Source organism: Cryptomeria japonica, chromosome 10 (genome assembly GCF_030272615.1).
Source record: "Cryptomeria japonica chromosome 10, Sugi_1.0, whole genome shotgun sequence".
NCBI classification, from domain to species: domain Eukaryota; kingdom Viridiplantae; phylum Streptophyta; class Pinopsida; order Cupressales; family Cupressaceae; genus Cryptomeria; species Cryptomeria japonica.
In genome coordinates, this window is record NC_081414.1 from 790293991 (window position 1) to 790582348 (window position 288358).

Here is a 288358-nt window from a genome sequence, read left to right on the forward strand (position 1 = left end):
GGTTCCTTAAAATTTACAAGCTCCATCATTGGAGAATATAAAGTCAACCCTATTCACCTTAACATTCCAAAAGGATCATTCACACCTACTATCAAAGATGATTATTCTTTTATATCATAGGATCATGTGAACACCATTGGCTATACCATTAAAGGCGATCCTCCCCCTTTTGATAAGTTGCAATCATGTTATGGTTCAAGATTCACTATTGCTTCTAAGTATGGATACAAAGGAAATGGTCTTGGGTGCATGGGTCAAGGAGTTAAGGTCCCTTTGAAATAAAAAAATATTCTCTTTTATAGTGGGTTTAGGTTACAAATCTTCTCCCTTGTCTTCATCCCCTCCATTGCCTAATGTTCCTATGTCTTCTTCTTGTAAGCAGCCAAAATATTCTCTGCAAGAGAAAGGGTTGCTTCATGCTCATCCTTAATCTAATCAAGAGCATACTTTTTTGCAGCTTCTTAAAGCCTACTTGATTACTCTTCCTCCTCCTACGCATAACAAGTGATATCGAGGTTTAGCTATATCTTTCTCTTTTACATGCATTTGTGCATTCTTAATATACTTACTCTCCACCCATGGTGGCACCAATCTCTTCTTCCCCGGCAATAGTGCATGTCTATCTCTCGCCCATTGCAGTGACTATCTTTTTGTCGCCCGATGTGGCAAGTATCTATCTTGGCCCTTTATGGCTCTTATCAAAATTGTGTTAGCATTGCTTTATGTGTTGTCATTGATGTCAAATCCTTTGGGCCCAGATGTGGTATGGTGAGTAGGAGTGTTCAGGCATTTGAATGTTTCTTGGTTTCACCGGATGTGTTTGGCATCTTGGAAGATGTTTTTTTGTATTATTTTTTGGGTCCGGTGTGATTCGGAACTCGAGGCCTTAGACCGGATATTGAGATTGCATAGTGTGTGGATGTGTTTTAGGTTCATCCTTGGAGATGTATGTAGCGTGTTGATGTGTTCAAGATGGAATGATCTGATATGGTTCACTTCTCATTCCTTGCCACCATTGGAATGTTTAGTGGAGACCTATTTAGATCCATGTCTTAGACGACATTGAAAATTATAATTTCCAAAGACAATATATATTGGAGATTGATTTGATGATTCAAGATATGGCTTTTTGTATTGAAGACTTGCGAGATTGAAGGAATCCAATAATTGTGTGAGATATTTACCAAAAGCAGTTCCAATAGTACAAACTGTGTTTTTCTTGTGGTGGATTCTCTTTGTCTTTCTTTCGTCTTTGGCAATGAGCCTTTTAGAGTAGTGAGCCCATCTATAGTAAGCATATTGACAGTGAGCCTTTAAGGGCAGTGAGCCCACCTGCAGTGAGCACATTGGTAGTGAACCACCCATTGTAAAAATCACCGTAACCGGTGTTCATATATTGTTAATTGGCATTCTCCGTAGTTTTTCCCATTTTGGGTTTTCCACGTAAATCCTGGTGTTTCTTGTGTCTAATTTGAATTTCGCATGCATTTCCTCATTATGTTAATTTTTCTTAATATTCCAGATCTATGCATTAAGGTTAAAATTCTTAAAGTTGTCAACTGATTCACCCCCCCCCCCCCCCTCCCTCTCAGTTGCTCAGATATTCAACAATTGGTATCAGAGTTGTGGTACCCTGACATAGAGCTTAACCACTTGAGGTAGATCCTAATTTGATGGCACACAAGTTATCTATTCCTATCTTTGAAGGATTTGATTAAAGTTCCTGGAAAGTAAAGATGAAAGGTTATTTGGTTTCTCTAGGTTACAATACTTGGAAGGTTGTGGAGACTAAGTATGTTCTTTCGGCGAATGGACTCAATACTCCGGATGAGATTTAAGCTTATGAAGGAAATGAGAAAGCAAGGTACGGTATATTTAGTGCATTATCAAAAATTGAATTGAGTAAGGTTATCTCTTTGAAATACCGCTTATGAAGTCTAGCAGAAGTTAAAAGATGTCTATAAAAGGAATGAGAGAGTTAAGTTGACAAAGAAACTAACTACCAAGAGAAGATATTAAAACCTAAGGATGGAAGAAGGAGAGGATATCGTGAGCTATTTTGAGAAGGTTGATACCATAGCGAATGAGATCGGAGAGCTCGAAGGCACTTTGAGCGATGAAGATGTGATTGACAAGATTCTGATGACATTGTTGGTAAGCTATAGTGACAAGATATCTGCAATTGAAGAACCTTATGACCCAAATAAGTTCACCAAAGAGCAACTGTTTGGTACCCTAACTATATTTGAAGTAAGGAAATTCGGAAAGGACAAAGACAAGTCAAAAACCACATTCAAGGCATTTGAAGACAGTCTAGATGATAAGGACAGCTTGGATGAGGTAGAAGAAAACTTTGTAAGGAAGTTGAAGAAAGGCACCTGCAAATACAAAGGTATGTTACCCTTTAAATGTTTTAGATGTGGTAAGATTGGTCATATTGCAACTAGATGCCCGGAAAAGGGATAGACAAAAGTGTAAGGAAAACAAGGGAAAGTTCAATAAGAAGGCATATTATGTTGAGGATGATGTTGGTATCTCAGATGACGAATCAGACTATGAGGATGGTGATTGTTTGTTTTTGGTAGAAAAGGATGTTCCCAAGTATGATATCTCTAAGACTGTTGCTAGCACATTCCATGCTAGAAGAGATAAGAATGAATGGTTGATTGATAGTGGATGCTCAAATCATATGACTAGTGATAAAACAAAATTCATAAAACTTGAAAGGTATGATGGAGGTTCAATTAGATTTGGAGATAATCAGCCATCACAAATCGTTCGTATTGGTTCAATTGCATTTGATGGAAATCATAACATTGACAATGTTTATTATGTGACGTTTGCATCATAATCTCTTAAGTGTCAGATAGATGTGCAAAAATGGATACAATGTCAAGACCCGGAAGGATTCTAAAATAGTTATTGCAGCTGGAAGGACAAGTGGAAATATGTACTAGTTAGAAGGAGCTACAAAACATTTCTTGATATCACAACTTGATGACAACTGGCTATGGAATCAAAGGATGTGTCATATCAACTTTGATAACTTGATACAGATCAGTTCAAAGAGTGCAGTAAGAGATTTGCCCAGATTGTCTAAACCGAAGACCAATATCTGCAGAGAATATCAAATAGGAAACTAGACCAGAAGCACATTCAGAGGAAAGGAGTACTCATCCATTGGATTACTAGATTTTGTTCACACAAATCTTTGTGGTCTGACTTGGACAAGAAGCCTATAAGGTGAGAGGTTTTTTAATGTTATTGATTGATGATTATTCTAGAATGATTTGAGCTACATTTCTCAGAGAAAATTTTGAAGCATTAGAAAAGTTCAAGATATTCAACGCAAAACTTAAGAATGAAGTTGACAAGAAAATCAAGTGTTTAAGGTCTAACAGAGGAGGAGAATTCATCTCAAATGAGTTCAATGACTTTTGTGAGAAGAATGGAATCAAAAGATAGTTATCAACTCCCCGAACACCTCAACAGAGCAGTGTAGTAGAAAGAATGAACCAAACTATACAGGAAGTAGCTAGAACCATGATAAAAGGTGTAGAGTTACCTGAAGTCTATTGGAAAGAAGCAATTTAAATAGCAACATGCACACTCAATAGAATTTTGTATCGGAGGAAGTATCATAAGACATCTAATGAACTATGGTATGGAAAAACTCTAATAGTAAAATATTTCAAAGTTTTTGGAAGAAAGTTCTATATTAGGAGAGACAAAGATAATCTTCAAAATTTTGACAGTAGAGCAGATGAAGGTATATTCTTGGGTTACTCAACAAAAAGCAAGGCATATCGATGTTTTAACAAAAGGTTAAATAAAATTGTTGAAAGTGCAAGTGTAGAAGTTGATGAGAATAGTTCAAAAGAGTCAAAAATAGCAGTAGGATATGACTCAGATGAGTCCAGAGAAAAGGAAAAGAAGGGAGAAACTAGGAGTGAAGAAAAGAATGATCATGATGCTCTAGCATCTTCATCCAAGACATCAAGGTAAGTCAAGAAGAATCACTCAGAAGAACAGATCATCAAAGACAAGAACAAAGGAGTTATCACAAGAAGCAAAGTAACACGCAGGTCTTGTTGTGTCTACTGTCTGAAACTGAGCCAAAAGACTGTAGAAGAATCCTACAAAGATCAGAACTGGATGAAGGCAATGAAAGAGGAACTAGATCAGATTGAGAAAAACCAAACATGGGAATTAGTTAGTAGACTGGAGGACAAGAATGTAATTGGTACTAAATGGGTATTCTAGAACAAGTTGGATGAAGATGGAAAGGTTGTAAGGAATAAAGCAAAGTTTGTTTACAAAGGATACACTCAGATTGAAGGCATTGACTTTGATAAAAATTATGCCCCAGTTGCAAGAATGGAGGCAATCCGGATGTTCCTAGCATTTGCAGCATTCAAAGATTTCAAGGTTTATCAGATGGATGTGAAATCAGCATTCTTGAATGGAGAATTAAAAGAAGTGTACATTGAACCAGAAGGATTCAAGTTGAAGGATGATCTAAAAATTGTTTGCAGATTTAAAAAGGCTTTGTATGGACTAAAACAAGCTCCTAGAGCTTGGTATGGGAGGTTAGACAAGTATCTAATTGATCAAGGATTTAAGAAGGGTTCAACGAACAGTAACTTGTACTTCAAGACAGAATCATGAGGTAAAATTTTGATTCTGGTAGTGTATGTTGATGATATAATCTTTGGAGGAAATAAAGGTATGTGCAAAAAATTTCTTGTTGAGATGCAGAAAGAATTTGAGATGTCCATGATCAGCGAGTTGAATTTTTTTCTTGGATTGCAAGTTAATCTGAATGATAAATGAATTTTCATTTCTCAGTATAAGTATGTCAAAGAACTATTGAAGAAGTTTGGATTGGATAATTCCAAACTGGTATGTACACCTATGATTGTCGGATGCAAGTTATCTAAGGATGATAAATCGCCCAAGGCAAATGCAAGTCAATACAAGTCAATGATTGGAGGATTGTTATATTTGACTGCTACCAAACCGGATATCATGTATGCAGTATGCTTGACAACAAGGTTTCAGCAAGAACCGAAAGAATCACATGTTGTGGCAGTAAAAAGGATTTTCAAATATCTTAAAGGTACATAAGAGTTTGGTCTATGGTATCCCAGAAAATCAGATTTTAACCTCATAGCTTACACAAATGCAGACTAGGCTAGAAGTGTTGATGACAGAAAAAGAACAAGTGGAGGAGCATTCTTTCTTGGCTCCCGGTTAGTCGCTCAGTCAAGTAAAAAGAAAGATTATGTGTCCTTATCTATGGCTAAAGCATAGTACATTGCAGCATCCTCTTGTTGCACTTAGATTTTATGGATGAAGCAGACTTTGAAGGACATTGGTGTGAGATTTGATGACCCCATTCCAATCATGTGTGATAATACTAGTGCAATAAACATTTCCAAGAATCTTGTACAGCATTCCAAAACAAAGCATATATCTATTAGGTGTCACTTCTTTAGGGAAAAAGTTTTAGATAATGAGGTCAAACTTGAGTATGTGCCCAAAAAAGAGCATATTGCAAACATCTTCACAAAGGAATTATGCATTTCAAGCATGCATTGGTCCAGTAAGAAGCATGTACATTCTTTTATGGACTGATGTTAATGTGCTTCCTCTCAGGGGGAGTGGAAGTGAGTTTTCTCAGGGGGAGTTTTGACCACCTTTGTCATTGTTGTCAAAGGGGGGCAGAGAGATGGTTGTGCACTCAATGATGATCTTTCATTTTCCATATTATTGTTGATGGATGTTGCCATCAATGACAAAGGGGGAGGTTGTTAGCATTTCTTTATCTATTGTCATTGATGTCAAATCCTTTGGGTCTCGATTAAGTCCGGATGTGGTATGGTGAGAAGGAGTGTTTGTGTGTTTGAATGTTTTTCGGTTTCACTGAATGTGTTTGGCATCTCAGAAGATTTTTTTCTGTATTTTTTTTAGGTTCGGCGTGATCCGTAACTCGAGGCCTTAGACCGAATATTAAGATTGCATAGTGTGCGGATGTGTTTTAGGTTCATCCTTGGAGATGTATGTGATGGTATGATGAAAGAATAAGTATCTGGTAGAATACTGAGAGGGGGGGGTGAATCAGTATATTGAAAAGATGATACAATGTTCCCAAACTCAAACTCAGTCAAACAAAGGAAACATATCTCAATCAAGATCAATATTCATAAGAATACTTGACATCAAACGGTTTAATTGTTATGACAACTTTAACAGTAAGCAACTTCAATCTTGTAAACATCAAAATTCTTAATCATAACTCAACATATTCAACTCTCAATGCTTCTACTTAACATGCCTTATCAAAAGTTAACCAAATCAACAAATAAGATCACAACCACAAAAGAATTCACCACTTGACACAAATGTTTATACGTGGAAAACCCAAATAGGTAAAAACCACGGTGAGATGAGACTCACAAGGATAGCTATCTGAACTCTTCTGAAGTTTGCCCTAATTCTAGTTAGGAATCACCCGGTTAAGGGATTTACAAATATGCCTTGATGAAAAGCACAATACCCTATTAGGAGTAACCTCGCTGGAGGATTTAAGAATCCAAGCTAATGGACCACCTTGTTAGAGGATTTAATGAGTAACCAAGCTTGTTAGAGCTTACCCGGTTAAGGGATTTTACTTCTGCTGTAATTGTTAGAAAACAACAGGTTTTCTTGATCTATCTGAGTAGCACTACATTTGCTTGATCAGATCATTCTAAGCTTCAATATGCCTTCACTCAAAGTGCAGATCCATTCACTGATTAGGAAATTACACACTCAACAGGTTTCTATCAATCTTGCCAACAACCTTTACAAACAACTTCATCAACCTTAAATACAAATCAATCAAGTCGATAACACAGCAAAAACCTAATTCTCATCATCGAGATTACAAACAATTTGGTACAATCTTGACCGTTAAAAATCATGACAATCTTTTCACATTCTTCAAGAAAATTCTAACCACTTCATTGGACTTTGTAACTCATCACGCATTGTGCATTAAATGAAATCCACTTTGCTCCTTCCCTAGACAAAAAACAAACACACCAAAATGATTTGAACATATCCTTATACAATGATCACACGTGTCTCCATCATTACCGCTTATCAGATAATAAACCATCAAACTTGATCGGTTAGGGTTTAACAGTTGATAGGGTTTACTAGTTACATTACATAGAAAGGTTTAACCCTTTACACCGGTTCACCGGTTCAACTCACAAACTTTACATACTGCTTTATAACATCTTCCACAAAGCTCTTCTTACCGATTACTAGCCAATATCAAAAACAACAATATCAGCAATAACATGAATACCATTACCGGTTCAATTGACAACAATGACAACATATCATTAATGCAATCTATATGCAAAATGCCAACAGTATGTAGCATGTTGATGTGTTCAAGATGGAACAGTGTGATATGGTTCACTTTTAATTCCTTGCAAGTACCAGAATGTTTAGTGGAGACCTATTTTAGATCCTTGTCTCATTCGTCATTGAAAATTATAATTTCTGGAGAATGTATATATTGGAGATTGATTTGACGATTCAAGATATGGCTTTTTGTGTTGAAGACTTGCAAGATTGAAGGAATCCAATGATTGTAGGAGATATTTACCGAAAGCAGTTCCAGTAGTACAAACTGTGTTTTTCTTATGGTGGATTCTCTTTGTCTTTCTTTCTTCTTCGGCAGTGAGCCTTTCAGGACAATGAGCCCATCTATAGTAAGTATATAGGCAGTGAGCCCACATTTAGTGATCCACCCATTGTAAAAATCACCTTAATCGGTGTCACCTTAACTAGTGTTCATATATTGAGAATCAACATTCTCCATGGTTTTTCCCATTTTGGGTTTTCCACATAAATCCTGGTGTTTCTTGTGTCTAATCTGAATTTTGCATGTGTTTCCTAATTCTGTTAGTTCTTCTTAATATTCTGGATATGTGCTTTAAGGTTAAAATTGTTAAAATTATTGTCAACCGAATCACACCCCCCCCCCCCCCTGCCCTCCCCTCTAAGTTGCCTGGATATTCAACAAATTGATCTTATCTATAGTGGCCTCCCTCTGTAATAAGGAGGTCCTATATAGCATCTATTTATCTCTATTAGTAGTGGTTTTCCTTCATAGAAAGGTTGGTTCTACTTATCTTTTGGTAGCGGATTTTCTTCATATCAAGGTTGGTTCTACTTATCTTTGATCAACTGGCATAACACAACTTTCTAGACTGTGATCTATCTTTTTAATTATTACCATCTACACGACTGCTAGCTACAAAGCGAGCTAGTGTCTGGATCATTTACTATCTCTTCGACATTGATTGCTTCTCTAACTTCTGGGTGCATGCTTCCTTGAAGCAATTGATCCTTGCATTTTTCTCTCCTTTTTAGAATTCCTTTATGTGTGGTTTCTTGTATTTTGGGGATGACGCATAGTACTAAGACAACCTTTTATATCAAGGTCTCTTTCACTTTGCTGACTCAAAACTTTTAGTTTGCTTGTTATGTGCTTTCATGCGTGTGTTATCCATGTTCTTGTCTAAATATCTATATGTTTATCATGATCTAACCTCGTCATATTAGGAGATTTTATAATCTAACCTTGTTGTCGTGAAAATTTATTTGTCTAATGCATTTGTTTTGTAGCTCTTCAGCTTGGGGGCATGCTTCCTTGGCTTGAAGATTCGTCTACTTCCTCTACAATATCCTTTTGGCATCATGGTGTTATAATGTTCAATAGATTTCCTTTAGTATGCATATCCATGTTTATTCATAATCTCGCTAAGGTGGGGGCAAAATGTAGAGTAGAAAATTGCACTCCTATGCAATTCCACCTACAATTTTGTATCCACTTTACTGTCCATTCCCCTAGCATTTGAGTAAGCTCATTTCAACCCTTGCATCAGCCTTTTCCCTCTCAAGATGCTTAGGATCCCTTTTCAACAGCTATCTTTCAGCTTTAGTTTCATGTTAGCCATATGTTTCTCTTGTCACTTGTCATTTTTTAGCATGATTTGTTTGGACACTAGCGTACTACGCAGATGTCCGTGCACCAGGGATTTGTCCCATGACATCTTAAAGTTCAAATGTTGGTTGTATGTATTTTTGGCACTTGTCACCTATCTTGGTCAGTGGAAACGGTTCAAAATCTTCTGAAACAGCTTGGCAACCCTCTTTTCCCTCCTATTCTCTCATTTTAAATTCATCTTTTTTCTCCATTCAAGTTCTCTCTCTCTCTCTCTCTCTCTCTCTCTCTCTCTCTCTCTCTCTCTCTCTCTCTCTCTCTCTCTCTCTCTCTCTCTCTCTCTCTCTCTCTCTCTCTCTCTCTCTCTCTTTCTCTCTCTCTCGCTCGCTCGCTCGCCTCTCAAGAAATATCTCTCATTCTTTGGGCTCTCACAACTTTTTCATTGCTCTTGCTACAACAATCTCTAGTTTGCTACAACATTCTCAAGCTCTTACGATAATATTTACAACTCTCTTGGCTTTCTCAAGCCTTACTGGTAATATCTATCTACTTATCTTGTCTTTGAGCATCTTGGGGATTTATCACATCCCTTATCTATCAAATCATTTATCTTTTATATTTACATGTCGATCTATTTATCTATCTAGGTTGTCCATGGAGGTGGAGACATCGAAATAAGGGTCTGACTAAGGCAAACCTCTAAACACAACCCCCAACATTTTCCTTCTTTGCTTGTGTGCAGGTTTGTGATCGAGGGAAGGAGTTTACTTTGCAAGAGGCTTCAATCGTGGACTAGTTGTAAGATTCCTTCACCTTTTCTCACTTTCTTTTAGCTTTCTACATTTTCTGTTTATTACTTTGCATATTATAATATTATCTGTTTAGCCGTACAGTTGCGTATGTGTCTTACGTACAATCTTGGTACTCTCTCCATACAGGACGGTAGTGCATCACGTTGGTGTCCTAGTTCTGTCCGTTCATCCCAAAGACAAAGGCTTAGCTAAGTCATCTAAGAGTCATATCTATAGTCCATTTGCTTAGTTTTGTATTTGGCATCCCTTGGCTCACCTTTAGCACCAGTTTAAGTGAGGTAGCAATGGTCAATTTGTTCTCTAAGATTTATCATCTTATAGGTAACAAATTCCCTGCTCTAAAAAGGTCTCAAATTAAGAAAAACAATGACTAAATGTGTAGAAGGGATCAAGATGGACTAATAGTTAAGTTTTCAAGGGAACCAATTGATTCTAAATTTAAAAAACATACAAGCATACCTCAATAAAAGGGATAATCAATTAATAAAGTGTAAAGAGAGCAACAATGGAGGAAGAAGGCATAAGGATGCATATAAAGTTCTAGTAAAGTTATGAGAACCAGAATGGGTGATGGAGAGGATCTGGGTTCTTCATTAGTTGGGCACTAGAATATTTTATCCAAAATAGAACAAGTTTTAATGAATACAATTTTATTATAAGATAATATTTGTATTGCTGAATTAGCTATGAAATATCTAAGTTAACTGGGATCGATTTGATACAAGAGCATTTTTATGTTACTTGATCCTCACATGAGTTTCTAGTGGTTTGGTCACATTTTTATATCAATTCCAAATATCAAAGTAACCACTATAAAAAGGTGAATTAATTCCATATCAACCATTGCACATGAAAACCATTACTTGTGAAGAAAAAGCATTTCCTCAAAATGACTTACTGTTATCCAAGATGGAACAAGTGTTGGAAACATATTTCTATAGAGAAGCATAATATGTTGGAGAAGATCTTGGAAGCTCTCGTGAGGAATCTAGGCTTTCATTGGAGGCTCTTAAAGAAAATGAAGAGTTAAGCAAAGCAAAGCGCTAGCCCATTAGGAGAAACAATTGTATGCCAAGTAAACACCATAATGGTTCATTTGGTGTCCATCTTTTCTATACAAGATGAAACACCTAGAAGAATTTAAGATCATGGTTAAACCTTGATCTTCAGTTTTCATGTTAAGCATGTGCCTTAGATTTCTAGTGTTAGTTGATCATACAAATCATATACTTGAATTACAAGTGAATTCAACTTATTGCAAGTGATTTTGAAAATCCACTATTGATTAAGTACTACTTTGTATACCTTTTAGATGAATATTACCCATGTGGACTTACCCACTTTAGGAAACATAATTAAGAAAGAAAAATATGAATATGTCAAATATATTTTGAGCTAAAGAGCTTGACTATATAAGGTTTTTTTTTTGTTAAAAGTCATATAATTGTTTGGTATTCCACATATATTAATAAATATTGGCCTAATTAAATCATTAATAAATAAAAGCACAAAAGACATCAATAACATGTTAAAGTTAGATGAAGAAACTAAAATGTGTGTTGATCTATATTCTAAAGATCAAGAGAGGAATAATTAATTTAAAAATTATAAACATTATTTTTTCACAAAAAAATTATTTACATTAAATTTGAGGAAGACAATTATAATGTTGCATAAAATGATATAATGTGTATTATAAAAATGAGTTAGTTTTAATAGACATTAAGTTTCCACAGTCCATAATTATTATGGAATATAGAGCTTCTAGATTTGACTACGTGCCTTTTTCTTATCAACATTTCAAATCATACTCTATAATTCATCATCTGGATAGTGAGCTAGAGAAGAGAATGTGTGAATGAGTTAGTTTTTTTTCATTTCAAGACAAAATTTGAGTAAAAACAAAATTCATATTCAACTCTAAATTATGTAGATAATTTTTAATTATTTGAAACACCATTCCAAAGATCTCTTCACTAAATATTATTAATAAAATAAATTAACTAATTGTTTATAAAATATAAAAGATTTAAATAATTAATATATTTTTATTTATTTTAAAATAATATTTAAAAATAATGTCCTTGGAGAAGATAAGATCAATCACATTTTATCTTGCTATGAGGAATTTGCATGTGATAAAAAACCTAACAATATGCTTTAAAAACAAATGTTAATACTCTCACAACAAAATAGAGAGAGAAGTTCTTGGTGAGAGGTATATTATCATCTTTAAAATTATGTACGTGTGTATGCATGTATTTAAATTAAATATATTAATAGTGTTGATAAAATTTATTAACATTTAAAATATTTATTAATTTTGATTTTCATCTTAAGAAAATATTTAATGTTTCAAAGAAACATATGTTAATAGTGTTGATAATAGATTTGAAAATCATTAAAAAAAAATTATTCATTTAATAAATAAAATATTACGATGATAAAAATAATGTTTTATATTTTATTTATTGTAAAGAATATTTAATGGTTGAGAAATATATATTGGTAAAGTTTTAAAATATTTAAATCATTAAAATTAAATTGTTTAATAATGAAATTAATAAATTAAATTAAAAAAAATTACAATTATAATGAATTAAACAACTATCTTAATAGAAAAAAAAATTAAAATTAAAATTAAAAAGACTATTTGTTTAAATAAATTTATTTAAATATAATGCTTTACAAAAGAATTTTATTAATATATGAATATTCATCTAACAATTATATAAAACATAAATAATCTTTAAAAATGAAGAGATAAAATTCATACTATTAATATCAAGGTCTCATTATAGTTTTTAAAAAAGACTAAACTAAACTATATGATTATATTCTCATATAGGCAATGTAGGATACCAATATATAGAATATGTAAGGATAATTCATGTACTCAAAATTACAAAGATGATTAATTACATTTGTTATGTAATTAATAGCATTAATTCGCATGTAGAATCATATAATAATATTACACATTAATTACATTGCTCGAAAGGAGGACAAAAGTGCATCTTGTAATGAACTGTCCAATTGGATTGCTGTTTTGAACTCTTCATAAGTTACACGACCATCATTGTTAGCATCCATTCGCTCAAATATCTCATCAAGTTTCCCTGGCTCCAAAATGCTAGGTGGAAGGCAGTCTTCTGGAAGAGCCTACATAAATGCAATTGTAAGATAACAACTTCCTATTAAATAGGAAAAAAGAAAAGAAATTTCTCAAATTCCATGATTAAATTCATAATTCCATGGAGCATTATTCTTTGATAGATTTTATTGGCTGAGGATATGGTGGCCATGTGGAGGCCACATGAAGCATTTAATTGTATTTTATTAAGTTTACAGGCTGTCCATTAAGTTGGATCATATGAATTTTTACCATGGTTTTTTGGAACCTTGTCTTGACCTATGGTAATATGTTGTGGTATTTTGAGCCCCCATAAGTCTATATAGCAGTTTCAGATTTTTGTAAATAGGAGTTGGAGAAGCAAGTTGAAGAGCAGAAATTAGATTTTAAAGGTTATGTTTGTAGTTGTAGTTCTCTCTTACAGGTCTTGCTGATTTTTATTTAGTTTATTGATTTATGTATGAAGCCTTATCGCTCAAATCTTTGTAATTCTAGACAACATTGTAATTTTTTATTTTTCATTTAATTTACTGATTTATATATGAAGCCTTGTCACTCAAATCTTTGTAATTCCAAACAGCATTGTAATTTTTTTCAGGAAATTAATATAAAGCAAGAATCATGTCTTGCATATTTCCTATTAATTTATTTGTTGTTTTTGTGAGTTGATTTGTGCAAGGGGAGTACCCTCCAACAGTTGTATCAGAGTTAGTGTTCTTAAGTGTGTAGATAGAATGTCAAACATGAGGCAGTCTGGTACGAGGATCTGTGGGTGGAGTGTGTGAGTTTTGTTGCGTGTATGTGCAATTTGTAAGAGGAGCTACTTGGAGGTTTTGTTGAGCAAAGATTCCTTAGTGTGTAAAATAGATCGCCGAATGTGAGACAGTTTGCAATAGAACCTGAGAATGTTGAGAAGAGGATTTATGTTGAAGCTTCGTGAGGCCTTGAAGATGGAAAAGATAGAGAAGTAAATGAAATTTGTTAGTGGATGGAATTTCATGATTTATGTACTTGTGAGACAGTTTGCAATAGAACCTGGGAGTGTTGAGAAGAGGATTTATGTTGAAGCTTACGAGGTCTTGAAGATGGAAAAGATACAGAAGAAAATGAAATTTGTTAGTGGATGGAATTTCATGATTTATGTACTTGTCAGGAGAGAGAAAATTAAGATATAAACTAATAGAGTTGCAGAAGGAGGTGAATGAATCAGAAGTATAGATTGAAAAGAGAAAAGAAAAGAAGAATTAAGGTGAGAGTGAAATAAATTATTCTTCTAAGGATGTTTTGATTGCAGGACAGAGGGAAGATGCAATAGAGTGTCATGCATGTGGCACTGAAGAAGAAATAGAGGCTACAGTAGAGGACTTTGAAGGTCCCTTGTTCGATGAGCAATTTTAATGAAGATGAGGATGTCATATTGGAAGAAGAAATTAGAAGAATCCATAGCTTCTTGGAAGCCGAACCAAGAGATTGCAGCAAAAGAGAGTCCTTTAGAGGAAGGAGAAAAAAAATGAAGAAGATCTATTGTCACAGATTGCAGAAGTAGAAGCAAAAAGGCTTGCATTGATTCCAGATAAAGGAGCATGTCTTGTTGAAGGCATGAAAGAAGAGAACAAAACTAAAGTTGCAGTAGATGATAGGAAGGTAAAATTGTATCTTATTGAATTTAAGAAAGATGATTTGCATGTTGAAACGAATGAGTTAGTGAATGCAAAATAGATGGTTCAACTGGATTTAGTTAGGGTTGAATGGTATGCAGACAAATATTTGTATGATGCTGCACAGTATAGTCCAGATGCATTTTGAGGTAACCGGGTTATGCTGGGTTAAATCTCACAAGATTAGAGAGTAAGAGTTGCATTTGGAGGAGATAGTCAGACTAAGGGGTAGTTGAATCTACATTGAGGAAGAGGAGAAGAGATCAGAGTTATCAGAAAATAAGGATTCTTGATTTGGCTATCACTGTTATACTCTCACCATTTCAAGCTCCTAAGTAATCTGGGAGATTGATGAATGTGCCAGATTATCTTGCTCATTTTTTGTCCAAGCTAGTAGTAGAAATCCAAAAAGGTAAGGACACCTCACTTTCTCATCATTGTTTGATTACATTGTTTGTTAAAAGAAGTTTGGGCATTTATCACCCAAATATGACTTGGGAGGAATTTTTGATAGTTAAAAAGGGTTAAGCATATAAACATAGGACCTAGGAGCTGGAAATTGAGAGTTAATGGAACGAATAGGGAGAAGGGGGAGAGTAGTAAAAGGGCAAGTGATTTTGACTCGGAAACCCCCATTGAGGAAGATATCTCTGACTATTAAGAAACCCAATAGTTTGAATCCTCTGAGAGTGAGGAAGAGGAGCCAGTGAAACTCCTCCTATAGCCAAGACCCTGTGGTAAAAAACCGGCGCAGAAGATTCCAACCCCATCTCAACCCAAGAAAAGTGAAAAGCATTCAAAAGATAAAAAGAGCAAGGGGGAGGAGAAAAATCCTGTAAAGGAGATGCAACAGAAACATGAGAAATTCCTTGCTACTATAGAAAAGAAGGGGAGAAGCAAGATTTCCTCTAAAAAGAAGAAAGAACCAAAAGAAAAACCTTCACCTCCTTCCTTTGAGAAAAAAGTTAAACCCTCACCGAGTAAAGGAAAGAAAACAACTAAGAAATCTACAGCCAAAAAGAGAGAAATAAAGGAGCCATCCACTACTGCAGGTAAGAAACGAAAATCTAAGTCTCCTCTTGCTTCTGATAAGCAAAAGAAAGGATCTTATATTTCCCTTGATATACATCAAAAACCAAAGCCATTAAAGGAGAAGGCAACCTCACCTCCTTCCTTTGAGAAAAAAGTTAAACCCTCACCGAGTAAAGGAAAGAAAACAACTAAGAAATCTACAGCCAAAAAGAGAGAAATAAAGGAGCCATCCACTACTGCAGGTAAGAAACGAAAATCTAAGTCTCCTCTTGCTTCTGATAAGCAAAAGAAAGGATCTTATAATTCCCTTGATATACATCAAAAACCAAAGCCATTAAAGGAGAAGGCAACCGCTAGTGCCCCTGTGATTAATAAACCAACACCCATCTCTTTCAAAATTACTGAACAAGATATTTCTGCTGCAATTAGAGTGGAAAAGAAAGGCAAAAGGCAGAAAACCACTGGCAAACCTCCTAGGAAATCCCATAGGTTGAAATCCAAGGTGGGTAATAAAAGGGCCAAACTAAAACTGAACAAGTACTGCATGTTGAGTCTGAAAGTAGCAACGAGAGAGAGCACTTGTTTGAGAAAAGGCCGCTGGTAGGAGGGGAGGAAATATCTTCTAATACCAATATCGGCCGGAGGGAGGAATAGAAGCTTTAGTGGAAATAATGCAGCAACAGAAAATAGGTTAAGAGGTGGAAAAACCAAAAATAGAGGTTTGAGATGTGATTAAGCAACAGGACACTAACCTAGATAAGTTGGCAGAAACAGATGCCAAATAGTCTAAAAGGGTCATTGAGCAGATTATATAACCTCCCCTGGTACTAGTGTCCCTCATGCCTCGCCTATGTTATCTTGGCCTACAATTGCACTCAAATTGTAGAAGAGAGTTCAACAGCTACAACTGCAAGAGAATAAATGGATAGAAGAGAAAGAACAAATGCAACAGAATTTTGATAAGGAAGTGCAAGAAAAAGAAAAGGAGATTTATAGGTTGAAGAGCAAGGTAGATGTCATGGCAACTATGGCAACTATATACTCTCTTCTTAAGAGATAGTTGCTAATTTTTCTATTCGTGCAAATTAACTGTGATCTACCTTTCTCCCTAGTAACTTCTAAAGAGTTATTCAATATTTCCAATTCATCAACCCCTGATTTACAAAAAACTTTGTGCTAATTTTATTTGCATAATTTTGTTGTTTCCTATGATCCCGATTGAAACCCTCTATTATACATTGGTGATGTACAAGAGATTTATGTTCTTACATGAAAAACGAAGAGAACAAGCGTAAACAGATCAACAGCTAAAGGGAGGTTGAGAAATCATTGTTTGTGCGCCATAGAGTTTCATATGATGCTAAAGAAATGCTCTGGCTGTATAGGATGAAGTATCTATCCTATGGTGTGGGCAATATCCCGTACAGGATGAAGTATCCGTCGTACAGTATGGACAATATCTATATGAGATGAAGTATCTGTCATACCATATGGGCAATATGCTTTGTATAGTGGAGACAATATACTCTGTACGTTAGGGACAATATGATGTATCCGTACGTGATGAAATCAATGTATGGAAATGACTCCTTGGAACTTTGAAATTGCACTCGCAGTACAGAACAATGCACCGAGTGTCATATGGTATGTAGGATCCGCGCAAGATGTCGTACATGAGGATGTATGAACTGCCATATGGGATAATGGAAATGTCATATGAACATGTGAATTGGTGAAGTTATGTGCCATATGAAATATCGAAACGATACGTGTTGTACGGACCACTTCAAGGGATGCGGGAACTTCCTATGCCGTATGGCTTTGCTTATCGAGGGAAATGATGCTTTCCTGACTTCTATATGTTGTGGAACCCGTCTTGTCAAGGATACCTTTGAATGCTTCTACCAAAAATAAAGAACATACCCTCACCAAGAGTGAGATTTAAAAAATGGTCTCTATACGAGATAAGATATCCCAAGTTGTACAGAAAGAACAGGAGACTCCCTTGACAATGATATTGTCGTCCAAGGAAGAACCTGTAGTACACAATGAGCATTAATTTTCTTACTCTCCAATTCCCCTTTGATAATTTTCTTCAACTCCATTAATATTTGCTTTCCATTTTCTATCCCTCTTAATCCCCTCATCCGTTTCTTGTGAATTTCCAATGATGTTGATTCCCTTTGACAATTATTTATATGCTCCACATTACATATTTTGCTCTTCATACTATCAAATGTATCATCCCTAATTTTATATGGTTCCATCGTTTGCTCTTCACTATGGGTTATGGCTTCAAGAAAATTACATGTTGGCGAAAATACCTCATAGTCCTCTATTTGCTAGTGCAATAATCCATTGAGGGAACTTGTTTCATCCTCCAAGAAATCTTCCAGTTCCAGTACTCCCTCGTCATTAGGTTCCATTGTTTTTTGTCCTTCGTCTCAAAATCTCCACCCTCAGGCTCTGAGTCGGAGGATGCCAATTTTTCACTCACCGCTTCCTCAAGTTGATGGTGTGCTTCCTCCCTATTGGAACCCTAAATTTTTGGCAAAATTCCGTGTCTCCTAAAATATAAAAAAATTTGAAAATCCTTCAAATAGCCCCTGTTTTTTTGAGACATTGTGCACATAATGTTTTGATTAACCAATGAGAACAATTTCACAAAGTTATTGAAGTTTTCCTTGCTGACATCAAGCTTTTCCAATTTGTGGATATAGGCTTGAGAAGAATGGTTTATTTGATCATCAGATGAGGTTATTATTGTTACAAGTTCATTAATGAAAGACATGAATAGCAAGCCAGCTCTCACAAAGGTAAATGTTTTGCTTTCCAGAAGCTTGATAATTTAAATCAATATTTTTGAGATCCAAGTTGAATAGTTGATTTTAAATGTTCACTATATGTGGGGGTAAATGCGGCTCCCATGAGGGTAGAGCCCAGCATATAGTTTCAAAGGGAGGCAGATTAATGTCACAACACACAGAAGCAAGAGGTTGGGTCCAAATCTGAAGGTATATTATTTAAATTAATTTGATTTAAATTAATAACTCATTTAAAATATGAATATATATATATATATATAAGATGCAATAGTTATGGATGAGAGGGATAATATTCGGGAGAAGTAAAAATTTAAATCATTCTACTATGATTTAAAATTAATTATTATGAACATTTTAAAAAGGGGGAAAGATAAATTATTATGCAATCCAAAATGCTGGTCCCCCAAATTTTTCTACACAACATTGGATGTCTGTGAAGGTAAGATTAATTTCACCGAAGCAAAAGTTACACCGAAAAGCATAATGTCAGGAAATCATTAAAGAATTTCCTTCAAAATGCAAGTAAATTCATTGTTATCGGTGTAGTAATGATATCAACAAAGGCAAAAATGGTTACAACGAAAAGGCGTGTTACATCGAAAAGCTAAAGTTACCCTAATTTTAGGGTTGAAAATTTCCTTCAAAATGCAAGTAAATTCATTGTTATCGGTGTAGTAATGATATCTACAAAGGCAAAAATGGTTACAACGAAAAAGCATGTTAGATCGAAATGCTAAAGTTACCCTAATTTTAGGGTTGAAGATTTTAATTAATAAAACAAAATATGATGGGCCCCAGCTTGTCTACAAAATGTTGCATATCGATGAGGGCCGAAATAGTTTCTCCGAAATGGATTGTTACATCGAAAAGAAATCAATGATGCCTTGATTAGGTTAAGCATATCGATGAGGGCCGAAATAGTTTCTCCGAAATGGATTGTTACATCGAAAAGAAATCAATGATGCCCTGATTAGGTTAAGCAAGGAGATCTCATGATGACAATACCGCGCAGAAATGTGAAATCACATACAAAACATTCCAACTATTTGAAATTTCGTAAGAGATGTCATCTCATGGAATGCAATGATGCACGATATACAGAAAATGGATCTACAATAAAAGATTTCCAACAAATACAATAAAAAGCATAGAGTCGGACTCCACGACTGTTGTCAATATGCACTCTACATGTGCAAAATGGGTGATTGCCATGGATTTACAGCCAGTGCACGGCACAAGTGTAAAGTCGAGCTCACAACTTTTATTAGCATCGTATGTATTATGCCAAAATGGGTGCAATAGAATGCACAAAGTGTATTTGTTTAAGAGATGTGGTGTAAAGCCGAGATCAATCCTTTAAACCAAATCCTCTCTGTCCGTGTAATATAAAAGTTTTGAAAACAAGATGTAAACGGCAGATATAAAATCCAAATGCCTCAATTTATGCCGAAATCCTCCCTGAAAGCGTGGATTGTTTAGCAAATCACCTCGAAGGAATGCCATCTCATGCTGAAAATAATTACAGAATATGCACATGTATGTGTTGAAGAGATTTTCTGAAACTTTCAAACCAATGCAACTGGCAAGGGTGAAAGCCAAATTTCACAACCGTTACCAACCTCCCTCCTTGAGTCGAAACAGAACCGTTGAGCAGCGTATGGACATTCATTGAAGAATTATGGATAGGGAAATTTTGTTTGGAATTGATGGAGCATATAATGTACAATGATAAACAAAATACACAGCAATATCATCTTATGGAATGCAATCATCGTAAGAGAGATACACGAAACTGGTTTATTGAGAAAACTTTGGAAATGATAAAACAAATGCACTTGACAGATTTTGAAGTTCCAAATGCCGTGATGGACATGGATGCGAAAGGTGGAAATGTTGTTTTGTAACTAGTTTGGAAAATATTTATAATGGATTCGAATTGCCAAAGGCAACATTCGAATCCATTAGGATTAAATAGGGTTGGGCCCTATCTCAATCTAATATGTAAAACAAATAGGGCTGGGCCCTATTCCAATGTAAAACGCATGGACCTATTTACCAAACGTGTGGGCTAACGTGTGGACCCATCCTCATTATGTGGCGTGTGAATTAAAGTGAGTTTAAGCGCCAAAATGTATTGGGCCGACCCTATATGCATTCCCTCTACCTTGTATAAATACAGATTCATTTTGGAAGGAAACTATTCAAGCAAGTTCACAAAATACCTATGCTCCAAAAGTGCAATTCAGATCTGCTCTAGGTGCGAAATCTCCAGCTGTGCAAATTATCCTTGAAGGTCTGCAAACCCAGTTAGGAGGACAGCGAATTGTCATTGTATGGTGCAAATTACATCTGCTGGGTGAAATCCATCTGCTGTGCATCTATTGTATGAAGACAGTGAACATCATTGATGGGCAGCACAGCATATCATCATAGAAGCACAGTGAACCATCATCGAAGGAAAGCGAATTCATTGTCTTGTGATTTCCTTGCATCCGAAGGACTAAGATAAGTCGGTTTCTATCTATTGTCATCTGCTGTTATTGTTGTTAACGCATGATAGCTTCGGTAAGATAAATGATTGAATGAGAGATGAAATGAAGTCCCTCATTCAATCATTTATCTTATCAAAAACTATGATAAAACCTTCAAGCAATTAATTCCTCTTTAATAGCCATTCTACATTTGCATATAAACAACCTATTGATAATCATACTATATATTTTGGTTATGTTCATCAATCTATTAAATCTTGTATTTAGATGTATATCGATTAACATAAATAATATTAAATAAATGATTAAATGAAAACACCGATTAAATATTGGGTTGCATATAACGGGCTGAATATATTATCGGGTTGCATATGATATATCGGGTGGCAATATAACATCACCGATAGTTATCGGTGTGTTAGTCTACACCGATAGTTATCGGTTGTTAAGGCTAACACACCAATAACTATCGGTTGTTAGCATTAAGCCAACACCGATAGACATCGGTTGTAATACTACTCCCACCGATTGGCATTAACGTGGAACATACATTTGTTTAGTATAAACAAAGAGCCACGGTCATGACCGATCAAGGCATTGCTTGACCGTGACTCATTTGTTGCATACTTATATTGAGTGGCATTCGTAAGATAGGACATAGAAAATTTTAAATGCTCCTCTCACCTGCCACAAACAAGAAGATAGTCAGATATATACATTAAGGAAATAATAAAATTAGCCAATAGAATATAACTTGCATATTGAATGTAAATTGAACATCATTTACAATTGTGCCTTAGCTGGGTCAGACTTGTAACTATAATTTTTGCCTATACTCCCGACTAGGGCACGATTGGAGCAAATATTCACGCGACTAAGGCAGGACTTCAGGTTTCAAGGCGGATTCGAACAAGGTTTTTTTTCTATGATTAATTAATTTAACACTGTATTTTTAAATTTTAAAGTTTTAACAGTGTTCTAAACTTCTAAGTTTTAAATTTTGAAGTTTATAGTGTTATCAGTTATACAATCGGAACACTTAGTATTCTGTATTATTAATAATAATATTGTTATTTTAAATAACAGTGTTAATAGATTATATTTTAATATATTAAATTATTAACATTGTTATTTAAAAATAATAGTGTTAATAACATAATAATTAAAATTTAATTTATTAAGTTTATTAAGAATTTAAGACTTATGTTTTAATAATAGTGCTAAAAACTTATTAACAGTTTAACACTATTATTTAAAAATAACAGTATTAAATAACTTATTAACACTGTTATTTCATATTGTTATTTTTAAATAATAGTGTTAATAACAATCTAATATATTAAGTTATTAACAGTGTTATTTTTTAATAATAGTGTCCAAAATCCCAGCGCCAAAAACAAAAACAAAAAAGATTTTTAGTCGCAAAAACGGAAAACCTATTTCGACATTCATTATTGTGCGATGGCAGGGAAGCGACTGGTGCAGATAAAAACGCAATTTTTGCACGAAGGCGAAGCAAAAATACGCCCGACTAGGGCACGATTGGAGCAAATATTCACGCGACTAAGGCAGGATTTCAGGTTTCAAGGCAGATTCGAACAAGGTTTTTTTTCTATTATTAATTAATTTAACACTGTATTTTTAAATTTTAAAGTTTTAACAATGTTCTAAACTTGTAAGTTTTAAATTTTGAAGTTTATAGTGTTATCATTTATACAATCTAAACACTTAGTATTCTATATTATTAATAATAATATTGTTATTTTAAATAACAATGTTAATAGATTATATTTTAATATATTAAATTATTAACACTGTTATTTAAAATTAATAGTGTTAATAACTTAATAATTAAAATTTAATTTATTAAGTTTATTAAGAATTTAAGACTTATGTTTTAATAATAGTGCTAAAAACTTATTAACAGTTTAACACTATTATTTAAAAATAATAGTATTAAATAACTTATTAACACTTATTGTGAAGAGGAAAGTGAACTTCATTTAATAATAGTGCTATGCCCCTAAAAGTGAACTTCATTTCATTCATTTGGCAAAATAGGAAGAGGAAAGTGAGTTGTGAAGAGAAACAAGGGTTCATTGAAGAAAAACCAGCAAGGAGGAAGCTCAAGATTTCATCAATTCAAAACATTGGGGCTGCATTGTACTTTGATTTGGTGCATCAAGAGTTGGAAAGGAAGAGTTTGCAGCTCATTTCAAGCTTGTTGTAAGAGGTAAGTTTGATTTTTTGAGTTTTTTTTTGTTTCTTGTAAGCAAAAATTTCATTTTCTATTAATTTCATTTGAAAGTTTTACATTTTTTTCCAAAATCTTTTGTATGTAGGGTTTGTAAATTTTTTTTTTTAAAGTAGGGTTTGAAATTTTGATCAAACCCTACCTTATTTTTTTTTTTTTAAATGTACAATGAGAATGAATGCGCAAATTCTCAAATATTAATTTCTTTTTGTATTTGTAATGTCTTATTGCAGCAACGTTCACTTTCTTATTTGCCTCAATTTTCACAAAACTATCATACAATGTCTTCTTCTAGACCCCCACATAGAAAGGACACCGCTTGGAAATTTCATGAAGATTTTCCTGAGTAAAAAAAAGGGCAGACAAAGTGTATGTTTTGCAAAACAATATTCCATGGAGGCATTTATAGATTAAAATACCATATTGTTGGTGTACGTGGCCATGATGTCGAGCGATGCGTAAAAGAAACTATTCAGGCTACATGCGAGTGCTATGTAATGGTTGAAGCACTTGAAAACAAAAAGGAAATGGCAAAGAAGCAAAAGGAAGGTTTTGCGGCCTGTTGTGACATTTTCACACATCGCCCAATTGCAAATGGGGACCCCCTACTTTTTAGGCCCTTCTGGTCTTTTGGCTTTGTTTTGGGGGTCTTTTCGCAGCAATCTCGTCAATCTCTCTGCTTTGCAAGTGTTTGGGGGTCATATTGATTAATCTGCTTTTTGTTTGAGCGAATTCGGCTAAGTCTAGGACTCGTTTTGTGAATTTTAGGGTTTTTTGCCTTCTGTCCTAGATTTTAGGTGTTTCTGTTAGATTTTTGGAAAAACTGAACATACAACTGGAATTAGGACCCTTCAAGGAACCTCCCAATAAAATTTGAGCCAAAACGAAGCAACTTTCTATTTTTAGAAAGTTCTTATTTTTTAGGGATTTTACTGAGTCCCGGATTGGTCTAATTTTGCCAAAAATCAAACTTACTATTTTTTGTAAGTTCTATTTTTAGTAAGTTTCTATTTTTAGTAAGTGCTTTCCTGACCTATTTTGCCCAAACCTTGACATTTTGAAACACTTACTATTTGGGAAAATCTATTTTTGGCAGGATCTTCACAGGAAAACACTGAAAGCTGAATATCTCTGAAGACGCTAAAGACTGAACGTTCCTGAAGACCATTTCTAAATCCAGAAGAGTCAGAAGGCAAACAAGTTGGATCAAAAATGGTTAAGTTTGGAACTCCTATTCCAGAAGAGGAAAGCATGCAAAATCATCCAAGTCCAGAAATTCACATCAATCCACCAATGTCATCCTGATCCGAAAATGGCCTGAAATTTGACTAAGTCTGGAAATTTGGAAGATCTTCCAAAATCCAGAATTTGCATTATGATTCCTATGGACCTGAAACCACTCTCAAACATCCTGACAATATATATGAAATATAACTTAAAGTATAAGTGACATCTCACTTATACTTAAATGTTATATTTCATATTTATATCCTGACGAAGAGCCTGGAACTTGTGAAAAAAATCCATGTGTCCATGGACATGGCCAAAATGCACCCAAGTCAGGGCTGGGGCGCTAAAACCAAGAATGAATTCACAAGTGGAAAAATCCAACTCTCCATGGACATGTTGAAAATGTGCCCAAGTCAGGGCTAGGGTGCTAAAACCAAAAATGAATTCACAAGTGGAAAAATCCACCTCTCCATGGACATGCTGAAAATGCGCCTAGATCTGGGCTGGAGCACTAAAACCAGGAAGGCATTCACAGGAAGAAAATCCATGAATCCATGGGCGTAATGAAAATTTCACCTGAGCTAAAAGAATTGGAATTTCGCCTGAGGCACGGAATCCAAGGAGTCAAGGAGGAATAAAAAAACAAAATTCCCCTTAGGCAAATTTTTGAATTTGCTATTTTTAGACACCAAATCTCTACAGAGTGTGGAAAATTTTATAGATTCGGAATCGTGGCAGAATTCTCCATCCAATGAACTGACTCCTAAATTTTAGGAGGATCCCTAAAAATAGGGATGTTGAAAAGGAGACATGGACAATTCACAAAACAATGAATTCCTTCCTTTAGGACAGAATTCCAGGAAAGATGAAAATTTTGCTAAGTAATGGAAATTCCTTCCTTCAGGACATAATTCCAAGAAAGGTGAGAAATTGACTAAGTGTTGGAAATACCTTCCTTCATGACAGAGTTCCTGAAAAAGGTGAAAATTTGGCTAAGTGTTGGAAATTCCTTCCTTCACGACAGAATTCTTGGAAATGTGAAAATTTGGCTAAGTATTGGAAATTCCTTCCTTCAGGACAGAATTCCAGGAAAGATGAAAATTTGGCTAAGTATTGGAAATTCCTTCCTTCGGAACAAAATTCCAAGCAAGGAAGAAATACACCCAAGGATGAATTGAACATAAAATTTCTAAGGCAAGGAAGGAATCAGGGATGAGCTGAACAAGAAATTTCCCCTCCAGAGAAAAATTTGAAAAATCCATTCTTGGGCATCAAATCACATCCAAATTTCAAAAGTTTTACAGATTTGGATTCGTAGGAGAATTTTCTCTCTCCTAGACCGTGGAACCCTAATTTGGAAATTTTCCTAAAAATAGGAAATGTGCATAATTGATGAAAAGCCTTCTTCAAGCAAGGAAAGTTGAGGAGACTTCAAGAAAATTCTTCCTAAATCGAATTTTCCCTCTCCAACAATTCTAGATGTGCAGGAGCGGATATACGACAACGGGGTCCACTTGTATGGCGAGGATCTATTGAACGCGTGGCAGTAGAGTGGCGCATTCATTACCGAAATATTTGACCAAATGGCGACCCGGTAATTGCATGTTGAATTTATGGCAGATTCCTTTCGCATGCAGCCACCGCATGTGGAAATGATGGATCATTTATGACATAATGTGGTGATTTTTGCATGGATGAATATTCAACACATGTTGGGCGAATTGAAGGAGGTGGTGCATTTAATGCGCAATGGATGTTATTTTGGGTACTTTTGAATTAATTGTATATGGGCATGATGGGTTATTAATTGGAGATTCCCACCTTGTTGCATCATGTGTGGAGAATCTTTTGGGCAAACCCTAATTAGGGTTTTGCATGTAGCCAGGGCTTGAAGCCTATATAAAGGGGTGACCCCCCTCATTTGGGAGAGGAGGGAGCTTTGTTTGAAATTGTTGCAATAAGTTTTTGAGAAAATAATAGTGAAACATTGTTCTTTGATGGTGTCCACTTGAGTTATTTTTTCAAAACTTGCATGGTTTCACCTTCCTCACTTAGATTAGAAGTAGTAAAGTGCTTTGATTTCAATGGAGAATGTAATGATGTCTGATGAATTTCCATGGTTCATACTTTTTGTATCTTGCTGATTGTAAGTTGCAGTGTAAAGTTAGCCTAAGCCACTAAATTTGTGCTAAGTTCGATTGTAGATGGTAGTTTGGATTGCATCTTTTTTGGGTATTCAAATGTACTTTCTCGATTTGAAAATCCTCTAGCGTCCCCAGAAGATTGCACCGGTTCTTGAGGAGTTGTAGTTGTTCTTGACGAAGCAGAGCTTGGTTTATTTGGAATTTGTCCACCAAAGCACTATTCATTGTTATCACTGCTCTTAGGAGTAGATTTAGATCCTTCTGAACCCTTTCCCTTTTCTTTCAGTTCATTTTAGTCCATTCGAAGCAATAGCATCGCAGAATTGCCATATCCGATGATGGAGTTCCAGCCACAACAAAGAAGTGAAAGAACGATGCACAAGCAAGGCCCCTTGGATTACCAGCAATCACATCAGCCAACTAAGTCACGTCCACGCATTGAAGGAACCTTGGAGTCAATTGTTTGAACTTCTTGCAATCTTAGCATGCAATCGTACTTTGATCAAGAGAGAGTGAAGTGACCGTTAGGCAACTTTATTCTGTGTTAGACGCGATCATAAAAAACACGTCAACACGGCCATTGGAAGCGGAACAACTTTAGGTTGTGTTGGAGGGCTTTCTTCCATGCCTCCACATCGTCCCACTCACCGTGCTACTACTAGCTGCTTTTGCAGGTGGCAGTGCTAGTGCTCATGTTCCTTGCACGGCCATTGGTAGTGGGAGTGTTAGCATTGGACCTAGAATTCGTAAATCGAGGTTGGATTCCTTCTTTGAGCCTCGCTCTACTCCTAGGTCCCAACAATCACTTGAGGGCATGGGTTGGAATGAGGTAGGATGCCACTAAAATGGCAGTTGGCAAGTTTTGGGTCTATAGCAGTGTTCTATTCTTTGCAACTGGTGAATATTTTATGTTTGATTGTTTTAATATTTATAGTTTGATTCTTTGTTTGATTTTTTGTCATACATAATACATACTTAGCTTATCTCATTTAATTATTTGTGACAGGTCTCCTTATTGGCAAGAAATGGTTAATGCCCTTACCATATGCGGGGCAGGGTTCAAAGCCCCTTTGGAATCAGATTTAAGGGGACCAATTTTGGCTGAATTAGTGCATGATGTGAAGAGGGAATTAGTTGATTAACGTCAAATATGGAGTACTTAAGGTTGCACCATCATGACTAATGGTTGGACGGATAGGAGAAATAGAAATCTCCTTAATTTTCTTGTTTCTTCCGCAGGTGATTGATTAATTTTAATTTCATTTAGTCATTATTTTTTTATTTTTCATTTAATGATTTATTAAATGATCATTGATCTTGCTTTATTTTTTATTTCAGGGGGCACTATTTTCATCAAGTCCATTGATGCCTCCACACATTGCAAAATGCCACATTCCTGTGTGAGAAAATAGAGGAGGTAATCGATGAGGTGGATGAGGAGAACGTGGTGCAAATAGTCACCGACAATGCAGCAAATTATGTTGCTGCAGGTAAACTTTTGATTACAAACTAGTTTTGTTTGCAAATTAATTACTATTTTGTAACTTCATTAATTACAATGCAACAAATTATGTTGATGCAAGTAAACTTTTGATGGAGAGGCACCCATCTATAGTTTGGACTCCATGTGTCGCCCATTGCATTGACCTCATGTTGGAGGATATTGGAAAACTCCCATGCATTAAGAGATGTGTGGAAAAGGCGAGAAATATTTGCAAATTTATATATAATCATTCAAGGGTGTTAGCTCTTATGAGACAATACACAAAGTAGAGGGAGTTAGCTCATCCTAGAATCACCAAATTTGGCACTAACTTCATTACATTACAGTCTATGCTTCGTTGTAAAGTGGCCTTGAGACATACGGTTGTTGGTGATGAGTGGTCTTCCTCTTCCTATGTTGCTACCCCTGCAGGGACAGATATGGTAGATTGCATTTTTTATGAGGGAGGCCTTTGGAGTCCTTGTGATGAGATTGTGAAGGTAATTTTTTTATAAATTCTACAATTTAAGTTTTTGTTTTATAATTTATTCATCATTTTCTCTTATTTGCTCATTTTTCTAAATTACACAATATTTGCAATTTTGCAGTTTGTTAAGCCCTTGGTGGTTCTCTTGCGAGTTGCGGATGGAGAAAAGCCCGCAAGGGGCTACATATATGAGAGCATGGATAGGGCCAAGGAGGCCATCAAATCCATCTATGCAAGAGATGAGAGCAAGTATCGTCCCATTTGGAAAATCATTGATAACAGATGGCATAACCAGCTTCACAAGCCCATCCATGCAGTAGCATATTATCTGAATTTGGCATTCCATTTCAGCCCTACTTTCAAGGCTGATGAGGAGGTTCTTAGTGGGCTGTACTCAGTCATGGAGAGGATGGCACCTGATGGTTGTTCTCAGACCGAACTTATGCAAGAGATACAATTGTTTTGCAATGCTCAAGGGGAGAACTTCTCTTGTACTATCTGCAAAGAAAGTAGGACATCTATGATGCCAAGTAAAAATTTAAAATACATTCTAAGGCATAATTTTAATTTTATTATATATTGTTAAATGAGAGTCCACTGATTTTTTTTATTTTTCTCATTTCAAATTCAGATAATTGGTGGAGCTTTTTGGCCCAAAGACACCAAGTTTTTAGAAGTTGGCCATTCGCATTTTGAGCCAACCATGCAGTGCATCTAGTTGTGAGCAAAATTGGAGTATGTTTGAGCACATACACTCCAAGAGGCGCAATAGATTATCTGTGGAGAGGATGAACGATCTTGTCTTTGCTCACTACAACCTTCGCCTCAGAATGAAAAGGAATGCATCGGCTGACAACTCCCCTATCATTCTAGTTGAGGTTGATCCTGAAGTTGAGTGGGCCACTAAGACAAAACCTGTCTTTAGTGACGACAACATTGATTGGGTCGACGAAGGAAATGCAGAGGCTGAGGCTGTAACCATGGCAAAGGAGGATCAGAGAGAGGCATAGCAGAGCCAAAGGCAGACAGTGACACAGATATTCTTGATGTTGGTGAGGGTGGCATGGTATCACGGGGAGAGGCTATGGCTGCCAAGTCATCCAGGACCTACCTTAGACGCCTTCATAGGGGGTCAAGGCCTGGGGATGCAGGCTCCTCTGAGCCATAGGCTTGTAGTTGTTTTTACTTTTGGTATTTGTATGGAACATTTTGATTTGATCATATGATGACATGGATTTTTTATTCCATGAGTTTTGTAATATTGTATACATTTCACAATATTTATATATCTATGTTTGTTATTTCCTTCAGCTACAATTTGCGTTTATGCTTATGTGATTGATGTATACTTGTGTATGTAATCAAATTAGCTTCTATTTGATGATGTTATTGTGTCTTTAAGGTGTATTTAATAAAGGGTGCATGAAACAAGTTTTCAATCCTTAAAAATCTCTAAATTTCTCGAGTTTTTCACTTTGCCGAGTCCAACCGAGTCTGTGCCGAGTTTCGACTCTGAGTCTCGAGTCTTGAGACGAGTAGGCCTCGCCAAGTCGAGTTCGAGTCCCGAGTCCCGTTTCTTTGCTACAAATAGAGACAATCCAAGAGGGGAAACAAAAAAATACCCTCAAAATTTGTCAAAATAGAAGTTTCCTCTATTAAAATTTTAGAAGAGAAAAATGTCAAACTAGCCTCTACTACACCAAGTGCTAGATTTTTGAGTATTAGACCAGCAATCAGACTTTCAATATGTAATTTCAGATTAGGATTAAGTGAATAAGACTAGTAAATGAAAGAAAGAAATGAGTGCACAAGAGACCAACTCAATTACCCTGGGAAAACCTCCAAGGAGGAAAAACCCAGCACTAAAGACCCACAGGTCAGATTGTGTATTCAATTCTGAATTGTAATAATACAATACTTGGCTCAAAAGTGAGATCTTCAAACTGCACACTTGCATGAATCAGATCTGCCCTTTTTAAACACCAGGTCTGCACTTTAACATCAACCAGATCTGTACCTTGACATGCACCAGGTCTGCTCCTTTTAACAGCTGAATCTGGACATTCACATGCACCAGGTCTGCACTTTCTTGGCAACTGAATCTACACTTTCAGTTTGCAATTAGGGCATAGAGATCTTCACACAAAGTTGAATCTTGTGTTATCAGCAGAGTCTTCAACTTTGCACAATAATATTCGCACTTCTAGGTATCAAGGTCACACTTAGATAAGACTGAATTTGCACCTTGATTGAAGTATTTCACATAGACTGAATTCACACCTTGCTGGGGTTATTTCGCATAACTGAGAGCATAAGCAAAAACTGAATGTATTTGACTTGTGAAATGTCTTTTATTTATATGCACCTTTAACCCTTATTTGTAAGTCGGCCTCCTTTAAGTTTTGGCGCCAATATTATTATGGCGTGTGTATTTAGGATAGCGTGAGGAATAGGGCAGGGCCTAGACTTGGGGCACGTTACCCTTCAGGGCCCAGACCTAAAAGGGTTCGGATTCTAGTTACAAACAACAGCAAGCACATGGAATCTTCACAAAAAGGGATCATACATGAAATGAATGTTCTAATTTCCTAGGAAAGTTTCCATATAGGGAACAAGTGGAGGATGCAAATTTAGATAATCTTGATGGTTGGACTATTTCTTGTAGAAGGGAAGTAAAATCTAAAAGGATCCTTTATGAGATAGTTGTTGTTATCAAACAAAACTTGTTCCAATGAACTGGGAAGTTTAAAACCAAATATCTACGTAATGAGCTTTATCTTTCTTTCAAGGGTGGGGGCCTTAATAGAACTATGTTGATTATAAAATCAATAATACATAATATTGAGAAAAGCATGATACATATTATACTCTTCAGAAAGATAACATCAAGAGCTACTTATCTATTAAATTTTGTCTTAAAATGACTTTGTTTGCCCTTTGAAAACATGTGTTGAACCAGCATTTTTGTTAACATGTAGATATGAGTCGATGATACTACACCAAAGGCTTCACATAGGGGGGTTCAATACAAGGGTGGCTAGATTTAATCTCCCTAGGATTAGATTGAATCATGATTTTTTCTTGAAATCATGCCACAATTGAAAAATGAATGGGAGCTTGGTCTAAGGATGCTTCAATCTAGCAAGGTTAGATCTAATGGGTGTTTTGATCGAGGGCACTTTAGATCTAACCTCCCTAGGTTTATATCAAATCCTCTCCCACAACTTGGAGCAAACATCCCGTACATATTTTAATCCTAGATCTCAAACAAAAATTAGGGTTGGCCCATAGTGCGACATGTTATTGTGCTTCAAGACTAGAGTGCCCACAATTATCAACCTCATGTGAATTCATATTTGGGCTTGATGCAATTCTTTTGGTATGAATCCCCTCCTTTGGAAGGCCTTTAATGGATGTTTAGCTGCCCTCCCTACATTGTCAAACATATCTAGATCCTCAACCCTTGCTTCAGAATGGGAAAATCTGTACATATCTCTACTTGTTCGATCCTCAACCCAGCCTAGGTAGTAAGGTCCAGACTTCCTCTGAAAGGGGAAGATGCCTTTTAACCTTTGACCCTCCTCATTCATGGATGCCATAAGGTTCTTCAGATCTAATGGAACTTGTCCTTGGTTTAGTCTCAAGTTCCAACAACTAACACTTTGACCTTCTCATTTGCTTCAGCTTCAACTTTCACTTCTACTTTGAATTTGCTGCAATGGAGTTTTAGAATTGGCTGCCTCTCACAACCTTTGTCATCTTGTTGTTCCACCAAATCTAGTAGACCATATAATTTATTGGTTTATTCCCTAACTGCTTTATCTTGGTATTCTACCAGCTATGTTTAAAGTTAATAACTTAATGGTAATGATTACTTCTCATACAACAAAAATCTTTGAATCTTTATTCTTCATCTTAAAGACACCTTTCCACATACAGCTGTAGAATATTTTATCATTGTGCTTTGCAATCTCGTTTAGCATGCAGATCTAGCTATTGTCAACTGACTTCCACTTCCACGTGACTTCATCTTGGCCCAATTTTCCAAATACAATGACACAAGAAATGTTTATAGAAAAATGCTAACTACCAAAAAACACTACTTGCAGCTAAAATCATAATAAATACGTAGAAAAGGGAACAATATCTTTATTTCCCAATGTGATGTATAGTATAACCCTTGGTATAGGGAGGTTTTGTTACATTAGTGAGCTTAATCCAATTTTGACTTACTATTTAGGAGACCAAAACAGTTTTCATTTAAGACAGAGTCAGGCATGTGCATAACCAAAAGTGATTAACATCCTTCCTTAGACAAGAATCAATGATTAAAAAGCAACGTCAGCCACAACACATTTTTTATTTATACATTGATAATTTGATAACAATACTTAATGATAACAAGATGGATTACAATTTAAGTTATATAACTAGTGTTAACAAGGACTATTTGAGAGAATGAAGCAAACGGATCCATAGAAGTCATAATCATAACAATTAATGATTTTTAACAAGGTTGAATTTGGGAGCTAGGCATGTTCTTGGGGGAATCTATCTTAACATCCATGTGCCAACGCGCTTAAGAATATTTATACCAGTAATTGGAACTCTATGCCCCTTTAACAATTCAAAAACTTACCTTGTCTTATGCAAGATATGGAGGTATAGAAAGATATGACATTTGAAAGCATATAAACAGGTAATAAAAGACAAATCAGATTGGATGGAGCCATTTTATAATCAGGCTTCCATCCAATCATCAGCCTTTCTCATATGGTTATTTTCCTTACTTAGGTATGGCTGGGAGGACAGCAAGCTGTCCTTGTAGAGGTGTCATGGGATACAAAAGCATCCTCAAGGAGCACACTCAACCTCTATGGTCCCAGTTTTATATTTCTATCAGTCATTTTTGTTCATGTTTTATGTTCTTTTATATTGTTAACGAGTGAAGAACTTAATTGTGCTAGAAGGTTAGCAATGAGCATGATGTTGTTGTATCTGCTATTGGATCAGAAACTTAATCATATTTTGGCTACTCACTGTAAATATAGCATTAGTGAGGCTTGGTTACAGCAGAACCTCAGTAGTATCCTTGGAGGAGCCTTGCATGTTAAGTTTGTGTATGCTTCATGTTTTGGGACAGAATGTAGGCCTCCCATGCACCTTTTCCTCAATAAAGCAATTGTATCATTTTGGATTAGATATGCACTATTGAAATAGATTTACAAAAGCCCTTTACATCTTATTGTGCAAGAGTATTCGTGTTTATTTTAAAAGTTGCTTAGTATGCATATTGTTCCATAGAAGTAGACTTCATGATGGCTGTACAATTGGAATCCTTATGTTTGAATCAGAAAGTAGTCCTTCTAGCTATTAGAGATAAATCAACTTGCCTTCAGGTCTCCTACTGGTATTTAGCTACCAATTTCAGCTAGCAGTGATGTTTTCTTAGGGCTGCAGAAAACTATTTAATTGGGTTGACAGTTGACCCGGCCCTGTAATGGTCACTCTTTATGCAATGAATTAGAAAGGAAGCATATATGAACAGAATCTAGATGGATTTGTGGTGTACTTTAGCATTTTCTATAGGATTTAATGGTTAATGTTACATTTGATTTACTGCATTGTTAGTTGAATGTGATTGTTGTAGATAGATGGTTTTAATTTTCATTGAAAGCAGTTGTAGCAGCTAGACTCATACTGAGGTAAACCTTTAGTTAGCTGATTTCAGCATCAGATCTGTAAGAACAGACAAATAGAATCAAATTCCAGGCTATGTTGTTTTGTTAGTTTTGCCAATAGGATGCTCAAGGTTTACTGTAGCAGAGTACAACTGGTAATTTATGTGTTGAATAGGTGCTCAGGGGCCTGCTAAGAAGGTTTTAAAAAAGCATCTATTCAGATGTATTCTCCAGTTTTAAGAAGCCAGATTGAATACCATTATCTAGCAAAAAGGTCTAGTTTGCCACAAGTTCGTCCTATTGAAGCAAAACAGAACTCTGTATTTACAGATCCACTGTTTAGGCCTTTCCTTCTTCTTGTCTACAGAATCCTAAAATATTAACTTATAGCTTTCCTTCAGGTGATATTTTTTGCATGGTAGTTCAAAAATTGCCTTTAATCATCATACAGATGTCAGGTGTGGCTCGGTTATGTGCAAATTGTAGCTACATATTGAGGACAATAGTTTGAAGATAACCCTTGCTTTGGACAACACAAGGAACAGTATTTTGTGATGAGAAATATTTTGTGAGCTTCCATCGTCAAAAAATGTAGTTTGGTTGTCAAACTACTCAACACCCTAGGGGTCCAGTGTGTGCTCTCATTGGCATTAAGCTGGCATTACAGAACTTCACTTTTTGTATGGCGGTATGCCACAAGGAGGGTTTAACTAGCAAAATATGATTCACAATTGGGAAAATCATGATGAGACCAACAATTGATTCACATTTGACGAGGAGGAATTAAGTAATGAAGTCATAAATATGCCTAGAAGATCATCTCAATTTCAGGATGCAGAAGGGTTGGAAATAAGCTTTTCCCTAGCATTTGTGAAGTTTATTGTGCAACAAAAAATATTGCACACAACTCTCTCATAAGGATGAAATGAAAGAGTCCACAATTCCAAATCACAGGCAACTCTCTCACAAGAATGAAATGAAAGAGTCCACAATACACAAAATATGAGCCTAGTGTGATGGAGACTAAGTATGCCTAAGCTAAAGTCATTTAAAGATGTATGGGTAAAAAAGGTTGGTACTCTGTAGTTACAAGTTTCCTAATACAATTTCACCCCTTCCCATCTGCAGTGACAAAATTGGAGGCTACAAAATATTTCTTGTTTGTCTCCACCATTTGACCTATATCTAGGTTGAAACAGATAAAGCAAAGCAACTTTGGGTCATTTCTCAATAGCCAAAAATAAATTGCATAGAGATAATTGCAAAATAAAAATGGAAATATTTGTGCATATGAATCAAAGAAAGCTTCATACCCTAAGCATACAAGTCAGCTCGTCCCTCGATATATATCCTGACTGATCTGCATCATACATCTGTCAAAGGAAGGACAACACACGTTAAAATGTTAGCCTCTCTATAAGTTAATGTTATAAGATTCAATAAGTTTTCATCAGCATATGAACACAACAATATTTAAGAAAAATGACCTAAACGATATTAAGTGACTGCTTTTTTCACATGGATAAAAAAGAGATATAACTCAATAAATCAATCTAATTTTTCATGGAAGGAATGTTTATGGCACTTGGTTCCTTATCTAGGCACACCTGTTAACTTTATTATTTGAAATCTTGAAATATTACAAGTCTAGTAATTGATACTACAAATGTCAAAAAACCCTAGTTTTCCCATACCCATATCCTTAGGATTTCATCAAAAGCTAAAAAGCCCACCATCTCATCCACAAATTATTAAATTCTTATTAGACTACATTGATTTTGGGGGTTTGCTTATAATGATTTTGATGGTGTTAAGCTGTTAGTATGTTACTATAACCATGGTAACCAATGTGGCTTAGCCAAATTTGTTCAGTAGTTAATATTTCAGTGGTATTTCAATTTTCAAGTATAAATATGTCCTAAACACAAGCATTCCATTATCACTAAATTCTTGTATTCTTTCACTTGTGTTGTAGAAGGATATTTGAGTGCTCATAGATAGTTGAATCCTTGTTTAAATGGATACTTTGATTGATTTCTCACGCTCTTTTGTGTCAGTTGTTTCCTCCATCACAACAAATTCTAGTATTGATATGATTTTACCTAGTGCTCCCCATGGACACAATCCTAGGGCCTAGACATAAATCCCAAATATCCAAGAAATTCTAGGACCAAGAGGACATGGATGGGAAGCCTCCTCTTATCACCTTTGTTATTTAAAAAATGAGATGGCATGGCATCTCCCCATGCCTGTTACTTTTTAAATGCTAAAAAAATCTCAAAGACTTCTTGTTAGATTGTTGTAAATGAGATCAAGTCATTTCTAGTAAAGGCGAGTGAGGAAAGAAAAAGAAAAGATGGTAACCACCATAGTACCACTAAAACAACACATTTGTATACAATCTCTTTTCTCTCTCATATTTTTTTGTTTACATGCCTCCTTTTGGGGTTACAATTTAGTGTATCAATAAATCAATGATACAGGACACATAGGATACTCGGCAAACTCATCAACGACACCAAGCAAAACAACAAACTCAGTTATGAGTCTATATGAATCTTTGTCAAACTTAAGTCTAGCAAACTCGCCACTCTTGTTGGGACTCGCGAGTGTATCAATCAAACTTAGTTACATAAAACATGGGGCAGGATTTCTAAACTCTAAAAAGGTGAAAAAATACGTGGTCAAGGCCTAATTACTACTCTCTAACCTTGGTGCTCAAGTTTTTTAGGGTTTTAGGTATGAATTCTTGGAGCTTGGCTAAAAGCAATAAAATGAAAAATGGTATGCCCCATGAAGGTCCTTGTGGCTTGGAAGGCCTTAGCTTTAATTTGATCTTGGAAATGAGGGCTCCCCACTCAATCATAGGAAAACATGTCAAAGAAACCATCCCTTGCACTCACTAAGGACAATGAACCCTAGACCCTTGCTTTGGTTTGAAAGAGAAAAAAATATAAATCATTTTGTGTTGTTTCAAATGGAAAAGCAACATCTTTTTCCTCTATTTGGCTAGAAATAACAATGATGACATTTTTTAATTTCCCAAGTAATTGAATTACAAATGTACTCTAGGTTTTCCAAGTCAAACTTTGTAGTTGGCAAAGAATAAATAAATATGTTGTAGTCAACTAAATAGATAATTATTATGTTTTGTATTTGTGGTGATTAATTCCCAACCAAGTTGTTAGTTGTTGGTTGGTAGTTACCACTAGTTGGTAGCCTTAACCAATATCAATCTACTATTTATATGTACTTGTTGTTTATAATCAAGGACCACTCTAATGACACTGTACTTATTGCACATCTAAGAATTGGTGATAAAGATATATATTATGAACAAGTAAATTATATTACTATGTTCTTAAAAATTTATGTTTTTGTGTACTCTATTATCTTGTAAAGTAGAATAAGCAAGTAAACATTTGATGCCATTGCCGATACAAACTCTAGCATATCACAACTCACAGGCAAGAATCATGGCATTCTAATGGGACAGCCAATTGACAAACCAATACAAGCCAACGAAAAACAAGAGGATCAATTGACACAAGACCTAATAAATTTTTGGGATATCTCGTTACGAGTGTATGTTCAGGGGGAATCTCTCATCAATGAGGTTCATCAAGGCGCTATCTTTGACAACCTCATCGTCAACAAGGGGGTTGATCATCTATTGCAATGACCACCAAGGCTTATCGCACGACACTTCATCATCCTTCAAGACCTTCGAGAAGAGAGGTATCAAGAGCAAGGAAGGCAACAAATATCGCAATGTTACAAGGAAAGAAACTGGCGGAAAGAGGAAAAGCATGACACCAGTAGAAGACGCACCCCCAATAATTAATGCTAGTGCAACCAAACAAAGATAACACAAATCTCAAGCAATAAGGAAGCAAAAGAGGGATCAATGAGAAGATCTCTTCAACTAAGAGAACAAAGTGAATGATGAAAGCAATTCAAAAGAATTGCCAAAGAGTCTAAAAGCCCAAGCCTGCCAAGAAGTAAAAGCATAAGTGTCAGCTACAGTCGTAGCCGAGAAGAAAGACTAACATCTAGTGAAGAGTGTGCACAATGTAAGTGGAGCAAGTGAGTGGGAATTGCCAGACACTTACCACTCCCAAACGAAGTACACCAAGACCTTGCTAACCAAGCAAACAATCCATTCGTATAGTCAACATCGAACGAGGAATACGAAGAAGGAAACCCTGAATTAACTGAGATATTCGAGAGTAACATACATCACATTGATAGGCTATCATCTCGAAGGAACCAAGAATTGAAGGAATTGAACCAAAGACTCCCCACCCTGGACGAAGGGAGTGCACAAACGAACCTGAAGAGATCTGAAATGCAAGAGAAGCTAAAGGCAGGCATGTAGAGGACTCATATGTGGCTAAGAATGCAAGGCAACAAGCATCAAAAAATACAGGTCAAGATAGTCCACCCAGGTCCAACGCACAAGGACAAAAGAAAGCGAAAAATATGGTGACTCCTACAACGAGTCCAAACGTGGAAAGACAAAAAACTCTCGAAGTTCACCAAAATGGGTTTGAAGATCCTATGAGGCACTATAAGACATGCGAAACCATTTGGATAGCAAGCTACAGATGATAAAGACTACTAGCTCAAAGCGTTTCCAACAATGCTGCAGGGTATGGCCATTGCTAGTTCGCGAAACTTCATGAAGAATCTACAACCTCCTAGGGCACAACGAAGAATACATTTGAGGTAGAGTTCAAACTATTGAGAGATGACAATGAAATCATGGCAGAAATCTACAACACTAAACAAGGGAAAAATGAGAACATATGAGCTTACAGCCGTAGGCTCAAGGAGTTGTTGCTAAAGTTAGAGAATCAACTAGCCAACAAGCTGAAGCAGCGATGATTTATTGAGGAACTAATCTCCTTCCTACACAAGAAGATGAGAGTGGTGCCCCCATCCTCGTATGTTAAAGCTTACAATTGAGCGATGGGCATTGAGAGTGAAAACACAAAACATTATCTTGATGAAAGAGGAAAATAGACAATGATAAGAGCATTGAAGGTAGCAGCAACAAAGAATCGACAATAGTCCAAGGCCTACGATATGACATGACACGGATGATGACAGAACTAAAGGCCAACATAGAAAACTTAAAAGAAACCAAAGAACTTTGGTGCACCAACTGTAAAGTAGAAATTCATACTAAAAATAATTGCTCGAAAACATTATTCTATGACATGTCAGGTAATGGAACATTCCATCAAGGAATGCTCGTACAATCTAAAAACAAGAAGCACACAAGTGCTCTTCACACAAGGGGAACAATCAACCCCTCCAACCACACCTCCTAAACCACAAAGCAATAATAATATTGCATCTCCTGGCGAGTACTGCAATAGAAGAGGAACAATAGTGGAACAAGAAGCTAAATCTAGTACAATTCTAAAGGGAGACCGATGATCCAATACCAAAAATGTACCGAATGGAGTCACTTCATCAAAGAATGTCGAAGTACCTAAAACAAAGGAGGAATGTTGTGCAAATGGTGCAGATCAAGCGATCATGAAGGCACCGACTACCCAAAAAAAGGTATCAACATGCTAGACATGGAGGATCAAGACAAGGAGGTTATGGCAATTACCAGAGCACAAACGAAGAAGGCAATATATCTAGACCCTCGTACGAATAAGGAAAGACTCTAAGAGGCCGAAGCAAAATTAGAACAAGCAATGGCCAATGAAAGGAAAACCGCCAATGACACAAGAAGTACCTCATTGTAGTCGGATTCGAAGAATATCGTATTACAAATGCTCCAAACAATTGTACCTATCAAGGTAATAGACCTCTATAGACAATGTTGCAACTGAGAGTGGCAATCACAATCATAGTCAATGACAACCAAACTCGGCAATAGAAAGGTCCAAGTAAGAACATGACAATAGAGCTGCCACCTGAAGATGAACAAATCATTGATCGAATATTGGTGACAATGAACATTAGGAGAAATCTAGCTGTCGTCCAAATGGAAATCATGCGAAAGAGCCTGCCAAACACCATCATTGATAGAGGCTCATGAGTAAACGTAGTACTAGAAGATACTCGGAAGTGCCTCAGGAAACCAACTCTTTAGCCACCAACATTTCACTTGGTAGGCACCAATCAACATGGTAGCAAGCCAATGGGTATGTTGATGGCAAAAAAGGTGCCAATCGGCACACTAATTCATGTTGAATTTTGTCATCATCCCCTTGTAGAAGGCGGCATATGACGCACTGTTCAAGAGAAGATGGCTAATTGCAGAAAAAGCAAACCACAATTGGAAACGGAACACCCTTTCCATAAAGAGTAACGGGAGGAAGTACATCATTGACCTCAAGAATCAAGCAATGGGTGAAGAAATAGCATCCTTTGAGTCAAAATCAAAAGGAGGAAAATCAAAATTAGACAAAGGAAGTAAATTTAAAGAACCAAATCACAAAGGAGTGCTTGATCTCGAGAATTGCTCTTAGGATGAGATAAGTTCTCTCAGTAGTCTATTTCATTGGCAGATGGAAGACTACGAAGAATACAAGGAAGGAGTAACAAGAGTGGATGACACACCAGTTCACAACCTTGAGCGAGATAAAACAATAGTACAAGGAGCCAAAAATGAAGAAGGCGAATTTAGGTGACAAGGACAACCCAAGAATGATCTCGGTTGGCAATGATTGGGACCCAGTGCTAAAGGAAGCAACTTTTAACATTTTTTTATGGAGTATAAAGATAGCTTTTCCTAGACATACAAAGATCTGAAAGGTATACCACCAGAACTCTATGCATTGAATTTCTCTTGTACCAAAAGCACAACCAATAGGGAAAAGACCCTATCAAACAAATGAAAACTATGCTGCCAAAGTACAAGAAATAGATAAAATGCTAGAGGCAAGCATAATCTTTAAGGTGGAAATGAGTGAATGGGTCTCTCTGATTGTGATTTCTTTGAAGGAGACAAAACAAATCCAAATATACATACACTTCAAAAGTTTGAATGCACTAACTATCAAGTACCCATTTCCAATCCCCTTCACTGACACAATCCTAGAAGTTATTGGTCATGAGATGTACTCATTCATGGATGGATTCTTAGGGTACGATTGGATAAGCATCGCCAAAGAAGACATTGAAGACAACACTTGTAATCAAGGATGGAATATATGCTTACAACTAGATGTCGTTACACCATTTGCCATGCATAAATAAAAGTTGAATGCCTAACTTCAAAACATCATCCATCCCTCATATTAAATTCAATAAGTATGCTCTGCACGTGCAAATCAGGTCTGATATAATGTCTATTTTTTAGACTGATCGCTGAGCGCATTTTGGGGGTTATGAGGGATAAATGGAAGGCGGATTTTCAATCTATTCATTGACTAGCACAAGGCAGGATTTCAAGGGTATGAAGGACAGATCTCAAGCGAGAATTAGGAGATGTTAGGGATTATGTAAGGCGTAGTTTCAAGGTGCTGATGGACAAATGAAAGAACGGGATTCCTTAATGCATAGGGAGAAATCTAGGCATGGATAAGCTGGTGTCCAGGACAAAATGAAGGCAGTTTTTTAGGATGGTCATGGACAAGCTAGGTGCTAGGCGATATTCCTAGGTAAGGAAGGACTAATCAAAGACCTTGGGTGCAATTCCAAGTTAAATAAGGGCGAATCTTGAGCGCTGATTCATGTGTGCCAAGGATAGCTGAGAGCTAATGCAAGTAATGCAAGGATTCAAGGGTGTGAAATCAGGTGCTCCAAGGAATTGAAGATGATGTTAGATGGTCTTTAGGTGCATGTAAGGATAAAACTGGAGCGCATTTTGGAGGGTATGAAAGACTACCTAAGTGCAATTCCTTGATGTAAAAGGACTAGGATAATGCAAATTCAAATTGACCAAGGACAAAGTGGCGCACTCTAATCTTGACAAGGCTAATTGGAGGAGGATCGAGGGTGCATTTTCACCTTATATAGGGACTTTAAAAAAATTCTCCTCATTTCCCATCCTGTCAAGGTCAAAAAATCCGACCTCAACAAGGAATTCCCTTGTCAAGATTGTCACAATGTTAAGATTTTTCCACCATTTCTTCACACTTAACATTTCAAGACCTTAATCCCCCTTTGACAACTCTCCCTGAAAACCTTGCAACATTTCCGCAATTTGACAACTATGACAACATTTCACAACATTCACAACTTTTCTCATTCTATGACAACATTTCACACATTCCACAATCTTGCCCCTAAAACCCAATCTTGACACTTGCTCATGAATTTTGCACTTAAAACATGAATCATTGACTTGATCACACCCTAAGGACAAAACATTGCACTTCTAAGACATTCCAAAGGACGGGTCGACACACTCTTTTCTTAGACCGACAAGACTAAATCCTTCTCATAAGCAAAGGTTAAAGGACTAAAACCTATTGCCAAGCTAAGACAACTAGCTAAAACACCTATGCTAACAAACAATAAGTGGGGTCCTGTTGACATGTTTTTTACGCACAGCCAAACACAGAATAAAATACCTAAAGGTACCTTATCCTCTCTTGAATAAAGTCTCTGAATGCTGAAGATATCACGAAAAGGATCAATCAAGATGACTTCAAGGTTCTTTGCTGTAGGATCTCTATGTGTGGATAAGCTCTCTGTGGTATGATGTGATTTGCTGGAATCACAAGGGGACTTACACTTGATGACTGAACGTCTGATTTGCTAGAATCACAAGTCTTACTAGCTTTGATTTGAAAAAAAAAGGAAAAAAGATGAAGGCGAGGAAAGGATCTAATTCTAATACTAAGAATGTAGGAGCAATGAATGATCTTTGATGAAATTCTAACTAAGTCTTGCTTTGACATCACAGGACCATCTCCACAAGGTTAGTGCGATCTTCGAAGGAAAGCTTTATGATGTTCAAATCATCACTACAGGCATAGACACCATCAGGCTGATGCATATCAATGAAGAAGCGACAATTGAAGTTAACATTAAGCTGAATGATTCCAGTTGACTACACAAGGCAAGTCTGCAATCAACAAACTGCTAGTAGTATGGATACACGAATTTCACCATCAATCAAGCACATTTCTTCCACTCATCTAATAACATGAAATCAAATATGAGAAGTATAAAGACCATGCAAATTGTCGAATCAACCCATAAATTTCACCATTTCTTCAATGAAGTTTTACAAGTCTTTTACAACAACATCTTGGCAACAATCTTTGCCTTCTCTCTCTACTCTACTCTAATTGCTATTCTATCCACTAGCTAATCACCTTCTAACTACTCTCTATTCACTAACTTCTTTCTAACTCTTTCTAACTGCCTTTACAAAATGAAGAGTTGGGGCTTATATAGTGCCCACAATACAATTCGATGGCTAAGATCAATTCGAGATCAATGGCCAAGATTTTACAATGAAAACCCTAATTAGGGTTTATTACAAAAAAATTAATGTTGACCAATGAAATAATTGTATTGCTTGGACACGTCCTATTCGAAAAATTCCACCAATGAATAGTCGGGGTAGGTACATCGAAGTTTGTGCCATCTTCCATGAGTCAAGTACATTGAATCTGGACATGCTTAAGTGGACCACACTAACTGGAGAAGTGATGACTAGGATGCCACCTCGTCTGACACTTGTAACTTGGTAGATATTCGATTTGATGTTGTTGAGAAGCTAGCTTTAATTAATTCATCTGGAACTATCTGCTTCTTCAACGAACCCTTTGCTCTGCCATCTTGTGTCCATGATTCGCAAGATGATGATGTACCTCGCCTTGGAATACTGGACTGGAAGAGGTCGCCCTTATCCTGATGATGCTGGATCGAAGAAGGTCGTCCTTGTCGATGCTTGACTGGAGGAGGTTGCCCTTGTCCTTGCTTTATCGTCCTTGATGAGAACCTGTCGACTTGTAGATCCTCCAGGCTTTGGAGTCGCCATCTTGATACCTACACAACATTTCAAAATTAGTAATATATCTTGAAGTCTAGAAATTAAACTTAAAAGGAAGATTCAAGATTTTAATTAGGAAACTTCATGATAAATCTTGAGTTATCATTTCCTAATTAACCATGTAGTACTTAGATTTTTCCAAAAAAATGTTTAAAAATCAAACCTTGAACAAGGGTGTTAAGATGATTTCACCATACCTCCTCTTGAGTTTTAAACTCAAAGAAATGATGTAAAAAATAGATTTCGCTAGGCAAAGTGTAGATCAAAGCCTTCTCTTGAACAAATTGCGCCTCCTCTTGCTTGGAAAAGAATAAACTCCACCAGCCTCTTAAAAAATCTGGAAATTATCCTCCAATCTAGCAAGAAATTCGCCTCTCCAATAACCTTCAAAATGAATTTCGCCCTCCTTAGTTTCCACACTTAGTAGAAATTCGCTCCACTCCAGCTAGATTTCGCACCTTCAATTAGCTCTCCAAATTCGCACTTGAAAGAATGATTGAATGATTTGAATTGTGAAAAAACACCTCCAATATATAGAGCGCTCACCCCTTTGCTCCCTCTAGGCCGACTTGGCAAAAAGAGGTTAAAAATAAATAAATTTCCAAAAAAAAGGGGGGCCGACTTGGCAAAATAAGTGAAAATAAGGCCTTGTGCGCTCCACATTTAATTTTAATTTAATAAAAATTAATTTTAAATGCCTTCACAATAAAAGTTCGATTTTTTAAGGCCTAAAATCAATTTATTAAATGCCAAAATGTCTTTATTTAATGCCAATTTAATTTTAATTTTTTCAAATGCCCCAAAGTTAGCAAATTTTGGTGAATTTCAAGGAATGTCAACATTCAATTAATGCAAAAAATGAAGGATATCATCAATTTCGCCTTGGACCCTTGGTGAAGGCCAGGAGCGATTTTTCAATCTAGACCTTGCATACCTCCTTTTTTCTGCCCAAAACTTCATCTAGACATTTAAATGGCATTTTTAACTGGAATTTTGAGTTTGATTTCATTTGATATTTAGGAGGAAAGTGTATTTATTCCTTTTTTGCCCTGGACCTCTAGTGAAGGTCAGGAGCGACTTTAGCAATTTAGGCTAGGATCATCAAGTTTTGGAGGAAAATTCTTGTTCATCACGTTTCGAAGGACTCTTCCACCTTAGCACAACCTTGCCTTAGCACAATCTTGAAGGGGAAGTTGTGTTGATTTTGTAAATTTCGCCCTGGGCCTTCAGTGAGGGTCAGGAGCGATCTTCAGTCTTTTGCACAAATTCTCAATCACTTCAACTTCAAATTACCCTCAAGGTATAGAACATCATACTTCACTCCCTTTTGAGTCTTGGAAACAAAAATATCATCTCGAAATGTAAGGTAAATGGGCATACTTGGAAATTTCGCCCTGGACCCTTAGAGAGGGTCAGGAGCGATTTTCCCTGTTGTCATCAAAATTTGCACTCCTAGCATCTCAATTCCACTTCAAGGCATTTCAAACATCGCTTCAAACTTGTGCCTAGGCTTAGCTTTGCCCAATTTCGAAGAAAAAGGTTGGATATTAGGTTTTTCGCCCTGGTCCCTCAGAGAGGGTCAGGAGCGATTTTGCAATTTCAAGCTTATCCATCTTTGGTTAGCCCTCCAAATTATCTTCAACGGGCAAAACACACCTTCTTCCATTCATTTCAATCACAAAACTTGTTTTGTCCTTGCAAGAAAATTGCACTTTTAGAATCTAGCTCTGGACCTTTAGAGAGGGTCAGGAGCGCCTTTTGTTTTTTTGGGTTGATTTCCTCCTTTGTTGACTACCCAAATTATATTCAATGGATAGAACATGTTTTCCTTGATCTCTTCCAATCATACAATCATTTTGATCCTGCAAGAACAGTGCAAATTTGAAAATCAAGCTCCGGACCTTCAGTGAGGGTCAAGAGCGCTTTTTGCCATCATGATCAAATTGTTTCACTTTTCATCTCGAAATTCCTTGGCTAAGGAAGATGTTATCTTGTTTCATGCTATGAATAGGTTTTTATATCCAACAAGGGATAAAATAGCGTGTCCACAAGAAATTTGCCCTGGGCCCTCAGAGAGGGTCAGGAGCGAATTTGCCTTATCCAGGCAAAACTCCTTCATCCTTTGGTCTTCAAACGGGTTTGGGGCTTCATCATGCTCATTCCACTGCTCTTCTTGCCTTTAATACCTCATCTTGACCACAACAATGCTAAAAATGACCTTCATGGAGAATTTCGCCTTGGGCCTTCAGCAAGGGTCAAGGGCGAAATTATCCTTGTTGCCCAAAATTCAACAATTTTCAAACTTTCAAACTTTCAAATGCATCAAGTAACGTCCAATCTTCTCTCCGGGAAACCCTGCACAAAACAAGTTAGCCAAAATTAGCGAGAAATAAACTTGAACAACATTTTCGCCTTGGACCTTCAGAGAGGGTCAGGAGCGAAATTCACAATCTAGGCTAAACTACTCAATCTTCAAGTTTCAAACCACTCCACAGGGCAAGCTAAGATCATTTTCAAGGCCAGGAACAAGGTTTCAAATTCAAGCGAGTTGGCAAACGAAATCTACAATGAATTTCGCTCTGGACCCTCAGCAAGGATCAGGAGCGAAACTCCTTCCTTGGCCAAAATTCATCATTTTCTTCAAGGTGTTCAATCAATTCCAAAGTCCAAACAAAATGCTTTGCAAATCAAAATTTGGTCGAATAAGGCCAGGAATGAGTCCTAGGTTGATTTTTGCCTTGGATCCTCTGGAAGGGTCAGGGGCGAGATTCGCTTTGGACCTCCTGAGAGGGTCAGGAGCAAAATTTGACTTTTTGAACTCTCTATCAGGATAATTTTATGGAATATAACATTTAAGTATAAGTGACATTTCTTATACTTTAAGTTATATTCCATATATACTTTCAGGATGTTTGAGAGTGGTTTCAGACCTCCAGGAGCTATATTTCAAAATCTAATTTTTGGAGGTTTTTCAGTTTCCAGACTTAGTCAAATTTCAAGATCAGGACATTCCAGACTTAGCCAAATTTAAGGATCAAGACATTCCAAACTTAGCCAAATTTCAGGATCAGGACTTTCCGACTTCACCAAATTTCAGGATCAGGACTTTCAGACTTCATCACTTATCAACTTGACCTAACTCAAGCAGAACCTGCTATCCAGGTGATCCCCTTGGCGACACTCAAAATGCAAAGGCTAACAGACAAAACCCTAAAAGACCTTAAAAAACAAACCCTAGAAAGCAAAAAGCAAGGGTCCCCATTTGCAATGGGGCGATGTGTGAAATGGTCACAACAGGTCCCCATTTGCAATGGGATGATGTGTGAAAACGTCACAACATCTATTGAAATTTCTAAATGTGTTGATCATGTTAATGTATCCGCTGAATTCTTGATGCAATACTGAAATCACCAAACTCAATCTGAAAAGTCATCTCTTGTTCATCTTGAGAACCCATGTGTCCATGCCTTCGCTTAATTTTATGCAGGTTCTCTCTTGCTTGAGCAACTATCATCTTAGCATGCTTAGCTTTCTCTATCCACTTGTCATACTATAGTAGAGTCCTCTCTACATATTTAGTACTATTCATCAACTTCCTTGGCTCCTTGTCCATTGTTGATGTGTCATTCCCCACGATAGATTCATCAAGAATTTTTTCAATCTGCTTTTCTTCATTCCTCCTCACTTTGCTGATCAAAATCCTTTGTTGGATGTTGCAACAATTCTTTCGTATGGATTTCATCAATCCCTTCAACTATTAGTTGCATTTCCCTAATCCTTAAATTACCTTTCTATTCCTTAGGTGTAGTTGCAATACTTATTTGATTTTTTGTTTTGTATAAGGAACAGCGAGCCATACCTAGTTGGTAGAAAAGTTAATCAACCTCTTTTTCCTTGTCTTCAACAAACTTGATGGCAAGATCCCTATCCATAAGTAGGTACAAGTAATCTAATTTCATTGTTTCTAATGCTTCTTTGATTGCTTGCAGTTGTGCAACAGTAATTCCACTTGCAACTCCTTTCTACCACTCCTCCATTTGAGTTTTCCACATAAGATCTTCAATGTGTTTATGAGTATTATCAATCCCTATTAATACTTGCACAATCTTCTCCTTCGTGACCAACAGTTGTTCCTTCAAATCTTGCCTTGCCAGCATTCTTTGCTTATTCTTATCAAAGTGACTAGAACTATCACACAACAAATCTTCTGATTCGCTTTCATTTGTAAGAGCACTCCCCTTGTCAAAAACAATTGACTTACTAGAAGATACCATGTAACCCTCAAAAGTTGATATAGCACTATGATCAAAATTCATCTCTTCATTACACTTGTCAATATTTATCTCTAAATCACCCACATAAAAACTTGAGCACCCATTACCTATAGCAATGATTGATTCATTTCCACTGAAGATCACTTTGTCATTCTACTGAAATAGAACTGCGTTAATTCTATCTTTTTTGTTTATCCAATCTTCCTTTGATGGCTTTGTGAGATCAGATTCTATGATCTCATTCAATACACTCAGTTGTATTAGAGGAAATGCATGAAGAATCATCTTCATCCTCTCCTACGTCAAAAATAAATCCTTCCTGTATTTCTTAAAAATCTTCATGAATTGATGACGTAAGTATACCGGTATCTACAAAAGAATCCATATTAACACATGATTCAACTGTGTCATTTGGATAACTAATTAGACAATCTTTTTGTTTCTCTTTTTTAATTTCTCATTTTGTGACCATGATTTCTTGCATCAAAAAAATTCTTTTCGATTGTCTCGGTTTTCTCTAATAATCAAGGTGCTCCAACAACTTTGTTAAATTATCACCATAATTTTGCAAACTTTGCTACGATTTAATCATACATTCCAAAAAAAAAAACTTCAAAAGATTTCATCTTCGTCTAACTAACAAACTATTGCAACTCTTAACCTAATAGGCTAGCAATGTCAAGGCTTTAATACCACCATAAGAACCCTCACTTGGATTTACACCAAATCCTTAACTCTTTCCCTTAAATATGGAAACTTCAATCTTTGGCCTTTATCCAATCTTGGAAATGGCCCTCAAAAACCTATCCTCATCAAGATCTCTAAATGCTTCTTGTTCTTTCATCTCTTTCCCTAATATCAACTCCTTTACATAGCTCCTCTTGTAGTGCCTGAACTTGTCTTTGGAGGGTTCTAAAACCCTCTTCTCACAAACCCACAACCATAGTCCTAGTGCAAACTGCCTCACGTTCAACGATTTGTTTACACACTTAGAAATTTTTGCTCTGATACCACTTGATGAAGGTACTCCCCTTACAAACCCCAAACACACAACAATAACAAAGAAATAAACAAAAAATTGCAAGGAAAGAAATACTTGCCTTCTATTATCCCAATGAAATGAAGTTACAACATTTAGAAAATAACATACTACAACCACATGGGCATTCTCATTACAATGATCTGCAAGTTATGTTAAGGATATAGCTTCATTCGGATTGAAGCAAGTAATATATATAAAGACATTGAACGAAGGGTCATGTCCCCATAGGGTCATGACTCTACGTGGCATAAGCCACGTAGACGTCATGCCCCTATGTGGACATGACTCTTCATTCTTTTATTTATAGGCATCGACACTTGCTGTGAACCGAAACCAATAACTGTGGCACTTTCACGAACCAACAAGCTGTCGATATTATCATAGAAGATTAATAGTTAGAGTTATATATATATATATATATATATATATATATATATATACACACATCAGAGGTAAAACATACTCATTACAGTGATCTTATTAAAGTCTATCCTCACTATATATTACCAGACAATTGTATTCTCTATCTCTGATCTAAATTCCTTAACATGGTATCAGAGCCAAGTTGGTAGAGAAATAATAAAATAGTGACACCTCTTTTCTAAAAAAAAATCAGACTTGCACTCAGAATTAAAGGAAAATCAATCATGGTGAACAGTGTTAGAGTGGAGGATAGACTCGAAGGCGCATCCAACTTCGTCTCATGGAGAATTTGAATAACAGCAATTCTTCAAGAACTCGAACTAGATGCATACATAGAAGAAGATACTAAGATGCCCGAAGACGAGCTAAAGAAAACAACCCGGAAAAAACACAACAACAAGGCTAAGAAAATCATAATTGATGCTGTTAAAGATCACATTCTCCCAACCATCTCAAAACTAACTACAACTTATGATATGTTCAAGACCATTCAAAACTCATATGAAATTAATAATGCAAGCAGATTGCTCACTTTAAAACAGCAATTAATGCATATCTACATGAACAAAGGAGAAACAATCACATCCTATTTCATGAGGATTTCAGAATTAAAAGACCAATAGTCAACTATTGGGAATAATATAGATGATATGGAGCTATCTCTAATAGCACCTAAGGGATTACCATCCAATTGGGAATCCTTTATTCAAGGCATTAGTGCTCGTTTGACACTACCAAAATTCGGTCAACTCAAGAATGATTGTACTCAAGAAGAATCTCGACTAATCACAAGAGGATTGGGTCCAAACAAAGGGGGAGAAATTCAAGCACTACATGCTAACACAAGCAACAAAGGGAAGAAAAGGAAGTTCAAACGGAAGAGAGGAAATAATCACAAAAGCAAAGACTTCTCCAAGATTCAATGCTACAAGTGCAATAAATTTGGACACACTCACAGGGTCTGCCCAAAAAGAAAGAAAGCTCAAGCAACCATAGTTGAAGTCAAGGAAGTAGAGAATCCTCTATTTTTCTTAGCCTTATCAAGCGAACTAAACTCAAACGAACATATGTGGATAATCGACAGTGGAGCATCTCGACACATAACCAGTTTTAGAGATCAATTCGAAACCTTTGAAGGCCACTCAACTGAAGAAGTTACAATAGGAGACAATTCTACCTATCCAGTGAAAGGAATTGGGACTTGCTCAATTCAATTAAGAACAGGAGTTACATTACAATTGAAAGATGTTCTCTTTGTACAAGGTATCAAAAGGAATTTGGTCTATTTTAGGACGAGCTGATCAAGGATATCGTGTCACCTTCCATGAAGATAAATTTCTACTCTGGCCTAAAAACTCTAACATAAAGAATGCTATTCCTATAGGATCTAGAGATGGTAGTTTATACAAATTATGTAATAGTCAAAAACAAGCACTAAATCATGAAGTATCAAACTCTAATGAAATTTGGCATAGAAGATTAGGACATCTTCGATTTAGTGCCCTACCTTCTATAGGAAAAATTATCACAGGATTACCCAATCTAAAATCTGATCATGTTGGAACTTGTAAAGGATGTGCTCTAGGGAAGAACTCAAAAGGGTCCTTTCCCTCAAGTGAACACAAATCAAAAGTTGTACTAGAACTTGTCCACACTGATTTGTGTGGTCCAATGTCATTACCATCACTAGGGGGATTCTTGTATTACGTGATATTTGTTGATGATTACTCCAGGAAAACTTGGATCTATTTCATAAAACTCAAAGAATCAAATGAAGTGTTATTGAAATTTAAAGAATTTAAGGCCCTAGTGGAAAATCAAATTGGGATGAAAATAAAGACTCTAAGATCAGATAATGGGGGTGAATATATCTCTGAAAATTTTAAAGAATTCTACATTTTCGTTGGGATTAAGAGGGAGTGTACTGTACCTTATAATCCTCAACAAAATGGAGTTGCAAAAAGAAAAAACAGAACCATCATCGAAGCTGCTAAAGCCATGATGCATGATCAAAATCTAATATCTCATTTTGGGCTGAAGCCTCAAATACAACTGTGTACATTCAAAACAGATGCCCTCATTCAATCCTAGAGAATATAAAACCTGAAGAAGCCTTTACAAGAAATAAACCAGATTTAAGCCATCTAAGAATCTTTGGTTGCCACGTGTATATTCACGTTCCTAGAGAAAAGAGAACCAAACTAGAACCCTCCGGGAAGAAAGGCATATTTGTTGGCTACAGTGAAACCACTAAAGGATACAGAGTCTATATTCCAAGACGAAGATCCATTGAAATCAGTAGAGATGTCAAATTTGAAGAAGATGGTACTTATAAACTATCTCTAAGTGTAGAAGATGATCTAACCGCAAACTCAGATGAAAATCCTTCACTTGAAAATCAGAGGAGAATAGCATAGAAAATCATGAACTTCAATCACCTAATTTCGAGAATGCTGAAAATCCTAACAACAAGAAAAGACCACAATGGGCAAGAAAGATGATTGAAGAAAATAATGTTCAACCTGATGAAATCTTCAAAGAGAATAAGAAAACAAGAAGTCAATCATGCTATGTTGCCCTCATGACCGAGCTTACAAAATCTGAACCATCAAATGTTGAAGAGGCTTTAACATGTCAAGCTTGGAAAGATGCAATGATTGAGGAATACCAATCTATCTTAAAAAATGATGTCTAGGACATTGTACCTAGACCAAAAGACAAATCAATTGTCTCATCAAAGTGGTTATTCAAAATCAAATATGCACCAGATGGTAGTATCGAAAAACACAAAGCCAGATTCATTGCCAGGAGGTTCTCTCAAAAGGCTGGAATTGATTACGAAGAGACATTTGCTTCAGTTGCCCGATATACTTCTGTCATTATTGCCATTGCAGCTTCCAAAGGGTGGAAGATACACCAAATGGACGTGAAGACTGCATTTTTGAATGGTGTTATTGAGGAAGAAGTATATATAGAACAACCTGAAGGCTTTGCTACACATGATAGAAATCTCTATGTGTGTAGACTAAAAAAAGCTCTCTACGGCCTTAAGCAAGCTCCCAGGGCATGGTACAGAAGGATAGATAGTTATCTCTCCAAACTAGGATATTCCAAAAATGAAGCAGACTCTAACATATACTTCAAAATATCAGATGGTGACATGTTAATACTTGTTCTCTATGTTGATGACATGTTGATAACAGGAGAAGATCACCTCATTGCCAAATGCAAACAAGATCTTGTGGTTGAATTCGATATGAAGGATCTAGGTCTACTGCAGTATTTTCTAGGCCTACAAGTATGGCAAAAAGAGAATTATATTTTCCTAAATCAAGGAAAATACACCACTGATATCCTAACTAGATTTGGTATGATAGATTGTAAGCCTCTATCCATTCCAATGGAAACAAATCTTCATAAGCTCAAAAGTGAAGCAGTAGATTCAGAACCTACAGATCCTACATACTATAGACAAATTATTGGATCTCTTATGTACCTGGTAAACACTCACCCTGATATTTGTTACGCTACCAATGTGTTAAGTCATTTCATGTGCGAACCTAAGAAGATTCACCTAATGGCTGCTAAGCATATTCTGAGATACTTGTGTGGCACTATTGGACTTGGCCTGAAGTATAAAACTGTTGAGATACAACTCCAAGGGTATTCTGATTCCGACTGGGCAGGAAGTTCCATTGATCGTAAAAGTACAACGGGGTGTTGCTTTAGTCTTGGATCAGCTATGATATCCTGGTTTAGCAGAAAACAGTCAACAGTTGCTCAGAGTTCCACTGAAGCCAAATATATGGCTGCCTCCATGGGAGCACGTGAGGCAATATGGTTAAGGAAATTGCTAGTTGGACTATTTGGGAAGCCCCTAAACCCCACTATGATTCACTGTGATAATCAAAGTTGCATCAAACTTTTTGTAAATCCAGTTTTTCATAATCGATCCAAGCATATGGAAATGCCATACCATTACATAAGAGATATGGTAGACAGAGATGTCATCAAATTGACCTACATCAGCACTGAAGAGCAAAGTGCCAACATATTCACCAAACCTCTTGCAAAGTTGAAAGTGGAGTACTTTAGAGGTAAACTTGGTATGACTAAATTATAATGGAAATTTCTGATATTAATCTTAATCATATGTAATTGATATATTCATGAATATCTTGAATGCAATATTGCATGTATGTGTTATGTCATGGAAGGTGACGATCTTTCATGTGATGTAAGTGTAAGATCGCTATTGTAAGGTGACGACTTTCACAATAGCCTGATATGTTATCAAGATTGACTACATTAAGTTGTTGTCCCGGAATGTGCCGGAAATCTTGATACTAAATTTGCTATGATGAGTTATTGAATTGTTATCATTAAATGATTGTTCTTAAATATGTCGGAAATTATGATAACAATCATATCATGATTGACTACATTAATTTGATGTCCCGGAATGTGCCGGATATCATGATACTAAAATTATTTCACCTGTGATAATAACAATGTTACAATTGTCACTAGAATCAAGGTTGTAATCTGATAAGACTTCAAGTAGTTGTTGTCCCAGAGTGTTGGATATCAGATAATCCATATCTCTCTAAGATATGAAGTATTTCACTATTAAGTGTTACTAAGTGAATGATCATGTCAAATGAATGTGTATTTCTAGAATGTTGTTCCTTAAAACTTAATTATGAAATTCAATCCTCTTTTGCTAAGAGGGAGTGTTAAGGATATAGCTTCATTCGGATTGAAGCAAGTAATATATATAAAGACATTGAACGAAGGGTCATGTCCCCGTAGGGTCATGACTCTACGTGGCATAAGCCACGTAGAAGTCATGCCCCTACGTGGACATGACTCTTCATCCTTTTATTTATAGGCATCGACACTTGCTGTGAACCGAAACCAATAACTGTGGCACTTTCACGAACCAGCAAGCTGTCGATATTATCATAGAAGATTAATAGTTAGAGTTATATATATATACACATCGGAGGTAAAACATATTCATTGCAGTGATCTTATTGAAGTCTATCCTCACTATATATTACCAGACTATTGTATTCTCTATCTTTGATCTAAATTCCTTAACAAGTTAGAGCAACAATTTACACTACTAGAGCTATGTTCTCTACAAAACCCATTTCATCTTCTCTATCTAGAATGTATAACCGCCTTAGAATGTTCTACAAAGTGAAATTCGGCGACCACTTTCCCACTTAATAAAATATTTTATTAGATTTTCAGTAGTCGAACTTTTGGGAGCCATAACTTTCCAACCGGCCGTCAAATCTTAGATCATCATATATAATTGGAAAGCTTGTGAGGAGACCTATAGTAGCGAAGTGTGTTGATACAACTCCAATCAACTTTTGAGTGCATCCAAGGCCTCTAAGCCCTCAATATTGCATTTGAAGCTGTACTGGGGAAATTTTCCACGAAAAATCGAATATCTCTCAAATATCACAAGATATTCGGATGATTCTTTCACCATTGGCTTCATTTTACCATTCAGGAAGTCTGTAAAATTTCGTGCAAAATCGACAACTTAATAAAAATAGTAATCCTATCGTTATTAGCCCTTATTGAAAAAATTAAAAAATATTTTTGGGTGATGCAAGATTGCTCTTACTCCCTAGATACTCGTGCATCAGTTCCCAACCAAGTTGTTTTTAAAAAATGGAATTGGGCGTTGTCTACCATTTTTGTTTGTTTTTCAGGATGATCAATATGTCCAATGTAGTTACAAAACATTCTTTCAATGATTCAGTACTCCTCAAGACATCTATTTTTCAGAGAGAGGTGTTCTGTTTCATTAAGATTCTAATTTGAATTTGACCTGGGCCTTCATGATTTGTTGTCTTTGAGGAGAAATAAAGGATTAATTTTATACCATAGATGATAAGCATCGATCCTTGTTAGATTGTCCCCCAAAACATTAAGTCCCTTACCCATATAGAAGTTTACAGGACCTTCTCAAATTCAATGACATGATGTGAGATTTTGATGAGCCTTCTGATGTGGACTTTGATTTTGAGGTATCTCTCACTAGTTTTTCTTATGGTATCTATTTTGCTAAAATTCATAAGGTGATGGTAGAAAAAAGATTTTATGTTGGTGAGGTTCAACACTCTGATACCAGGTTCACCTGTTTATGTGCATACAATCATACCAAGTCTGCACCAGACCCCACTCACAGTACTGGGTATGCATCAAATTCACTCGAAATTGTGAGTCCTACCTGGATACAACCAGGGTTCATGTGAGACAAACCCAGGGCATACCCAGTAGGAATGTCTAATGCTCTAGCTGTATCAGGCCAAACATGGAGCTTCAAAGCCCCAGAAAATATATATATATATATATATATATATGATTAATTTTGTATATTTGTGCAAAATATGGCTAATTTTTAATATTTTTTGTGTAGATGGGCCATACCTGTACCTAAAACTGAACTACTAACTTAGGTAATAATCAAGGATTCAATTGTCTACAGAAAATCAAATTCAAAAGAAAAGAGCTTTTTCTCATGATGATTTTTAAAAGTTGTGAAACCAATAATTCCAGAACTAAAAGCCAGTGTTTTTGGCATTATGAACATAAGGACCATCAGAAGTTCCAATGCTTTCAATTGCAGCCTTCTATTTATTGCCAGAAACAAACCACACCTCAGTGAGTTGTTTGATCAGACATGAACAGTCCGGGTATCAGTCAGATGAGGACAGAAAACAACTAAAATCCTGAATGGATAGAAGAAAGATTTTGCAAAAGTTTACATCTTCTACAAAATGAAAAAACCAGTACAATAGATTCAGTTCTGATTCCAGAATCAACACAAAATGACTGAGTTCAGGCTACAACAGAAAATGTGCAGTTAATAATAGTTGGTCCAGAGTGCAGAGTCAGATATACGTGTAGCTCAGTTTGGTCATCAAGTCTATCACTATGAATTGTTTATTCAATATTAGCAATTTCACAGAGGAGCGTTTGCAAGTCTGACATATGGACAAATCAGCTTTATCAGGTGGACCATTAAAAAAATAACAAAAACACAAGTCTAATTATAATACCCAAAATGCATATGCTATACAATACAGTCAGAAACACACGAAGAGAACTGCAATACAAATGTCAGTCAGTTACAAAAGATTGCTAAGAACTTAAAAGCAAAAACAACAGACTTAATTAAAAAGATCTGATGTTAGAGAATCAAATTCTTTTGAGAGACTTGAACTTGTTCTTCAATCAGATGAAGCCTCACTTCCAAACATACAGGAAATTGAAAAATCCCTTGAAGATAGTTTTGTTGAAATGAAAAGAATAAAGTATTTGAGGCCCCCAACTCAAATGGAGCTATTACAAGACAATCTCAAAGTTGACATCACACCAGATTTTGAAAAGCCTTCTAACACGGAATTTTATTTGTCATGTCTCCTCCTTAATTGAGTCAGCAACAATCTATTCTTAATGCCCAATTATTGTTCTATTTGGGTGCTCTAATAAAGTATGTTTACAGTTTCACTATGTACATTGTAATTAAATAAAATTAAGTTACTCTTTATATAATTTAATTAAGGGCCCAAATTGTAAAGTCTATAAAATAAAATCTAATGTCCTCATTTTGTATCCGAATTATTATTTTCGAACTGAATTTTTCATTGGAGCTTTCAAGGAGGGAAACCCTTGGCAACATGTTCTAGAAGATGAAACCCCTCTAGATATTTATTGTTCAATTGAGGACAAAAATCCTCAATTATGTGGACTGTTTGATGCAAATCTTTATTGAACAATTTGATGCAAATTATTCAAATTTGACATGCCATCAGCTGCTGCACCAACTTGGGACAAATTTATTCCCCTCTATCTGCATGTCCTTGACTTGTGCAATCCGCCCTTTCTCCCTCGTGCAAATTTATTTTTTAAACATTCTAAAATTGGGTGAATGAAATAAAATTTTGTTTAATGCTGTTGAAATTGCCTAACCAAATAGTATCTAATTTCCTACTTCATGCACTACTTCTTAATATTGTTATGGCCCACAGGCCTAAGGAAAATGAGCAATCTATTTTGTTTCATTTTTTCTTAGTTAATTCCATAGTGGATGCTATCAGTATTAAAAAGAGGATTAATATGGACATCAAACCCATCATGGAGAAATATAAAGGGGTGTTTAGGGAAATTCCCCAAGGTTTGCCTCCCAAACGGGGGTTTGAACACACTATAGAATTGGAAGAGGGGGCAAAACCAGTCATCACTACCCCTTATCGCCACCCTCACAAATATAAGGAAGAAATTGAGAAAACCATTAAGGAACTACTTGCTATGGGACACATCCAACCTAGTTCCAGCCCTTTCGCATCATTGATGGTACTAGTTAAAAAGAAAGATGGCACTCTAAGAATGTGTATTGACTACAGAGCACTGAATATGAAAACCATCAAAAATAGGTACCCAATCCCAAGGATAGATGACTTGATTGATGAACTACACAGAGCCAGATATTTCTCCAAGATCGACCTTCGATCAAGATATCATCAAATCGGGATGAGGGAAGAGGACATCCACAAAACAGCTTTTCGGTGTCACTATGGACATTTTGAATTCTTGGTTCTACCTTTCGGTCTAACCAATGCACCAACAACATTTCAGTCATGTATGAATCATACTTTCCGCAAGCAACTAAGGCAATTTCTACTAGTTTTTTTTGACGACATTTTGATCTATAGCAAAACTTGGGAGGAGCACCTCAAACACATTGAGGAAAAATTGAGGATCCTAGAGCAAGAGTCACTTTATGCTAAGGCGTCCAAATGCGAGTTTGGAATGGAGGAAATCTTATATGTAGGGCATAAGATTAATGCGGAGGGGGTTAGCGTGGATGAGAAGATAGCCACTATCAGAGAATGGCCTAGACCTAAGTCCCTCACACAATTAAGGGGGTTCTTGGGGTTATGCAGTTACTACAAAAGGTTTGTACGGGGTTTCTCCAAAGTGGCAGCCCCTCTCACCGATCTAACTAAGAAAGGGGCTTTCGCTTGGAGCAAAGCAGCCCAAAGAGCTTTTGAAAGTTTGAAGGAAGCTATGAGCTCATGCCCCATCCTAGCTCTCCCTAATTTTTCCCTTCCTTTTGAACTACAATGTGATGCCTCCGGAGAAGGGATTGGAGCTGTCCTTGTGCAAAACAAACACCCCATAGCCTTCGAAAGCCGTAAGCTGGCAGAAACAAAAAAGCATTACCCCGTCTATGATAAAGCGATGTTAGCCATCATGCATGCCCTAGCCAAATTCTGCCAATACCTTGTTTGCACCAAATTCCATGTAAAGACAGCTCATAACAGCCTAAGATTCTTTTTAAACCAATGGGATCTAAGTGATAGGCAACAAAAATGGGTCAGCAAGATACAAGCTTATGACTTTGATGTTGAATACGTTAAAGGAACAACCAATGTGGTAGCAGATTCCTTATCAAGGAAGCCACAAATAAATACCACAACTTCTATAAATGTTGATTGAAAATATGATCTTTTGGCATAATACACCAAAGACCCTTTTGCTAGCAAGATCTTGAGGGACCTGTTGGTGTCTGTTTTATCATCTACCAAACATTAGGATAGGATACCCGAAGGTATTCTATCCTCTCCTGAAAAATAACTACTGATTCCAAGGTCTGTATGTGCGAACAAGCGACTTTAGTGGAATAGCTTCTTGGGTAGTGTATGCTGAAATTTTCAAGGGGGACTTACATTTGACAAGTATTCTTGAACTGCTGAACTTAGATGGATTTAGCAATTTTAGGCTCCTCTTCTTTTTTTTTGAAGGATTTTCTGGGATTTAGACTTTCAAAAGAAAGGGAAAAAGAGATAGGGTTTGAGAAGGCTAATCTAATCGTACGAATTCTGGAGACAGTATCAACTGGGTGCTTTCGAGAAACCAAACCTTGCTTCGCCACACTAGGGACAACTACACAAGGCCGGTGCAATCTTCAATGGGTTGTGCTTATGATCGAGATGTTGGGATGCACAGGGGATGGGCTCAGACTAACTTTGCACGATAGAATGGAAATCATCCATTTACCAAAAGTATGAGCAGAAATACACCATCAATTGACACTTATCAAATCCTTCATTCAAATTAACAACAATGAAAGCAAATCTAAATTATTTCTAACTAAGTGTTGAGGCAATTAAAACCATGCAAATCATTCAAATAATAGAGATTACAAAGCAGTGCACATGCAATATATTATCTAGAAATGACCTTAAGCAACAATACATCAAAAACCTCACCCTTTTCAAATGAGGGGAGGCAACCTTATATAGTTTCTCAAAAATAAATGAATGGCCGAGATCAGACAGTGATCAAGGGCCAAGATTGAAAGTCCTAAACCCTAATTAGGGTTTCCCAAAATACTATCAGTTCAAGCAAACAAAAGAGTGACAAGTGGCGCAGTTGCTAATTTTACTGAGGTGAGTGGCCACTTTCCTCTTTCAGAGATTCAACATATCTGGACACCACAAGCTTGACCTCGTCCATGGTGACACTTGGCAAACCGCCAATCTGGAAGTCGATGAGATCCACATCGTCAGCGCATGTGGCAAGGACGCCTTCCCACTCCACTGGCTAGGTGAGGAAGTTGTCATCGATGGAGAGGAAGTTTGCAATCTTCGAAAGATCGCCTTTGTTAATCATCCCTGAATCTCGGAAGAAGCTTGCCTGAATCCTGGCTCTCAGGGTCTCTGCTTGTAAATGCTTCTCCCTTAGGCTTTCCTTTTGCCAGATCTCTGACGCCACACAGAATACCTTGCCTAGGATCTCTCTAACCCTTGCCTCTGTCTCAAAACACTTGGTCTTGGATTTCTTCAGAACCTCAACCCGAGTGACCAAAGCATAGTACCACGTGCTGAAGTCGTACCTGTCTCCTGTCTGTATGATGCCTGCATCCACTAAGCTCTTCTTTGACATGCCTCGGATAACCTTCAAGTGAGGGAGTATTTCGTTCTGAATTTCATCCACTTCTTCCCTATTGGATGATAGATCCTGGATACGATCAATCAACAAAGAAGTTGCCTCATGTGCTGATACTAAGTTTTCTACCAGGGTGTTAGCACGTATCACAGCATATGAAATCCACTCCTTTCCTTGAGTGTATGATCCCTTCATATCATCATAGTCCTTCATTGATCCCTGCTGAAGAGGCTGTGGTGGAGTAGCCGAGACTTCATGGTTGAGCGGGTTGGTAAGATGGAGAACATACTTCCTCCACTGTTGGTTCTCTTCTTCCACTTTCTTCCTCTTTTCTTTCTCATGAGCCAGCCTCGTCTTTAGAACGTTACAGGAGTCGTCAAAATATTGGATCTCCTAGTCCTGGGTAGGCTTACCCATCTCTATGGTGTTGATCTTGTAGTCATCTGCGGTGACATTGTCCCTAGTCTTCCCTTCTTTGGGCACTGCTATCTGGACTGTCCTGAATCCGGCACTGTCTCTCTGAATCAAGGAGAACTTCCTGGCTGGTTTGGGCGGTTAGCTACGACGGGTTCATTCACCTTCTCCAGGAATGCTACGGTAACCTCCTCGATTGAGTGGACATCCTTGGGAACCTTGGCCTTTATCCTTGCTCTCAGCCAATCAGGAATGGTTGATTGTTCTACAGTGTTCCGATCAAACTCATCGTCTGCTTCTCCCGAGTTCGCTGGTATGCCATCCAAGAAGATTGTAGGGGCTTCATCATGCCCCCTGTCTGGAGTTCGGAAGACCTTCTCCACCACTTCCTCAATTGGTTGGGAAAGCACTCTTACTTCATCATCACTCACATAGATGTTCATCTCTTGTTCCCCATTTGTACTCTAATCAAGCGCAATGGAAGCAGCACTTAGGATGGATTGACTTCCGCTGGATTCTCTTCTCTCAACTACAGCCCTTTTCCCTATGCACTTTATGGAGCTTCCACCCAACTCCTTTCTCTTTCGAGATCCAACACTTTCTGGATTCCGAGCATCACCGGCGGAGGTACAAGGGTGGACGGACAGAGTATCATCCACTCCCATTAATTCATAAGTTAGAACCACACCTTTGGCCTTTAACTGTTTTGTCTTTTCAGACGCCCACCACCTTGAGTACTCAACCACCGACCTCATGAGGTCTGCTAGATCTGATTTTTCTCCCTCTATCCAATCTATCAAGACTAAAGGTTCATTCTTCATCTTCTCAAAACCCGGCTGCTGAAGTTCTAGGCTTTCTTCTACCTGATCGGCAACTTTGAATACTTTCGTTGCTCTAACCATACTTAAACGAATTCTTGACCAGAACCTCTTCCGGATCTCGAAACTATCGGCTGCATTAGCCCAGTAGTCTTCCAGATCCAGTCTGTGCTCAAATGTTGTCCCTTCGATCTTCTTTATCCTATGGAATGGATCGAAATCCTTTCTTGCCTTGTATTGGTAGAAGGGATACCAGGCCAGTTCTTTCTCAGCGGTAGCTGCAGCTTGTGATGATGGACATGTTTCCAACCCATTACCAATTGTAAGTGAGAATGTCCCTGCCTTCTTCTCCTTATCCCTTTGAATCACTATATACTCCTCCAATTGTCTCACAACCTCGAGCAACACCACTCGGTTGGTAGGGTAAGTCGGAAGCTTGTATGGAGGACCAGAGAATCCCTGAATTCGGAGGTAAGTGAATTTTGGATATTGGATGTACCAACACCCGAACCGACCGATGAAGTCCATAGACTCTTGAGAGAGCCTTTGGTGCAAGCCACCTTGAAGGGTCCGGGTAATGTGCATTAGGAAGGCATCATTCACCCTTTTGAAATGGAACTTCTCCTCCATATGGAGCTGGGGATAGCAATCATATACCGGAAATTGGTTCTCCTTGTTCCCAACTTCTCCTCTACAAGTGAGACCTCTGTACCTATAGGTCTTGGCTAAAGAATAGAACAAGTAAGAACTCATGAAGAAAGTCCTATTTGCCTCCAGATTCCTTAGCTGGCTGTCTAGGTTGTCGCTGATCATATAGGCCCAGTCTATCATTTTTACTCCATTGATTATTTCATTAATGAAATAATACATCCAAGGTTCGAATGGAGCTCCCTGAGGATTTCCTATTATTCTATTGAACAAGACAATCATATCCCCAATGTCCTCCTTGAAGTATGCTCGCACTAGGCTCTTTCTCTGGAGTTTGGAGGCCCCTTCCTCGGCTTGTCTAGCCAGGAATGATTAACTATGGCATCATATTCTTCCAGGTGATCATGGTACAAACTGTCAGCTTCGTCATTGGTCATATATACTGTGTTGTGGTACTCAGGGATCCTGAAGGCCTCTCTGATGGCCTCATCGCTGACATTTGCCAACACTCTTCCATCAGGTGCAACAATATCCTTACTGATGGGGTTGTAGTGCTTGGCACATTCAACTACTAGTTCATTGCACTGCATGGTGGAGAGGAAGCCGGCAGCATGCACGATACCACTCTTCATCATTTTCCGCGCAATGTTGGTAGGCACAAGGTTGTCCAGACCAAACATTCGCTTCTTAAACTCCCTCAGATTGATGTGTCCGAGGTTGGTGTCGCTGATGTTCTTCCACTTGGAAGTCATCCTTGACTCTAGAGGAGCATCTTTATCTACCTGGAACTTCATGGTGCTTAAGACCTGCAAATGAATGATAAAAACTTTAAGTTAGAAAAATTCTGCAAAATTTCGAAAAAAAATAACGGGGCCACGAAATGGCTAAGTGTTGGAAGATTTTCCATTTTTTCACTCTCATACTTAGCCACAAAAATTGAATTTTCACCTCCAGACCCTCAGCCTTGAGGTTGGTTGAAGTCACCATCAAGTGTTAAAATTTTCAAAAAAAATTTCATACTTAGCCAAAAAAAATGATTTTCTTTCTCCAAAATTTTCGAAAAAAATCATTTATTAAATTCTGGAAAATATTCAGAAAATTCACAATTTTAATTTCACCTCTGACTTGGATAGGAATAAGGCTAGACTTTTCTACAAAATATTGAGAAAATTCAGAAAAGATGCCTTTCTCCAGAAATCTGTAAGCCTTCTACCAAAAAATATTATCCCACTTCCAGCAATATCTAGAATTTCCTCCAGATGATCTTCAAACTGACATACTTTACTAAGCTCTCCTTAGTAATTTTGAACTTCTTGGTGTAATAATGAATTTGATAATGAAGTATTTGTAGACAAGGTTTAAGCAAAACCCCTAAAATCATCCAACTCATACTTCTAATTCTAGAAAAACTTTCCATTTTGATTTAAGTTTGAAGATATTCATTAATCCTCCAATATTCCCTTTCAAAAAAAACTTTCCATTTTGAATTAATATCTCAATAAATTTTTAATATTCTCTCAATATTCTCAAAAAAACTTTCCATTTTGGATTTATTTTGAGGATTTTTTTTTTTTATTTAGATATTTCTTCATTTTGGATTTAATTTTGAAATCTCTCTGGATTTTGTGACATCATGTTGACTTTGTTTGACCTTTCATGTGTAGGTTGATTTTTCAAATTTTATCTCCATCTTTTTCAAATTTTGGCGAACTTTGCCAACTTCTCCAAGGTATGGTGGACTTTGGCTAGAACTCCTTCATGGCCTCTATTAACGTGAAAATTTGACTAAGGCATTGGGGCGGACTTTGATGTTGACTCCTCCATGGTGTCATGTCCCCTCCTTGATCGTTATTTATAATCTAAATGAAACAATTATTATTATAAACTAATATAATCAACAAATGATTATTTGAAATTATTAATATTTAATTATTAAATATTATTATTAATATTTATTAATATTTAATTATTAAAAATTATTATTATTATTCACAAATTAATATTGAAAATTATTATACAAAAATTATTTAGTAATATGTGAATCACATTTTATTATTAATAGAATTTAATATTGTTAATACAATTAATATTACTAATGCCCTCACAATTAATTTTGACAATTCCTTGTGTTACGAGTATGACACTTTTTGGTATGGCCTCACAACCTCGGAATGTGTAATGTACCCAACTTAACCTTACACATTTGATAAATTAATCAACCTTATTTAATCTATTAATCATATTGAATTTCCTATCATATTGAGTTATTTGATTATTTTGATTATTGACTGATTATATTCGAATTAGTTCATGTACAATTAACTATGATTTGTTAATATCGATTATGAAACCGATTGCAATAATTATCAATTATTATTTCATGATCGATTTAGTTTAGTATCGGTTCTACATAACCGATCCTATTTGTCTTCGGTTTGCTTATAAAACAATGTGTTGTTAATCGGTTTGTAACCGATTAAGGTTATAGAAAGACACCTATTGTTTTCGCATAGAGTCACAACTTTATGAAATGCTATCGGCTGTTGAATATTAGGAATATACATTCCCTTTGGAGATGGGATAGGAGACAACGATACTATAGGGAATTAAAGTATTGGAATTTTTTAAAATAAAGCTTTAGACAGAGCTTTTTGAACGCTGTGTTTAATCTATGGCAGAGAAATTCTGCAATTCCATAGAAGATGAAGATCCAACGATGAAGTATTTGTATTATTGAATAATAAGCTACAATTTTGACAACCAATTGCAGTATAGTTCCTGCCATACTTGGTAGGGCAATTTTGTTGGGGGGAATCGAAAGTGGTTTTTAATTTTATTCTTGTATCCCAATGTGGATCTGCTCATTAAAAGCATCTGTTGGCTAAGTGTCAAAGCAGGTTGCATACATTTCAGGATTAAAATAAGATACAGCACCACCATTGCAAGCTAATACAATCATTTTGGAAACAGCACCATTAATTATTGTTGCAAGCATATAATTTAAGATTAGGGATAGCAACATATCACAGTGAGTGATATCCTCATATACCTCTGCACATTCACAAAGACGCATATAGAACAGCAAACCACCGTATCATTCTAAGAAATAGATGGAAGGAGAATTGAATATATATATATTAACTGCAACCATCAGAATTATCTGCAACCATCGAATGGATCAGAGATTGTTATGTATAGTCTGTGCTCATAAAGGTCGTCGGATTGCATCACTGACAATCACCATCGACCAGATCAGGTCTATTATTAAGTTACAAGCAGCAACATCCTTATCCTTGGTGGAATGCAGGGAGATGCGTTGAATATGTATGCTTAATATATGAAGCCCGATAACATTCTTATGCAGAATTTAATAGTGATATAAATTTAGATAATAATAATAATATAATTATAATTATTATAATGTTTAATAAGAACTGCATCTGCAGTAATATATAATGATAATATCTGAGAATAAATAATGTATATATATATATGTATATATTTATATATTAATAATAAATATTAGAATATAAATCAGATAGAATCCTTAAGTTAATATCAGAAAGAAGCTTATGTTTCTCTGTTATCACTGATTGGATTCATGTTAAGATAGTTTTGTCTCCTAATCAATTTAATTTAAGTCATAAGTATGTTAAGATGGATTCATTATGATTAAAACAGGCCTAAACTTAGTAGGGGACATTACACATGGCCTCCTTTACCTTGGCAGACTGTGGTGTTGACTCCTTCATGGCCTCTCTAGGTGGGGCGGACTTTGGAGTAGGCACCCTCAAGGTCTCCATCATCCTGGCGGACTTTGGCTATGACACCCATGGACCCTCCTAGCCTATGGCGGACTTTGGAGGTTGCTCCCAACACTTGGCAAGCTTGGGCGGACTTTGTTGTTAGCTCCTTCATGGCCCCTCTTCTTGCTTGGGCGGACTTTATGCTACACTCCCACCTTGAGCGGACTTTGGAGACACCTCCTAGGGCGGACTTTAGGCATCCCTCCTCTTGGGCGGACTTCAACCTTAGCCCCTTCCTGGCTTCTCAAGCTTTGGCAGACTTTGGCTTGGCCTCTTCATGGCCCCTTCAACCCATGGCGGACTTTGACCCTTGCTCCCACATGACCTCCATCAAGGTGGGGCGGACTTCAACCTTAGCACCCATGTGACCTCTCCAACTTGGGCGGACTTCAACCTTAGCACCCATGTGACCTCTCCAACCTTGGGCGGACTTCAACCTTAGCCCCCACATAGCCTCTTCAGACTTGGGCGGACTTCAACCCTTGCTGCTCCATGGTCTCCTTAGGTGGGGCGGACTTTAGAGTGGGCACCCATGTGACCTCTCTAAACTCATGGCGGACTTTAGGCAGGGCACCCACATGGCCTCCCTAAGGCATGGCGGACTTTGATGAGAGCACCCACACAGCCTCCTAAGGCATGGCGGACTTTGATGAGAGCACCCACACAGCCTCCTAAGGCATGGCGGACTTTAGGCAGGGCAACCACATGGCCTCCCTAAGGCATGGCGGACTTTGATGAGAGCACCCACATAGCCTCCTAACGCATGGCAGACTTCATGCATGGCTCCTTCATGGCCTCTTCAACCTTCGTGATAGGGTTTGAACCTGCAGAAACACTTCAAAACCCTTGTTAGCCAGACTTAGAAGAATTTTCAAAGAAATTTCAAAATTTCACAGTTTAATCTAATTTAACCGGATTAACTTGAAATTTGAAATCCATGCTTAGGTGGATCATCTGAAGCAACAAAAAGCCTAAAATCTAGGGATTCAGCCTTTTTAGGTCAACACTTGGAATTTTCGAGTTCTGATCGAAGCAGGTCAGAGTACAAGTGTAAACCCTAGGTTTGCATCCCGGAAAAAGCAAAAAGCCTGAAATCTAGGGATTCAACTTTTTTAGGTCAAAACTTGGAATTTTTGAGTTCCGATCGAAGCAAGTCAATAGTACAAGTGTAAACCCTAGGTTTGCATCCCGAAAAAAGCAAAAAGCCTAAAATCTAGGGATTCAGCATTTCTAGGTCAAATCTTGGAATTTTCGAGATCTGGTCGGAGCTGGTCAATGGTGCAAGTGTGAACCCTAAGTTTGCATCCGGAAAAAGCAAAAAGCAGACATCCCTAAAAAATAGGGAAAACTTTCTAAAAATAGCCATACCGGGGATCGGGCTAAAAATGCCAAAAACGAAACTTCCTAAAAAATAGGAAAAAACAAAAAAGCAAACTTTCTAAAAATAGAAAGTTGTCCAAATTCACCCAAATCAATTGCGATCTTCGTCCTTTGGCCTCTCTAAGCACTCTGGTGGTGTTCACATTTCGGAATCACATAACTTGCAAAAACTAACTTTCAATTGTCAAGGCCTGGAATGCTCTGAACTGGACAAGGCTTGGTGAAACTGCATCAAAAGGTCACAGGATACTAACAAAATCCTAGATAGCAGGAAAAGGGAGGGTCTCCATTTGCAATGGGGCGATGTGTGAAAAAGGTCACAACAGGACCCATCAAGTCACGCAGAATACAAAGTTGTGGAGGAGCTTATCCTATATAAGGACAGGTTGTACTTGGTGCCCAACTCTAAACTCAAGGAAGTAATAGTTAAAGAGTACCATGATAATCCATTGGCAGGACACCCAAGGCTCTATAAGACATATAAACAAATCAAAGAAAGGTATTCTTGGAAATGACTTAAGAAGGAAGTCCAAAAATACGTACAAGAATGTACATAGTGCCAAAAGAACAAAGCAGAACTCAACCACCCAGCCGGGTTGCTACAGCCATTGCCCATTCCCGAACAGATCTCGGAAAGCATTTCGATGGATTTTATCACCGGCCTACCCAAGGCCGAAGGAAAAGATTGTATATATGTGGTTGTGGACCGTCTCACCAAATATGCACACTTCTTTGCTATAACAAACAAATTCCAAGCATCTCAAGTAGCAGAAGTGTTTTTTAAGGGAGTCTTCAGACTTCATGGGCTTCCCAAAATATCATAAGTGATCGAGACAGCCGGTTTATGGGGCGATTTTGGCAAGAAATCTTCAGGATGGCAGGGACTAGTCTCACTCTAAGTACTAGCTATCATCCCCAAACCAATGGACAAACTGAAATCGTCAACAAATGGATTGAAGGATATCTAAGAAATTATGTCACTGGGCAGCAAAAAGCTTGGATCAAATGGTTACATTTAGGAGAATATTATTATAAACTACACATCATATGTCGATCCAAATGAGCCCATTCAAAGCACTTTATGGTTATAAACCCACCTCTTTTGGATCACTAATTACTCCAGAAAGTCAAGTACCACGAGCCAGGGATTTTATTCAGGATAGCATGGACATCCTAAGGGCTCTAAAAGATCACATACATCAAGCCCAAAATCAGAAAAAGATATACGCTGATCGTAATCGTATTGAAAGATCATTTGAGATAGGAGACTTAGTCTTCGTACGGTTGCAGCCTTACAAGCAATCTTCACTGAAATCTAGAGGAGCAGAGAAGCTAAAACCACAGTTCTATGGACCCTACCCAATATCAAGGAAGGTAGGAGAGGTAGCAAATGAACTTGAGCTTCCTTCAAGCAGCCGCATCCACAATGTATTCCATGTGTCTGGATTAAAAAGAGCATTAGGGCAGCAGATATCCCCATTCAAGGAGTTACCTTTGTTAGATGATGAGGGAAAAATAACACTGGAGCTAGAAGCCCTTTTAGACATAAGAGAAAGGAGAATAAAGAGTAAAAACATTGTAGAATACTTGATCTTATGGAAAGGGTTGTCGGAGGAGGATGCAACCTGGGAAGGTGAAGAGATCTTCAACCACCCAAATCTCCACATTGCTTGAGGACAAGCAATGTAAGGGGGGAGGACTATCATATTCCCGTGTAGACAGCAGGCAATGATTAAAAACATTAAACAATACATGTACATAAATATATATATTTTCAATACAAAAATTATTTTTACCGCTTAAAATACGTTTTATCTTAACTAGTGGGAGTGATGAAAGGATGCGTCCATTCCCAAGCCACCTCCGGATGTTTCAAGGGGAATCGCATGGTTTCAAAAAGGTATAAACCCGCACCCCAAGGAAACACAGGAGAGGAGGGGACAAGGAGAGAACGGCAAGGAGAAGCATCCAACAGGTAACTTCATTACTCAGTAATAATATTTATTTCAGTTTTCATAATTTATGATGCCTAGACAAACATGAAGACTGCCCTGGGAATGCATCAGTCAATAGACGATGTGAAAGGGCTAGTCGCTGGTTCTTCCTAGCGATGAAGAGCCAGCGCCTAGTAAGCATCCCTCCCCATCGCCAGCAGGCTAGTCGAAATGATGAAGTATGTCTTTGTGCAAGTTGTATTAAATCTGCTTTCATTCCTCATATAAAACTAGTGGCCCAGATTAATTGCTAAATCGGTTCCATGCCTAAAAATGTCTTGCCAAATGAACTAAGCACATTTGTAATGTACAAAAGGGTAAAATGAACTTAATCTTCACGCTAGATAGGTAACATGCAATATCAGGTTTAGTATGCTGCATTAAAATACACTTTGGTGACAAATAGAAGAATAAAAATAATTCATTCATTCTCAGACACAACTAATAAGTAAAGAAAAGGAATACTAATTAATGATAGTCATGTTTCTGCAACTAGGCACAAATATAATGAATTAATCCCTACAAATTTATATATAATGGATAAATGTTAACCAAGTAATATGGTCATGAATCTATGTTTTCTGTAGGCATTTATTATCTTCCTGATATCCTCTATTTGTTAGTACATTCAAGAGGATGAGTGCAAGCTGGGGTATGCTGGGCCCATCCTCAGGTGGCCCTATTAGCCCTAAGAGACGGGATGGGTCTGGATGGGTAGCCCAACCAACTTGGAAAGTCCTCAAAATCTAGAATGGGTCGTGTATGTAATTTGTGTTGCAATAATTATGCCACTGATCTAATATTACTGTTGACATATAAAATGAAATATCTAAATGTTGCAGGAAACCGTAAATCCTTTTGTGGCCCTAAATCCAACCTTCGGTGGATAGATCAGGCCCTAATTATCAGAAAGGCGAGGCAGGTACAGCAAAGGTTTATTACACATTCATTCTCTAAACTTTCCTTGGCTATGTTATGCATGATGAAATTTTTGAGAATTGACTGTTATCATTTTTGCAAATTATGAATATGAGATACTTAAATATTCTATTTATTGGCAATTATGACTATATATACGGCTCCTCCTAGAGGAAGATTGAAATTGAATTTCAATGGGGCCTTGAAGGGCAACCCAGGTAGTGCGGGGATTGGGTGTATTGCCAAGGATGAGTTGGGCTCGATGTTATGGGCTATTGCTGGCAACATTGGGGTTGACACCAACAATTAAGCGGAACTAGCTGCACTTGTCAGAGGTTTCTGTGAATGTTTAGAAAGAGGAACCACAAATGTAGATATAGAAGGGGACTCAATGTTTGCATCAATGCAATTAAGAAAAAGTCCATGCCAAGTTGGAGATTGGACAAAGGTGTTAGTAGGGCATGGGAGGCTCTAGAAAGAATGAACTTCACGATCAAACATGTGTATAGGGAAGCTAACAGAGTGGTGGATCTTTCAGCCAATGCAGGGGTTTTATCAAGTCAACAAGATAAGGTAGATAGTAATTTTGACAACTAGGAAGTGCTTTCAACAATCATTGAGGAGGTCAGCAGCAAGCTTGGTGATGGGACATCAGCAAGATAGCCTAGTGTTGGGCCTAACTTAAGTGTCTTTTTAGTAGATAATTTAAGCTTTGTGAGGTGATCCAGTTTGAGGTGGCAAGGAATGTGGTATGATGTTCACGACCTCTCTATAAAATCATGCTTGATTTTGGCTACATTATGGGGTGTGTAGATTTCCTTTTATTCAGCCAAGGGTGCAAGAGGATTATCAAATAGCATGGCAGGTGAGAAGGTAATGGGGGTCCTCTATTGATGCTTGGAGCGAGGGATCGAACAGCAGGTGGGTCGTCTCTTTCAACTTAGAGAGGAGCCTGTGAGGGAAGCAATAATCAGCACACTATGGTATGTGAGCAAATGGCCATGTTCACGATGATCAAGTCTATGTTGCTTTTTGTTCGAATGTTGTTCAAATCTTGGGGGAGACATGTTGTGACATTTTCACACATCGCCCCATTGCAAATGGGGACCCCCTACTTTTTAGGCCCTCCCGGTCTTTTGGCTTGCATTTCTGGGGTCTTTTCGCATCAGTCTCATCAGTCTCTCTGCTTTGCAAGTGTTTGGAGGTCATATTGATTAAATTTGCTTTTCGTTTGAGCGAGTTTGGTGAAGTCTAGGGCCTATTTTGTCTTTTTTGGGTTTATGCCTTTTGTCCTAGATTTTAGGGGTTTCTGTTAGGGTTTTTTAGAAACCGAACATACGACTGCAATTAGGACCCTTCAAGGAACCTCCCAGTAAAATTTGAGTCTAGGATCTCATTGAAAGTTTTTAGGCCTTCAATATCAAGTCCATATACAGACATCAGAATCAAGTGGCTAATTCCCTCGCACAAGCCGCCAGCTCTTTGGTACCATTAGCTATGGAGGGATTAAAAAAGTTCACAGTAGAACTGACCTCAGTCCCTTCAGTCCCAGATAGCATCACCAACTTTCAAGTCTTTGAAGACGACAAGCACATCTTAGATTTCTTGACCAACACGGATGTCTTCTTAGCCCAAATCATTGATGAAGATGAAGTAGAGGGAGCAGAATTGGATGCGTAATGAGTTCTGAATTTGAAAACAAACACTATTCCCAAAGGAATGGTGGAATTAGAAAGAATCTTTGATCCCGACAAATTGAGAGAGATGAAAAGCCATAGCCTAGGAGGAGATGCATGTGACACGATCAATGTCGGTGATGGCGGTCAAGTTAAGAATGTATTCATTGGGAAAGCTTGCACCTCGCTAGAAAGAAATGGTATCTTAAAAAATGTAAGAGATTTCCCAGATGTCATCGCTTGGAGCTATGAGGATCTCAAGACTTATGATACTACAATCATCACTCATACAATCCCTTTGAAGCTAGGAAGCAAGCCATTTAGACAAAGACAAAGGTCGGTCAATCCTTTACTGGAACCTTTAATATATCAAGAGGTTAAGAAGCTTCTCTCAGCCAAAATCATCTTCCCAGTAAGACATTCGACGTGGGTCGCCAACCTAGTTCACTTATCCGATTGTCAACGGGTCACAAATGATGTCTTTTCTAGATGGATATTCAGGTTATAATCAAGTATTGGTTGAACCCGAAGATCGATTGAAGACCGCTTTCACTACCAAGTGGGGAACATTTGCATACAAAAGGATGCCTTTTGGTCTTATCAATGTCGGGGCCACGTTTCAAAGGGCCATGGATATCGCCTTCAGAGACCTAATTGGGAAATGCATTATCATATACATGGACGATATCATAGTTTTCTCCAGAAAAAGGGAAGATCATGTGGATGATTTAAGAAAAGTCTTCCAAAGGTGCAAAAGATATGGTGTTTCTCTCAATCCGAAGAAATGCATATTTGGGGTAACGGAAGGAAAGCTGTTAGGACATGTCATTTCAGAAAGGGGAATCTCTATTGATCCTGAAAGAGTGAAGGCTATATCAACCATCAACTTGCCAGCCAGTAAGAAGGAACTCAAATCATTCTTCGGCAAGATCAACTTTGTCAGAAAATTCATCACCGGGTTTACCGAGATAGTCAGGCCTTTGAATGAGATGTTGAAGAAAGACGCGAAAATTGAATGGTTGACACAGGCCAAGAGAGCATTCGAGGAGATAAAGTCAGCAATCGCAGACGCACCAGTACTGATCAGTCCTAATTACATGAAGCCCTTCTACCTATATTCCTTCGCCTCTGAATACACTTGTGCAGCTATTCTCACCCAGAGGAGTGAAGAGAAGGACGAGAACCCAATTGCATTCATGAGTACCCCGTTGAAAGATGCGGAACTTAGATATCCCAATATTGAAAAATAGGCATATGCATTGGTCAAAGCCATTAAAAAATTCAGACATTACCTCTTAAGGGCCAAGATCTATGCAATTGTATCGGATGCAGCAATAAAAACCCACCTCATGCAAAATGAACTAAGAGAGAGAAGAGGCAAGTGGGTCGCCATCATTCAAGAATTTGATATTGAAATCCACCCTATGAAACTTGTTCGAGGGCAAGCTTTAGCTCAAACACTGGCAGTCGACGGCCCCGGATTGATCCAACAAGTTTATGAATTGGATGATGTCACCCCAGATGAATGGTACAAGGAAATTGTGACTTACCTGCTCAACAACAAATGCCCTGCTCGCATGACACCCACTCAGAAAAGAGCATTAAGGATAAAATGTCAGCATTATATGCTTCAAGGCTCCGTCCTATATCACAGGAATCACGAGGGAATATATCTAAGGTGTGTTGGCAAAGAGGAAGCCAGGCAAATAATTGAACATTTTCACTCCAAGTTCGGAACAGGACATGGTGCTAACTTGGCTACAGCTCATCAAATCCTGAGAGCAGGATATTATTGGCCCACACTTTTCAAAGATACATTTGATCATATCAAGACTTGTCACACTTGCCAAGTCGCAGCTTTCAGAGAGAAAAATCCTGCCATGCCCCTCAATCCAATGATCGAAGCAAGACCATTTGCAAAATGGGGAATGGATTTTATTGGTGTCATCAACCCCGCATCCTCGACACAACACAGGTATATCATCACTGCTACTGATTACTGTACCAGATGGTCGGAGGCTCAAGCTCTCAAGGTATGCACTACTGAGGCCGTAATTAAATTCCTAGAGGAAAACATTATTACAAGATTTGGGTGTCCTTATGCATTGGTTTGTGACAATGGCTCAGCCTTCACATCATTGAGATTTTCAAATTGGGCTTTTGATTACGATATAACCCTTAAGTTTTCATCTAATTATTATCCTCAGGGTAATGGGTTAGCCGAGTCAACTAACAAAAACCTACTCAGTGTTATCAAAAAATTGTTGGAGAGAAGTCCAAGGGAATGGCATACCCAACTCAGATTTGCCCTTTGGGCAGATAGGATCAGGACCAAGAACGCATTAGGGATTTCGCCTTATTTCCTAGTTTATGGTCAAGACCCGGTATTTCCCATGCAACTTAGGATCCCGACCTTGAGATTTATCCAAGAATACATGGAAGACACTGACATTGTCCAAGCCCAATTAACACAGCTATTGAATCTTGAGGAAAAGAGAGATCAAGCACTGGAAAATTTTGCAAAGCATCAAGGAGTTGTGAAAAGATGGTTCGATCGACAAGCTAGAGTCAAGGCATTCCGGATCTCAGATCTAGTCTTATACTGGGACAAAGCACACAAAAAAAAGGGGGAGCATGATAAATTTGATAGATTATGGAAGGGCCCTTATCAAATCTCTGAGATTCTGGGTGAAAATGCATTCAAGCTGAAGACCCTAACTGGAGAAGACATCCCATTGCCTGTCAATGGGAGGTATCTCAAGCATTACTTCCAGTCCTAGAGTTCAGTAGGTTTGCCTTTGTACATAGTTAGTCTAGTTGCTTTCGTTTTCGTTTGTTTGGTTTGTTTTGTTTTGGGTTTGTCCTTCATTTTGCTTTTGGGCCTTAGTTTAGGTGCTTTTGGTGTCTTGGTTTAGGTGGTTTTTGTGTCTTAGTTTAGGTTGGTTGTTTTGTCCTGAGGGGTATCCATTTGAAATTGGGCGATTTTGTGATGAAACACTCTGACCTCCCGCTAGATTGTTCGTCCCATTTGGATAATTATGAAGTCTATTAGAAGCACAAAGAAGTTTTTCTTGATAAAATTTTGAGTCAGGCAGTAAGATTGGCTTATTGGACTCAGATATTATTGTCCTTCAATTATTATATCTTTTTACACTTATAATCTCCGAGTCATTATGGTTTTCAGGCAAAGCTGTGATCGGTGAAAAATCTAAAATCAGGCTTCAGCGCCACCGCAATCCTCAAACCCTAGTAAGCTTCACTGCTTACGAGCCACAAGAATTGACAGATGAAAAAGCAATATCAAAAAGGAAAAAGTGAGAAAATGAAAGGAAAATCAAAAAGAAAAAATGAGCTAAAAATGAAATATCAAAATTGGCTAATGGGAATGTACGGATAACTCCTTCGGGGCTATTTACGCCTGACTGGCAATGGAGCAATGTTCGTGAGCTTGCGGCGATAACCTCGTTGGGACTATGGACGTCTGACTGGCAGCGAGGCTCTATCCAGGATGCTTTTGAAGTTCAGATAAACTATGTAGCTTGTCACAGGGGAACCTGGGGATCGTGATTGTCTTGTTGAGGGGAATTAACTCATTGCACACACATGGATAACTATGGACTTAATACTTTGTCCTGATATGAAAATCTATTCCTGTAAGTACTGTTTAACTCCTTGTTTTGTTGAGGGAGATTTTCTGAGTTTTCTTTAAGATGGATTAATTCTAAAATGTTCACGAACATTCTCAGTGGTGTCGCCAGATGTTGTGACCATTTCACACATCGCCCCATTAGAATGGGGACCCCCTCTTTTGCTTTTGGTTTTGCTTTCTCTCTGCTTTTTTTTCTCTCTGCTTTTAGGTTTTTTTGAGTGAGTGAGTAGTCTGTATGGGCTGGCTGGATTAGGGCTAAACCTTGGAAGCTCGTTTTGGGTTTCTTTCAAGCTAAGTCTAGTCAAATTTTGGAAGATTGTTAATCGTCTGCCTAAAGATTCAAGATTGCCAGATTGAACCGTGCCTTTCAGGAGAGTCAAATTGGTTAGGTCAGGGGCAGGATGAATAGGTCTTAGGTCAAGTCTAGATTGAAGGAGGTTTTTTGGGTAAGGTCCTGTTTGTTTCAGAGTCTGAGTCAGCTAAGCATGGTCAGTGAAGAAAGGGAGTTGATTTCGTTAAATGGAGAATGAAATGAATCAAGGGCCTGAAAATGTCAACTTCGCCCTGACCCTTCCAGAGGGTCCAAAGCGAAATTCTTTGTAGACAGGATTTCCTTCACAATTTTGGCTAAGTTTTGACATGTTTGAAGATGAATTTATGTGTTCTTGCCTAGAGAGGGATTTGATAGATTTTCAAGAGCAAAGCAAGATGATGCCTAAAAGAGGATTTTCGCTCCTGACCTCTCCAGAGGGTCCAGAGCGAAGTTCATTCTAAACACAATTTCTTGCTTGGAGTCAACTTATAATCCTTTTCCTAGCCTTGAAAATGATCTAACCTTGCCTTGTGAAATGGTTTGAAACTTAAAAACTAAGCAATTTAGCCTGGAATGAAGATTTTGCTCTTGACCCTTCCAGAGGGTCCAGGGCGAAAATTTTATTTGAGCTTATTTTTCACTGACTTTGGCTAAATTGTGATGTGCAGGGTCTCTTGGAATGAAGATTGGACGTCATTTGATACATTTGAAGATTTGGAAGCATGCAAAATGATGAGTTTTGGACAAGGAAAGCAAATTCGCTCCTGACCCTTCCACAGGGTCCTGAGCGAAATTTTGAATAACCCTCATCTTGCAATGAAAAAGGTCAAGTTTTAGGCATGAATGAAACGAGGACGACTCCCTTTTGCCTCCTGAGGAAGTTTCAACTTGAAAGAATGAAGGATTTTGCCTAAAACCTAATTTTCGCTCCTAACCCTTCCAAAGGGTCCAGGGCGAAAATCTTTATGAGAGGCATTACTTGCTCAGTTTGGTCGAATTGAGATATTAAAGGCATGATGAAAAGTGGAAAGAGCATGTTGAAACCTTTAGGTATGTTTGGAGATGAAGAAAATGAAGGATTCTGCCCAGGAAAGGCAATTTCGCTCCTGACCCTTCCAGAGGGTCCAGAGCGAAATTCTTCATAATCACATTTTTTGGCCTTCCTTTGGACATGAGACTTTATTCCTAGCACAATGGAAGGTGAAATCATACTTAGCAAAGAAGATTCAAGGTGAAAAAATGAAGGATTTTGGTGAAAATAGTGAAAATCGCTCCTGACCCTTCCAGAGGGTCCAGAGCGAATTTTCTCAAAAACACCTTTTTGCTATCAAATTTGGATAAACCAAGTGGGGGATAAGATGAAACTCAGAAGGAATTGCCCCTGAGGATATGTTAAGGTTGGAAGAAATTATCAAAAGGTGGAAAAATTGAGCCCAACTAGGAAATTCGCTCCTAACCCTTCCAGAGGGTCCAGGGCGAAAATCCTAAAACCTATCTTTTCCTCCAAAATTTGAGCAAAGCTAAGCCTAGGCATGGGTTTAAAACGACATTTGGATTGCCCTACAGTGGAAATGGATTGCCATGAATGCAAGTTTTGAGGCCAAGGAAGAAATTCGCTCCTGACCCTTCCAGAGGATCCAGGGCGAAATTTCTAAATTCTCCCTCTTTAGTGCAAATTTAAGACAAAATCTTGCTATTCATGATTTAGATGGGAGAGAGGCATGATGTTCTTTGCCTTAGAAGTGATTTGAAGTTAAAAGCATGAAGGAATATGCCTAAAACTCAAAATTCGCTCCTGACCCTTCTAGAGGGCCCAGGGCGAAAATCATAAAATCAACATATTCCTTTTAAGTTTTTGCTAAGGCAAGGATGCACTAAGGTAGAAATGACCTTTAAGACCATTAATGAGTAATTGTTTGCTTCAACACTTGATGATTCTAGGCCAGAGAGGGAAAATCGCTCTTGACCCTTCCAAAGGGTCCAAGGCAAAAATTTGAAAAACCCCTATTTTACCTTGCAAGATCAAGTCAAACTTGGGTGGATTAAATGAGGAAGAACATTGCGTAGCTATGAGTGAAAGATTCGACAAAAGTTGATGGAGTAAGCCTAAGGAGGGAAAATCGCTCCTGACCCTTCCAGAGGGTCCAGGGCAAAAAACCCTAAAATCACCTTTTTCCTCCTAATTTGAATGAAACAAAGCCCGGAATTCAGTGAAAAAGCCTATTTGGAATGCCTTGAAGAGGTTTTGAACTTTTGAAAATGAAAATTTTGAGCCCAATTATGAATTTCGCTCCTGACCCTTCCAGAGGGTCCAAAGCGAAATTCCCTAGAATGCACTATTTCCTTCAAAATTTTGATGAGCTAACCCAGTGATGGAAGGAAATGGATCCTGGAGATTGCCTTAGAATAGTTCAATGATCAAGCTAAGGTGGATTATGGCCTAGAATAAAAAATCGCTCCTGACCCTTCCAGAGGGTCCAGGGCGAAATCATCAGGAAGCTTCATTAAGCCTCAATCCAACCTTGATATTCCCCAATTTGCACTAAATTACCTAAATTCAAGATATTTGGGAGGTTGAATTAAATTCGCAATAATTAAGGCATGGGCAATTTAATAAATTAATTTTTAGGCCTTCAAATAATTAAAAAATCCACCTTGGAGGCATTAAAATTAATTTTAAAAATTAAAAAATACAAAATGAGTCCTCAAAATCATTATTATGCCTTTATAGGCAAGTCGGCCACCTTTTCAAAGAATTTTTATTTACCTTTGCCCGTTATTTGCCAAGTCAGCCTTGAAGGGATTAGGGTGAGCGCCCTATATAAAGGGGGAGTGTTGTTTCAAATTTCAAATCATTCATTCATTCCTTCTAGGTGCGATTTTGAGGAGCAAATTGAGGAACGAAATCCAGCAAATTGGAGGCAAATCTAAAGAAGGTGAAGCTCTTTTGAAGGCTAATGGAGGCGTAATTCATCCAAAGGAAGACTATAATTTAACCCTTATCCAACAAAATCCGGTCTTCTTTCATCATTTTCCAAAGGTTTTATAGTTAAGCACTCAAGGGAAGGTATGGGGAATCATTTTGATGTTCTTATTCAAGGCTTGTTTTAATTTCATAGCAATTTTTTAGAAAAGGGTCAGAGTCTTGAAAGTTTGATTCCATTCATAATTAATTGAGAAATGAGGAATTCTAGATTTATCATTAATATCTTAAATCATTCTCTTGAAAGGTCCTAATTTCTACACTTGAAGGTATGATGCTTAAAGACTAATTTTGAAATTTTTGTGTAGGCATCAAATGGCGACCCCCAAAGCCGGAGGAGCTACTAGTCGGCAGGCTCTCATCAAGGAAGATCAGAGGAGCGATGAATTGGAGACTAGGATCGTGTCCAAGTGGAGTAATATCGGAGACACCAACTTAGGAAACTTCAATGTGAAGAAGTTTCGAGAGGTCCCCTACATTGGCAAGCCATCACCTGTTGCGAGGAGAACAATTGAAAGTGGCATCATCAACGCTGCAGGTTTCCCTCCCCCCGTCAAGTGTCATGAGCTAATGATCGAGTGTGCCCACCACTATGACTCACAATCAAGGACGATCGTAACCAAAGACAGGAACATCTTAGCTTACCTTTCAGAGGAAGCTATAAGCGAAGCTCTTCATCTTCCAGACCATAAAGATATGATTTACAAAAGCTTAGAAGGAGCAAGGTTGATCTATGAAGATGATCCTGAGACTTGTTTGAATCTCATCAATAAGAATTGGTTGCTCAAAACTCGGCCTCGCCTAAACAAGATTCCCAATACACCACATAGGATCGACTTCCAGGAGGAATACAGAGATTTGATAACTTTTCTCAATCGAGTTACAGGGGCTCCTCAAGCCTTCTTCTTCGAAAAGTGGATGTTCTTCTTCATTCAAAAGATAGTCCAAGGAAAGGGAATGCTTCATTGGGCCAGAATCATTAGCAATTGTTTGGACGTGCAGTTGAGAAGGCTAAGACCCACCAAATCATTCCACATGAGCTCATATGTTATATATGCCTTAATCAGGAGTTTTGAGTATGCAGGGCTACCTCACAGAGGAGTGATCGGAAGAGGACCCGGAGAAATGAGAGTTTGTGATTCTTATGTTCATCTGCATCATCCACCTAAAAGTGACTACAAGTTAGTCAATGACACCTTCACGATGAACATTACTAGGATATTGCAAGGTGGGATTCACAATCGACTATCTCTGGATGCGCAAGAGCTTGTGAAGAAGTATGGTGCATGGTTCATCCAGTTTCAAAAATTCACATACAACAGAGTTCATGGGTGTCCTTCACCTCCCTACATGTTGCCAAGATATCCAACAAACAGGATAGTACTACTTGAGGTGACTAGACAGTTGGCAGCTTATGCGAAGGCATCTAGACACAAGCATGGAAATGGAATTCCCGTGTCCATCATACTAGGGAATTCGGTTGAAGTATGTCCTAATACTCAAGCCACGGAAGATGCAGAGAAGGAATTATCTTTATACTCATTCTCATTCTTTGCCTCGCGGGAGAATTTTGATCCTCATGGTTACATGGAAGAGAAAGTCGGCAGGAAATACAAGCATGAGTTTCAGGTGGAGGACTTTTGGATGAATCTCCCAGGTGATTTAGAGGTTAAGAGAAAGATGCATTCCCGACTACCCTTAGATCTCATCAAGAAATGCAAAGTTTATAGAGTAGCCGATCAAGCCCAAGATAATGGTAGATACCTCTAGTCATCTTATGAGAAAGAGGACAAGGAAGTGAAAATAGATTGGAATGAGCCTGAGGGTTTAGACTTGAGAGCCTTTGTGGCCCCCGTTTTATCCTGCACTCGCAGATGGGTGGATGTACAGCATCAAAAGTTGAAGGAGCAGAATGTATCAATGACATTTACTTTGGAGGCAAGACCAGAAGAAGGAGAAGCAAGCGTGAGTGAGAATACTTCTCATTCCAAAGGCCCAAAGAGGAAAGAAAGACCTGAGAAAAGGGAACCCTCCAGGAAGAAACAGAAAACCAATCCTGATCACCCACCAAGCACATCTTCTCGACATGAAAAGAAGGCAAGTCAAGGAGAAGATCAGGAGAAGATGGTATATGAAATTGATGAATCTATGGAATCCATGGTACAAAATGACAAGCAAGAAAAGGGACAGACACCTCAGCAGTCGTCAAGTCAATCTCCCCAAGTTGATGCTAATGAGCTACATGAAGAGAAGAATGATGATGAAGCGACATCTCCTTTCCGAGAGGATAGACCACTGCTTAAAGAAATATAAGTAAGGGAAACAAGATCCGCCATTCCGGATTGGTTAAAAGAGAGACTGACTAGGGTAGTTGTGGTTGAAGAGGAAGAAGATGTATTTGATTTAGAAAGCCTTATAGGATATTCTCAAGAGGTAATAGAAAAGAAGAAGGCCACAAAGATGTCCAAGGTAATTAGAGATGAGACAGGATCCAGGAAATTGCAAGTAGCTACACCAGTAGTGGACAAATATGAGGGTGAGATTCTTGCAGATGAGTATGACTTAGAAACATTTGAGCTTGGTCCACTTACCTCCGAACAAGCAATGGAAGAAGCAACCGACTCATTTGAAGCACTTAAAGACAAACTTAAAGAAGAAATGGAAAAAAATAAGAAGCTTGAGAGGGAGGTCAGTGCTTGGAGAAGCTATTTTAGTCATCTCAATCAGCCCTTGAGACGTCAGGATCCAGCAGTATCCCCTTTACTAGCACTCCCTCTTGAATCAGTGGGTGAGGCAGAAAGAGTAAAGAGCTTGGTTCAGCTTATGAGCTCTTGGATTGATAAATCCCACACGATAGTTGTTGAATTTGCAACAAGAATGATGAAGACAGTTCATCGAGCTATCCAGGTCCTTGAGATTATCCATAATCTAATGATAATTGTAGCTGCAACCACTCACACTAGAGATGTTATCATTCATGTCCTACAAGTGATAAGACAAACACCAAGACGGATTCTGGCACAAGAAAAGATAATGGATGGAGGAACCCACAACCTCCTACAGTGGTCAGCTCTGCTCCAGATGAAAGAGGTCCTTTTTGAAGACATCAACACCAAATGCAGTCAAGTTGAAGGTATCATTCATCCAATTCAAGATAAGGTGTTTGAGGTGTTGTATACCATTCTTGACAGGCGGATCGAGATTGAGACAGATGTGGACATCCAAGAGTTGGAGGAGAGAGTCAAGGTCATCTTTTGCAAAGAAGAGAACGTCATCACAGATAAGCAACGAGATCAGATGTACACTACTATGTTCCTGATTGAGAAGACCAAAGAGCTTGACCCTAGATGGGAGCCAACTCTTCTCACTGCTTTTGATCAAGTCCTTCACTTGGAAGAACGAATGAAGAATCTTCCTGAGATTCCCATTGCTGAGATTGAGGGAATTGTGTCCAGATTCATTGAATATGCTAAGAAAGAGCATAGGAAAGGGAACAAAATTCTAGATGAAAAGTTGTTATAGGATGATGTGGCAGCTTAATTCCTATTGGTCTATGTTTCCTCGATATTTGTGCTAGTTAATTATTGGCTATGCATTTAATGATGTTTGTCTAAATGGGGACCTTTTTGCAACAAACCCTAATTAGGGTTTAGATGTCAAAATCTCAGTTGTTGATCTTCTTTCGATCTGGGCCATTCATTGTATTTGAGGATGCTATATATACCCTCACTCATTTTCATTTTGAGAGTTAGAAGTTAGAAAAAAAAAGGAGAGAGAGCTTAGAGAGAAGAAAGTAATTGTGTAGTAAGCTTGAGTAGTGAAGAAAGAATTTTGAACAATTGTTGTCCATTTGGCTTTGAGATCAATAAAATATTGAAGTTATGGTGTTTTATTGCAATACTTGTGGCTATCTTCATGATTGTTTATTTTCTTGAATCACTCTCAGTTGAAGTAGTATTTAAGTTTAAGTTTGAAGGACTAAGTGTTGTGCTTGATCTTTGGTGAGATTCACGTTCCAAACCACTAGCTTCTTACTGATTGTAAGGACGCCTTGTGTGGTCAACTGGAAATATTGAGATTGCTTAAAAAATTCAATCATTTTTGGAAGTATTGATATGTTACCCTATGATAGTGTCTATATCCTTGATGATTTGAAAGTTACTAAATCACCTTAGAAGAGCGCATCAATTCCAGTAGAGTTGTAATTTCTTGGCGATACTGAAATTGGTAGACTCTTACCAAATCTAGCCTTCATTGAGTCATTCTTAGGATTAGATTAGCATCCTTTCCTTGAAACCCTTATCCTTTTGACATTTTTGAAAATCTGTTAGTGTTAGGAAAATCCTGTTCTTACAGTCGAAAAGAGAGTAACACGGACAAGCTTTCTTTGAAAGTACGTAAGGCCCCTTGAAGAAACAGCATATACAACGACCACTGGTGCTTATCCACACGTAGAGATCCTACAACAAAGAACCTTGAAGTCATCCCGATTGATCCTTTTCGCGACATTTTCAGCATTCGGAGACTTTATTCAAGAGAGGGTAAGATACCTTTGGGTATTTTATTTTGTGTTTGGTTGTGTACAAAATAGTAAATACACATCAACACTCCCATAAGGCAATTACATTGGTTACTGATGGTGGATATCGTTGATGTGTTTTTTATGACATATACAACATCATCCTCTCTTGAACAAAGACCTCTCGGATGCTAAACAATGTGATCAAACAAGACGACTCCAAGGTTCTGATAGTCAAGTCTTGACCTTATACATGGATAGACTCAGTGATTGTGATGTGATTTGCTGGAATCACAAAGGGGGACTTACGTTGATACTTGAACTCTACTTGAATGCTGCTGGAACGTTGGATATATCTCAACTAACAAAGAAAAGACAAAAGAAAAGGGTTTAGAGAGACTAATCTATTCCTAAGATCAATGATAGCAAGGGATGATGTTTGGATGGACATATTCCTTAAACTAGGCTTTGCTTCGCCATGCTAGGAACAACTCTGCAAAACTAGTGCAATCTTCTAAGGATGAGAAAGGTTTTCATATCATGAATACTCATGCAAATACCCATACACAGCGCAACTTGAATAAGCATCCATAATTGAACTAAGCACAAGTGTGAGGTTCAAGCTAACTTTGCACTGTAGCATACAATCAGCAAGCTACAAAAAGTATGAACTGAGGAATTATCAACATCCAAACATTTCTCCTTTGCAATCAATGAACTTTATCTAAATCATGAGAAGCAAGAAACCATGCAATAAGTAGAAATAACACTGTGATCCACCATAACTTCAATGAAATCAAGTATTTATTCCAAGAAGTCTTTGCAACAATTTTGAGTTTTCCTCCTCCTACTCTACTTCTACTCTCTGACTACTAACTATTCTCTATTAACCTTTACAAATGAGAAAATAGATCCTTTTATATATAGCTCTTTACAATGAGTGGCTTAGATTGATTCACAATCAATGCTCGAGATTACAAGATGAAAAGCCTAATTAGGGTTTGTTACAACAAACTCTTTTTCGGCCAATGAGAAAATTACATTTGATTTGACATATGTTCCACATTCAATGTAACCAATAGAAAATGAGGTTAGGTATCTTGAATTTTGTGCCTCCATTGAATGAGTCAAGTACACTGCATTAGGACATGTTGACGTGGAAACCTTTGATTGTTCGTTGATGACAGGGATGCTACCTTAGCTCGCTTGTACTAGCAATAATTCTTGGATTTCCGGAGGAAATTCAAGATTTTAAAAGATGTTCTCATCTTGTATGTTATCTCTCCTTAATGCCTTAAAGTCTTGACTTTCTCATGTCGTCGTGATGTGATGAAAGCTTTGTATCGATCCTATCAAGTTGCAATGCTAGCCTTGAATGTCCCTTGTTGCTTTGCCTCTGAATCTTATGATACCTGCACCTCTCGTAATGTGTTAAGATTTTCGAATGTGCTGGTCCTCAGTATGTGAATCTTCCATCATGTCGAAGTACTTGATGTTGGCCTCCTTGGTATCCTTGTGCTTGCTAATGAAGTCCTCTTGCACTTCAATTCTTGCTTTACCTCTTTGTGCTTCCCTTTGTATCCACTTACAATCAGACCTGCAAAAGAAAATTAATTTGAATTAAAACATTATGAATCAACGAAACAATCATTAAATGAATATGTAGCATTTAGGCCTATGTAATATCCCTTGGCTAATCTAACCTTGTTTCGCTTATTTGAACCCCAAAGAATATTGTCAAACACTTGGCATACAATGTTTGAAGCCGCTGTAGTGAATTCTTTATTTGTCTTCTTTGGGTTTCTACGCTGCAAATGAAGTTATGGAAAGCTTCTAACAATGCAAAGTTGTTATAGAAATGATATGCTAGCTGTTTTAGACCTTACACACACATGGAATGACTGAAATTAGCTAGTACAGCTAGTAGACATTAAGACAAACACTTGTCATGCATCCCAAAGTACACCTACAGCCATTAGGCATTTAAGCAAACAGTTGGCATGAAAGCTAAGTGGCTGATCAATGTTGAATGTCACCTGGAATATCAATCGACCCCAATCTGTAGGTGATGAAGGCGGCTACAGGGGTTTGCAAAATGTAGAAGAAGCAGCCAAAGACTCCTTATTCAATCTTCATCATAAATCTGAACAAACATCTCCAATTTGGTCTCCACAAAGACCACAAAATTGGGAAGGTACTGTAGCGTGACACTGTAGCAGCAAATAAACCCTCTGTATGATGTTCTCAGTCTGCCATATACATATGCTCTCAGCTATGCCAATAAATCTGAAAATAAATCTCCAATCAGCACAATGTCAACTTCTGGATGAAGCCAACCCTAGGAGCAACTTCAGATGAATATCTCACACCCTCAGATTGCTGATGCAATGAAGTCTTCACTTTCTCCAATGTCGATACTCTAGACAAGCTGCGGAAACCCCAACTTCTTCTCCATGTTTGCTAAAATGGGGACATTACAGTCCGCCCCTCCTGAAATTGCTTGGCCCCAAGCAATATCGACTGCAAAGAAACTCCTCCACCTGGATCCCAAATGAAGACCTGTGTAATTTCCCTGGTATTACCAACCAACTCCTATAATGCCCACAGCAAGGGCACAACTAACAAGACCTGCCAAACTAAATCAACCTCAACAGCAAGTGTCACAAGAACATGAACATCAAGTGGAAGCAACTCTGAAAACTGACAATGTTTGCTTCCCAAAACAGGGAACATTAACCGGAACTCGGATGCACACAAAGGATCCCTCAACATACTCGCTAGTGTCCCACATAGTATACTTGGATTCCAAATCCAGGGTAGAAATCTGCCATGTAAACCTCCCTCAGACTTTCGCTACTCAACACTGATCGCCACTTCACCATGCAAGATGTGGTGAAGCCAACCCATGAGACCTATCCAAACTGCAACACTAACTCTGTCATCACCTGGATCCTAGTGCAATCTATACACACATCCATCTGTACTGTGAAGATAGGAGTACCTGGAAACATCTGCTACGCAACATCTCTCCACAACCTCTGCTAAACTCTCATGGATGTGATATCCAACTAAACCATCATGCCCATTGTCACTATAGTCTCTCTGAAGCCATGTATCCAAAGATAGCCTCTGTGTCATAGGAGTAACAATCTCCACCGGATACACATCAACATGATGGGAAACTGAACACTGCTCGAGCAAGTAGCCACCAACAATCAACTGAGTCGGGTACTTGCAACTGCTAGTTCCATCTACTGAAAATGCTAACTCTCCATCCCACAATGGATGGTATAATCCTGAAGCCAATCCACATCGATGCATCATCAAGTCCTCCACGTGTGTATCAAAAGAAAAGTGATGAGCACTCCTCACTATGTAGTTGCGATAAAACGCTCCAACCTCGGTCAAGGGCTCATCTCTAACAATACTGGAATCATGAGATGGCTCCAATCTCTGACCCCGAACAGTTGATTGGGTACGGGCTCTGGTAACCCTCTCTGCAAACCCAATCACAAAATCTCTATTAGGAAGCATTGTAGTCAGAGTATCAATAATTACTCCCACACCACGCCTGATGGCGAGAGAACCTCGGATGAGAGTATCCTTGGTGGCTCCAAACGGACCTTCTCGAAACTCAAGACTCTCAAAACATTAATGTTTATTTAAACCAGAGTTCTGTGACTCGTGGTGAGTCACGGAACTCGCGCGAGTCAGCGGGCCGGGTGACCTCTGCCGGGTCATGGCAACCCTGACCCGGGCCCGGACGAGTCACAGGGTGTGACTCGCCGATTCAGCGAGTCACCCCTTGACTCACCGAGTCCGAGGGTCGTGACCCGGCCAGCGTAGCTTGCAAAAAGTGGACGCAAAAACAAAAAAAATACAACACATTTTTATTATGTTTTGTGCCATTTGCCTTTGTTATAACCCTAAAAGGGATTGCCATTTAGTTTTATGAGTGGAAGAGAGGAAAAAAGAGAGGAAGAGAGGAAAAAAGAGAACCATAGTTTTGCAACCAGCTGACAGAAAGAGGTGAAAAGCTAGCACAAATCACATTGGGGCAGCACTACAGTTGCATTGAGAGCATCAAGGAGCTCATTTCAAACACTTGTCAACAAATTTGAAAGAGGTAAGTGTTAATTTTTGTTGATTATGTTGGTTTTTTTTCTATATTTATGGATTTTTTCATTTTTTTGTTATTTTTTTTTTAACTTCAGCTTTCCAAATCTATATTGCTGCTTGCATACTTCAATGATTCAATCACAATGACATAAATAGAACAATAGCATAGCAAACCCTAGACCTTTTTTTTTGAAAAAATTGTATACATGTATTTATAATTTTTTCTAAAAAAAATCTAGGGTTTGCTGATTTTTCTGAATTGTTAATTTCTTTCTTTGAAATTTGAAAATTTTCAAGAAAAAACACAATGCACAAATTAGTCTTTGCTGATTTTTTTTAATTAGTTTAAAATTTTAAATTTAAAACTTTGTCAAACACAATGCTCAAATGGTGATTTGTAAAATTGTCTTATTGCAGCAGCCCTCACGTGTTGAAAACAATTTTTTTTCCTAATGGCTCATCCTAATCCTCCACCTAGGAAACATGGTCAAAAAGATGAGGCATGGAAATACACTGAAGAATTTCTTGGTAGACAAAGAAATCAAACCAAGTGTATGTTTTGTAAGGAAATTAACCATGGGGGGATAAATAGATTAAAATATCATATTGCTGGCATACGTGGTCATGATACTGAGCCTTGTGACAAGGCAACTCCTGAAGCAATCCGTTTTTGTTACGTCCTATTAGAAAACTTTGAAATACATAAGCAAACAAAAAAAAGACAAAGAGAGGAGTTATGTCATATTGGTTCCCCTCCACCCACATCCGCATCTGGCTCCGCATCCACAGCTGCATTCGTAGGTTGTGTTGGAGAGGGTTCTTCTATGCCTCCCTTTCGTCCTAGTGCTTCTGCTAGTGCCAGTACTTCTATTCCTACTCCTAGTCACACTTTTGGTCCTAGAGTGCGAAAATCCAAGATAGACAATTTTTTTGTACCACGCACTACTCCTGGCGCACAGCCCTCGCTTGAGAGCATGTCTTGGAACAAGGAGGTCCATGATGCAGGAAGAAAAGCAATTTGCAAGTTTTGGTACTTCTGCAACATTCCATTTATTGCAGCCAGGTACTTTTTTATTTGATTGTTTTAAATTAAAATTTAAAATTTTATGGTTTGAATTTGAAAGTTGAAATTGAAATTGAACTTTTCTTATTTAATCTATTTCAATTTGTGACGGGTCTCCTTATTGGCAAGGCATGATTGATGCAGTAACCATTTGTGGGCCGGGGTTTAAAGCCCCTAGTGATACTGAGTTGAGTGGCCCTCTCTTGTTGGAAATGGTGGAAGATATGAAAGTTGACCTAGAAGACCACCGCCAATCTTGGAGCCAAAAGGGTTGCACCATCATGACAGATGGTTGGACTGATAGGAGGAATAGAACACTCCTAAATTTTCTTGTTTCCAGCGGAGGTGATTGATCATTTTAATTCTCTATATGCATTGTGATTGAAATTGAATAATTTAAATTCTAATTTATTCATAATTAATTTGTTTTATTTTCAAGATCCACCATGTTTTTGAAGTCCATCGATGCTTCCTCACATGTCAAAAATGCGGCACACTTATGTAATATCCCACTAATTTTTTTTTTGTTTTTTCAGGCCAATAGCAATTCATCCACAACAATTACCCGTTAAGGTTAGAGTAATAAGCAAAACAACTAAAGGGAACCCTTACACCTTTTGTTCACCGAGAGCCCAGACTGGGAGGGTGAGAGCATACGGTGTTCCAGGGATCGTCAGCATCAATAAACAAACTGAACATTACAACTGCATGGGCGGCAAGCCATCCCCTTCTGCTTATCCAGCAGGATAGAAACTAAACTTCTTGGCGGTAAACCGACCAAGGGAAATATTACAAGAAATAGAAGTTCAATCACTCTACCGTGTATTTCAGCGGGAGGACATTACATTAACAATCACTCTACTGCATATTTCAGCGGGAGGACCAAAACATTGAACTTTATCACTCGACCACTTATTCAGCGGGAGGACATTACATTAAAACATCACTCTACCGCATATTTCAGCGGGAGGACTATTTATCAAAGAAAACTGAATTACAAAACTGAGAAGGCGGCAAGCCAGCCTCTTCCACTTATGCAGTGGGAATTACAAAATAAGCAGATAGAATGGGATGCTCAATACTACTGAAACAATCCTTACAATATGGAGATGAGATGAGAAGATTAACTGTAGATTTCTACACAATACTGTAATTTTCTGTTACACTGCTCTACAGGCTGAAAGTACAGTTCCAGCAGCCCATGAAAACATGAAAATACTCATAACTCACTCAATTTTTACCCGAATTGACTCAAATCAAGCCCAATCCCACCATACATCCAATACAATGACAACCAATCACAGCCACACCCCAAACAACCCTCTTTTTATTTTGCACGCATCCCAATGCAACCCAAAAAACCCACGCCTAGACTAGGAATTTTGATTTTGCATAATTAAATCAATACTCAAACAAATGTGCTAAAAACTTACAAACTTATTTGCCAGTGCTGGGAAGGAAGATAGGAATAATACCCATAACTATCAGACGCTCCAGCAGAGAGATGTGAGCAAAAATGTGTTTCAGCCACAGGCAAAACCAGCAAGTCCAGAATCGTTGCAACACCAAGATGTCTATGGCAAAGCTCTGAAAGCGATAGGAGAATACAAGGCACAGCTAGGTACTATATTTCAAGTACGAAACCGGGTAGCACTAGGGAGACGCACTCCGAAGCCTCAAGTTCTGTCGCCAATCCGGCAGCATAACATTACAGATTTTCAAGATGGTGCAAATGGGAACCCAAGCCTCATATTTATAACTTCATTCTTCAAATCCAAATGACACCCCTCCAAATTCCACGCTTGCATTTGAATTTCATTCCACTTTCATGTGGACCCAAGAGTAGCGCCCAACTCCCTAAGTCAAAAGTCACGCCCAAGAGAGGGGAGGACCCACATTGGACACTTAGGCACAAAATGGCGATGTAAAGTGAAATAATATCCCTTTTTAAAAAAAACATTTCACGTCCCATAAAATAATTGAATTTCGCCCAAACTTAGGATTAAACAGGTATTAATCCCAAATTTAATAAACCAGCAGCCAAAAAATAGATTAATTAAATATTAACCTTAGGAAAGGAAATAATATTTAATTATGTTGCAAATATCTCCCGCACTGATTATTATCACCTCCAAGATGAAACTGAACCCAGACGACCACAAACTGCTGCAGAATTCAAACCCCTGACTACTGCCAAAAATAGAAATGTGCCACCCAGCCACTTACTAAAAATAGTAAGTCAAGAATTAATGCTCAGAAAAATATGATCATCGCGTCCAGAGGCAAAGCAAGGAGTGTTCGGTCGGACAATGGCACCAGAACGGTCATCCCCTGACTTACTAAAACTAGTAAGTCCTCGTTTCATCGATGCTAGACCCTGATTACTTATTCCACCTAGCCTATGGGTCTCAGGAATAGGCTAATGGACCTCCGAAAGAACATCAGTGAGAAGGGGACATTACAGTCCGCCCTCCCCAAAATTGCTTGTCCTCAAGCAACTGTAAGGCTGGATGCAATAGAATCTCCTCATTCTCCCACGTAGCATCCTCTGCTGGTAGATTCTTCCATTTGATCAAGTATTCCCTGATCACTCTTCTCAAAGTTCGCTCCCTGAATTCAAGGACAGCTTCTGGAACCAAAACCAACTCTCCCTCCTCATCAAGTGGAGGTAGCTCAGCTGAAGCAACTACATTATGTCCCAAAGCCTTCTTAAGGCGAGACACATGAAACACATTATGGATCCTGCTGCTTGCCGGTAATTCCAACTCATAAGCCACTTCTCCAACCCTTCTACTGACTCTGAAAGGCCCATAGAATCGAGGTTTCAATTTCTCAACCCCACTCTTCTTGAGAGTAGACTGCCTGTAAGGCTGGAGCCTCAAATAAACCATGTCGCCCACCTCAAAGGTGCGCTCAATACGCTGCTGATCAGCATACAACTTCTGCTGATTCTGTGCATGTTGTAGATTGTCCCTCAAGATTCTCAGAATATCCTGACTTTGCTGTATCATATCTTTCACCTAAGGGGTTCTGCTATCACCAAATACCAAATCTGCGAAGCTAGGAGCTTCATAACCATATAGTGCCATGAATGGTGACATCCGGATGGACATGTGATAGGAAGAATTGTAACAATACTCCCCTAGGTGAAGCCACCTCACCCAAGTATTCTACTGTTCCGAGACATAGTTTCTGAGATAACCTTCCACCCACTTATTTACTATCTCGGTCTGTCCATCAGTTTGGGGGTGATAACTGGTGCTTGGAGTGAGCACAGTCCCACACAATCTGAAAATTTCCTGCCAAAAGGCACTTAGGAACTTGCTGTCCCTATCACTCACAATGTTCTTCGGTAAACCATGCAGTCTGAATACCTCTCGGAAGAACACTTCAGCAACTTGTGCTGCTGTAAAAGAGCTGGTAATGGCGAAGAAATGAGCAAACTTTGTAAGTCTGTCCACCACTACATAAATACTATCTTTTCCTTGAGCCCGAGGCAACCCCGTGATGAAATCCATGGAAATACTTTCCCATTTTTGACCGGGAATAGGCAAGGGTTGTAACAAACCAGTAGGTAGAGTGTGCTCATCCTTGTTCTTCTGACATGTATGACACTCTTTAATGTACTTCAAAACATCATTTTTAAGCCCCTTCCAAGAGAATCTCTCTCGGATCTGCCTGTATGTCTTGAAATAACCTTGGTGACCAGCAAGGGGAATGTCATGGAAGGTCTGCAAAATCTTCTCTTTTAACTTAGATTCAGGTACTATGAAGATTCTTCCCTTGTACAGTATCAATCCTTCAACCAATTTGTACCTTTCATCATGAAAAGTACCCTCTACAAGACTGATTGCAAACTGATTTTTGGCATAATCAGCAAGCAACAACTCTTTCCAACCAGCAGTAAGCTCACAGAGTGAGCTCAAATGGGGCCTCCGTGATAAGGCATCTGCTACCACATTGTTTTTCCCCTTTACATACTCAATATCGAAGTCGTAAGCTTGTAGCTTACTCACCCATTTCTGCTGTCTCTCATTCAGATCCTTCTGGTGCATGAAGTGCTTAAGACTGTTGTGGTCAGTCTTGACAATGAACTTACTTCCCACCAAATATTGTCTGAATTTTGCAAGTGCATGCATTATGGCAAGCATTTCCTTGTCATAAATGGAGTATAGTCTCTCAGGACCTCTCAACTTTCTGCTCTCAAAAACTATAGGGTGCTTATCCTGCATGAGGACCGCACCAACACCTTCTCCAGACGCATCACATTGTAGTTCAAATGGCCTGGTAAAATCGGGCAATGCTAAAACTGGGCAGGAGCTCATGATCCTCTTAAACTGCTCAAATGTTGTCTGTGCCTTCTCAGACCACTCAAAGGCCCCTTTCTTGGTAAGATCTGTAAGGGGGGCAGCCAACTGAGAATATCCCTTTACAAATCTCCGATAGAATCCACACAATCCCAAAAATCCTCTCAGATGTGTTATGTTTTCTGGAGTAGGCCAATCGATGATAGCCCTAATCTTTTCAGGGTCTACCTTCACACCACCTGCACTGATGATGTGACCCAGGTAGAGCAACTCTTCCATCCCAAATTCACACTTGGATTCCTTGGCGAACAGGGATTCAGATTCTAGTATGCCCAACACTTCATCCAACTGCTGAAGATGCTCTTTCCATGATCTGCTGAAAATCAGGATGTCATCAAAAAATATCAACACAAACTTCCTCAACTGTTCGTGGAAGATCCTGTTCATGCATGACTGGAATGTAGCAGGAGCATTCGTCAACCCAAAGGGCATGACTAAGAACTCAAAGTGCCCAAAGTGGCACCTGAAAGCAGTCTTCTCCACATCTGAAGCTCTCATCCTAATCTGATGGTACCCCGATCTGAGGTCAATTTTGGAAAAGAACACTGCCCCATGTAGCTCATCAATGAGCTCATCAATCCTCGGAATAGGATACCGATTCTTGATGGTCTTCTGATTCAGCAATCTATAATCCACACACATGCGCATGGTCCCATCCTTCTTTCTCACCAGAACAACAGCCGAAGCAAAGGGACTCTTGCTAGGCCGGATGTAACCCATGTCAAGCAATTCCTGAATTGCTTTCTCGATCTCATCTTTCTGCTTTTTGGGGTATCGGTAAGGAGTAGTCATGACTGGCTTAGCTCCTTCCTCAAGCTCAATAATGTGTTCAGCACCTCTTTCAGGAGGTCTACCAGGAGGTGGCTTTTCGAACACCTTGCTTCTCTTAGTTATCAAAGCTTGAATGTCTTCAGGATACTTTCTGTGCTCTTGTCGTGGTTCTGAAGGTATCACCACAATATTGCTCTTATCTTTGACCATTGCTGAAATGTCTGAGGAATAATTGCCCTTATCCACCAATGGATTGGAAGGCATTATCAAACACTCCGCTGCCCACTCCACCTGATTATGGCGGATCAGCCTCTCCATTCTTTTCAAGGATACAACCTTAAGTCCCCCATGCGACATTCCTCTCAAAACTACCTTTTTCCCTTCGGACATGAATTTCAGCTCCATGGTTTGTAGGTTTAGTGTGATCTCACCAAGAGATCTCAACCATTGAATCCCGAGGACTGCATCATCAGTCCCTCCAATGCTTACCACAAAGAAATCATCTCTGATTTCATGATTTCCCAACTTCAGAGACATGTTGGAAATCATTCTATTACAGGATATAGTGGAGCCATCTGCTACCATGACTTTGAAGCCCTCAACTTCCTCTGCCACTAGTCCCTTTTTTGCAACAATTCTTTCATCAATGAAGTTGTGTGTTGCACCCGTGTCAATGAGAGCTATGACACGATGCTCTCCAATCACACCTCGAACTCTGAAAGACTCATTCTTGTGAATGCTCGAGAGTTGAGCAACTACTCCTCTATCTTCTGACCCAAATTCGGGCCCTTCAAGAGCCTCTTCATACTCGCTGTCCTCAACTTGAGTCTGCTGTTCTGAAATTTCAGAATCTGATCCATCTCCAGAATAGCCTTCCATTTGATGTAAATTCCCCTTTCCATGGCACCTATGCCCGGGAACCCATGGTTCTCTGCAAGAATAGCATAGATTCTTTCTCCGGAGCTCTTGATGGAGCCCATCATCCATTCGCGGAGGGAACCTCTTGGTCTGATTAGCGAACTTCTTTTTATCCTTTCTGAAAGGGAAAGGCTTGGACTGAATTTTACTCTTAGGGGCAGCCAACTCCATACTTCTGGATTTTTTTATAGCTTCTGCCAGTGTGGGCGGATCAAAAGCTTTGACCCATCCTCTCAATGGTTCTTCAAGTCCTTCAGTGAAAAGGACAACCAGTCGCTTCTCTGAGATGCTACTCACCATGACTGACAGGTTTTGGAATTCAGTCACGTAAGTGTCCAAGGAACCTTGCTGCCTCAGTTGTGCAAGTTCTCTAAACTTCACCTCTGGATCCCTGGTGTCAAATCTCTCAATTAGCTTGTTGGTGAAATCAGCGTAGGTGGTGACTAAGTTGTGACCAAGGGTGACCAACCCATGGTACCACCATTCGTGGGCCACTCCATCCAAGTGCAAGGTAGCAAACTTGATGGCATCCTCCTCCGGCATCGGTCTCAAGGACAAGTAATTGTCAAACTTCTGTACCCATGCTCTAGCAGTACCCTTAGCGCTCCCATCAAAGTGTGCTAAGGTCACTCTTCCAAGAGCTTGCTGGAAATCTCTTGGGGCAGCAGACTTGTAGTCATTCCTCCGTCCTCTTTTCATTTTCTGATTCATGAATTGATCCAGAGTTAGGATATCTCGGATCTCACCAGGAAGGGAAGCATACTCCATGTAGCTATTTCTTATCTCATCAGCTGTGGGTATCTCTGTTTCAGCTTGTTGTACTTCTTTGGGCAAAAAGACAGGTTGTAAAGGCCTTGGGGCTGAACCTCCATTGTTACTCCCGTTATTGCTCCCATTTCCATTGCTTACAGGAATGTTAGAAGTGCTGGCTTCCGGTCCATTGTTGGGCTGATTAGGAGTCCCAACAACGTTCTGGTTGAGCTTTGACAGCAATAATGACATCATGTCCATCATGGCATTGAATTGCCTCTCTGCCTTCTTGTCGGGTGCCTCATTTGTTTCTGCAGTCTTATCTGCCATTGAATCCACTGAATCTGAGGTATCTAGATTCTTCCCTCTGTTCCTCAGTACTTCTGAAAATGTGTCCTCTTTGGGCACTATAGGAACCTGAAATTGCTGTCTCTTCTGTTCTCTGTTGTAGTGTCTGACGTCTCTGTCACTCATGGAGACTTCTGAACCCACTGACTCTCACAGGTTGGCAGGAAAACCAGCTCTGATACCACTGTAATATCCCACTAATTTTTTTTTTGTTTTTTCAGGCCAATAGCAATTCATCCACAACAATTACCCGTTAAGGTTAGAGTAATAAGCAAAACAACTAAAGGGAACCCTTACACCTTTTGTTCACCGAGAGCCCAGACTGGGAGGGTGAGAGCATACGGTGTTCCGGGGATCGTCAGCATCAATAAACAAACTGAACATTACAACTGCATGGGCGGCAAGCCATCCCCTTCTGCTTATCCAGCAGGATAGAAACTAAACTTCTTGGCAGTAAACCGACCAAGGGAAATATTACAAGAAATAGAAGTTCAATCACTCTACTGCGTATTTCAGCGGGAGGACATTACATTAACAATCACTCTACCGCATATTTCAGCGGGAGGACCAAAACATTGAACTTTATCACTCGACCACTTATTCAGCGGGAGGACATTACATTAAAACATCACTCTACCGCATATTTCAGCGGGAGGACTATTTATCAAAGAAAACTGAATTACAAAACTGAGAAGGCGGTTCCACTTATGCAGTGGGAATTACAAAATAAGCAGATAGAATGGGATGCTCAGTACTACTGAAACAATCCTTACAATATGGAGATGAGATGAGAAGATTAACTGCAGATTTCTACACAATACTGTAATTTTCTGTTACACTGCTCTGCAGGCTGAAAGTACAGTTCCAGCAGCCCATGAAAACATGAAAATACTCATAACTCACTCAATTTTTACCCGAATTGACTCAAATCAAGCCCAATCCCACCATACATCCAATACAATGACAACCAATCACAGCCACACCCCAAACAACCCTCTTTTTATTTTGCACGCATCCTAATGCAACCCAAAAAACCCACGCCTAGACTAGGAATTTCGATTTTGCATAATTAAATCAATACTCAAACAAATGTGCTAAAAACTTACAAACTTATTTGCCAGTGCTGGGAAGGAAGATAGGAATAATACCCATAACTATCAGACGCTCCAGCAGAGAGATGTGAGCAAAAATGTGTTTCAGCCACAGGCAAAACCAGCAAGTCCAGAATCGTTGCAACACCAAGATGTCTATGGCAAAGCTCTGAAAGCGATAGGAGAATACAAGGCACAGCTAGGTACTGTATTTCAAGTACGAAACCGGGTAGCACTAGGGAGACGCACTCCGAAGCCTCAAGTTCTGTCGCCAATCCGGCAGCATAACATTACAGATTTTCAAGATGGTGCAAATGGGAACCCAAGCCTCATATTTATAACTTCATTCTTCAAATCCAAATGACACCCCTCCAAATTCCACGCTTGCATTTGAATTTCATTCCACTTTCATGTGGACCCAAGAGTAGCGCCCAACTCCCTAAGTCAAAAGTCACGCCCAAGAGAGGGGAGGACCCACGTTGGACACTTAGGCACAAAATGGCGATGTAAAGTGAAATAATATCCCTTTTTAAAAAAACATTTCACGTCCCATAAAATAATTGAATTTCGCCCAAACTTAGGATTAAACAGGTATTAATCCCAAATTTAATAAACCAGCAGCCAAAAAATAGATTAATTAAATATTAACCTTAGGAAAGGAAATAATATTTAATTATGTTGCAAATATCTCCCGCACTGATTATTATCACCTCCAAGATGAAACTGAACCCAGACGACCACAAACTGCTGCAGAATTCAAACCCCTGACTACTGCCAAAAATAGAAATGTGCCACCCAGCCACTTACTAAAAATAGTAAGTCAAGCATTAATGCTCAGAAAAATATGATCATCGCGTCCAGAGGCAAAGCAAGGAGTGTTCGGTCGGACAATGGCACCAAAACGGTCATCCCCTGACTTACTAAAACTAGTAAGTCTTCGTTTCATCGATGCTAGACCCTGATTACTTATTCCACCTAGCCTATGCGTCTCAGGAATAGGCTAATGGACCTCTGAAAGAACATCAGTGAGAAGGGGACATTACAACTTATGTGAGGCCATTGAGGAAGTTATAGATGAGGTGGGGGAAGAAAATGTGGTGCAAGTGGTGACGGATAATGCAGCAAGTTATGTTGCTGCAGGTAAACTTTAAAAGTTTTCTTTTAAGTTTTAACTTTTAACTTTTAAACTTTTAAGTTTTGAACTTTTAAATATTAATGGTAAAATTGCTTGATACTTATCACATCTAATTCTTTAACTAATTTAAAATTGTTGCAGGAAAACTTTTGATGGAGAGGCACCCAAAAATCTTTTGGTCTCCATGTGCAGCCCATTGCCTTTACCTCATGCTGGAGGATATAGGTAAGCTTGGATGGGTGAAAGAATGCGTTGAAAGGGCCAAGAATATATGCAAATTTATTTACAATCATGCATTGGTCCTTAGCATTATGAGGCAATACACGGGGGAAAGGGAGTTGGCTCATCCTGGTATAACGAGATTTGCCTCAAATTTCCTCACATTGAAATCCTTGTTAAAATCAAAGGCATCTTTGAGGCGCATGTTTGTTGGTGAGGAGTGGACTTCCTCATCCTATGCTACGACCACTGCATGGATGGATGTAGTAGATTGCATTTTTGATGAGCCAGGTTTTTGGATCCCTTGTGCAAAGGTCGTGCAGGTAATTTTATAAATTTATAATATTATATGCATATTTTTGTTTTGTTTGTATTGTGCAACTTTGCAATTTTTCTTATTTTCATGCACACTTGTGAGTTAACTATTTTTGTTTAACATTATTTGCAGGTCACTGAGCCCCTAGTAGTTCTCCTACGAGTTGTTGATGGGGAGAAGCCCGCTATGGGCTACATATATGAGGGCATGGATAGGGCCAAGGAGGCCATTAGATCCATATATGCTGGAGTTGAGGATAAGTATAGGCCCATTTGGGACATAATTGATAAAAGATGGCATAACCAACTTCATAGGCCCATCCATGCAGCAGCTTATTACCTCAATCCATCATTTCGTTTCCGTGCTGATTTCAAAGCGGATGAGGAGGTTCTTAGCAGGCTATATTCAGTAGTACAACGGATGGGCACTGATACCACAGCTACACTTCTCGAGATGGATGCATTTAATAATGCATCAGGGGCAATCTTTGCCAGCCAATTGTGTAAAGAGGGTCGGACAAAATTGCAGCCAGGTAGAAAATTCTAAAGTTTATGACATGCATTTTAATTTTTCATTTTATAATCTACCTTTAAAGTTGGAAATGAGACTAATGTTTTTTTCTTTTCCTTATCTCAGATAGATGGTGGCAAATGTTTGGGCCTTCAACCCCAAACCTTCAAAAAATTGCCATCCGCATATTGAGCCAGCCGTGCAGTGCTTCTGGATGTGAGCGCAACTGGAGCATGTTCGAGCACATCCACTCGAAGAGGCGAAATAGATTGTCTGTGGAGAGGTTGAATGATCTAGTCTTTGTTCATTACAACCTCTGTCTCAGGACCAGACAGATTTTGGACGATGACTCCTCTCCGATCACTCTAGAGGAAGTCGACCCTGAGTCCGATTGGCTCACTGAGTCCACCGATCCAGTCTTCACTGATGAGGACCTTGAGTGGGTTGACCAGGCAGACAGAGAGGCTGAGGCTGCGGCTATGGCAGAGGAGGAGGATAGAGCACGATCAGGCACAGCACCTATGGCTACTCAGACTGGCACATCACAGGCAGAGACTATGGCTACTTAGTCATCTAGGACCTACCTTAGACGCCTTTGTAGAAGGCAGATAGACGAGGCTGAGCCAGAGCCAGAGCCTGAGCCATAGACTTGTTTTTTTTTACACTTTACAGTTAGATATATGTTTGGGAACATTTGAAGTCATGGATTTTATATTATACATTGGACAACATTTATAACTCTATATATCTATGTTTTCTAATTCCTTCAGCTACAATTTACATTTCTACGCATGTGATGGATGTATGTTTATGTATGTGATCAAATTAGCTTCTATTTGATGATGTTATAGTGTCCTTAAGCTTAATTCAATAATGGGTGTATGAAACAAGTTTTAAATAGTTAAAAATCTCTAAATTTCAAGGGTTTTCTTATTTTGCCGAGTCATTGCCGAGTCACGAGTCAAGTCAGCCTTGCCGAGTCAGAGCCGAGTCCGAGTCTGGGAACTTTGATTTAAACTAAATAAACATTAATAACTCCATTAATACTCAACATTTTTGAATGCCGTCTGAACTGGGAGCTAACATGATGAAGTTGCATATGATCATACCCCTTTACTAAAAATAGAAGGGGTCCATCTCTAACATCTCAACTTTCTATAAATAGTAAGTATAGCAAATGAAGTCCAAATGATACCAAATGAAAGCCAGATCGAAACACACTGAACTCTGGAGACGATACAAGCCTCGGAAGACCCTCTATCCATACTCATTAGCCTACAAGGGTCAGAATGTTAGGCTAATCACCCAAAAAACCATGTCTGCTAAAATGGGGACATTACAGCCTAAGGCTGATTTCAATCTCGCACGCCTCATTTAGGTCTAATTAAGCACTTTTTAAGGTCTGACCATCACTTCATTTGTTGCGGGTCTGGTTATACTTCCTTCTTGCTCTGGTTACACACTTGAGTTAACCCCTCCACATCCTTGCTTGGTTGCATTTTCACCCCTCATTTGCACAAATGGAGCGCAAAATACATATGTATATGCACAAGATTCAAGGCGCAAACCATATGTTCATTTGCACAATTTTTTTGATAGAGCGCATTTTTCATGTTCATTTGCACAAAGTGTTGCTTGCTAGGTCCTTGACTTAGGCAAAATTTTAATTCAATCTTTGAATTTGCATTCATATTCCTTAACCTTGCCATGTGCACATTTTTAATGTTCGCTTGTACAATCAAGGTGCATTTTACCTTCTCAATTGCACAACTAGGGTGCATTTTATCCTCTCATTTGCACATCTAGGACGCATTATAGGGGTTTGTTTGCACAAAATGATCACTATTTCTTCCTTTACTTGCATAAATCATTCATTTAAACGTCCACATTGATGTTGCCTTTGCTCAAAGCCTCTCTTGTTTGGGCACATTTCTTGCTTCATTTGCACAAATTCGTTGCTCAGGGCAAGGTCCTTGGATTGAGCAAAATCTTGACTTAGCCAAATTCTGTCTTTGCACCCAAATTCTTCAATCTTGATCCCTTACTAGCATTGCCTTAGATTATCTTGTGATTCTTGCCTCTCTAGCATGGGCGCACTTTTAGGGTCCATTCACATAGTTTTTTGTCTTGCCTACCAAGACACAAAGATGATATTTGCTTGCCCAAAACCCAAAGCACACTTTATATGCTCATTTACTCACATGAGGAAGTTGGTGGCATTGTCAGATACTCTCAAATGGAGGGTGCAAATCCTAGGTTCAATTGCACAAATTGCTCTTGGTGAGCAAGCTAGGATCAAGACCATGACTTAAGCAAAATTTTGACTAAAGCAAAATTTTGACTTAGTCAAAATTTTCTTATTCAAACTTCCATGAGTCCATTGCCTTCATTCTTCGCTATTTGGATGTATTTCATCATTGGAAGGCAATTTTGTAAGCTTGAGGTCACACTTCCTAGGGTGCAACAGCTAGCCTGGTTTGCACAAAATGTCAAATGACATGCTCACCTAGACAATCTTGCCTGTTAAGCTTTCAATGATCGATGGGTTACTTGATCTCATCTACACACACTGACCATGACAAACCTTGGTAACTTAACATCTTTCCTTGCAACTTGACAACTTATTGCGACCTAACCTCAACTCTTCGTCCTGGACTGATAGAACCAACCTCCACTCATAAGTAAAGGTTAACAACTAAGAAACTATTGCCAAGCAAAACACTAAAGCAAAGCAAAAGTGGGGATCCCCATTTGCAATGGGGGGATGTGTGAAAATGTCACAACAGATATGACTATCTTACTTGCCATTTTTCACTATATAGGGGTTTGTCAATGTAATCATCAATGTGAAATAAACATACAAACTTGTTTGGTGGTTCCTTCCTTATTCCTCATGTTTATAATATGTTTTCTATGCATACCATAAAATGTATTCTCAAGGAACTAACCTCACTCTATGCCAAATAAATAATGTCAAACACAATTTGAAAGAAGCATATCTAGAATGGAAGTCAAAAAGAACATTACCATTGTCCATAAACTATAGAGTTAAAATAATGCATCCATCATATCTCCTCTATGCATATTGCAATTCAAACAAACAAAACTAATTATTGTAAGCAATTGCTATTAAAAACAAGATCAAGAACAAGACTCTAAAAGTAGAAATAAGCCCAATATTGTTTTCCTTCAAATAGACCCCCAAAATATCAATGTTGTTGTACTTAATTCTTACAACTAGTTTTTGTATACTCTTGTAACTATCAAAAGTGTAAAAGTGATTATTATGCAGAGTGCCATTTAATTTCCACACTCATTTATAGAAATTACACATGAACAGTAGCAAAAAATTACACAACTAGTCACATGCACACACATCTATTTATCCATAACTTTTGAAAAAAATTATATTATGTAGCAGTGTACTCACACTAAGAACTTACAATCATTTTCCCTTTTCTTATATTGCTTTATGTTAGAGTTTGATGCTGAAATAACAGATAACATTTGTTTTCTTGGTCAACTACCTCTAGAAAGCAATTGCTAGAAAAAAAATCGCCTCATTCCAACTGTCAAGTGCTTACCTGAAAACAAAACTGGAGAGCATCTTCACCCTGTGACTTCCTTAATGTTGAGAAACCACATATGATTTCTCTCATATCAACTGTTCCGTCTCTATTGTTATCAAAAAGTTCAAAGATACGTGGAGCAAGAGGTAGCAAGGAACCCATATTCATTGCTTTCAATACTTCTTCAAATTCTGGAAGTGTGGCATTATCACCCTTTGCACAACTGCACTACAAATAATATTGATTTATCAACAATGTAATCAACACAAGACATGAACCTTCAATGCATAAAGATACCTAAAAAGGAATGTATATCAAAGGTACATTGTGCAATTGTCGTGTCCCCTTTCTAGAATTAAATAATTAATAATATTCTTAAGCGGGCCCAATCACTTTTGGCAACATAAATATTGTCTAGATTGTATGTAATATTTTAAAAATGTTCTTTACACTTTATTCAAAAGGTAATTCAAAAAGGGACTTTTGCATGTTAATTAAAAGTATTTTTAAATACTTGGAGGGAGAAGTAAATTACAATCAAAATAAACAAAATGAAGGGGCCAAAAATGTAATTATAAAAGAAAGGTCAAGACAAATCATCGAATTTTGTCATTTCAATTTGGAGATTGAAGCATTTAAAGACGAAAACCTAAGTTGCCGGTTCGGGTTTGGGCATAGGTTCGAAGAACTGGTACACCGGTACGGCAAAATTTTGAAAAGGGGTTTGGGTTCGTTAGTACAAAAACATGTAAATTATATATATATAAGCATGAATTAAGATTAGCATGTCACATAGCATCATATAAACAACAAAACCAACATAAACTTGTAATCATAGCATCACGATCATACCATAACAGCATCATATACATCAAGTTTAATATCAAAATGATAAATATTCAGGTATCATTGTTTCAACTTTCAACAATTTAAAGTTTGATCATCAAATGGATTCTTTAATTCATCATCCTCATTCTCCTCCTCCTCATCATTGACATTGACATTAGATGAATCAATGTCAATGCCAATGCCAATGCCAATGCCACTTACACTTGAACTTGCACTTTAAGTTTGCTCGCTATCTGAGTCATCAAATGCAACAAGCTGAGAAATCAAAGCATCCAAATCAGTATGCTCTGGCTCTATATCCCACATCTTCGTTTCCCCTTGCTTGTAGTCATGTTTCTTGTGTGAAATGAGCCAAGTTAATGTTTTAAAACTCACTTTTAGGGTTATATTTTAATTTTTTATGTGGTGGAATTCAAAAAAATTAAATTTTGCAACAAAAAAAACCATTTTTGGGTTGTCAGACACCTGCGTTCAACCTGGGTCCTCTTGGGTTCGACCTAGTCCTAACCAGGCCTGTGAATCACGAACCCTATCCGGACCCTAGACGGACTGGACCAGAACCTTGGACCAGTACCAAAGGTCTAGGGGGCCGAACCCGGTAACCTAGACAAAAACCCTCGGTATTGGAAATTCGGAGGATGAAAACTCTCTAGACTTTGAAGACGAAAACCCTCATCTCCATTTAAGGTGATTCTATTCAAAGATTGCACCTGGGCTTATGGATTAAAGCCAGTTGCAGCTTGCTATAGTGATTTAAAGTTATTTTCAGCTTGCTATAGTGCTGATAAAGTGGTTTATTGAATATTTCAGTTTGTGCAGGTTTCGATTGATTTATATTTGCAAGCAAATTATATATATATAGGCTAATTAAGAGACATTTTCAGATCAAATGCAGATTTGATATGGGTAATTTATGAGGGTTTGTTGGGCTGATTGAAAGATATTTTCAGATCATATGCAGATTTGATATGCGTAATTTATGAGGGTTTGTTGGGCTAATTGAGAGACATTTTCAGATCATATGCATAATTTGATAAGGATAATTTATGAGGGTTTGTTACTGCTATTACATACATTATTGCTGATTACATTATCTCTCCCAAATAAAAAATAAGATTTGGGGTTTCTATGTTGGTATTTCCACAGTTTATTTTCGCTACCATAATTCATCCAGCAACTCATTATCCAAGTCAACTTAGATATTTGATTAATTTTGGTGTGTAAGGTTTTAAATACACATTGATGAATTATATTATCCTTGTCCATAAGAAATTGGTCATAAATCAAGAGTCATATTTGATATATTTGACACATACAATTCAATTCCGTTGTTTATGTTGCATCTGAGAGTGTATACATAATGCAAGCATAATGAGGGTTTGAATTTTCTTTTGTAAGTTTAATTCACAAGGATTTGCAATATTGCATTACTACTAATCAGCTAGGGTTTAGTATCTAGATTGGTCATTTGATTATTGTTTCAGATTGCACATGATTGATAAATCATCCATTTCCTAGAGTTGTCCAATTGGTGACATTATAGTGACATTTCAAAGCAATGATCTTACCAATCTGTTTGGGAAAGAACTAAACTTTTGATGTGAGGTTTGAAAATTCTACGAGTGCTCAGTGAACTCCTGAGCCAAGTGACTCACAAGAGAACTTGACACCTAGTGATTTAAAAAACTCACCATGATTCAAACAACAAAAATCATGGGTACTCAACAAAAATCACGGAAATTAACAGTTGAGCTCAGTAGAAATAAACCTATTAACATGTGATGAAACAGTATGATTTCATAATTTTGTTTTCACAGGTTCAGATTGTAGTTCCTAGCCATTCATTGCCTTGAGATGTCTTCGATTGGTATTGTTGTCTAAGTATGCATTACGGATGCATAGGTCATGCTTGTTCTTATTGCATTGAGTGCTTATTGGAGTTTTAACTTCACCATTTTCATTAAGTAGTCCTTGTTGTGGCTGTTTGTTTGTGCTTTGAGTGGCATTCTTTCCTTATGGGATGTATATTATGTATTTAGACCACCTGCGTGTTTAGAAATGGAATCCATTGTGATGTCCCCATCCAATCCATAAGGACCAAACAAACAAACATGGGAATATTGATTAGATGTTAATACAACATTTGATCAATGCAAAAGATCCAGTTCATTTCTGAGGATAATGCAAAGTCCGTAACTAACAATGATATCAACGCAAGAAGAAGATTGCTAAAGATGAAATATGGTGTTGACCAAAGAGGAATGTGATATCACAATCTTGCTCTTATATCGTATAAACAATAGTCGTGATTTTAGACATATCGAATAGAAGATACTTTTGGTCGAGCATTCCAAGAGGACCCACAGAGTAGCCAATGGATCCGATCTTGACATTACTTTCTTGGACATGTCCTGAGTAAGAGAAGTGATTACATACAAGGAGGTATCGATAAACATCCGACAAGGATAAGATGATATACGACTTCAATATAAAGATCGTAGATGATGATTGGTGACAACAATTAAGAGTAATATGCATCGAGATAATAACCCGTGATCAATGTGGCAAATACAAAGAGATGAGCTCGGGCGTTGGGAGATTATGGAGTAAGATATGGAATATTCAAGCAATAATCATACTCTAAAGAATAAGATTAAAGATCAGAAATTATAGCTAACAGATATCGATAGGTTTGATGGCCGCAATTAGTGAAGTCTAACCGACCTTCATAATGATTGGATGCTAACACCAATCTGGGTAACAAGATGAAAAGATGTGATTAATGTACAATTCTAATCAGTGAATACAAAGGTAATGATGTGATTAGGAAGTGTTATGAAGGAAGATAATCACCAAGAGATATGAGACATGCCTAATCTCCGTAACCTCTCATCCCAAGCACATGATATAAAAGAACAATCACAATCTCTCATTTCGACATGGAGGGTAATTTATCGAACTGTCTTATTCCAGTTTGGAGGCGTTGAAAGTAACCCAGGTCGAAGGCCCAAAATCGGGGGCATAATGGAATCATGAATGGAACACACCCAAAATCAATCACCATAAATGGCTATAAGAATTTCAATGAATACAAGCAATGCCAAGCAACGCCATGACTCTTACTGGGACTACATCGATAGTCTGAAGGGAATTGTTACCGACATCAAGCACAGAAGACAGCGTTTGATATCAATGTATTGATGAATAAAGAGAGCACCGGAATTAGTCAACGTTGTTAACAGTATCGCCTCCTGTTGACATGTATTTTGTACACTATCAAACACAGAATAAAATACCTAAAGGTACCTTATCCTCTCTTGAATAAAGTTTCCGAATGCTGAAGATATCGCGAAAAGGATCAGGACTTTCAGACTTAGCCAAATTTCAGGATCAGGACATCACTCAAGCTGGACTTGCTATCCTATTGATCTCCCCGACAGCACTCAAAATGCAAAGGCCAATTGACAAAACTCTAAAAAAAACCTAGAAAACAAACCCTAAAAAGCAAAAAAGCAAGGGTTCCCATTTGGAATGGGGCGATGTGTGAAATGGTCACAACATCTAGCGCCACCTTGAATAAATGTTCCTGAAACATTTCAGAGAAAAAGACTCAATCGACACCTAGAACCTCCGGAAAATTCAACCTAGCTCATCAAGAGATTAGAAAATGTACTCAAAGTGGAAGGAAAATCTTTGACCAGATCTAGACACTTAGTCTTTGATTACTCAGGTGTGTGCAAGTGTATTCATTCCTCTCGACAAGACAATTATGACCTTCAGGTTCCCCTATGATCGGCTACGTAGTTTATCTGAACTTCAAAAGCATCCTGGATAGAGCCTCGCTGCCAGTCAGACGTCCATAGTCCCAACGAGGTTATCACCGCAAGCTCACGAACATTGCTCCATTGCCAGCCAGGCGTCTATAGCCCCGATGGAGTTACTCGCATATTCCCCTTAGCCAATTTTGATATTTCATTGCATTTCATTTTTATTTTTATTTTTTTTCATTTTCCTCTTTCTTTTTTTCATTTTTTCCTTTTGATATTGCTTTTTCACTCTGTCAATTCCTTTGGCTCGTAAGCAGTGAAGCTTACTAGGGTTTGAGGATTGCGATGGCGCTGAAGCCAGATTTTAGATTTTTCACCAATCACAGCTTTGCCTGAAAACCATAATGACTCGAAGTCTATTAATGTGTAAAGATATAGTAATCAACAGATGTCGGCATCAAGATACAAAAAATGATTCCCTTCGAAGTCAAATACAGGTCCTAATCAGATGATAAAACTGGAGAGGAACAACCTGTTGACGTGTATTTTGTACACAGCCTAACACAGAATAAAATACCCAAGGGTACCTTATCCTCTCTTGAATAAAGTTTCTGAATGTTGAAGATATCGCGAAAAGGATCAATCGGAGAAACTTCAAGGTTCTTGTATGTAGGATCTCTACGTGTGGATAAGCTCTCTATGGTATGATGTGATTTGTTGGAATCACAAGGGGACTTACATTTGATGATTGAACTTCTGATTTGCCTTTGAATATTGCTGGAACACAGGATCTTACTGCCTTAGATTTGAAAAATGGAAAAAAGATGAGGGCGAAGAGAGGATCTAATCGTAATACTAAGAATGTAGGAGCAATGATTGATCTTTGATGAAACTCTAACTAGGTCTTGTTTTGACATCGCAGGACCATCTCCACAAGGCTAGTGCAATCTTCGAAGGGAAGCTTTATGATGTTCAAATCATCACTACAGGCATAGACACCATCAGGTTGATGCATATCAATGAAGAAGCGACAATTGAAGTTAAGCTTAAGCTTAACGATTCCAGTTGACTACACAAGGCAAGTCTGCAATCAACAAACTGCTAGTAGTATGGATATGCGAATTTCACCATCAATCAAGCATATTTCTTCCACTCATCTAATAACATGAAATCAAATATGAGAAGTATAAAGACCATGCAAATTGTCGAATCGACCCATAAATTTCACCATTTCTTCAATGAAGTTACAAGTCTTTTACAACAACATCTTGGCAACAATCTTTGCCTTCTCTCTCTACTCTACTCTAATTACTATTCTATCAACTAGCTAACTACTCTCTATTTGTCTTCTAACCGCTTTCCAACTCCTTCCTAACTGCCTTTACAAAATGAAATGCCAGGGCTTATATAGTGCCCTCAATACAATTCGATGGCTTAGATCAATTCGAGATCAATGGCCAAGATTCAACAATGAAAACCCTAATTAGGGTTTGTTACAACCATTACATAACATTTAATGCTTGACCAATGATAAAATTGTATTGCTTGGACACATGTCCTCTCTGGAAAATTCCACCAATGAATAGCCGGGGTAGGTTCATCAAAGTTTGTGCCACCTTCCATGAGTTAGGTACATTGAATCTGGACATGCTGAGGTGGACCACACTGACTGGAGAAGTGATGACTAGGATGCCACCTCGTCTAACACTTGTAACTTGGTAAATATTCAACTTGGTGTTGTTGAGAAGCTAGCTTTAATTAATTCATCTGGAACTATCTGCTTCTTCAACGAACCCTTGTTCTAACTTCTTGTGTCCTTGATTTGCAGGATGATGATGTACCTCGCCCTGGAATGCTAGACTAGAGGAGGCCGCCCTTGTCCTTGCTTGATCGTCCTTGAGGAGACCGTCCTTGATCTGGCTTGATTTTCCTCGAGGAGAACCTTCCGACTTGTAGATCCTTCGAGCTTGGGAGTCGCCATCTTGATACCTACACAACATTTCAAAATTAGTAATATGTTTTGCAACGTGGAAATATAGACTAGAAAGAGGATTTAAGTTTTAAATTAGGAAACCTCATGATAAATCTTTGAATTATCATTTCCTAAATTTAACTAAGCCACTTGAAATTGAAAATTGAAAATTGAAAATTGAGACTAGGAGAATCTCACCATACCTCCACTTGAGAACTAAATCTAAGAAAAGATGCAAAATTAAGCAAATATGCTAGGTAAAATGTGGATCAAAGTCTTCAAAATGTGCTTCTTCTATCAACTTCACCACCTCTAGCTTTCAACGCCTTGAGGAAAATTCGCTCCACCTCTAGCCTTCAACAAAAATCGCTCCTTCCTAGACCAAATTTCGCACCTTGTTGCTCTTCCAAATCGCACTTGAAATGATGAGTGAATGATTTGAATAATGAAAACATGCCTCAAATATATAGAGCGCTCACCATTTTATTTCCATGGGCCGACTTGGTGAAATAGGCCCCAACATAGATAAAATTAATAAAAAGAAAGAGGCCGACTTTGCAAAAAATAATAGATAATACCCCAAGCGCCTTCTTTTTTTGATTTTAAATTAATAATTAATTCAAATGCCTTTATACTTAAAAATTTTGATTTTAAGGCTCAAAATTAATTATTAAATGCCATGCGCCATGATTAAATGTCAATTCAATTTCAAAATATTTCAAGGTTTTATCGAATTTGCAATTTGAAGGATATTGGCGCCCAAGCATGGGAAAATAATAGATATCAACAAGATCGCTCTGGTCCCTTGGAGAGGGACAAGAGCGCCTATACCTTTTGGACCTCACACTTCTTGTTTTTTACGTCCAAGACCTCATTTTTGACGTCCAAGATGGCATTTTTACTTAGAATTTCGAGTTCATTTTATTCGATCTTTGAAATGAGTGCATTTTAAAGCATTTTCGCCCTGGTCCCTTGGAGAGGGACAGGAGCTATTTTGCAAATCCAAGCTTATCCGTCCCTTGTTAGCCTTCCAAATTATATTCAATGGATAAATCATGTTTTCCTTGGTCTCTTCAAATCATAAAATTGTCTTGATCCTGCAAGAACAGTGCAAATTTGAAATTCAAGTTCCAGTCCTTCAGTGAGGGACGGGAGCACTTTTGCAATTACAAGCCAATTCGTCCTTTGCTAGCTTCGAAAATTATCTTCAACGGATCGATTGTGTCTTCCTCCACCCACCTCAAACGTAAAACTTGTTTTTCTCTCGCCCAAAACTTGTCTTGAGGGAAAATCGCTCTGGTCCCTTGGAGAGGGACAGGAGCGAACTTGTTACTTAGGCAGATTTTCTTCATTGTGGCGTTCTTAAGTTATATTCAACGGGCAAAACATACTTCCCTTGACCTCCTCAAATCGCGAAACCACTTAAATCTTGCAAGGATAATGCGAAATTGGAATTCAAGCTCCGGTACTTCAGTGAGGGACAGGAGCAAAATTTTGCTCTCTAGGCCAAATCGTTACAATTTTCATCAAAAAATGTCTTGGCTAAGGAAGATATCATCTTACTTCATGCTATGAATAAAAGTTAATGTCCAAAAAAGGTCTAAAATTGTGCATATAAAGAAAAGCGCTCTGGTCCTTCAGTAAGGGACAGGAGCGAATTTGACCTTCTAGGCAAAAACTTCATCATTTCATTGTTTTTGATCAAGTCTGGAAGCTCTATCATGCTCATTTCGTCCTTCACCATGCTTTTGATGTCTCAATTTAACCAAACAAGGCCAGGAATGGCTCAAATAAGTATTTTCGCCCTGGTCCCTTGGTGAGGGACAAGAGCGCTTTGCCTTGGTCCCTTGGGGAGGGACAGGAGCGAAATTCGCTCTGGATCCTCAGTGAAGGACAGGAGCGAAATTTGACTTTTTGAACTCTCTATCAGGATAATTTTTATGGAATATAACATTTAAGTATAAGTTATATTCCATATATACTTTCAGGATGTTTGAGAGTGGTTTCAGACCTCCAGGAGTTATATTGCAAAATCTAGTTTTTTGAGGTTTTTCAGTTTCCAGACTTAGTCAAATTTTAGGATCAAGACATTCCAGACTTAGCCAAATTTCAAGATATTCCAGACTTAGCCAAATTTCAGGACATTCCAGACTTAGCCAAATTTCAGGACATAGACATCACTCAAGCCGGACTTGCTATCCATGTGATCCCCTCGGCGACACTCAAAATGCAAAGGCTAACTGACAAAACCCTAAAAAACCTAAAAAGACAAACCCTAAAAAGCAAAAAAAAACAGGGGTCCCCATTTGCAATGGGGCGATGTGTGAAAACGATCACAACACAACCTCGGATTCCGAGCACTTCATGAATAGATATCTAAGAAATGAGTCTAACATAAGATCCAGGATATTGCCAGTGTGTGGGCAACAACACAAACGCCATTCTCACAAGATGGAGGCTCCTACTCAAGACACCTAAACAAACCGACCGACGAACCGACCCAAAGCAAACTAAGCTAAAATGCACACCAAAAGCAAACAACTAAAGAAGGCAAACAACTAAACTACCTGAGCCACACTAGATCATGAGCCAAATGACTCAAGGCAAATCAAGAACAAGGCTCAAAAGACCTCTAATCTAAAATGCGAAAAGAAAACCTACTCTAAACCTATATACAAGACTCCTAGACTCCACACGACTCAAGGAAGCAAAATATGTACATGACTTTACATGATTTCTCAGGTTGTGCAACAGGAGCATGGCAAACGTGATGGTTCTCAATCGGGCAAATTCATCCTTAAATACAGAAAAGCAAACTCTTACCATGCATATCTCATACTCGGGCAAATTTTCACTCAAAATGATCAACTGAGGTAATTCGTTAGGACCATGATCAATCCAGATGCAAGTTGTTTTCCCAAAATCCCCATAATCAAAATCATAATAACTTTCAAGGCTAGGATTAAGGAAAGAGACAACCTGGCATGTTTCAGTCTCAGACGGTACTGCATTGTCGGAAGTGAGGTCACCAGCTACTTCAGGAGGTCGCCATTGATGATGAATTATTCCACGAGCATTTATAGTATGTTGACCTAGATTTGGAAAGTCCTCTTGAAACAAGCTCAGCGCCCCTTCGAATAGCTCAAGATTCTCTGTTTTCACTGAGATATCTTGCATAAACCAGGCATCTTCATGAAATTTTGTCAGCATATCTTCAAAAATGAGAGTCTCCTTGATGGATTGAGCTTCAAACATCTCCTCTAGTCTATCAAAGATAATCTCTTGTGGCCTTTCTTCTTCAAGCTTAGTCTCAGGAGGTCGGAGTTGATGACGGATCATATCACTCACAGTAACTTGCTTATCTTGAAAAAAATTTGGCAGTGATTCCATTTGTGTTTCCTCTACAAGATCCTTCAATGCTTCCTCAAATAGCATAGTGGTGATGAAATCTTCAAGAGCCCCTTTGAATTGTTCTTCATACCTGGGCTCACTTATGATGATCTGTGATTCTTCATTCAATATCTCAAGGATTTCCTTTTGTGGCATAAGTGAGAGTTCTTCAAGGAATGAATCATCTTCTCCTTTAATTGCTTGTTCAATCCCTGGATCTTCTTTTATCACTGCTTGAGTATTCTCAACTGATTCTCCAAATTTTGTTTCATGGTATTCCTTTTCAAGTGCAAGGCATGGCGAGCTATCCATTGTAATACATTGTCCCTCAGGTGCATTGGTATCGTCAACGTACAACTGATCCTTCTCACATTCAGATGCTGGAGCAATGTCCTTTTCATAGGTTCTCCTGAATTCGGCTGCGAAATGTGCACCCCAAGATTTGTTCATAATACATTCTTCCTCGGACAAAATTGGTATTCCAAACTGGTTTCTGACTTGATTGATAGCCATTTCACATACTGAGCAAGTAAATTCAGAGTGAGGTGAGTTGTGAATTCTACACCACAATGGTAGCAATATGTTTTCTAAACGCATTTCACCATCCAAAATGAGCTGACTCTCGATCATCCACATAAAGCTTAGAAGTGGATCTTTAGTCTCTGGGACACTGAAGTTGCCTTCTTCTGTTTCTGGCCTGGGGACATCCCAAAAGAAGATTTTTCCTTGCGCTGCCGATTCCATTCTTGATAAGTACTTCAAGCAATGCATCTCATCATGTTCGTCTGTCTCATGGACTCGACACTGGCCTGATCTTGCAAACTCGGACAATCTGCGTGGATAAAGTTGTGTATCTAACCTCCACCAAAGTTCAGGAAAATCAACTTGTTGCTCCTCGTGAAACTGTTGTTGCTCCATGAGAAATCCTTTCTTTTTTTTAGATTTTTTGATTTTTTGATTCTTTTGGATTTTCTATTTTTCACTTTTTTTGGATTTTCTGGAATAAGAGAGATCTTGAATATCTCGGATTCAACTTGAACGTTCAATTGGTTCCAGCTTGCTTCCTTCTTGCATAAGTCCAACTGACGATCCAGCAATCACCTTCCTTCTTTGTACCACTTCCGTTGAGTGTTGAAAATGACCTTCCACTGATCTTCCTTGGATTCAAGAGTTCGCGTTTGCTCACCTTTCTTCTGCTTCAATTCTGTCGAGCGTGGAGGAGGGTAAAAAGGTCCTTAAGATTGCTCCTTGTAAATTAAGAATTGATAGAATTTCGAAGTCCAACTTGTTCAAGCAATCCTTCTAGCGCCAATTCTATTGTGCGCAGGAGGAGGGTGAAAAGAAGTCTTTAAGATTACTCCTGCAGACATGAATTGATAGAAACTGAAGTCTAGCTCTTTAAGCATTCATCGAGATCATGCCCTCCTTCTAGCGCCAATTCTGTTGACGTGTATTTTGTACACTATCAAACACAGAATAAAATACCTAAAGGTACCTTATCCTCTCTTGAATAAAGTTTCCGAATGCTGAAGATATCGCGAAAAGGATCAGGACTTTCAGACTTAGCCAAATTTCAGGATCAGGACATCACTCAAGCTGGACTTGCTATCCTATTGATCTCCCTGACAGCACTCAAAATGCAAAGGCCAATTGACAAAACTCTAAAAAAAACCTAGAAAACAAACCCTAAAAAGCAAAAAAGCAAGGGTCCCCATTTGCAATGGGGCGATGTGTGAAATGGTCACAACACCTCCTAGCATAATTCGGTCATTATCGTGGGAGAGTAAGATAAATGATACATTGCCGACTATTGATTAAGAACCGCGATCCCATCAAGGTTGTGTTCATACACATTACACAAGAGACACAGATGAATCGACAATGTCCATGCATGCATTAGTTAATCAATAAGCAAGAGTTGTTCAATAAGACACACGATGATAAACTAGTTATCATTGGTTGGAATAACAAGGGAGGCAATGCCTTATTGTGCAATTATCATCTGATTAAAGATACCGATGAGAAGATGATTTTTATTCATAATATTGAATTCAAATAAGAGATCAGATCAGAATCATTACTAAGTTATAGGCAGTAGCATCTTGTCCTTGGTGACGTATTATGGGAACATTAACCCCCATTGTCAAATGAGTGAAAGATAAGTTCTGGCTGCCGAACTACTCTTGATTTTAATGAAATATATTCAATTATAAGAAAATTGTATGTATTAATATATTAGACCTAATTTAAAATTAAAATTGTTGTTTCAGGACTAAAATAGGTAAAGTCCCAAAAAGGGGACATTACATTCATCTATATGTCAGTTGTTGGCATTTCTTGCCTTGAGATGTGTGCATGGTGTATCATTCCATTGCCATCTTTATATGGATGTCTCAATTTATATGAGCTAATTTAAATGAGAAGCATCATATATTTTATCTCTATATATTCACATGTTTACATAGATGGTTGTTATTATCATTATGCTAGCATTCTAAATGACTCTACATATTTCCACAATTATCTGATGCGTGCAATATTGTACCCCATTGGATTATTATGCATTGCTTTGGCTATTATGTATTGAGCAGATACGCTTGAAATGTGCTTTGAGTATGCAGTTACAGAATTATTTCTCAACCTGATTTTGCAAGTCTACATTATTCCCAATGGTGGTTAACTGTAATGTCCCCACTTTAAAATAGAATTTAATTATAAATAATAATAATAGAATTTAAGTATTAAAAATTAAATTAAAATATAAAAGAATATAATTAAATATAATTGACTAAAATTTAATTAAGTTAATGAATGGTCAAAAGACATGGAAGGAAAAGTTGTGACTCCCTCAACAATGAGATATAAAAGGGTAAAGAGAACCTCATTTGAGAGGGGGATGATTTTGGAAATGAGAAGTGCACATCTGATTTAAATAAGTGCAGACCTGATCATGAAAGGTTATGTCCCTTTCAAAGGGCAGAAATAATGAAGAGTTGCACTCTTTCAAAAGGTGCTAATGGTGAAAGGGTGTGTCTCTTGCCAAAGGGCATGCATGATGAAGAGGTGTGACCTCTCCCTCACATTGAGAGATATAAAGGAAAGGAATCAAAGCATCCAGCAACATCACCATGGATTGGATCAGATCAGAACTGTTATTAAGTTACAGGCAGTAGCATCTTTGTTCTTGGTGGTATGCATGGGGGTGTGCTGAATATAGGAAAATGTAGATATTGCCAGCAGGGATAGAAAAGAAACAAGGAATAAGCATGAGAGTATCTGACTCAAACTGCCAGTAAGGGTAAGAAAGGAGCACAGAAAGAATCTTCAGGTCTGCCAGAACAGATAAATAGGAGCCGGCAGCAACAGGTATGTAGAGGACTTAATTTTTGTTAGAATATTAAAATATAGAAGTCAGCAAATTATAATCATATTAGAACTTATTTATATATCACTAATTGTAACTGTTGTGTACAATATTAATCAATTGGAGGGTATTAATATGATATTAATTTGGAAGACAAAATTAGATAAACAACATTAAAATGATAATAGTGTTAGACATGACGTATAAATATATATATCTGCACATTGATTCATGAATACATAATACAATTAAATTCAGGTTGCACAAATTATTGTAATGCTGTAACTTCATATGATGCAAATAATACAAGGAATAATAAATTGATTATAATAGAATAATGGCAATAAATAGTTATTACCGATACAAAGATACTAACAGAAAACGTTAATGATAACACATTACAAGGCTCTAATGTAATATAATGAAATGTGATAATTATGTCAAATATAATAATAATTTGATTATCATAATGTGATGAATTGAATAAATATAATAAATGATTCATTGTAAATGAGGGACTCTCTCTTAAGTATGCCACTCCATAGTGGATGCCTAACACCTGCCACATGGAGCCAAGAGGGGTGAAGCATCTGCTCTTGGGCTTAAGAGAGAAGGTGGTTGTAATGAGGGGGAACAGCGATAGAACACCTCACTAGGTACGCCACTCCATGATGGATGCTTACCACCTGCCATATGGAGCCAAGGGGGATATGGTATTCTGCCCTCGGGCCTAGGAGGAATGGTTTCTTGGACACCCTATCCAACTAATGGACTAAGGAAAGTGATTGGTAACTGACTTACAATCTGACTTTATATGATAATCTGATTTCATCTAGGAAATATGATACTTTGATTATATCCAACAATTATAATTCTAACAGTAATTAATATAGCAAAATTGATATCACTTAATATAATTTCATTAGTATATGTTTCAGTTTTATTTCATATATGTTCTCTGATGTTTTATTGCAGGAAAACAGTATTCAAAGGTACTCGCATAAACTTAATTTACTTATTTTAGATTTGGGTAAATTTGGGTTAATTTAAAGGCATAACTAATTAGGGGACATTACATTGACTGAAGATGTCACTTTGGGCTAATGCATACAATAGCTACCATTGCAATCATTTTGAGTGTGAGATGACCCATGTTTTCCTCTATGGTTCCATATCCAAATTGGTGGTGATTATGGACTCCGTGTTATGTGGAAAACTAGAAAATGCATGATTTATATTGTGGTTTTTTTTTATGCATGCAATTGTATTTTGAAACAAAATCTTGTGTGTTAATCATGTCTAATACAGTGAGAATTAGCAAAAATTGGGAAACATAAGGAAAAAATGCAATTTTATATGCATTAGAAATGATATTTAAATTATTGCAATTAGTTAATTGTAATCGAAAAATATTTCTTTAATTCAAAAGTTAAATTGAATTATTTAAGTTCCGAAAAAGGAATCAAATGCTATTATTTTATTTGTTTTTATAAAATAAATAAATTAAGTATTTTGATTTTTGGCAAAATTATATTTTAGTGAAAAAGGAAATATAAAGAAATAAAAACAAAAATGGAAAAGAAATAGAAATGAAAAGGCATAAGGGGAAAAGAACTTAACCATTTTCATTATTCTTGCATTTAAGGAAGGGAATTGTTCTCAAACCCTCTTCATTTCAAATTTGAAAATTAGTGGAATTTTCTTGCCTTTGAATTGGGTGTGCCTAGAAATGAGATCGAAGAAGGAACATCAACAATGATTGCATGATATGTGTGAATTTACTTCACCAAAGCTGGATTTAATTGAGAAGAAATCAGAATTGTGTGAAAGCAAAACTTGGGGTAATTCTTTTCTCCTCCTTTGTTTGTGCTCCCCTTTAAAGTGTCAATGTTAAGCTAGTCCTTAAGGTAGCATATGATTCTATTTTAAATTGATTTCTATGCAAATATGGTGCATTAAAATTAATTTTAGAATTTTTGGAAATATGAATTTGAACAAAAAGAAGTAGTTTTGCTCACCATAGGATCAAAAGGGTATATTTTGTTTTTTGAAATTTTCATTTTGAAAATTCAAGAATTCAACAATGGGGCTTTTGGAATTTTATGGCTTTTCCTTTGGAAAATGTTTGATAAAATATGAAATTGTGATAGATTACAAATGAATTTTAATGTGGAAAAAAATGTATCATTAATGGTTTCCTAATTAGAATCTTTGGAGAGCATGTTGATTTTTATATCCCAATTTTGTGCATTGAAATCCATGCCATGCTCAAATAATGTTTTGGCATGATGAACTTAGGATTTTAAGTATGGGGTGTTGGACGAGAGTGATTCTTGACATTTATCAGGATACAAAGGGATCCCAAGATAGAACAAGTGAAGAGTTACTAATTAACTGATAACCACTCTTCATTGGGTAAATGGAAAGAATTAAGATGCTGATTCTGCAGCAAACATGGAAGTGTAGTTAGTGTACGATTTTATCATCTACCAAACATTAGAATAGGATACCCGAAGGTATTCTATCCTCTCCTAAAAAATCACTGCTGATTCCAAGGTCTATATGTGCGAACAAGCGACTTTAGTGGAATAGCTTCTTGGGTAGTGTATGCTGAAATTTCAAGGGGGACTTACGTTTAACAAGTATCTTGAACTACTGGACTTAGATGGATTTAGCAATTTTAGGCTCTTCTTTTTTTTGGATTTTCTGGGATTTAGACTTTCAAAAGAAAGGGAAAAAGGATAGGGTTTAGGAAGGCTAATCTAATCCTACGAATTCTGGAGACGGTATCAACTGGGTGCTCTCGAGAAACCAAACCTTGCTTCGCCACACTAGGGACAACTACACAAAGTCGGTGCGATCTTCGATGGGTTGTGCTTATGATCAAGATGTTGGGATGCACAGAGGACAGGCTCAAACTAACTTTGCACGATAAAATGGAAATCATCCATTTACCAAAAGTATGAGCGGAGATACGCCATCAATTGACACTTATCAAATCCTTCATTCAAATTAACAACAATGAAAGCAAATCTAAATTAATTCTAACTAAGTGTTGGGGCAATTGAAACCATGCAAATCATTCAAATAATAGAGATTACAAAGCAACGCACATGCAATATATTATCTGGAAATGACCTTAAGCAACAATACATCAAAAACCTCACACTCTCCAAATGAGAGGAGGTAGCCTTATATAGTTTCTCAAAAATAAATGAACGATCGAGATCAAACAGTGATCAAGGGCCCAGATTGAAAGCTACAAACCCTAATTAAGGTTTCCCAAAACTAACTACCCTCGACCAATGAGAAAATTACATTTGGGACACTTGTCCTTCTTGCTAAAAATGAACCATCAATGAAAATAGAAGGTTGTTGCATTGTGAAGTGTGCCCTTCTAGAACCTTCTAGATAAGTCAGGTTCATCGAACTTGGACATGTTGACTTGGAACAATCTGATTGGTTGGAAGATGATGAGGTGCCACCTCAACGTGCTGGATGTCTTCCTTGAATTTTCCAATTTGTGTCAAGAAATTGTCTAAGTATGGAAATTTGATTCCTTCTTGTCACCATTTGATTCTTCTTGGGAGCTTGTCTTTTTCAATTACTTCTAGAGATGAAATCCTTCAAGAAGTTGGAAGTTTATTTAACTTTTCCCTATTTTCACTAAGTCTAAGAACTTTTCTTTCTTAATACCTTGAGATTCTTTCAAGTGCCTCGAATTTGGAGAAGAAATCTCTTCGCAAAGTATTTCTCATACTTAGCCAATTTTGGCCCTCTCTATGCTCAAACGAACCTTGCTCATGGTCCTATCTTCAATTCTGAATTTGGCTTGAAACTCCATTTGTGTTTTTTGTGATGATCCTGCCTTCAGCTGCCAATTTATGTTGCGTGGGAGGAGGGTAAAAGCTCTAGATAACCTCTTGCAAATATAAAATGATGGGATCAAGCTGTTCAGACATTCCCTGTGATCATGCCCTCCTTCTTGATACCCTGAAATTTGGAGAAGGATTTCTCCATGCCTTCATCATAACTGGGGAAACTGGAATTTTCTTTGTGAAACATTTCCCATACTTAGCCAAATTTTGGCTATCTTCACACTCGGATGAACCTTGCCCGTGAACTTGTCCTCAATCTTTCGTTTGGCTTGAAACTCCAGCTACGATCTCTATGATGATCCCACTTCTATTTCCTCCTGCGACCAAAGGAAAATCAGTTAGAAATCTATCTTGGATTAAAGAAAAATCGAGGCTGCGAATGGCTAAGTGTCGGAAAATTTCATCTTATACTTGGCCATAAAAAATTTGAAATTTCTTTTGAAAAACCTTTCAATCTCAAGGATGGTCGTGATCGTAAATCAACACTGAGTGTCATAGCTTTGAAAAACTTTCTTACTTAGCCAAAAAAAATGATTTTCTTTCTCCAAAATTTTCAAAAAATCAATTATTAAATTCTGGAAAATATTCAGAAAAAATCCATAAATCTGTATCATGAATTTAGTTTGACCTTCGAATGGATAGAAGTAGGGCTAGAATTTTCTCAAGAACACTCAGAAAATTCAGAAAAGGTTCAATAATTCTTCTTCATACTAGTTGTCTTTCTCCAAAAATCTGTGGAACTTTTATCAAAAAAAGTTATTCAACTTCCAGCAATATCCAAAACTTTCTCCAGATGATCTTCAAACTAAAATACTTTACTAAGCTCTCCTTAGTAACTTCGAACTTGTTGGTGTAGAAATGAAGTTTGCAATGAAGTATTTGTAAATAACATTAAATCCTCGATTAGAAACCCTTAAAATCTTCCAACTCATACTTCCAATTCTAACTTCACTCTTTAGGAAAGTGTTGTCATGTTTCTAAGTTTGAAAAAAATATCTTCCAAAAGTTTCCAATTTGGCTTATAAGTTGAAATAATTATTAATCTTCCAATATTCTCTTTTTGAAAACTTTCCATTTTGGCTTCTAAGTTCAAAATCTTGAAGGATTTTCATGACATCACTTGCATTTTTATTGATTTTGCTTGACTTTCATGTTTAGGCGGACTTTTGGAGGCTTACCTTCACATCCATCAAACTTGGGCGGACTTTATTACCTCTTCAAGGCATGGCAGAGTTTAGGAAGGTCTCCATATAGCGGACTTTGATGCTACCTCCACCAGGGTGGACCCTCCCTTTCCTTCTTCAAGGCGGACTTTGGGAGGATGACTACTAGGGCAGAGTTTGAAGTTCTGGTAACTTGCTTGGAGGGCGGAGTTTCTTGAACCTCTCTCACAACCTTTTCAAGGCCTAGGGCGGAGTTTTCTTAAGGCTCTTCAACATTATGCTTAGCACCAAGGGCGGAGTTTGAAGACTTCTCCTTCAAGCATAGCGAACTTTGGACATTCCTCTAGCTTAGTCATGGTTAAGTCAAGGCGGAGTTTGAGGGCATCTTCCCAAGACATGGTGGACTTTTGCTGGTCTTCAACCAGCATGGCGGACTTCTAGAAGCTCTCTATCATCTCCTTTTGGATAGGGCGGAGTTTTGATGCTACCTCCACCAAGGCGGACTTTGGTGTTACCTCTTCAACATTTGAAGGCCTAGGGCGGAGTTTTCACAAGGCTCTTCATCATCATACTTAGTATCTTGGGCGAAGTTTGAAGACTTCTCCAACATGGGCGGACTTTTGGAGACTCTCCCTTGGGCGGAGTTTTGATGCTACCTCCACCAAGGCGGACTTTGGTGTTACCTCTTCAACATTTGAAGGCCTAGGGCGGAGTTTTCACAAGGCTCTTCATCATCATACTTAGTATCTTGGGCGAAGTTTGAAGACTTCTCCAACATGGGCAGACTTTTGGAGACTCTCCCTTGGGCGAACTTTGGTGACTCTTCATCAAGAGCGGACTTCTAACTTAACCTCTATATGGCGGACTTCAAACACCTCTCAACATGGCGAACTTTTGGATTACCTCCTCAAGCATGGCGGACTTTCATGAGACATCAAGGAGGGCGGAGTTTGAGATGACCTTTCCAAGGCGGACTTTAGGCATCTCTCAACATAGGGCGGAGTTTGGAGAGACCTCAACCAAGACGGGGTTTAGGAAGGTCATCAAGGAGGGCGGGCTATATATGAAATATAACTTAAAGTATAAGAAGTGGTATTTCAATATGTCTTTTCTCTTTCTTATACTTTAAGTTATATTTCATATATATTGTCAGGATGTTTGAGAGTGGTTTCGGACCTCTAGGACTAATAATGCAAAATCTAGTTTTTGGAGGATTCTCCAATTTTCCAGACTTTGTCAAATTTCAGGATCAGGATGACATTCCAAACTTAGCCAAATTTCAGGACATTTGAGGATTAGGATGATTTTTCGAGCTGATTATCCTTTGAATGTGCCATGACCCCCTAAAATATAGGAACTTAGCTTTTTGGGTCAAAACTTGAAAATTTTGGATCGCAGTCGAAGCAAGTCAGTGGTATCAGTGCAAACCCTAGGTTCGCATCCTGAAAAAGAAAAAAGCCTAAAATCTAGGGATTTAGCCTTTTAGGTCAAAACTTGGAATTTTTTAGTCCCAGTCGAAGCTGGTCAGTGGTGTAAGTGCAAACCCTAGATTCCCATCCCGAAAAAGCAAAAAGCAAGTATCCCTAAAAAATAGGAAAAACTTTCTAAAAATAGCCATACTGGGGATTGGGCCAAAAATACCAAAAACGAAACTTCCTAAAAAATAGGAAAAAGCAAAAAAAGCAAACTTTCTAAAAATAGAAAGTCATCCAAATTCGTCCAAATCAATTGCGATTTTCATCCCTTGGCCTTTCTAAGCACTCTAGTGGTGTTCGTATTTCGGAATCACATAATTTGCAAAAACTAACTTTCAATCGTCAGGGCCTGGACTACTCAAAACTGGGCAAGGCTTGGCAAAACTGAGGCGGAAGGCCACGAGAGACCAACAAAAACCCTAGAAAGCAGGAAAAGAGAGGGTCCCCATTTGCAATGGGGCGATGTGTGAAAAAGGTCACAACAAATTCCTAGTGTTATGTTTTGATAATATAGTTTAACCAATTATGTATTAATTGTTTGTCAACTTTAAGTACTTATAAGCATCGGTTGGTCAATGATTGTCTTCCTCTTGGCCATTGTCGATCTCTTTAAATAGATTTTGTATCATCAAGGAAAGCAGTATGATCTGCTCAAATCGACTTTGATCATTGGCTAACAATATATAATCTACTTTTGTAATAACTACAACTGAAAATAGATATATATTTTTACTCCTCTATTTGGTATGCAATATTAATTTCATTCAACAATTGATTTTATCAGATAGAAGAGTAAACATTAGCACTGCTGCCTTAAAATAAATCAGGTTAGATTTGAGAGATCCATGCCCTTAGACCCCAATAAAGGCAGGAAGAGACCACAAGGTGGATAACACCAAGAGATCACACGATCTTTAAGGATTGTAGAACAAAGAAAACAAAGGAGAAGATTACAAGAAACACTTGAGGAAAATACAACTGTAAAATTCCCAAGTTGGAGCCCTTCTTGAGACCACAATCAGAGCCAGAGAGTAATATCATGGATTATTAGCTAACCAACATCCATTAAAAAAAAATCAAATTAAACAAAGACAGCTCATTAGTTATTAATAATGATTGCATTTTGAGCTATGCCTACAACATCAATTACTTTCTATTATTTCCCTTTTCACAAGCTAAATTTCCAATTTTTAAAAAGAATATGGCTACAACTAAGAAATGCAGCACGCCTAAGGACCCTTGCTAAAAACAAGGGCAAAAGATCCAAAAAAGGGAATGGTTATTTACAACCACTTTTCTAAACATATGAGCGGAGGTATAGATCATCTAAAATATCACATTTCACAAATTCTTTCCCAAGATGTTATGCCATATACTTAAGCAACTGTAGAGATTCAAAATGAGTTGAGAGCTCTCCTTTCAACATTTGGGCAAAATAAGGTAGAAAACAAGAGGACAACAAAATCAATGGGAGCCTTACCCACATTTCACAATTCTACAAAGTCAAACACTGGGGAAAACATGTAGATCTCTTCTTCCATTGGGCCACGAACACAAGGATTAGGCAGTGTGGGCATCAATAGCCACAATTCTATTTTTTTGTTCCTCATAACACTATTGTTGTGCAATCTTCAGCAGAAGGTACTACGTGGAATTGGGAATTCGCATCACGAGGTGAAGTTGGCATGTGCTAAATTTTGGTATTACAATGGTATTCCCTTTAATGTTGCTTCAAATCCTTATTGGAAGGAGCTGGTTACTACATTGACTATGGCAAGTAAGGGGTTCATGCAATTATTAATCATGTGGCCCATTATTTGATGATGAGGTCTAAAACATATATATGCTAGTAGAGAAACAAAAATATCTTTCGGAAACCAATGGTTGAAACATTTTATTCGATGGGTGGATAGATGCCAAAAATAAAATACCCCTTCACTTCTTAGTGGCTTTGAGAGGACAATTGATCTCTTTGAAGTCAATTGATGCCTCTAGTGAAGTAAAAAATATCAAGACCTTATTTAGCTTGTTGGACGAAGTGGTAATGGAGGTAGAAGTGGATAATGTTATCCAAATAGTTACAAACAATGCATCTACATATGTGGTAGTCAATAGACTACTAGAGGTGATGCACCCTACATTGTTTTAGAGACTTTATACTACCCACTGCCTTGACCTTCTCCTTGGGGACATAGCAAAATTAAGGTGGGTGAAGAATGCGATTAAAGATGCAAGGAACATTACCAAATACATCTACAATCACACAAGGGTCCTGTTGTGACCTTTTCACACATCGCCCCATTCCTAACGAGGACCCCCTCTTTTCCTGCTTTCTGCGTTGTTAGGTTAGGGTTTTGGCTGCTTAGTGGGCAATTTTGTGTTTTCCGTGCCCGAGTCTCGGAGTTTTGATCATGCCTAGTGTCGTTTAGGGTTTTTGAAGTTATAGGATCAAGTTGCAAACGTTGATATTTAATGATCCTAAATTTTGTCTAAGTGTTGACCTTTTGAGCATTAACGTGTTTTTTAACGAGCACATCAGTGATTTTAAAGTGCCAAGGTATTCCCAGACCTTTTGGAGTTGTTTTCTCGTTCCTAAGGTATTATTTAAATTGATTTCGCACTTTGCGTTTCGCTCAATTTTTTGGAAAATTTGCCTAAATCCAGTTGAAGTTTCTAAGTGATTTTGAATGGTTAAAATGCCAAATTCTTAAGGGAAATCCATATTCCAAGGGTTAGAAGGTCAAATTCCATGCTAGAGGTGCTTTTCCCCTCATATTCTAGACTACCCACCCTTTTCCCCCACTCAAAATCCACACTACACATGGGTTTCCCCTGAAATCCATACTGGCTATGATTTTCCACCACTGTTTATCCATGCTTGGGTCGATTCTCCCCTGGAAGTGCTAAAATTTGGCTAAGTGTCAGGATTTTTCCAGACTGCCATCAATTTTCCAGCAAGAGTGCGGACTATAGTGCGGACAACGTTGAGGATGATTCCATGCCTGGATCGATTTTCCACTAGGCTGTTTTGTGAAAAGTTAATGCGGATTTTTGTGCAAACTCTCAGTCCATACCCAAGTCGATTTTCCACTGAGAGAAATTTGATGAGTTTTGAGTCCAGATTTTCAGCTAGACTGAGGTCGATTTTCCACCAGAGAGTTTTTTTTGCAAATGAAGTGAATTCGGAGAGTGGATTCCTTGTCCAGACTACCATCGATTTTCCCTTGACCTGTTTTGTAAGCATTTTGATGAAATTTTGTATGGATTTTTGTCCATGCTAAGGTCGATTTTCCCTTGTGTGGATTATTTTGACGTTTTAAGTAATTTTAATGGGATTTTTTAATCCCAACTAAAGTCGATTTTCCCCTGGAGGCTCAATTTTGATTTAAAATTGAAATATTTAATAAATGAGACCCATTTTTAATTGTTTTTAAATGATGATTAATGATTATTTAAAATTTTAAAAGCAAAATTAAATAACTTGCAATAAGCATTTAATGTTTTTACCTTATAGAAGCAAGTTGGTTTTTACCAAACAAGTATATAAGCAAGTGTTTTATCCCACATTGCTTGTGTGGTGAAAGTGAAAGGCAAAAGCAAGTATAAGAGAAGTGTCTCCAGCAATATTTTATTATTAAATCTGCCAGGTGTCTCTATGAAAGGCGATTTTTCTCTCTTATTGGTGAATTTTGGCAAAAGTGTTGAAGTGAAGTGTTGGATTGAGGATTTCATTCCTCCATTTTTTTTCCAGCTTGGCAATCCTTTCCATTGCTGCCATTGAAGTTCATTTCCAGATTTTTCTATTTTCCAAGTTTGGCGATTTTTGGTGGAAATTGGCGATTTTTGGTGTTTGGTGACTTTGGCGATTTTCTCCTCCATTGCTGCTTGCTGTTCCAGACCTCCATTGTTGCAGATTCGAGCTACATTGAAGACATTTTCAGAATTTCAAAAATGGTGCTATGACTAGGAAAGTTCGATTTTTATTTTGCAAGTGCTGGGAGCTTACTTTGGTGAATTCCATGCATGTTTGATGCCACCTTTGCCTCCCTACTTGCTGTCATTTTCTTCAGATCTGAGTTTGCTTCAGATTTAGACCTCCATTGTTGGTTGTACATTCAATTTTCAGACTTAACTTTTATTGCCCAGCCAGCTGCAACTTTGGCAATTTACATTTGGAGAGTATGTGGAGACATTTTGGGATCATTTTCAGACCATTAGAAGGCTGTCTTAAGGTCTGCAACTGTGTTAATGGCTGCTTGTCTTCAGAAATTTATCTTTTACCAGCCATAACTATGTTTCCAAAATTAATTATTTTCATCATCAAGACTCATTTTTATCAAGTTTGTGCATATTTTTTAAGGATTGCAACATGTTTTTTGAAGTTAGTTTATTAGTTGCAGGTTGTCTTCAGATTTGTTGACCTCCATTGTTGATTGCGGAAGATGTCCTCAGGCATACCTTGTGTGAAAACACAACCTTTCACACCTTTCCTTAGTCATCACTGATCCGGTATACTCCTTTGCATTTTTAGTTTGCATAATTTCTAAGCATAAGGAGGTATTAATGAATTTTATAGAGGGTTTCCATGCCCTAGCATTGTCATACTTTGAATCTAATTGTCAAAATCTACAAAGAGTATGGACTATTTTCTTGACTTCAAGCTCTAATTAGCTAAAATCTTTAGAAAGTCAAGCATTTTATCAAGAGCATTATTTATTTTCCTAAGTCTAACTTCAAGCTTCGTACAAGTACGATGTCGAAGTCTGGATTTAAGGAAAGGAAAGAACTACTGAAGATGTTGGAGACTGGATTTTATCCAGAGCTCAAGATTTCATCCAAAGGGAAGGAGATCACAGGTACAAACATGCATTTCCTAGACTTGGACCAAATGCGACAGCGGATGTTCGGAGTCGGAAATTAGGTTCCTTCCCCAGTATATGCGAACATTATGAAGAGTGGTATTTTTCATGCCGTTGGATTTCCACAATCCATACAGTGCAGTGAGTTTATTCTGGAGTGTGCACGATGTTATGATCCGCTCACGCAAATGATCAAAACTCCTAAGGGCATTGTTATTGCCTACCATGTTGAGGTGTTCGGAATTCCACGCGGAATAGACATGAAGGATGTGACCAAGGATGAATATACAAAAAGATACAAGAAGAAGATGGGTGCCTACAAGAATATGATAAACAATGAGTGGATGATTGAGCCTAGGTCTCATCATTCCAAGGCTCCCAAGACACTCATGTGCATAGACTTAATATTCCTACTCAACAGAGTGATGGGCATGTGTTGTGACGTATTCACACATCGCCCCATTGCAAATGGGGACCCCTGCTTTTTGCTTTTTAGGGTTTGTTTTCTAGGTCTTTTAGGGTTTTGTCTGTTAGCCTTTGCATTTTGAGTGTCGCCAAGGGGATCACCTGGATAGCAAGTTCTGCTTGAGTGAGGTCAAGTTGATAAGTGATGAAGTCTGGAATGTCCTGATCCTGAAATTTGGCTAAGTCTGAAAGTCCTGATCCTAAAATTTGGCTAAGTCTGAAAGTCCTGATCCTGAAATTTGGCTAAGTCTGGAATGTCCTGATCCTGAAAATTGACTAGGTCTGGAAAACTGAAAAACCTCCAAAAACTAGATTTTGCAATGTGGCTCCTGGAGGTTTGAAACCACTCTCAAACATCCTGAAAGTATATATGGAATATAACTTAAAGTATAAGTGACATTTTCTTATACTTAAATGTTATATTCCATAAAATTATCCTGATGGAGCGTTCAAAAAGTCAAATTTCGCTCCTGACCCTCTCAGGAGGTCCAAAGCGAATCTCGCTCCTGACCCTTGCAGAGGGTCCAAGGCGAAAATCAACCCAGGACTCATTCCTTGCCTTATTTGACCAAATTTTGATTTTCAAAGCATTTTGTTTGGACTTTGGAGTTGATTGAAAACCTTGAAGAAAATGATGAATTTTGGCCAAGATTAGGAATTTCGCTCCTGACCCTTGCTGAGGGTCCAGAGCGAAATTCATTATAAACTTCATTTGCCAACTCACTTGAATTTGAAACCTTGTTCCTGGCCTTGAAAATGATCTTACCTCGCCCTGTGAAGTGGTTTGAAACTAAAAGATTGAGCAATTTAGCCTAGATTGTAAATTTCGCTCCTGACCCTCTCTGAAGGTCCAGGGCAAAAATGTTGTATGAAGTTTGTTTTTCGCTAATTTTGGCTAACTTGTTTTGTGCAGGGTCTCTCGGAGAGAAGATTGGACGTCACTTGATACAATTGAAGGTTTGAAAGCATGAAAATTGTTGAATTTTGGGCAACAAAGATAATTTCACCCCTAACCCTCTCTGAGGGCCCAGGGCGAAATTCTCCATGGTGGTCATTTTTAGCATTGTTGTGGTCAAGATGAGGTATTAAAGGCAAGATGAGCGGTGGAATGAGCATGATGAAGCCCCAAACCCGTTTGAAGATCAAAAGATGAAGGAGTTTTGCCTAGAGAAGGCAAATTCGCTCCTGACCCTCTTTGAGGGTCCAGGGCGAATTTCTTGTGGACACACTATTTTATCCCTTGTTGGACATAAAAACCTATTCATAGCACAAAACAAGGTGAAGTCTTCCCTAGCAAAGAGGTTTCAAGGAGAAAAGTGAAGAAATTTTGATCTAAATAGCAAAAATCGCTCCTGACCCTTGCTGAGGGTCCAGGGTGAAAAACCTCAAAATCAAACTTTTTCCTCCAAAGTTGAATGAAGCTAAGCCTAGACACAAGTTTGAAACGATGTTTGAAATGCCTTGAAGTGGAATTGAGATGCTAAGAGTGCAAATTTTGATGACAATGGGGAAAATCACTCCTGACCCTCTCTGAGGGTCCAGGGCGAAATTTCCAAGTATGCCCATTTTCCTTGCATTTCGAGATGATATTTTTGTTCTCAAGACTCAGTAGGGAGTGAAGTATGATGTTCTACGCCTTAAGAGTAATTTGAAGTTGGAATGATCAAGAATTTGTGCAAAAGACTCAAAATCGCCCCTGACCCTCTCTGAAGGTCTAGGGCGAAAATCACAAAACCAACATTTTCCTCCCAAGTTTGTGCTAAGGCAAGGTTGTGCTAAGGTAGAGAGGGTCTTCCAAAACGTGATGAACAAGGATTTGCCTCCAAAGCTTGATGATACTAGCCTAATTTGCAAAAGTCGCTCCTGGCCCTTACTAAGGGCCCAAGGCGAAAATCTTTGAAGCACTTATTTTGCCTTACAAAAACAAATCAAACATGCATAGAATGAATGAAGGAGATCATTGCTTACCCTTATAAGGTGGATTGACATTAGAAAGATGAAGGATTAAGAGCAAAATTGAAAAATCGCTCCTAACCCTCCCTGAGGATCTAGGGCGAAAAAACCCTAAATACACTTTCCTCCTAAAGATCAAATGAAATCAAATTCAAAACTCCAATGAGAGATGCCATTTAAATGCCTAGATGAAGTTTTGGACAAGAAAAATGAGGTATGCAAGGCCTAAATTGAAAGTTCGCTCCTGACCCTTGCCAAGGGTTCAGGGCGAAGTTAGTGGCATTCTTTATTTTTACCATATTTGACCATTGATATTCCTCAAAATTGCTCACTTCGAAGCCTTTGGAAAGATTAAATCAAATTCGCATTAAATTAAAGGCATTTTAATTTAATAAATTAATTTTGTACCTTGAAATAATCAAAATAAGCATCTTAGAGGTATTAAAATTAATTTAAAAAATAAATAAAAAATTACAAGTTGAGCGCACAAGGCATTATTTTGCCTTTATTTGACAAGTCGGCCTACTCTTTTGAGGTTTTATTTATTATTTCACCTTTTATTTGGCAAGTCGGCCTTGGAGAGAAGAGGGGTGAGCGCTCTATATATTGGAGGGGTTTTGTTTCACATTTCAAATCATTCAATCATTGCCTTAAGTGCGAAATTGGAGAGCTAATTGGAGGTGCGAAATAGTGCTGGTTTGGAACGAATTTCTTTCAAGTGTTGAAGGCTAGAAGGAAGTGGAGTTTATTCTTTTCAAGCTAGAGGAGGCGCAATTCATCCTAGAGAAGGCTTTTGATCTACACTTTGCCTAGCGAAACCTATTTTTTTACATCATTTCTTAGAGTTTAATACTCAAGAGGAGGTATGGCGATATCATCTTAACACCCTTGTTCAAGGTTTGATTTTTAGACATTTTTTTTAGAAAAGTCTAAGTATTGCATGGTTAATTAGGAAATGATAACTCTAGATTTATCATGAAGTTTCCTAATTAAAATCTTAAATCTTCCTTTTAAGTCTAATTTCTACACTTCAAGATATAATACTAATTGTGAAATGTTGTGTAGGTGTCAAGATGGCGACTCCTAAGGCTGGAGTATCTACAAGTCGGCAGGCTCTCATCAAAGAAGATCCGGTCCAGGACAAGGATGATCTCCTCCAGCTTAGTATCATCAAAGAAGATCAAGCAAGGACAAGGGAGACCTCTTCCAATCCAGCATTCCAAGGCAAGGTACATCATCATCCTGCACATCAAAGACAAAAGAAGTTAGAGCAAGGGTTCGTTGAAGAAGCAGATAGTTTCAAAAGAGTTAATTAAAGACTAGCTTCTCAGCATCATCGAATTGGATATCTACCAAGTTGCAAGTGTTAGATGAGGTGGCATCCTAGTCATCACTCCTCCAGTCGGATAGGTCCACCTCAGTGTGTCCAGATTCAATGTACCTAACTCATGGGAGGTGGCACAAGCTTCGATGTACCTACCCTAGCTATCCATTGGTCGATTTTTCCAGAGATGACATGTGTCCTAAAGATGTAATTTTATCATTGGTCAAGCATTAAATGTTATGTAATGGTTGTAACAAACCCTAATTAGGGTTTTCATTATTGAAACTTGGCCATTGATCTCAAATTGATCTTAGCCATCGAATTGTATTGTGGGCACTATATAAGCCCCGACTCTTCATTTGTGAAAGGCGAATAATAGGAGTAGAAAGTAGAAGGTGAATAGTTAGCTAATAGTGGGTAGTCAATTGATAGAATAGCAATTAGAGTAGAATAGGAGGACAAGGCAAGAAATTGTTGCCATTGATTGTAAATAAACTCCATTTTCATTGAAGTAATGGTGAAGTGTGTCGTTTCTTGCAATATGCATGGTTTCTTGTTGAATCTTCAATTCTAGATGGTAGATAATTAGATCGAATGAAGGAAATCGTTGAATGCACCTGTGTGGAATCCGTCTAATCCAAACCACTAGCCTCTTACTGATGGTAAGTGCGCCTTGCATGGTCAACTGGAATAAAATGAGCTTAATCTTAAGTCGTTACACGTCCATTGTTCATGCATTATCTTGAATGGTGATCATTGTCAGATGGTGTATGATTTGAACATATTGGAAGTATCCCTTAGAAGATCGCATTGAGTTGGTGTCGAATTGTTCAACTTGATGGTGAAACCCAGCTCAGTAGGACTCCACCTAGTCATTCATCCATCTTCTCGCATTCTAGGTAGTAGAGTAGACTTCCTGAACCTTGCATCTTTTGCCATTTGTTTGTCTTCCAGTTAGTTAGTAGGACTTGTGATTCCAGCAAATCAGAGGTTCAGTCATCAAGTGTAAGTCCCCTTGTGATTCTAGCAAATCACATAATACCACAGAGAGCTTATCCACACGTAGAGATCCTACAGCAAAGAACCTTGAAGTCATCCCGATTGATCCTTTTTGCGACATCTTCAGCGTTCGGAGACTTTATTCAAGAGAGGATAAGGTACCTTTAGGTATTTTATTCTGCGTTTGGTCGTGTACAAAATACACGTCAACAGGATGCCGCAGGGAGCAATATTCGATGGATGGATGTTCTATTTCATCCAGGATTGTCTTAGAGGAACATTGGTAAATTGGTATAAGATTATAAGTGACAATCTGGACTTTCAGCTGAGGAATGTAGAGCGGTCCAAGTCATTTGCCATGACTTCTTACCTGGTATACCTGCTTGCACGGTTCGTTTCATATAGAGGATTGATATGCAAAGGTGAAGTCGAGAATGGGCAAGGACAATTCAGGAGTCATGAGTGCTAACCCCAGCTAAGCATGTACAAAATTGAAGACTATAAGAGAGTGAATGATGCATTCACTATGTACATCACACAGATGCTGCAAGGCGGAATCCACAGAAGATTGTCTAAGGAGGCAACAAAGTTAATAGAGAAATATGGATCGTGGTATATTCAGTTTCCCACTTTCACATACCTTAGGATTCATGGGTTTCAATCCAAACCCTACAGACTTCCTAGGTATCCGACCAACAGAATGATCTTGTTGGTAGTGGTGAGACAGCTTCTAGAGTTCGATGTCATTCAAAGAGAGAAGCATAGGACAGGCATGACATTCCCTATTTCAGTTGGGAAGACATCAGAGGTTTGTCAGTTTGCCTTAGTCGCTAGCACTTCGAGTGAGGAGCTTGCATTCTATCGATTTGCTACATATAAGAAAAGAGAGAAGTTCATCCACAAAGTAGACATAGAAGATTATTGGGCCAACCTGATGGATGAGCAAGCAGTGAAGAGAAGAATGTGGTCCAGAATGTCAATGGATTTCATGAGGAAGTGTGGACTTTTCCTCATTCCTGATCAAGTGTTAGATAACAGAGATCATATGCATCCACAATATGAGAGCGAAATGAAGAAGGCAATCCTATTGCCAAATTGGTCAGAGTCAAAAGAGATTGACCTGAATGTATTGATGAGAGAGGTCTTGAGTTTCTCCCGTGCATGGGTAGATATACAGATGAATAAGTTAGTTGATATGGGTGTTCCCTTCACTTATGAAAGGATGAAACCGGAAGAGTCAACTTCAGAGGATGATCAGAGGACTATTAGTGATGTCAGGATTCATGTAGATGAAGAGAGTCAAGCTCCCAAGAGAAGGAAGAACACGCCAGGAGAAGTCAAGGCCAGAGGGAAGAAGATTGAAGAGGTGAAGAAGAAACAGAAGACTATCATTCCTCCACCTATCATTCCTTCACCACCTCTCAGTGTCTCATCAATTAAAGTGATTGAAGTAACAAAGCAGAACAAGGAGACTCAGCAATGTTCCAACACAGTGATACTACCAGGGAATATTCAGGAGTTACATGCCACAACGACATCTGCACCTCTAAATGAGAATGATGATCGGTCGGGATCCCCTACTGTCCTGTTGGAAGTTAGTTTGGGAAATGAGATATACGATTTGACCAGGAATAATCCTGATGATGATGATGATGTTAAACCTGATGATGATGATGATGTTATCTCGGCATTGAGAGGACTTGATCGAGAAATGTGTCTCGATGATGGTATGGAGATGGCCGCTATTCCTGAATGGCTGATGAGAAGTATGGAAAAAAGTAAGAAAATGATAGAGGTACAGCCTATTGATGACATTGATGACTACCTAGCTAAGAATGCTAAGGAGAAAGAACCCAAGAGAGCAGAGATTTTGTCGCACATAGCTAGAGATGAGACAGGAATGCGGATTGTGCAGATTGTTGTTCCTATTGCAGGCGTGACAGCGGACATTGCTACTCATATGGATTTCCAAATCACTTTAGTTGCCCTTGGTCGTACCTCTAGAAAACAAGAATTTCAGGAGGTTGGTGAAAACCTCAAGGCAGTCGATGCAAGGTTAGACAGAGAGATTGCGGAGAAAGAAAGGTACAGAGAAGAGAATATCAGACTCAAACAGTATATTGCAGGAATAAGGCATGAAAATCCCACCCTTATTTCCCCTATTGCAGTTGACCATGGAATGCATTTACACTATGAGGCAGCAAGAGATACACTCTCAGAGATGGAAAAGTGGATTGAGAATACAAGAAAGTAGGCTGATGATTTCCTTACTCAGTTTGTCCATGCATATGATAGGACAACAGGGATCCCATTTAGAATCCAGTATTTGGAGGGAGTTTGGGAAGAATTCCGGCCTATTCAAGAGAAGACCATTCCACACCTCTAGGCTTTGAAGAAGATTCCTAATTCCACCTTGGTCAACAAAAACATTGTGCACAGTGGAGACAAATACGATTTCCATGGCTGGTATTGTTCATTAGCCATGAAGAAATCAACTTATGAGAACGCCCAGTCAAGTTGTATGGAGATGGAGGGATTGATTCAGGACATTCAGATGAAGATCCTTACCTCGATTGAGGAATTATTGGGTGTTGATGTTAGTGATGCTAGTGGTTTACACTTAGCTGAATTAAGAGACGAGATGAAATTTATGTATTTTTGCCAGTTGGACTCTTTGAAGAAGAGTCAGATAGATGACTTGGTCTCTTTGTTGATTCATGTTCATAGTTCGCAGAAGCTCATGCCAAATTGGGAGAACACTTTGGATGCTTGCTCGGATTCACTGGACGTGATTGATTTACAGCAGTATATCTTGCCTAGCATTTCCATGGAGGAGTTAGATTCAGTATTGGCTAAACTCTTGGAGTATGCTAGGAGAGAGAGAGATGGAGGGAGGAATCTTCTAAAAGATTCTCTATTTGATGACTAGGTATCTTTTTATTGGGCCATATGTAGGTCGTGCCATTTTTTATGTAAACCCTAATTAGGGCAATTCTAGGGTTTTGTTGGCATGATCTTGGTCGTTGATCTTGGATCAATCTTGGCAATCCATTTTTGTAAGAGACTCTATATATGCCTCCTTGTCTCTCATTTGTAAGAGAGAGTTTTTGTAGAATTGTTGGTACATGTTGCAGCTATTTGAATCATAATCATTGTTCAATTGTTGGTGATTTTGCTCTTCAAGTGTTGTCTTTGCATTCATAGTTCTCAATTCCTCCAAGTTAGATTAGAATTTTAGGTTAGAATTTATTTTCATGTATGTTAGATTGAGTGAAAGATTTGTTGAATTTATTTGTGTGGAATCCGTAATCCATACCACTAGCCTCTTGCCATTGGTAAGTGTGCCTTGTGTGGTCAACTGAAAATTTGAGTAAGCTTAACTTCAACTATTACGCATCCCTTGACAAGCATCAACTTGGATGGTGTCAAAGTTTGATGGTGATAGCCTGAAAATCTTATACCTTAGACGATTGCACTAAGATTGTGTCAATACCTGTTTGTGAGACCTTGCCTAGTTTGATTCCACTAGATATGTTCATCATTTCCTACATTCCTAGGCTTAGAATAGATTTCCTAAACCCTAGTCCTTTTACCCATTTTTTAGTAAGAAGCCAATCCAAAGCCATATTGATAAATCTTAAGTTGTCAGCACGCCTACTATGCATCTTCATGATAATCCAAACATTTGCGTAAGTCCCCAAGTGGACACAGCAATTCACATCTACCATTGAGTTACCCACTCGTCAAGACCTGACATGTAGAAACCTTGGAATCATTTTAGTTGATCTCATTCTTAGCATCTGAGGTGATTTTGTTCAAGAGAGGGTAAATTACCTTGGTATTTTATTCTGAAATGTTATGTGCATAAAAAACACATCAGCAGGTCCTAAATCTCATTAGAGAGCACACTAATTGCAAGAAGCTTGTTCATTAAAGAGTCACAAAATGAGTTATAAAGTTATAAGGTATCTCATTAGAGAGCACACTAATTGCAAGAAGCTTGTTCATTAAAGAGTCACAAAATGAGTTATAAAGTTATAAGGTGGAAGAAGGGGCATTACTTTTCTCAACGTTATGCATTCATAGGAGAGAGACTATGTAGCTAAAAAAAATTTAAAAAATTATGTTTAAATTTTATTGAGAGTTTATTTTAATTTTTAAGTTTACTAAAATTCTTAAATATCTTATAAAGTTCTAAATGTCACCCTTGTAGATTTGAAGTGGAAATATTTTGGTGCCACAACACCTAATCTTCAAAAGTTTTCCATCCGCATTCTATCCCAAGCCTATAACACTTCTAGTTGTGAGTCCAACTAGAATATTTTTTAGACCATTGAAACAATAAAATACAACAAATTGACTCGAAAGTGCTTGAATGACTTTGTGTTTGTGCAGTTCAACCTTCAACTACATGAAAAGAAGGTATGAGGGCAAGATAAATATCATGTGCTTGACCTTGGTGATATTGATCCATGTTCAGAGTGGGTTGTTGAGCCTAAGGATGCGAACCCATTGTTTCCTACTAATGAGATCACTCATTTGGAGAGGGTTGACATTGAATGGCAAGCAAATGCAATAGCATGAGGCATAAGAAGGCAAGTTTGCTAAGTCATCAATGGCAGGTTCATCGCATGCATAGCTTGGTCCTATGCCTAAGGCTCCTATTGTGGCTCTTATTGAGGATACCATAGCTATATTATGTTTTGATGCATGAAAGTGACAAAGAATTCAAATATTATCAAAAGGAGAGAAGAAAGGAAACAGAAGAAGAAACCATGGGTGACCAAGGTAGGAAAGAAGGAATGAACTTCATAGAAATTCTCAATAAAAATCACAAGGAGTTAACCAAGGTAATGTAAACTTCCTTTAAGGAGTCTAAGATATAGCTTGAACCTTGGAAGGATTTGAATTAATATTTGAGTGCATCCAAATCAATCCAAAATATTGCAAGAGAAATAAGTAATAGAACCAATGAGAATCAACTAGGGGAGAAGCCATAATTTCACATTGCAAGGTAGGTGATATGGCCAGATTTCATGAAGAATATAATTCTCTAAAGTCAAGTAATCCGTAATGATTTGTCTATTGGCGAGTTCTATGAATAAGGACAAAGAAAGGGCCAAGAAGAGGAAGAAGAAATGAGTCGATTAAGAAAGAGTAAAAGGTCAGAATCAAAACGAAAAGCAAAGGCTAACTAAGAAATTGAGAAGCAAGAACACTCAAAATTAGAGCTAGAAGACATTACTACGGAATAGGCCATTAAGTGGGAATAGAAGGAACCCAACATGCAAATTGAAGTTGAAGATCCTTTAGCAAAAGATGTACGAAGATGTCAACAAAATGTTGAAGGAGTTAGGGAGGAAATAGAATCACTTGTTGGATGTGAAGCAACCACGATGGAGGAAGATGCATCAAATCATGAACTATCCTTTTGTTAAATTTTGTAACGTCGGTCGTACTATTCCGTGCTTCCGATATATATATATATTAATTTGATTACATATACTAATATGTTAACGTTAACTAATGATAAATAAAACCAAAGTTAACTTATCGCGTTTGACCTACGATTACACCGTTCATGGTATCGGGTGGTAAAGCGATTCTCAAACAAGGCGCACTCCTTCCAATCAGGTAAGTAAACGGTGACTAGTTTATATAAGTGGATGAGAGGTACGTAGGAAAGAGATGCGTCTTCCCACGTGGGAAGACATATCTCTTCCCTACGTAACCCCTCATCCACTTATATAGCATGCTTACATATGTACACACCGAAATTAATAAGTATGGTGCATCTTTAAAACACGCTATAGCAGATAAAATACAACTTTCAGATCATATCTCCATCTCTTCTATTTTGATCACAGAATTTTGAAAGAACTTAACATGGTATCAAAGCGAAGTTAAGGAAGATCATATTAAAATTCTGTAATGATCTCATAAACTTTCACCAGGCTCTTACTAAGATCACATTCCCATAATCCTAATGGCAACCAGAGTTAGGTTTGAAGATAGATTAGATGGAGCATCAAATTTTGTATCTTGGAAATTCAGGATCATGCTTGTTTAGAAAGAAAATAAAATTGACTCCCATGTCAAAAGTGAAATTCCTGAACCCTCTGATGATACAGAGAAAATTCAATGGAGCAAGGACAGTAGGAAGGCCCTTAAGATAATTGTGGATTCAGTAAGAGACCACATTGTACCAGTTATTTCTAAATATGAGACGGCCTTTCAGATGTTCAATGCACTAGCTGACATTTATGAAATCAACAACACTAGCAGGGCTCTCACCCTAAAGAATCAACTACACCATATAAAGATGAATAAAGGAGAAACAGTTACATCCTATTTCTTGGGGATCACTGAGCTTAGGGATCAACTATACACTATTGGACATCTAGTAGACAACAAAGAACTTGCTATGATGGCCCTAAATGGACTTCCTACCTCATGGGAATCGTTCATTCAAGGAATCAGTGCTCGTTCTAAATTTTCTAAGTTTGATAGATTGAAAACCGATTGCATTCAAGAGGAATCTCGGCTTGTCACAAGAGGAATAAAACAAAACAATGGTAATTAAGACATTCAAGTTCTAAACTCCAATTCCCACAAGAAAGGAAAGAAGAAGAACTTTAAGAGAAAGAGGGACAACAACTCAAATGGGAAGAGGTCTTCAAAGAAGAAGAGAGACATTTCTGAAGTACAATGTTTCAGATGTGACCAATATGGGCACTATGCAATGAAGTGTCCAAACAGGATCAAACAACAAGCTTCAATGGCAGAAATTAAGAAAGGGAGTAATTTCGAGAAGCTAGTCTTCTACTCAGTCCTCTCTAGTCAAGTCACCTCCAGTTTCAACACATGGGTGATTGACAACAGAGCATCTCGATTCTCGACACATCACTAGATTTCGTGAGCACCTAGATACACTTGTGGAAAGTTCAAATGAAGAAGTGACAATTGGTGATGACTCAAATTATCCAGTTATGGGAATAGGAACCTGCAATATCAACCTAAAGTCAGGCATATCCCTATAGCTGACTGGAGTTCTATTTGTACCTGGTATAAAGAGAAACCTTGTCTCAGTTTCTGCACTTGAAGATAAGGGTTACAGATTAACCTTTATGGAAGGAAAGGTACTCGCTTGGCCAAAGAACTCCACCATCAAGAAATCCCACACCATTGAGTAAGACAAGGGAGCCTCTACAGACTTTGCACCACTCCACCTCTAGCCTTGATTCATGAAACTCCAGATTCAAATGAACTTTGGCACAGAAGATTAGAGCACCTTCATTTCCATGCCCTACCTAAGATAGAGAAGATGATCCTGTAAAATCCCTTGGCTAATCTGACCCCGTTTCGCTTATTGAACCCCCAAGGAATATTGTCAAACACTTGGCATACAATGTTTGAAGCCGCTGTAGTGAATTCTTTATTTGTCTTCTTTGGGTTTGTAGGCTGCAAATGAAGTTATGGAAAGCTTCTAACAATGCAAAGTTGTTATAGAAATGATATACTAGCTGTTTTAGACCTTTACACACACATGTAATGACTGAAATTAACTAGTACAGCTAGTTGACATTAAGACAAACACTTGTCATGCATCCCAATGTATACCTACAGCCATTAGGCATTTAAGCAAACAATTGGCATGAAAGCTAAGTGGCTGATCAATGTTGAATGTTACCATGAATGTGGAATATGCAACTTATATCTCCATTAAACATATGCAACCTCCAAGTATTTCATGATATAATCATAATAGAAAATGATGCAATGAAGTAATGATTTTCTAATACAATGACCATAGATAGAAAACCTGGAATTTCAATGGCTGCCTTGATATATTGGTTTGATTCTCCTCATACGCAAAGCCCTTGTCAAATATATATAGCTGTTCACCTTTCTAAATCCCCTTCTATAGAATTCAAACTACTGTAGTGCACTGTTCATGCGCACTGTTCACGACACTGTAGTGCACTGTTCATGGCACTGTTCATGCGCACTGTTCACGGCACTGTAGCGCACTGTAGTCTCTTTCAATCTGCAAACAAACTCTGAAATAAACCCTCCAATCAGCTCAATATTGACTTCTGAATGAAGCCAACACTCACAAGCATAATCAGATGATATTGCACACCCTCTATATGCTGTTACAATGAAGAAGCCACGCTTTCCAATGCCGACAAGCCTTGAATCCTGCAGAAACCCTTGGTATTCTACACTTCAATGCTCCAGAGAAACTTCAATCGAAAACTCCAATCACATAATCAATTCCCCTTCTCTTCTTTTCAAAAGCCTTATATATATTTCCCATGAAGGTTCGATTTTCTCCAATAAGGTATTAAATCAATTAATGATATTAAATGACATTTAATGATATAATATTTTCACTTTGTCATTTAATATTTCACCTTGGTAAAAGAGCCACAATTAATTAATTAAATGGTCCCTTTTAATGATACTTGGACCCTTAAATTATAATATAAAATTATATTATAACTTAATAATATAAGCTCAAAACATTAATGTTTATTTAAACTAAATAAACATTAATATTCAACATTTTTGAACGTCGTCTGAACTGGGAGCTGACATGATGAAGCTGCATATGACCATACCCCCTTTACTAAAAATAGCAGGGGTCCATCTCTAACATCCCAAGACTTACTAAAAATAGGAAGTAGAGCAAATGATGTCCGAATGATGCCAAACGAAGACCAAACTGAAGCACTCTGAACATTGGAGATGATACCAATCCTCAAAAGACCCTCTATCCAACACATTAGCCTACGAGGGTCAAGATAATAGGCTAATCTCACAAAATCCAAGTCTACTAAAATGGGGACATTACAGATCGGCTTGCCCAAGCTAAGTCAAAAATCTTAAGGAGCCTGCAAAGGGTGTGCCTTGGGAAAGAATACTAAAGGGCCTTTTGATTCCAGCAATAGTAAATCCAAAAATGTATTAGAATTAATTCATTATGATTTATGCGGACCCATGTATGTACCCTCATTAGGGGGATTTTTATATTATGTAATATTTGTAGATGATTATTCTAGGAAGACCTAGATATATTTTCTAAAGTACAAAGAGTCTAAAGAAATCCTTTCTAAATTTAAGGAATTCAAAGCTCTTGCAGAAAATATGACAGGTAAGAAAATCATAACCTTAAGAACAGACAATGGGGGGGAATACACTTCTGATATGTTTAAAGATTATTGTATAAATGTTGGGATTAAGAGGGAGTTAATTGTACGTTATAACCCACAACAAAATGGGGTAGCTGAAAGAAAGAATAGGACTATAGTAGAAGCTGCTAGGGCTATGTTGTTTGACCAAAATATAGAAACCTCATTTTGGGCTGAAGCATCTAGGACAGTTGTGTACATTCAAAATAGATGTCCTCATTCTCTTCTTGACAATAAAACCCCTGAAGAAGCCTTTACTGGCAACAAACCTGACATAAGTCATTTCCGGATCTTTGGGTGTCCAGTCTATATTCATGTCCCCAAAGAAAAGAGGTCAAAGTTGGAACCTTCTGGAAAGACAAGAGTATTTGTTGGGTATAGTGAAACCTCTAAAGCCTACAGAATATACATACCTGGTCAAAGACAAATTGAACTAAGCAGAGATGTCATCTTTGAGGAAGACATAGCATTCAGGAGGTCCAAAAGCTCTAATGAATTAGAACACCAAGATCCTCCTACAAGCTTAGATGAGGATTCCACCACTGAGATTCAGAGGGAGACCCCTGAAGATGTTGAGCATGAAGTTCAAGGCTTACCTTTAGAAGAAAATTATCCCGAAACTAGGAAGAGACCACTTTTGGCTAAAAAGATGCTTCAAGACGCTGAAAATTATGCTGCTCCAAAGGGGACCTTGAGAGAAAGTAAGAGACCTAACCTATTTTCTAGTTATACAGCCTTGATGAGTGAGATCATTGATGCAGAACCTTCCTGTGTTGGAGATGCGCTCAAGCATCAAGTTTGGAAAAATTCTATGTCAGAAGAGTATCAGTCAATTCTGAAAAATGATGTCTGGGATATTGTGCCTAGGCCTAAAGGCAAATCTGTGGTATCTTCTAAATGGCTCTTCAAAATCAAACATGCAGCAGATGGCAGCATTGAGAAGCACAAAGCAAGGTTTGTTGCCAGAGGTTTCTCACAGAAAGAAGGTATTGACTATGAAGAGACACTTTCTCTTGTTGCCAAATACACTTCTGTCTGAGCAGTTTTGTCTATTGCAGCATCTAAAGGATGGAAAGTCCATCAAATGGATGTTAAGACTGCTTTTCTAAATGGTAAGATTGAAGAAGAAGTTTATTTGGAGCAACCTGAAGGTTTTGTGATTCATAAGGCTGAATCACATGTCTGCAGATTAAAGAAAGCTCTATATGGACTGAAATAGGCCCCCAGAGCATGGTATGAAAGAATTGATCACTATCTATTGGAATTAGGGTTTTCCAAAAATGAAGCAAATCCAAATCTCTACTACAAGGTAATCAATGATGAATTATTAATTCTTATTCTTTATGTTGATGATCTACTAATCACAGGAGAGGATAATTGTATTTCTCGATGTAAGAAAGAATTAGCCTCTGAGTTTGATATGAAAGATTTAGGAATTCTTCACTACTTCCTTGGATTGGAAGTTTGGCAGCAAGCAAATGGTATAATCCTTAATCAAGGAAAATACACCATTGATATACTCAAGAGATTTGGAATGATGGATTGTAGATCCATGACCACACCTATGGAGGCAAATCTGCACAAACTAAAGGAAGCAGCTGCAGAATCAGAGTTTGCAGATCCTACCCTCTATAGACAAATTATTGGATCTCTGATGTATTTGGTAAATACAAGACCTGATATATGTTATGTTGTTAATGCACTAAGTCAGTTCATGTGTGAACCTAGGGAAATACATCTTGTTGTTGCAAAACATATTCTGAGATATCTTCGAGGAACTATTGGTTTTGGTCTAAAGTATAAACATGTAGACCTTGACCTAAATGGATTCACTGATTCTGATTGGGCTGGAAGCGTAGTTGACAGGAAAAGCACATCAGGATGTTGCTTCAGTTTAGGATCAGGAATGATCTCATGGATATGTAGAAAACAGTCTTCAGTTGCTCAAAGTTCTACAAAAGCTGAATACATTGCAGCCTCCATGGGAGCAAGAGAAGCAGTATGGCTCCGGAAACTGCTTGTAGGACTGTTTGGTCAGCCCTTAAATCCTACTGTCATCTACTATGACAATCAGAGTTGCATCAAGCTTCCAATGAATCCAGTATTTCATGACAGGTCTAAACACATTGAGATTCCTTATCACTATGTTCGAGATATGGTGGAAAGGAATGTGATCCGACAGAATTATATTGGTATAGGTAATCAGATTGCAGACATTCTTACCAAACCTCTCTCCAGGATTAAGATTGAACACTTTAGAGATAAACTTGGTATGGTTGAAAATGTTATTTAATTTTGAGATAGAGTCTCATTTATTCTAATATACTAATATATTTAAAGATGTTTAGTGTGTAAACTCTTTTATTTGTCATGTGTGTAACTCCATGACTGCATGGGTCTTCTGTGAACATTATTGAAGGGTGACGACTTTTCAATAATGAACACTTGTTTCAAATTGATATTGTAAGGTGACAATTTTACAATTATCAATTTAACTATCTTGATTGATATCATGTGACTTGATATCTGTGGACATGTCATGATAGTATATATATCTCTGAGACATTATGGTAGATATTTGTTGGCTGATATCATTAAATAAACCATAATTATGATAGAGACCTTCATGGTGAATATTATGAACATAATATTCGTGGACATGCCATGAAATCATTATCAGTATGGTAGGCATCATGTGACTTGATGCCAGTGCACATACCTTACTTGATAACTATGAGTTATGGTGAGTATCATGAGACTTGATATTCATTGTTGAACCATATCTCTGAATATCACTATGGTGTGATATCTCCTCTCTTCACAATGAATGGATGAATTGTGATGTTTTCTCTAACATGAAATGTGTCCTCCCTAGTTAAGAGGGAGTGTTAAATTTTGTAACGTCAGTCTTACTATTTCGTGCATATATATATATATATATATATGATTACATATACTAATATGATAACGTTAACTAATGATAAATAAAACCAAAGTTAACTTATCGCGTTTGACCTACGGTTACACCGTTCATGGTATCGGGTGGTAAAGCGATTCTCAAACAAGTCGCACTCCTTCCGATCAGGTAAGTAAACGGTGACTAGTTTATATACTGTGGTGAGAGGTACGTAGGGAAGAGATGTGTCTTCCCACGTGGGAAGACATATCTCTTCACTGTGTAACCCCTCATCCACTTATATAGCAGGCTTACATTGAGGAGGATGTACACACCGAAATTAATAAGTGTGGTGCATCTTTAAAACACGCTATAGCAGATAAAATACAACTTTCAGATCATATCTCCATCTCTTCTATTTTGATCACGGAATTTTGAAAGAACTTAACACCTTTAACCTTCCAAATGAGTCATTGCAGTATGTGATTGATTTTCATAGTGATGTGGATGAGCATGCTTTTTGAGAAAAATATTTTGATTGACTCTAACCCATGAGTTTCGAGTCACAAAATTGGAGGTGATGAGGATATCTTAACAATTTCTAATTCAGCAAAGGAAGCTAAGAACTTTGATTACAGAACAAGGTATGAAAAGGATGGTCATATGTCAAATTTATAGCTTATACCATGTCGTTACAAGGTTTTTTTCATCATGGAAAGCATTCTAAAAAGAGGGATAGGGTGAAGGATACCACTTGCAACATAGAGCATATAGATTCGTTGTTTCAAGTTTATAATTGTTTTTGCATATGGTATCCAAGTGATCTTTTGAGGTACAAAAAGGATAAAGGTTTTGATAAAATCAATATGACTATTTCTAGTGAATTCTTCATCCCATGCATTTGGATAGAAAAAAAGCTCATGAAGAATCATATAAGGTATCTTGTGAATTCTAACAAAGCTGTGAAGGATCAATGCTCATGGTTCATAGGTCATTTCTTAAAGTCAAGTTCTACACTTGACAACTAAGTCATGGAGATAGCCACTCGGATAGTGAGATGCTTGTTGTTGGAAGGTGGTAAGAAAAATATGTCATTTTGATATTTGCAATTTTTTGGCTAAACATGGTGTGGTGCTTTTGGAATTAAGCTACAAACAAATTTGCCACCCTTGGATGTATGAAGGAGAATTCACAAAAGAATGAATATTACAAGATGGATTCACCATATCTTGCATTATGAAGGCACAACAACTTATCATCACGTTACACAAGGTAATGACTCCTATGTTATGAATCTAGGAGAAATCACCATAGAATTCGGCATGTAATGGTGTTAAACTCTTTCGGAGAGTTCACGATGGACTTGAAATCCAAGGAAAAAGAGGAATTATTTCAAGGCATCAAAGATGGAGCTCCAAGATTTGTCATGGCCAAGTGGCAGGAACCAGCTTCATCCAAAGGATGGCCACCAACTAGAAGGTTTTCTCAAGAGATAGAGCAAAGACATGTTGGAGACATCTTTCATATTGAAAGTAATCAGCACTATATAAACGTATCAAGGGAGTGTTCATAATAATATCAAAATAGTGCAGCATGAGCTTGGTGGGATGGTTTCAAAATCAGATATGTTTCTAGAAGATCACAAAAAAGGCTTAATGGGAAAGAGTAGTGACAACATATTGCAATTATGTTGCAAAGAAAACATATCAAGAATTGTCATCATTATAATTTCAAACTTCAGGGTGGTTGTTATCATCATTCCCAGCTACCATATTACATCATTTGAAGCCATATAGGTGTTTTTGGTCATTCGATTGAGTGATTTTCAGTTTTTTGCTGCTAATGAAGTATTTCCATTCACTATATGGTTGTCTCCAGCGTCTATATTGTTTATTTTTGCAAGGGATTTTCAATATGGCAGCTGCTATAACATTTTTATATTGCTGATTTTCAGGATCAGTGATTTTGGGCTGCTGTTTTCAATTATATACAGCCACTGTTTTATAGATTTTTGGAATTTTTCTTTGTATCTTGCTGTTTGTGTAGGGTTTCAGCCATTGGAGCTGCTGAAAACAATTAGTTCAGCCTCCATACTATTGTTAGTATGAAATTTTGAAAGAATCATGACTATTGCAACATCATTTCAGCTTGCAGACAAGCTAATTTGCACAAATTTATAAGGGTTTCAACCTATAACACATTGATAAGAGTTGCTGGTACTCAATGGAGCTACTATCATGCTCATGCGATAACAAAGTGGTGGAGCAAAAATGTAGTGGTAAGTTCATAAAACAGCCTTTGGCCTTGTGAGCGTTTGAAGATGTCCCCGAGCATTGGGAAAAAGACACATTTGTCATCGCATAAAAGAGGAGCATATTATGAATTAGTTACTTTCCTTGCTTAATCCAAGTCGAAGGTCTGAAAATATAATCATGCATCTCATCACAGGTCTCTCAAAGATTTGCATTTCTGTTGTTGGGAATCATGCACACTTCTTTGTTCATTCTCAATTGGCCATATTATTTTTCAAAGAGCTGACTAGCTTACATAGATTGCATAAAAATATGGTTGATGGAGATAGTAGATGCCATAGTGGTTTTTGTCAGGAGCTGTCTCACTTGATAGGTAGATTCATACTGTTGGCAAAATGACTTGAGTATCCAGATTCAGAGTTTTTTGGCAAGAGTTACTTCATTTAATAGGTACAGATTGTTGGCTTTATAGACATTATAGCATAGCTCATCACATTAGAACGATAATACTTGACCATTTGGGTTTGCAATTACTTAAGGGAAACCAATTCTATGAATGGCAGATTGTCAAGTCCGCTTTCCAAAACTTAATAATTCCTAATATTTTTAAGAGGGTCCAATCACTTTTGGCCACTTAAATATATTAGGTCTTATGTAATGTTTGAAAAGTGATTTTTACACTTTATTCTAAATGTAATTCAAAAAGGGACTATTATATGTAATTGAAATTATTTTTAAATATTTGAAGCGAAAAGTAAATTACAATAAAAATTAAAAAATGGATGGCCTGAAAAAGGAAACTATAAAAGAGAGGTCTAAACACACGGCAAATCATCTAATTTTGTCATTTCATTATTTCTTCCATTTTGGAGATTGAAAGTATTCAAAGACAAAAACCCTTGTTGAAAACCCTTATCTCCATTTGAAGTGATTCTATTCAAGGATTGCACTTGAGATTATAGATTGAAGTCATTTGCAGCTTGCTACTATGTCACTGGTATCGCTACAGGGATTTGAAGTCATTTCCAGCTTGCTAGTGTCGCTATAATAATTTATTGAAGATCTCAGCTTGTGGAGGCTTGGATCAATTAACATTTGCAAGCAAATCAGATATATATATTTTATTGGCTGAATGAAAGACATTTTCAGATCATTTGCAGACCTAATATGGGTAATTTATGAGGGTTTGTTATTGTTGCATACATTCTTATTGATTGCATTGGCTGTCATAAATAAAAATCAGATCTAGGGTTTCTATGTTGGCGTTTCCATGTTTACTGCTGCTGTCATAATTTATCCAGCAACTCAATATCCAATCCTACTTTTCATATTTGGTTAGTTTTAGTATTTAAGGATTTCATATAAACATTGATGAAAGATAGTATCACTTTCCATTTGATATCAATCATAAGTCAATAGTCATATTTAATGTATTTGACAAATGATTTGGATCCACTATTTATATTGCATTGGTGGATGTACCAGCATTATGAGGGTTTCCATACGTTTAGAAGTATTTTGATTTCCAAGGGTTTACAATATTGCATTATTGCTAATCAGCTAGAGTTCAACTTCTAAATTGGTCAATAGATTATTGTTTCAGTTTTTGCATATGTTTGAATAATCATCCATTTCCTAGAATTGTCTGATTGAAGACATAACAGCAATCAAATGATGCACATACAAATGTATTTCTATTTTTACCTTTCTATTTTTACCCTTATAAATTCATCCTTTAGTCATCAATGTGAAGTTTAATATATTTATAGGAGGAAAAACTCACATTTTCTTAAATAGATTTTGCAATTTAACAAGCTCCTCTTGAGTAAGATCATGAGATCCTAATAAAGACTTTAATTTCTTTGTTCTTAGGAATATTTTACTGCCCCAAACACTTGCTATTGCTGCAGCACGAAATTTGCGACGAGCATTGAAACTTTGTAAACGAGAAACAATCTCTATATCCATAGGTTCTTGCTTAGCAGAATCACCTCTCACCCAAGGATGTAGTAAAAGCTAAGAAATAATACATAAAGAGTTGTTAGTTAAATGGAACATTTTAAAATCAAGCACTTCAATGAAGTCAAATCAAAAGTTCAGTACTAGAATTAAAGCTAGATGCTTGTAAAATAGGTACAAAAAAGGGTTTGCACATTGTCATAACATGAATTAGTATAACTATGAAAACATTATGATTCCTGGCATTCCACAATGTTATCTTGACAAATCGCTAGCATAAGTATGTTATAAAGGACCATTTAATTAAAATATAATCTATAACATTAACAATGAATGAACAAATTCCTCATAGGAAAATTATTTTCTCATATAAATAAAATGATATACAATGTCTTACAACACAGTATTAAAAGACAAGCTTTCAAATAGGCCCCAGTAAAAATCATATGCATAGTTGCCAACTAGGTTAAAGTTAACAGTATGGTATAGCATAATAGAAAGAAACTTCTAAGGTCGGTAGTAAAGATAAGATTCTGGATTGGAAGAATATGGCCAATGAGAAACGAGACTCGCCCGAAATCGCCCAAACTCGGCGAGTCCGAGTCCGAGTCAGGCCAAACGAGTCCCAAGGGCTCGGACTCGGACTCGGCCGAGTCTGGAGAGTAAACTCGCCAAACTCGCCGAGTTGGCGATTTTGGCTCAAAATCGCCAGACTCGGCGAGTCCTGAGCCCCAGACTCGGCTACTAGCTGGGTTAATAAAATGACCAAAAAAAAAACATTTTAAAAAGTTTTTTTGGAAGGGCGAAATTTGACATTTTGGTCTCTCCGTCAGGATTATTTTATGGAATATAACATTTAAGTATAAGAATACTTTAAGTTATATTCCATATATACTGTCAGGATGTTTGAGAGTGGTTTCGGGCCTCCAGGAGTTATATTGCAAAATCTAGTTTTTGGAGGATTCTTCAGTTTTCCAGACTTAGTCAAATTTCAGGATCAGGACACTCCAGACTTAGCCAAATTTCAAGGCATTTGAAGATCAGGATGACATTCCAGACTTTATCACTCACCGACTTGACCTAGCTTGGACCTTCAAGAATGATACTCACTCACCAAGCAAGACCCAATTAGCAACAAGAGCAAAACCAGGCCCTAAGGAAGACTCTCAAAGAAACCCTAATTCAGACTTGTAATAAGCATTTTTGGCCTCGCTGGGCGCTGCCCCTCGACCTCGCCCTATATCGTGACAGGGAGTGCGCAAGGGGCGCTGCCCCTTGACCCCACCTTGGGGGCGCTGCCCCCAAACCCCCGTCGAAAAATATGGGGGAAACTGCGTCGATAGAAGTAGAGAAAATTTAACCTCTGAGTCTGACATTGATTGGATCGACCAGGTAGATATAGAGGTTGAGACTGTAGCCATGGCAGAGGAGGAGCGGAGAGCACGAGCACAGACAGGAGATTCAGAGGCAGATAGTGACACGGATGTTCCTGATGTTGGTGAGCATGGCATGGTGTCACGGGGAGCGGCTATGGCAGTCGAATCATCCAGGACCTACCTTAGACGCCTTCGCAGGGGGCTGGGGCCGGAGAGTGCAGGCTCCTCTGAGCCATAGACTTGTAGTTGTATTTACCTTTGATATTTGTATGAAACATTTGATGATGATCATATGATGACATGGATTTTTTATTCCATGATTTTTGTAATATTGTATACATTTGACAATATTTATATATCTATGTTTGTTATTTTCTTCAGCTACAATTTGCGTTTATGCTTATGTGATTGATGTATACTTGTGTATGTAATCAAATGAGCCGAGTTTGATGATGTTATTGTGTCTTTAAGGTGTATTCAATAAAGGGTGTCTGAAACAAGTTTTAAATATTTAAAAATCTCTAAATTTCTTGAGTTTTTCACTATCCCGAGTCCAGCCGAGTCTGGAGCCGAGTCTGACACCGAGTCCCGAGTCCGAGTCCGAGTTGGCCTTGCCGAGTCCGAGCCGAGTCCGAGTCCCGTTTCTTTGGGCCAATCTATTTATAAAATAAGCTTGGGATGAGCTATGAAAATATTGCTGAATTTGATGATCCTTATTCGAAGCCTAAACTTTAGTTAAAGAATGGTGTTAAGAACATAATTCTTCAAAACATTCCATCTTGTGACTGTACTAGGACTAGGTACACAAAACAAGATTGCAGTTATCCATGCAATAAAGATACCTTTAGAAGGGAAAACTCATCTTCGTTTGGTTGGAAAAACATCATTGCTTCACATCTAACTACATTAAAATCTGGTAGATGAATAGGTAATGAAGAGAAGCCAATCTCTCAAACATGACCTTAGTGATCAATGACTAAAAATTAGAAGAAATTTATTTGAAACCATTCATTAAGAGAGAGAGAGAGAGAGAGAGAGAGAGAGAGAATAAAAACACGTGCAAAATTGCTTCACATTTATGAAGGATTTAGTCCACAAAGACTAGTATGTTCTTCTCTTGCGCTTCAAGCAATCTAGAGAATAAAAAGTTTGCTTGGCATATGTAAGAAATCCTTATAATCTATTTTATTGTTAAAATCAGAAGCCATAACGATTCAACCATTAGCCTCCATCATTGTTTGTCCACTTCAGCCTAGTTGCACAACCTCTAGATATTGATTGGTATCAAAGCCATACTAAGAAAATTTGACCTCTGTTGACATGACAGAGAATTGCTCATAACATTGTGTTCTGTGGGGAGTCTATTTGAGATCTGGTTGATTATATCTAATAATTCCTATTTCTGTTATCTGTAAATTATTATTTTTCAATCCCTTAATCCTCCTAAGCCAATCCTTATCAAACCCATCACATGTCTATAGTCTGAAATAACCGAATTGCAGAGAGTCGGAGCCACAAATGAAGGAGTAGAGATGGCAAATGAAGTATTTACTGAAGGATATTCAAGGTTCCACATGTAGAATATACAAAGAATGAGATCACTACTGAAGAGGCTGAAGACATTTGTCATGTCCCCTCCTTGATCGTTATATATCCTAAATGAAGCAACAATTATTATTATCAATATAATAATTAACAATGAATGATTATTTGAAATTTATTTATTTATTTATTAAATATTATTATTTTAATACATATTAATATTTATTATTAATAATATTAATATTTATTATTAATAACAAGTATCGCTAATATTGTTGGATGGCACAACAAATAACATTTGTAGCCAACTCAATACTTCCTTGTTGTAAGTTGACGGAACACACAAAAGAATAAGTATTTCAAACACAATACGACACCTTTCACCTCCCAATGATTCGGATGAACAATGAGAGTGTCTTCATAACGTACCCGATAATTGGTGTTATCATAGGGGATCTTGACCAAATATAAGAGTAGATAGCCCTCATTGCAAAACCATTGGGAAAATTCAAAATTATTATTAAGAAAGCCCGATGAAGAATAAAGAATGGAATGGTGTGATTTGTATATAGCTCATTATGATTTGAGTGTCTTCCCGATATAAGGCATGATAGTTTGAGAGGCCATCTTTCTAAAAAATAATGATCTACGTGGCAAGGTTAATGATCGAGACACTATGAATGAGATGACAATATCGATCACTTATCGAGTCGCTGCTAAGAAAGGCGATCATCGATAGTACCAAGATTATCAACTAGCAACACATAATAGCAATGGGGTTCAAGATAGCAAATCTGGTAACAAGCATCAATCATTTCAAGGTGCGATTTGTAAATGAAATTAATATAACCACTACTGCTAGCATGAGAGTTAGTAAGGTGCGGTCAAAGAATATTGACCAAGGCAGAGTCGACATATGTGATAATTAAATACAACGATTATAATAAATTACCAATATGTCTAAAACCGATCTAAGTAAAGGTGGCAACGGTTGCTTTTCATACAATTACGCAGCAATCATAATATGAAGTATAATTGGTATCATTTGGAAGTAAACCAATGGTTATGAAGAAGTCTAATTATGACAAGAGATGTCTCATCAACTTTAAAAGGATGTCATCTATTGGTTTGAGCCGTATAAGAGCAAGTTCAAACACACTCAAATGGGGGAAGGGGATAGAGGAGGAGATTGAAGAATAAGAGATTATGATCATATGCAGATCCATATTCATTGATAGGTAGTAAACATCCTTGTTCTTGGTGCTGTGCTTAATATGCATGCTTTATATATGAAACCCGATAATGTTTTAATGCAAAACTTAATAGTAATACTAATATAGACTGCAATATGTATGGCAGCCATTCTTAAATTTGTATACTGTGGCAGACCAGATCTGACACATGTCAGACCTGTCTGCTCTTACAACCCCTAATATAGTTAGTGCTTTTAGGCAGTGGTAGAATTAATAATTTATATAATAGGTTATTAGCTAACACATAAATTATTGGTAATATTGTTTAATTCATATATATATATATATATATATATATTCAAATTAGAATAAGGAATAATATAAGGGTTATAAATATAAATATTAATATAATAATAGATATTAATATAATATCTTTTAGAAACTGCTGTGCAGTAATACATAATAATTCATGTATCTAGTATTTAATAAATATGCAAACGATATATAAATAAATCAGAATATAATAATTCATGTATCTAGTATTTAATAAATATGCAAATGATATATAAATGAATCAGGATAAGATTAATTATCTAGTATGGTAAATTAGCAAGTACTTGATAGACTAAAGAAAGATAGAATAGACTTGGCTCTTAATCAAGTTGTTTAACTCATAAGTGCATTGAAATAGATTAATTATAGGTTAAATAGACCAAACCCTAGTAGGGGACATTACAACATTCAAGTTTTGAATGAAGCAATTACTGGTGCTATTTCCACATATTGCCCTCCTAAATTAAAAGTTGAAAATGCTTACAAAAGTTCTGCTTTAAAGTCAAATTTACTTTAGAACATAATATCACATTCTACTTTTAAGCAGTTTGTCAAACCCTGGGTGAAACTTATAGAGTTAACATTGGAATACAACCTTGTTAAAACTTTCTAGACAAAGCTTCTGCCTATTTTGGTCTATATTAGTTTGTGTGCCTAAAATCATCAAAACAGTATCCTATATATCTTTGCGCAACAAAAGACAGATACAATATGAGCATGCCTATTAATTATCTTCTTTATCTAGGTTATGTGAAATGTTGTCTGTTTTGATGTCATGCCCCCATCATGACCCCAACATTCACACCACCCTTAATAAAAGAAAACTGACTTGTTTGATGAGCTCGCAACTTTCTGAGACTCGAACTGGACCAAACAGCAAAAGAAGATGATCGACCCAAGGATGATACACAACACAGACGGTGACCATGTTTACTGGCAGCGATCTCATAATTCTGCTATTTCAATATTCATAAGGCTGTGATCAGCACCTTCTATTTGTAATTAAGGCAGCCACATCATTAATTAGCAACAGAAAATTTATAAGTAATAAAGGCAGCCAAGTCATTAGTTAGCAAACACAAATTTGTCAAGGGGAAAAGTATATAATAAAGGGGTGCTACTCTTGGGAAGGCTGTGTCCAAAGGAAGGGGCATAGCCTTCCAGCATAAATGAATGATGTAAAAAGGAGAACTCTGGGAGAGGAGATTAAATTACTGGCAATCATTATTGTAACAGCCAATTGGTATGCTGTATCTTATGAACTACGTGCTCATTTACAGTAATGTTATATTTGAATTCTATTAGGAATAAGGGGCAAATATATGGCCTATAATATAAGCTATTTCATTTATCCTTATATATATACATATAATAGAAATAATGTCAATAAGATTTATACTTGTTAATAATAGGGAAATCGGATTTATATGACAGTTATGCTTAATTTCATGTATTTACATATACATTCATAATACATGAGAGATTAGTATATTAATGACCTTATCCTCATTCTTTATTGCCCCTCATGAGGATTGGTTGGATTTGTTAGGGAAAGGCGTTATTAATATCTCACAAGTTAGGTGACCCCCAAAAGGTGGTATGGACGGGCGTTTGTGAAACCCTTCAGCCTTTTTATGGAGAATTGTTTTCTAGTGCCCTAACATAGTTATTCCCCATCCTCCGTTAGGGTTAATGATTAGGAAAGAAGGATTGGGGCTTAAATATAGTAATTATCAATTGTATTATGAATACTAATTGTTCTCTAGTTTTAATAATCTGATTTAAGGCATAATAAGTATAATGATGTATGTTTAATTATTGGGAAACGGGCAGACCCTATTAGGGGACATTACAATTGGTATCCCCTAGTAGGGGACATTACATTTGAGCTCTATCCAAAATTCACTCTGTGCTAGAGATAAAGGATGTGATAAAATCAAGCATGGTTTTTAAGAATGTTGAGGGTTATTTTTTGGAAATGTTGTCATTGATGTCAAAGGTTGATGTTGTCTTTGTCTATTGGATATGGTTTCATTGATGTCAGAGATTGATTTCATTAAGCAAGAATGAGATTGTTGAGATTATGGTCATAGATATCAAACTGAAAGAATGAATTGGGCCTCATCTCTCAAGAGTTCAGTGCTCTCAAGAGGTAGGGCCGACCCCCAACCTCTGAAATGTATCTCATCCTCTTCGGCGTTCAAACTTGGTGTTTAACACTTGCAAATTTCAAGATTGGTTTGCAATAGGGTGAAGGTTTGACCCCCAAACCCCGAACCCCAAAATGATTATCATCACCAATTGAACTTTGAGGTTAATGTTTGTGAAGTGTCCTTTTTGGTAAGTGGTATGATGACTTGTCGACTCCCGACCCCAATGCAGTTTGTTCTCTTTGCAAATTTTGCTTAGGCAGTTAGTCATCGGTGATTCGTCCTATAGCTTACTCTGTTTGTCATCATTTGGAAGGTGGTAAAGTTGAATTCAAATCCCTGATGCGCCAATATGAAAATTAGTGTTCAAAGCTCCTATTCTTCAATGCTCAGTGGTTATCTCTAATGCATGGCTTGCGTCCTGGTAGGAGGAATGAGCAACCCCTGACCCCAGCCTTACGAATTCTTCCATGATCTTTTAAGGATGAAAACCTGCAAGGGGTTTCTGATTTCGGATTGTGGTTCTACTTAGAATCACCATTGCGCAGACTGCGATTTAGATTTGGGGTTTTAGTATGAAGATTTTTTATGTGTTGTAAGTGCAGATTTTTGGGATGTGTTTAGCATTTCCTTTCAGAGATTTTTTGATGCATTTCCAAATGGGGTTTTCGCTGGCCATACCATCCACCAAGAGCTTGTTCTAACACTCATTGTTGCTAGAAACGTTGTGATGGGGTTTGAAAATCATCTGAGGTGCTGTTATTGTGAGTCTCATAACAGGGGCGACTCCTTTAAGGTGTTTTTTGTGCTGCTTGCAGATTGCACATTTCCTAGGACGGTCATACTTGTTGGAATTTTCCTCATTGATGTCAAAGTTAATTTTGAAATTTATTTGAGCTGCTTGCCTTCTTGGATGTTTGAGCTGCTTGACCAGCTTGAGCAGCTGAGCAGCTTAACCAGCTTGATCTGCTTGAGGAGCTTGACCAGCTGGAGCAGCTTGAGCTGCTTGTGTGCCTACTTGCTGGAGGTGTATATGTGTTTATTTGTTCTTGTCAGCAGCACAGTCAGACTTTATGCCATATCAGCTGCATGTCATTAGTTCTTATGTGCTTTGTGGGACCCAAATTATTTTTCTAAGTCTTTGTTTCATGCTTGGGTATTTTTTACGAATGATATGGTGTTTCTAAGCTGTTTTTTTTAAGTCATGGAATCTCTATTTCTTGGTGTGCACTGGATAAGAGTTCGTGGGCATTTATTTCTTTTGCAGAAGCATATTTGGCATTGCCGTTTTCCTTGTTGACCATGAACTAAAGGCTGAAGTCGTAGTTATATTTTGTGAAGGCTGCCGTTTCTTTTTATTAATTCGCTTTCCTGAAATCATGTCTTCTGGTCTTCACTGGGCGAATTTTGTAGTGGCTGGACGTAGATAGTGGGGTCTTAATACCTCCACTATGTGGTAGTCAGATGTACAGGCTAGGAGAAATGAATTTGTATTATTTTCTTTTTAAGTTTGAGGTGTATAGATTTGAAGGCAAGGCTGTGCAACATGAAAAAAATCATTTTCTTGAAGACGTGGGGTGATTTTTGAAAATCGTGGCTCTTGGTCAGTAGCAATATGATTTCATATCACATTAATTTTTTTTGCTCTATTTTTGTTTCTGAACATGGTCTGCTTAGAATTATGGATAAAATTTATTAGCCATGAAGTGGAGTTGGAAATGGAATTAGATGAAGCGCTGAGCATGCAACGAAAGTGGTATCAGTAGCGATATGATTTAATATCACATTAATTTTTTTTGCTCTGTTTTGTTTCTGAACATGGTCTGCTTAGAATTATGGATAAAATTTATTAGCCGTGAAGTGGAGTTGGAAATGGAATTAGATGAAGCACTGAGCATGCAACGAAGTGGTATGCAAATCGGAAGTTTTCAACGGGTTAATATTTTCTGGGTGTGAAAGTCGTTCAAATTAAGCAGCGTTTTTGGTATTGTTTTGTTTTGGTTCTACTATTACAGGTGGAAGGTGGTATCGTGTTTATCCTGGAGGTGGTGCTTTTAAGATATATGCAAGTGATTTGTGCTGCTGTGTGTCCTCTTCTCAAGACCATGATTTGAATCTACCAGATATAGGAAGACGATTTGGGGGTTGCTGTACGGTATTCATTTTGTCTATATCTCTGCTTTCCTGAGAAATTTGGTTTTGGAGATATTTGAATGGGAGTTAGAGGATGATATGCTGGCTGACAGGAGCAACGTATTATTCTGTGTATGCTGAGTTGGAATCCCTCTGAATCGAAGAAATTATTTTATCTGATATGTGTGTTGAAGGAGTGTGGGAGTGAGCTATACAGTATTGAAAATCTGGAAGTTTCTTTTGTTGTAATGAGCTCAGATTTAAAATTATTGTAGTCTGAAGGTGAAGAGTAAGTGGCTGTGTAATTTGAACTCCTGAAAGCATTCTGAATAGTTTTGACCTTGAGATTGGTGCCTTTGCTAATCAGAGTCGGTGTTCTGTATAGTTTGATTTACAGTGAGTTGGTGCTTACCTTTGTAAACTGGGTTGGTGCCCATTTTGTTTTGAGAAAATTAGTTGAACCGTGGTTTTTTAACCCGAAAGGGTTTTCCACATGAAAAATTTTGGTGTCTCTGTGGTTTTTTAACCCGAAAGGGTTTTCCACATGAAAAATTTTGGTGTCTCTGTTCTTTTGCATTCATTTTTTCAAAATTTATGTGCTTAAGTTTGCAATTTACTTTAAAACTTCAAATACTGATTATTTAGATATACATATTACATTATACATATAGAGACCAAAGGTAACATAAAGAACTTCATACTCAAAATATGAATTAGAAAACAGAGATTGAAAGGAATTGGAAAGCAATTCAAAAACAAATAGGTAACTGACATGCACCACAATGCAGAAAAGTCTAGCAACAAAACTTGGGAGAGGAATGAAAGAGACTCATCCTTACCAAGATTCAAATTAAATGTATACAAGGAAATTGCTTCTTTGATTAATTCTCTATAACAAATTTGATTATTTAATATTGAAAGGAATTGGAAAGCAATTCAAAATCAAATGGGTAACTGACATGCACCACAATGCAGAAAAGTCTAGCAACAAATTGGTGGAGGAATGAGAGACTCGTCCTTACAAAGATTCAAATTAAACGTATACAAGGAAATTGCTTCTTTGATTAATTCTCTATAGCAAATTTGATGATTTAATCATTGAGCAAAAGCATTAGGTTTAAGAACCAAAATCAACCAAAGTTAAACCCACAAGATTGGCTGAAAAAAGATAAGGAGATGAAAGCGACTAGGAAATACAAAATCCAATTACCTTAATAAAGGATTATAAGGATGTGACCATGACAAAGTATCATTTGACATTGTCGGGTTAATTTTGGCAACAACTCCTTGCAAGATCAATGTGTATTGTTTACTGCTCTATTTGATAAAATAAATACATGAAATAATAACAGAGATCACAATGCATACCAGATACAGGAGAAAAATATATCTTTATTCGCATATGAAATTATTACAAAAGAAGACCAGACATTATTAGAGAGGGATCGGACTTAATCTGACTAGATCATACTACTTTCCTTGACACGCCATATATTTATAGGACTCAACGGTTGCAAAGAGGAACACAACCATCAACCAACCGACACCTCTAATTATCCGATGCTTATAACTAACTTAAGCCGTCAAACATTTAACATGAACAACTAATACATAGTTGGGTAACCAACGTATTAATAGACATTGTATACTGACTGCACCATCCCCCCAAAAAAGAAAATGTCATCTTCCAAACAACAAGTAAACATCAAGTTATATTTGGGAAGAATGATGACAATATTGTAGGCAAAAACTTGTACATGAACTTGGAAGTGTATCTTGCAAACTTGGACTTGTAGTGTACTTGGCAATTCAAATGAGTGCAATGGGACTCTAGGGGCAATGCCCCTAATGGGCTCAAGGGGTAGAGCCCCCAGCAGGGCTGAGGGACGACGCCCCCACTACCAAGCCCAAATTAAGGCCTTCGAAACAACACAAATTTTCACGGAGCACTTCATTTATCGTGGTTTTTTAAGAGGCACAAAGCAATGCTAAAAAAGCGAAAAAAAAAAGGAGATTTTGGAGAATTTAGCCAACATATGATGCCACCAAGCCATATGATGCAAGAAATATGTCTTTTGAAGGGTTGTACAATGCCAAAATGTCATGTGATTTGTGAATGTTGTCAGGTGATGGAGTAGTTGGTGATGGTGTCAAACTGCCATACAATAGAAACTATATGGGAGGGTCAAATTATGAAGAAACACTAATGTTGTGCATGACGAATCGCAATTTGTTGCCGTACTTTGAGTTGTACAATGTGATGCCTAATGTTGAGAGATGAAGCTTAGTGTGTGTTATGATGCCAGACTATGAACAACCTCATCGTATGCTACAAGATGAAAATCGTCATACCTACCAAGTGAAGATTGTCGTACAACGGGAAAGAATGATTGGCATGTGATCAAGGATTTTGTCGTACGTTGTTGGAAGGAACCACTAACCGCCATACGATGTTGGAAGGAACCACCGACTATTGCATGTTATGATCTGCAGATGAGGTTGTACAATTAGGAATGTCTATTTCAACCTAACGATGCAAGGATATCGTCACACAAGGGTACTGGATTGTCGTCATAGGGAATGACTAGGTTGGCACTTGATGTTATACTAAGGTTGTTGTACAATGAAAGAAGGTGAAGGCAATCGTACATTAGAAGTGTGAGGCCATATGGTATGAGGAATGACTAGCAGCTTAGTATAATTTATCCCTTTGACCAAGTGACACTTTATTTTATGCCACCATACCACTTGATAATAAAATGGCCATACTTTATAATTGGCTTTCTTATGATTTTCCCTAACATTTGATATTTTAATATTATTTGTCTTTTTCCTCATAACTTCATAATCATTTTCTAATTTTCCTTTTCTTTTTCTATAAATTTTTGGTGAAGTTGATTACCCTTGACAAGTATTTGTATGCTCCACAATAAAAATTTTGCTCTTTGTACTATCATATCTATTGTCTATAATTTTGTGTAGGTTCGAGAAAATTACACATTGACAGAAATACCTCAAGTCCTCCATTTTCCAATGCAATAGACCATGGAGAAAATTTGTTGCAACCTCTGAGCATGATTGGAACTCCAAAATTCCTTCGTTGTTTGGTTCCATGGACCTTGATTCTCCGTCAATTCTTCTTCGAAGTTTGAATCTAACAAATCTAAGGAAGTTGCTTCCTCACTAACAACTTGGTTCCGACCATTGTTTGCAATGGAGATTGTATTCTTTTTCAAGTTGTGATTGGCTTTGACTACTTACTCTCCCGAGTAATGCATTGTATGCTTTCTATTACAACAGCATGACCACAAAATTCAAGAGGAACTATTGGGTCTCGATCTTTGCTTTCCATGCCATCAGGTATCCCAATGGCTTGCTTCCATGTTGGTTGGCACCTACTAATTGGAATGTCGGTGGCCAAAGGGTTGGCCCCCCGAGGCATTTCCACGTATCCTCTAGTAGTACATTGACTCCTGATCCTCCATCAACAATGGTGTTCATCAGATTCTTCCCCATGATTTACACTCGTACGACTGTTAGTTTCTTCCCTACGCTCATTGTTAGCAATATCAGATCAATTGCTTGTTCTCCCTCGAGTGGCAGTTCTCCTAGCATGTTCACATTTGAACTTTCCTATCTCTGGTTTTGATCGTCACCAATCATGTCAGTGATTGCCGCTCTCAATTGTGGCATGATTTGAAGAAGGTATGTCACCTTGATCGGTATGGTTGTTTGGAGCACCTATCATACTATCTTCTCTAACTCTGATCACAACGAGGTACTTGCAGTTTCACTAGAAGTTTTTCATTCATTCACCATCACTTGTTCTACTTCTTCTCGAGCTTCTTGGAGTCATTCCTTCTCCATACGAGGGTCTAGGTATACGACTTTCTTTGTTTGTGCTATGGTGATTGCCAAAGCTGCCTCACCTTGTTCCTCCACACACAGTATATTGATATTGTTTTTCTTTAGGCAATCGGTGTCTTCGTGTTCACCCAATCGACATCATTGCACAACTATTGTACTTTGTCCTACTTGTTCTAGCAATCTCTCGCAAATTGTCCCCATTCGCTACCTTGTCGACACTATATGACAAGACATCCTTTGGAATCACTATTTAATTTCACCCTCTTTGATTTTGATAACTGTCTAGAGATACATTTTGCGGCTTCAATGGAGTGGACTCTCCCTATGTGAAAAGTACTTGTGTACTTCTAGTCTTCAAATTGTATGTGCACTTCTTTATTGAATGACCCATAACCTAGCAAATCTCACAAAACATCTTTCTTGGACAATTAACTTTTGTGTGTTTGCAACTTTGCACTCAATAGACCATACTTCATTAGTTTCTTTGTTGGTTTCTTTCTCAACCTTCAATTCCATCATTCAAAGCATGTCCCTCTACAGTGCTTGTATCATCCCCATTCATCGTCAGTATTGTCATCTGAGCTTCCATCTTCCCCTGTTCCATCTTCCTCTATTTTTTTTAATGCGGGAGGACATTTTATCTTCACTTTCGGTGTCCATTGCCCGATTGTAAGCTTCAGAGTAGGACGAGGGTGGTACTACATTTTTTTCTTAATGATGGAAGTAAACGTTCATTGAACCATCGCTTTTTTAGACTGTCAATCAATTTTATTAGCCAATACATTTTTGTGCTTACCTTGTTTTTTATTGAAATTTCTGCTACTATTTCATTATCATCACGAAGCAATTTAAACTCTTCTTTTAAGGGCTTTTTTAATCTTTCCTATTATTTATGAAGGCTTGGTCAATTTCTAAATACTAGTCAATTGCTACACCTCCCAAGGTGGCTGGAAAAGATCGTAGCCAAATTGATTTATCATCTTGCCCATTTAATGTCCAAATTGTTTCACAAGTCTTACAATGCCTGATGGGGTTCTCCAATCCATTGCCTATAAACTTGAGCAACTTTTGCTTTTCTCCACTAGGGCTTGCCATGTTTTTATTCTTATGCAAACCTAGCGCCTCGAATTTGCTTGGCTTGGGAGTTTTGATTTGGACATTCCAATGCTTCTCTTGCACACTCGGTCATGTAGGAGTCCTCAGCTCTTCACTTGGCTTCAGCCTTTCACACACTTGTTTCACCTTCAAATTTTTTTTTATATGTCGTTGGCTCGACTTCTTTGATTGAAAAGCTTCTTATGGCTCGACTTCTCCTTTGATTGACAGCCTTTCAATGCCTCAAAAGCAACTCTCGTACAATTTTGTGAAGGAACATGACTTTGTCTCCCAACGTCCATTGTCTAGAGAAGGTTGTCTTGACTTCTCAACTTGATCATGTTCTTGAGAAGGGCTCCGATTTGGGAATCATCTAAATGTATTTTCCTCAAATGTTTCTTGTAATCTCATGGCCTTGACCACCTTGTGGCCTCGTCTTGCCTTTATCAGGATCTAGGTGCATGAACAACTCAAATTTGACTTGATTTATTTTTAGACGAGGATGCCAAATGTTTACTGCTCTACCTGATAAAATAAATACATGAATTAATAATAGAGATCACAGTGCATACCAAATACAGGAGTAAAATATATATTTATTCGCACATAGAATTATTATAGAAGAAGACCATAAAAGATGATCAGCCAAGGATCGGAATTGATCCAACTAGATCATACTGCTTTTCTTGGCGACACACCATATATTTAAAGGACCCGACCATTGCCAAGAGGAACACAACTGTCAACCAACTGATGCTTATAACTACCTGAAACCAAAAAACACTTGATACGAACAATTAATACATTGTACGCTGACTACACCTATAAATAAATTGAGTGTGTTTTCCAATGCATTTTGAAGTAGAGACTTCCAATGCAAGATGAGGTAGGAAATGTGTGCAAACAAACAATTTGTTAGGTCAGTTCAAAAAGACATTCTAAGAGCCATATTTTTTCCTCCAACACAAGAAGTGGAACATGAGTTCTATTTCATGCCTAATTCTCTATTACCAAACACCAAACTATATGTTGCAATGTGACAAGTCAAGAAACAATTGAAAGAACTCTTAGATAAGGTGTAATCAGTTCTAATTCATCACTTCGCATATCACCTAGAGTGTTGGTACACAAGAAAGATAGCATGGGGAAAATGTGTATAAATTACCAGGCCTCTAATATTATTGCTGTAAATAATAGATACTCTCTGCCTTGGATCAACAATCTAACTGATTGGCTGCAGAATATGAAAACTTTAACAAGGCGATTTTTAAAAGGTAGATATTAGGTTCAAATGAATCATGTCTATAATACTGTAGTCAAAACTAGAAAAAGGTTTGAATGAATTGGTTAGTAATGAAGAGCACACGGTTATACTTAGGGGGTGGTGGGGGGGGTGAATCAGTATAACTATCTTTTACCAATTAAACCTTTTTCAACTTCAATCATAAGTATATAACTTATCTCATTAACATATTCATTTCATATCAACATTCATATGTGATCTAACTAATATGAACACAAATAGAAAGCAAGATATATACGTGGAAACCCTTACGGGTGAAAACCACGGTCAAATCAATGCTTTATATATTTCTTCTTTTACAATGTTTGTAGGCACCAACCCCTAACACTGTTTGTGAGCACCAACCCACCGGAAGCACCAACTCCCACTTCTGAATTTGTGAGCACCAACTCCCACTTTAGAATCCGTGAGCACCAACCCACTTCATATAAATCTGATTTTCCACCTTTACAATGTTGCTGTACCAACTGATGATGGATACTATTTCTTTTCACAAAACTGACTATATCTTCTTCTTCAAAAATCTGTTATAATTTAATGAAAATCTGCCACCAAAATGGTCACAGTCTTCACTTCAAAATCTGTTATAATATTGTCAAATATCTGCTGTACAAGTCTGAATGCTATCTTCACATAAGCTGCTTAAATACCCATAAATCACCTCCTCATAGTCTTCTTTCAGATCTGCATTTAATCTTCTTAAGAATCACTTTTGTCTGATTTATTTTTGTTATTATGCAGCCATACCAATACACTGTATATCTTCTATCTTCTTTGATAAATCCACTTCAAAGATTACTTTACAGTTTACTGTATAATGTTCTTCAATCAGTCTTCTTTCTTCATGTATTGAACCTTTGTAGTACCTGCCTCACCTTCCTGATAATTAGGGCCCGATCTATCCACCGAAGGTTGGATTTAGGGCCACAAAAGGATTTACGGTTTCCTGCAACATTTAGATATTTCATTTTTATATGTCAGCAGTAATATTAGATCAGTGGCATAATTATTGCAGCATAAAATACATACACAACCCATTCTAGATTTTGAGGACTTTCCAGGTTGGCTGGGCTACCCATCCAGACCCATCCCATCTCTTAAGGCTAATAGGGCCAGCTGAGGATGGGCCCAACATACCCCTGGCTTGCACTCATTATCTTGAATGTACTAACAAACAGAGGATATCAGGAAGATAATAAATGCCTACAAAAAACATATATTCATGACTATATTACTTGGTTAACATTTATCCATTATATATAAGTTTGTAGGGATTAATTCATTATATTTGTGCCTAGTTGCAGAAACATGACTATCATTAATTAGCAGTGTTCTACGAGCGTTGGGGACGAGGGGACGGCGGCGGGGGGGTGGCGAGGTGGTGGTGCTAATATAGTTATACATATACATATACATATAGTACTTGAAAAACTAGTTTTGAAAAGATGTATGACAGTATTACAATATAAGAAATTTGACTAGGAAATTTGAAATACTATATCTAAATACCAAGATTTCTAAGTTGTGTTGTTATATGGAGCCTAATCAGACTCGGAGGTTAGATTTTCCCTACTTCTATCGGCACAGTTTCCCCCTATATTTCTCAACGGGGGTTTGGGGGCAGCACCCCCAAGTTGGGGTCAAGGGGCATCGCCCCTTGTGCATTCCCTATCACGATACAGGGCGGGGTCGAGGGGCAGCGCCCTGCGAGGCCAAAAATACTTTTATTATTTTCTAAAAGCGTCGGGTGTTATTTTTCTATTGGCCCACGTCCAATTAGAGTTACCCCTTAACCCTCAAAAAACTTAAAAAGTCACTTTTTTTTTAATTTTAATTTTAAACATTGCATATACATGGGGGCGAAAGGAGACGTCTGGGCGTCTCCCCGTCCCTGGAGAGACGTCTGCACGTCTCTCAAAGGACAGGGAGACGCCCAAACGTCTCCCAAGGAGACGTGGAGGCGTCTCCATGTCTCTCTGGGAGACGCCCAGAGGTCTCCCAAGGAGACGTGGAGGCGTCTCCATGTTTCTCTAGGAGACGCCCAGACGTCTCCCTGGGAGACGCGGGGACGTCTCCGCGTCCTGGCAGCGCTTGGGTGGTGGTGGCGGGACGGCGGGGGACGTCACGTACCCGTCCCCCCGTCCCCGAGACGTTTCTGACAGGGGGACGTGCCCAAAAAGGGGGGGGACGCATCCCCATGGAACACTGTTAATTATTATTCCTTTTCTTTACTTATTAGTTGTGTCTGAGAATGAATGAATTATTTTTATTCTTCTATCTGTCACTAAAGTGTATTTTAATGCAGCATACTAACCCTGATATTGCAAGTTACCTATCTAGCGTGAACATTAAGTTCATTTTACCCTTTTGTACATTACAGATGTGCTTAGTTCATTTGGCAAGACATTTTTAGGCATGGAACCGATTTAGCAATTAATTTGGGCCACTTGTTAAATTATATTCATTACTGTTATATGAGGAATGAAAGCAGATTTAATACAACTTGCACAAAGACATACTTCATCATTTTGACATTTAAGCGGATTGGCCTAGGGACGTACCAGCCTGCTGGCGATGGGGAGGGATGCTTACTAGGTGCTGGTTCTTCATCGCTGGGAAGAACCAGTGACTAGCCCTTTCACATCATCTGCTAACTGATGTGTTCCCAAGGCAGTCCTCATGGTTGTCTAGGCATTATAAATTATGAAAACTGAAATAAATATTATTACTAAGTAGCGAAGTTACCTGTTGGATGCTTCTTCGTGCCCTTCTCTCCTTGTCACCTCCTCTCCCGTGTTTCCTTGGGGTGCGGGTTTATACCTCTTTGAAACCATGCGATTCCCCTTGAAACATGGTGTCTATTCCGGAGGTGGCTTGGGAATGGACGCATCCTTTCATTACTCCCACTAGTTAAGATAAAATGTATTTTAAGCGGTAAAAATAATTTATGTATTGAAAATATATATATTTATGTACATGTATTGTTTAATGTTTCTAATCATTGCCTGTTGTCTACACGGGAATATGACACTTCATGTGGTCTTCTTATATTTTCTGTCCCTTGAACCCTCTTTCAAATCTGCACATTCATGTTCATATATCTGTTAGTATATATGATGTCTTTAACACACAACACACCTACAAATCTGGAATAATTTTCTTTGATAAAATCTGCAGTGATCTCATTGATATTTAATTAAATCTGTATGCTCATCCTTTTGGTGCATATGCATTTTCCTACTTATTCTCACCCATACACAACTCACGTACTTCTCCTATATTCTTACTCTCAACACACGCATACTTCATAATGTCTTTATATACCTTTTACAAGAATCATGTCTCTTTACAGCCACATTATAGTTTAATCATACCGCATCGATTATGATTTATTTGTGTTACTTCTTAACACAGCTTTTTACGGGTTTGTTTAGCCATTTTGTTTTGACCACCGATAAGAGTTATGCTTCTTCATAAGTCGTGTCTTGAAAAGACACTACAGCCCGTGTCCTTAACAATTCTTAATTTAACAAATCTTAATCTTTAAGAAATTGGAAACCATCTATATTATCGGTAATTATCGACTATGTATCCCGTATTACAAATATTCTTTTATCATACGTAGCAATCTACTTTTTACTACTAGTTATTATTTTTAATTGAAACTTTATCACAACCTTTGACTATTAAAAAAGTCATCGCATCCTTCATATGAAGAGGTGACCTCTTTAATACGATTTTTAATAATTTGGTATTTGTTTAAACATTGAATTCAATGTTTTGTTTTTTTAGTCTTAAAAAGAATGAGAATCGTGGTTTTTTATTTTGTCCACCCTTGGCTTTTATCCTTTAGTCACAAAAGAATAAGGATTAAGACTAAGAATTTTGTCAATCTGTGCATCTTTTATTTTTATTATGGATGTAGAGATCTCTGGTTACTCTTACTTATGCAATCACTTTTCCAAAAAAAAACGTTTTTCTGTATGTAGATGTTTCTGAACTTTATCAACTTAACTGTACCAAAAATGTTTCTTGTATGTAATCACTATACCAAAAACGTTTTTCTGTGTGTGAACATTTTCTGCCATACTTATTACAGATGTAATTGGTAAAATTCAATGTATTTACTAATGATCAATGCAAACATTAAATAGAATTACAAGACACGATGTTTCTAATAAGAAACGATCGTCGGAATTAGAAAGAAACTAATTATACAAGATTTACAATATATTGACCATTAAACATAATAGAAACAAATATACTGAAGATATTATTCTAATAACCTCCCTTAATGGTCAATCTATCTACCACACCAAGAAGCCCCCTAAACTTAACAAACTTATCTGGAAGTAGGGACTTGGTGAGGATATCTGCAGTTTGGTCCTCTGTAGGAACATACTGCAAATCAACGGATCCATCTTCAACCAGCTTGGGGATGAAGTGACAATGAAGCTCAACATGCTTGGTTCTCTCATGGAAGACTCGATTCTTTGCGAGTTTCAACACCTCTTGATTGTCACAGAAAGAAACTAATTATACAAGATTTACAATATATTGACCATTAAACATAATAGAAACAAATATACTGAAGATATTATTCTAATAACCTCCCTTAATGGTCAATCTATCTACTACACCAGGCAGCCCCCTAAACTTAACAAACTTTTCTGGAAGTAGGGACTTGGTGAGGATATCTACAGTTTTCTTTTAGGAACATACTGCAAATCAACGGATCCATCTTCAACCAACTTGCGGATGAAGTGACAATGAAGCTCAACATGCATGGTTCTCTCATGGAAAACTAGATTCTTTGCGAGTTTCAACACCCCTTGATTATCACAGAAGAGGGGTGTAGGACCAGCTTGAGACAGTTGGATGTCTGAAAGCATCCGTCAAAGCCAAACTGCCTCACAAGCTGCTTTGACTGTTCCTCGATATTCAACTTCGGTCAAGGAAAGAGCTACGGCCTGCTGCTTCTAACTGGTCCAAGTGATAGCACCTGTGCCCAAACTGAAGACATATCCGGATGTAGACTTTTTGTCATCAACAAAGCCTGCCCAGTCCGAATCTGTGTAACCGATGAGTTTAGGATCTTTGGTTCGTCCATAAAGGATACCAAAGTCTGAAGTCCCCTTGACATAGCGCAGGATCCGCCTCGCTGAAGCCCAATGTTCTGATTTAGGAGTTGTCATGAAACGGGATATGTAGCTGACTGCATAGCTCAGATCAAGTCTAGTGGAGGTGAGATATATTAAACTACCCACTAGTTGTCTGAAATCGGATTCATTCTCAACTGAATAACCAGACTTGGCCGACAACTTCAGGCCTCTCTCCATAGGTGTAGATGCAGGTTTGCAACCCTGCATTTTGAACCTGTCTAGCAGAGCCCTCGCATATTTGGATTGAGAAATGAAGATGCCATGAGACTGCTGCCAAACCTCAACACCTAGGCAGTAGTGCAGAAGCCCAAGGTTAGTCATGTCAAAAGACTGGCATAAATTCTGTTTGATTCCTTGAACCAAAGATGCTGAGCTGCCAATGATGATCAGATCATCAACATAAAAAACCAGAATGGTGATATCACTGCCAGTAGTCTTGACATACAGATTGGAGTCAGAAGGACTCCTCTGGAAACCTTGATCTGTGAGGTACTTATCAATTTTTATGTACCATGCCCAAGGAGCCTGTTTCAAGCCATAGAGTGCTTTCACCAATTTGAGCACCTAGTGTTCTTTGTCAGCAACCTTGAATCCAGGAGGTTGTGTCATGTAGACCTCAACCTGTAACTCACCATTCAGGAAGGCACTCCTGACGTCCATTTGATGGACCTTCCAGCCATACTAAGCTGCCATGGCTAGGACTAATCTGATGGTGCTCATCTTTGCAGTCGGAGCAAAGGTTTCCTCGTAATCAATGCCTTCACGTTGAGAAAAGCCTTTGGCAACAAGACGAGCCTTGCACTTATCTAAAGTACCATCAGCCTTGTATTTGACTTTATAGACCCATTTGCACCCAATGGGTTTCTTGCCTAGAGGAAGATCTGACAGAACCCAAGTGTTATTTTTCAGCAAGCTCTGGTGCTCAGTTGCCATAGCTTGTTCCCACTTAGGTATCCGTTTCGCCTCTATGTATGTTTGAGGTTCATACACACTGTGAATGTTGGCCATCAGAGCAAAATTGACATAATCAAGTTGCTTGCTCTTTTTCCGAGCAATTCTACCATCGATGAGCTCATCACCATGAAGATCAGCAAGTGTCTTAGCCCACCATTTACGCCGAAGAGTAGAAGTGCCAACCTCAGATGCAGGAGGTGCAATAGGATCAGGTTCATCTAACAGAAGATCAAATGAATCTTGTGGAAAATCAGGTGGTGCAGCTGCATGTCTAGGTGATCCTGCAAGAGAAGGAACTGGTGAAGGTGCACGAGTTGGAACAACTAGAACCCTCCCATCAAGTGGACCTAATGGAAGACGAACACCCAAGTCTGAAGCCTTCAAAGGCGGATCCTCTGAATCCACAACTGGAGGAGAGAGCTGAAATGGCCCTCGACCCTCATCAAAAACCACGTCCCGACTGAAGATGAAACGATCGGTCTCAATATCAACTAGTCGGTAGGCTTTGTGATTATCATTGTAGCCGGTGTGCACGAGTTTCTGACTCTTGGCATCCAACTTGGTGCGTTTTGCATCAGGGATCCAAACAAAGGCAGTGGAGCCAAAAACCTTCAGGTGACTGATTCTAGGCTTGCGGCCTGACCAAGCCACTTCTGGAGTCTTCTTTACAGCCACAGTAGGAGACCGATTAAGAAGATAGACTGCAGTATTAACTGCTTCAGCTCAAAATTTCTTCGAAACACTCGTGTTCAAGCATAGACCGAGCCATTTCAGTAATCGTGTGTTTCTCCGCTCAACGACACCGTTTTGCTAAGGGGTGTAAGGTGTAGTGAGTTGGCGCTTGATGCCATGTTGTTCACAGAAATGGGAGAAAGCAGAAGAACAGAATTCTCCTCCATTATCAGACCGAAGAGTTACAATATGATTACCAGACTCTTTTTCTACTAATGCTTTAAATTTTTGAAACACAGCAAAAACCTCTATCTGATGAAGAAAATACACCCACATTTTTCTACTAAAATCATCAACAAAAAGTAGAAAATACCTGGACCCAATGACAGAAGGAGTAGCCATAGGTCCACAAATATCAGCATGGACCAGTTGTAGTACCTTAGAGGCTCTCCAAGAGTCGCCATCTGAAAAGGGAGTCCAATGTTGTTTGCCGACTTGACATGCTCCGGAAACTCCGAGGTTCTAGGTCTGGATCTCTGGCAGACCGATCACAAGATCTTCCTAAACAAGGTGGGAAAGATAGTGCACATTTAAGTGCCCATACCGCTGATGTCAGAGTGTACTTACAAAGGAGTGCTTGGCTACCATGGCAAGCTCCTAAGAATCAACTAGTCTGAAAAAGACCATGATCCTCAAGACCCACAACAACAGTTGTCTGAGTCTCTCGATCAACGATGTTGCACTGATGTGAACTGAAGGTTACGTCGAGCCAAGGAGAATGTCTCAGAATTTGGCTGACAGAGAGAAGGTTGAGTTCCATTCCTGGAACATAGTACACATCGAGGAAAATTAATTTCCTTCCTCCGAACTGAATCTGCACATTGCCCTTTCCGACAACAGTGTACTCTTCCCCTCCTCCAAAAATTACTGAATCTGAGTAAGGCTGAAAATCAATGAACCAATCTCGGCGATGAGTGAAGTGGTGTGAGGCACCTAAATCTATATACCAGGCAGAGGATTTGACTTGGTTTGCAGGTCTTTTAGCCATGAAGGCATAAAAGGCAAACTCGCTCTGCTCAATGTGCTCTACTACATTTGCTTTCGGTTGCGAACTACTTTGCTTAGCCTGTGCAGCCAAGCACTTATGGCACTCAAGCTTCATGTGACCAAATATATGGCAGTAATCGCACTGAACATTTTTCTTCTTTGAGCCTTCTGATGACGGAGCAGAGTTCTTCTGCTGAGAGGGCTAAGAAGGCTGAGATTTGCCTTTCTCCTTCTGAAAGGATTTAGCTGCGAATTCTTTTTCCTGAAGAGGATGAGCTAGTACTACTGTCGAACTGTTGCTTCCACCGATCCTACTGCAGAAGTTTAGCGCAAAGATCAGAGAACTTCAGATCAACACTAGTTGAGGAGATGTTGAGAGTTTTGACAAAATGCTCGTAGGACTTTGGTAAGCTCTTCAAAGCTATCACAACCATGTCCTCCTCCTCCATTTTCCCGCCGATGGCTTCCAACTGGTCACGGATTTCCTTGATCCGATTGAGGTGATCCTAAAGAGATTTCCTCTCATCCATGACAATAGAAAAGAGCATATTTTTCAGAAAATAGACTCTGCTCTTATCAAACGTCTCATGCAGCGTCTTGAGATGCTCTCATATCTCGGTAGTTGTTTTGCCAGAAGGTATTTGAGGAAGCTGATCATTGGTCACTGAGAGCTTGATGAGCATGACTGCTTCACGATTTTGTTCATCAAACTTTGTCTGTTCAAGACCTGCTGCAGAGGGACGGGCGGCCTTTCCAAGAACCAACTGATCAATAACATGATACTCAAAAATGGTGAGCATCTGTTGTTTCGAGGTCTTATAATTTCTACCATTGAATTTTTTACTACCCTCGAGCAGAATATTCGTCAAAGATGCCATTGCTGAAAATTGAGGTCAAAGTTGGTTGACCAGATAATGGCACAAATATCAAGGCAAAAAAAGCATGAAATCGCGTAAATGCGACGCATGCAAGAAAACAGAGGCAGAAGACTAGCATTGATTTTGAGGCAGATTTCAAGAAAAAAATTCTGGCACGGATCCAAATGTACGAATTTTTGGAGAACCCCGAAAATTTTGACAGGTACCTAGAAATGCTGACGAAAAACCTAGGTTTTAGAATTTTCGGAAAGATTTTTAGAAAACCCTAGCCGCAAAAAAGGTACGGAGGGTTCCTGAAAAACCCTAGGTGGCACTGTTGAACACTAAATAACGGAAAAACAAATCGCGATTTTAACACCAAAACGCCTTGCCATTGCTGTCGAGCATGAAGACCATACAGAAATTTTGCCACGAACAGCAACCCAAACACCAACCTCAGACGTCGCACGCAAGTAGAAGATATACTTCTCACGAGCAAAAACAAACGCAACAGACGTCGCCGTCGCACAATATACACAAAATGGCGAGGTGAGATTTTGAACAGAACCAATGGATCACATGAAAAAAAACCACACAATGTGCAAGCGCCGTGAAAAAATAAATTCGCGTCGCCATCAAATAAAGATTGCAAGAGGCACAGAGACAAATCACGCGAGCTCTGAAGGAAAACAGGCACGAAAAAATGAACCGTGCGGCAAAAACAAAATCGTGGGAGGGAACAAAACCACGGATCGAGAAAAATCGTGATTGTTGCAGACGAATCCCGTCAAAAAATGGGCCGCCAAAACCCTGCAAAAATCCGATGCAGGTTGAGGAATAAATCCTCAGAAACAGACCCACAATGCAGGCAACAAAGGGAAAAACAGGAAAGACCTTAGAGTAAACTAAAAAACTTCCGAAAAAATTCCACTAACTGAAAAATTTCAAAAAAATTTCCTAAGGCTCTGATACCATATTACATATGTAATTGGTAAAATTCAATGTATTTATAATGATCAATGCGATCACTAAATAGAATTACAAGACAATGTTTCTAATAAGAAACGATCATCGGAATTAGAAAGAAACTAATTATACAAGATTTACAATATATTGATCATTAAACATAATAGAAACAAATATACTAAAGATATTATTCTAATAATACTGCTCATTGTCTAAATTTCTGCCATTGTAATCAGATTGGGACTATGAACTTGTTCCAGACTATGAACTTATATACTCAGGAATGTATATCTTAATCAATACTAAGAAATATATTTTCAGAAATATAAACTGAATCTATATTCAGAAATATAGATATCTGAGCCTTGCTGATATCAAGGCTGCAACCAAATACTCTGTCATACGTTCTATGTATATGTATATGTATATGTATATGTATATATATCTATATATTTGGGTCTTCTTTATGCCATTGTATATAAACATATATATATTCTGTAGCCATTTTTTGTTGTAGTCATGTCTTGTTGTGTATGCACAGTATTACATATCAGAATATACAATATATATTCTCAATCACTATGCTTTGATCACTGTATACCTACTGTATATGGTGAAAAGTGGATAATGGAAACAATAATATTGAAAGACTAAATGAATTCAACTACAAAACCCTAGCTAGCAACAACAAAGATCCACCATAACATAGGAAGATTACCTAAGACAATGCAAAAAAGCCATCACATGTCCACTAGGGTTTGAATCTTCATTCTTCCTATCTCCATTGATCTTGCTTGATATATTTGCTCTCAGACTTTATGTGTGCACAAGAGCTCAACAAAGAACAGAAATGTGGTTGATAGCTTGATCACAAAAAGGCTTGATTGCATAAGATTGATTAAAACGCTTGGGAGGATTGAAAATGAGAGAAGCATCCTCTTATATAGAAGACACTTTAGGAAATGGAGGGATAAGATTAAGAGGTGTAAAAGGTAAATGGTTGGCTAGGATTAGAGGGTAGGTAGAGGAAATAAGAAAATAATGAGAGGGGAGGAGAGGGGAGGTAGTGTAGGAATTAAGAGATGAATGACATGTGTCATGGGTAGAAAAGGTTAATGAATTAATTAAATAAATAAAGATTTATTTAATTAATAGAAGATGTGGGATCAATTAAATAAATAAAAATATTTATTTAATTTAGAAAAAGGATAATTTAAATAAATAAAAGTATTTATTTAAATGAGAAAAGGCTTAGAAGAGGATAAATGAATTAATTAAATAAATAAAGATTTATTTAATTAATAGAAGAATTAGGCTTAAATAATTGAATTAATAAAAATATTTATTTAATTAGACAGGACAAGTTTAGGTGTCTACACCTACATCTTGTATATGGAGTTCATCTTCAATACTAATCACTAATTTGATCATGGAGATGCCTTCTGGATGTCTTCTTCATATAAATCACAGCTATCCAATTATATAAATTACAGCTATCCAATTCTTTAATCATCACCTTTGACAGTACTAATTGTCTATGACATCTAAGACATCTAATTCCTTTGACATCAATGACAATATTTCCATCGAGTAATTCCTTTAACTTATGTAATTCGCAAACTATGTTCTTCAGTTCACAAATAGTATTCTAATCCCTTTCTAGATTTAGTTGTGATCTTTTGTCTAGATGATATCCTATTGTAAGCTAAAGTTAAGAAGAGCATTTATAGCATTTGTATGAAGTATTTGAGACTTTACCAAAGATGAATTACTTCTTAATTTTAAGAATTGCTAATTTCCATAGCAATCATTGGAGTATGTAAGATTTTAAATGAAGGACGTGAGTTGAGAATTAATCCATCCATGATAAAGGAGGCTTACAAATGTAAAGGATGTTTACAGATGTCAATCAGTATCTAGAGCTCATGGTCTCTTTCTATAAGATTGTAACACCAATCCATGCCCTATGATCAAGCAATATTATTTTGTTTAGAGTGAGGCTCCATGACAAAATGTTGAAGACTTGAAGAAAAAGATTCAAATGCACCACATTGGCATTATCCATTTTAAAATTTCATTTAGAGATTGATATAGACAGATCAAGCATACAATAGAATCCATGTTGATGCAAGAAGAAGACCGGTAATATATGATTCATTCAGACAAATAGTGAACTATCCCCCCTAAGAGAAAGGGTCCTGTACACTGGTTTGGACTATGAGGAAATGGAAAACTTATTTTTTAGCTAATGAAATTATGCTTCATATGGATCACCAACCATTACTATACTTGCATACTAAAAGTATGTTTGGAGGGCCCAATACTTAAGTCTATGGGTTTTCTAGCCAATTTGCTTGATCAGATGCAAGGAAGGATGGAGGCAGCCAAAGAAAAGGGATTAGATGTCAAATCTAAACATATGATAGAGATGTGTTTTGTGACCTTTTCACACATCGCCCCATTGCAAATATGGACCCCTCTTTTTAGCTTTTTAGTCGTGTCAATTCCTAGGGTTAGGGTGGCTGAGTATCAAATGAGTTCCAAAGGTAAAATTTGCTCCTAAGGTATGATCAAATCTCCAAGTCTTCAGGTTGCAAGTGAAAGTAGGTCTTAGGGTTTTTAGAGTTTATAAAATCAAGGATGCAAAACCTCAATAGGTATTCATGAGAATCAAATATCCATTCTTCTTTTAGATTTGAGCAAAAGCGATAAAATGGTTGCAAGATCATATGAATTTTGTGGTGATAGATGAATTGTCCCTATGGAAGTCGATTTTGCATTCCTGAGGGTTTAAATTCAACAAAATGATGATGAAAATCCAATAAGTCCCTATGGAGATTGATCCCTATAGGAATCGATCCTCCACCATGATATAAACAAGATCCAAATGAATTTCCCTAAGGACAAGATTAAGGACAAAAATGAAGATCAAATTGTCCCTATGAGGTTCGATTCTCCACTCTAAGCATGAAAATCAACTTACCTATGGGGTGTTACGTTGAAAGTTTGGACAAAAAGTCCCCATGGAGGTCAAATCTCCGCTCGAGGGCTAAACTTGCAAAATTTGGACAAAGTTACAGGGATCAATCAACTGAAAAACAAATCAAATAGTCCCTATGACTATCAATTTTCCACTTGAAGGAGTGAATGTGCTGAAGAAAGAGAAATTTTCATGAAGAATATTTTTTTCCCTATATAAGTCGAATCTTCACCAAGGGAAAAACTTGCAAAGGTAATGTGGATTTTATAAGGACAAAATGAAATTTCTTAAGGACTAAAAGTCCCTATAGAAATCGAATTTCCACCTGAGAGGTGATTTTACAAATTTCAAACAGATAAAAAGTCCTTATACCTATCGAATCTCTACTTGAGGATTAAATGAGCTAAGTAATCATGAATTTCACCTATCCAAATTGGATTCGGTAAGGTGAAATTCATAAGGACTAATTTTGTCCCTATCAAGGTCGATTTTCCACTTGAAAAAAAAAGTGCTATAGGTAAGGTGAAATTCATAGGGACTAAATTTGTCCCTATCAAGGTCGATTTTCCACTTGAAAAAAAAAGTGCTAAAGGTAAGGTGAAATTCATAGGGACTAAATTTGTCCCTATCAAGGTCGATTTTCCACTTGAAGAAAAAAGTACCATAGGTAAGGTGAAATTCATAGGGACTAAATTTGTCCCTATCAAGGTCGATTTTCCACTTGAAGAAAAAAGTACCATAGGTAAGGTGAAATTCAGGGACTAATTTTGTCCCTATCAAGGTCGATTTTCCACTTGAAGAAAAAAGTGCTATAGGTAAGGTGAAATCTATAGGGACTAATTTTGTCTCTATCGAGGTCGATTTTCCACTCAAGGAAAAAGTTGCTATAGGCAAGGTGAAATCTATAGGGACTACTTGTGTCCCTATCCCTAGTGAAATTCCACCAATCAACAACATTTTTTTATTGAGCGAATTCCTCAAGGACAAAATAAGGACTAAAGAATCCTTATACCCATCGGTTTTTCACTTGATGTCAATCTTGCAAAGGTAAATCAAATTTCTTAAGGACAAAAAAAAATCCCTATAAGGAATGGGTTTCCACTTGAAACAAAATGAGTTGTAGGTGGTGCAAATTTCATAGGGACTAAATGAGTCCCTATTCCTATAAGTTTTCCACTCTTGCAAATTCAAAATTAAACATTTTCACGTTCATAAAATTTGCAAACAAAATCATGAGAACTACATATTAATTGATTATTGTTTAAATGACAAAATCGCTGAAGGAAAAGATGTTGACCTAATCCAAGTTACAAAACAAATTTGAAATTTGGTTAAAGCAAATATTTCTTCTAAAACAAGTCGGCTAGCAAGAAGAGTAAGATGAAAGGGTGTGATACTCAAAGGGAGATATATATATAACAAAGGAAGAAGCATTATTTCGAAAAACAATTCAAATCAAATTCGATCTGCCTCTCCAAGTTCGCACAGCAGATAGCATCAAAAGGAAATGGCTTCAAAATCGTGGTAGGCAACAATAAAGAAGATTACCTCAAATTTACTCCAAGAGGATTCTATCAAATTCGTCTAAAGGGAGAAAAGATTCAGCAGTCCAAATCAAACAAAGTGCGTTTCAAATTCAAGAAGATTATCCCAAGTTCACTTGAGAAGGAAAATCGCTATCAGCGTTGAGCATTGAAAGAGAAAGTAGATAACAAAGATCATTGCAAGAAGAATTAAGAGGGCTGATCAAGGATCAAAGCCCATATCATTCTACATCAAGGGAAAGGAATTAAAAATCTGCAATAAACATTCAGAATTCTGAATTGAAGTCAGAAAATTTTTATAAAGGAAAACTTGTGAGGATTTCATTTTTAGACGTTGTCAAACATGTTTCCTTCAATGAGATGTCATTTTAAATGTTGAATTTTGATCCTAGGACTGAACTTTGAATTTACAAGTAAAAAATCTGACCTTAGGTAGTCTTGAAATTGACTAATCTTCTTTCAACATTTTGATTGTCCTTCAAAGTTATTGACTTTGAGCTTCATACAAGAACATGTCTGGGTCAAAATCAGGAGCAGCTGCTAGGAGGGCTCAAATGAAGGAGGTGTTGGAGGGATTCTATCCAGAATCCCAAATGTCATCTAAGTGGAAGAAAGTTGGAGATACCAACTTTGAGTCACTAGACATGGTTAAGATAAAGGAAAGGATGTATAAAATGAGAGATCAAATGCCATCCTCTTTGGCAACCAAAATGATGAGGAACGGAATATGTCAAGCGGCAGGTTTTCCACCAGCAGTGCAATGCAATGAATTGATGATTGAAACTCGTAAGTTTAGATTTCAAGGAAGAGTATGGTGACGTGATATTCTTTTTGAATAGGATCATGGGGGTGTTAATACATAATAGCTTCGGTAAGATAAATGATTGAATGAGAGATAAATGAAGTCTCTCATTCAATCATTTATCATATCGTTAACTATGATAAAATCATCAAGCAATTATTCATCCTTGATAGCGATTCTATATTTGCATATGAGCAATCTATGGATAATCACATATTCATCTATCTAATGAATTCTGTATTTAGATGAATAACAACTAAACATAAATAATGATCACACCAATTAATATATACCGAATTGAATATATATTATATCGAGTTGCATGTTATATTATATCGGGTTGCATATAAAGTATACCATAATATATATCAAGTGGCAATGAATTAATCACCGATAGTTATCGGTGTGTTAGTCTACACCGATAGTTATCGGTTGTCAAGACTAACACACCGATAACTATCGGCTGTTAGCATTGACAGCCACCGATATACTATCGGTCATTAGCGTTGGGTTAAATACACCGATAAACTTTGGTTGTGATCACCGATTTGCATTTACCGTAATATGCCTTTGTTAGTATAAACAAAAAGGTACGATCAAGTAATGTCTTGATCGGTCATGACCAATCAAGGCATTGCTTGATCGTGCCTCCTTTGTCATATACTTATAGTAAGTGGCATTCTTGAGATAGGACATAGAAAATATTAAATGCTCCTCTCATCTGCCACAAGCAAGAAGATAGTTAGACATATACAATAAGAACGTAATAATACATATCAGAAAATACAAATATAACTTGCATATTGAATGTAAATTGAACATCTTTTATAGGGGGCTCCTCAAGGTGGGCTATTTGAAACGTGGATGTTCTACTTTATAGAGGAGATTGCAGCTCGATTGATGATGATAAATTGGGCAAAACTAATAAGTGACAACAAAGATATTCAGCTAAGGAACCAAGAAAGAACAAAGACATTCTATATGAGTTCCTACATGGTATATATGTTGGCTAGACACATAAAACATAGCGGGTTGATATGTAGAGGTGAAGTGGGAAATAAGAGAGGTCAACTCAAGGCATATGATTGCTATCCTCAATTGCAATTACATGAGAAAGGACAATACAGAAAAGTGAATGATATGTTCTCAATGTATCTCACTAGTTTGTTACAAGGTGGATTGCATAGAAAACTATCCAAAGAAGCAATGGCATTGATAGAAAAGTATTGATCATGGTTCATCCAGTTCCCGACCTTCACATATATAAGGATTAGAGGATGCTCAGATAATACTTATAAGCTTCTGAGGTATCCGATGGATAAAATGGTGTTGCTTGAGGGGAAGACAATTGTCCAAGTTTGACTTCATTCGAAAAGAGAAGCATAGACCTGGTGTTAATTTTCCTATCACAATTGGGAAAATGGCAGAGATATGCCCTACAACCTTGACAGCGGAAACAACTAATGCCGAGTTGCAATTCTATCAACTTGGAACATATAAGTCTAGGTCTCAGTTTGATCCTTTTCATAAGATCCTTACAGTTGAACAAAGGAAATACAAGCACAGAATTGATCTAGAAGACTACTGGGCGAACCTCACCAATGAGCTTGGAGTTAAAAGGAAAATGTGGTCGAGAATGTCTGTGGACTTCAAGATGAAATGCAACCTCTTTCCTATCCCTGATCAAGTGAAGGATAATGGAAATCTTATACATCCACAATTTGAGCAAGAGAAGGATAAACCTATCCCAGCACCTGGTTGGTCACAACCGGAAATGATAGAATTGAATAGATTGATGAGAGAAGTGATTGGTTACTGAAGAAAGTGGGTAGACCAATAAATAAAGAAGTTAAGGAAACAAAGCACTCCTTTGACATATGGAAAGATGGAAGATGATAAATCTTCCTCCAAAGAAGATGAAATGATGAAAAGCAATGAAGAGCTAAACAGAGAAGGAGAAGTTCAGGTATCCAAAAGGAGGAAAGATAGAGCTGAAAGTTCACTAGTGAAGGACAAAGAAGTTAAAGAATCAAGACATAAGAAGCAAAAGTCCAGTAGTCCTCAATCCACCATGAGCACTTCACCCATTAAAGAGATTAATACACATAATGCAAGAAGTAGATCAATACAGGAATCAGAACAGAGATGCTACCTTAGAAGAGTCATGATGAACATATATCACCACCTTTAGTACATCATGAAAAACAAGGACAAGGTATGACTCATCCGATTGGACATCATATTGAAATTAAGGAATGAGAGAATTTGGGAGAATCCAATATCCCTAATACTAATGAAGCGGTAGATAAGAAAATCATTTCAGTTTTGAGAGGACTTAATGAGGATAATCAGCTTGAAGATGGAACGGAGCTATCTACAGTTCCTGATCGGTTAAAAGATAGCTTGAAGAAGAAAACGGTGGAGGAAATTCAACCAAATGAAGATATAGATGATTTCCCAAATTGAATTGGCAAAATTAAGGAGCAAAAGAAAGCTAAGAAGTTCTTCCAAATTACTAGAGACAGTGCAAGATCACGCATCTTATAGGTGGTAGTTCCAATGGATGATAAGACAAGGGAAGAAATCACTCTGATGGATTGTGAGATCAAGACACTTGACCTAGGACCATCAACAAAGAAACAAGAGTTCAAGAACTCAATGACACTGCCAAAGCAATTGAGGCAAAGTTTGAAAAGGTTGAAGAGAAAAAAGAAAGGTTGGAATTGGAAAACATGAGGTTGAAAGAGTTTATACAATGATTGATGAACCCAATGAGGCAAGAGGATCCCACATTCGTCCCACCTATGCCTATTCCTCAAGAATCATTTGATAGTTATGAAGCAACGAGGAGTACAAATCAGGAAATGAAGGAACGGATCAAAGGCATTTCAAAGTAAACAGGAAATTTCCTAGCTAGACTCATCCAAGTATATGAAAAGACAGTAATATGCATAAATAGAATAAAAAGTTTGGATGGAGTGTGGGAAGATTTTCAAATGGTTTAAGATAAGACAATTCCATGTCTTAAGATATCGAAGAAGATTCCTATGGCAACCTTGATTCAAGAGAAAATAATTGAATAAGAAGACATATGATTTTGATCATTGGTATTTTTCTTTGATGATGAAGAAATCAGCATTTGATCGAGCCAAGGAAGATTGTATTGAGATGGAAGGATCAATCAGGGAAATAAAATCAAAGGTCCTTACATCGGTTGAGGAATTATTGGGTCAAGAGGTTACTACAACAGGAGGTCTGAACTTAGGAGAATTGAAAGAAAATATGAAATTTGTTTACTTTCAAGAGGTGGAATTTGTTAGGGGTCAATAACACATGTTAGTTTATAGTGGGGTCGGGTGTTTATGTTTGGTTATGTTTGAATCGCCGAAAGGTTCCCGTGGGGTAGTTGGTAGTTAGTGACGGTTGGCAACTTGGCCAACTGTCGAGTCTATATATGGTATGGATGGAACCTAGGCAAAGGTGGTATTGTACTGGCATATTGGAGAATTCAATAAAGATATCATTATTCTGTCATAGCTGTTTTGTTATTGTTACTTATGCTTTGATATATATTAATGTTTTGTTACATGAATTGTTGGTAGGTGTGGGATATCTTTGTTTATCCGTGAATTTACCAACCTCACCATAAGGACTAAACAGAATCCATTAAAATAAATCAGTTGGATGAGTTTCTTTCCCTTATGGTCTACATCAACAATTTTCAAAAGCAAGAAGTTGATGGGGAGAACATCTTTGAAACCTGTACAGAAAGTTTGGACATGATAGAGTTTCAACAAGGATGCCTTGCCAACTAACACCATGGAGGAGCTTGAATTGGTGATGTCCAAATTCATCAGAGAAAAGGATAAGGGCAATCAGATTCTAGAAGATAGTTTGTTAGGATGATTGAGTGTCATCTAATTGTCTCATTGGCTCTTACTCCTTGTAGTTGGTGATGAGGATAATGTTCCACTTTTGTTGCTTTTGCATGTGGTGATTTTATTGTAAACCCTAATTAGGGCTTAAGTGGTTTGATCTTGGCCATTGATTTTAGATTAATCTTGGCCCTTCATTTTGCAATAGGAGCTATATAAGGTCAAATCATTTCATTTGCAATATATAGAATAAAGAGAAATTGGAGAATTGTTACTTTGATTCTGCCAGAATTGAAATAAATCATTGAATTTGGGTGATTCTATTTGAGATTTTGGAGTTTAAAATAAATTTGCTTAAGTAAAAGTTTTATAATTATAGGGGACATATTGTTGATAGTTGATGGTGAAACCTAGAAGTTCATAGCATTTATAATTTGTTGATTGCAAGTTATAGTGTATGGTACTTAATTTCGATTATTTATTCCTCATTGATTCGCAATACTTTTGGGATTAATGTGTGTGTTGGTGATTTGAATATCATTCACATTCCTTAGAAGATGTGAATCATCTTTGTGTAATTGTTCCTAATGGTGAAGCAAAGTATGGTTTGGTTTCACTAAGTTGTCATCAATTTCTTGTATTAAAAGTTCTAGAGTTAGATCCCTAAACCTTCACCTCTTTTGCATTTTATTCAAAAAACCTTGTTAGAATTAGGATCAAGTACTCGTATTGCCAAATCATAAGTCAATCGAATTGTGGTGATTATATTCCTAAGCTAGTTGTCCTTAAGTTAATCAATCCTAGAACAACAACGTAAGTTCCCTTGGATTACCAGCAATCACATAAACCATTGAAGCTATCCACAAGTCAAGACCTGACAATAGAAACCTTGGAGTCCTCTCGATTGATCGTATAATTTAGCATCTGAGGTGATTTGATCAAGAGAGGATAGAGTTCCTTTGGTATTTTATTTTGTGTATGAAGTGCATTAAAACACATCAACAGTGTGTTCTTCACAACATTTTACACATGGCTATAATCTCATTCTAAAAGGTATGGTCATCAACAAGAAAAACATTTATTCACTTTCCTTGGTGTGCTTCCCTTGTCGAACCATAAGTTCCCAACAAGAAAGGAATTCATTCATTCTTAGATCTTTTGGATTTAAGTTCTAGCTGCTAGAAGTCTTGGGGTAATATTTGACAAAAATTCTATTTGGCTAACAAATTCAAGAAAGGCATCCTAAAATGCTAGACAATAAAGAAGAGTATATCTACCTAAAACTAAATATTGATGTTCATCTATGCATAGAATTATAACGCAAGCCTTTGTTTATTTTATAAGGCCCATCTAAGTTACCAATTTGGGTATGGTAATAGGTACAGGTTCAGAGCTTAGGTAGACTGATATGGAAGATATATATACAACCTACTTGCCTTAGAACTCAATGAGTCCTAAAGCAAGTAGGTTGAAAAGGGGCCCAAGGACTTGTGTCATGAGTATCTAATGAGTCCCAACAAGTAGACTAGGCCATGTCTATAAAAAACAAGAAAAAAAGCATAAAAAATGAAAATACTTAAACATAAAAGCATGAAAGTCAAGATTTTTTTCAGGGTTTGGAGGATTTTCAGAGGATGGTTAAAAGTGATTGGATCATGGAAAATGGCATCTACCTTGACAATTTGTGTAGTGGGGGCTCAACCCCTCAAGCCCACCTTGTATCACCACAAGGAGAGCACCAAGGGATTGCCCCAAACCTTGCAAGGGGCACTACCCCTCAACCTTGCTAGGTGCGCATCCTCCCAATCCCCACAACGGGTGCTGCCCTTGACCCCACTAGGGACACTACTCCCAAATCCCTACTCTAGTTTTAAAAAACAAAAAAATGAAAATCTTTGGTCATGTTTGATGAAAGAGCAACATTTTTATTTTTCCATCTTTTTCCCAATTAAAATCCTAGTATTAAATTACATTTATACTTCTAGTTTGCTACGTCAAACTCTATCCTAAGTAGAAGACTTATCTGAGATACTAAAGCATGATTCCACACAGAGCTAGTCATGTTAGTTTGAGAATACAAGCTCCTTTCTACCATAGTTCATCCATATTGTGATTTTTGTTTTTCATGTCGTGGATATTATAATCCATGAGCTTTGTACACCTTAAAAACTTGACAATATTTATATATCTAAAAATGTTGTTTCCTTCAACTAAAATTTATTGAAGTAATATTGTTATATTTATCTTGTAATGATCATGTTAGTCGTTTGCTTAGTTTTAGTAACTTTCTTTTATCGTTTTAAAAACACCGTTTGCAATTGCTTACTTAAGGAGTATTCCTCTCCTTCGCAAATTAATCAATTACCATTTCATGGTATCAGAGCATAGGTCTTTTTAGAAAAGAAAAAAAAAATTGATAATAAAATTCATAGTCTGTACCTGGAAATTTCATGGAAATTTTTAGAAGTTTTTTTTTATTTTTTACAGAGCTTTTTTGAGGGTTTATACCATGAAAATTGCAGGCTTATATTGTGAAAATAGCAGGTTTACTTTTTGCACAATTTTTGTTAAAAAATCATAGGTCTTCAAGGGTTTCTCTCACTGCAAATCACTACAGAAATTCTTCTTCTTCTAGGCAACGAAAGGGTTTTTCTTATAAGTTTTTCCTTCACACGATTTATCTCTGCAAAATCGCATGCAACTTCACTGTTTTTGGTACGATTTTCTCATAAAATCATGGGTTATTTCCTCTATCGGGTTGCAAGACATCCTTCACTCTGTTTTTTAACGATTCAAAAAATCATGGGCAAATTTCAAGGGTTTCTGCTCACAACAAAATTTATCTGCCAATCGCCCTTTTTTTAAGCTACAAATCACAATCCAAGCTGCATTTCTGCCTAGTGTTTTATTTTGTCTGCATTGTTGAGTATATTGTCATTGATTTCAAGATTGTTTAATTGTCAGTGTATTGAGCTTGATGAGCTTGGTGCCTACTTGTCTGCTTAGCTGTTAGCTTTACCTACCTGTTCATTTGTCAGCTGCTGAGTCAGGTTTTATGCCACATCTTTTGTTGAATGTTTGACAAACAAATGTTGTGGCATTTTTCATTCCTATAATATTTTCGGAAGTGTCTTCAGTTGTTTTAAAGGATACGTGTTAATTTAAAAGTTCTTTGCTTGTCGGGTTTGTATATGTAACGCCATCCAACTCTGTTTTCACAGAATCATTTCAGCTTCTCCCATATGGGCGGTGTAATTTGGGTAGTTCAGTGTGTCATTTCTTTTTGAATTGAAATGATAACTAATTTCTGGAAGAATACGTGCTGTTTGGGTACCGTTTTTTTTTTGGAATAATCAGAATTCGTTGGAGTATCTCTGAATTCGATAGTTGAATATTCTTATTGAAAATGTGGCTGGGAAATATGCCTGTGTGGTAGCGTAGGCTGTTTGAAGAAATAAATTGAAGCTTTTGTTATGTGTCGTGCCTTCTCAAATAGACTGGGCAGTTAGAAAAATATTTTTATTTTGCTGCTGTTTGAACAACATGTGTTTATTGCTGTTGATGCCGTTTTTTTAAGGATGTAATATTCATAGCTGTTTCAAACAGAAAGTTAGAGAAGTTTCGTATAAATCATTGAACAGCCGTTTCAATTAGAATGTATGGGTGACGTGCAGGAATTTGTCTTTCTTCCAATAATGAATGAGTGCGTGTCTTTTGAAGAAGGGCATATTCGATTCGTTTTATTATCTTCATCAGTGCATTGAAAGGTACATAATTCAAAAGTTCTTGTTCAAGAAAAACGTCTCTGCAATGATTTAGGAGAAATAGTGGAAGGTCCCTTTTTTTAAAAGAAGATCGTTGTGTGTTTAAGGTTTGGTGAAAAAACATTTTTGAAAATATCGGGTTGTGCAATATTTTTCTTTTAAGTGTATCAGGCTGTAAAAATATATGGTTTTTTTACACCAGTGAGTAAATAAAAACCTGTGAACAGTTCATATGTGTGAAGTAGTTGATGGTCTCCTGTATGAAGATTTTTAAAAGTTCAGGTTGAAAAGATACATTTTTTTCTCTGTAGGTAAATTTGGTGTTACAATTGAAGTTGTTAAAAACTGAAAATATATTTTTGAGTTGAATATAGGGGGTTCTTCTCTCAGCATGAAAAATAGATGCTAGAATGGGAAGTTGTTTTTATGAGGGTCAAATGCCTTGAATCTTTTCTGTAGCAGTCATCTCTGTGACTGTAATTTCCAGTCGTATCTGCTTTAGGGTCTTCATTCTGAGTATTTTTCAGGATCTTTTGACTATTTCAGGATGCTAAGAATGTTCTTATGATATTGATACTTTGCATAGTTTCAAGATATAATCCACTGCGGTACATCATTGCCAGTTCTATTCAGAGCATCTAAGGAAAGCTTCATCAAAATTTGTATTTGAACACAGTAAAGAGTGCTTCAGTTGAACAGAGAGTTGGTGCTCTCCTTTGTAGTTTGGGTTAATGCCCATTTAATGAAATTTTTAGATGCCGTGGTTTTTTACCCAAAAGGGTTTTCCACAAGAATTCTGGTTTATGTGTTCTTACAATTGTTCTTTTCATATTCTATGCGGTTTCAATTTTTTTAAGTCTAGAAATCTGCAATACCAATTCACCCCCCCCTCTCAGTATTGCCTGTGTCATTTCATGCATTTGTCGTGCAACTAGGGTTTCTGGCACGGATTTTGGAGTCCATTTTTTGATAAAAATAAACCTCGAAGTCAGTCTTCAGGGCGTTTTCTAGCATGTGGCGGGGTTTCTGTTTTCTAGTTACCTAGGGTTTTATACCATCTGTTTGCCTAGGGTTTGACTGATTTTTGACACAAAAAACAGATTTTTTTATTTTTTCAATAAAACATCGAAGATATTGCTTTTTGACCTCATTTTTCAGGCCTTTGGAAAGTGGGCGGGGTGGCATCATTAACCAACATCATGTTGGCAAGCAGCCAAAAATTCAACAATTAAAATTACAATACCTGGAAACAGAAGATGCTCATAGTTTTATGCTCATGTGATCAATGTATAATTGTGTATTTGATCAAAAGAGCTTCTATTTGATTAGTTTATTGTGCCTTTAAAGTTTATTTATTGAAGGGTATTAGTTTATTGTGCCTTTAAAGTTTATTTATTGAAGGGCATATGATACAAGTTTTGAGTCCTTAAAAATCTCTATTTTCATGGTTTTTCAATTTGTTGAGTTTTTGCCAAGTCTACATCATGTCCAAGTGTGAGTTAAAAATCAGATTGTCAAGTCTACATTGAGTCTAAGTCTTGCAACAATGATACATGCATACATAAATACATACATATATGTATATGTATATGTATATCGATAATACATAATGAATATATTATTATATATTACATAATATACCTTTTTATTATAAAATATTCAAGGCATAAGCACGCTTCCCTATAAATGCATGCTTTTAATCCAATGTTTCATTTCCATTAAGTATCACCACGCTTCCCATTTGTTAACCAACCATGTTTTCATGAGAGACAACTAATTCGACCTATTGCTCACCGATGCATCACCAAGGAGAGTGAGTGAATTGATTTCTAAACTAGTAGTTGAAAGAAGCCAAGTCTAACGGCAAAATGTATAGGGGATTGGTTGATTGAGGAACTTCCAACTATCAATCATGGATTTTCTTGTTGTCAATCTTAATCAAGCCATCATATAATAATATATTTAAATATGTAATATATAATAATCCTTTTTAAATGTTTAAGAAACATTTTTTAAATACAAGGTCCACAACTAGTAGCACCCAAGCACATCATGAGATGGCTAAGGCATGCCCCTACCACCCCAAGTACCCTATGAGTACATATGGTAATACATTTAAATATTTAATATATAATAATGTATTTTTTAAACTTTAAAAAGCATTTTTTTAAATGTCATGAGATATTCAAGACACACCCCTGCCACCCTAAGTACCCTAGGGCATACCCACAAGATACCCAAGGTGGTAGGGGCATGCCTATTCATCTCATCCATGCTTCTATTCCTATTCCCATTCAATCTCATGTTGGCACTGGAACTTGGTGTAGGGGACCTTCTTTCCATAACTTGAGCCTTAAATAATATGGTAATGAAAAAGGATGTACAATCCTCGAAAAAGCTTTCAGCATATACACACCAATTGATGTTAAAAACAAAAGAAACTTCCAGTTTCTAACCTAGAGAATACTCTTGACACTTACCATCTAGAACTAGGTTTTCTCATATTCTAGCCCTAGAGTAATACCATCACCATCATAGTAAACAAAAAGGTAAAAGATAAGAGATTGTCCAAGAGTGTGAACTATCAGAGAACACATTTAAAGTAATATGCTTATTTTGTGACACTGCACCCTCACTTAGAAAAAAATCCCCATCCTAGTGTATTCTCTTCTAGAATTTCCTAGCTGGGACTATGCTGCATCATTTTTGGTTCCAAAGTAATATCGCCTGAGCATAAAAAGTAAATTGTGGGAATGTTGAAAAACACAAGATTTCATGATACTCGTTTACACCAAGTTACCACCCCTCTGGGTTGGAATAGTTGTATTGACCCTATTGTGCAAAAACAGGTGTAACAAGATCATGGTTGATTGCTGCTCCTATGTGATTCCCTCAATGAGCCTAACTGATTCGATGTTGTGGCTCCAGTCTGTCATGCAGGAAAAGCAGAAAAGATATGATTGCAATAGAATGTAAGGAGATGAAAAAAACTATCTTGATTATTTACAGTCAAGGATCAAGTCTCGACTTTGAAGAACTGTGTCTTAAAAGAGTAGTGTCATGAGGATGTCCATTTATGTTGAGCTCAAGGATCAAATAGCTCAAGAATTCTAAAACACAGATGAAGCACTACTCAAGCTAAGGCTGTAATCCATATGATTAAGCTCTGATATAATTAGTGATATTGAGCTCAAGTATATATTTACTGTTTATTGAGCTTTATTGAATTTAATAGCCCTATGTTACACTGTTCTGACAACTGTTCTGACTGACATACTCAAATTTAGTTAATTTTATTATTTTCATATGCTACTTTGAACTCAGTTATGAGGTCTATGCCACTATTTCTCATCGCTAGGCAGATACTTTTGTTTATAGTTTGTGATGTGCAGCTGGATCCACATACTCTGCATATTTATCTGATATAAGATGACTAGAGTTTTCAAAAAATGCGACATTGCATCAGTATATAATCCCTTCAATTCATAGTGACTAGGGTTCATGATGTAATTACAGGAATCTATAATAATTATGAGCTTAAAATTTATTGCAGAAACGATTTCCATCTCACTTAAATTAGTTATGTATAGATTAGCGTCATATATCATTATCGCCAAGTCAGTGACAATAATCCTCAGGTAAATGCCTTCTAAGAACAAGTAAAAATATATTTGATAGCAACAATCACTGTAAAACAAGTAGAACTGTCCAACTCCTAAATGAAAATTATTAATATGTAAACAAATACACACCTCCTTAGCAGTTGGTCGTATTCTAGGATCAACAGCCAAGAGACTAGAGATCAAGTGCTTTGCTGATAAAGAAACTGTTTTCCATGTATGTTCATCAAAATTGAAATCTCCCTGTATGTTCATAATCATGTTAGGGCCCAACAAAATTGAAGGTTTTCCATTCCAATCCCTGCTTGTTTTCTAATTCAGTTGTGGTACAATTATAGAAAGAAGTATTGAAAGAAACCATAAGAAATTCATATGTAAACTGCATTTTCCTCTGTATAACCAGCAAAAAATACATATCAATGTCATGTAAATAAAGTAATTACATTTTCATCCTTTTATAAGAAAACTGCTACATTGTAAAGTATGAGTACACTTTCAAAAAATCAAAGGTCGGAGGATGTGCATCTTAAACTCTGAAATAGCCTCAAAGAAAATGAAAAAATGAAAAAACTGATGGTTTCTAGTGAAATTGTCATTTTGCTTCTCAGAATTTCAGAATTAAGGCTGGATGGTAATATCCTAGATGGCCAGAGTCAAAAGAACATGCCTTTCTAGGAGCCCAGCTCATTAAAAAGAAATCAACACAAGGGCCCTTCCCATAGGTTGCATCAGTGCATGGCTCAGGTTCTTTGGAGTTAAGAATCAGCTACAAATTTGACTACATAATCACTTCACTTTGTTGTTGATCTGTTGAGCTGTGCCCTAATTTTTGTTTTTATTTTAACAACCTATTTCTCTATTTAGATTGGCCAGTATAGTATTTGCTAAGACATTTGTTGGCTGTCATGAACCTCACCATAAGAAGTATCAATGTATTGACTATATAAGATCGGGATACTTGATAATTTGTTCCTCTCCAGTGATTGTAGTTACAAATGACTTAGTGCGTCCTTGATACTGGCAGCAACGAAAATGACCTTGGTGCAGGAGCACCCAAAGACACAAATGAAGCCTAAAAGAGCCTAATATCACCCATGAGGTGAAAATGATCATATGTAGTAGGTTGATAGGTTTGTGAGTCAATAAGACCCAATTGATGTAAGGTATTGTCATGGTTGCATTTTATAAGCTACCATGGACAAATGACCATGTGGGTCAGTAGGAGTCTAAGAATGAGTCAGGCAAATAAATATTGGTCTTAGAAACCTCAGACCAATCCTTGGAATAGGTTGAATGCACCTTGGAGTCGCCAAATTTGAAAAGTGCAAGTTGACAACTTTTGTTGTCATTGCAAAATGTTGTAAAAAGGGGTAACTAATCCTCCAACGGTTCCAAAGTTTGAAAAGCGGTTGGAAACCGTTAGGGAGGCTATATTATGCCCACTTGGATCGATTCCAGGGCTGTTGTTGGTGTTGTTGTTGAAATTGATGATATTTTGGAGTTTGGAGCAATACAATATACTTGGAGTTTTCTGAAATTCTACGTGTTTGATGTTCATTTCTGACCAATACGGATTGGTGGATGCCTGAAACCAATTGGATGAGTTAGGGAAGTCTCTTACCTTTCATTTGAATCAAGTTTGAGGTCTTGTAACAATCGGGTTGTAGAGATCCATCAAAAACTAACCAGACTGGTCACAAACCCTGCCAGCACCTAGGGACCAAACAACCTGTGGGAAAATGTTAGAGGGCCCACTGTATCATAAGATTTTGGTGTTGGTTTGCAAGGAGGCTCCAAGCCCGAAGAGATTGAATTGACCCTTGGTAAGCATCTCTATGTGACTGCATGAACTGAAGAAGTGAAAACCACTTGCAGTAGATAAAGAAGATGGGATCAAGTCCTGAAACCTTGGATTTGGTGGTTTGACACCTTACCCCACCATGCAGAAGTGTTGGTTTAGTCGGGGGACTTATACAAGGGGTACTTGTTTTGTAAATTAGGCCTAATTGGCTTAATTAGGTCTGGAAAGACGGTAAGGGTATAGACCTTTCAACTTGTGGTTAGAGTCTAAGCCTTTGGGGACTTGTGTAACTTGATAAAGGGTATTTGAATCTGCCCTTAGTTTGTCTTGTCCTTTGGAATTTTATTAAGTTGTGTGTGGAGAACTCAACCGGTAGGGCTACTAGTCTACCAGTAGGGCTACTAGACAGATAGGACGGTTGTGAGACAAGTACCCCCTAACACATTTGATAGTCAGATCTTATGGGTGTTTTGTGTTGGTTGGACCACCAATAGACAAAATCCAATAGGTTTCCATCCCACCGGTACCGGAAGATTGTCTGCCTTTCACACAAGGGTAGAGTGTTTTCATCCTACCAGTGCCGGAAGATACTAAACCGGTATGGATCCGATCACACAAATTGTTGTGTGAGTTGAGTACTTGGAAGGTGTGTTGTTTGACACCTTGAACAAACAAAAGAACTTGATTTGGACATAGTAGTTGTGGGTGAGAGAAGGTCATCACCTAGTTGGTTGCCTGGCTCTGCATCAGACCTGCAAGCAAATATCAATTCGGGTTTTTTAATTGTTAACAAGGCAACTGATCGCCTGGTGTTTATGTCGAAAAGTTCTACAACCTTGCTAAAAAATGTCTATGTACTCTAAGTGCTGAACTATAAATGCTGAATTATCCAAAGGCTGGTCTGCTGGAAAATCAAAATTGGGGAGAAACTTTGTTCACCTTTCAATCGTGGGACAAGATAATTTTGGTTTGTCTTCTACTTTATTTCGTAAACAATAGTTGCCTGAACTAGATTTATAGTTGAGACTTATGTAGCAAACAATCATGATTCTGACTGGTACTAGCAAGTAAAACATTGCCCTCTTCTACCTCTTTCCTCTTACCAGTAAGATGCATAATCAATTAATTGTTATCCATTTAAAAACTGGGTGGGAGGAATTGGAAGATAGAGAATTCTGGCTGACGCTATTTGTTCTTTACAACAAGCATGCCCTGAATATTCAGTTTAAGATGTCATTCATAAATATTGTAGTTGTTTGACCAGAAAAAATCATTGTCAAGCATTGTGCATACTAATTCCTCTCTGCAGGAATTTTTTTAAAATAATATTTATTTGTACCATGTCAATATTTTAATAAGATTACTAGTGTTAATTTGAGTAAAAAGAAGTACAGAATCAGAATTTCCGTGACAACTTACTGCAACAATCAAGGCTTGCTTTTCCCTATTTGAAGTTGCATGGAAAGGTGGATACCTGACATTTGAAAGTAAAGTTAAACATACTGAAGTTAGAAATAACATTGTTTCAATAATAATGCACTGCAGTTAAGTGGACAAGAACAGAATTGCTCACAAAATTAGCAAACACAGATTTTTTTATTGTTCTCCTAAAATGCTCGAATATTTTTTTGAATTCACTCATGACTGTTCTCATTGAGGCCAATACTTCGCAATTATGATGGGTGAAAATATCCATTAGCTAAGCCATTGGAAAATATTTTGTGGAACAATACCCTGGAGTTCCTAAGCTGAGACAAATGATAATGCTGTGTGCTTTTCAGAATAGGAAGTTCTGGATTAGGAAATAAACGAGTGACGTGAATTACAAAAACTTGCAATCAAAACTGGTTGATAAAAATCTCTCTTTCAATCAGAAATGCATTGCCATTAAGTACGCAAGAATAGGAATGCTCACAAAATTAGCAAACACTGTCTTTTTAATTGTTTTGGGTAAAGTTTGAAAATTACTCATTAGGATTTTAATTGTAGCGAGAACTTTGCATTTCAGCTTGATAAGCATATCCAGCAGTTTGGCATTGGAAAATGTTTTGTAGAATGATTTACCTTAAGTTCATAGGCTGAGACAATTATTAACACTTAAAGCTTTTTAGGCACTGGAAATTTTGGATAAAGACACAAACCAGAGAGTCAGAAACATGATTTACAAAAAACATGCAGTGAAAATGATTAATAGTATGCTAGTTCTGGAAAATGAATTTTGAACTGGTTGACAACCAATTCAAATTCTTTGAGAAGCAAGACAAGTATCAACATGATCTTAGAAACTTTAAATGAAAACAAAATTGAGTCAAATACTTTTGATACAGTTACCCCTGCATTTGATTCTGTGTATGAGAGGATCAGTTGTATGCATTCTATTTATAGAATTAAGTTAAACATCGTAATCCATTATATTGAATGATAAATCAAACTAGGGAGTAATATAATCCTTTACAGCCTAAAAACCCATTATTGAGGGTTGCAGGAGGTGCTCACCCACAGAGTAGTATGTAGAGAATCACCCCTAATGACCACATATCACTGGCAGCAGAAACACCTTGTCGGGATAATGCCTCTGGTGAGACATAGTCAATGGACCCAAATAATCCAACAATTGGATCTGTAAAATTTTCTATAGAGCTCAGTCCAAAGTCCATAATTTTCAAAGGAGAGCCTTCATCTGAGGTCAGGAACAGACAATTCTCAGGCTTCAAATCTCGATGCATTATTTTGGCATCATGAAGACCACTCAATCCATTTGCTATCTGGCGAATTACAGTGGCAGCTCCAGCTTCGGAATATCGTTCCTGTGCTACAATCCGATCAAATAACTCACCACCTGAACAAAGCTCAAGAACAAGGTGAACTCCAAACTGATCCTCATACACATCATGCAGCTGTATTATATTGGGGTGAGGAGAAATATCCTCTACTATGCGTCTCATAATTAGGATCTCATTTGTCAGCAATGCATCAGATATGGAGACCTGTTGCCATGTTGGAATTCCCCCACCCATTCCAACTTTTTTTTGAGGATTTCTTGGGAATCCAGGCACAACTGATCCTACTTTTTTCAGTGTTTTTATAGCCACTTTTACATTTCTATCTGTTTTGCTTGTTCCTTTTCTTACTACTGAGAATCCTCCACTTCCCAGTACCTCTTCCACCTCATAATCATCTACCAATTTTCTTCCTTCTCGACTCAACATTTAGAATTTTCAATCCCTTAAGAAGAGAGGAGAATTAATCTTCTTCTTTGACCTTAAACAAGGGCAGTATCAAAGAGATATTTTAGTTAACACAAAACCTCATTCAGATAATACAGAAATCATATACAAGTAATAGAGATTGCAAAGAGTACAAGAAAGTTTTAATATTTACAAAAATCAGCTATAAGAACAGAGAAATTTCTTATTAATTTATCAAAAAAAATGAACAGAAAAATTTCCAAGTTACTAGCTCAATTCAAAGTTTGCGCAAAACGCCAATTCTAGTGCAGAATTTCTGAATATCAGTCATAGCCAACATAATAAGGGAGCAAAAATAGAGGACCCAGTACAGATTCTGAGGAAATTGGACAAGCCGGTAGAAAAGTTGAAGTTCACTATCAAAGATAAATTTACAGGTTCCAGTCCAGAATGTAATCACATGCTAAGATCATTAAGAAAAAGCTACATAAATCGGATAACATGTCAAACCCAATTCAAATTAGATAGAATTGGCAGCTAATTAGGAAACAAAGAAGATAATCCACTACGAGTTTTGAAGAAAGATGAGAAAGCTACAAGAGAAATTGACAAATTCATATAAGTGCACGAGAAAGCACTCCTCAAATATGAAATTACAGAAAGGAAGAAAGGAATTTAGTTAATGTTCGCAAGCGTCAAAATTTGGTCAATGGAACTCAAGAATGCACCTGCCTACAATAAGCAAATGTTAAGAGACAAAAAAGTACCCTAGCTTACTCTCTAGCTCTAGACCGATGCCAAAGCTAGAGGGGTAACCCAAACCCCATAAACCCTGACGCTAGCTAAATTGCCTGCAAAGTAGAAATAGCTAACTGTGAGGAGAAACATTTAAAGAAGATTCCAGCTGGAAAATGGCACATATGCTGGAAATCACAATTGTCACTAGTCTGTAGCAAATACTAGAAGCAGAAAGCTCCAAAACCAATCTCTTAAAATTTCTGCTCCATCCAAATCAAAGTTTGCACAAAAATTAAGCACCCAATTTACATAAAAACAATTCTTTAGAAACGAGATTGCAGGAAACAAAACAACAAAGAAATTGAAATTTGATCAAACTTCAATTTATAATAGGAAACAAAATGCAGAAAAATGAGCAACCCACTTCAGAGTTTGAGAACAACTGACTGATTTAGAAGAGAGAATAAAATTGAAGGGCACAAATTAAAGAGGATCGATCAATCAGCGCCAAATAAATTTGATGAAATGCTGGGAAAAGATGTACCTACAGCAGAGCTTGGAAAAAGCCGCCCAAGAGAGAAATGATACAGGTAGAATTTGAATTTGATCAAATTTCAATTACTATTAGTGATGAAAATGTAGAAAAGTAAACAACCCAATTCAGAAGTTGAGAACAACAGACAGACCCAGAAAAGGAAATAAAACTATAAGGCACAAAATCAAATTGACAGAAATACATACTAGTAAAACGATGTACCTTATGAGAGCGTTTGTAACAAGCCGCCCCAGAGAACAATGATACAAATGCAGGTGACCCAGTTGAGCACATGTGGTGCAACGCTGAATCCAAGGCGGAACTTGTTGCTTTCTTCTCCATTTTTTAATGGAATACAGGAGAGAAATAGCCGTTGGACGCATTGAAAGAGAGAACAAGACGACAAACAAAACGTAGGGGAATGAGGCATTGGAAGGTCAAATGGGATTTTTCGTCCTCTCTTTCTTACGTTTTTTCTGTTTATCTTATATTTCATTGTAGAGCTATCCTCCTGTTGTTTATTCAAATATGGAATAGAAAATGCGCTCAACATCAATTTCGTTGTTGTTTATTTTCATTGTTGTATCTACTTTTCAAACCACCCCATCAATCAGTATCAGTAAACGATCTAGCATCAAGATATTTAGATGCTTTTAAAACGCTAGATGCCAAATGAATATTTCTGAAGACATGCTATCAGATCTCTAGTAATGGTCGAAACGGTTTCTCATTTTCATGTAGCTTGTAATCTGTTTATTGTAACAATAATTTTTTATTATTTTTATATTAAATATTAAATATTATCAATATATATTAGTATGTTTAGATATTTTTTTTGTGAGAAATAATTTAGAGTATAATAATATGGGACTGATAACAATAATTAGGATAGATATTTTAAATATATCTTAAAATGTAGAAACATCAATTTATATTAATATGTTTAGATAGTTATCATAAAAGAGGAAATATAATAACATGAATAATAAGAATTATGAATTACAAATATATTAAAAAAGACAAAACAAGTACAATGTATGGGGCAAACGGGATGATTGGGATCCCCTTCCGCCTCCCACTAGTGAACGATCTCAACGTTTAAGTGGCTTTCTTGTTATTTCTATTATTTGACTTTGTGGGCACTGTCCCTATGACTTTGAGTAGTGACCCTGTGTCCTATATTTTTTTGTGGATATGTGTATATATTTTTAATTTAATAAAAATTAACACAAAAAAAGAGAAAAAAAATATAGTAACTTTACAAAACAAGGTTGTGTTGTTGAAAGTTCGCATGATAGTGGTAATCTTTCATATTTAAACAAATGGAGAGCATAACTGGCTTAATCTAAAATCTATTTGAATTTGTCTTGCATGTATTAGGGTGTTATTAGTCCTCCCTTAATAGATAGTTATTGTGATGGGTATGTGAGTTGTTTATTATTCATTGTAATTTAATATAATAATAATTTTTTAATCTTTAATGATATAACATTAAATATTTAATAACATAAAATAAAATAAATATTATATATCATTATTATATATAATGTAATATAATCTAAAATGTTGGGGTTCATCTCATAGTGGGTTGGTTGAGTTGTGGCATTGTTAATTAAATCACCAAGGTTCAAACCTTCATTGGGCTACTATGATCGTAGGCTTGTGCCTTCGCTAATTTAGTGTGCTTGTGGGTTGTGAAACATTGCATGTGCTTCTGGGTTGTGAAACGTTGCAATGCCAATATGCATTCATACTGAGGATGAGGTCCCCTGATTGTGGCCTCACTTGTTCATGCATTGGGTTGGCTTGCTCATAGGCTCTGTGCCCTTGTTGGACTATTGTTCTAGCGCTCATTGGTTCATACATTGGATTTGTGTGCTCACAAACTCTATGCCCTTGTTGGGCTATCGTGCTCGTGGGTCTAGACTATTATGTGTTCATGTCGAAGATGAGGTCCCCCAATTATGGCCTCACTGGTCTAAAATGTTAGATTACGGTTAAATATATTTATTATGTACTATTATATTAGGGTTATCTATTAATTATAAAATATATATAATATAATAAATAATATTATTTGAATAATAAATATTATAATAAATATAATATATGTATTAGTTATTAAATATATAATATATATCAAAGATGCATATTTATTATATATATTTAATTAATAGAAAAGAATAACAATAATAAATATATATTAATAATAAATAATATAAAATCATAATAAAATCTATGTAATTATTATTGAAATAATAGATATTAGATTATGGTTAAAAAATAATAATATATCTAAAATATATATTAAGCAATTAGATTTATAACAAGTGTCACATAATGACTAGAACTTGTCTTTCTAGTAGTGCAATAATATTATTATTTTTTTAGTTGATACATTAGTTATGGCATATCAAGTTAGAGGTGACTTGGATAATAGTATGAGATAATAGATTCTTGTAAGGCATATTTTGTAGTCATGTAGTGGAGAGTACCACATTTGTGGTAATGTAATAAACAAATTGAACATCAAAGTTGAACGCAACATGAGGTCTATCAATTATAAAATTTAGTGAATAAATCAAACATTCAACTTGTAAAAATCTATTGATTTTAAACTATGCAATGGCAAGTACTTTTTTTAGTATTATAATTAGTTTTGGAGCTTTTGTTTTCCTAGATAGATCAATGTTAGAAAATGGACTTACTATATTTATTTTGACATTTGGTAACAAATATGTCAATTTCAATTTTAAAAACTTGATATAAATAGATACCTTAATTTGAGAATAACATAATAAATTATATATATTAAAATAATTTTATATATTTTTGCAGTATAGTGTAATATTATATATTAATATGAATTCTATATGTATGTGTGTATTTTTATATATTTTTATAGACACATATATTTTAACCCTAATCTTAACCCTAATTCTAACCCCAATTTTAACCCTAATTATAATTCTAACCTTAGTGTACATTAGTTGTAATTCAAACCCTAATTCTAACCATAAACATTATAAGAGTTGAGAAAATACAACACCACAGGAGCCTAAAGATCTTCTGCAAGCCGAATAACCTGTTACAAGGAGAAGCAATGAAGCAAAATCTGAAGAACATACAAAACACAGAGAATATGCTCAAAAAGAGAGAGCTCAATATTCACAAAAATATGTAATGTGATTCTTACAATGAAAAGAAAGAACTCGACCTTTAATAGGTCAAGAAACCCTAAAAAGGGAAAACCTAGGTTTGCCCATAATAATTAATTAAAACAATTAATTATATGCACCTAAAGTTAGCTTAAGTGTAATAGAGATAAAGGGAACTTAAATAATTAAACAAAGAATGTTTAATTAATCAAGTAAATACCCGAATACTCTAACACCCCCCCTTAAGCTAGACTTAGGGAGAAGCTAAAACCTAGAACAACTACTGAAAGCATGAAAGATGGGTCCCGGCAACAAGGCCTGATCAGGTACCCAAATACAATGAAATCTCTATGAACTGGAGAAATAGAGAAAACCACATGGGAACAAAACTCTACTCCAAAAAGAGATGGAAAAGAATATCACTGAAGCATGAAGACCCTGCAAACTTTGTCGAAGAATAACTGTTGATCTGAAGAACATCCACTGAACTAGAACATGACCAGGTAGAGAAGACTGTAATCTGCATGAGTGCCCTCAAATGACACTACTCGAATCAGGAGGCAAACAAGGCAAAAACAACTGAAATCGAAGATGCAGATGGCATGAGAAACCAAAGCCTGAAGAGCTGATCAATCGAACCACGGAAGCATTAGAACCAACAGGATAAACCTCCCCATAATGCGGAAGTGGGAGAGGGACAGGAACACTGAAAAGGACAGCCAAAAACAACTGCATGACGAAGAACAAGAACATCAAAGGTGCTGAGACACATCATCATGAGGCGAATGTCGTGGAAGGAACACTCACTTGACAAAGGAAGATGGCAAACAAAGGCAAACATCAACCCCCTCATGGCACTTGATCAACAGTGCATGTACAACAAGACACAAGATATGCAAGATTCCAAGTAAACAATGTATGATGGCACTTTATCTCAGTGCGTTTGCATAATTACAAGCTACAATGATAAGAAGACTGGAAAATAGAAACGAGAATCAAAACAGAGACACCCTACTCAGAAAAGAGATCCCAGGACCTGAAACAACCACGATATCCACCAGAGTGCTGAAAAGAAAAAAACTGAATAAAATATGCATGGAGCAGAATCTGGAAAAAAAACTCATTTTTCTGGAAAGGACACAGAACACGCTTTCCGAAAATATAAAGTTTTCGAAAAACGGAGGTCGGATGCTCATTCTACATCTCCCGAAGTGCAAAAAAGAGACCTCACTTTGACTGTAAAAAAACATAGTCAAATAGCAAAATTGGAATAAAGTACCAACACCATGAGGTCGGCCTCAGAACCATCTTTCCGACGCCTATTCGTTCACCAAAATTCGACTCCGTATGCCCAAGATAGGGCCAAAAAACAAAACACCCCCTTAAAAGGCCCAAAAAAGGGGTCTGGTGGCCTGTTGGTGGTCCGGTGGCCAGGGAGTAGAGATCCGGTGGCGCACCGGTGGCGGCCGGAAAAAAACTGCGGCCGGGGAGCAGATGGAGCCGGGCTGCCGGCAGTGCTGGTAGGCGGCGGCCGGAAGGTGAGCGGTGGTCGGGCTGTGACTAGCCGGCGGCGGCAGCGCAGGGAGGCGGAGACAGCGGACCTGGCCGGCGGGGAGCCGGAGCGGCGATATGCGGTGGCCGGCGGGGGCAGTTCGCTGGCGGCGGGAGACTCGCCGGCGGAGGAAGATCGTGGGCGGCGGGAGCCGGAGGAACAGCGGCGGCATCCGGAAAAGGACGGAGGGGCCGCCGGCGGGGGCCGCAAGGGCCGGACTGACAGGTCTGACAAGCCTATCAGTCCGGTACCCTGCGGTACCCACAAACCCCAAAAAAAACTTTCCCAAAAAAATTTTTTTTCTTAAAAAGAAACAAATCTCCCCTTTTTTTTTCACCTTTTTTTTTTCAAAAGAAAATTTCGGCCTGCATGCCGTAAAAAGGCAAATTTTAATTTTTTAAAAAAAAATTTCTCGATCTGCGTGCCAGCGTCGTACGGCCTAGATCTGAGAAAAAAATTGCTCCCAGAGGCTCAGGAACCAAAATAGGTCAAATTTTATATGACCATAGGGGTTTTCGGGCCTTCTGAGCACGATGGTGAGGTCCGTTTAGGCCCAAAGTGCTCAGAAAAAAAGCTCAAACCCTAGGTACACAAAAAAATTCCTAAAACCCCAGATCTACTTCCAAAGCCAAAAATCTCAAAACAAGAATAGGCAGCTGCAGATCCACGCTCTGATACCATATAAGAGTTGAGAAAATACAACACCACAGGAGCCTAAATATCTTCTGCAAGCCGAATAACCTGTTACAAGGAGAAGCAATGAAGCAAAATCTGAAGAACATACAAAACACAGAGAATATGCTCAAAAAGAGAGAGCTCAATATTCACAAAAATATGTAATGTGATTCTTACAATGAAAAGAAAGAACTCAACCTTTAATAGGTCAAGAAACCCTAAAAAGGGAAAACCTAGGTTTGCACATAATAATTAATTAAAACAATTAATTATATGCACCTAAAGTTAGCTTAAGTGTAATAGAGATAAAGGGAACTTAAATAATTAAACAAAGAATGTTTAATTAATCAAGTAAATACCCGAATACTCTAACAAACATAATCTTGATTCTAACCTTAATTTTAATTATAATCCTAACTTTAATTTTAATTTTAACACCAACTCAAGACTTAATTCTAATTCCAACACTAACCCTAACCTAAAACTAAACATAATCCTATCTTGAACCTTGATTTTAACCTTAACCTTATCTCCAATTCTAACTTTAATTGTAATCCTAGTTTTAACTCTAACTGCAATACTAACACTAATCATAAGCTTAATTCTAACTATCACTCTAACTCTAACCTTATTTCTAACATTAACATTAACCTTCACTTCAACCCTAATTCACACACTAACCCTAATTCTAACCCCAACCCTAACCATCATGTATCTTAAATATTAATAATCTAATCCTTTTCATAACCATAACACTAATTCTTACCTTAATAACAACCCTAATTTCAATTTTAACCTTCAATCTAAGGTTAACTCTAACCCTAACTTGAACCTTAATTCAAGTCTTGTTCAAATTCTAATTGTAATTGCTATCACACAAGCTTTCTCCCTTCACCAAGTTATTAACTTGGCAACCTTATGACACATGGAAATACTCTTGGGCCTGTGGGTTGCCCACAAGTTAGAGTGAATCTCCACGGTAGGTTGGTTCCTCTTGGTAATCACTTAAACTATTGTTTCTTGCTCTAGAAAAGGATAAAGGATATCATATAGCAAAACCTATACTCCTACGGTGATGCACCAAACTAATTTTTCACAACCTATGTTGTTGTTTTAAGTACATAATATAATCAATAACTTGGTTCATGGCATACACAATTCAACATTTCATATGTCTTTGCAATAGTGTTTCACAACTAGGTTCAACATGTAAAGGAGAACACTTAGAAGGATGCAGAAGTGTTAGCACAACCTAAACTCTTTCTTTAACTATTAAATACGAGTTATGACCTACAATAGTTCATATTTTCTACATAAAGGTAAGGAAATGGTATGAAGACAAAGGGAAAATAACTTTAGCACAAGATTGCATCAAATATCTCAAGTATTTACATAATAAACAACAATGAGAAAAGGTTAAAAAAACTTATTTTATTGATCAAAAAGTGTTTACAATAGCTTTTCATAAGTCTAAAAATGAGTCTTTTTCCATTACAATACCAAGAAGAATGGCTCTAAATGACAAGAACTAACTAAAAGAAAGCCTACAAGCTACGCTTTATAACTGAGCAAAATCTTGCTACAAAATAGGAACATGTGTGAAGAAGAAGAAGAAAGAAGATTTTGACTACATTACTTGTTGCATCAACTCCTTGATCATCCAAACTCTTAATTATTATTTTTTAGCCTTCAAAGATGCTCCAAAGAGGTGTCTTCGTGAAGAAAATTCTTTCCCAACTGCTATCCTATTGATTAGGCTCCTTAATAAACTCCTATATGCTTGTAAAAGCATTGGAAACAGTCCACACTGCCCCCTTAAATCTTCTCCACCACTAAAACAGCTCAACAACTCCTTTCTAGATGCTCCCCACATGCTACAATAATTGTCATTCTTGTCTCCAACTAGTTGGACTCGGATGCAACTAATTTTGGGTCACAAAGACCCCCCAAACTCCTTGAAATTGAGTGATAATGGCTTCAAACTTCTGTTTGAATGCATTTATATCCATAAAGGACATCCTCACATGTCAAAATGACACCTGAGAGTCCTAAAACTATTGTTTTTCCTTGTATTACAAGCATACGCTTTATCACTTTCATCTTGCATTTTAATAAACTATATCATTCCATCTATCTATTCATGTCAACATACCCATCTTGAAGATGCTATTGCATTGCCTTATGAGGATTGACATTGATGTACACGGTCTATACTACCATTGTTAGAACCCTCATCTCATGACCTATCATTTCCTCAACTGTCATGCATATATTACCATCCATTGTTAACCCAAAACTTGAGGAGATCACTAACCTATATCCTTTAGTATGTTAGACACAGCAACAAGATCTTTTCCATTTCATTGTTCTTTATACCATTGTCATGCATTTGTCCTTTCTCACATCTTGAGCATCACCCCCATCTACTAACCTTGTTGGCTCTTTTATAGAGTGTTCATTCCTACTCATTCACCTTTTGTGTTGTCTTCAATATTCATTATATTTCCACACACATCATCTCAACTATTACTATTGTTGTTGTTAAGAAAGGTCTATCCTCATTCCCTTTAATTGATTGTCTTCTTCTTTTGCAAGTATTTTATTTCTTTAATTTTCTTGAGCCTCTTTTCAAGCATTGTCTATTGTATCCTTTCCTTATTGTTGCTTATATGGTCTTTTGTATGACAATCCCTTTTGACTTGGGAGACATATTGTTATCATCTTTTCATTTGGCTAAATCCTTTAAAAGTGAGATACAAAAGAAATAAGGTCCTCTCTATCACTGAAAGGAATTTGCACCATCAAGTCTTCCTTATGGATTTAGAAAACCTTATCCTTTCCTCTTAAGCCTCTCTCATGCTACAACATTCACAATGTATTTAGTTTGACATGCATTTCATGTTGTCTCTTATTCCTTTTTGAAGGCAACAATGCAATCTTTATATGATGAATGTCATCCGTTAGGCACTATGCTTGTTAGTGTGAAAAAGGTTCTTTATCCATCCAGTTCTTTATTAGCTAGTTCTCCACTATAGCTCTCTTCACACTTAGTTAAGTTTACATAGGGATTTTTTCACTTTATCCCACATTGGTAGTGTTTTTAGTCTCTTGGGTGGTAAGTCCTATATATACTCACCCATCATTCTCATATGGGTATTTCTCATTCATTGTATGCTTTGCATTCTCTTGCATTGAATATAGTTTATTTAGCTCATCTAATTTTTCTTTTTTCTTTTTTTTATTCATTTGTGTCCTCAGGGGGCTTTTCAGCCAAATCTTACATGGCATCAGGCAGTTATGAGTTGTGGGTTAGTGTTGTTTAATAAAATCTAAGAGTGTAGGGTTGTTTTTTGAAGCACATGAATATGCTCTTCTCTTAAATTAGAGAAACATAAAAGTGTAGAGAAAACAATAGTTTTTGGGGGGTTCTTGTGTTGGCTTGCTAGTTGTAATTTTTTTTAAAGCTTCCTAGAGATATTCATGGGTTGTTAAAAATTGAGGCTTGAGGCAAAATGACCTTCGCCATTGTGTCAAGAAGGCCCAAAAATCCCTATTTTCATATAAAATTTGTCAAAATTGAAGATCAAAATTTTTGGGGTTTTTTTTTTAGGTTTTTATTTTTTTAGGAAATTTCTGTATAGCCACCTCGATTTACGTGCTATATTTTCTATATGGTCGCCTCAATTTTCATGCTAGATTTCCCTATAGCCACCTCAATCTTTGTGCCAAATTTCCATACGACAGTCTTGATTTTCATTCCAGTTTTCCATACGATCATCTTGATTTCCATGTTAGATTTTTGTACGACTGTCTTGATTTCCATGAGATATTTTCATACGGTTGCCTCATTTTTTGTGTCATATTTTTACATACCTAGCTTGATTTTTGTGTTAAATTTCTATATGACTGCCTCGATTCCCATGCTAATTTTGTGTACAACTGCCTCTCTTTTTGTGCCCTAATTTCTAAAGTTGTCTCGATTTTCATGCCACAAGTTGTTTGATCACTAATGGTAACTTGTTTTTTCCATATCTTTTACATACGACCTCAAATCAAGACGATTCTTTTTTTGAAAGTGCATGTTTTTCTGAGTACATCATAGTAGTATTGTTTATGTCAACTAGTTTAGTGCCTAACATATAATATCAATATATGCTTATTTTGTGAGAACTTGTAAAGGCAATGAAATCAAGTCCACTTAGCTTTCTATAGGTAGTGGCCATTGTAATCACACTACTTATAAAGTGTCAAATCATTCTTCTTTGTGGGGGCTTCTTTGTTGAGTAATGTAGGGGGGGTCTCCTAGTGTGATTATGTTTTTTGCTTATGCTTGTGTTCTCCCTTCCTTTCACAAATGGGTAATGTTAAGTTTCCATTTCTAACACCATATAACTGCAACACTTGGAAACAAAATGTATAGAACTTCTTAATGCAGCAAGTTTGTACACCATATGTTGAACAAAAGATAGTGAACCCGCAGATGCTAAGGATAAAATACTCTGGATGATTGAACAAACAAAAGTTCTAGGATGTCTTAGGAGTTTAGTGTCCCCTGATATAATTTTTCAACTTGATGGTTGTAATAATTCATATGATGCATGGGACAAATTAAAAACTTTGTATGGGAAAACTGATGAAGTTAGGGAATATCAACTTGATAATCGACTAATGGCACTTGATACTAGGTCTTTTGACAACATCCAGGACTTTGTAACAAAAGTTAATGATTTGAGAGCACAATGTAAATCATGTGGCATAGAGAAAAATGACATTCAACTTGTCTTAAATACTCTTAACAAACTTGGACCTGAATATGCAACTTTTGTTCCTAGTTTTCATACTCATAGATTGACTATGGGCTCTACTTATACAATGCCTTAGTTTTGTTTTTATGAATTGTTGATGTAAGAACAAGGAAATATTATATCCATGGGTCTCTTGAAGCCATCTTAGTCTCAAGCTTTGTTGGCTAGTCAATCAAAGAGATAGAAAGAGTCAAAGAAACCTAACAAGAAATAGCAGAAGTCCAAGAACAAGCCACAAAAAGATCAAGAACAAACATAGTATACCCTAAAAATAGATACCTATTCCTCTTCTCAACAAGGAGATTTTTAATCCTTTCCTAAAAGGGAATCATCTAAGAAGGATAAGCCAACTTGTGCATATTGCAAGAAAATAAGACATGAAGAACACTATTTTTATAAAAAGGACATTGATGAATTGAAGCATCTTCTAGAGAAGAATAAAATCAATTTGCCTTCTAGAATGTCTTCTTCAGCTTCTTCTTCCAGACAAATAAAAATTTATAAAGAAAAGAGTTACACTTTTGGGACAGGTAAGAACAAAGGACAAGCTCTTTGTGCTACTACAAGTTGTGATTCAAGGAGATGGCTTCTAGATTGAGGAGCTTCTCATCATATGGCATCTTTGCAGTCTATGTTCTCATTATTTGAGTCTTGCAAAATGCCATCTATTTTGATGGTAAATCATACATATATAAATGTAATTGGAAAGGGATCTATTGATTTAGGGGATGGCACCTTCAACGATGCATTGTGTGTACCACACTTGAAAAACAATCTCCTTTACATCTATCAAATCACTCATGGTTCAACAAGGAAGACTGTGGAGTTCACTCCTATTTAGTCATCATCAAAGACTTGGAGAGTGGAGTGATCATTGCTACTAGGGCGATGGATCATACATCTTGGTTGTACTCCTTTTCAAACTTTGTTCCTATTGATGACTTTGATTCTTCAGACGATCATCACACTTCTAGTGTGTTTGAATATTAAGGAGAACTTTGATTACTTGAACTTGGGTATTCTCACATGTGATCAAGTTTTTGAGCCTTGCATTTCATCTCCTCCTATTTAGATCACATCTATTGTTTCTCCTGATGATGTTTCTATAGCTACATTTTTAGCTTCTTGTGATTCTATGTAGTCGGATACATATTGTCTTTTAGATATAATTCTTTGGGATGACTACTTGATAGACATTGCAAGTCTGTTTGTGGAGTCTTATCTTGTAGATTTAGAAGACACCATTTATTAAGTACATCATACCTTTGATGAAGATGATCCTTCTTCAGTTGTTGTGAGGGAACACTCTAGCTCTCTTCTTCATTCTCTACATGATCATTCTTTAGACATTGATGTGATCATGGATAATTATGTACATCATTTGGAGGAGGTCTCTTTATCCATAGAGGAGATACTTGACTCTTTAGATCTTGTTCTACATTCATCTTCACTAGATCCTAGATTGTCTTTTCTAGCAATGTGGCCTAATACACTTGATTTGGAAGGTGCAACTTTCAACATTGACATGGGGACACTTGAGCAGCTTTCAAAGACTCCATGCATCATGATATTTCTTCCTACATCTTCCTTTTAGGAATTGGAAGACAACATTCATGAACCATTGGTTTTGTTTCTCCTAAGGGGAGGAACATTGTTCGATGATCATGGACCATCTTCTTCATCCAGTTTCAAGCATCTACCATTGGTGCACATTCTACATTGGGGGGGCTACATTGTCTCTCAACTTCTCTAATGGGGGGTACTTTTTTCCTCACCTAGGGTTTTGTCCTTCACATTCTTCTTTGAGGATTTTTTATATTTTTCTCCTCTCTTGGGGTGAGTTTTTTTCCACTAGGTTTCCACCTTCCTTTTCTATTTGAGAGGATCTTTTGTACATGGGTACTTCATCAAGCCTAGTTGTTGGGACCCATCTTTGTTATTTTTTGTCTACATTTTCCCCTAAGTTGAACTTAAGGGGAGGTGTTAGTGTGAATAGCGTTCTTTACCCATCTAGTTCTTTATTAGCTAGTTCTCCACTATAGCTCTCTTCACACTTAGTTAAGTTTACTCAGGGACATTTTCACTTTATCCCACATTGGTAGTGTTTTTAGTCTCTTGAGCGATAAGTCCTATATATAGTCACCCATCATTCTCATATGGGTATTTTCATTCATTGTATGCTTTGTATTCTCTTGAGTTGAATACAGTTTATTTAGCTCATATCTTATTTTTGTTTTTGCTTTCCTTCATTCATTTGTGTTCTTGGGTGGCTTTTCAGCCAAATCCTACAATGCTCCATGCTTTGTTCTTTTTTTCCCTTTAACTATAATACCTCTATCTTTTGACACTATCCATGACTTGGTCTTAATTTTTCTCTTTTGTTTGTTGTTCTTTGAGTAAATTGGACTACCAATATTCTATGTGTGATCATCCTGCTCTTTAAGCCATGATGTCATTTTTCTATCTTGTGACCCCTTTCGATGCAATCATACATTTGGATTGTGTATTATTGATGGTTATCCCTTGTTCTCTTCAACCAACATGCTACTCATTAGTGGATTGTCCCTTTTCATCTCAGGCCACTGCCCTCCAAAAGATCATTGTCTTACATACCAAACATGTGGAATAACTCTACTTGCTTGTAGACTGTGGTAGGACTATCATTCCCTTGCTCTCTTGGAGGCACACTCTCTATGCATTTTCCCAAATTCTCTTAGTCCTATTAGTTGCATCTTTGTCTTGTATGTTGTCTTCTCCTACTTCAATCGCACCCCTTTCTATGCATAGGAATATCTCTTAACTCCTACAACCATCTCTCATTATATGGTAACTTTGTCTAGCTTCATGCATTTTAGCACATATTTGTCATGACTACCCTCTATTAGGTGGTGTTGCTTCATATTCATGATTGCATTGACCTTCTTATACTTCCATACTCATTCTTTTGTTCATGCCCATTAGGACTATTATTCATGTTTGGTTTGGCTATGATTATCATGGTATTTTTTATTAGCTTGTCACTTGGTCCTTTAATTGTTCCTATTTCTGATGTCCTCACTTTCATGCCACAATTGTCTCTTATTACCCTTCATTGTATTTTAAATTTGGCACTGTCACCACTAGCCTTTCCTTCTAGACAATCATCAAAACATTCCCTCTACTCTATCTGTAGACACTTAAAAATAATTATTTTAATTATTTTTAAATTCCTAACATAATTAATTTATTAATTATGCCAATTTTTAATTCTCCTCAATATTAATTAATTATAATTAATATTGTCACTATAGTCTGTGATTGATTTATTTAATAAATCAATCCCCTTTTATTCTTCTAAAAATCCTCAATATTAAATCTTCCCAAATTCCTCCTCTTAACTAATTAATTTCATCTAAGTGATTCCTACAAATCACCTTTTCCTAATCCATCATTAACCTAATAAATTCTTCTAGAAACTCCCTAAGCTCACTTAACATTATTCTTCTAATTTTTAATTTCCTCCACTCATTCTCTCTCCTAGTCAAATCCTCCTACAAATATTATCTACCCTAATCCCACCTAATCTTTCCTCTAATTCCTCTCCTAATGAGTTGCTAGTGGTTAATCATCATGATTAGCCACAAAGTCAACTCCTTGTCCCTTCCATCCAACCACTCTCCTTAAATGCCCTTTTCCTATGTGAATGTGAGATTTTCAAAATCTCACATTCCTCTAGGCATCTCATCTTCCATGGAATTTTTAATTCCTCCTTATTCCTCCAATTCCCATGAGCATCCTTTTTGAAGAATTTTTAATTCTTCCTTTTCATTCCTTAAGAAATATCCCATCCCTTGCTCTTCTCAAGTCACATTAGGAAGTCTTCTCAATGTACCTTGAGGAGTGCGGAGACAAGAAATGCCTTTAAGACATATCTCTTGGTCTCCACACCTCCTCTTGGGCCTTGTGTGGGCTCACAAGGAATCATGACCCTCCATCTTGGGTTAATCCTAGCCCTTCATTTCTCCTCCTCTCTCCCTATAAATTGAGGACTCCATCCTCTCACATTTCATCTCCAATTTTAGCAACTTCATGCTATTAGTTTGTGCCTAGAAAACCATCTTTGCACCCTCATCATGCCAAAGTTATCCTTCATCCATACTTAGCCATATTATCCATCTCATCCTTCAAATCCATCACATCCATTTGTGCACAATGTTGGAGAGCCAACCACATCAAGCAATCTAGGAGCAAAATCAACATCACGTTGGAGGCATTTGGGCACATTTCAACTTCATCCAAGCTCCATCTGAGGGAGAAGGTAAAGTTTTGCAAGGTAAAAGCATTTGTCTTCATGTTTTTATGTGATTTGATTTATGCTTCACATTTTATATGTTTTAGTGTTTTGATTTGTATGCTAACCATCCAAATCCACTTTGCTTGCTTTTCCTGTCTTCATTCTGGCACGCCCGGTGGGACCCACGTTTCTAAAAACTAATGTTTTTTGAGTTTTTGTGAGTTCGCAAGTCACAGATATCGGAACAGTGCAAGAGACTACAAATCAGTGCGAGCAATTCGGGTTCGGCGCGACAGACATACCTTTTCGGTGCGTGCGTAGGCACATCAATGCAAGCGCAAGTGCATCAATGCGACTGTTCTCAAAATTCAAAATGCATCCCGCTTTCTATTTTATTTTTTTTTTAAATACTCTTTGTTTAGTCTGTTCGACGCATGCGTAGGCGCATCAGCGTGGGCAGACGCGTTCCGGCGTGAGAGAAAATTAACTAGCACGGTCGTTTTCAAAAATTCCCGCCCTCAGCAAAAATTTGGTTTTTGAAATTTGAATTTCAAAATTTAAACCGCTAACTTTTGTTTCTTTGTTTTTAGGATTTTAATGCGAGCGTAGGCATTTTAGTGTGATCAATCTAGACCAGCGCGACAAACAAGTATAAAATCACAATTCTGTCTACTTTAATTTCTTATTATTTTTTTTGTTTTTGTCATCTGCAGCGCGTACGCAGGCGTTTTGGCGCCTGTGCAGGCACCAAAGCACGACTAACTTCATTTCAGCATGTGCACTGTATGTGCATGCCAGTGACTACTGATTTCTTTTTTTGAGTGTTGCAGCTTTTCTTGATCATCCAAGACCTAGAACACACAAAAAAAAAACTACTAATCCGAACTGTTTTGCAGGTTGCCTAGGAGTTCCAACCAAATATTCTGTCTTTTTTTTTTAACTAGGAACCTAGATTTAATTAAAAGATAAATGAACCATTGTCTTGTGTGTTTTGTGAAATGTGTAAAGGTAGGAGAGTATGCTCTCATCTATCTAGATGATCAGAAATCCAGACCCTCCAAGTTTTTCATGTTTGTTGCATGCTTACCTATAGCGGGTCTGCCCTCCCAACTTTCTCTTTGAGAAGGTAAGAGGGGAACGACCCAAGTGAGTACGCTCAGACCTGGGGTTCCCAACTCACTATAATAAATAGGTCATTGATGATGAAAGGGTCAATGGTTGGGGATATATGAGAGTTCACTCTCACATTGGGTGCTTAAAAGGATCCTACAGATCTCAAACACGCTTGAGTGACTACTAAGTTCTTGGTGCTTCATTGGACTATAGGCCTCAATTGTGTTTGTGCAACTGCGAAGGGTAGCTCCTAACGGGAAGACATACTAAACACCTTGTGCATAGTGGCCAAAAAATTTCTAGTCATTGGTGCAAGAGGTCAGACCTCTGAAGCTGCCCATATTTTTACGACCCTTAGTAGAGACACAAAGTTTTCCATGAGGAGTTTTCATGGGAATTGTTGTTTGGCTGCCCCGAAGAAGTGAGTGTCGTGGATGGGAGCTAGTGGGGTCAAACATCTAAGTGTCCACTCTGGGTAAGCGTAGCTGGGAAACCAATTGGGATCCAATGACTATTGTCCTTGCCAACCTTAAGAATGTTGTACATAAGCATGAGTGTCTTTGAGATAAAATTCATTTGATCATTGTGTTTGCTTTGCTTGATACTTGCTTGCCAAGAGTAGACTAAAAACACATCATTATCCTCAAACACTTTGTAAAAACATTTGTCTAAAAGCAAACAATCATCCAAGTCACTATCCACACAAAGTCCAAATTGCGTCAAAACTTCATATGTTTCATGTTTGATAAACCTAAGTTTTATAAGCATCCTAAGAAGTGAATCCACCGACCTATCAAGAAAAAGAAGCTCACACAAGCACAACTCATTAGGAGTCAAAAATTTTGGTATACAAACCGCAAACTCTTGCTTAAACATAGGACATTATTGCATCATTACCATGATTACATCCATGGTCTTAGCAATGAGTTTGATGCAAGTGATGAACTAAGAGTTTGTGCCCTCCATCAAGATTCAGGTTTGTCTTTCAACACCAACTATCATCAAAATCAGGGTGGTCATGTCCCTCCATACAACTTGCCATCTAAACCAATCATCTATTGAGTCATGTTCATGCCAAGGATAACCTAGTCACTAAATTTCTTCTAATCATCACTATCATCCCTCTTCAATCAATCATCCTCAATATTTTCCTAAGGACTTAGCACATCAATCAATCATGAAATCAATCACCTTCAATTAGCAAATCAATTCTCAAAATCCAAATCAAATCATCCTTTAATCCAATTTAACCTCACATTAAGGTTGCATGCCTTGTGAAGTTCCATTTAGACCTCATCATAAATCACTTGGCTTTTGTGCTTGAAGAAGAATCCTCTCCAAGTACCTTTGCCTTATCAATTGAGTCAATCAAGACTCTTAACTTATGCCTTTGCTTTGCTTAGGGTCATTAGTCAACCCTTAGTGGAAGAAAGGCTTTTTAATCATCATTCCAAGGTCTAAATTCTACCCAACTTGGTCATTACCTTGCTTGTGATTTCATCTACCACCTAAGATCCTCATCCAAGGACTAATGTGTCAATCCTAATCAAATTCGGGTTCTAATCCAAGGACCGTACCAATCAACAAAATCCCTTTTCATCAAAGACAAATCCAAAAATCCAAAGGTCTCGCTAAGTCCTCTCATAAAAAAATTCCTCCTCCAATCTTTTCAAAGGTTATTCTTGTATGATCACAACTCGATCTGAAAAGAAAAAGATGGCTGAACAACAATATGGTATGTCGGATATTAGTGTCCTATATGAAGATCCTACACAAAGTGTGCAACCTAGCACTCAAAATCAAATGCAAAATCCTAATATGGTTAACCAAGATGAACTCTCTCTGGAAGTGCAAACTTTCCTAGCAGACTCTTATAACCAAGAGATGATTGAGAAATTTATCCAACATAATCCTACTATGCTTCTAAAGACCCTTTTTGAAAATGGAGCTCAACTCCCACCCGATTTTGATAAATCCACCCTTGGTTAACAACCACAAGGAGACCTTGCTCCCACGTAGAATGTTGCACCTGTTATTCAAACTCAATCAATTACAGCCCCGCCTATCATTCAAACCCAATCAATAACACTCGTGGCACCTCCCCCTGTGGTCTCCATTCCACCTTCTTCCTCCTTACCATCTATACCACTATCAAATCCAATCTCATCTATTCTCCAACATGCATCTATACCATCTTTTTCTACTCAACCATATATTTCTATTCCACAAACTTCACTTCTTGTCAACAATGTCGCTAACCTCATTCGAGCCGCACTTAATCCCATCACATCAGTTTATGGGCCGCAACCAACCATCACTCAAGCCCCTGCGACATCGGTCATCACATCACACATTCCTGCTTCCTCATCATATCAATACATTAGTGGTGGTGCACCTTCCATGACTCATCTGATTCTAGGGGCAAACACAATCCATCATTTCCAAAATCCACAACAAGACCTCATTAAAGAAATTCAGGACATGAAAAACATCATCAAAGACATGAAAGAAGGGACTAATAAGAGGAAATTGTACTCATTTGAGGAATTTTGTCCTTGTCCTTATGACCCATCCATATCAGTTGCACCCTACCCCCCAGCGTTTGAGATCCCTAAATTCACCAACTATGAAGGCAAAGGGGACCCCCGTGACCATGTTCGGGAATTTCACATCCTATGCCAAGAAGTCTCCTATAGTGACCTATACCTTCGAAGGCTCTTCCCTAAGAGTCTCACAGGAGATGCCCTGGCATGGTTCTCATCCTTACCATGAGGTTCCATTATCTCCTTTCTAGACTTGGTAGAAAAGTTTGTGGCTCACTATGCCTATAACATGGCTAATGATGTTTCCATAATGGACCTGTGTAACACAAAGCAAAGGCCCAGAGAGACTTTCACCAACTTCTTGCAAAGATGGCGACATCTCATCAAGAAATTCCAATGGGACATGCCTGAACAACACCAAATTGAATTATTTCACAAGAACCTGGTGCCCGAACTTTCAAGACCTCTGACATCTCAATGTATTAAATCCTTCCAAAAATTGACTGATAAGGGCCTAGCCCTCGAACATGTCTTGTTAGAGGAAGGAACCTTGAAATACTACCAAAGATCAACTCAAAATTCTTCCTCTTATCATAATGATAAACCAAAATTCTGGTACAAGAACAAGAACGTAGTCAATGACGGTGTAACTGATGTAAAATGGGTCCAGACTGTGGCTGCTCCTCCAAAACCCACCACCACTAATCATCAATTCAACAATCAAAACAATCAAAATCAATCCCAAAAGCCTCACAACAATGTCTCAAACCAGGGGCGACCACCTTGATCCAATAACAAGACTCCAAGAGACTTCACTCTTCTTGTTGAGCCTATTGAAGTGGTGTTTCAAAATCTTGTTCAAGGAGGTGTAGTGGTTTTCCCGATCACTCGCCCGTTTGATCCCAATCAACCCAAACCTAGGTGGTATAATGAGAATGAATATTGTGAGTATCATCGTATCAAGGGACATGATACATGAAAATGCATGAAGCTTAAAATCTACATACAAGACCTCATTGATAGGGGTGAAATTGAAGTAGCAAATGCAAAACCTGGTAATAATAATGACAAACTCAAAATGTATCAGGAACCTTTCCCAAAACATTATAAGGGAAAAGGCTCATCATCTAATGCAGTGAATTATGACTGCACTAATCACATAACCGACTTTGACTCTTTAGTAGGTCGCATTGAGCCTGCAGACAATCATGTAAATGTCATAACTATCCAAGGAGTTAATCCTCCCCCATCCTAAAGAAGACCTAATCCTGCTAGGATAGTCATTCAAGGCACTACACCTTCCACCCCCTACTCCCAGAATAACTGCAATGTAACCACGCACCAAGGTAAAGTCGCCATCCAAGGAGATCCTCCCTCACCAAACCCTCCACCCATGTCTTCCACCCGCCGATATGACCTCCTTGACCAACTTGGGAAGACCCCCAAACAGATCTCCATTCTAGAACTTCTCAAGACTTCTCCTATCCATAAAGAAATTTTGGAACAAGCCCTCCTTGAGTCTCGCATTCCCGATAATATAAATGCTACCCAATTCCAAGCTCTCATTTGAAACCTTGCTGCCCAACAACACCTTGTATTCACTTCCAATGATGCTCGTATAGATGAAGACCATAATAAACCTTTGCACATCGAAGCCCTTATCCAAAAACACAAGGTCAAATGTATCCTCATAAACGGTGGATCCAGACTCAATCTATGTACATACAAGTTAATAAAATAATTGGGACTTTTCTGAGGACTTGGTAGACACATCAGGAAGGATCATAATAAAAGCATATGATGATGCGGAAAGAGTTTCAAAGGGCATGATCACCTTACCTCTTCAAGTGGGCCCTATCACAATTGAAACCCCTTGCCAAGTACTAGATCTTGATCTCCCCTACAACATCCTCCCCGGTCGGCCATGGATTCACTCCTTGCAAGCCTTACCCTCCACTTATCACCAATGCATCAAATTTCCCTTCAATGAAAGAGAGATCACTATCAAAGGTGATCCACAACCTTTTCAATATTGCAAGCTCTTAGAGGGGAAACATCCATATCATTGCCCACTAAATAGACCCTTGCCAACTCCTCCATCTGACACATCAAATGTTGCCTCCACCTCATCCCAACCAGACACACAAATCCAGATCTTGGATAATGGTTGTGGAGAATACAAATTGGAGGATGTCTTATTAATAGGCAACCTCCCCTTGTCTCCTAAGTCATTTGGAAAACCAAAAGAGCTCAAAAAATATTAGAAGTCGGTCACACAATTCAAAGATACCACCTTCTAGCAATGGGGCCCACTTGATGAGGAGAGCCTCGACACAGACGCCTCTTCATGGTTGTACTGGGAAGAAGATGAAGATCTAGCAAAAATATCTAAAAAAATGTATCCAAAAGCATCAGCTATAGTTGAAAAAATGGGTTACAAAGGACACGGCTTAGGACCAGAGGAGAAAGGAAGAAAAGCACCCATAAATCCTATCTCCTACAAGTACAACAGAGGCTTGGGGTACACCCTGGTGCCTAAGATTACTATCGTTGGTGCCCCTTCAAGTCCTTCCTTGTATATCGAAAACTCTGATGAAGAGGAGTTCCATGAAATGCTTTATGAATACGAAAATGATATCTTCTTTGACACTCACATCAATGACATCACCCCCATAACCTCTCCCATTTCACATGAGCTACATCTTGTCCGTCCTGAACTCATAGACTGGGTCCAACGAGACAAACCCACTTTAGATATCTGCGCTGATGATAATGCTCTCATTACTCTCCTGAATATGCGAAACTTGGAAGACTACAACCGAGTAGACAATATTAAACTACATGAAAAGGGATACTTTGGTAGTCAGGTCAATGCCCTTAGCCACAAAAAAGATAATCAAAGCAAAAAACATGATTCCCTAGGTGAAAACCTCTCCGAGGCACCTTTGGATGAGCAAAAAATAAAATCAAAGGGCGTATCCAAAAGTGAAAACCTGAAAAAGGTACTTGACGATGAGGAACTTGACCTCCCTACCATTGGTTACCTTCCTCAAGATAGGTCAAATTTACTGATAGAAGAAATAGACAGTATCAACATGGGCACAAAAGACATTCCAAAAAATGTGCTCATTGCCAAGTCCCTCACAGAAAAAGAAAAACAAGACTTCATAAATTTCCTTACAGAGGTAAAAATAAATTTTGCATGGTCCTATGCTGATATGTCAGGTTTAGATCCTGACTTGGTGGTTCATAATCTCGTTGTTCACCTAGACGCAAAACCTGTGAAACAGAAGTTGCACAAAATGCATCCGCATATTGCACTCTTGGTCAAGGCAGAACTCCAAACAATGTTGGACTCAAAATCATCAAACCAATAGACTACACTGAACGGGTCTCCAACATTGTACCTATCAGAAAACTCACCAGGGGCATCTGTATCTGTACTGATTTTCGAGATCTAAATAAGACTTGTCCTAAAGATGATTTCCCACTCCCCAACATAGATATGATTGTGGACCTTACAACAGGTCATGAGATGCTATCACTTATGGATGGATTCTCTGGATATAATTAAATCACAATTGCAGATGAAGATCAACATAAAATTGCATTCACAACACCATGGGGGACTTTCTATTACCGGGTCATGCCTTTTGGCCTCAAAAATGATGGAGCCATGTATCAATGTGCCATGACGATGATTTTTCATGACCTCTTGCATAAAATTATGGAGGACTATGTGGATGATCTGCTAGGCAAATCAAAGACAAGACAGGAACACATCCCTATCTTTGAAAGATTGGAAAAATATAAATTGCGCCTAAATCCTAAGAAGTGTGTTTTTGGGGTCACATCAAGAAAACTACTAGGTTTTATTATTTCTCGTAGAGGCATCGAGGTCGATCCTTCAAAAATAAAAGCCATTGTGGAAATTCCTCCACCGAAAACTCTCAGACAGCTACGCAGCCTCCAAGGAAAACTCCAATCTGTTAGACGTTTTATTTCACAACTAGCAGATAAGTGCCATCCATTTGCACACCTATTGCGCAAAGACACAAAATTCAAATGGGACTACTTGTGTCAAAAGGCCTTTGAAAAACTAAAAGAATATCTAGCATCACCTCCAGTGCTTATGCCTCCTACTCCTGGAAAACCTCTTATTTTGTACATATGTGCTACCGTAGTGGCATTGGGGGCATTGTTGGCACAAACAGATGATCAAGGGAAGGAACATGCCATTTACTACATCAGTCGAACACTAGTAGGGTATGAACTCAATTATACCCCCATTGAAAGAGCATGGTTGGCATTGGTGTTTAACACACATAAGCTTTAACACTATATGCTGAACAACAAAACAAAACTGATTGCTAAGATTGACCCGCTTAAATATCTCTTGTCAAAAGCTGCCCTCACTGGCAAAACCACTAAATGGGTCATGCTCTTAAGTGAGTTCGACATTGAATATGTAGACAAAAAAGCAATCAAGGGACAGGTCATCGCAGACCAGTTGGCTGACGCTCCACTTCCAGGTGATCATCCTATCCTCACAGAATTACCACATGAATTCATTATGATTGTCACCACATCCTCCACATGGCAATTGTACTTTAATGGCTCTTGCACCCAAAATGGATCGGGGGCAGGAATACTACTAATCACACCTCAAGGAGATGGCATCCTAAAGTCATACAAGATAGCTTTTGCATGTACCAACAACATCGCAGAATATGAGGCACTCATTATAGGATTATGCTTGGCTATCCAGTGGAAGATAAGGGAATTACAAGTCCATGGTGACTCCCAACTTGTCATAAAATAAGTCAATGACGAAGACCAAACAAAAGATGACAAATTCCTTCCCTATCGTAGCATGGTTGAAGATCTTAAGTAGCACTTCACAACAATCAAGTTTGATCAAGTCTTGCGAACAAACAATAGGGTTGCAGATGCAATGGCCACCATTGGCTCCCTCCTTTAGATGCCAGCACATAGTCAGAAGTGTGAGTTCTTGGTCAAGCAACTATTCATACTGACATACGATCTACCATAGTCTAAAATGGTGTGTGTGCTCGTTGGTCCTGAGTCCCCCTAGTACGAAGAAACCTTCACTTTCTTAAAAGACAACACCATTCCCCCACATCTTACCAAAACCCAACAACAAACCTTCAATCGCCAATGTGCTCGTTACACTATCCTTGGAGATACCCTATTCAAAAGGCATTTTGATGGTTCCCTCCTAAGGTGTTTAGATAAACAAGAGGCAGAATGGGCATTACGTGAAGTACACGAAGGCATCTGTGGGGCACACTCAAGTGGGCTCACCTTGGCTAAAAAGATGTTGAGAACAAGATATTATTGGCCTAAAATGGAAGTATATGCATATAACTATGTGAATAATTGCATCTGTTGCCAACAACATGACGATAATATTCATGTGCCATCACAAGAATTGCAACCGTTCATTACACCCTGGCCCTTCTCATAGTGGGGGCTCGATCTCATTGGGAAAACTCACCCCTCATCCTCCAATAGGCATAAATTCATTATCACTGCCACCGAGTACTTCACCAAGTGGGTAGAGGCTATCCCTCTTACTTTTACCACTGAAAAGCATATATCCAAATTCATCCTGAACTACTTGATCTGTCGATATGGCATTCCAAAAGTTATCATTACCGATAATGGCAGACAATTTAAAAACCAGGATGTCAAAGAACTCTGCCAGAAATTCAACATCCAACATCGCTTCTCCACCCCATATTAGCCCCAAGGCAAAGGTCAAGTTGAGGCTTCTAATAAAACCCTAATCAAAATCCTCAAAAAGATAGTCAATGAAGCTGGTCGTGATTGGCACCTCCAACTCCATCCAGCTTTGTGGGCCTACCGCACCTCCATCCGCACACCCACAGGTGCCACCCCTTATTCCCTTGTCTTTGGCTCTGAAGTTGTACTCCCCCTTGAGATTGAGATCCCCTATCTAAGAGTATCATTGTAAAATATCCTACCAGATGAAGAATATAGAATTACCCACCCACAAGAGCTAGAATTGTTAGATGAAAGGTGCCTCAAGGCCTTGAACCATCTTTGGGTATATCAGAACCGTCTATGCATGAGTTATCACAAGAAAGTCAAAACCCAGGAATTCCAAATTGGTGATCTTGTCCTCATGGAGAATCAGAAAAACATTCAAGAAAGAGAAAAGAAAGGCAAGTTCGAGTCTAATTGCCTTGGGCCATATGTAATCACAACAAAATATGGATCAAGGGCCTATCAGTTGGCTACTCCTGAAGGCGATCCTCTGGATGATCCAATAAATATCATGCACCTCAAAAGATTTTATGCCTAGCCCTTAGAAGGTCTTAAATTGTCAAAAAAATAAAAAAATCATGAAAAGTACATAAAAATAAGAAAAAGATCTTGAAAAAATCGTCACTCTAGTGAAAACATGGCAAATAGGCACCTTGTGACACACACAAAAAAAAATTGAAAAAAAAACAAACCAATTCGTCCATCAGTGAAAATCACTTTGTGGTGCTATGGACAAGTACCTTGGCGAAAACCTCCATGCAGGCACCAAGGTAAATAAACCAGATCCATTGTCTATCAGATCGGTGCTCCAAATCACCCTCCCATACAATCCACCCATCCCAACATTCCTTCCCTTCTACCTCTGAACAAATCACGCGTATGATGATGAGTCTTTGCCTAAATCATGAATAAGGAATATCCCATCAACTGAGCTTGTGTGCCGCTATGTGAGCTTCATCAAGTCTTCAGAACAATCCTAAGTCCACAAGTTAATCTTCAAGGCCATACGATCACTTGCCCAATCCAAAAAGTCCACCCCCTTTTCCCTAGGGATGAATCCTTCCCTTGCCTGGCAACTTAATCCTCCATCCTAATCTTACTCTTGGCAAGAGGTATCAGTTGGTCATGAGTGAATGACTTGTTTGATTTCTTGGATTTTTCATTTAGAATTGCATATTTTTCCCTACAACTGCGTCTGTTTATGACTGCCCGGATTTTCCATATCCAGGTATCTTTACAATAGGTGCATACTAGGGCATATTTTCATAGCATGGCATATTTTGGATCTCTCTTGTATAAACCGACGACCTGGTACTAGTGTTTATCAACACTAACCCTCTCGTGTACAAGAGGTATAGGTGTGTTTGAGGGTTTCCTTGCACGTACCCACAACTTTGTATTAGTGTTTCTCAACACTTACATAGCTGTGTGTAAGGAATTCCCATTTGACTGTGAGTCAGTCCATGCCTTGAGTTTCTCATGGTATCTTGATTCCTATAATCAATGGTGCAAGTCACCCAGGGCAATATCAAACTAGGTTGGCTCTCCACATTTTTGTGCACAACTTTCACCATCATTCCATAAAGTCCTAATCTAATAACCCCCATGGAGTCCTCAATTTCCCCCATTCCCCGTCTATTCCATATTCTTCTATTTTCTAGCTAATATCATTATGTTATTATGGGCATATTCACTTTATCCATGTAGGTTACATTATTCATATAGATTGGATTTTCATTTCATTACACTAATTTATATTGTCATTTTTCCACAAACATTTATCACATAGGTTGCACTTAGATTTCATCACATGAATCATTTATAAATAAACGACATTAATTCATCCACGTAGATTACATTACATTACTCATTCATTTAAATGACATCATTTACATATAATGACATTACATTCATTCCTCATATAGATTGCATCATAAATCATTTACATCTACATATCCATCATACATTTGCATATGCAACATATATACACATCAAAAAACATGATCACTCATCCTGCATCCAAAACATGTCAATAGCAATATTATAGGCATACATATATAAACATCCATTCTACATCACAAATAGGTCATCACAACATATCCATAATTACATCCATACATCACAAGAAAATAAAGAGAATCCATCATAATAAAGGACACACACCATCCATCATCACAAAATCATATATATATATATATATATATATATATATATATATGCTCAAAAGAGATGGATATAACTGTCATAATACAATGATCACCTCAAAGGGTCAAAATATGATACATAAGCCAAAATGGAGCTAGCTCTCCCCTCCTATCTCCCCTCCTCTCGATGACCTAATAACCCACTGATCCACCTGTTTGTTGGCTCTGTGTGGATCGCTAGCTCTGTGTCCTATAAGATTGCACACTCTCAATGTATGAAGCTTCCTGCTATGCCATAGGTACTGCTCTGTGATATAATCCCCTATAGTACTCTGCCTCCCAAGCTTCCCTCTTTGCCCTATCCCGTTGCTGCATAATATCAGCATATCTCTGCCCAATCCCTGCAGGAACCAACACCTGGCGGGCTGCATCCCTCTCCCTTGCAGGCGCATCACATCTGCCTCTGTCCTCCGCACTCTACCTCGTAGTCCCTCTAGATCATCATCCTACTGACAGATAACATCCTGAAGGGCCGCTATAGATGTCCCTATCTGTGCCTCCTCTAACATCCGCTCAGATTCCTCCCTCTCCTACCTCAGGGTATCCACCTCTATCCTCACTGTATGGAGGCTCTCTGTCAAGTCTGTTATCTCCCACGTCAACCGCTCCACCTCTACCTCCAAACTCTTCCTACCAACTCTCTTTATCTGTAGCTCATCCGCAATAGAATGGAGCCTCCCTCAGGTAGTATCTCGCTCCTGCTACACTCTGTCAAAATCAGCCTATGATATCCCTCTCCTCTCCTCCACCTATGCCTTGGGAACATCCATAGGTACAACATCCTCTCCCCTACCACCCACGGCCTCTATGACCTCTCCTAATGGTGCTCCCTCTCCCTCTCCCTCTCCCACCTTCGGATCCTTCCTCCATACCACACTCACTCTCCTCTATTGACCACCAGCACCACGCTTTGCACCAACCACAACTCTCTCCTCGGGGCCATCATCATCACCACCAACTACCTGGTCTACGGCTGGTTATAGCTCATCATCCTCCAAAACCCTAGGAATGGTAAGACGTAATGGCAAGTGCCCCTCCCACCAGCTCCTGTATCCTCCTATCATCCCTTGATCCTCACCTGCCCCCATCCGCTCATCCTAGACCAAATGAGACACTATCTAAAAACTAATCCTGCCCTCCAATGGACTCATCGTCGGGCCCCAATATCTCACCTCCCGTGTAATCCAAGGATACACTGGGATATCCCCCACTATATAATGAACCTGTCTGAGCTGTCTCACCACCCTGTACAATCCATAATACTCCATAATGTACAGTGATCTCCCAAACATCCACATCTCCACCCCAGCCTAGTGCAGCTGCCAGTCACCCCTCCATCTCTCACACCCCAAAAATGGCCACCATGTAAACTGCATAAGCTCATCCAGAATCCACCGCCAAAACCATACACCCTATTTGAGTATAGTGTAGCAGCCCCTTATACCTATCCACATATGGTTGTCGAGCCCGCCTGTCTTGTACACCCAATGGCTGAGTAACCACAATGTGCTCCCAAGCCTAGATGTGGAGAAGTGTCACTCCTGCCGACAAACTAGCATATTCCCTATACACCACCAGATGCATATCATGATATAACTGAGCTAACATCACATCTCCCCACGCATACTACATGACATCATGAACCATGAAATAAAGACACCTGCTCCATCCAATAGGAAATCCATGCCCGCTGAGATCAGGTATAATTTGCCCGCTCAAGAATCCACAGATCACTAGTACCAAGCGAGGAATCCGTCGAATCCCCATCGCCCTACCCAAGTGCATCCTACTCCTGTCCAACATTGGTGGGGTCTCATACTCACAAACCTCCCGGAGATTAAAAAACCGCTGCATCTAAGTGGTACTCTGGGATGACATTATAAATGGTGATCTTCAAGATCCTCCATACATCCAAAAGGGTCACTGTCGCCTCGCTAGTAGGAAGATGGAAGGTGTTATATTGATTGTCCCACCTCTCAACTAAAGTTGTCATCATCGCAGTATGAGCCCATATCCTCGGCCACCTGCCCACATAGTGTAATCCAAGAGTAGCTAGCACCTCCAACTCATCATGCCCCAACTCCCGAAATAAACTCATAGTAGCGGGCCAATGCTCCCTCAAAGCCAATGACCCCATCTCCGCCTGCATCCACCAAAAAAATTCATTATTTCCATGTCCACAAGTCCTATTCTACCCTCTGGAACTAACCATACCCTCACCTTATCCCAAAAGTTCTAAAACTAAACCTAACACTCCCCCTCCAAAGCGCACGCGCTGATTTGTCTAGCGCTTGCGCCAAAACCGTGGTGCTCGCGCTAACAGATAAAGCTTACCTCCCCAGCCCTCCCTCCAACCTCCGTCAATGCAAGCATCTGCGCACCAGCGCGAGCACCCACATAAACCCTTGAGCACTCGCATCGAAGCACGAGCACCCGCGCTAATCAATCCCCATCCCCCAAAAAACCTATTCTACCCACTTCCTCCCAGTGAGCGCCCGTGCTATTCGCTAGCGCTCGCGCTAACCCATTGGTGCATGCACTGAAACAATGATCAGCATGTGCGCCTCGCCAAGTCTAGCCCTAAATTTAGCCCTAATTCTACCCCTACCCTAAAAATTTCAAAAAGGGGAATGGTCCTAAATATCGGTGGTCCATAGCTAGTGGGTCTATCGTACCGTCGAATCCTCTCGGCGCGATGATCACATGTAGGAATGTGATCCATCTTTCCTTCTCTCCTTCTAGGCTCTAAGTGGTTCCAAGGCTTGTGTGTAACAATGACTCCTCATTGGGCCCTTTGTGGCTTATATGGGCCCCTGTGAGGACCCATTTCATCCGCGGTCTCGCATCTTCTATTCTATCTTCTAGATTTTCTACATCTACTTCCTATTTCTTTTTAACTTATCTCCTCCACTCAAATTCATTTTTCTTTATTTTTGAGAATTTTTTTCGTCAATTTTCTTTTGACAAAATTCTCGAGTGGGCATACACCTCCCACACTTTACGCTGGGGCATCTATTTCTTCTTCTTCTTCTATCTTCTACCCATTGCCAAATTTGCCGCTACATAAAAGAGGGACAAAATGTAGACACTTAAAAATAATTATTTTAATTTTTAATTCTCCTCAATATTAATTAATTATAATTAATATTGTCACTATAGTCTGTGATTGATTTATTTAAGAAATCAATCCCCTTCCATTCTTCTAAAAATCCTCAATATTAAATCTTCTCAAACTCCTCTTAACTAATTAATTTCAATTAATTAGTTAACCTAAGTGATTCCTACAAATCACCTTTTCCTAATAGATCATTAACCTAATAAATTCTTCTAGAAACTCCCTAAGCTCACTTAACATTATTCTTCTAATATTTAATTCCCTCCACTCATTCTATCTCCTTTTCAAATCCTCCTACAAATCTTATCTACCATAATCCCACCTAATTTTTCCTCTAATCCCTCTCCTAATGAGTTGCTAGTGGCTAATCATCATGATTAGCCACAAAGTCAACTCCTTGTCCCTTCCATCCAACCACTCTCCTTAAATGCCCTTTTCCTAGGTGAATGTGAGATTTTCAAAAGCTCACATTCCTCTAGGCATCTCATCTTCCAAGGAATTTTTAATTCCTCCTTATTCCTCCAATTCCCATGAGCATCCTTTTTGAAGAATTTTTAATTCTTCCTTTTCATTCCTCAAGAAATGTCCCATCCCTTGCTCATCTCAAGGCACATTGGGAAGTCTTCCTAATGTACCTTGAGGAGTGTGGAGACAAGAAATGCCTTTAATACATATCTCTTGGTCTCCACACCTCCTCTTGGGCCTTGTGTGGGCTCACAAGGAATCCCGACCCTCCATCTTGGGTTAATCCTAGCCCTTCATTTCTCCTCCTCTCTCCCTATAAATTGAGGACTCCATCCTCTCACATTTCATCTCCAATTTTAGCAACTTCATGTTGTTAGTTTGTGCCTAGAAAACCATCTTTGTACCCTCACCATGCCAAATTTATCCTTCATCCATACTTAGCCATATTATCTGTCTCATCCTTCAAATCCATCACATCTATTTGTGCACAAAGACAACCACATCAAGCAATCTAGGAGCAAAATCGACATCATGTTGGAGGCATTTGGGCGCACTTCGACTTCATCCAAGCTCCATCTGAGGGAGAAGGTAAAGTTTTGCAAGGTAAAAGCATTTGTCTTTGTTGGCATATGTGCAGAGTATGATGACATGATGATATTGTATGTTGCCATTGATGTCAATATGCTGAAGAGTGAATCGGTATATTAAAGAAAGCAACTTGCAAGAGAACCAGTATGATGTTGTGAACCGGTATATGTGAACAAGTGAAGCGGTATGTCTATCCAAGTGAACCGATATGTTGGAATGTGAACTGGTATATGGAATGTTTTGTATCAAGGTTCATATGGTATGACTATCGATTGGTAGTCTTAGCTTCAGGGTTTCCGGTTGAAGTATTCCAAGCCTGTGTGATTCAACTAATGACATCATGTGATGAGTTTGCATTGTAATGAAGAACATATTGTGTTGCCACGTCAGCCTTGTGCGTGTGAAGGATCTTGCATGAAGGAGATAGATCCTATCTACCTCGGGAATGTGTGAAGCCTCTGTAAATGGTGGAGAACGTGCGATGGGTTATCAACCTCCAAGAAGCGGTGAAGAAGGAACATTGGAGAACATTTTGAGATCTATTCAATACTGTTGTAATCAATGCAATATGTTCAACGGTTAGGATTGAACTGACTGAATTGCTTAACCTAAATGTTTAGGGTTTAGGGTTTATGCTACGAACCTATCTTTCCTATAAGGTTGATGTTGTTTCATATTGAGGTTGTTGGCAAATGTTGCGTGTGTATCTAAGTGCAGAGATACATGATTCTTGCCAGACCAGATAAGAGAATAGATACCTGCAGAGTGTGATTGCAGAAGGAAGGAACTAAAGCGGATCTGCATTGGCATTGAAGTGCTGTTACCGGATCATTGTAATACCTGTTGACCTCTAACCACTTCAATAGTTGCAAAATCCCTTAACAGGGTAGCTTTAATTGGCTTGCTGTAAATCCTTTAATAGGGTGACTCAAAATCATTGAGCTCTTAAAATCCTCTAACAAGGTAACCTTTAACAGGTTTTAACCCTTAACCGATTATTTTAGCCATCCCTTAACTGGGTGATCTCTAGCAGGATCGATTCCTAACAGAACCTATTGTAATAGTCTTTAACTAGACTAGGCTCCTAACAAAGTGGACTTCAAAAGGGTTCAAAGAATAGCTTGTGGGTATTCATCCCCACCGTGGTTTTTCCCAGTTGGGTTTCCATGTGAAAAAATATGTGTGTTATGTGTGATGCTTTGTTATTTTCTGTCAAGTGGTAAAGCATGTTGAACCAGTAAGTCTTTACATTTCTGTTGATGTATACTAGAGTATGCATACAGGTGAAGTGGAAATAAGATGTTAGATTGTGTGGAAAGCTAAGAGTTGCCGGTTTATGTCTTTCACATTCTTATTGTGTTTAACCGGTAGTAATTTGGTTTAGATCGGTGTTATTGCTTGCCAATCAAGTGCAGTGTTTTCAATCAAATCGGTTCAAGGAAAAGTATATTTTGTCTGTACTGATTCACCCCCCCCCCTCTCAGTACCGGTTTGGTACTAACTGTTCATCATTGATTAATTAATTGGTATCAGAGCATCTTCCAAGTCCTCTGTGTTGTAAGCTTAACTGCTTGAGGTAAATATCCTACTCTAATGATGAAGAGGGAAGGTCCAAAGTTCAACAGAGACAACTTTAAAATATGGAAGGACAGAATGAAGATATACATCAGAAGCATGGGTTCTCAACACTGGAGCTATGTTGAGAATGCTTATGTTATCCCTACCGGTACTTTCACCGATGATGAAAAGAGAGAGATTCAGGAGAATGGGAAAGTCATGGAAGCCCTAATCAATAGTTTATCTGACATTGAGTTTATTGATGTTCAGGATAAAGAGAATCCCAAAGAAGTATGGGATGCTCTTGAGAATATCTATGGCAGTGATGAGCATGTGAAACAAGCTAAGGAAGAAAGCGTTAGGGGAAAGTTTGAAGACATGCAGATGGTTGAAGGAGAGACCATTCAACAATATGGAATAAGAATCAAAACTATTGTTGGAGTTATCAGGAGTGCAGGTGGTAAAATGGAAGATTCCATTGTTGTTAGCAAAGTTTTGAGATCCTTATTACCGGTCTATGCAATAAGGATTGCTGGTATTCAGGAGTTGAGGTCTATAGACAAGACAAAGGTATCCCTGGATTCCATCATTGCAAAGTTAACAACTTATGAGCTAAATAATTATGATGGTAGTATTTAGAAGACTAAATCAACCTTCAGAGCATCTGCTACACCATCTAGAAAAGGCAAAGAAGCTAGTACCAGTGGTGAACGAAGACAAAGCAGAGAAATGGATGATGAGGAGATCCTGATGGAATTTGAAGCTCTTCTTGCCAACAGACTTCCCAAGGGAACCGGTAAATACAGAGGTAAGCTTCCTTTGAAATGATTTTCTTGCAATAGGATATGACACATTGTTGTAAACTGTCCTAATGGTGATAATAAGGACAAACCAGAGAGGTTCAAGAAGTTCAAAGGAGGAAATTGGAGAAACTATTTTGTACCAGTTGATGGTGTCACTGATGAGGAGTCAGAAGATGAAGAAAGTGAAGACATTGTGTTTGTAGCAGTTAAGGAAGATGTGTCAGACAAGAAGGCTCTTGTCTCCTGCTTTGATAATTCCAATGAGTGGATTATTGACAATGGTTGTTCTCACCATATGACTGGCGACTAGAGTAAATTTCTATCTCTGGAAGAGTATGATTGTGGTGTGGTTTGTTTTGGTAATGATGCACCATGTATGGTAAAAGGCAGAGGGTCCATCTCTCTGAATGGAAGAAGCAGTGTTGACAATGTGTATTGGGTAGAAGGTCTCAGACACAACCTTTTGAGTGTTGCTCAACTGAATGATAATGGACTCTTTGGAATTCAAAAATGGAGTGTGCAAAATCAAAGGAAAGAATGGTGAACTGATGGCTATAGGTATGTAGACCAAAGGTAACCTATTTCAGCTAAATGTTAATGTCAGTACATGTCTAATGGCTAAGTTTGAGGATAGCTGGATATTGCATAGGAGATTGTGCCATGTAAACTTTGATAATATTGTGAAGGCCAGTAAGATCAAGGCAGTTAGAGGATTTCCTGTGCTAAGCAAACTGGAAAATCCATTGTGCAGAGAGTGTCAACTGGGGAAAATGTCATCCTCAACCTTCAAAGGTAAACCTTTCACTGCAGACAATCTACTTGATCTTGTGCATACTGATTTGTGTGGTCCTATGAAAATTAGGAGTGTACAAGGAGATAGGTATTTTATGATTCTTAATGATGATTGCTCAAGAATGATGTGGGTCACATTCTTGAAGGACAAGTCTGAAGCCTTTGGAAAGTTCAAAGCCTTCAGAGCACTGGTTGAAAAAGAAAGTAGTAAGAGGATTAAGTGTCTGAGAACTGATCAAGGAGGAAAATTCACTTCCGATGAATTCAACAAGTACTGTGAAGAGAATGAAATCAAGAGACAATTGTCTGCCCCCTGGACTCCACAACAGAATGGCCTAGCAGAGAGAAACAACCAGACTATAGTTGAAGCAGCCAAAACAATGCTGATCCAAGGAAAAGTTGCTCACACTTTTTGGAGAGAAGCGATGAGCACTGCAGTCTACACAATGAATTGGGTACTCATAAAAAAGGGTAAGGATAAAACACCTTATGAGTATTGGATAGGTAAGACACTAGTGGTAAGCTACTTTAGAGTGTTTGGTAGCAAATGTTATATCAAGATGAGTGAACATCAGAGCAAGTTTGATGCTAAATGTGATGAGGGAATATTCCTAGGGTATTACACAAAGACCAAAGCTCTCAAATGTTCCAACAATAGGACTCAGAGAATTGTTGAAAGCATCAATGTTAGAGTTGATGAAACCTCTGAGAAATCTGAGGAAACTAGCAGTGAGCAAGTAGGAGATGAACTAGTAGTAACCTTCTGGGAACCGGTTGCAAAACAACCTAGCACTAGTAATAATGCTCCTACACTAGTAGATGTTGATGCTGATGAAGATGAGGATGAAGAAGAAAAGCAAGAGGAAACAACTAAGATCATGCCTAGGTATGTAAATTTGAATCATGATCCAAAGCATATCATAGGAGACAAGGATGCAATAATTCTTACAAGAAGAAAGGTCAGAGAAAACTCTTGCATGATCTCTGAATTTGAGCCTAAAACATTCAGAGAGGCACATAAAGATGAAGACTGGATCAAGGCAATGGAAGAGGAACTTGACTAGATAGAAAAGAATGGTACATGGTCTCTGGTACCCAGACCTGAGCATAAAAATGTCATAGGCACCAAATGGGCTTTTAGAAATAAGCTGAATGAAGATGGCACAGTGGTAAGAAACAAAGCTAGATTGGTGTGCAAAGGATATGCTCAAGAAGAAGGAGAAGACTATGGAGAAACCTTTGCTCCAGTAGCCAGATTGGAAGGAGTTTGTATGCTTCTTGCATATGCAGCATTCAAGGGATTCAAAGTATATCAAATGGATGTAAACTCTGCATTCCTGAATGGAATACTAGAAGAGGTGTCCATAGAGAAACCATATGGGTTTTCTGTATTAGAAGATAGTGACATGGTGTGTAGGCTACATAAAGCCTTGTATGGACTAAAGTAGATGCCTAGATCATGGTATGAATGCTTGCACTCCCATCTTGTGAAGGTTGGATTTGAGAGAACAAGTGAGGATAATAATATCTACCTAAAGTCAAAAGGAGATCGGATTCTAATATGTGAGGTATTTGTTGATGACATAATTTTTGGAGGAGATGACAAGATGAGTCATGATTTTGCAGATGAGATGAAAAAGGAATTTGAGATTTTACTTATAGGGGAGATTAAGTTCTTCATTGGACTATAGATTCAACAAATGAAAGATGGAATCTTTATCACTCAGTCCAAGTATGTCAAAGAGGTGTTGAAGACTTTTGGCATGGAAGACAGCAAACCGGTTGGTACACCGATGGTGACTGGTTGTAAATTATCAAAAGAGGATGACTCGGGGTTGGTAAATGAGAAGGAATACCAATCAATGATTGGTAAATTGCACCATGTAGTACATAGCAGACTAGACATTGCACATGCAGTGGGCATTACTGCATGGTTCCAGAAAAGCCCAAGAGAATCCCACTTGGTAGCAGTCAAGTGGATTCTAAGATGTCTGAAGGGAACTATTGACTATGGATTATGGTATCCATACAGTAATGATTTCAACCTGAAAGTGTTTACAGATGCTGACTGGGCTGGTAATGTGGACGACCGAAAGAGCACAACTAATGGTGCATTCTTTCTTGGTGGTAGACTAGTCTCATGGATGAGTAAGAAGTAGAGTTGTATCTCTCAGTCTACAATGGAATTGGAGTATGTTGCAGCATTTATGAACTGCACCCAGACAATTTGGATGAAGCATGTATTAAATGGCTTCAAAGCTCTTGTATCTGAACTGGTAAGTATATTTTGTGACAACACAAGTGCGATTAACATCTCCAAGAATCCGGTTTTACATGCTAGAACCAAGCACTTCGAGCTCAAGTATCATTTCTTGAGGGAGAAGGTTCAGAACAAAGAAGTTGTACTGGAACATGTTTCCAGTAAGGAGCAGTTGGTAGACATATTCACCAAGCCTCTACCGAAGGCTACCTTAACCTATTTGAGAGGTGAATTAGGGGTGCTGCCCCTTCAAGAGGTGAACTAAAGGTGTGTGCTCCACATCAATCAGGACTTACATTGATATATCTTTTTCAGGATTAGTGTGTTGAAGGATGCTACTCCTTAGGGGGAGCAGCATAGTGGGACATAGATGTATATGCCTCCACTTTGGCATTGTTGTTAAAGGGGGAGAAGATGTGAAGCGGAGAAGATATCTGCAATGTTGGGGGAGAAGATGTGAAGCGGGGCGATATCTTTGTATATTGCCATCAATGCCAAAGGGGGAGATTGTTGGCATATGTGCAGAGTATGATGACATGATGATATTGTATGTTGTCATTGATGTCAATATGCTGAAGAGTGAACTGGTATATTGAAGTAAGCAACTTGCAAGAGAACCGGTATGATGTTGTGAACTGGTATATGTGAACAAGTGAAGTGGTATGTTTGTCCAAGTGAACCGATATGTTGGAATGTGAACCGATATATGGAATGTTTTGTATCAAGGTTTCATATGGTATGACTACCGGTTGGTAGTCTTAGCTTCAGGGTTTCCGGTTGAAGTATATCAAGCCTGTGTGATTCAACCGATGACATTGTGTGATGAGTTGGCATTGTAATGAAGAACAAATTGTGTTGTCACATTAGCCTTGTGTGCATGAAGGATCTTGCATGAAGGAGATAGATCCTATCTACCTTAGGAATGTGCAAAGCCTATGTAAATGGTGGAAAACGTGTGATGGGTTATCAGCCTCCAAGAAGTAGTGAAGAACGAACATTGGAGAATGTCTTGAGATCTGTTCAAGACTGTTGTATTCAATGCAATATGTTCAACGGTTAGGATTGAACCAACTGAATTGCTTAACCTAAATGTTTAGGGTTTAGAGTTTATGCTACCGACCTATCTTTCCTATAAGGTTGATGTTGTTTCATGTTGAGGTTGTTGGCAAATGTTGTGTTTGTATTTAAGTGCAGAGATACATGATTCTTGCCAGACCAGATAAGAGAATAGATACCTGCAGAGTGTGATTGTAGAAGGAAGGAACTAAAGCGGATCTGCATTGGCATTGAAGTGTTGTTACCAGATCATTGTAATACCTGTTGACCTCTAACCACTTCAACAGTTGGAAAATCCCTTAACATGGTAGCTTTAATCAGCTTGTTGTAAATCCTTTAACAGGGTGACTCAAAATCATTGAGTTCTTAAAATCCTCTAACAAGGTAACCTTTAACAGGGTTTAACCCTTAACTAGGTATTTTAGCCATCCCTTAACCGGGTGATCCCTTGTAGGATTGGTTCCTAACATAACCTATTGTAATAGTGTTTAACCGAACTAGGCTCCTAACAGAGCGGACTTCAAAAGGGTTCAAAGAATAGCTTGTGGGTATTCATCCCCATTGTGGTTTTTCCTAGTTGGGTTTCCACGTGAAAAAATATGTGTGTTATGTGTGATGCTTTGTTATTTTCTGTCAAGCAGTAAAGCATGTTGAACCAATAAGTCTTTACATTTCTGTTGATGTATTACTAGAGTATGCATATGGGTAAAGTGGAAATAAGATGTTAGATTGTGTGGAAAGCTAAGAGTTACCGGTTTATGTCTTTCTCTTTAACCGGTAGTAATCTGGTTTAGACCGATGTTATTGCTTTCTAGTAAAGTGCAGTGTTTTCAGTCAAACCGGTTCAAGGAAAAGTATATTTTATTTGTACTGATTCACCCCCCCTCTCAGTATCGGTTTGGTACTAACTGTTCATCATTGATTCATCAGTCTTCATGTTTTTTATGTGATTTGATTTATGCTTCATGTTTTATATGTTTTAGTGTTTTGATTTATATACTAACCATCCAAATCCAGCTTGCTTGCTTTTCTCGTCTTCACTATCATTTTTTTTTATAGCTTATAGGAATATAAATTTATCTATCCTCTTTAATAGAATCATGTCTTTTAAGACAAGAAATATTGTCTTTTAACTATTATTGGATCTACCCTTTGTGTGTCACTATGCTCTGCTACATTGTTTTTTATTGTCTTGTCATGACATTGACAATGCATTATTTTGTGTTTGCTATGTTACTATCCATCTTATAGCACTGGGTGCCATGAAGTTTCCTTGACACACCTTACACTTTCATATCAATAGTTGTCCCCTCTTAATCCACCATGCATTTGTTATCTCGTTGCAACAACCTAATTTTTAGGATTGTCATCATTATATATAGGCCTTCTCAATATTGTTGCCCATGATAATTTTTTTCTATTATAAGTTGTCCTATAAACCTTTGTCATTACCCTTTTTTTCTTGTATTTCACTCCATTTGGTCTTTTTCTTCAAGGATTTTTTCAACATCATTGTCCTATTTCAAGGTGTGTCACTTTATGTTGGTACGAAGTTATATGAATGTGTTGATTGTCCACTATTTTTTCTTTATAATTTTTTGTGTTGCATTATCAACATGATTGTCATTGTTTGTTTTTCCTTTTCTTAGACCATTGTCATGCATCTATAGAAAATGTTGCTCCTTGTGAATGTGATATGTTTCTCTATGTCCTCTTTTGTGTCCATAGGAAAGACATAAATACCTACACTTATTGTTGTTCCTTCTCTTCATTCACAAGTACGATCATAATGTTGTAGGACCATTCCTTTTTTTGTGCTATTCTTTTTTGGTTTGTCATACATCTAATGCTTCATGGTTACCTTTGTTTATTATTTAGCACCATGGTCTTATGTGCCTTGGATTCACCATGTAATATTCAATAGTGAAGCATAAAAACACAACGTATGTAGAAATTCCTTATAGAAAATCTCTGCTAAAGACAAAAAATGGAGAGAAAATGCAAAACAAGAGAACACTATGGTGAGTTCCATGTTTACACTCATGCATGCTCTTGTGAAAAGGGGAAATGATGAGACACAAATATTATTCTTCTTGGAACACCTTATATTAATTACTTACAACTTGATTTCTACGTGCAACAATCATAACCATGCCACAAGAGCTTTAGATTCAACTAAAAATGGATTAACACCCCTGTTGAATACCCAGGAGACCTTAAAGCTAAGTGTAAGAGAGGATAAAATCTCCACATTTTCCTTTCAATATGGTATTTGAAATAGTCTTGGTCATCAAATCTACTTGAAATAAGTTGTGGGGAATAATGTCATAACCCCCAAACCCTAAACAAGAGTCGATTTGATCAAGGAAAAGCAAACTCCTTTTCAAAACAACCTCCCTCAAATATTCACATTTGTAGACTTAGGAAGAAAATGAGGCTCTTTTATTTTTGAACGGTTTAATACATTTTAAAACCTTTTTATCTTTTTAAAGAATTTTTAAAAAATAAAAGGTATCCCTTAGAGACCATAATCATGAACTCAAAACTAACTAACCTAGCACTTGGAAGGAAATTTGAGAATTTAAAGAGAAAAGACTTGATTTATGACTTCTGTAAATAACATGAGCAATAACATGGCGAAATTGTGTGGCTATTTTCAGACAAAGGGGCAAAAAATGGACTGTAGTAACCATAAAGTTCTACTTCTAACCTTGACATTAATTTGTATCTTGGCCCTAATTCTAACATTAAATACAATTGCAAGCTTGATTTTATGTACCTTTTAGGTCTAACCCTTAGTCTAAGTCTTACCCTAACCCCAACCTTAATTTTAGCCATAATTTGAACCTTAATTTGAACCCTTTTTCTAACCCTAGCACTTATTATAAACCTAATTCTAACATTGTAATTATAATAATTTTGTAGTTATAATTAAAAATAAGAATTGGGATCAAAGAAAATACAATTGAGACAATGGTGAAGGTCTGGGTGGTGAGGGTTCATAGGCACCCTATGGCCTTGATTTGAGCAATCATTGACATACATGCGAGGATGCTACTACTCTTCATGCCCCTACATTTTATGGGGAATATTTTTTGTTGTGTTGGCCTTGGTGGCTCTATTCCTTATATGTCGTCCAATACTATTATGGTTTGTCATCAAAATCTTTTTGTTGGGGTAGGTCTTGGCTCGAATTTTGTTTCTTCTATTCTAGTTCTTATTCACGTGCTTTGTATTTTATTGTTGTTGGATATATGGTAGCCTCAAGGGGTCCAAGGGATCCCCATATCTTGTCTTTTATATATGTGGTCAATAGGAATGAAGCTTCATCCTTAGATCATGCTAATGTTGTTAACTTTTTTGGCATTCAACTTTGGATCTATGATTTTTTCTATGACATCTTAGGCTTTTAAAATATGATACAAAGTTCATAACGAGCCGCTCTCAGTCTAATTTTCATTTCTCAAGTGTTGTGAGTTTGTTTGGGTGAAAATTAATGTTAGTATTAAGGTGTCATCCACCTTGTAAATCCTATGAAATGGTTCCAAAATCCTTGGAAAGTGTCCTAAGGCACTTAAGATGTATTGGGAAAATTATTTGTAATATTTAATTCTCACCATTGTTTATAATACATTCATAAGGGTTGATATGGGTTACACTGGTAGTGATAAAAGTGGGTTGTGAACACAAATATTTATTATTGTTCTCCCCACTTATGGATGTCTAGAATAAGATATTTAATGACTAAATAAAGTGAAAAAAGAGTGACCTATGGGCTTCTCCAAGTGGGAGTATGGAAGAGGCAACAAGTGTTTCTTGGTTTCCGATCATTTATTATAGTTAATGTAATGTCTATCTTGCAAGTATAGGTGTCCATGTTGGAGAGAAGGTATTGGAAGCTAAACTAATAACTTTTCAAGATCTGTCAAGGCATTCCAAGGGTTGTGGTCTTGAGTAATGAAGAGTCTTCCTTGGGAATTTTTATTAGTGGTTTTGGAGATCTTGACATTCTATAAATTTAGTCTTTGGGTGTAGATTTTATGTAGAACAATTGAATGTAGCTTTCTTTGCAAGAATGAAGGACGGATGGGAGGCATAAGGAGGTTGTTCACATGTACATAGGTATTGCTAAGGTGGAGGAAAAGAGGAGAATGGAAGTGATTGTATTGTAAGTACTTTTATTGTTTTTAATACAAGCTTGTTCTCTCTTCTTTGTGGAGTTTTTCCCACAAGGGTTTCTCCATGTAAATCTTGTGTTATGTGTGGATGCCATTTTGTCGATTTATGCCTTATTATTGTTATGCTAATTTCAATCATTATTTATTATTTTTATAAGTTCACATAAGATAGGTTTACTAAGCATAATTAATAAGCTAATTTTTGGCATCATGAAGAAGAAGGATCTAATCATGGGCTTTCCACAATTAAGGCAACTTAATTTTTAGATTTGCACGAGTTTCAGATTTTCATGTTGCTACCATCCAAGCCTTGAATATCATCCTTTGATTGGTTTTTGGATAGAGAATTATATTCACAATTTTTGGTATTGGACTTATTTTATATTTCAACAATTAAGGCATTATAATATCTGAATTGCATAAAGGAACCCTAAAATTCATAGTCTAGCCAAATCCTAGAGTGACAAGATGAGTCAGTCAAGCCAAGATGCATCCTCTTCTGACAAGAACTGTCTATTACAACAAGATTTATTGAACCTCCTCCTAGAGTCATCCATGAGGTCCACTCACTAAAATGAATTTGAAGATACATGTGCACAATGCCAGGATGCAAAGATCCCACATGCTAGTTGGGATTTCTTTTTACACTCCTACAAAAAGAGGGTAAAGCTAGTACCCATGTCCATTGTTTCACAATATAACTTGGGAAGGTTAATTGTCCCTAATATCTTCATGGATGTCTATTTCCTTAGGGTTTTGGCACATGTATATGATGGCAACATCATAATAATTGGAAACATAGAGGGTAAAGAGTTGGCAACCATTTCCAAATTGAAAATAGCAGATGCTTTCATGCTCAACAAGGCTTCCAAAAAGTCAATGATTTTGATAATTTTAAGGAGAAATACCATACACAAAAGGGAACCCTAAGATATGTGGAGGTTAAAAGGTATATATTGAAGAACTATTAGAACAAGTCTATCCCTATTTGAGTGAAGAAGGAAGATGCCTTTTTGATCATCACAGTTAAAAAAAAATTGTCAGGACTTACTATGCCCTCTGCTAGGTCTTATGGAAGGATAAGGAGAACAAAATGCCAATTGAATTCATGTGCATGACTATGAAAAAACAGAACCTCGTGGTAAATGTAGAATTTGATTTTGGCACTTATATTTATGATAAGATACATGAGGGAGAAATGACAATTCAGAGGAATGATAAAACTATCAACTTTATATTTTATTCCTTGCCATGTCTTTTATTGTTGTATGAAGGAAGAAATATATGGTACAAGGCTTTAAGCGTGACAATGATAGATGAGAACAACAATAAATATACTGCCAATGTTGGATATATGTCTGGGAAAAGCATTGAAGGAATAGTGATTATGTTACTTTTCATAATTATTTTGTTATAAGAGTCATCAGCCTCATTGGAGCATACATAAACAAATTGCCTCCCCAAATTTTCAAAATGATAAGGCAAAAGGAGAGAAATCTAGATTTGAGGATCAATCATAATTGGGGTGATTGGTATTTGCATATAGACCAGTGCACTATTTCTCAAATTGTATGGGTGCTTTATTCCACCACACATCTTGCCAAAATTTGTGTTTGGAAAAATGACATTTATAGAATATGTTGCAAATGAATGATATAGAGAGGATGCACCTAAAAGGGTAGAAGAAAGAAAAAAAAATTTCGTGCCTTGCATGGTGTTTGCAGATTTCGTTGCAGGAAGGGAAGGATTGGAAACCATATATTCAATCCTTAAGGGATATAATATGCAAAAAAAAAAATTAGTCATAAATTTTGATCCTGAGGGATTTATCCACCAATTAATGATATAGATTATAAGAGGAGATTCCACACATCAAGTGCAATACAATGAAGATGTAATCAAGAATTTCTAGTCCCTAGCTGATGCATACACAAGGAGAAGAAAGTAGGAAATAATCATGAGGGGAGAGTTACAAAGAAAAAAGAATAACCTTGATTGTCTAGGGCTATATATTGAGATTATTGATCCTATTGAAAGGATCAACATGATTATTAATAATTTTGAGAAATTATATGGCAAGTTCCTAGTGGTAGAGAGTAGGCTTGTTCACAAGTCACCTCCAGTAATGAAATCACCAAAGCAAACTAGTGTAAATATAATAGAGTTGGACATGAAGTCTATACAAGTCCCTCCTCCAAGTCCACCATAGCAACACCAGCAACAAAAAGATAGATAATAGAGCAACCATATTTGGTTTATTAATCCATGACTAAATAAGAAGAGGAAATTTAGTCCAAGTAGGAGACATTATTAAGCCTAGAGAAGAAGGGGTTAATCAACCTATGCCCTCACCACCAAGGCAAACAAAGGACACCCTAGGCATGAGAAAATATAATTTACATGCATAGAGAGGTTAAGTTGGATGAATTAGAAGATGTAATGTGTTTAGTTCATAGTAGGTGATGAGTTTGTAAAGAGTATTGATTTTAAAGGGCTATGGTTGAAGATAAAAGGAAATTTATTTTTTTAAAGTTGAAAACAAATAAATAAGTGTTGATCCATCACGACATGATCAAATACATGCTTAAATGATGCAAGATTTTAATTTTGATGCTATAGAGACCACTCTTGCCGAAGGAAAATAGTTCAATAAAGTGACATTCACCCTCTCCTAAAATTGGACCTTACCTCTACTTTAGCCCTAGATGCAGTTAGAAGTTAAAGAGATAAAGTATTTACCAATGAGGTAGAAGCTAACAAAGGGATAAGGGGGTCGAGCTTCAGTCCCAATACAAAAACCCTAGCAATGTCGGGCCATTGCCCCATCAATTCAAAATCAAAAGATAAGTAGAAATAACCTAGGAGATGAAAGATAATTTAATGGTGAAGAGATTACACCTCTACTCCTGAGGTAGTAGCACTAGCAGTTCATATTGCTATTTTCAGTCAAGCTACAACCAAGAATTTACAAGAAGAGAACGACAACTCGAGGAAAGACCTGGTTAGTTTGCAAGATTCTTACAATAAAAAAGATCAAGAAAACATAAAGTTAAAGCAACCTGTTGGTGTAGGCCCTTCAAGTATTGTAGGTTACACACTATCCTCTCTTGCTCCTCCTTTTACATGTATGAGCAGGTTGTTGGTAGAATTGAAGACCTAGAAGAGAAGGTTGAAAAGGAAAGAAAGGACAACAAAATGCAAACTCTTATTGCCTTAGAAGAAGTCCTCAACAATAGGGTGAATAATATAATTAATAAACACAAGGACACTCATAATAGTTATAAGGCATTATGTCTAGCTCTTCAAAAGTGTAAGGATAATTCTTCTTTGCTCAAGCCTATTTTTGACAGGTGGCCACATAAGAGGGCAACATTATCATTAATGTGTCAAATTACTCAATACTAAAAAAATGTCCCAGAGGCCTTGAGGCTAACTGAAAGGATGATCAACCTTGTGGTGAATGAAGTCAAAAATTTACAAAAGGCTAATCAACAAATAAAGTAAAAAATAGACTTCTTTGATACCTTGCATCACTGGACAATTCTAGACATACTTGATGCTAAGTAGCAAATAGAGGATTATAATGGATGGAGCTTAAAATTTGATTTATCAATACTTGTCATTCTTTCATTTCTCAATTCAGGGTACAAGGTTGATCTCAATATTTTTAATATCATCTTGGATAGAGTTATTGCTTTGGAGCATATGGGTTTGACAAGTTTATCAATGAAACCTAAGCAACATTGGATAGCAAGTGGTAGAAGCATTTTGTTAATATTCAATAGGTCCTTGCATACTGATGGCCTCATGAATTTTTGTACATCTAATTGTAGTAGAAGTATTGTATGGTGCCAATTTGATTCTATTCTATTGTCAAAAAAATTTGGCCATATTGTCAACTCCACTAAGTACACTTTGAAGTTGCAATTAAGCGAGAGCAAATGCATATTTGATTTGCATTTCAATTTACCATTTTCAGGACCATTTTTTACCATGTCATCAAGTCATAGGTCTCATCTTTTTGAAATGAAATGAAGTTAACGCAAGGATTCAATCTACATTTCAATCAATCTTTATATGAGAGTTTAATGTTACATCATCGAATAGGGGTTTAATGAGCTACAATGTCATAAAGAAGATCATGCAAGCACGCCAAGGGGGTGATTAAAAATAATAATGTTCAAACTACCATCTATAATGAAGGAAGATATATTCTTGTCTTGTATGCATTTTTTTAAAATGCCTTTTTGCCATGATGTGCCTTCAGGCGATTACCTACCATAATAATACTTGTACATGGCCTTAAGCTTGTTGCTCCCTTGTTGTTAATATAATGGTATAATTTTGAATCAGGATTTCAATTAAGATAATATAACTACAAACAATCCCAAATTAACCATACATTGAAAGAGAGGTGAAACTAATAGATTTAGCCACAATCCAAATAAGGAAAGGGCTAAAACTCTAATTAGATTCACCTGGGTTAGGATTTCCCTCTTTCTAAGTTGAAATGGATTGGCAATTGTGAAATTAGGGTAAAACAATGATAATTGAAGCTAACTGACAAAAATAGACTGCTATAGATATCCAATGGAGCCACTGATTAAGATCTGGGTAAAATAAGATGTTTAAAACCTATTCCCAGAAGTTTTGATGTGATTTTTTGAGACCAAGTAGTACAGATTTTCTCTGGTCCTCCAATTTTTTCTCTGTTGAAAGTTGAACTTGTTCGTCATTGTTCACACTGTCAGAATTCTTGAGTATAACCCTTAAGCTTGTTCCCTACACACAGAAAGAGAAGAAGAATGTTGTTGAATTAACCCCAATGTAGGACTTAACCTTGAATGAAATAATGTAAATACTGAAATAAATGCTAAGGAGATATACCTTAGATTTGTAATGGATAATAGAAGGATTGATAATGCAATGCACTTTGTATGTTATCATAAATTTTGAATGTAATGGCATGACAACACATGAACATGAAAAACCCTAATCACACACATATTCTTGCATGAAGATTGATGTAACTTTGCTCCACAATGCTTGAAGGATAAAATGCAACCTTGAATTTTAAAAAAAAATTGATGATGAATGCTTCACGGATGTGCGAATATTATGGATAGGTTGTAGATATCAAAATGAGTTGATAGGAGGTCTTTATATAGGGTTCCCTTAGTATATTATTGATTAGGTCGACTTCCAATAGTCAGGTATAGCCATGGGGACTGGAAACCATTAGAGAGGTAAAGGGCCTAGCCTATTTCAAATTAGGGCCTGTTTAAGGGGGACCAATGCTTTTTGGGGTGCCATGGTCGTCCAGTAAATAGGACCAACACAAAGGGAAATGGGGGAGATACCTCTGGGATGAGGTCCACTAAATGGTGTTCATGACATAAGAGTTGGAGAATAGAGCAAAAACAAACTTAGAGAGGGGATGGAGATAGGACACACTAACATGGGAGCACAAACATGAGATGTAAATTGTATCGGTTACAATTTACAATGCTACATTTAACCCCCACTTTAACAAGAGTATGAGCCTATGCAAATACTCACAATAAAGTAGAAAGATGAAAGAGAGGAGCAACTAAGAGCGAGATCACAAAGAGGTAAGACATCACTAATTTTGAGGAACCAAGAACTTAATCTTACGATCTTAACCCACACAATCACATGAAAGGATACACAAAATAAGACAAAGAAAAAAATCAAACAAAGACAAAAGACATAACACAAAGGGGTTAGTAAAAAAAAGGTTCCAAGTCAACTAGTTGAATAGACCTCAATAATCAAAATGTCTTAGTCACAATATCATTCTCAGAATGCTATCACAAGAACACAAGTGATCACATAAAAAGAGAAAGAGAAAATGATGAACCATGATCCATAAATAGAAAAGATATGAGCCCACGGGGAAGAGAAAGGTAAGAACATGGATGCCACAGGTTACCAAGTTGTGTTATGCTAGATGCATGTTGGGGAGGAGAGTCATAATAGTCTAGTTGTGTTTTTCTAGTTCCACTCATCCTGTTGCATATGTTGTTGTCTCATTTCAAGAGTTACGAATCTTGTATACAACTTTGTTGGTCTAGTTTTGAGCATGCAACAACCTATATAAGATATGAAATAAAAACAAATATGTCTAGTTTTTGGAACATCTTATATAATACTTTGTTAATTTGGTTTCAAGAATGTATACCTCATATAAGACATATAAAAAGGATTGCATCTCGTTTCGGGCATGAAACATCTCATATAAGACTTGTTGGTCTAGTTTTGAGAATGTACACCGCGTATAAGACATGAAAATAAATATATGCCTGGTTTCGGGAACATCTCTTATAAGAATTTATTGGTTTGGTTTCAAGAATGTATACCCCATATAAGACATATGAAAGGTTGTGCCTGGTTTTAGGAATGAAATATCTCATATAATACTTATTGGTCTAGTTTTGAGAATGTATAAAACATGCAAAATATACTAAAAAAATATAGTACAAGGAGGGTGATATGTATGCCCCCCCTTACGATGTCAACATAGTCCTATGTTGATGTCTTAAGGAATCTAGAAATAAGGATACACACCTTCAACACCAAGGAGATATCCTTTTCGTCAACAATGTACATAATTACACGCCAAAGAGGTTTAACTCCTATAAGCAAGGAAAAGATAGTTGTAAAAAGATATCTTGCAACAAGTATAAAGGGAATCCTTGGAGGGAAAGAGATCCTTGCTCAATGAGATCTACCTCCAAGAGGATATTTTGAACAAAAATAACATCAATTGAATCTACAAAAAGAAAGGAAGGAGAACAAGAATGTGTACCTTCCTCCTATTCCTAGGTGAAAGGGATTCTTAATGAAGGATGACGCACTTTTGACCCAAAGTGAAGGGTTTGTTTAATAGATATACATTGCCAAGTGAAGAAGAGGTTGTAAACAAGGATACACACATCTTGCATAAGAGAGAATGCTTGAACAAACAACTTCACACAAGGAAATAACATCATATTGTAAGCAAACACCACTCAACAAAAGAAAATTGGATCCTTAGAAAGGATAGGAGAAATCAATTCCCCCAAGGCATAGGAACAAAAAGAATCATTACACAACTTCCAAAGAGAGATTATACATAAGAAAATGTATCACTTCAAGAAAAGAAAAGGTCCTAAACAAGGAACACACATGTACTCTCATGAAGGATAATTCTATGCAAGAAATGGCATCATGTTATGAAAAATGCAACTCATAAAGGAAAAGGAAATGTTTTAAATAAAAGAGAGAGAGTTGAAATGAAATGTCATTCTTCCCCCCCAACATGGAGACAAGGATAATCATGATGAAAGATTGCAAACCCTCTAAGGAGATATTATTCATAAGAGACATATCATTTCAACCAAGGAATAGGTCCTAACCAAGGAACACACATGTACTCCCGTTAAGGATATTTATGTAAGAAAGGACATCATGTTATGAAAGTGATACTCATAAACAAAAAAGCGAATACTTAGAAAGAGGAAAGAGAGAGAAAATTATTCTTTCCCCCCAATCATAGAGGCAAGAATAAATAGACTATTATGTTGCTCACTAAGTATGATTACACGAAAAATTGTACCACCATGAATGACGATGAGCCCCCAATAGGTAAGCTAACATTGTCACATAGTGAGGAGCAACATAATAGGAACTTGAATGTTATTTGAAACGATCATAAGAAATATGCCATTCATTGTTGCCTGTTACTTTTATGATACCTAAATCAATATATTATCGTATCTGAATTTGAAAAGCTTGACATTCATTAGTAGAATGTCCATGAATTTGATGATACTTTAAAAACTAGAATTTTTAAGATGTTGTCTATGTTTCTTTCTTTGTCTAGGCCAAAGAAGAGACATTAACTTGGCATGGAGAAGGTCGGGCAAAACATTATCTTGTAGTGATACTATATTGGAATGAGAAGACATGGACTTACTAGACAATGGGGGAGGGGATGTTGAAATATCTACAAGAGAGGGTTTGTACATAGTTGGAATTGGATTGAAGTTTAAAGAGGTCTGATCAACATCCAAACATGTGTTAAGACAAAAATTTTGAGTATCAAATTTATGTATCTTGGATTTTCTACAAAAAGAACGTTTGAAATCTACTGACCCCCAATCATCCTCTAAGAGTTCCTTTTTAAGAACATCTTTAGTAGGAGATAACGTCTTTGTCTGAATTGGAAAAGAATATTGTCGGAACTAAATATGTATATTGTGATTCAATTTGTATATTCTTGTCAGCTTCCAAAGTAAACACTTTGTTATTAAATGTGTAAGGCACTGCATGATAATCAATTTGATGATTAAGTCCACCTTTAATAAGTTTTGGTTGAGGTTGGGAGACATCTTGGTGAAGGTGAATAACTACCTTAGGCTTCTCAGCAACACAAATGGCCTTGATTTGATCTTGGTTAGGTTATTTATTTTTGGGAGCGAGAGAGCTTTGGAAACTTTATAATGATGGGAAATAGTATCATCCTCTTGCTCTAAGGTGTCTTTATGATTAAGACAAACTTTAGTAAAAAGAACATCATATACCATTAATGCTTCATCTCTAGGGGGGAGGTCATTGGAATGAAAATAAGGTATGGTATCACTAGGAAAGGTAGCTACAATATCATCCCCTTGCACCAAATAATCCTTATGGGGGAGGTACATTTTAGGAGAAGGATGAACATCATTATCCAAAGCTTAAACTTTAGGAGGGAGATATTTGAAAGAAGTTTTCATACTCTTCTTGCACCAATGTGCCCTCATTGGTGGGACCAACTTGGGGAGAGGGTAAATCATAGCTATGAATGAAAGGGAGAACTAAGTTATCATCATATGCATGGAAGAGAACATAATGGAGATCTTGAAATAAATTTAAAATTGAATTATCAAAGCAAGATAACAACTCCATTTCAATGAAAGGCTAAATTTGAATTTGAAATATTGAATGCAAACATTTGAAATGTAAACTATGATTAAACAATGGATTTTCTTTGTAAAAATGATTGATTAACCAATCAATTAAACAACATGGTTTATGGTATTGGATATTAGATGTATTTATATCTAAACATAACATGTCATAAGAATCAGATCTGAAAATACAACTAAAAAAAATCATGCAACCCACAATTTAACCACTAAATTTATGTAACTCAATTGCAAATATGATTTATGAGTGAAAACATTAATGTTAAAGTGCACACAAATAAGATCTAAGACAATAAATAAAAAATAAGCATGCAAGAAGTTGGGTTCACCAAAATGTAATGGTGTAATTTGGAATTAGGGTTTCAATTATGATAATAAAACTAGAAACAATCCCAAATTAACTATACATTGAAATAGGGGTGAAACTAATAGATCTAGCCTCAATCTAAATAAGGAAATGGATAAAACTCTTCCCTCTTTCTAAGTTGAAATAGATTGACAATAGTAAAATTAGGGTAAAATAATGGATAATTGAAGCTAACTGATGAAAACAGATTGCTACAGATATCCCATGGAGCCACCGACTAAGATCTAGCCAAAAGAAGATGTTCAAAACCTATTCCTAAAAGTTTGGTTTGATTTTTTGGGATCGGGTAGTACAAATTTGCCTTAGTCATCCAAATTTTTCTTCGTCGAAAGTTGAACGTGTCCATCGTTATCAACACTATTGAAATTCCTAAGTACAACTCATGAACATGTTCCCTACAAATAAAAAGAGAAGAATAATTTTGTGGATAGGGGTTTGCCTTAGGTCAAATCCCAGTGTAGGAATTAACCTTGAATGAAATAATGTAAATACTGAAGTAAATGCTAAGGAGATATACCTCATATTTGAAATGGATAATAGAAGGATTGATGATGCAATGATCTTTGGATGTAATCACAAATGTTGAATGTAATGGCATGAAAAACACACGAACATGAAAAACCCTATTCACACACACATGGGTGATCCCACAATAGTGGGTTATACTTTCACCCACGAAGAACAAACACAAGTGGGGAAAAACAAATTTCAAGGGTGTTCACTTGTATGAGGGGTGTTCGATTGAATACCCCTCTTTGATAGTACATATGACATCGAGGGGGTCAATTGAGCATGTTTTTTAATTAATATTTTATGGGGTTCGATCAAACACCCCCTTTGATCGAACCCATTTTAACCAATTTTTTAAACAAATAGTATATTAATCTAAGGTGACAGTTATTTTGTCATGTTCGACTATCTCTCTGGGCTCCACAGGGTGTTAGATCGAACGCCCTCTCCAATTTTCGTCCAGCACTCCTCAATACCCGACATCACCCACTATTCCAACTTTATTATACGAGGTGGACCAAAAAAAATAATTCTTGTTTAAAATTGCTCAAGTATGTTTGTTTTTTTGTATTTTTTAAATTTATTGTTAGATTTATTAAAAAAAAAAAGTGTGTACAAATGTTTATTTTTTTATTCTTATATTTTTAGATAAATAATCACACTGAACGCTTTAGAAAACCTTAGAAAAATATTTGAAAACCTTAGAATTCTTTTAAAAACTTAGATAACCTTTAAAAAAATTAGAAAACCTTAGAATTTAAAAACCTTAAAATATTTTCATTAAAAGCCCTTTCTCCCCTTCTAATTGTTTTTAGTAGATCTCTCTCTCCTTTTCCCTCTCTCACCTTTAAGTATTTTTACTCTCTCTCTCTCCCCTTAAGTCTATTTAGGACCTCTCTAGATTAACAAATACATGGAATTGATGCAATAAAAAAAATCTTGTGTTTTAATTTAGTCTCTCTCTCTCTCTCTCTCTCTCTCTCTCTCTCTCTCTCTCTCTCTCTCTCTCTCTCTCTCTCCCCTTAAGTAAGATTTTACTATCCTCTCCCCTTAATAATTTTTACTCTCTCTCCCCCCTCTTAAACTGTCTTTTATGTAGTTTGAGTTCGAGTTCATGTGTAAATTTAATATCCACTATTTTATATTTAGTTTGAGTTTGAGTTCATGTGTAAATTTAATATCCACTATTTTATATTTAGTTTGAGTTCACATGTAAAATTTTAATGTTTAGTATTTAGATTTTAATGTAACTTAGTATTTAAATTTTATGTAAAGTCTTAGTATTTAAACTTGATGTAACTTGCATTTAAATTTAATATTCAGTATTTAATATTAAAATTCATTGATTTTAAATTTAATATTTAGTGTAATTTAAATTTAATGTTTATTATTCCATGCTTTTCACATGTGTGTTCATGTACACTTACATAATTTGTAACTTTATGACACCACGATAGATGGATGATTAGGCTCTAGATGCACCAGATGCACCACCTACACATCAAGATGTAGTTCCTGATTATGATGCTATTTTTTGCTATAGTGATAAGGAGAATTATAAATTGAGAGCCATTATAGATGACCCCCTTACTAATAATGTGTATAAGAGTGCATTCCAAACCATTTTGACGAGTGTAGAGAGCCCTAGAGAGTGTCTAGGCCATCATATATCATACTCCCCCCATATTGTGGATGTCATTTTTAGGGAGTTGAGGGTAGAGATCTTGAGTAATGTTTCCTTAGAGGAATTCTAGCGTGCGGTCCCCAAGGAAATAATTAAACAAGATCTATTTCCTTATTATCAGGATAGAAACAAGGTTAGAGTATACCAGGTTACACTATGCATAGATCAGGTTGTGGCTAAGAAAATATACCCTCAGTTCTTAGCTGCACATGGTCATTATCCTAATAATTACTAGATTCTATTGTACTTTGCACAACAGGTGTACGCTGAGGTCCATTTAGGACTGAAGGTCAACTATTGTGACCTTCTGGGCTATTTTGGACAAGGGTGAGGTAGAGTAGTTGATCGAGAGCCATTGTGACAGCACATAGGTGGTTGTTTGGTCACAAATTCCTACAATATCCCCATCCCTCACCCCCACAACATATCAGGTAGTCATTGCTTCTCAAAGGGAAGCAATTGACAACATTGGAGATATTGCAGCTGTGGTGTCTACTATTTCTTCAGGTAGGTTAGGTAGATATATGATGAGTTGACCACAGTTGAGGCCATTGACAAGCATATCATCTAGTCATGTGGTGACCGATGATAACTATTTTGTTAATGTCATCCCCACACCACATGACATAGAAGCTATCTTAGGAGGTGCTCGACAAATGTATATGTCTTGATATTTGGTCTGGGGCCTCCTACATGCGTACTATTTTATTTCATTCCACCTTCAGATACCATTGGGTGAGGTTAGACAGGAGGCTCTTAGAGAGTCACAAGATGGAGAATTGACCCATCCGCTAATACATTCACATCATTCTCATCACTTTGTGCATGCTCATGACCCAGCTACAGATCACTCTATTATTGCAGAAGAGGAGATACATGTTGATCAACTTCATATCACACCAAAGGGCCTAGATTCATTTGAGGAGCAGCTATAGGGATTGAGCCAGACTGGTTTTATTGATCTGCTACTATGTTTAGACTCTTCATTGATTCCCTCTCATCTACATAGCCCCTTACACTCCTCATTCATTGAGTCTATCATAAACATATATGTAGATGCAGTTGTTGTGGTAGATGATCGAACTTCAACTCCTAATATCTAGGTACATGTATAATAAATGATTTAAAAATATTCACATGCTTATATTTAATTTAAACATTTTTTGTAACTTTCAATTATTGAACTAGTCCTAATATGTACACATGTAACTGTTAAATCACATTAATCCCAACTTGAGCTCAAAGTGTGTGCATAGGGGGGATCCTATTGATGTAACACCTACTAGTGTACAAGTGAGTTTTGGATTATGTATGTACATGCACATTCTTTTTGTATGTAGTTATTGATCTATTTGATAATATCTATTGATATTTAATGTGTTCTACTTATTGCAGGGATCTGTTGGACATCCATTAGACTAGGACTCTCACTTAGAGGCTCACTCCATTTGTAGCCAACAAGATGATCGAGTTGCAACTTACATCATGCCCATAGACTACATGTTTACCTTTATATGGACTTTATTAGAGATGGTATTTACCTCCATATAGACTTCTCAGACATGTTTGTACCTAGGTTTTATATATATACATGTATTTCTAGGGACTTGATTACACTTTTTATGATACGTGTCTATATAAATTTGATATTTATTTATGTTTGGCATTTATACATGTTTGACGAGACATCATGTAAATTTTATGAGATTTAGTTATTGATGTTTATTAGATTATATATATACAAAAATTAGATGTTTATATCTCTTAGAGATTAGGTCCATGTTTATAGATTAGATGTGAATTTATATGATCATATGTTTATCTAGATCTTAATTAAATCTATTTAAAAATTGTCTTCAGAACAATATACAATAAATACACCCCTTAAGCCATTCAATTATATCCCCAAACTTTTCTAGCTCTCCATGTCCTAATTACATCCCTTTGTCATTTCAATTGCATCCCCAAGTTAAGATACATGTTAAGATACAATTTAATTGAAATATATCTCATAAGAAATTGCAATGAAAATTTCATAAAACTAAACAATATTATTGAACATGTAAGAAATATAATCCACTTCGCCACAACATGAATTTGACTTGAAATATACCACATTCGATTGAAACAATTACAAACTCAATTGATTATAAATATATCATTTGAAATGAATTATAAATATCATACATGCATAATTTACAAACTCGAATGATTATATAAATTATATATTTCATATATGCATGCATTTAAATACTTTCAATTTATGTCAATTTAAGGGGTCTTATGTAGATTACTTGGGGTCAATTAATCATTTTAAGTTAGATAGAAAAGTCCTAATTGTATATCCCACTTAGTCATTTACATTTAAACATGTCATGAACTAAACACATTAATCTAGATACAATATTAATTGAAATAGGTTACATGTATAAGAAACATCATCGATTTAAGCCATATAATGGATTTGACTTGAAATATAGGTCTCTTTATTTCAAAACAATTACAAATACAAGTGATTATTAATATATCATATATAAATATCATACACATGCATAATTTACATACATCCTAATTGTTCATACCATTAAGATATTTAAAATGTTTGAATCATTTTAAACATGTTAAGATACTATATTAATTGGAATAGATTACATAAGAAATTGCAATGATCAAATTTCACATTTAACTTAACAATATAACTTGTATAAGAAATATAAGATCTCTTTTTAAGCCATATCACATGAAAAGTTCAAACAATATATAATAATTTACAAGTTCAAACACTAAGTTCTAGAATCTTATAAATTCAATTCATGAGTTCAAACACTAGTACTATGCGAACTAAATACTCATACCACATCAAGTGGTTCAACTCAATCTTCAATAACATTTAACATTTTCTCGTGATCTTCACTATCTAGTCTCCACTTCTAACGTCCATGTGAATGTTGAACTGAATGAAGAATTAGGCCGACAACAATTACTGGGTGGATATACTAATATACCTTGTTATCAATTTGATATTCATTAAAATTAATCTCATGTTGAACAATTTTTATTTGTTTGAAATATGTCCCTTGAACGATAACTAAACCTGCATGGGAAACAACAAATTCCAAGGTGAGAATTTGTAATATTATATAAATTCAATTAATTTACATATGAATCAGTGAACCTGTGGGAAACGACATTCTATTTCTCATTTCAGTTTCTATTAACTTCTTGCTCTCTTCTGTGCAACACAATAAATAATAACTAAGACCTTCTATATTTCCAACCTCTGCTATGACTACAAAAATATCTCCAGCACAACAAATTTACATGAAAAATTCAAAATTTTAAATATAATTGACGAATACTAAGAGGGGGGGTGAATTAGTATACCAAAAAATACTGTAAACAAACTTCTAAATAGTTTAGCAGATAACCGGTATAGAAGACTCACTAAAAAACCGGTTAAGATAAATGCAAACCAAATAGCAAACAAAGCATTCACCCACAAGAGCACAATCACCATAACACAAGATATTTGACGTGGAAACCCAAATGGGAAAAACCATGGTGAGCAAAAACTCACAAGTAACTATCTGTAGAATAGAAACCAGACCGGTTAAGGTCATACAATGTTCTTCACCAGAACAAATCCTGCTAGGAATCTAGATCTCTGTTAGGAGATAAGTCTTGTTAAAGACTACCTTGTTAGAGGATTTCAGATCCACAATTGTGAACCACCTTGTTAGAGGATTTACAAAGGCTTTGTTGGGCCTACCCGATTAAGGGTTTCAGACTTGTCGAAGATGTGAGTAATCAACAAGTGAGTGATCCAGCAAATAGCACAGTCTGCTTAATTAGATCCTTGATAGCTCATTGTTAATTCATTTCAACATTACTTTAGTCTTCAATAACTCCACACTCCAACTCTTTACACAGAGCTAATCTTCTCTACAATGATCTCACATAACCTTTTCTATCACACACCTCACATACATCATACATGCAAACCCTAGACATGATGTCCTTATAAAAGAAGCCAATTTCATGTCAGTCCAATAGGATTAGACTACAAGTTCCTAGGTTCAGTGCATCTAGACACATTTGGTAACATGACACAAAATCACGGCCAAAGTGTTGGTGGATGATAACTCATCACACATTACAGAAATATTGCTTGGTAACTCATCACAGAGTAATACCGTTTAATACAATATACCGATTATCTGTTTGTCAAAAATGAAGACTGGTAGATCATAGTGTTCCAATCAAAAGTTAACTACTGCTTGGGTCCTTCGTACCACTGGTGATCCTCAAACCGCTTGAGGTCTCCATACCGCTTGAGCTCTTCAATTAATTTGTGATCGATAATCATCTTCTACAAAATACCGATAGTCTAAAGACTATACACAATACCAGTTGAGCATAACTCATACATAAAGAAAGTGTGTACCCATCAATGACAGTCAAAACATCATCAAAATGATAACAATCTCCCCCATTGGCATTGATGGCAACACAGGAAAATTTTACTGTCACTACTCCCCCTTTGCCAACAATGACAAAGTAATGCAGAATAACCCCTGTTTCTCATTATCATTAAAAATAGAGTAGATGTTCATGACAATATAGAATGAAACGTATCAAAAATAGATTTAAAGTCCTGCATAAAAGTTTTCATGGCCAATGCCCATGACTCAAGTAATGAGGTAGCAACCTCACTTTCAGTCTACATCTAGAATACCAATTCTTCCATAGCATCAATGGTACTCATCTCTTGAGTTACCGTGATAGCATCCAGGTTGAGAAAACATTTCTGAAGAATCTGCAGTCTTGGCAATAAGACCAGTTCAAGCTCCTACAAATCTCTGGTCCGATTGCTAATCTTTGAGTCCATTCTGGTAGTCTGAAGCTAATAATGATGAACCATTTGCCCATATGTAGTGAATGAATCATATGGCATCTTGAAGGTGCTGATGTATGCCTAGAACTCCGATTGGAGTTTATCTTTCTATTTAAGCACATCATCACAAAATAGACGGGGTTGGCAGATTTTACTCAAAAGTAATTTGCCCTCATCCATAGCAACACTGATATCCTTCTGTTGTTTCAGTAGTTGTGACTGCAGCTCATTCATTTTCTTGACTAAGGCAACATTGAGTGCCTTTTCATGGTTCTTCTTTGCAGTGGTTTCAGCAGCATCTTCTAGGCATTGTACCTGATCCTCCACTACGGTACAAAGAAGTTTAAGCTTGGGCAGAGAGGAATCGACACTGGGGAGGTTAGTATCAGGAATCAGACTGGTAAGGGTGTCAACTACAGTTTGAATGACATCATGTTCCTTCTTCCTCCGCAATGCTTCCAGTCTTTCCTGTGCAAGTTTTATGCTTTGAAGCAGCTCAGACTCATTTGCAGATTGAAGATCAATAGGACTGGTGACATCAACCTATTTGGCTTGACCACCGGTTGCCTTAGGAGTCTCCACTTGTTTGGTCTTCTCTGCTTCCTTCTCCTCTTCTGCTCTTTTCTTTTCCTCTTCTTTCTTCTTTTTCTCCTCTTTCTTCTTCTCCATTTCTTCTTTCTTCTTGTCCTCTTCCTGCTTTTTCTTCTCTTCCTCCTTCTTTTTCTCCTCTTCTTTCCCTTTCTCTTCTTCTTTCCTCTTCTCTTCTTCTTTCTTTTTCTCTTCCTCTTTTCTCTTGATTTCTTCCTGTCTTACTTTTTCTTCTTGCTCTTTCTTCATTTGTTCTTCTTTTTCAGCTTTTTCCTTGTCCTATTTTTCTTTCTCTACTTTTTCTTTATCTTGTTTCTCTTTATCTTTGTCCAGAGTGACATCCTCATTATCTAATGCATCAACATCAATAGGTTATTCTTTCACTCTTTCACCTTCACTATCAAATGCCTCATCTGGTTTGCCTGATGATCAGTCAGGTTCTTGTTTAGCCTTCATATTGGCTTCAGATACTTGGTGTAACCTAACAATAGCTTTAGCATGTAAATGTGTGTCCTTTTCCACTTCAAAAGCTTTGCCTTCTAGCAGTCTGAGTCTTCTCCTTCTCATGAAGAAGAGGCCTTTGTTCTTATCCATTATCTCAAATAATTCTGAATTTGAGGCATCAGGAAAGTATTGTGCAAAAATCTTCTCTCTGATCTCTTGTTCTTTCTCAATGGAAATGCACCATTCATTATCTAAAGAATTGTACAAAGAATTTGTTGTAACTGATCTGATTTTTGATGGCGACCGGTCATTAACACATAAATATTTAATGACTTACTTCTCTACTTCTTCTTTCTCACCATCAGTAAAATCATCAAAATACTCCTTTAAATCATCAAGCACTTTCCTCTTAATATTCTTAATAGTCCTCTGACGATGTGTCATTGGCTTATAAGAGGAAATATTTATATTTACTGGTGTTGAAGTTGTAGGAACATTACTGGTAGACTTTTCCTTTTTGCTTGATTGCCTTGTCTTCTTTGGTTGAATTTTCAGTTTAGTGTCCTCTAATTCCGGTGAGTTGGTTTTGGTTTTGCGCTTCCTCTCAAAGACTTTGGCTGGAACAACCTCAAGTTTCTTGTTAGGTGGTGACCGCTTGGTCACTTTCGGACTAGCAGAGGTAATCGGTGTAGATACCGATGACACTTCTTTGTCCTTCTTCTATTTTGGTTCTTCAACCGGTGTGACCCTCTCCAAGTAGGTACCACTTCTCTTTTTATTCACATCTAGTGGTGAGGCAAGTAGGGTAGAGGCATACCCGATCAATAGGTCATTCACCACTTCATAACCCATAGGTTTAACTGCTTCCTTTCTCGGTTCCACCACTTCCATTATGCATTCATCTACCTTTATTGTGAAACAGATGTCATCTTTATATTCGTTCACAATATCATCAGATATCCTCATTCTCTGGTTCATTTTTCATTTGGATTCATTAAAATACTTGTTCAGAACCTCAGGATATCCAGTTCCCATTGCTTGTAGACTTTCCTTGATTTGCCTGGAAACTGGTAGGTCAGTAGACCATTGCACATCACCTACTCCAGGGAAATAACCTTGAAAAAAGAAGAATAAACCAACCAAAAGTTGTCCAAACCTGAACCTTAGAGCATTGTCCTGTTTGATGGAATTCAGGTTCAATAGCAATTGCTTATGTAGATAGGTACATAGGTCAAATGAAGTGTCTTCCTTAATCATTTTGTAAGCAACATTCACCGCAGCAGTAGGGATAGAGTTTATCCTGTTGGCATAGAATATCCGGTAACCAATCACCATGCAAGCATATTTCACTAGATCATCTTTGATGGTGTTGACGGTCATCGCCCGTTGGTCACTCATAGAACCGGTGAGCTTAGTCATTTCAGTCTTGGTGACCTTCCTTAGAGCTGGCACCTCTCGATTATTATAGAAACCGGTGATGACATGAATTGCTTTTGGTGTGATGTCATGCATCCACTCAAGATACATTTTATCACCATGTACTCTGCTAAGGATGATGTAGATATGTTCTTCTATGAACTCTTCCAGAAAGTATACCGCATTATGCACTTTCATCTTCTCAAGGATACTGTACTCAAGTTTGATCTTCTTATCATCCCCACAGAACATACTTAGCTGGGAATGAATCACTAGGGATCCTAGGTCTTCCAGTTTACAATCAATATACCCTGAAATATCTTCTTCAACAATAACTCCGACAGGTATTTGAGATAGGGCATTGTCTTTTTGTTTCTTTTGAGGAAATTCAGCTGAATCTACAACTGCACTAGAACTAGAGTGCGATGCAGAAGCCATGATAAGAAAGAAATTCAAGAAATACCTTCACAATCCAAAATTTAGGGTTTTTCAAATGTCTCCCATAATACACCACTTCGATTGCTTGATTACCACTTAGTGTTCTTCATTGATAGATTAAAAAGGATCACTGGATTCCTCTGCAAGATTTTTGAATTCACTTTCAATCGCTAGACGAATCTCTCTTTGTCGCTCTACTCTTGAAAATTCTTTTCTTGAAAACATATAAGTGAAAAAGACGATGAAAATCCCTTTTAAACAACTCTCACCTACCATAATAAATATATCATTGCTAGGGCACAAACCCTAATTTTGCCTTTTATCGCTTCAAATCTTCTATCGATTGATAGGTAACATATATCGATTAAGGTCTTTATTGATATAAACTGGGGGTGCAAAATATTTCACTGATATGTTCCCCCTAATCTTTTCTAAGCTCAGTTTGCTGGTTTAGAGACTTCCATACTAGGTGCAGAAACAGGTTCATCCTTTGATACTTCTTTTGGTTTCTTTTTCCAAGTTTTATTCATTTCCATTTGAATGGTTTCAACATTATGCTTCCCTTCTGGAGTGATCGGTATATCATCCGATAGGTTCTTTCTTAGTCTGCAAGTCTTGGCAGTGTGTCCTGGTTTGTTGCAATGATAGCATACCATTCCAGGTGTTCTCCATGGTCCATTATTCATACTACCATTCTTCCTTCTGCATGTTGCAGTAGTGTGACCGCTACCAGGACAGATCAAACAAGTTGCTCTCCAACTAGTTGCCACTTGATAACCACCTGACCAATGGTCATAGGTATTATATCGGTTGGGATTCTGGTTCATAGAAGTTCCAGGATAACTCCTTGAGTCCTTGGAGGATGTCTCCTAGTGTTCTGCAAAATAGACCTGCATTCAAATGCTCCATGCCCAAACTTGTTGCATGCATAACAATTTCCATTGAATCTATTGGATCTAGGCTTATTGTTTAGAAAATAAGGAAAATTGTTGTAGGCCTTGCTTCTACACACAATAACAGTATGTCCTTCTTTGAGACAATTAAAGCAAACAGGTTTAAATTTTTGCATACCTTTATCCTTGGATGTCGGTTGCTTCTTTGATGCTTCAGCTTTTCTTCCAGAGGTCTCTCCTTCCTCATACCCAGAGAAACCAAGTCCAGTGGTATTCTTTACTGGCTTTACCGATTCTAGCTTTTTCTCTAACTTAACAGTACTCTTATTGAATTTGGCAAGTATCTCCTTTGACTTAGTAAGTTCCTTGGAAATAACAGCATTGGATTCCATCAAGTTGCATTCTCAGAAATAGCCATGTTTAGTTCACCTTGCATTTCTTCTTTTTCCACTTTACTCTCTTGGAGATGAGCGGTAAGGGTACTGATTTCTTGCTTCAGCTTGGAGATCTCATGATCTTTGTCTTTTACCATATATTCAGCTTTCCTTCTATTCTCAAGCTCTTGACACATTCTGATAGTCAATTCTTCCAACTCCTTTCTCAAGTTGGCTTTAGATTCATTCATTTTTTCAACTTCTTCAACTAGGGCATCCATATCTGCTTCATCAGAAGAGCTATTTTTCAGTAAGTTCCATCAGTTTCTTAGCATGCTCTCTTCTTTTGGCCAAAAAAGCTTTATACTTGACTTTAAGTTCATCATAGGCTCTCTCAGTCTGAGTGAGATGATGAGTAAGTTCCCTCACACTGTATTCCCCCATATCTCCTTCCAAGTGGTTAGACTTATAGAAAGGTTGGCTCTGATACCAATTGTTGAATATTAAGAGGGGGGATGAATTAGTATACCCAAAAATACTGTAAACAAACTTCTAAATAGTTTAGCAGATAACCGGTATAGAAGATTTACTAAAAAACCGGTTAAGATAAATGCAAACCAAATAGAAAACAAAGAATTCACCGACAAGAGAACAATCACCATAACACAAGATATTTGACGTGGAAACCCAAATGGGAAAAACTACAATGAGCATAAGAGAAACTAGACCGGTTAAGGTCATACAATGTTCTTCACCAGAACAGATCCTGTTAGGAATCTAGATCTCTGTTAGGAGATAAGTCATGTTAAAGACTACCTTGTTAGAGGATTTACAAAGGCTTTGTTGGGCCTACCCGGTTAAGGGTTTCAGACTTGTCGAAGATGTGAGTAAACAACAAGTGAGTGATCTAGCAAATAGCATAGTCTGCTTAATTAGATCCTTGATAGCTCATTGTTAATGCATTTCAACATTACTTCAGTCTTCAATAATTCCACACTCCAACTCTTCATACAGACCTAACCTTCTCTACAATGATCACACATAACCTTTTCTATCACACACTTCACATACATCATACATGAAAACCCTAGACATGATGTCCTTATAAAGGAAGCTGATTTCATGTCAGTCCAATAGGATTAGACTACAAGTTCCTAGGTTTAGTGCATCTAGACACATTTGGTAACACGACACCAAAATCACCACCAAAGTGTCAGTGGATGATAACTCATCACACATTACCGAAATACCAGTTGGTAACTCATCATAGAGTAATACCGGTTAATACAATATATCGATTACCGGTTTGTCAAAAATGAAGACTGGTAGATCGAAGTGTTCCAATCAAAAGTTAACTACTTCTTGGGTCCTTCGTATCACTTGTGATCCTCGAACTGCTTGAGGCCTCCATACCGCTTGAGCTCTTAAGTCAATCTGTGACCGGTAAACATCTCCTACAAAATACCGATAGTCTAAAGACTATACACAATACCGGTTGGAACAATTACGGTTGAGCATAACTCATACATAAAGAAAGTGTGTGCCCATCAATGACAATCAAAACATCATCAAAATGCCAACAATAATGTACTTGTTAAAACTTTGCTACATTTTAAGATATAAAAAGTTATACATGTGTGCATGTACCTTTTTTAATTAGTCTTGAAATATGAAAATAATCACTAGAAAACAAAGGAATGTCTTCAAAGCTTTCATCCTCAATCTTCATCGTATGTGTCAGTAAGAACTAGTGGCACTAAATTCTATTCACTAACATATCCAAGCTCTTGGTTGATGCATTTATCATAGTTTTCCAAAATGCATTCACAACAATAACATGAGTAATCCTTGTTGTACAATATTCATGGGCAATTATATGTACTCATGATAGAATGCAAATATCTTGTCTTCTCTACCCTCTTGCATCCATGCATTGTTCTTCTATCTACATCTTCAAAATGTGCATACATTAAACAAATGTTAAACATATTTAATTTAATACTAAACATTTTAAATATTTTGATTTAACCAAAATAAACTTTCAAAAGATCACATAAGGTCTAAGATCTCCTGAAACACTCTATATGGAATGGGCCTGTGTATTCTTGATGATGAGTCAGGATCATTTGGTTGCACATAGTGTTTCTTACACCATTTAACATCATGTGCATCATTTATATGATCTCCTGAATAATTCATTTGATACTTTCTTAGACCACGTTTGCTATAAGCTCCTGCACCATTATGTTTACCCTTTCCATGCCGTCTCAAAGAAACTCCAAACATGTGGTATTTTGTCATTTCAATGATATCTACATAGTGCGTCAAATAGCCTTGATGATTTTAATTGTGGTGCACATCCATTAGACCAAACAAAATGCTTACCAATTTTTATGCCTCTGTTTTCCAAATATTCAAAAAACTTCTTAAAGAAATGTTCTACTAAATGTGTGTCATGCTCCTTATCATTACTAATATAGAAGTGGCATTCTTTCTTAATGACTTGTTCTTCAAATGTATTTTTGACACCTTCCAAATCCAATTGTGCATATCAATAACACACATGCACCATAATAGTGATCTGCTTTGAAAAATAATACTCTAATTTGAAAAATAATTTTCTACGAAGTTGACTATAGATAAAATAGTTTCAAGTGGTAAAGTGTCTCTTAATATCTGAAACTAGTGTGCTTGCCACTTGGAAAAAAAAACCATGCCATATGGACGGTTATATCAATTTACGAAAATTTTCCATAAATGTTCCAATATGTATATCCTCTTCTACATAATCTAACCTTGAGGATTATTTACCAAATTTTGTTTCAAACTTTTTATACTTGTATCTCTTGCAATCTACCATCTTCATCATATCGATATCTTCATTTCTCAAAGGAAATTTAGTCAACTCTCCATATGCTTCACAAATTCCTTTTATGCAATCAATTTGACTGGTTGCATTATCATCTGATTTATCACATAAGATGGGTGCTATAAATTGACTTGTTCGCTTAGAAGGAGCATTTTTATAATCATCACTAACTTCTCTAATCTTTCAAAACACCTAATAGTAGAGATCAAATTCAATATGATAACAATAACAAGAAGTTTCAAAGACTTTGTACATATTATGGCCTTAACCTTTCAAACATTGTTTCCTTAATCTTTATATGAGGGTATGAATTAGTAAAAATCACATACAATTCATGTTTTGTTGTGTCTAACCAATTTTTTAAATGAATATCATAACTACCAGTCCCAATCCTATGTTTGATAACATCTCTACTATTTGATAGATGAGTATTATTATTCCAAAAAGTTGAGACCAAGTTCCTAACAACATCTTCAATCCTATTAGGATGAGGAGCTCTACACATAATTGTTCGATTCCCTTCTGAGGTAGTTGTTGATAATATCTACATCTTTGTATGTTAACGCTCAAGGTAGTGATGGAATCATGTCAAAATCAACCTGAGGGAGATTTGGAGTGGTGCGGAGGTGATGGAGTGGTTAGAGAAGAAAAATAAAAAATTTATTTTTTTTCAGTATTTTTCTATCTTTCAGTATTTTGCATTTTCAAAGGCCATCAAAGAGAAATTTGGGGTCAAGACTTTCGTCAATCCCTTAACTCAATATTCAAAGGAATGGTATTAAGGGATTGAATTTATATCTTTTGAAGACCTCTCCCACAATGTAAGTGGTTTTGAATTTTGAGCATCAAGAAAGGAGTTATGACCCTGCCAAGTTGGGATTACCACATGTCAATGCGACATAGTTTTCAGCAAGTCTATGGCTTCTTATTCTCCCAACGATGCATGAGAGTACCATGTGTTGACATCATGGGGTTTTTAAAGGAAAAAGGAAAGGAAGGCTCTAAAAATTTTTGCCTGTATGCCAAGTGTTGACAAAGAATGGGCCCAGAGATGTTTTGAACCCGAAGAGATTTCAAAAGTGCACCATTGTTTCTTTCAATGGAGGAAGGCTACATAAGGTATCACGTGGTGAAACCAGAGAGAGTGCATTCAAATGAAGTAAGAAGCCCACGTGTTCAAACAATTACAACAAAAAAGGGAATTTGTAGGTGGCCTTCATGTCATGTACATGAAAGGGAAATAATGATGCAAAGATCATTACGATCTGGACAACTGCAACAACCTCCATGATGATGGTGGACACATAGTGAGAATGCAAAATTCTATCCGTCAATAACCAACGTGTTAGATCAAAGATGTTTTCTCTATATAAGCTTGTGAGTGCATTGTAAAAGGGGGTTCACATTTTTCACCAATTTTTAGTAGACATAGTGGTAGAAGCATTTTCAATTCTTTCAAACCTTAGAAAATGACCCTTATGGGAAGGACTTGAATATTTTAGACTATTCCAAAATTACCTTTGTAATTTGTTCTCCCCCAACAATGAAGAGGATGTGATGCTTTGTGTTTAATATCCTAGAGTTGTTTTTTTCTCTCTATTTCTAATCTTGCTTCTGTAATTTCTAACTCATTGGAGATTTGGTACATTCTTCAATGTTCTCAGCCTTAAAGAGGTATCCCGCAAGCACCTAGCAACTCTGCAAGTTTGGAATATTTAAGCAAATTTGTCGGTATGTGGCAGGTTCTCTATTTTTGATAGAGTAGACCTTTTGTTGTTGCTTAGAACATCATTTGTAGATATTTTTATTTCCCATGCTTCAACATGGAAAGATTTTATGAACATCATACGTTTCCCTCTCCTTTCCATTAAAGCACAATCATTTCACCTTCTTGTCAACAATATCAAGCTAGATATGCTTCTAATTTTGCTCCATATTGCCCTAATACAACAAGCCATGAGAGATTTCCTAATGCTTACCTCTCATCCACCCTTGCACAACCTTCTTAACAACCTGCATATGCTTACTAGCAACTAGAGGCTTATTATACTTATAGCCAACACACTCATCCTTCCCCCAACATCAAAATATGGAAAACTTGGAAAATGTTAGTGCCAGAGAAATAATGATGAATTTCTAAGAATAGTTGAAGGCTATTGAGGAAGAGAAAGAATATTGCATACAATAAGATCAACTTTCTTACCAAGCCTAGCTTCAACAACAGTAGGTGGAGGCTCAGAGGAAACAACACAAGAAGTTCCTTGCAATGCAAGTTGCTACTAAGAAAATGCAGCTCATACCACAAGAGAAATCAACCACTAGAGCTCCTAAATTTGAAATCCCAAGCATTTAATAGGGGATGCCTTCTAATGAACTCCCTCAATCTCTTCTGCAAAAAAATATTTCCTCCTCAACTCTCTTATTGTGATACCATTTTACTCTTTGAGGGTGGACTTGCTGTTTGAATGGTTGATTGGTCTTATGAACAAAAGAAAGAAGAGAAGTAGTTTTTTGGTTGTGAGCTTCCATATGCTTGCAAGGTTGAAGAGCCACACTTAGCACAAGATAAAAATGAAGATGACCAGTTGTAGCAACAAGGCATCAACTAGATAAGGGAGAAAAATGAAGAAGGCTATTTATTCCTCTCATTTGATGAACTTCCTTGCTTTGTTAACCATGAGGAAGAGGAATTTTCCATTTCTACAGTGGTAGAAGTATTAAAGAAGTAATCATATGCTGAAGAGCATAGTGGACCATGTGAATATGGGAAAGTTCATGAAGTTGAGCAAGAGGAAAATCTTGATGCTTCTATAGATCATCGTGAGGATTAGTGTGAAGCAAGGGTGATCCCCATCATGGAAAGAAGTAAAGAGGAAACCGATGAAGAACTATTTTGGGATGAGTTGGAAGTTTCTACTCATCTATCCACATCAAGCCACCATCTCTTGAGCTAGAAGAGTATGAGAAGAAGAAACAACAAGAGAGGGTTCCCCTACCATCATATGAGTCATTAGGACCAACCCCTATTGGTTAGCAAGACATCAAGGTTGAACAAAGAATAACTGCAAATCCAATATTGATCATCTAGACTTGATATTTTTCAAGAGGATGTGATGTAGGAGCATCCCTGGTTCACAACAATCTTGCATCAACCAAAAACATTTTCCTTTTTGTTTTGCTTTTTGTTTGCAGTTTCAGTTTTCTATTCTATGTGTCCTAGTTTTGGCTCATCAGATCATGTGGAGTTGGATTCTACTTGAAGACTTGATCATCTTTCTTGCTTCCAGATCACATCGCATTTGGATCATTTTCCGGCAAGATATCACTATTGGTTTTCATGATAGTTTCATGTTACCGGTTGCCTACACCTATTTTGGTGATCTACCAGAACCCCTTCCGAAGCTTGTGGAGCCTTGGGCGTTGATTCCAATGTTCCTTGGCATGTGGCTGACCTTTTCTCGTGATCTACATTTCATCCTTTGGATTTTCCAGAGGAATCTCTTGGCAGAGGCCGACCTTGTTATTTTACATGTTTGGTCTTGTTCTTTGGGTTTTGATCCCTTTTGGGCTGATTGGATCCTTTGGATCAATATATATATTTGTAATTACATATAAGAATACAACGAATCAGAGAATCAAGTAGCTAGATTGTGAGTAGAAGATAGATCTTAAAATTCAATGTCCCGGTTGTGACCTATTCTACCAGGCCTGTGAGCTGGTATGTTGTAACCTGGTTGTTGCCAGTTGGTTGTAATCAAATTTCATGTAATAAAATAAATTGTTCTGCATTGCTTGCATCATATATTTATATTTCCATTGTGTTTACTCTTGCTAACCAGTCTGGATTGATCTCTTTTAGGTCCCTCCTCACCGGTCATTGCTTGAAGAGGTATTAGAGCGAAGTTTCATTCCGAAGGTTGCATGTCCTAAATTTTTGTTGTAGGGTGGCGGATTGCGGATCCAACCTGCAGCTGCAGAGGACTAGCGCAAAGGATGGTGCAAAGAGGAGCTAGGAATGGTGGAGCGCGTGGGAATATAGACCCTGTTGTGATGGATATTTTGCAAGGAATAGTAGCCCAGTTAGAAGCCGCGGAGACAGCCAAGAGAAGAGGCAGACATATTAAAGATGTAAGTGAAGATGAAGGAGAAGAAGCCCCGACATAATAAGCAAACCTACCAATGGTTGATCCATATGAGGAAATTTTTTTGAGGGTTTGAGTAGGGCAAATACTAAACCTCATTTTACCCCACCAGAATATTATGGGAAGTTAGATGCAGATGAATTGATGGATTGGATCTCAGAGATGGAGAAGTATTTTGATTCCAAAAACACTGTAGAAGAGAGGAAGGTGAAATATGCCTATACTCAGTTGAAATTTCATGCATCTCTTTGGTGGGAGCATTTTCAAGTTGATAGACAGAGAAGAGGTAATGGAATAAGATGATTGCTAAGTTGAAATCGAATTTTGTGCCAATGAATTATCAAGTGGATTTATTCCAGAAGTTGCAGAATTTGAGACAAAAGGAATCTAGTGTGAAGGAGTACACCAAAGCATTTTACAATTTGAACATCAGATCCATACATGTTGATGATGAAGTTAAACAAGTTGCAAGATATTTGAATGGATTACGGATGTTTATACAAGATGAATTGAGTATGATCAAATTGGAAAGTGTTGAAGAGGCTTACCAGTATGCCCTAAAGGCATAAGAGAAGTTAAACAAAAGACAAGCAAAGACAAAGAGGTAGAGGTGGAAGTTTTACCAAAGAAAGATTACAAGGAGGAAGGGGATATATCGGAGGAAGAGGAAGTGAGCAAAGAAGGTAATTCATACTTGAAGGATGATAGAAATTTCTACCAGAGGAGAGAACCAAATAGTTACCGGAATGAGAACTTCGGAAGATAGGACAAGAGGACATTTAGAGGAACTCGTTATAAGTGTGGAGGAGAAGGACATTGTGCATTCAACTGTAAGAAGTCAGAAAATACCAGAAGAGCAACAATGATGGAAGAAAACCCCACTGGATCAGATAATAAACCAGAAGATGGAGAACTATTGATGATGAGGAGACCATTGTGTCATACTGGAGGAGATGAAGAGCCTTTGTAGAGGAAGAATATGTTCAAGACTAGATGTAAGGTATCCGGTAAGTGTTGTAAAGTTATTATTGAGAGTGGGAGTTCTGATAATCTTATTTCAGAAGTGATGGTGAATAAGTTGAAATTGGAGAGATTGAAACACCCTAAGCCTTATCAGATAGCATGGATTCAAGATGAACAAAAGTTGTTAGTGAGTGAACAATGTATGGTTGAATTAAAAAATGGGAATTATCATGATGAACTTTTGTGTGATATTATGCCTATGAATATTTATCATCTTTTGTTGGGTAGACCTTGGCAGATTGATAGATAGGAAACATGTGATGGGGGAAAGAACACCTACACTATTGTGGCCAATGGGATGAAGCAAACCTTGTTGCCTTTGGAGGAACCTTTGAAGAATGAAGTATGTACGAATGCTATAATCTGTTTAGTAGATGGAAGGAAATTCATGGATGGACTGAGACATGAGAATGTGTGTTTTCCCTAATTCCTAAGAAGACTGAGAACCCAAAGCATGAAGAAGAAAAGTCAGAAGAGATAAAAGATTTGCTGACAAAGTATGAAGACATCATTTTAAATAATGTGTCTGATGGATTACCACTTGTGAGAAGTATCAGTCATTGCATGGACCTGGTTCTTGGAGCTAGTTTGCCTAACAAAGCTGCACACTGGATGACACCGACAGAGAATGAAGAGTTGAATAGGCAAGTGCAGGAGCTATTGAAGAAAGGTTTGATCAAAGAAAGTTTGTGTCCTTGTGCAGTACCAGTAGTATTAGCACCTAAGAAGAATGGAGAATGGAGAATGTGTACCGATTCCAGAGCAATAAACAAAATCATAATGAAATATTGATTTCCTTTGCCTAGGATGGATGACATAATGGACTGTTTGAGTGGAGCCAAATACTTTACAAAGATAGACTTGAAGAGTGGATATCATTAGATCAGGATCAGAGAAGGAGATGAGTGGAAGACAACATTCAAGACAAATGAAGGACTGTATGAATGGTTGGTGATGCCCTTTGGGTTAACTAATGCACCGAGTACTTTCATAAGGTTGATGAATGAGGTATTGAAGAAATTCTTGGGTAAGTTTGTTATTGTGTATTTTGATGATATTCTGATTTTCAGGAAGACAAAAGAGGAGCATTTTTTGCAGTTAAGATAAGTTTTGCAGAGATTGAGAGAAGAGAAGTTGTTGATCAATATCAAGAAGTGTACTTTCATTAAGGATGAATTGTCTATTTGGGATTTGTGATATCTGAGGATGGTTTGAAAATGGACCCTGAGAAAGTGAAAGCAATTGTTGAGTGGTCTACATCGGAAAGCATTGGAGAGGTAAGGTCATTTCATGGATTGGATAGTTTTTACCAGAAGTTTATCAAAAAATTTAGTTCAGTTTGTAACCCTATGACTGAGACCATGAGAGGGGATCAAGAGGAATTCAAGTGGACCACAGGAGCAAATAAAAGTTTTGAATTGTTGACGTAGAAAGTGACTGAGCAACCTATGCCAGCTTTACCAGATTTTAATAAATTATTTCAAGTGGATTATGATACAAGTGGAACAACAATAGGAGCAACCTTGAGTCAAAAGGAAGAGCAGTAGCCTATTCCAGTGAGAAATTGAATGATGCCTAGAGGAGATATTCGGTGTATGATCAGTAATTTAATGCCATAGTAGAAGCCTTGAAGAAGTGGAGACATTACTTGTTGCTTAAGGAGTTTGTGTTGTATACAGATCATCAAGATTTGCAGTATTTGAACAGTCAGAGTAGGTTGAATCAGAGACATATGAGATGGGTAGAATTCTTGCAGAGTTACACCTTTGTGTTGAAGCATAGAAGTGGGAAATCTAACAAAGTTGTTGATGCATTGAGTAGGAGAAGGAATTTGTTGATAGAGATGAGAGTGACAGTATTAGGATTTGAAGATTTGAAGACCTTGTATGATGATGACCCAGATTTTGCAGAACCTTGGAAAGCATGTAGAGAACCAATTATGGTAGATAGAAGCAAATGGTTGGACTACTTCATTTAGGATGGGATGTTGTTCAAAGAAGTTTAGTTGTGAATACCTAAGAGTTCTATGAGGGAGAATATAATAAAGGAAAAACATAGTGGAGGACTAGCTGGACATTTTGGCATTGATAAAACAATAGCATTGGTGAGTGAGAAGTACTTTTGGTCCTAGATTCATAAGGATGTTAAGAGATATGTGTAGAGTTGTAGAGTTTGTCAAGTTTTAGAGGGTAGTAGTCAGAATGTGGGATTGTATAAACCTTTTATAGTACCGGTAAGACCTTGGGAGGATATAAGAATGGATTTTGTACTTGGATTGCCTAAGACACTGAGAGGGAATGATTCTATATTTGTGGTAGTGGATAGATTTTCAAAGATGACTCAATTCATACCTTGCAAGAAGACATCAGATGCATTGCATGTAGCAGACCTATTTTTCAAGGAAGTGGTAAGATTGCATGGATTACCTAAGAGCATAGTTTCAGATAGAGACACTAAGTTTGTTGCTATTTTTGGAGAACACTTTGGAAGAAGATGAAGATAGATTTGAAGTTCAATTCTTCTTTTCATCCACAGACTGATGGGTAGACAAGTTGTTAATCAGAGTTTGGTAAACTTGTTGAGATGTTTAGTGGGAGATAAAACCAGAAGTTGGGATTTGATCCTTGCACAAGAAGAGTTTGCCTACAACCATTCAGTGAATATAAGTACCAGAAGAACACCTTTTTAGATTGTTATTTGAGTGCATCCTAGAGGTATATCAAAATTTAGAGACATTGGCAGTGAAGACTAGAGGAGTTCAGAAGTAGAAGACTTTGTAGATCACATGACAACATTGCATATTCAGGTCAAACAACATTTGGAAGACATGAACATCAAATATAAGGAGAATGCATATGAGAAGAGGAGACATAAGGAATTTGAATTTGGCAATGAAGAGATGGTACATCTAAGAAAAGAGAGATTCCCGTTTGGAACTTATAATAAGTTGTGGATGAAGAAGTTTGGACATTGCAGGATTTTGAGGAAGTTCAGTTCTAGAAATGAGTTATCAGATAGTCTGAATATTTCACCTATATTCAACATTGTAGATCTTCATGAGTATAATGAACTAGAGTTTAGTGAGGACAGTGTTGCAAAATTTGAGAAACAGTTGCCCCGGAAGGAACCAAATCAGATTGAAGAGATTTTCAACAGTAGGATTGGGCATAGTACCCAAAGCAGTTAGTATAAGGAATATCTTGTGAAGTGGGAGGATAGACCAGCAGAAGATTCATCTTGGATTTCCCAGGTAGAGGTAGACCGCCTTAGTTTCCCTCTAACCCCCAAAAAGTGAGAGGCTCACTTTTTCAATAACCACAAATGTCTGATGGAGGAGCATCCCCGATTCACATAAATGTTGCATCAACCAAAAACATTTTCCTTTCTGTTTTGCTTTTTGTTTGCAGTTTCAGTTTTCCTTTTGTGTGTCCCAGTTTTGGCTCACTGAATCCTGTGGAGTTGGATTCTACTTGAAGACTTGATCATCTTTCTTTCTTCCAGACCACATCACATTTGGATCTTTTTCTGGCAAGATATCACTACCGGTTTCCATGACAGTTTCCTGTTACCGGTTGACAGTCCTTTGTTACCAGTTACTTGGACCTATTCTGGTGATCTACCAGAACCCCTTCCAAAGTTTGTGGAGCCTTGGGTGTTGATTATGATTTTCCTTGGTGTGTGGCCGACCTTTTCCCGCAAACTACATTTGATCCTTTGGATTTTTCGGAGGAATCTCTTGGCGGAGGCCGACATTATTTTACATGTTTGGTCTTGTTCTTCGGGTTTTGATCCCTTTTGGGCCAATTGGATCCTGTGGATCAATATATATATTTGTAATTATGCATTAGAATGTAACAAATCATAGAATCAAGTAGCTAAATTGTGTGTAGAAGATAGATCTTAAGATTCAAGGTCCGCGTTGTGACCTATTTTACCAGGCCTGTGAGCCAATATGTTGTAACCTAGTTGTTGTCAGTTGTATGTAATCAAATTTCATGCAATAAAACAATATGTTCTGCATTGACTCGATGATATCTTTGTGTTTACTCTTGTTGACCGGTCTGGATTAATCTCTTTGAGGTCCCTCCTCATCGGTGACTACTTCAAGTGTATCAAAGCAAAGTTTCATTCCAGAGGTTGCGTGTCCTGAATTTTTGTTTTAGGGTGGCGGATTGCAGATCTGACCTGCAGCTGCAGAGGAATAGCATGAATAATGGCACGAAGAGGTGTTAGTAATGGTGGAGCGTGTAGGAATGCAAACCCTACTGTGATGGAGATTTTGCGAGGAATAACAACCCGGTTAGAAGTCATGGAGATAGCCCAAAGAAGAGGTTGAAATTTTGAAGATGTAAGTGAAGATGAATGAGAAGAAGCCCCGACAGAACAAGAAAACCTACCCACGGTTGATCTGGATGAGGAAAGGTTTTTTAGGGTTTTGAGTAGGGCGAATACTAAACCTCATTTTACCCCACCAGAATGTGATGGGAAGTTAGATTTAGATGAATTGATGGACTATATCTCAAAGATGGAGAAGTATTTTAATTTTGAAAACACTGTAGAAGAGAGGAAGGTGAAATATGTCTGTACCCGGTTGAAAGGTCATGTATCTCTTAGGTGGGAGCATTTGCAAGTTGATAAAAAGAGAAGAGGTAAAGAAAAGATTAAAACATGGGATTGTATGATTGCTAAGTTGAAATCAAAGTTTGTGCCAGCGAATTATCGAGTGGATTTGTTTTGGAAGTTGCAAAATTTGAGATAGAAGGAATCTAGTGTGAAGGAGTACACCAAAGCATTTTACAAGTTGTACATTAGATCTAAACATGTTCATGATGAAGTTGAACAAGTTGCAAGATATTTGAATGGATTACATATGTCTATACAAGATGAATTTGGTATGATCAAATTGGAGAGTGCTGAAGAGGCTTACCAATATTCCCTAAAGGCAAAAGAGAAGTTAAACAAAAGACATGAGAAAAGACAAAGAGGTAGAGGTGGAAGGTTTACTAAAGAAATATTTCGAGGAAGGGGATATATCGGAGGAAGAGGAACCAATACAGATCAGAACAAGACAAGGAAGTGAGCAAAGAAGATAATTCATACCAAAAGGATGATATAAATTTCTACCGAAGGAGAGAACCGAATTGTTACCGGAATGAGAACTTTGGAAGATAGGACATAAGGACATTTAGATGAGCTTGTTATAAGTGTGGAGGAGAAGGACATCATGCATTCGAGCGTAAGAAGATAGAAAATACCAAAAGAGAAGTAGTGGTGGAAGAAAACCCCACCGAATAAAACAATAAACCGAAAGATGGAGAGCTATTGATGATAAGTTGACCTTTGTGTCATACCAGAGGAGATGAAGAGCCTTTGCAAAGGAAGAATATGTTCAAGACTAGATGTAAGGTATCTGGTAAGTGTTGTAAAGTTGTTATTGATAGTGGCCATTTTAGTTAATCTTGTTTCAGAAGAGATGGTGAATAAGTTGAAATTGGAGAGATTGAAACACCCTAAGCCTTATCAGATAGCATGGATTCAGGATGAACATAAGTTGTTAGTGAGTGAAAAATGTTTGGTGAAATTAAAAATTGGGAATTATCATGATGAAGTTTTGTGTGATATTATGCCTATGGATATTTATCATCTTTTGTTGGGTAGACCTTGGCATTTTGATAGACAGGCAGTACATGATGGGAGAAAGAACCCCTACAAAATTGTGGCCAATGGGATGAAGCAAACCTTGTTATCTTTGGAGGAACCTTTGAAGAATGAAGTCTGTACGAATGCTAGAATCTGTTTAGTAGATGGAAGGAAATTCATGGATGGACTGAGACATGAGAATGTGTGTTTTCCCTAATTCCTAAGAAGACTGAGAGACTGGAACCAAAAGGAGAACACCTGGAAGAGATAAGAGATTTTTTGAAAGAATATGAGGACATCATTTTAGATAATGTACTTGATGGATTGCCACCTATGAGAAGTATTAGTCATTGCATGGACTTTGTTCTCGGAGCTAGTTTGCCTAACAAAGTTGCAAACTAGTTGACATTGGAAGAGAATGGAGAACTAAATAGACAAGTGTAGGAGTTGTTGAAGAAAGGTTTGATCAGGGAGAGTTTGAGCCCTTGTGCAACACCAACAATATTAACACTTAAGAAGAATGGAAAGTGGAGAATGTGTACCGATTCAAGAGCAATAAACAAGATCACACTGAAATACCAGTTTCCTTTGCCTAGGATGGATGACATAATGGATTGTTTGAGTGGACCAAAATACTTTACAAAGATAGATTTGAAGAGTGGATATCATCATATCAGGATCAGAGAAGGTGATGATTGGAATACAGCATTTAAGACAAATGAAGGACTACATGGATAGTTAGTGATGCCTTTTGGATTGACTAATGCACCAAGTACTTTCATGCGACTGATGGATGAGGTATTGAAGAAATTCTTGGGTAAGTATGTTTTTTGTTGTATTTGGATGTAATTCTGATTTTTAGTAAGACAAAAAGAGGAACATTTGTTGCAATTAAGACAAGTTTTGCAGAGATTGAGAGAAGAGAAGTTGTTGATCAATATCAAGAAGTGTACTTTCATGAAGGATGAATTAGTCTATTTGGGATTTGTGATATCTGAGGATGGTTTGAAGATGGACCCTGAGAAAGTGAGAGCAAATTTTGAGTGGCCTACACCAGAAAGCTTTGGAGAGGTAAGATCATTTCATGGGTTGGCTAGTTTTTACCAGAAGTCTATCAGAAATTTTAGTTTAGTTTGTAACCCTATGACTGAGACCATGAGAGGTAATCAGAAGGAATTCAAGTGGACCACTGGAGAAAACTAAAGTTTTGAACTGTTGAAGCAGAAAGTGACTGAGCAACCTATGTCACCTTTACCGGATTTCAATAAAGTATTTCAAGTGGATTGTGATGCAAGTGGAACAATAATAGGAGCAGTCTTGAGTTGAGAAGGAAGAGCACTAGCCTATTTTAGTGAGAAATTGAATGATACTCAGAGGAGATATTTAGTGTATGATCAAGAATTTTATGCCATAGTGCAAGCGTTGAAGAAGTGGAGACATTACTTGTTGCTTAAGGAGTTTGTGTTGTATACAAATCATCAAGCTTTATAGTATTTGAACAATCAGAGTAAGTTGAATCTAAGACATATGAGATGGGTAGAATTCTTGCAGAGTTACACCTTTGTGTTGAGGCATAAAAGTGAGAAATTTAACAAAGTTGTTGATGCATTGAGTAGGAGAAGGAATTTGTTGACAGAGATGAGAGTGACAGTATTAGGATTTGAAGACCTTGTATGATGATGACTTGGATTTAGCAGAACCTTGGAAAGCATTTAGAGAATCGGTTATGGTAGATATAAGCAAATGGTTGGATTACTTCATTCAGGATCAGGGATAACTTTAAGAAACTACCCCCCAAGCAAAAGTGTAAAATCCTGATGAATCACACATTATTTTTGGGGGAAAATTTTCATATTGATGGCGAAACGTTTTTTCAAAGTAGGAAAAAAAATTATTTTGTATTAGCGATTTTCTCCTAGGGTACGAAAATTACATAAAATTCTGGTGAATAATACCTTGTTCTATGGGGAAAATATATATTGTAGGAGGTGAATATTTCTCGTTTAAGGGAACAAATATATAATTGTATGGGCAAAAATTTTTAGTTCGAAGGAAAAATTATTTAAGCGTATTGGCGATTTTTATCCACCACTTGTAAATTATTTAATTTATTTGGGTAATATTTTGTTATTTATGAAAAAATATATATTTTATTGGTGATTTCATGAATTTATTACCATTAATAGACATGGCACATCACATCACATTGAGTCTGGACTTTGCACGACATATCGATAAGTGCAGCCTCTTTGACACATGAAGGGTGACACGTACCTAAAATCCATCAATGATTTTAAACCGTTTGAGGATCGTAGATCAATGGCTGAAGTTTTATTTCAGCCCAAATTTCTGAAGAGAACGTAGTTCAATAGAAAGTGCCGGGAATGGAATTGGATTCAAGAGACACGTATCAAATGTCACGGTCGATAATGTTGGTCATTAATATATGTCTAGTCACTAACTGCAATCCACTATGTGCCCACGACTTCCAATGTGGTACTTGGTATTGGTTTATAGTTGTTTCCAATTTAACACACTAGTGCATTTATGTGAAAGATTTGTAGAGATATACGAAAGATTTAAAAAAATTTAAAGCAATTAATGCGGTTAGAGAAGGAATTATTACAATCAAGAGCTTCAACTATTTATATACAATATTTTCTTATTTCATCTTCAATTAGCCTTTGGTAGATAAATCATCGGAGCTCACGGTATTTAAATTCTACCTCTGGTTTAGGTCTATTGGCTCAGGCTATTTAATTTGGTAATATGATTTCTCAAGATGGACACTCCTATCCGCTTGAGAAACATTTCTGTAGAGGACCAAAGGGCCTTTTTGGGCTTCGTTAGAGACCCAACCCTCCAATCAGTTTGTAAGGAGGTTGGGATGTTCACTAATGAGGCTGTGAGGATGGTGTTGGGCAGAGACTTTCTGCGTAATGAAAATAGATACCATGTTAACACGGACGTTACATCCCAGTTCTTGGTGTCTGTTCTAGAACTCGAAGGAGACAAGGTGGATATGTTGATGTTGTTAAGGAAGGTGTTTAAAGAAGACTTCCTTGGAGATGACGTTATTGCCGTCATCTTTGCAAAAGTAGTGGTGGAGATCCCTTGGGCGAATGAATTAACCAAGCTTCTCCTCCCTGACCAAACAGTGCTAGTGGCCAGGCAACCATTTCTTTTGAACCTGAATGCGAAGCAGTTGATGCGTCATAGGAAATGGGCACGGATTGGTAGGGACTTTCTTTGGAAATGGTTCCTCTTGGACGACTTTCTAAACTACAGTTGGCTTGACGAATTCTCATAGCTTATAATGTCTGAAGAATTCTACATGGAGGGAGGGCGAGATTCTAAAGGTAAGCCATGAATGTGTCCACTACCTGTGCCCTAGCCCCGACCCCCTAGTAGTTTTATTTTTTTGGCTATGTCCTCGTAACCTCATAGGCTCACTCATTTTGGCTTTAAATTTTTTGAGGACTCAAACATGTAAAAATTATAAATTTCCAAAACATAAATATTAATGATAATTTTGCAAATTCCAGTTCGTTTCAGTTTGCCTCTTATGGATATAAAAATGCTTTCTATTTCATTTTATTAATGATAATTTAGCAAATGTTTTTTGTCTATGAGCTACATTATTTCAATATTTTGTTAAACAATAGAAATAAATTTAATACTGTGATCTTTTTTATATAATGTTTCTTCCTCTATATTTAATATATATATATAAAATCTAGTTTATTCCATTAATTATTTGTACATTGATTATCATTGATTATAATTTTATAAATATATAAAAAAAGATGTTTATCTCACGAAAAAAAAGTGAATTAAAAGTCCAACTTACTTGTTGTTGAAGTTTTGAACTAGTGCATGCAGAGGAACGATAAACATGTTTTGTAAACTTCTAATGGAAGACTTCCATAAATGATAAACATTTAATTAAGAATAGTTAAAATACTAAATTCGCAATTGTATACTTAATTAAATTTAATAAGCTCTATTTCAGTAGAAGTTGTAAAGGATGAAAAAGTCTTCAAAACCATTTTAAAAAATTGACTCATGTCTATTGACATGGCCAAAAAATGGCAAAAGTCTTGGGACCCATGACAACTGACAACAGATACCATCGATCAACATTTGGTGTCTTCAGGGAGGAAATGGGTTGAGAAGCAAGTTCACGAGCCTTAGCATGCTACACGACGTCTCCATTGGTGTTCTCTTGTACAATGGTTTCTTTTAGTTTTAGCTGAGGGTTGTGAAGGTTTAGGATCAATAGGCATAGGCTTCTTCTCTTCTTTTAAATGAGGATGAATAGGAGAAGGTCTACTAGGCTGAAAAATAGGAGTTGTTGGACACTTTCCTTTATAAGATGTAGGAGGCGGTATTGCAACATATATAGGAGGAATATAAGGTGTAGGAAGGAGACCAGGTTCATCATGAGGAGGAGGAATATTTCTAGGATCTCTAGGCTTACTCAAAGATAAGATTATATCATTCTTCCATTTTTTATAAGATTGAAAAAGAGCATCACTTTGAGTCTTAAAAGGTTGAAATTGTTTAGGCTAAAAGTAATCAAGATTATCTCCATGCCTCACCATGGGTTGGTACATACTATGATTTATAGTTACGATTTTGTCATTATGAAGAAATTTGAGACATTTATGAATGGTAGATGGGATCACTTTCATGGAAGAGAACCAAGAATGTCCCAACTTCACACAAAATTGATCTGTGTTGGTTAACAAATTTGCCTCTTTCTTTAAATTATATTTAAATTACAATATGACTCTTGCACACCCCTTTATGAAAGGAAAACAAATGAATAGAGAGTTGGGTGAACCGATTTAAGGTTCATCCTCTGCATTAGAGGGAAGCTCCTTGTGAGATTTACAATGAATTTTTATGCAAAAAATTTAGAAATGAATACACTTTTTACCAGAAAGCGCAAAAGGCTTTTGCATTCATTCATCAACACAAAAGAATGCTATGAAGATTGAAAAGAATATTATTGAAGATCTATTTCAAATGTAGAGCTCACAGACTTCTACTTCCACACATGTTCATTCCATAAACCCAAAACAAAGTAAACTCAAAGCAGTATAAATGTTGATCGATTCTCACTCATTCCTCACAAGACAAGGGGGATCAGTACCACTTATACAACAATTAATTTCCTTATAAGCAACTAAATCAATGAATTCAGAAACACATAAATAACTAGTAATGAAATGATACTTTTGCACATCAGCAAATATCCCAACCGAAGTTGCCAATTCTTCAAATACATAGATTTTAAGATTGCATACCATAACATTTCATTCAAACACTAGAAATATTAGTTTTGAGAATTTCAAAGGAAAAAAAAACCAATCTGTTCCTCCAAATCACAGTTTTTCAGACTCTTACTTAAACTTACTTACCTACATAAATAGCCCCTAGACCAATAGTTTGTTACATCATAACTAAAACTTTTAACTCTAACCTAGAGTTAAATAAACCGTTTACTTGAAAAAAAATGAAACTAAATAAACAATAACCTCAGATTGGCCGACAACTCATCCATTAGCTGATCAGGACTCTCCATCATGGCAGAGGAAGCCGTTGATTTATCTTGCTTTGTCATGGAACTACGTATGTTACGTCAGTCCAGATGTGCTGCTGAGAAATTCAAGATGACTTGAAAATATGAGAGTCCAATATGTAAGATACGTTGCTTCCAGACCTCCTTATCCATGTTTACCTGCAACACCCTAGCTTTATGCGCCTCCAAATGATCAGAGAAAACTATGAGCATTGACTCTATTCTAGCCACCTTTGAGAAATCATATGTAGTTGAGGACTTTGTTTCCCTGATGAACTATATTCTTTCCTTAAAGATCTTCGCCATGTCTGTAGCAGCTTCAATTGTTTGAGCATCTTCCTTCATGAGTTGAATGTCAACACACTTAAAATCTTTTTGCATTGTGTCAATCAGATCTATCAACCCTTTAAGCAACCTTATAGATTCCTCATGGCCTTGTTTAATGATTGAATTTCGCCACTCTACATTTTTCCTTGACACATAAAGAACATTGTCATCCAAAATCTCCATGGGTTTCTCAGTTAAGAACCTCATTACACTGAGTTTTTGCACATCGTTTATTTGTGCAAGTATTGCCACCCATTTAGTCCTTTCCTTTTCCCAGACGATAACTTTTAATTCTAACTCCTTGCTTACGGTTACAACATCTTCATACACTTTTACCAAACTGACAATATAATCTGAACCCTGTTGTATTATGAGATCAAGCCATTCATCGAACATCTCTACCATCATTATGTTCCTCTGAACCTGATCTAACATCTTTTAGTTCACCAGAGATTTGGGATCAAAGGATAGTGTCATTTGTGAGAGCGGTTGAGGACTTGGATGGTGTATGGCATTAATGTATTCAGCCATTTGGGTGATGATTTGTTTCAAATCCTTTTTATCCTTTTCATCTTTCCAAGAACTTGAAATCATCCTCTTTGTGGAGGATTCCAAGTGCTTGACATCAACCGCCCATGAAGCAACTCCCAAATTGATTTTCTCCACAGTGAAGTTATCTTCAGTAGCTTTCTCTGAATCTCTGTCTGGGATTGGTTTAACTATTTCAGCTGTCCAATGACCCATAGCCTTGTCTACCTCCACCATTGTCTGTGTTTTGAGTTTCTTTGACTTAGACACTTTTCTGAGGCACTTTCTCACCATATCTTCCATGGGGGTTGTGATTGGGACAACATTGCATTTCTTCCCAATGGAAGCCCCTAACCATCGCAAAGTGCTTGAAGTTTCTTTGGATGGAGGAGTTGTCTGAGCACTTGGGGAATCAACAATAGTTAGGGTGTTCATTGGATTTAGCTCACCTTATAGTTCTTTACTTGTATCCACATCTTGTACCGGAGGGTTATTCAATTCATGCTGATCCATTATCACTTCAACTTCCTCACTCGGATCCAGGTCTACAACAATTTGGCTCAATGGTGGCTCTTTGCTCTTCTTTTTGCTTCTTGAACGAGACACTCGGGTTGTTGAAGAACTCAATAGGGACCTTTTTGATCTTCTGGGTTTAATTTCTTCAACAATTGGCTTTGTATCACTTGCAACATCAACAATCTTGTTAGAGGTAGAAATAGGAAGTTGATTCGCAGCATGCGAATCAACTGTTAGTTCATGGGAAGGCATGAATGATCATTTTCTAAATTTCTGGTCTCTTAACCATTTTTTTAGTTCTCCTTTTAACATTGAAGGTCTTGGCCTGAATGCTTTCATCTTCCTTTTTGTCCCAGTCAATCTCAAGAATCGGTTATCTTGGAACCTTCTTATTAATTTCAAGATCTAAAATATCCTCCCTGGTTTCTTCCTGTACCTCAAACACATTGATGGGAATTCTCATGGTAATTACTTGTTGTAGAGTAAATCTTGACCATAACCTCTTCGTTACTTCGTACTCATCACTACAATTTTCTTAGTAATCTTTCAACTGGCGTTCATGACAGAAATGATCATCTACATTTAGATTCTCCACAACATATCCCCTACTGTCAAACTTCCGTCTAGCAACATAAGGCTGGCAAATTCATCTTCTTAAATTATAACTTCAAGTTCAAAGCATCAGACATGGACTTGCAACTGTAATAACCAAGTTTAATTAGAAAACTAACCCCAGATTCACCCTTTGTTCCTAACTTTTTTATCAATATGAGCCAATTGTCTACTCACTTCAATGAGTACATAGCTATCAAAGACGTATTTGGGTACCTTGAATGGTTCACCCTCAAAACCACCTACTTGAAGATAGGTAAACTTGGGAAATAGAATGAAAAAGCTGCCATATATACTAATCAATTCCATGGCTTCAACTAACATCCTTTTATTAACATCACCCTGTAATTCAAATGCAAGTCTCCCTACAAAGACACCATTCCATCTGATGATATGCTCTACATATCTCTATTGTTGTAGTAAAGGATAGTAATCATAGTTTCATACCATCCACCCATGGTTCACTATGCAGTCTGTGCCAATCTCTAGTGCAGGCTAATATGTAGAATAAATAAGAAGACATGTAAAAGCTAGACATACCCACAAAATTACTTAATCCCTCTTGAAGCCTTTTTGCAATCACTTGCACCCAGTCAAGATATTTTTCACTTGAATATAAAAATACATCTAGTCCTCCCAATAAAAGGAGTGTGAATTCCCCTTCAGCCTGTTCAACAATATCACAATATCTCGCACTTCTGTAATGAAGTGCTCCCTGGTAAGGGGCTTTAGCAGCCATGAACCACCCTTTTGAACTTTCAGAAGCCAATTTCTTGTAATAACACTTATGTATACGCTTTTCTTCTCAGAGAAGAATGCGTATGAGGTCCCAATTGACCAGTCCTCATATGGCTCCTTGTGCAGGATTCCCATCGCAACCATTACTGTTTCTCTGTTAATATCAACTAACAACTCACAACTACTGGTTCTTATGCACCTATTTTTAGAATCGTATCTATTCATACATGCTATTACCAAATCTAGGCATGGGGCAGCAATTGGAAATGTGGCAGCTTCAACCAAACCACTTCTTACTATTCTCTCCATCATTGAACCAACTTTAGGGTTTCTGGCCCTTTCTGAGAAATTCCCTAGGCCAGCTTGAGCTAAAGAAGTATCATCTAATTCTGGAAGTATGCTCATCAAGCATGATGTCCAACCAAGTTTTGGAAGTATTAGCCTCATAATGTCTACTTATACTTTTACCAAACAATCTTAAAGCAGGATAAAACTCTATTCCAACAAACCAAAGATTTCTTCTACACTGACAAACCTTCTAAACTAAAGAAATACAGTATAGGGAAATTATCTGAACTCACCTATTACCACCATGAATCTATGAAACCCTCTCAGGAAAGTGGAGCTGAAATTACCTTTGGCATCTCTAGTTCATTCAGTTGTAACAACTATGACTTTTACAATTTTGTTTATGAATTCACATGTCTTTTTGAGCAAATAGGAAAAAACTGAGAAAAATCTACACACGCTTCATAATGATTCATTCAAACGTGTGATGTAACAGTGATATGACTAAAAACTTGACACTTTATTAATTGCCCATCACCTCTGCACAAATAGTTAATGTCCTCGTGATTTCTTTCCAAATTAAGAATTTTAAACTATTAGATGCTGGGAATATTCTTTTTTTGCTGCGTTGCCTCTAGTATTATTAAAATCTTTAGAGTCAACTTGGAGTGAACCTTTTGAACCTTGAAGCAACTCACAAGGATTTTGATAGTTCAAGTTCATTTAGAGAGAACAATAGAAAATTTTCAAACTAGTGGCTTGAAATAATACCGGGAACAAGCAATAACCACAACAAACAAGGGAAAGGACTTTGAACTTTGAATAGTTGAACCAAAATACAAATGGTTCAAAGTTAAAGTTCAATACCGACTTAAACACATTTACGCTTGCTCATTAAATAACATTACACAACTGCGACTCATGCAAAAGAAACTTTTGAACCTTGAACCAAAAAGGTTCACGGGTTCAAAGTTCAAAACACATTACAATAATGCACTTGCTTTTAATTAAGACAAAGCCACTAAGGACATTACCTAAAGTGAACTTTGAACCTTGAACCTTTGAACTGTTTAAAGGTTCCACAACTTAGGTTCAAAGCAAAGAAATACAATGACTGAAAAGGAAGAAACACCAAAAGGCAACCCACAAACTTGAAATTTTAATGGAAATTTGAGGGGACGCTAACAATCTGATGTAGGAATGATAGCAAAAATGACATCTAAGCACTTAGTAGCAACCTTAACAGGAAGAGTAATAGAACCTATAGTAGGACAAGAGAAACCATCAAACATCTTAACCACTAAATCAAATTTATCATATGTTATTTCATGCAATTGTAAAGTATAAAGATATTCTTAAGTTATTACATTCATCATACATGTTGGATCAATGAGAACCCCTCGTGAGAGTATGTCTTTGGTCTTTGTAGTGATATATAGTGGGCCATCAGGTGCTTCAATAGTCTCACTAGGATCAAAGGTAATGCATAGGTCCTTAGGAGGTGCAGGTTTATCAATAAGATTCACTGCATTATTAGACTCAAGGCCAAAGTCATTAGAAGAAAATACAAGATTCTCAGATTCAATTAGAGATCGTTGGATGAGCACAGATCAATGACTTAGGGTGGATTTCGGCCTGAATGTGGGAAGTAAACACATTTGTGAGAACTTCACCCAAAATTGAATGTTTTACATTTAATTAACTATAATTAAGTCTATAAAGCTCTATTTCGAGCGGAAGTTGAAAAGGATTAAAAAGACTTCAAAAATAGTCGAGAAAAGTGACTCGAGTCTAGTGACGTGCCTAAAAAATGGCAAAAGTCATGGGACCCATGATAACTGACAACATATACCATCCTCTATTGGATGAGCACAAATCAACGACTTAGGGTGGATTTCGGCCCGAATGTCGGAAGTAAACACATTTGTGAGAACTTCACCTAGAATTGAACATTCTTCATTTAATTAACTATAATTAAGTCTATAAAGCTCTATTTCAAGCAGAAGTTGAAACAGATTAAAAAGACTTCAAAAATAGTCCAGAAAAGTGACTTGAGTCTGGTGACATATCCAAAAAAAGGCAAAAGTCATGGGACACACGACAACTGACAACAGATACCATCATCCGTTGGATGAGCACAGATCAACAACTTAGGGTGGATTTCAGCCTGAATTTGGGAAGTAAACACATTTGTGAGAACTTCGCCTAGAATTGAATGTTTTACATTTAGTTAACTATAATTAAGTCTATAAAGCTCTATTTCGAGCGGAAGTTGAAAAGGATTAAAAAGACTTCAAAAATAGTCCAAAAAAGTGACTCGAGTGTGGTGACATGTCCAAAAAATGGCAAAAGTCATGGGACCCACGACAACTGACAATAGATACCATCGTCCGTTGGATGAGCACAGATCAACGTCTTAGGGTGGATTTTGACTTGAATGTGGGAAGTAAACACATTTTTGAGAACTTGGCCAAAATTGAATGTTGTACATTTAATTATCTATAATTAAGCTCTATTTTGAGCCGAAATTGAAAATGATTAAAAAGACTTCAAAAACAGTCTGGAAAAGTGACTAGTCACTCGAGTCGGGTGACGTGATCACTATCCTCAGAATTTAGACTGAAGCAATGAATGTTTTGTCCTTCGGCAACAAATAGATGTTGGCATATGCACACTCCAATGAGACATTGTAGGTGATTGAAGGTTTTATCATTGATGGCAACCTTACAATCCTATGGCACTGGCAAGGCATTACACCGGCAAGATAGTTCACCGACATCAATGATCAAACTCTACATCGACACTCAAGACACCGGCACCGACACAAAGAAAGGAAGTATACTGGCATAAAGGCCGACAGGATTTTGTTATATTATTGTAAAAACTTTGTAAGCTGATTTGATATCATTGTAAAATGACTCTTATATATAAAAGAGATCATTGTAGACATTTTGTAAGAAAGTTAAGAAAGTGATGTAAGCGAAAGGGAAAAATATTAAGGCAGACCTATTATGCGAAATATAGGTTAAAGGGTTTATGTAAGAAGCAGAGTAGAAACTGGTATTGGATCAAGCATTATAGATGGTATTGTAAAGCAGTACAAGATATTGGATTTGTATGATCCACATTGTAAGTCAGTGAGACTTCCCATTGAGTAGTGAGCTCTAGGCAGTTGGCCTTCCTACATGTGTAGGCCCCTCTTGTAAGTAATATTCTCTTATTGGCTAGTAAGTGGATATTGTGGGTCACAAATCCCACAGAGGTTTTTCCCACACCGGGTTTCTTCGTTAAATCCTTGTGTCATGGTGTGCTTTTCATGTGGATGTTTTTAATTCTGTTTATTTCATTATTTCTTGCATACGGGTACACTGTTATAATATGTTCTGCATGTTTTAAGATAATAAATTCTACTTACTGCTTAGATACTGATTCACCCCTATCTGTGGGAATCCTAACAATTGGTATCAGAGCCCGCTTCTCTATTTTCATAAGCCTAACAACTTGAGGAATATCTTGACACCGGTAAAGATGGAAAATCTGATGAAGCAACTTGAGGGAGCTCTCTCAGACTATGATGCAAAAAAATTGAAAAATATCAAACTAGAAGATGATTTAAAGGCAGCTCAAGATATCATTCAAGCACTTCAAGAGAATCTTACTATTGCAAGAAATAAGAGAAGAGAACTTTGTGAAAAAATGCAAACTAAAAATGATGAAAAAGAATCACTTAATGATCAGATAAGCAAGCTGAAACTAGAGAACATGACAACAAAGAATGAGATGCAGGATATGACTATGAGACTTTGTAAAGAAATTGAGGATAAGAAGAAGAATGAAGAAGGATTGACCAAAAGACTAAGTGATGCAGCAAATGAGAACACAAGACTTAGCTATGAAAATGATTTATTGAAGACAGATCTGATGCACACTTAGAATGACTCAAATGAACTGATGAGATAGAAAGAAGTCTTAGAAAGAGAACTAGAAACTGCAAATCAACATAAAGAAAAATTCAAGAAAAGCTCAGAGGAACTTGGCACCTTGCTGAAGAATCAAAAACCTAAAGGTGACACTTCTGGAATTGGCTTTGAAGTTGGTGAAAGCTCTGGTACTACAAATACTCAGGATCATAGCAAACTGGTAAGACAACCTAATACTTATAAATTCAATGGAAAATGCTTTAACTGTAATAAGTATGGTCATAGAGAAAATGAATGTAGATATAGAAATTATCAGAATATCAACACACCCATTGGTCAATGTTCTGAATGCAACAAAGTTGGTCACAACTCTGAAAATTGCAGAATGAATGTGAGATGTTATGTTTGTGGAAGATTTGGACATTTATCTAATCAACACAGAACACAAACTGGCATAGGTTATGAGAAAGCTATTGAGAAGAATAATGTAACTTGTTATGCATGTAACAAGATTGGGCATATTGCAAAATTCTGTAGAAGTAAAGGATCACCGACAGACAACAAAAGTTCTAGCTTGAAGGGTAAAGAAAAAGTTGAAGAGGTTAAACAAGAATTCTCAAAAAATGGATTAGAAAAGATAATCTAAATATTGGGAATACTCCTCCACCGGTAGAACCAGTCAATGCTTCACTGACAGGACATAGTGATGCTTCACCAACAGGACAAAGCAGTGCTCCACTGACAGGAAGTTCTTCATCGAATTGAAGAATGTTTCCTTGAGGGTTTGGCAATCTAATGACACGTGCTATTATTCCCTCGGTTAGAGATGAGAAGTTGGAAATTACTTTATTATCGGCAGAAAATGTTAAGTAACTACTTAACTGGCATACATTTAATGTGGTAGATGGAAAAAAGACACTATAAATTTGAGGTTTTGTCTCCATTTCATTTCACCAAGATTTCAAACCTACGAAGAGCGCAAAGATTCCGGGCTAAGGCATTTCGAGCAAGAGGCAAGAACACTTCAAACAATCATCCATCCTAAAGGTAGTAAAAGGTATTTTATCATGGCATCCACCTCTGCACTTGAATATATAGCAAACCCTACTATTGTCAAAGTTATAAAAAGACCTAGGCCCGTATTTCAATTAGTTCCTGAAGTACCAAAGAAAGATGATACTTTAGGTGCTTTTTCTCAAATTCCTAAGGGAGTTGTTTATGCTAAAGATCCCAAAATTTACATTCACTGCAACATTGAGGAACTAGGAGATGAAGAGATTAAAACCATGTTTAAATCTGTCATATGTGATGAATCCAGTAATGTAAAAGATGAAAATAAGATCATTGAAACCCTAGGATTTACAGAGATCCTTAGCATTCCCGAATTCCGCAAGGATGTGATTAGGATAGTCTTAAGCAAGGTACATGGTGAATTTTTATGGTTAGATGCAATTCACAAAATCACCAAGGAAGCTATGAAAGCTATCACAGGGTTACCGACCACTGGTAAAAGGTCAGACAAGACTAAAAAGGTCTCCAATGACCTAGTTACAAACCTAACTGGTGCAACATCCGACAAAAGGTCCTTAAGAGTCAATGATGTAAAAGATACTAATGTAAGATTTATTAGCATGATATTAGGATATAAAGCTACTCATGCAAATAGACTCAATTCAGTTTCAAGTTTATGCATTAAGAGTGCTTATGATAGGGTCATAGATAATGCAAAGATTGATGTATGTGAGTGGTTGAAGGATGAATTAATTGACAACTTAGGTAAGATTAAGAAGGACAAGAAAGGAACTTTTAAATTTGGAAATCTGCTAGTATGTCTAATGCTACATATAACCAAACAGGTTCCTGATATAGGCTACAAATAACTTGGATATGATATACCGGTAGGTAAACAGCTAACATAACTATTCAATAATATGGGAGAAGATAAGGAAAACAATATCCATGATTTCTTTCAAGCACTTAAGGCCTAAATGAAGAAAAGAATCAGATTATCAAAAAAGATTGTTGACAAATATAAGGATGAAATATGCTTTGTAATCAAGAAGGATGAGATCTGGATAGAAGCAGTCATCCCTAGGACAATTTGGGTAATAGAGATAGGCTACGAAACAGATGATCATATAATTGAAACTTATGCTAAAGCACTTCTGGAAGCCCCTAAAGAACCTAAGGAAGAAGTATTTGGTAGTGCAGAAACTATTGAAAGCCAAATACAATCTAAGAAAAGAGTGAAAAAGGTTGAGGCAGTTGTAAGAAAAGGTTCTAGGCAAGCAAAGGAAATCAAGGATAAAGTAATGAAACAAACCGGTATAACAGAGGATGAGTTAGCAACTCCACAACCTAAAACTCACCTATCACCGATAGGCACATCTTCAGAGAATGACATGCCTACAACTTTCAAAAGAGTTGTAAGGAAAAGAGATCCCTCACCGGCAACCACACCCTCACCTAGGAGGAAAAGACAAAAACAACAAGCAGTGAGATCTCTGGTAAGAAAGGCTACACCAAAGAAGAAGAAACTGACACCCAAGAAGAAGAAGAGGACAAACAAGGACTTGGCCCCTCTTGACATATTGTTGAATGAAATTATAGAGGAAGGGAAATTGAAGAATATAGAGAAACTATATGACACTCTAACAGCTGATGAAAAAGAACAAGTAGAAAACAGTGTTATATTGCATATGGATATGTATAAGAATTTTTTGATGGAAGTAGTAGATGAAGTACCAGATGAACTATTTAAGAGACTGGAAGCAAGGAGAAAAGTAGTAGTAGAACTTGACAAGAAAATAAAGATAGAAAAGCTACTTGTTGTATACCCAGTGAATTCACCCAAAGAAATTGATGATTTAATTGTTGAAGCCAATCGGTCAGTATTTTATACTGCACACCGGCACATTTCTTTAATGGTTGGAAGAGTTAGTGAGGTGACTGAGAAGATAGAAAATGCATGGGACATTTTCCTAGTGGAAAAAGAAAAACAAGAAGAATACACGAGCCACAAACCTATAAAGGTATATCAGATAGAAAGAGACAAGGGTAAAGGTAAAGTTGGTGGACCACCTAGTATCAAGGTTAAAGACAACTTACCCCCACCTCCTTTGATTACTCCATCGGTAACAACAACAACTACAAAAGATCAACCGACAATTGAATGTATGGATGTAGAGGATGTTAATCCTAATCCTGAAGTCTTATATACAGTGGATCTTGATACTCAAAAGATCGACATTGTGGTAGACAAAGATACAGTTGATAAGACTGAAATGGGTAGTGAGCCACCGGTAGCTGAGGAAACTGATAACACACAGGAGAAACCGACAGATAACAAAGAGCAACAGGTAGAAACTCAGACTCAGATTGAGACAATGAAACAAATAGAGAAACAAACATAGCAAAAGGCTCTTGAACAGGAACAACAACAGAAACAGGAACAAGTTCATAAGGAAATGGTGCCACTGGCAACTGGAGAAATAGAAAAACCATTTCTTAAGGAAATGCAAACACAAACAGACCTACCAGAGGTCAATACAAGCTTGGTTACTTCCATTGGTGGTACTCAAAATGTAGGTTCCTCATCATCAGGCTACAAATCAACTAATGTGACTGAAGTACTATTGGATTCAATTAAAAAGATAACAGATTGCAGCTCACAAGATTATAAGGCAATAGATGACACAATACCAATTTTGAAGGTAATTGCTCCTAACTGTAATATAGACAATAAAGATTCTTTAGGACTACTTGATACCTTGTGTAAATATATCATAGAAAATATTGAGAAATTAAAGGAAGAGACATTGAAGGACAAATTGGAAATTGAAAAGCAAAGATTCTTTGATGAGCAGATAAAGAAGTGTACCAGAGATTTTGACACACTTCTACTGGAACTGTGTAACTTATTGAAAGAGTACAAAACTCTGTACAAAGACACCTGTAAGACAAACTTTTTGACTGTAGATATAGATAAGAAGATGAGCAAGGTACATGATGAAATCAATAAACTCGCAGATAATTTTGTTAACTCACCTGATACATTATTAGTTTTTGAACAGAAGATAACAAATTTTGAGGAAGAATTACTTAAATTGGAAAGAGAAAAGGAGACAATAGTGAATAAGGCAAAACATCTAGGATTAAAA

The 288358-nt window shown here is 37.2% G+C and overlaps 2 protein-coding genes across 8 annotated transcripts; one reads left to right on the top strand and one right to left on the bottom strand.

Moving 5' to 3' along the window:
• Window positions 1-12576: 12576 nt before the first annotated feature.
• On the bottom strand, window positions 12577-196842 carry LOC131039218 (calcium and calcium/calmodulin-dependent serine/threonine-protein kinase). 7 transcript variants are annotated; one of them, XM_057971918.2, is made up of 8 exons: window positions 196493-196654; window positions 194519-195283; window positions 193442-193496; window positions 190354-190464; window positions 148811-149043; window positions 103243-103450; window positions 35552-35611; window positions 12577-12981 (listed from the first exon to the last, which is right to left on the bottom strand). In XM_057971918.2, exons 2-8 carry the CDS (start codon window positions 195229-195231, stop codon window positions 12805-12807), a joined length of 1557 nt encoding a protein of 518 aa, XP_057827901.1. In that variant the 5' UTR covers window positions 195232-195283; window positions 196493-196654; the 3' UTR covers window positions 12577-12804. The 7 variants fall into 7 exon arrangements, with proteins under 7 accessions (XP_057827901.1, XP_057827902.1, XP_057827904.1 ...); XM_057971919.2 differs by lacking the exon at window positions 196493-196654 and adding an exon at window positions 196706-196842 and having other exon boundaries at window positions 12603-12981; XM_057971921.2 differs by lacking the exon at window positions 196493-196654 and adding an exon at window positions 196690-196768 and having other exon boundaries at window positions 12603-12981.
• On the top strand, window positions 99216-100227 carry LOC131039220 (uncharacterized). Its single transcript, XM_057971925.2, has 2 exons — window positions 99216-99680; window positions 99785-100227. The coding sequence occupies exons 1-2, from the start codon at window positions 99335-99337 to the stop codon at window positions 100225-100227; spliced, it is 789 nt and encodes a 262-aa protein (XP_057827908.2). The 5' UTR covers window positions 99216-99334.
• Window positions 196843-288358: the final 91516 nt, after the last annotated feature.

Coding starts and splice junctions, on each gene's coding strand:
- LOC131039220 (XM_057971925.2), top strand. CDS start 99,335: ATGGGCTACATATATGAGGGCATGGATAGGGCCAAGGAGGCCATTAGA. Junction 99,681..99,784: donor TCGGACAAAATTGCAGCCAG/GTAGAAAATTCT, acceptor TCCTTATCTCAG/ATAGATGGTGGCAAATGTTT.
- LOC131039218 (XM_057971918.2), bottom strand. CDS start 195,231: ATGTTGAGTCGAGAAGGAAGAAAATTGGTAGATGATTATGAGGTGGAA. Junction 35,612..103,242: donor CTCTCCAGTTTTGTTTTCAG/GTAAGCACTTGA, acceptor TTCCTTTGACAG/ATGTATGATGCAGATCAGTC. Junction 12,982..35,551: donor AGCTGACTTGTATGCTTAGG/GTATGAAGCTTT, acceptor GCATTTATGTAG/GCTCTTCCAGAAGACTGCCT.